Below are 288,358 nucleotides of genomic sequence, written 5' to 3'. Positions count from 1 at the left end.
TCAAACGCTGTGAACACTGCAAAAATTACTGAGTTTTATATACGGTTGTATGCACCAAAGAGGCACAGAAAGTTTTACTTCAGCTATTCTAAAAAGAGCTGGAGTGCAGATGAATCTGACAGAAAAAAAAAACCTATACAAATGTATCACATATGTGTTTATGATCTTCTGTCCTTCTTAACATAGGTTCTCCACAGGCACTTCAGTCTACTCCACTGCTAAATGTGTATTAACAACTACAACAGAGCAAGGGAAGACTACAGGTATTAACACTTTGGGGTTTGGTTTTCTTATTTTGGTTGGTTGGTGGGTTTTAGGTTTTGGTTTTGGATTTTTTGGTTGGCTCATTGGTTGGTTTGGTTTGGTTTTTCCCAAACAGAAAGCATTTAGGTCTGTAATGAGAAAGTGCCTTATAAAGCAGTAATGGCACATGTATTAATTTAAGAAACATAAAACCTCTAGTGTCATCTAGCAATCTTTGGGAAGGCCCATGGATTGAAATGTGCATTATATTTTGTGCTCCACACATATGGGCCAAAATACAACTGTTGGCTCAAGTCTGTATATAATGTTATCTGATGCATTGTCTTCTCTATTGGAACAGGCAGGCTTCTCTGCAGTGACCTAAACCATATATGGTTTTATGCTCTGCTTCATTTTGAGAAAACGCCCCTGTTTATATTTCAAGCCCACTTATTAAAACACATATGTGCTTCTTTGGACTGATTACAAAAATGACTGCTTGACAATCTTCATTACAGACACTTTATTACTTCAACAATGACAAATTGAAGGCTTCTTCAAGTAGGCAGTCATTTCACAATACTTTACCTGAGAGTTGTGACCATTTGTATTGCTTGGTTTTTTCTCTGTTTCCTCTTATGCTTCTTCTGCCAGTGTTTAGTATTTGTTAAACTGTCTCTTATAGTCAGAATATTTTTTGAGCTTGGAAACTTTCCAGATGGAAAAAAAGGCTTTCTGTGAGCTTTGATAAATTATTTCATTAATCCTGAAAATTTACCAATTTCAGTTCTAAATACTGGGACTATGTGATTTTGTTTATTTGTTTGCTTGCTCGGTTTTTACATCCCTTATAAATTATTCTGCACAGGTTTGGTTCATTTTTTACACAGTTTTAGCCTCATACCGGAAGTCTTTATGGATTTCATCTACATCATTAGAAAATACTGGGGGTGAGAACATCTGGAAATAAACTGTATGACCCACTTTAGCATACTTTGCACTGTGAAAGCTTGTATATTATTTCAATGGCCCCTGGAGCTGCTGTTCTGGACAGTTTTTGCTCGGCCTGCACCTCAAAACAACTAGCCTCTTCCATCCATTGCTCCCCCAAAATAAATTCCAAACACTGAAGATTTAAGGGAGGATTGTGAGCATATTAATGTGTGGATTGCATTTGGTTAAAGATTATTTTTTGCAGTATAGCCTGTATTCTTCCATTTTTAGGTTCCCAGAGCAACCATGAAGAAATTGCTTCCTTGTCTCACCAAGAGAGTCACGATGCATCTTGCTTGTCGTGCTTGCTGCTGCTGCGTGGTGCTTTAAAGGCATCTGTGTTGGACCATTCCTTGGTGCAGCCGTTTGCACAGGGCTGAGTGAATGGAGCAGTGAGCTAATGAATGAACATTCCTACTTAAAACAGACATATATATCTTTCAAGTTGGATTCCTTCATCCTGGTGGCACACCTCAGCCCATTGGTTCAGTCCAAAGTAAATCCATAACATGTCATAGCTGGACAGACCTCTGATGAGCTTCTTTTCAACAAGTTAGCATACTGTTAAGCCATTATTTTCAAGGTCTCTAACACAGAAGTCCCTTGTTGAACAACTTTGCTTTATTTGGCCAACTGTGTGAAGGCACGTTTGAGTGGTATTTTAAATTCCCAATTCATGAATAATATGCCAACACAAATGTAAATCTTTGTAAGCATTGAACTACTGCCGTGCATTCTAACAACATTTGGAAGATAATATTGTGCCCATTCTTAATCACTTAATTAAAATAATTTCTGCAACAAGTTTATGTAGCAATGTATAGTTGTTTGGGGTGGTTTTTTTATAAATTTGTGTTTTTAGAATGAGTCACGGGCAAGGATTTTTACTGACTTGTCAATAGTGGTGAGTCTTAAAGCAATACCTTCAGTAACAAGACACTATATTCATTCCCAGCTGGACAGAGTCTTGAAGAGGACAGGGAGGCAGTGGTGTGAGCTGCTGGCAGGACATGTCTGGGGATCTCCTGGCTCTGCTCTGGAGAGGAAACCAAGGAGAGTGTTGGTTGGCTCACTGAGCCTCCTGGCTGAATCTAACCTGTCACATTTTTAAAACACCCAAGCAACTGTGGGTGTCTTTTGGAGGAAGTAATTGCTGTTAGCATTCTTTTCCTATTGCTTTCTGACCATCTCGATACTTTCTTAAGGTGTTGCCTTAACGGGAATGTGAACTGTATGTAGGCCTGAAGAAAATTAACAGTGACTCAGAAAATGAAATTTATCTGGAAAAACCACATTCCTCAGGAATACAGTATCATGGAGACTTGATTATTTCTTCTTGTGGAAGGGGCCAAGGTGTTTTATGATACCATACAGTTGTAGCTGAGATTGGCCTGTAGCCCAATCAACTAGTCATTCCTTTCTGGTATATTTCTGTATTGGACTTGTGCTGAAATGCCCACAGGAGATTTGGGTAACTCTCTACAAATGCTTTTGCAGGTAGTGAGTGTTAATATAATTTAAAAAATCTGTTGTTTTCCCACCCCTCTCCTTCTCTTCACCTCTCTTTGTGAAAAAGGTAAATCATTCAGGGGTTGCTTTCAGCATAAACCAGTTTGTTGAATTTACAGGAAGGGCTGCAGTTCCTCTGTGCACATGATGCTTTCTAATACATCACAGACTGCTAAAAAAACCCTATAAAAACCATACATTTAACAAACAAACAAAAATTACTTTCTTCTCAAAATATCTACACCAAAAAATGCTATGTAGCAAAGTATGTAAGTACAGCTCTACAAGAAACTTGTGGACCAGATTGTGCTCATTGAATTGTGGATATTCCTTTAAAAAAATCAGGGTATAAGACTCCTTCTTTCTTCCACCAGCACAAGTTGAAAAACCTAGACATATTTAGCCGTCAGCTGCCTAAGGAAACGTCACTTACCAATGTTTAGGATGATAGATTGCATCCTTTAGATGTGCCATTCTCTCTCCTTCCTCTCTAAGGAGATCCATTCTCAATTTTTTACCCTTAAAACCTAAAAGAATCATAACAAAAGCTTCTCACTTAATTAATCACTTCCACTTCCTCCATTTTGGGAGCATTTACATAGCATAAAATGTGGTGCTTGTGGCACTCTGCTATTTCCCCCATGTGAGCTTAGAATCAGCTTTGCTGCTCAGACAAGCAGAACTACTTTTTAAAAAAATTTTAAAGTAAAATCCTGTCTCAGCTACTCTTAGAAGAAATACCTCTGTGAAAAGAGTTTGTACCTTTCTCCCACATATAAAATTACTTCTAAAATGTTGAAACAACTTTTGGGTTTTCAGCGTTCAAAGGTAAATGGGACTAGGAAAAATGAGAAGTCCAAGTCACCAACTTCCTATGATCTCACATCAAAAGCTCTGAAATATTCAAGATTATTCACAAATACATAAATGAATATTGGGAATCATGCAATGCCCAAGATTGACAGGATAGCAGTGAAAACAGCTCAAACCCATCTTGACCAGCTCTCAGTCATGGAAATCAAGCCTGAGATTGAGGTTCCTCCTGGGAAGCTTTTCCCAGTGTCCTGTACTGCTGGGGACAGTCCCTAGTCTGGGTTGAAGCACCAGCCCTGGGGCATTCCTTCCTATGTGCAATGTCAATATTTGGAAGTTGAGCCTTTCAAGGCCTTCAGTCTTACAGCACTGCTCTCTCCTCTGCAAAGGCAGCTGGACTCAGAGTGGACTAGTACATACACACTTCTTTTTAATAGTTTATGAGTATCATCCAGAATAAGAAATATGCCTTTGAGCCATCTGAGCTGGGTCAGAGTAGCTCTGGAGGTGCAGCATTATGGAAATGAGCTCACTTTCCTCCTGGATTTAAAGCAGCCATACAAGTGATACAGCTCACAGAATATTCTGAGTTAGAAGGGACCCACAAGGATCATCAAGACCAGCTCTTCACTGAACAGCCCATACAGGGATAGAATTTACAACCTTGGCTTTATAATCACCATGCTTTAAAAAATTGAGCTAATCCCTACTCTACCATATCAGTGTTCACCTGTGCTGTACCTGGGCTAATAACTTAAGTCTTCCTGAGAGATATCCAGTAGCATTTCTGTCCTGAGGGAAAGAGTGCTGCAGAGGTTCTGCAGGTTGGTAACACACCACTGCAAATGGACAGCAAAAGACAGAAGTTCAAGAAGAAGGGAAGAAAAAAGACAAAATAAACACATTTTGTATTTCAAAATTACTGCTCAGACTCCAACATTGTGGCTCAGGAACTCTCATTCACAGTGTTGTCTCATGTCTAATTGTCACTGGTTATAGACACGAGTTCAGCTGGTGACCTTGGCAAACTTCTAGCGTCCAACCACTTCTGTTGTCCCGTTTGTATGAAGAGCTACCACTCTCAGTTCGTTTGGAAGCTGGTAGCTACTCCCTTTATTTGATTCTCACTAGTTCCTAAACTGGAGGAGAAAATGTCATTTCTTATTCACCCTTATAACAACACTCATCTTTCCATAGACATTTATTATACTGCTTTGTTCTGGGACCTCCTTTTAGTTTTAGAATTAGCCATTTAACTGTCCTGTCTCTTCAGCTAATTAAGATCTGAAGACCTTTTTTCCTATCACAAGCTGTTTAGGGTTTTTTAAAGAGGTTTCATGAAATATCATGTAAAGAAACAATCTTTTTACTTATATTTAAGGAATCCCCTCTGTCATTTCAGTTTACTTATCCACTAGCTTTACTGTTTATTTTAGCTTTTACTCATTTTCTGCAGAACCAATGTAATGACATGCATAGATCTGCAGATCTCTTATTTCTGGGTATTTGGTATCAGATTATCTGCCTTGTTGTCCATCAGTACTAAAGAATTTTTAAGAGGAGGCATTTAACTGGGCTAATACAGGTTTGTATCCTATTAACATGAAGAAAAGGGAATTGAACACATTTCTCACCCAGCATGAATTGCACCCCTGATTCTGTATAAGACTGTGGGTCCACCTTCAGTTTTGTGAATCATACCCCTTGTTTCTTTAGCTTTTGCATATCCATGAAAACATTCTTTTTTGCTTTAATGCTATGTACATTGCTTTGCATTTAAAAAAAAAGTATTTTGATTCAAAAAGAATAAATTTTGTTTTCCAGGTGTGGGGGAATGTTTTGCTTTGTCTTGAAAAAATAAAATCTCTATTAGCACAGAGTGGATACTTTTCAGGAAACAACTTATGATATTTTTTTTTGTTCTGAATATGTATTTGACTTTTTTTCCTGTAAGCTCAATACAATGTCTCAGTTCATACATCTGTGAGATCAAAAATGCACTGTTCCAAAGCACTGGGTAGGAAATGTATAAAAAAATGCAGGTGTCTGAACAACAGTTTGACAAGCAGAGAGACAAAAGGAGCACAGGGAAAGGAACAGTGTCAGAAAAGTGTGAAGACAAAGGGTCTGGAGGCAAGGTTCGTGCTCAGTGTCATAGGGGAAATAGAAACTCCGCCGGTGTCAGCTTTCTCTCTATAATACATCTCTGTCTCTGTTCATGCTAAATAGATTGGCATGTACTGCTGACAGCCTATTATTTTACAAGCCATGTGTTTTTTAAATATATAATAGATAATAGTACAGTTTAGTCCCTTAGCTATCAATAGGGCATAATGACAATCCACATATTTATAGATTTGGGTTATTTTAGCGTAACAGTGAGAGAAGTGTTTTCCTTTCTGGGGGCTCTGGTGACTCCTCTAACAGAGCAGAGAGAACTGGTGTCTTAGTTGTCTCTTTCAGCTCCCAAGAGCTGTTTGGAGGTTGAGTCACTGTAGCTTAGAGAATGGCTTAATCTTTTCAAAGCAGGCATCTGCAATAAGGCAGATGAGCTGTGCTGGAAGTACCTGCTTCTTCCAACTATAAGTTTTCATTTTATCTTTAGGCTACAATGGTTTAAGTTACACAGGTGAATCTCAGTTCAGGATGCTGAATCTTTTTACCACTAATGCTGCTGTATTACTTAGCCAGCACAACAATATCCAGTTCTGCTCCTGGAAAGAGAAATACTTCAGGGTAAAATTAAAAAAAAATTTGTTGCAGTTTGTCTAGTTTCTTTAATATTGTTTGCATTAGTTTTAAGACAGAGAAAGTTGGCAAGCTTTGTATCTAGCCCCTGTAAGAAGAAAGGAGACAACAGCAAAACTTGTCCATCCAATTTGTCGTGTGAATGTCTCACTTTCAAACACCATTGTACACCACTCCCTCAGCATATCAAGAGTGGCACATCAGGAATATCCACATGCAAGGGCAGGTGTAGGTAACAGGTGTCGTCTGACGCTTGGTTGCACTGGGTCATATATTCCACTATATGAAGGAGAGACTACTAATAGCTTGTGCATGTGTGCATTTTCTGCCATAAATGGCAGTTTGCCAATCTCTAGGCCTTGTTTAATACATTATCTTTCTGTCCCACAAAGTTTTTTTCCCACTGCAAATTCTTTTTACCGCTCCAGAAGCGCCTCCCCATTGACAGCCCGGTTAGCGGGCAGAGAGGCAGGTGGCAGCTGCAGACACCCCCTGTTGAACAGGGACCACTGCTCAAGCCCTTTGGACAGAGTCATGCATGAGCAGAGTCCTCTCAGGGCCGAGGTTCAGTCCAGCTGGGGTGACAGGACTTTGCCCCACCAATCTGCATCTCCTTGGTTTTTAAATAGATCTCTATTGAACAAATATAAATAGTCATCTGTGGAGCCTGGACACAGTTTCAGTGAGCTGTTTTGCTTAAACTAATTAATGAGGGCTGTGCTGAAATACATGTGGTCTTAGCAAAACTAAAAATCTATCCAAAAAACTGTTTTCTGCTTGTTTGGTTTAAAATCAATTTAATTAAATAAATTCACATTCACACCTGATAAAGGCAAGCTATAACTTCTATGTTTTATAAAAATAAAGTAAATTCATATCTTAAGGTTACAACAATATTATTAAAAATACAATTTATGGTTAAAGTTTACCAATGTGTCTATATCCAGATGTTGAGAAACGCTGAAAACTTTCTATGCCAAGGTCTTAAGAATAACCTTCATTCCATGCCTGCTCTTTTTGACCATACGTTTTTTCCAAGATGCAGTATAATTCCACATTTTAGCCAAAGACTCCAGACTCATGCTATATAGGCTGTCAGTTGATTCTTTGTCTTCCTGCTTTTCTGCAGCATGCCAACACTATTTCTTGCTCTCCAGCTTTTTGTTGGAGAGCAATTTAATTGCGTTTGAATGCCTGGTCCCTGGACTGCTCTGTGGAGCCAGGTAGCTGAAGATCAGGAAGCCAGTCTTTGGAGTCCAAGACTGCAGCTGGAAGCTGCTGGAACAGACTAAACGAATAGGAGCTGTTAAAAAATAGAGCAGAGGCTGATACACATGAGCTATAAAAGATTTTCTTCAAATTCTCCCTCCTGTAGAAGGAAGTAAGTGCAACCTTTGCTTTCTGGAAAATCTCATGAGACCCCAGATCTACAGGGATTTTTAATTTTTTTAATTGAAAATAAAATAGTTGCTTGTGGCATCTGAGTGCTCTCCCATACAAAACAGCATGTGGGGCTTCTTTGCAGTTTTTCTTTTGCTCCTACTGAAATCAGCACAAAATCACAGTTGATTTGGGTGGAAACAGAATCTACACAAAGTTCAACTGGCTCTTCAGCTGAAAGCTCACAAGGATTTTATCACTGGTCAAAGCCTCCTTCCTGTCTTATGCAGAATTTTCTATTAACCGTAAAAGCTGTATTTTCCACACTATCATATGTTCAGAGAAATATTAGAACTGCCATACCTAATCAAACCAGTGGTCCATCTAGGCTAGTATCCTTGGCTCCAGATGCCCCAGAGGAAGGTGCAGGAAAATTCATATTGTCATCTCCTAGGGGGAGCATCTTCCTAACCTTTGGCAGTCTTTGCCTAGCTATTGCTCTGATCATGAGTGCTCATAATAGTCATACACTTTTATCCTATCTAAGGGTTATCTATCATGTATGTCCTATTGTTTTAACTATTCCCTACAGGTTTAGGCATAAAGGTCACAATAGGACAGAGGTCATGAGTCACAGTAGATCAAAAGCCATAGTGTGTCAAATGTTGTAATATAATTCATGCTCATGTATACAGCACATATATAAAGTGATAGTTCATGCTAAGGCATTGCCTCACATTGCTCTTACAGCTATAGCTCCCCTAAGAGTGTTATAATATGCTATTGACTTTCTTGTGGATTCATCGTGCTGTGAATTATTTCTGGCCAGTGGAATGCATGGAGTTACCTTTTGGGTATTACTTAAGCAGGCGTCTTGTGATTGTGCCAGAGATCTTTTTTGCAGGAGTCAAGGTGTGTATTGTTTCCCTAGATTTTTATTATTTTTTAAAGGAAAAAAAAATAAAAGTAGGAAAGAGAAGAAACTGAAGATTTACACTTTGGCTTAAAGATATACTGGGTATATGAAAACAGCTCTTTTTTTCATTCCCATAAAAGAACTGATCCCGTGGTCTCAGCAGGAATATGTATGTGAAGCCATATTCAGTAAACCTTAGGTGTCACAATTTTTCTCTTTTCTTTGAAACTGAAGAATAGACAACTATTGCTTATAGCTTTGTCCCCATCATTCAACCTTTTTAATTTCCTACATGTAGTTATTTACTTCCCACCCCCCCCTCCCCCCCCATATTCTTTGTTCGGTTCCTCTTGGAATAAAAAAAGAGATAAGAAATAAAACAAAAAACATTGTAAATGATCATCTTCCTAAGGACCCTTTACTCCTTCTAACAGTTCGACTTTTCACCTTTTGGGTGCTTAGTGGAAAAGCCATTACTTGCTTGCTGAGGAAAAAGCATTTAATGAATCACAAAATCATTCAATTATTCTTAAAAACACTTCACATCACACATCTTTTTCCAAGTAAAGTGTGCATTTTTCACATTTAAATGGTGCATAACTGCCTCGTAGAATGTGTCCCTAGAGCTAGAGACATTTTAACAGAAAGGTTCCAGGAGTACACTGAGCAGTTTGATATATATAAGCATTAAAAACCTTGCATTAAAGATGCAGAATTTCCTCTTCTCTCTTCACTGTCTTTCAACAACATTTATGCAAAGTTGCCTTTCTGCTGTTGTGAATTGTCTAGCTTTGTGCGGAGCTGAGATCCACATGCTTTTCTTGCTTCAGCTTGCTGCAGTACCACCAGATAAAAATGAAGTAATCGTAAAGCTAATATGGGGCAGCAAAGCATTTAGACTGTTTGGGGGTTCTGCAAATAAAATTACATTTTGTCTAGGAAGGGTAGTAAGATAGTTGTTCAGAAAAGTATATTATTTACAATCGTTGAGTCTGATCCTGGTCTCTCACCACTTTTTCTCTGCTTTTATAAGAGAAGTGCTTTCTGCAGACTGCAGTAGCTGCCATTTCCTACACAAAGTTTTCCTTTTAGTTTTTTTTTTCCCTTTGAGGGGGTTTGTGTTTTTTAATGGACTTACATTGTAAAACTTTCTTTTCTGTGTTTTATGAAAACGTATGTTCTTTGCCCAACAGAATCAGGTGGCTGACTAGGTTTGCAAAACCAGCTTGAAGGTTGCACTTTTGCCAGGGTGAATGGAAGTCAGCCTGTTTATTTGAATGTTGGTATATGAGCCGTACCAGCTAAGGAGCTGGCCTTGAATTTGTAAACTTTCCTGCGCTTTTATATCCCTGTACTTTAAACAAGTAATTTTTTCCATAGCAATAATTTTTTCCTTTTCTTTTTTTCTTTTTAAATTTAATAGGAAAAAGTGATGTTTATGCAACAGCTTTAGGCTAACTTAGATATCTAACTTAGGCAGAGTTTTCAGAACTAAACCTAGGTGTTTGTACTGCCCTGCGTAGCTGGCAAGGGGACAGAGGTGCCCGGGGGCTGTAGGCAAGGGGCGAACTGCTGCAATTCAAAGGACCTAACTCAGATGCCTGAAGTAGACAGTGTGAATTACCCTCTAGTTATTAGACCACATTAGAGAGAGAGGAAAAAAGTGAGGCTGGCATATGGTGAGTGTCCTACATATGGTATGTTGTTTATATGTGTTTTTTCCGTTAGCATTTCTCTTTCCTTTGTTGCTCCACCTCCTCCTGCAGTCTCTCCCAACAACAAAGTTAATTCAAAAACTTCTGCGGTCGAAGGAAAGTTTTCGGACCTGCATGGCTCTCAAAAGAGCAAATGCCAGGCAAAATGAGTTAGCTCTGTTTCCCATACTCTGCCCTGCTTGAGCAGTGCACCGTGTGTAATCTTCTATTTCCTTTTATTTCTTTGGAGCCGATAAGGTGTGCATATGTGTTAAAATCACTTATCATAAAATTCACCATAATTCACCTCCCAAGGCTGTGTTTTATACTCACTCAAATACCAATGTTTTTTGCAAAAACTAGAAAGGATAGGTGCCAATAAGAGAGACACACGCTCTTCATACTGTATTAATTCCTTTGGTCCAGTCAAATCCTGGTCTTATCCATTGTTGCTTCAGGGGGAAGCTCCCTTGTGTTGCAAAAAGCAGGCTCCACCTGGTTCCGATTAAGTTTGTACTGGTTGGATCTGCCCAGTGATGGCGTAAGAAAATACGAAGCAGAGAAGCCTGCAATTGAAGCTGTAGATTCATGGCCTATAAAACTAAAAGGCTATTATGGTCATCTACTCAGTCTTCCCCCACTGTGAAGGGGGCACCAGAACTTTTCTGAATTACTCTTTCTTGCATGTGTGTGTGTGTGTGTGATTTTACCAGAAAAAAATCATACATCTTGATTTAAGCCTTCCAGTGTGTCTCCAACTACATCTTCTTACCACTGGCTTCTGTTACACCTTTGTCACCAGACTGAAAACTCTAGTGTTATCAGATTTCTGTTTCTCACAGAGTTATTTATAAGCTGTGACCAAGTAGCCTTTTAAACATCTCTCTGATAACCTAAATAGATTGAGCTCCTTGCGTCTTTCATTACACGGAATGCTTTCCACTCCTTTCATCATTCTTGTTGCTTTCCTCTGAACCTCTTCCAATTTTTCAACGACCTCTCTTGAACGGTGGGCACAGTGTTTCCAGAGCAGGTTGCATCTGTGCCAAGGACAGAGGTAACACAACCGTGTTGTCTGTTTCTCTGGTGAGGTGCTCTTTGGTTGTTTCAGATTTGTGCCTACCCTCTTGTGCTCAGAGCTCCTGGCACCGTTTATTCACTCTCCAGGCTTTTTCTGGCTGCGGGCAGGGTCTTCACCTTGTCGCAGTGGCACAACCTTTGCTAATAGAGCAGCGTCTTACATCTCCCTGGATCGAAATTTACCATTTGTTTAAATGTGGCCAGTTTCCCGAGCAATCTGAGTTCACAGTGACTTGGCTTATTCTTTATTTACTAATCCTCCAATAACTTAAAATGGAATAAATAAATAAATAAATAAATAAATATATTTTAGTAACTTATAGAAGATTCACCAATAGAAAAAAAAAAAGATAAGGTCATGCATCTGTAGATCATTGTTAAAATAACCACCACTGATCACTTTTCCCCTCTTGCTACATGCTTGAGACTGAGATTTGATTCTATTTAATAAGTACAACGTTGATTTTAATATTTTTATCAAAATATTATTATTAAAAACTAAAAGAATTTCCAATATTCCTCTGCATATTTAATAGTACTAAAATTACCTTTTTCCTACCAAATTTATAATCCTATTAAATTATATCAAGTTCACTTTGGCAAGATGATTTTCCAGAAAATTCTGTTCTCACTGCTTTGATTAAAATGAATCAATATTCCTTGAAACTGTTCCTTATTTTGCTTGAGCTCGATGTGTGATTGAAATGCTTACAGACTTTTAGGCCATCACATTTATTCTATTTAACTATTCACAAAAATTTTCTATAGTTCTTATGAACCTCCATAGTTCTCCAAGACATAGTAAAAATCCTCACTAACCATGCAGACTTCTCTGCCAAATGTATTAAAATACCTCCACGAAAATTATTCAGGTCTATTGATTTTAAGAATGTCTAGTTTTATTAGCTGCTATTTAACATTCTCCTGTGCAACTACTGAAACATAGCATCATACTCATCTGATCTGAATACATCATTTGACTTTTCCCCAAAACACAGAGGAAAAGTACTAGAGAACGTTTTTTTTTTTTAATGTTCTTACAAAAAATATCAGTAATTTCCACTTAGTAATGGAGCAAAACAATTTTTAAGGTTTTTCGTGCAGAATAAAATTTTAAAATGTCTTCATATTCTCCTTATCTCTGTTTTCTCTCTGTAAAATTTGACTTAAAATGCCTTGTAATTCCCAGCTTCTAATTTATATTAATTGCTACATTTCCCCTACACCTCCCTTTTGGTTTTGGGTTTTTTTTTTTTAGTAGCTGCATTCAAATGCAACGTCGTTTTATCATTTGCAACAAAAGAGTAGAAGGTTGTTCTTCCATTACGACTCTTTATGACATGTCTTTTACAATGCATTTACAGACTGAAGTTGTCAGTCAAGTATTTCTTTTAATACTTTTTTCAAATAACTGTTTCACCCTCACTGTCAAATTTGTAAAAGCCAATTGTCTTATACCAAAAAGTATAAATATTAGACTCAGTTTTCTCATAACAAATATAACCAAGTTTTAGATATGTGCACATAAGCAATTAATTTTTTTTATTCTCTGTTTCCTCTGTCACTGAGGTCTAGTAGAGAATTCCTCTGGATACAGTTAGAGAAATTGTCGTTTTTGATTTGTTTAACGTAGCTAGTATTTTGTTATGGACACTCTGAGGTTTCCAGTTTATGCCAATACAATTCCATACCTCATAGGCATTTTCCCTTACTAAGATGTTTCATGACCGCTATGAAAGAAACTCAGACTTTTAAAATTTTTTATTTAATTTTGACAGCAACGAGAATCTTTAAAATAAGGCATATAAAGTGAGAAATAAAATGTCAGCCTGATTCAACTACAATTTGGATCATTGTTTCAAAATAAGTGTGGTTTTAAAAATATTGACAAAGTTACTGAGAGGTGTGAAAGATTTAATGCACAGAAGCCATTTGGGGTTTTTTTTTGTTAGGAGGAAAGTGTTAACTTGGAGTCACGGCATTCTCTCATAGCCTCTGTTTATTTGCAATAACATATGCAGATTGCTCACATCAATGCTTTAAGCAGAAATACAAAACATACTGAAAATGCAGCTACAATTATAACAAATTATAAAATCCTGGAAATCAGGTCTGAGGTTCCAGGCTCTTTGAAGTCAGTAGCGCTCAAACTGTTAGACTTCCAGTAGTTTTCTTCATAAAACTCTGTTCCATATTATAATGATTTAACTTGCCACTAGCCTCATGCTAAAGTTTGTTAACTGGACCATAACACCCAATTACCTCACCCTGATTTAATCCTACTCTTAAAGAGGGTGAAACCTATTAAAAATGGTATTATTACATAAGAATGCTTTCAGGGAATGCATCTCCTAATTCTTTTTATGTGATTCCGCAGAAAATTTTGTAAAAAGAAATACTGCATTTCTATTTGTGTCACAAGCACACTATTCTTAACAACAGACCTGAAGTAAATGTCTAGAGTAGACATTTCTAATTTCAAGTATAGCTGCCTTGTAATTATCTGATTTAATTTCTTTGGCCCTTTATCTTGCCTGTTTAGATGGAAAGCTCTCCTGTTCAGTGCACAGAATCTGACACAAAAGGGCAAAGATCTCTACAGAGATCCCATTAAAATGTTTCTGTTAATTCAACCAGTCGCCATCTAAATTTATTTGGTGAGGTTTTACATATTTTATCAGCAAGAAAATAATATATTACATGTTCTCAGTGATTTTTTTTCTGCCAGTACCTTATGAATGTACAATACTGACTTTTTCAGTCACGATATGTCAGTTCGGAAAGGAAACACCAAACATATTTGGAGAATAAAATCAGTATTAAATGGATTAACAATAGATTTGGCTTCAATGCAATAAATCCAGAGAGTCTCTGCAAACACAGGAACTAGCTACATTTTCTACACAGTTTTATTTCCTACTATTTAATGTACATAAAACACATGAATTTAATTTGTTATTGGTATTCTTTACCATGAGGAGAGTCATACAACCATGCAGGAGTGTAATGTTTAAAATGAGAAAATAGTGTACCGTACCAATCAGACAAGAACTCACACCAAATGGTTATTAGGGTATATTCAGGCTTATTTGGGGGAGGCCTGGGGGCTAATACACCCTACCACCAGTAAAGAATAGTGCTTGAGGCTACATATCTGGGAAACTGGACTTTCTCTGCTCATGCTCTTTCTGATCAGACTTGTCTTTTTCTGGCAGCTTTTTTCAGCAATCAGATTCACTGAAAACATAAAAGAGAAAATGATTGCTGGAGTTCTGCTGAACAAGCTCAGCGTTATCTTTCTTCTAGCTCTGTTTGCCCATACACACAATGAAAGGAAGCTGGCAGAGCTCCTGGTCCAGGAAAAGAATTAGGGGCTTTATCATCAGACAGTAAGTTGAGCAAATTGCAGACCACAGACTACTTCTCGTCAGAGTACCCCTGAAGGACTCGTGGCTGAACTTGGTGCCTTAGAGCTAAAAGGAGGAAATACAGGGAGGTTGTAAAGATGAGTAGCCAGACAATGAGGGATGATTGTGCAATGTCTACTGTTGAGCACTGGGCAAAGAACACATGAAAAAGTCTAAAATTCTTGAGCCTTGAAGTCCTGGTAATTTTAATTAGTTTCAAAAGCTGCCAAAACCCATCATACTTTTTATTCCAAAATTTTTGATTATTCACATAATAGTACCCCAAGGGGTTCGCAAGGACTATCAAAGATATATAATGAAGCTGTTAACTAAGAAGAGGACTATTTGTTTAATAGTGGTTCCATTCAATTGGAATCAATGAAAAAGGATTTTAAAACCAGGGAGCTAAAAATCAAAAAGACTTGCACACCCAGTGAAATAAAATCTTTCTGCCCATTGTTACAATACCATCCTTCCTCAGGTTCTAATTCAAGGTGTACAGAGGAAAGATTTTAACACTGTATACTGTAAAATTAAAGATCACAAAGCAGGACTTTGACAGAGTGACTGAATTCCTTTGAGCTTTTGAGATGATTTTGGAAACTTGGAAAGAGTCCAGATTCTTTGCTAGTCTTTGTTTTCAATCCAACATAATCTGGAAATAATACCTGTAACATGAATGATATTAATGTATACCTGTAAAAAGCACAAAAACTGGTGGAAATATGTCTGCTTAGTCTTCTCCAATAACGATATGAACTTCATCTTTACATGATAACCATGCAAATCCTTTTAAACATTTGAGTGTTATTTGGATGTATTTTTTTCTTGTTATAAATTGACATGCACATAGAAAGAGATATGAAAAATATTGAGCAGAAATCAAATCCACAAAAATCTTTATGGATAAACTGTTCCCCTAGTAATCCCTCAGTCTATAAACACCTCAATAAGACATCTAGAGAAAATTGTTTGAAATTCTTATAGACTCAGTTCCTCTAAAGATGCTGCAAAGCTGGTCTACTAACACTGGTTAACTAGTTACATAAGGAACCCGGGAGTCATAAGCACTGCTCAATTTGCTGAAATGAGAGGCTTTCTTCTTTTCACTGCCTCTAGCTTGAGGATCAAATTTTCCATACAAATTGGCATGGTGTGGTGGATTTTCCCTCTGCTATTCCATATCCTTGATATTCTCTGCGTGGGGAACTGCCACTAATGCCAAAGGGATGCTTGGCTCGTTGTGCTCTCCCGATAGCTACTTGAGAAATGCTGTTAGATTAAATAGCGAGGGACAGCAGCGTTTCAGTCGTGATCCATCAGGCGGATCTGAGAGGAGCCGTTTGCCCTGAGAGAGGATAGACTTTCGAGACATATGGTGCTATAATGGGGGGGTGGGGATTTTTCAATTCCAATCCACCCATTCCGGATGAGAGAGACTGAGCTAATACCCTCGTGTACGGTGCACTGCATCTAGCTACGGAAGTAGCGTTAGGGTGGAATTTATGGACTCTCTAAATTGTTTGCCAGGAAATGTTTACTAGCTATGCACAATAAACGACTGTGAAAGCGTATTCCTGTGTTTAATACGATATGGGGTTTTTTCCCTTATATTTGGGCTATACTATTATGATACCAATAAAGGAAACTTGAAAAAAAAAACCAAAACTAAAAAACAATCAAACAAACAAAAAAAAAAACAGAAAAGAAAACAAACGAGGAATGTATGTTCATATTTATGGAACTTCATTTTGGAAAGTCTGATTGACTACAAATTGTGCAGTATAAACTTATTGCCAGGACCTCTGGATACACACCATGCCTTCCATATTAGAAGTTAAGTCTATGACTTATTTTTAGATCCAAATATGCTCATCATCAAGTCAAGGTATGTTTTTAAAAAAGGTTCATTACCACAGCTGCAGGGGGTCATACATAATGAAATTAGTGTGCATGTATAAGAGAAGTCTATCTACCGACTTACCAAAATGGATACGTAGCCTTGCAATTTAGGAATTAAACAGGCAGTTTTGGATCACAGGAATGTTGGAATTTTGCTCTGGGATGTGACTCTGTCTTCCATGTAGCTCACTGTTGTAGCAGGGACTACTGTACAGTTTTATAGGGTGTGTTAGATTAGATACATTCCCAAACATTTTTCTCCGCTAGGAAGCAAAGTCAGAACTTTCTCTGGTAATCTGTGCAAAGAATTTTTTCTGCTCCTTCATTTGATTTTATGTGAAGCTTCTATTTTAATATAATGTATCTAAGAACTGTCCCTGTTATTAAAAGACAGTGGGCACTAACCTAATTTGTTTTAATTGTACAGTAAGGGTTTGAGCCCGGAGGTAAGCTTGCCGTTTTGCGCAGCTGAACACCCTCCTTCAGCATACACATATGTGTATTTATACATCCAGCATGCTGTTCATGATGGGATTTCCAAGTTTAGTTGCTTTGTAAAAACAGTTTTGCAGTTTGTACTTGTATTTTCTGTAAATAAGAGCAACTACAATAGACAGACATACCTCCCCCCTTGCTTGCTATGAATATATCAGAGGAGACTAGCTGATAAAAATACAAGGAAAGAACATTTAAAATTAGACAGCTTCTTTAGCAGATCATTTAACAGTGCAACAAAAATTTGGAAATCAGTTCGTGAAATATTTTCTCCACCAGGCTTGTTTCAAAATACAATTTTCAGCAGTGTTGGTTGTTTAAATGATTTTTTTTTTGTAATTACAAAGAATAGTATCTAAGTTATCCTGTGCTTTTTAAAATTGCTATTACAGTCTAACAAAAAAATTGATCCTGTGAGATCATTGAAGAAAAGAAAATACTCAGCACTTCCTCAAAGTCAACTATGAAGACAGCTCTTGTTGTAAAACAGTTTAAGGGCAAGTTGTTTCTTTAAAATGTTTTCAGAGTCTCTACCAAGCTGATCCCAATAGTAAAAGTATATGAGGAATACATTATCTTAATATTACTAGGGGTAAAAATGCAGTAATAATAAAGAGGCACTTCAAGTTATCTTAGTAACAGCAAAACTTGTTTCTACAAATGGGAATGTGTAGATTTGGATGCACTAAGAACACATGACTTATACTGTGGGATATTAGTTTTGATTCAAACTTCATTGTTTCAAGCAAAAGAGATTTATGTAAGAGGTTTTTTTCTTTTATATAATAAATATCTATCTCAGTTTAAAGCTATTGCCTACAATTAGTGAGACAAAAAAGGCAAAATGTTTCAGAGGCAGTTTACCTGGACAGTGTCTGTTTTATTAGTTTTAATCGGAGTTGTATTGGGTACCGAGAAGGAAAAGGCATGACTTTTAGAGTAACACAGCCAAGAAGCTGACATGTCTCGTGCCTTTCTCTTCCATTAGAGACATGCTATGCCTCCAGATGCTGCAGTCTGGATTTAGGGGCATATACCGCTCTTGCACAAGTAAGAGTTGCATATGTTATGAGTTAATTTCGTTTTGTTGTGTTCTTTTGCACATGGCTTTTTTTGAAACAGTGAAACGGAAAATATTTTTAGTTTACCATCTTGTATTGAAATATACTTGGGTTATTAAATAAAATCTAAATCCCTAAGTGATACGTTCTACAGCTCAAATGTACAAATGCTTAAAGTTCATGGACAAATTACCTATGAGGGAATTACACAAATCCAGACTGTCCCCAAGTGCTGTACATTGCATGTGTCTCAGTCAGCTGAAAAGTGTGCCAAATAATACACCTCTTTTTACAGCTGACCCTTACTGAGCCCACAGTGCTAGACATTTTTCATTTGAAAAAAAAGGATACAAATAAATGGACTTCACACTTTTATTATGGGCATCAAATTTAAATGAAATGTATGAAAATGCATCAAAGAAGAGAGGAAGGTGGCTACTTAAAGTGATTTGGTGTACCAGAGTCCAATACGTAAACTTAGCTGTTGTGGAAATGCCTAAGTCTCCTTCTAGAATACTTTATTGAACCCAACCTGAGATCTATCACATTGTATCAAAGGACATTCAAGCAGGATGCTTAATAAAGCATGGCAAACACAAATATCTTGGAAGGGTTTATTTCAACAAGTAGTATCATATATTCACAGCTCATCAGTAGAGCTGCATTCTGTTTTGGGGAAACAAAATTAAAAATTTGTTTATGCAAACATGGCCTTGGAAGGTGCAATTCTCAAGGTATGACACTCAGATGCTTCTTCATGACATTTAAGAACTTACTGATGTTTTTTTAATGTCACTGATGCCTTACAATAGTTTCCTGAATCTTTGAGAATTTATCTGCAACTTTAGCACTTCTTGGCATATATTTTTTAGGGAAGCCTAGCTTGGTATTTTTTAAAATTCTTCTCATTCTTTTACAAGACAAAATATCTGCATCTAAAACAACCAGAGTTTCGTCTAAAATAATAATTCCAAACAAATTTTATTTTGTATTTAATTTCTCCTATCAAGTATCTGTTGTTAGCATTATATGATGTTAGATTTTGGGGTGCATGATGCTGCTATGCATTAGCAATTTTTAGGTCTTTGTTTCCTACACCTATTATTAATTAATGTTGCAATCCTGAAAATGTTTCTAGTCAAGCGAGTCACCATGAAGACAAATAGGACTCTGTGAAAACACAGATTACTCCCATGTGAAAGTGGCAGAATGAACAAACCCTGAGCTCTGCGGGGCAGTGAATATCTTTCTGTTCCGAATACTAGCTAGTTACGGGTTTCTGCTCCAAGTCTAGAGCTCATCACACTATAAATCATAGCAAACACACCTGCAAAGTAAATAACGTAATCCCAGCAGCTATTAAAACCTAGATATTTTGTAATTATTTATTCTTGCTGCATAGATCCATGCCCATGTGTCTTTTTCTCCCTCCAGAGCAAAGAAAATCAGGAACTACTACAAACACACACTGTAGTAGTATTATACTCATTAACAGGTAAAAGAGATAACAAAAATTAGTGACTTATCACTCTCCCAATGATGGAGGCAGAATTATGAAATATGCCCCCTGCTGCTGGTCCTGCAAGGGCTTGGAAATGTCAGCCAGAAGACAATAAATATTTCAGATATGTGGTATGTTTTTGTCTCTATTTCAGTCTTTATTTACCCGGTTAATGGATGAAAGTCATAGCTTAAATCTTCCGATGCACAAAGTTTTCAGTCATCTGTATTTCTTATTCTGGGTGACTCAGACTTGAAGTATAATACCCACAATACTAATTTTACAGCACAGTTAGAAGCGAGCATTGTTAAAAATACAGAATGATAAAAATGCCCTACACCTTTTTTCCATGCACAACAGTGTCAGTGTTTTCAATGGGAACTCCAGTGAAATGTCTTTTAAATACATATACAGATCAAAATCCACAATGTGAATTGTATCAAACAATAAAATGATTAAAGTGTAAAATACAAGCCTTTTTTTCCCCTCTGTGATTAGTATTTTTATGAGGAAAATGGACTGAGTGTAGCGTGTAATTGTCAAGATCTGGAGACAACAAAATGGAAAACATATTTTTCAGGCATTATTGACTTGCCTGCATATGCATTTTGAGTATATTTCTAAATACAAATGAAAGATATGTATTATTAAAGTGTCCTACAAAGCTAGTCATAACTGTTTTCTAGTCCAAGTATTCTTAAGTGGAGATAATACTAGAAAGAATAAAAAAAATGTTAAATTGCAATGCAACATGCAGATTGGGAAACAAATAGTATTGTGCAAGAGGGTTCAATTTTCAAATAAATAATTTATTTAAAACAAACACACCCCAAAGTTTTGAATATGACTTCTGGGATTTTTGGGTATCTAATGTGAAATGCAAGTTTCCCATAGCATGTGAAATGCATAGTTTCCCAAATTCTAAAAGCATTCCTGAAACATCATAGTTCAGGTGTGAAGCCTCAAGCACATTCAGAATTTTAATATTTCATCAGTTTATTTAAATTAAATAGGAAGCATAGATATTTTACTGGTTACAGTGGGCTGGCAATTCAAATAACTTTTAATGATGTAATGCAAACTTGTAAATCATTTTCAGTGAGGGCCTCATGGCTCAGCACAACTTTTCTGTAGTATACTAAATTGCTGGCATAACTTTAAAATTTGTAATGCTTGGAGATCATGAAAATAAGAACAGAAGCCATATGTATGTGGGAGAAGTAGCTGAAAATATGAATTCCGGCTTAAAAGTTTTTACAGATCTCTAGTTGTCTTTAAAGCAAAAATTGTGTCTGATAAGTGTTAAACCATGGCACATGTAAGTGCTATAGAGAGTGAAATGGAAGTACACCACAGAAATGCAATGTTAAAATTATGAGGTACACATTGTGGTAGTGCAATTTCTCAGGAAACAAAAAATGGTTTTATGACAAACTATTGTAAAGATACTGGTACACCGTAGGTTTAGAATAGTAAATGTGATTATTGTCAATTTTAACTAGTCAAGAATTCAGTATTTTTGACTAGTCAGTGAACAATTATTCATTTTCTTTGCTAGGATTTTCAGTTAAGGCACTCAAGAATCTCTGAAATGATGCATAATCCCCAGACTTTATTACTGCTTATATCTGTGGGTTTATATTGCAGCACAGGTACCAAGAGAAACGAATTATATTGCTTCAGAGGGAGTTAAACTGGCAAAAATTTGGGAAAAAAGAAGAGGCTGAAAATAAATATACATCTGTTGTGAATCTGGATTGACTCTAAGGTTAAATGATGCCTGCATTGACCAAATTGCCATGGAAAAATACGAACTGATAATAATTACAGTAGAATAAAACTTCGTCCTCTTGTTTGGTAGGCTCTTGGGTACAATAAAAACTTTGGCTAAAAGAAACTGAATTCATATTTGTAAGCTTTCCCTTTGACAATAAGGAAAATATTCTTAAATGGTGTAAATTGCCATCCTTTCGCTGACTTCAGCAAAGTTATGACAATTTATATCACTCAAATGGTGGTCCCCAAGTATGACTTATCTATCTGATTTTACTACAATATGCATATTGCAAATATGCAAACCACACACTAGAAAGAACTGACAAGAATCCTACTTACATTCTGATAAATATTCAGGAAGGTTGTTCTTTCAGTCTCCAACGTAAAAAATCAGAAAGACTACAAAAGTCCTGAAGAAGAGGAACTGTACACTGGTTCGTTCAGGTCAATTTTACACGAACTCCTTCCTCATAAATGGTAAGCTAAAAACCCAAAAACAACCCACCAGCAAAACCAAGAAACACAAAGTGAATGCAAATAGTAGCCCATACATGAAAATATAAAGGATGTTCCAAACAGTGTTGGCTCCAGATGTTTTTATGAGTTAAACAGTTTACTGTTTTCACATATTTAAAACATTCTATTTTTTTCACTTGATGTTTATAAGCTTTGGGCAAACTTGCTGGCATTGATTTAAGTTATGCTTTTGTACCACATGTAGGTTAAACACACATTCTGAAAAGGTACAATGCGAACAAGAATTCAATCATTAATATTGAGAGGCAGCAACTGCTTACAATTTTTTCCAGTAATTATTCTGCTATTACTGAGAAGCTTTGCGCTGAAGCTATAACTAAAAAGTTATCATTTTTTTACAAAGGATGTTATCGTATAGCCATAGGTAACTGCACAAAAACTTTCTGAATCATTTCAGAAAATGTTTGAAGCTGTTTATTTGCCTTTAACATTAGTTGCTTATATTTGCATTCTCCTTATATGGTTTAAAATGAAAGCATAAAGCTCTGCAGCGAACTTCATTTCCAGTTCATGCATGCTTAAAACTGATTTTTAAAGAAGTAATAAGAACACTTGATGTAGGACTTGCGAACTTATTTGGGAACTAAGAAGCCCAGGGAAGCACATTCCTGAATAGTCAGATTTGGGTATGAAGCTACTGAAAACAGAGCTGTGCCATTTAAGCTTTGCTATTGCATTCTTCTTTTTCTTTTTCTTCTTCTTCTTCTTCTTCTTCTTCTTCTTCTCTTTGGGAACCTCTCCTACCTCTCCCTAAAATGTCCTATTTGGCTTGTCTCTTATTTCTCTTGGAAACCTCATCTTTCTCTCTCTTCCTCACACCCTCTCACTTTCTTCCTTGTGCTTCGCTTATTTAATTTTTTTTTATTAGTTTTTTGTTATGTGTGAGAAATCCTGCATGGCCATCCCCTAGAATTAAGAAAAGGCATTTTTACATCGCCTTGGCTTCGGGACTTCCCCGACCTCTTCAGAGCTGGGGCGGTGTGAGGGCTGCAGCGACAGCGGCCCTGGAAGGAGGGGTGCTGGCATTCCTGCCCCTCCGGCCCCGGCCCCCCCCGACGGCGGCTCGCCCCCGTGGCCGGGGCGGGCGGGCGGACAGCAGCAGGTTGGAGAGCGGCGGAGGGCAGCGGAGCGGAGCGGTGCGATGAGGAGCATGGGGGCCGCCCCGCCGCTCCCCCGCTCGCACCTGGGGCCGCCCGCGCCGCCCGCCCGCCCCCGCAGCCCTCGGGCCGCCGCCGCCGGGGCCGCTGCGGGCGCGACGCTCCGCGCCTGTCGCTGTCTCGCAGTTATTGCTTCATGGCAGCGCCTGTTTGTGAGGGACAGCAGCACTCCTGTGCTGGCAGCCCGGCGTGTTCCCAAGCTCAAGAGGGGTTCAGCCATCGAGATTTCTTTGTATTCCTCTCTTCTAATATTAGAACACATATTGAAACGATAAACACAATGAAAAGCACAAAATATTTCATCAGTGTTGTAACTGTATATTTCCTTTATTCTGAAGAAATATCAAGTTTTGAACGGTGCTCAGAGGCAGCAACTTCTGCTTTGGACGCCGCTCTCTTTGTAAAGACCGCGTTGCTACAGTTAAATCTAAAGACAGTTGTTAAAAAGAGTTAGATGTCAGAAAAGGGGGGAAATCTTACCGTCGAAAGACTGCTGCAGGTTCCAGCTCAGTCTGAAACTGCAGTGAAAAGCGGAGCAGCTGCTGAACAAAAGTTTTAGATTTTTTTTTTAAAGAAAGTCTGCAAAACTAATTTCCCACAAAATAGGACTCAATTTCCGTTTAAGAAACTAGCTCTTGCAAAAGTCATACAATTGGTGATTTTTTCCACTAGCAATTGAAATTCATTTCATCTTTAGCACATGGACCCAAGAATTTAGACTTGAGAGAAATGGTTTTCCTTTTCTTTTTTTTTTTTTTTTTTTTTTTTTAGTTTTGTTTTGGTGGGGGGAGGAGGAGCAAGGTACATCGAGCAGGAAGAGATGAAGAATAAAACCTCTACGCAGTGGACACCTCTTTGGTCATTGATCACTAAATGCGTTATCCTGATTTAAACCAGTTAAGAGCCGCCTTGGCGGCTACTGTAATTCCACTACACGGATGTTAAAAATAATTTTTAAAAAGCAAAACGACAACAACAAAAAAAGACAGGCCCAGACTTGCCAGGTTGTCCCCCAATCCACTAAATGCATTTGCAACGAAGCAAATGAAGATAAAGCAAATAAACAGCATGCTTCTTATTTTGAAGGGGCAGAGGGCAAGAGGGGAAACCTCCCTCTGCATCCAGCGTTGCTGGCACCGTGGGCGCCGGTGGGTTTGTTGCAGAACCGGCCGCCGATGCTGGGGCACCGCGTGAGGCTCTTGAGGGCAGCCGGGGCAGCGCCGCAGCCCATGGCGAGTGCCGGGGCGGTGGGCGCGGGCGAAGCGGGCGGATGACCCGCACCGGGACCCTCGGAACGGGGGAGCCCGGCGGGCGGCCCCTGCCCCGGCCCGTGTGGCCCCGCACACCGCCGCCCTCGCACCTGGGCTCGCAGGTGAGGTTCTGGAGAGAGGGCTCGGGGAAACGGGGCGGCGGTGGCCCCCACGCCCCCGGCCCCAGTGTCACCCCCCGCATGTCGCCTCACTTCTTTATTGCTCTCCCCCGCCCGCTGCCCCCGAGGGGCGGCAGGACCCCGAGCGGTCCCTCAGCCCCGACGGGGCGGTGATGGCCCTGCGGGGGCCGCGCGGTCGGGGGGCACCGCCGCCGGTCCGCCCGGGGCGGGGGGGCTCGGGGCAGCCGCGGCGGGAGGCGCGGCCCGCCCGGGGGCAGGGACGGGCGGCTGCGCCCCCGCGGAGCCGCCCCCCCGCAGGCCGCGGGTGCCCGGGGCGCGGGCGCGCAGCGCTGCCGCCCGCTGACGGAGCGGCTCGGAGCGGGGACGGCGCTGGCGTTTTGGAGGCAGTTTGCATGTGGTCAGTGCTGTGCTGCTGAGCCAGCCCCCAGCTCACATTACACACTACTGTATTTATAACCTCTCGAAGCTGTTTCCCCCTTCAAGCAGTTCTCTGGGACCACCTTCTATTGGCTTCAACCTCTCCCACTTCTTGACATCTGAGCGGCTCTGAGAACGGCTCATCTAGGTCCGAGTGTTTATGCAGCGGAGACTGGCCACTAGGGCTAAAGACCTGGATTATCTGAGCTCAGCTGCCTGCTGCAGAGTCTGTCGGTGCCGTTTTGGAAAAAAAAATCTCAGCCCCGATCTGTTTACAGTGAAAGTTGACAAAGGGTGGTGAAGTTGGATCTTTCCTAAACTCTCCTGCCTGGAACCTGAGACTTGCATGCCATGGATCACACACTCTTTGGCTGCCTGCGCAGCCCCCATGCCACTGCGCAGAGCTTGCACCCTTTCTCCCAGTCTTCTCTTGCCCTGCATGGAAGATCTGACCACATGTCCTACCCTGATCTGTCTTCTTCTTCTTCCTCTTGCATAATAGCGGGATACCCCAATGAGGAGGGCATGTTTGCCAGCCAACATCATAGGGGGCACCATCACCATCACCATCACCACCATCACCACCACCAGCAACAGCAGCACCAAGCTTTGCAGACGAACTGGCACATTCCTCAGATGTCGTCTCCTCCCGCCGCGGCCAGGCACAGCCTCTGCCTTCAGCCTGACTCAGGAGGACCCCCGGAGCTGGGCAGCAGCCCCCCTGTCCTGTGTTCGAACTCTTCCAGCCTGGGCACCAACACCCCCACGGGGGCAGCGTGTGCGCCAGGGGACTATGGCAGGCAGGCTCTGTCCCCGGTGGAAACAGAGAAGAGGTCCGGCAAAAGGAAAAGCGACAGCTCAGGTAAAGGTTCGCGCGTTCCCCAGCGGGGCGGGATCCCCGGGCGGCGGGGGTCTGGGGAAGCGGCGCGGTCAGGAGCCGCGGACCTGCTGCCGCTCGGCTGGGCTCGTTTAACTCGGCTCCTTTGGCCCGGCTCGGCTCAGCTCGGCTCGGCTCGGCTGGCCCGGCCACGGCCGCAGCTGTGCTCTCGCAGCCGGCTGACACCGGGCTGCCGGGTTGCCCCTTCCCACCAACGCGCTCTCGGGATCTCCATCACTAACGCAAGCTTTATTAAGGCTACGGGGGGAGAAATAGAAAGAAAAAATTCAGCACGTGATAGGGTATGAAATCAAGGTGGCGGTGGGGGAGAGTTTCCTACAGCCAAGGAAAGAAACGTTTGTAGTTTTGGTGCGGTTTTCAGCATCTGGTCCCGCGGCCCCCTCCCCCCTGCCCGATACGACACCTCTGCTTCAAAATTCAGAATCCAGCGCGCTCCTTCCCCTCCGCCCCTTCGCCGTGGAGCTGACTGCGGCTCCGAGGCGATTGCACAACGCTTGGAAGCTCTGCCTTGGAAGCGGGGATTCGGGAGAGGAGCTGATGCCTCGCTACCCTGTAGGATCTGAGTGAGCCTGCATCAAATCCTCAGCGTGAAGGGGCAAAATTTGGACTCTGTGAAGCAAACGGGTGAATGGGAGTTTCAGAAAGCTGCTTCACTTCAGTTTTCTGGTGGAGGGGACAGAGGAAAGGAAGGAGAAGTCTGCCTTTTAAAATCACAGTAATTCTTACTTAAAGGCGAGCACAAAAACATGTAGACCTGCAGTCATTCCAGAGCAATGATTTGGCATCAATGAATGGGCAAAAAACTTTGACATTATCTCTGCTTTCTAAAATAGCAAAGCCTGTCAAAGTCCTGCTCTGACAAAAGCCACTCGGCAAAGGCAACACAACTGATGGGACTTCCGTTAGGACACACATGAACCAGGGGGTCACCAAAAATATAGAGAAATGGGCAGGAGGCACTTGAAAGAGAGAGGGCTCAACTGATTCAAAACTCAAGAGCTGGCGTAGCAAATTATTTGTTATTACAGAAGAGAAAGTGAAAGGCTTTTCCAGATACGTATGAAGTTCACTACTGAAACCATAAACTCTTTAACTCAAAATGCTGTAAGCTTGGTAGAGAGGAAGCAACACAAAGGATTTAAAAAAAAATAACCCTCAAGAATACCATCACTTCCTTCATTGCCCATTATGTTAGCAAACATTTACAGTTACAATAACTCAGAAAGTATTTATCTGAATTTCATCTTACATAGCTGATATAGTTGCCGAAAACTCTTGTGTTTAAAGCTGTATTTAGTTCAAACACTGCTGGTAAAATCTTTTGTTTTGTCTTCTTTACTTTAAATGAGAAAAAGAATTATCTGATTTTTTGAGGTGTATGTACAGTCCTTGTTACAATTGAGAAAAAAACTGGATGCCTGCTGGTGTAAGGATTTATTGTATTTGTCGGTCTATTTAAAGCTAAAGGAAAAAAGGAAATTGGTCCCTTTCACTGTCAGGGAAGTATCTGAATCACTTTCTGTTTATTTCATTCTGCAATGCAAACCAAAAAAATACCAGTGAAGAAGGTTCTAAGCCTTACCCTGAAGTGACTGGAGTCGTCCACTGGATTAGTGGACAAGAGTTTGAGCCTTTAGCCACTGTTATGTTTATCTTGCAATGCACGCCGATCCTCACTTTCTAAGACTTTCTGAAGATCAAGGCAGGTAACTATTTCCTCCTCCCTTCCGCTAAGAAAAAAATACAACCATTTGCACAATTATGAATCTCTCAAAGTGAAAATAGATGTCTTTTGATAACAACTGCATAGCTGCTGTATGTTTGGTATTTCTTCAGGAAAAGCCTGCGTTTTGGACTGAATATTTAACCCCACCCCTTTATTAGTCCTGAACTCTGGTACTAGATAGTTAATGCTATTCTCATATATGGCAGCAAGAATTATTTTAATTTGCTGTGTTTCTATATTTGTCAACGATAATTGCCCCTCATTTGATTAAACATCATCGCCTTTATTTCTCATTAATCTTTTTTTTTAAACAAATGACTGTGCTTGAAAGAATTTATTCCATGCCTTCATCAGACTTGGAACTACTTCAATAGACATTTGTAAAAAATCCTAATAGTAAATAACTAAGAGGTGAAGAGAGAGAGAGAGTGCTTTGAGTTTCAGTGCCAGCATTCTGAGACAATTATTAATGCTCTTGCTTATTTACACATATATTTCCTCTTCTTAAGCATATCACTTAAAGCCACAGAATGCTCAGCATTTTCTTGAGCACTGAATCTGTTCCGCATTTCAGAGCCGAATTAACCTTAGGCTACCCCTTTCTTCCACTACTTAGCTTTTGTTTCTGTGTGTTTAAGATCACAAAGCTGAGTGTGTAGATAGTTTAAAGAATGTAAAACTTGATCATTCCTTGTATCATTTACCTTCCAAACAAGTAACTGTTTCTTAGCCGTATAGCTACTCTGAAAATTTACCAGAAGGGACACCCCATTTTACTTACGTGTTATGATTATGGGAGTGCAACGTTTTAAAATTATGAACAAAAATCCAGAGGGCAAACAGAATTTAGTAGGATGGACTGTGTGCTTTTCCCTGAAATTCATATATTGCGATGGAATGGGAAGACATAGAAACATTCTTCTCTAATCTGTTTCAGTTTCATTTGGGATTGAGAAAACCAGGTGAAATGGTCTCTCATGACAGTATAAACTGACTTACACTTTTCTTTAGCCCTAACCCAGATTTTAAGCAGTTTGGGAAGTTCCCATTGAAGATATTGCAAAGACAGCTACAGAGCAGGGTGAAGTTTTCAGCTGGTCTCGTTGCAAAGCTGCAGCTGTCAGTGTCTCCAAGTTTTGTAGTTGCTCTCTCATAATCTGCAGAACATTCCTTTCAACCTGCCTAGGCCCAGAAGTGGGTCGGTAAAGCTGCCTGTGAATTGAGGAGTGGTGCATACAAATCTTTACGTGTTAATGTTTTGCAGTGAATAGTTGCATCTGCATCCTCACCTTTGTAACTCAGCTCTTTGGATGTCAAGGCTGTACGAGCAGAGAGACAATACTAAATTTGAGAGCTGGTTACAAATGAAATAGCTTATTTTAAAGTGCCCTAATGGTCAGAATTATCTGTGTGCTAATGAGGTGCGGATGAAAACCATGCTGAGTGTATAGAAAACATATTCTTGGAGTGCTTTGCTGCTTTGTGGTATGAGTTGTTCTATATGGAATATTTTGGATTTTTCTAATGCTTCTCCTTCTCATTACTTGCCTGTGAGTTTCAGGGCCATTTTATTTCTGTTTATTATAAAGTAGGTTTTGATTCTCAGATGATGCAGAACACAGAGGTTGCAAAGCTACTTCTGTGATTGCCTAAGTTACGTTACTTAGGTCCAAGTTTTCTTAAGACTTCAGTCAGGAAAAAAACATATTAATGCCTATATAGGAAGTGGTATCTAGATTTACTGAGAAATATGAAAAAAGAGTGAATCTGGTAGCCTTAAGGAAGTAAAAAATGCTATGGTGAAAAAAAACATCTGTACTATGCTGAAAAGATCAGGGGGAGGCTGAGTACAGTTGAAGGAGTTCTAAGCAATACAGCTATTCAAACATTAAATTGAAAGAGAGAAATATATAAGGAAATTGCATTCCTGTTAAAGTCTAGTGTAATTAAACACTTCCCCTCAGGCATGAAAAGCCTTTTTTAAAAAAAAAAGAAACCAAATTTCACCATGAGAAAATGTTTTCTGTGTGGCACAGGTTTCCAAGTAAAGGCTAGCAGGTAATAAAAATTATTCATTTTTTTAAATGTATTTATGACAGTAGCATGTAGAAAAGCATTTCAGGAATCCACTGTTTCAACAGTTCGGCGAAGTGTTTCAATACCTGTTCTGGTGGGTTTTGTTCATTGACAAGTCACATGAATAAAAACAATACTTTTTCCCCCCTGAGTTTTAATATTTTATAACCTACCTATTCCCTAAATGCAAGCAGCAAAAAGTTGTATCTCCAGGGAATTTATTTAAACACATCTAAATATCATAAATCATATGTACTTGTTTGAAATGGTGTCTAAAAAGCAGGTCATTTTGATAAATGATTATAAATACTCTGAAATCTTGAGTTTTGAGGACTTTTGATTGGTTTCTGAAACATGTCAGTAAGAAAAATGAGCTGCACGCTTGTAGTCAAAAAGCACTGTGCAACTGATTCATCAATATGTCTCTGCTTTTCAGTGTGGTTGTAAACAGAAACAAGAAAAAATACATAATAAAGCATAGTTTTTCTGGAAAGAGTTAATTTGTTTGGTATCTCGTATAAAAGCATCACTTACCCAACAACAACAACAAACAAAAACCCTGTAGATTTTATAAATGAAACAATTTCAAAATCCGACGAATAACATGCACACTTTTAGGAGAAAACCTTCAAGACTGATAGCTTATCAAATAATGGGCTTACTAGTGAGCTACGTGCTGAATTGTTTTAATAGATGAACTTGCAAGAAGTTCACTTTCATCCTCAGGAAATATAACCAGGAACTTTTCTAATACTAAAATTTTGAAAGACTCTTTTGCTGATACATTTTCAAAATTCTTTGCCTCTAGCCAAAGAAGAATTTTGTGTGGACAAAAAGAAAGAAAAAAGAACTATGTGTGGCTCCTAGTTATGCATTTCTATCTGTTTGTATAAAAGATTCAGGAGGATTTACACTTCTTCTCCCCCTCCTCGTCAATCCACCCTTTTAGAAACACGGGAAGGCCGATCCAGACCTTCACGGGATCACAAATGTTTTTGTGAGAAGGTCCATTGACTCCAGTGAAACCACTGAAGTGCTCAAGGTTTTTTAAGCAATCAGAGCTTAATTCTTTTACATAGGCATTAAAGAAAAGTGCTTTATAATGTAGATATTTATTGAAAAAATGTTCGGATTGCCTGATTGTTTGAAAATTGCCAATTGAGCATTTTATATACACATTGAATTTTAACTGCATTGGTTTTAACATCCTAGGAAAAAATTTGTCCTAACATATCTAGTGTGACTTCTTTAGTATTTTCTAATGTAAGAAATCAGATTGAGTGGGAGTTTTTTTGTGTTTTTGCCAATTTTAGACATGCCAACTGTTTATTATATGTTTTTTAATTGAGCTTTTTAATCTGCATATTGTTTGTCGTGTGGAAATACTCGTTCTTTAGTGATGCAATGACTTCATATGCTCTATCTCAATTCCTCAAGAGTAGGATTGAGCTCTGTGTCTTGAAATTCAAAGGCAGGTAACATTATCTTTGCTTCTGTCTGCTGATGCCCTAATATAGCTCACTGGATTATTGCTTTCAAAGACACTGTTACTTGGCAGTATGAATAGTTGCCGTAGCATGTTTCTCTCAGTAGCAAAATGTACTCTACCAAGCCGTTTTGTAAGTATCCAGAAAGGAAGCAAAATAAATCTGGTTTCATCTGCTAGACTGAGCAAAGTTTAAACCCATCAGTAAAACATAGTTATGGTGGGGTAGGATTCAACCCTCACTTTTGCAAGGCTACCCTGTGTCCTTGTTCTAATATACTTAAGAATGCAACTTGAAAGGATGTGAAAGGAAATTCATATTTTTAAAATATAAATACTTGCATATGTCGCTAATAAGGTTTCTAACTGAAATAGCGTGGTGTTAGAGAATTTTGATAAACAGTGCTGGAGGCTACTTCATTACATCAGTGCACAGCTGGGCACTGAACCCAGTCCTATGATCTGTCTCAAGCCTGTGCCCTGTCCTTTTATGACTGTTTGCCCAACTTATATAATGGCCATACCAGTGCTTTCCTTCCATTTGGAAAATACTGTAAACTTTTATGAAACTAAAAGCTTTGTGTGCGTGTGTGCGCGTACATGCTTTTTATTTTTAGTAGGCTGTAAAGACTTACAGATCTGCATCACAATTTCTCTAGTACTGCTAGTTGCAGAGTACGAGCAAGATGGTGCACAGCCACCCTGCAGAAAAAGCCTTCCTCCTGCTACTCAGCAGTGCAATTGCATCACCTTTACCAGCATGAGCTGTGTGACTGCACACACGGCCAGAAGTCATTTGACTTCTGCGGTGAGTGTCTGCGGTCTTCCATGAGCACGTAGATGCTTTTCTATTGTGTTTAATGAAAACCTGAATTCAAAAATAGCCTGATGCCATTGTGCTGGGTGTCTGCAGTCTAGTCCTAGATTTTAAGTATTTGAATCAGTAAAAAGAAAGTTACTGAAATAAATGGTTTATGAACAGACATGCTAGGGAAAATTTCATCAGGAAGATACGGATGACAAAACTCCTACTGATTTATGTTAGGACCGCCAGATTTTAAGTTGTGAGTTCTTACTCTAAACGTAGTTTGGCTTGGGAGAAGGAGATAGACCAGTTAGCCATAGGAGTGCTTAAGTTTTTTTGTTATACGCTGTCTTGAATTCTTCCAGCGGCAAATACGACAGAAGAATGCTTGTTTAAAAAACCACTGCTGCCATTGGTCTTGGCTTCCTAGCATGTGTTGTCCTTGTTATTTATGAATACATATTACAAAATCTATGTCTTTTGATAAGTTTACCTACACCATATCCATTAAAAATAATATTTAATAGACAATAGTATAAATCACAATGATGTTGTTTTACTCTGCAAATTTTGTACATGCATCTGTAACTTCACTAATGCAGAGTTGCATCACTGCATCCTAACATTCAATGATTGATGCAAAGCGCAAAAACCCCACATTTAAAAAACGGTATATAGTAGTAGACAGTGTACTGCAATGCATGAAAGTTTTCTTCTGAAGTCTTCTATTAAACACTATAAATAGACCACTTAGGTTGTCAAAATTCTACTTGCTAACATCAGTAATATTAAAGATATAATGCTCACTGTAGATTAGAAAGGATACCTTTTATTCAAGATCTTGGACCTACAGAAGATACTAAGGCACTCCCTATTCAGAATGTGAATTGATTTTCTATACGGAATTGTAAAGTTTTACAAATAGTTTTGGAGATAGGTCAGTTGTCTGAAATTTGTACATATTAATAAACAGACATATGATTATATGCCAAAAGAGAAATCTATAATAATATTTGGAAATTTGATACTGAATATTTTATCCCTGGAGCTTCTTACTCAATGCAATGGAAAAATAAAGTAGTCTGAACTTTGTATTGAAAATTACCTGTGCTGAACAAACCTCACAAAAAAACATCTATGAGAAGTTAATGGTCATGTGAAAGAAAGTCATATTGTACTCGATTCTCTATTTTCTTTTGTTTTTCTTTAATGAATGAAACAAAATCATTGATGAAACCAAAGAAGTAAGTCTCAAAGCAAAGAATGAAATCTTTAATTTATGATAGAAGAGAATAGTTTTACTAAACCAATAAAATCCAGTGGATTATGAAAATCCAGTGGATTTTTCTTTTCTTTTTTTCTCTCTCTTTTTATTTCTCTCTTTTTCTCTTTCTCTCTGTATTGCGCTCTTTCTCTTGCTTTTTCACTCTCCTCTCCTCTCCTCTCCTCTCCTCTCCTCTCCTCTCCTCTCCTCTCCTCTCCTCTCCTCTCCTCTCCTCTCCTCTCCTCTCCTCTCCTCTCCTCTCCTCTCCTCTCCTCTCCTCTCCTCTCCTCTCCTCTCCTCTCCTCGAGTTTCCTCTCCTCTCCTCTTTCCTTCTCTTCTGCTTTCCTCTTTCCTTCTCTTCTGCTTTCGTCTCCTTTGCTGCTCCTCGGACTAAAGAAAAACTGGTTGATTGAACATTATTTTATAGCAAATAGGATATGAAAAACTAAAACTGAAACAGATTACTGCAATCTTTTAAAAGTCCTTCTTCTTTCTGCATTCTCTCAGATCTCTAATAGCTATTTCTTATTTTTAGAGAGTCTGGACAAATGCTGCCTTACATAAACTGTCAGATGCACTTCTGTATCCTCTGCCACTATTGTGAGTTTTAATTCTTAGATTGTGATCTTACCATGATTGTAGTATGCATTTAATTTTGTATGTTGGGAGATGAATGAAACCTCGGGAAGCTGAAGTCAAAACTAGCTATTGAGTGGAGCCAGGACTTCACAGCTGAAGTAGTCATGAAGTAGTACTTTGATATGAACAGTGCCGAAGTTAAGTGTATGTTTACACATTTTGGTGAATTGAGGGCATTAGTCACTTAAATTTACCAAGCGGAAAAAACTGTTTCCCACTTTGGTCCTCCTAAAAATAGATACTAAAAAAATCTGTTGGACATATGTGGGCTGAAAATATAGCTCTGAAGAGAGTTGAATGAACTGTGGGATTTTCTACCTGCCAAGCAAAAAATGGCATATTCTAGATACATGCAATATATCCTGAGTGTGCATGGGGGCCTCTTTGGCAGAGGGTGTTTTGACACGGTGGGTGAGGCTCCTCAGGCACATTGGTCTCAATAGCTTTTCAAGCCTTTTATTATCTTTCATCTGGTGGAGAATACCAGAACACTGTAGGCTCCATAGAATATGTGGACAAGTAAAAACTACGCATTAAAATGTGCTTATTACTATCAAAAGAATGGTAGGAACAGTGACTAGATGTCTCCCAAATTTGTGAAAATATCTGTTTGGTTTACAGAAGAAAAAAGAATTTAAGTCAGATGTGTTGATAGGCTAAACGACAACATATTTTGTGAGGCTTTGGTACACTGTATTGCTAAAAATGGTGTGAATAGAAGCCTGGGCAGCTACAGCGATGTTGACCACTCAAAGATTTCTTGTAAAACTGTGCTTAGAATGCCAAGTAGTATTTTCTGCCAGAAGAAAGCAGCAGTATAATTGGGGCTTAAGCACATTCACGCCTTTCAAAGTTATATTTTCAGAACTAGACATTAAAGCCTAGTAAAAGTCTGCGATTCATACCCCCCTTATGTAGGGCTTAGGAAGAGCTGAGAACGTTGCAAGTTCTTTGCAGTTTGGTTTGATTGACTCAGAATTGACATAGTAATATTAAGCTCTTTCCCCCCCCTGTTCCTATATTCTTATTTTGGGAGTACCACAATGACCTCAAGCTGCAGCTGTGTCTCAAGTCTTAGCGTTCCTGAGAACATTAGAACAATACACACTAATGGTCTCACTCCTGGCTCCCTCTCCCTCCTTCCCTCCCTCTCTCTCCCCCTATTTCTTTTTTTACACAAGTCTATTTCTGAAGGACTGTGTGACTATATAGCCTTTCAATTTCCATTCATCCATGCAAAATGACAACTCTCTTAGTTTCAAAAGAAAAAATACGACCCTCTACCTTAATCAGATTTCCTTTAGATGTAACCTACAATAACTTAAGAACTGCAGTGACCTGCTAAATAAGGTAATATAATGTTAGTTATATTAGTCAATGCAAGATGAAACAGTTATGAGTCAGATAAAAATAGAAGGCTTCATTAGCAGTTGTTCTAGGCGTATCTTGAATCTGCAGAATTATTTCTTTTTTTGTATTATTAGCACTTCAATTTACATGATTTTGTAATACCTTATTGGGTCAATAAAGAGAGTGACAATTCTGTCTGTATTATTTGTTTTTTATGAAATAATATATTGTTATTAAAATATATTAGCATATGCAACATCTTAAATTCTAAATTTAAAAAAAATGATGTGAACATGCACAGGAGAAAAAGCTGGAGAGAAGAGCGCAAACAATTTTGATTGCTCCATATTATAAAGAAATATTCTGCTGAACTGTCTTGTAGTTTGGCTTAGTTTTGCATTTTAATTTTTACTTCACTCATTCTGACTCCTTTGCTTTTACACTTCAATACATTGCCACAACTTTATGAGGCAAACATCTTTATTACTTTAACAAGAGGGTATGTACAGAAATCTAACAGTATTCAAACCCTATAAACCTATCTTTATTTCACTGGTTCCAAACTGAAATGTAGACAAAGACAGAAGCCATCAATTGAGTTTGCAGGCTGCCGGCATGAGAAATATTAGAGATTTCAGATTTTTGTATTTGCATATTGGGAACATAATAATAATAAACATATTGGGAACATTTGCCAGACATGACACCCAAACAAACCCTTTTTTTGGATAGAGGTTGTGTGTTTCAAGTACAGTGGCTAAAAACGTCCAGCCATTTTAAAGTACGTTTAGTGAAATATAACTTAGAGAATGACCCAGTCCTTCAAAATTCTTGGGAAAGCCACTTCCTTTCCTCCTGCAGAAGTCACAGCTTTGCCAGTCTGTTACTCTAATTCTGACACAGCTTAGGTTACTGTGTATAATTTTTCTGGAATTAACAGTCTGATGTTGACAAAGTTAAGCACAAGCATGTCAGTTACTACCCTCTTGTTGATTCCTTCAGCTCGATGCTGTGCAGGTAAGAAATTCATCATTACACCACGTATGGGTAGATACCCTGAAAATATTATTATTTATGGAGGCTCTGGCTTATCTTGTGTATTTTGAGCATGTTTCCACAGCTAATTGATAGCCTTAATTCACACAAAAACTGAAAGATGCATCCATGTTAACTGTGAAACTTTTGGTTTGTTTTCTTATGTAGACAACTGGAAAGCTCGGTGTTACCCATGTAGTGGAGTCTGGCTGCATCTTATTGCTGGCCTGTTAATTAAAAGGACTTTGTTAACCTAACAGCAGAGTCTTGCAACAAAAATCAGATTTGAAATCTACAAAGAGGTGGAAATGAAAGAAGTATTGCTCCTATCTGAGGTGTTAATACAAACCTACATGGAGCCTTCCTAGTTCAGAAGATATTTGGAGGGGAGTACATATTCCCTAAATACCTCTGGAAGAGTATTTCTGTGAGTTTTGGGACTGAAACAAGTCTAGGGAATATGTGTGTCCTCTTGGACAACAAGCACAAAAAAGGAGGTCTCACTAGTCAGCCTTTGCACCTTCCCTGCCATGTCATTTAATGGCCCATATATCTCTGCTCTCTGTAAAGCCGAACTTTATGTGGTAAAGGTCGGTTTCTTTACAAAAGCAGACAGCATTTCCTTTCCTTCCAGGGCAAGAATGCACAGATGTAGGAAAAAAATGAGACCTAGGGTGAGCGCAAAGCATCTTTTGCAGGCATAAAAACCCCCTTTGTCCTTGGTTTCCCCAGTGCAAGGCCATGGGCTACTGCTTTTTCTGACCAGGTTGAGAACTATGATTTAGAAGAACTTATTTTGCTGTGAGACTTTGCAGGATGTTTTTTTTTTTTTTTTTGTCTTCTCTCTGTCCAACATGTTTTGAGATTGTTTTGCAAATGACTTACTCTACTTAGCAGAAATTAAATCCTGTTTTTTCTGCCCTAGTCCTCTCCCAGCTCTTATTTTAAGCCTGCCAAAACCAAAGCTGATGAGATGATCATACCTTTCAATCACAAGCTTTTGAAATTTCTTTCCTAGAATCATTCTTCTGGTTCTACTTTGTATTCTCAGAGCTAAACTAATTTCACTGCAAGTTGTTGCCCAGTGCCTCAGTCAATATTTTAGATCCTGTTTCTTACCTACCTCAACATTTTCTCCATGCTGTCTTAACCGTGTTCTTCCTTTTTCCATTCACACTTTTCTCTGTCTTCAGTATGGCTCACATACATGCAAGAAACATCTAAAAACAATATTCTGTCATTATCCATTGTCACCAAGCTGTCATCTCTTTTACCATGAACTTTTTTTTGATAACTGTAGGTCCGTCATGGCTCTTCTGTGGACTTACGGTCTGTAAGAAAAGTGTGCAAGTGAACACAAAAAAATTAAAAATAGAGAACAAAAAAAAGGCCCTTCATATGCCCTCTCTTCTTTAGAGGTTCTTATTCCAAAAGGGTGTGCACCACAAAGATTCTGTAAACAGCTGCAGCAAAAGTCAAGCAGGACCCAGACCTGACAATACTGGCATTTAGTATCAAATAACAGTGATGTACCCAGTGTTGAGCAGAGCTGTGTGTAAAAACAAAGTACTTGAAACTAAGCCAAATGTGTGAAAAAAAAATTAGCTTTCATAAAATGCACTCTTTTAACTTCAAAAATTTAGGTAATTACTTGTGGCAGAAGGAATGTGGTTCAAAGACAGTAAAGTCTTATTTTGAAGGGGCCTGTAAAGTCTTTAAATAGCATTGGCAAATTGTTCTTTTACTTCAGTTTTCTGTAAGAAGAATTTTGGAAACAGTAAAATATTTTTATGTGATTCCATTTCACTGATATAATAGACATGAACATATATACATGTATCTTGGGTATGTGTATATGCATTATATATATATATATATATATATATATATATAAATATATATATATAACATCTAAAATAACAGTAGATGGGGACCTGGATAGTTCATGTGATTTGACTGGTTTAGCATTTGGTTATACTGGGTTATTATATTTCTAAACATGTCTTAAAACCAGTTTGGGAAGGAGGAGGAATCTTCAGGAAGGGAGAGAAAAGAAAAGTTCTGATGATACCTTTTGAATGCTTGGGCTTGGCAAGTTTTCAATTACTTTCAGTGTCTAGAGTTTTTCAGTGTAATATCAGCAAATAGAATCCATGGTAAAATTACAGAATATCAAATCTAAACTCTGGAGCCATAAATTCACATGAGGATCAGCTCATAAGATTGGCTGCTTTAGGGCTAGTCTCCAGTGGGCATTTCTTCCATATCAAAAAAATCACCATACAGTTTGGCACAACCTTCAGGCTCGATGAAGAGGGTTTTATTCCAGGACGGAAGGAGACAAAACCAGTACTTGCCAGAATTGAGGTGCATTTGCAGAGTAGGATGGAGACAGTTTTACAGCTTTTGTCTCAACTCTTCTCTTCTCTTCTCTTCTCTTCTCTTCTCTTGCTAGGAGTAAATCTCTTTGGGATTTTGGTAAGAGCTCTGTCAACTTTTTAGAGGAGGAAAGGAGGAGATGCTAACAAACCTATAAGTGTGTTTCGTCAGTAACTCACATTTCTGGAGTGCACATAGGAATCTAACTATTTGAGAAGACATAAAAAAAAAAAAGACAAATGGTCTTCTGGTCAAAATTTAAGAAAAAAAAAATTAGAAAAGTTATAGACTCCTGACAGTGATGGCGTCCTTCTCCCTTCCCCCACCACTCATCAGCAAGCTGATGTTTCCAGCAACTTCAAAAACAGAAGACCTCGCTGTAATCCTAAATGTGCATAAGGAACAGATTAAAGTCCTGATTTGTGAAAAAAATTGAGCATATGCTTAAGAGCCATTGACTTCAATGAGAGTTAAATACGTCCTCACACACGCTTCTTGAACTAGAGACTAATAAGGACATTAAAAAGGATCAAGAGGCTGCTCCTCTTCAGGAAATGTGGCAAAACTGCCATAGCTGAAAAGTATTTTGGTCGTAATCATAGTGACTCTCATCACCCCTCACCTCACCTCACTTCTAATCTACACAGAAGAGTAAAAACTGTTCTCTCCATCTCTTCCCCTCTCTTTTCTCATTTCTCCACACTGGTCTATGCTAGGCTAAGCTTACTCTTGTTCCAAAGAAGAATTACAGACTCTTCCGTGTCCATTAGGGATGACATTATTTCCAGTGTAATGAATGTGGGTGATGGTCAGATAGTACAGTGGATGGTGGTTGAACAACCCTCCTGAGAGAATTAATTATAAGACAATTAATTACATTTCTGTATGACTGATTTATCTAGAGGAATCTTATGTATAGGGAAAAAGGTACCCCCTGCCAAACAGCAATCCATATTAATATTCTTTTATTAGACGAATGACAGATAGAGTGAAATAGTGATGACTAAAATGCTTGAGTGTGGGTTGATTCCTTTCAATTCAGTATGACAAAATGGGTTATATATATGGTTTTGAGTGTGGTACTCATTTATTAAATGCTCATTTGGATTTTAAAAAATAGCTTGCCTTCATTAGCCATCTCGGGAATCAGACTCCATGGTGTAATAAATCTCAGTTGCAGGAATTCTGGCCTGCTACTCATCTTAAAAAACTCTGAATTTTCTTTTTCTGTGCCTTGTCTCAGACTCTACTGCAGCCCTCAGTAACTTATCCCTTCTCTTTGTTATCCAGATTTAAAAGTCAGTTCTCATGCATTCTTATAGACAGAAGTAGCCAGTTTGGGGAGTATTTGTTTTTTTCAAGTCCCTCATTCCAAATTTTTTTGTTTATTTTTCTTAATAGAAACTCTTTCTGCGACTGAAACTCAGAGTAAACTTTGGCGTAATGGCCATTTTACATAGTATCATTTAGAGGACATAATTTTTGTGAGAATTATAGAACAGTTGAAACTTTGAACCTAGTTTGGAAAAGAAAAACTGATGGGAAGGGTTCTTATTCAGTAAAGGAAAAGCTGAAAATCGACTGTATGTTTTTTTTCACATGTTGTATTTTATTAAATTAGCTCATGTAAATTAGCAAAGAGTCTTTCTGCTAACTCTGTTTATGTGCTTCTTGAAGAAAAGTTCTTCTTGCTTCAAGTCAGAAGAAAACCCAGATTTCCATTCATATTTTTGTGTGTTCGCTAGTTGCCTTGTCCTTTGCTGCTGTACGTGCTGTAAAAACAAAGTGAGATACTCAGGTGATACTTCCTTTTGTCCAGTCACGATCTTGCTTGAAAGTGTTGAATATTTCAGTATTCTCTATAACAGGCATGCAAAACTTCTGTCTTTTTAATCAGAGATTTTCTTAATATTCACACTTTTCTGCAGACCAGGTTTCCCACAGCAGCAAGAGGACTGGAAATGGACTATTACTCCCCCAGGGTTAGTATCAGGTAATGCTGGGCATTTCCTGTGTGATCTGTTTGAGTTGCAGAAGTTTGGTACTACCATAATGCCTGTTTGTCTTAATAGTTGCCCTCCAACATTTAAATACATTCTTATGATTATTTAGTACAGATTTTAAACATCCTAGGAAGTATCAGGGTCCAGGCACAATGATGTATCCTGGACTCTTGCAGAGCACTGCAGTTCCTGTATCAGGATCCATGCCACTGTAGGTTGGACATAGTTTTCTTGAGCAGCAGGAATTCTGTACTTTTAAAACTTCCCTTAGCAGGATGTGCTGATGCACACATCGACTTATATTCTATTTCCACACCATGATGTGATCTCCTTTTTGCTTTCTTATGTAATTATTTTTCTTGTATAATCTTGGGGTTTTTTTATTGTTTCTGCTGGTGTGTTTTTCTTTATGATGATTTTCAGCCTGTTGCATATTCAAATGTGTGAGTTAATATTTGACCACTTTTGGATAGCCAAGTAAGAGGGATTAATGTATTAAACATTGAGTGTATTAAACAAAAATATTTTGTTTTAAAAGATACTGTTTTGAAAGATACAGTTTGACAATGACTCTATACAGAATTTATGCTAACTACAAATAAAAATAAAATACGGTAAATAGTCCCTAACTGGGTATTCTTCAAAGTTAGTGTTTTATTCATCTAACCATACTAAGGAATTTAAAAGCTGGAAAAGCTGGCATTAAACTTAAAGGGCAATGGAAAGTTAGTAGCCTAAACATTTGTTTTGATTCATAAGGAGGGAAAGAATTTGGACCAGATGCTTGAAAGAGCTCAGAACCCAGAAGCCCCCATTGTTCTTCATTTAGGTGCCTAAATGGTAACAGTTGGGTGTGCAGTTTTCTTGAAAGCTGATCCTTTTGTTTTGAGGCAGCTTTTAGGTTTTAGCCTATCTCTTCTTGGTTATAGAACTTAATTGTAAACATTATATTCCAGAATTGTCCCACATCTATATCCTTTAAGCATTTGCTTATTGTTAGGAGGTCTATTGTTAATACTATAAGGCTGCAACCCCTTCAGCGTGTTCTGAATTTTAAAAATACATGTCCTCATGTTTCTTTCATCCTGGAGACATTCATTCTCTGCATCTAAAGCTTTGCTAACACCTTTGCAAGGAGTTCAACCCGAGTGTGGACTCTTAAAATAATGTACATTTATAAGCTTTTGTTTCCTTTAGGCTGGCTATACTGTAAAATATAAAATATTTTAGAAGAAGCAGGGCTTTTCACTTTCTTCCATGAAGTGAGCTTACAGTCCTAGAAAAGTTTTCAACTGAGCCAGCTGTAGATGGTTGCATATCAGTGTGCTTATACTTGAAGTTTGATAAGATATAGATGATCATGAAATACATAATAGCAGGACTGGGTTAAATCAAGATCAAGCAAAATACCTACTGTGCCTTCTTATAGTTAAGAAATCAATAGTAAAGATTAGCTCTTATTTTCACCTAAGTTCTATTCACACACATGCACATACACACTCACACACACACACACACACACACACACACACACACACACACACACACACACTCGCAACACTCTCTCACACACACATAAAATATAAGTACCATTTGAAATTTTTCTGTGCTGCGGGGTGTTTAAGATGTTGTCTATGATTCAAAAGCAGCCTTGGGCTTCATTCTTGGGTTATAAATTCAAAAAAATTAGAAATAATTACTAAAAGGGTGAGGCTTTTAGTAGGCTTATACATGAAGACTAAATTTTAATTTAAAAATCCCTCATGACACTCTGCAACCCAAAAGTAGAGCAGATAGGTTGTTTTGAACTAAGACACTGTCAGGAAATCAAGGAGAAGTTTAGTTTCCAAAAACTTAGCATTATGATTTTGCCAGGCAAACTGCCTCAGCAGAGAAGCAAGTACATCACTTTGGGCAAATCTCCATGACTATGCTCCCTACAGCAATCCCTGTGTAGATCTTCTAGTTTCATTTCCTTCAATAATCTTGACACAGTGCTGCAGTTACTCCATACTTCAGATCTTCAGTCTATATAGAGGACAAAACCAGCTTACATTTCCTTATGTATAAACAGAAATAAAACATTCAGGATGTCAAACTAGACTGGGAAATAGGAGGACTCAAAATGCAAGGACAATGCCAGTTACTAAAAGTTGGGTAATTTACCTATCAAAGTATTTTTGAGCAGGTATGTGTCTCCAAAGAATAAATATCACTCTTTATTTTACCATCTTAAATAGAGGCATTTTTAACATTTTGATGATTTTTTTGAGCCAATTGTTGGCAGATGTGCTTTAGTGAACCATATGTCTTGAGGTGATGTACAGATATATTTCTCTGCCTCAACAAATATTCCAGCTTCTTTCCAAATGGTGTGTTTGTTTGGCTGATGCACGACCTCAGCCAGCTATTTTTCTGAAATTGAATCCAGATCAAGTGGAATGCCCTGCTGGTTGTGTCTCAGTACTTGCTTTGACCAGTGTTCTTCACCCTAACAGAGAACCAGCAGTTGTGTGGTTATCTGGGATTTTCAAAACAAGCTCCTGTATGTTATTCATAAATCTGTTTTACCTTCTTTGACAGATGCAATTATCACAACCAGTCATCACTGGAAGACAATAGCAACACAAGTCTGGTAGTTTCTTTCTTTACAGTATTTTAAATAATTCTTTTTTCACATTGAAATTATGCAATCCTTGGCATAATCCTTCATGCATTGCAAACCTACCAACTGCTGAAACTCCTTTTCCTCTTGTACTGTGTTTGATCAACTATATTGTACCACTTAATACTGTCTCAATAACTTTCATATCAAGTTTCATGTTTAATTGCTCCAATGTAAATTTCTCACCCCCTAGGAGCTATTATGAATTGCCAAATTGTAAATTGTCTCTCCAGAAATAAGAAATTCTCTTCTATCTTGAGATGTAAAAGAAGAAGTTGGGCACTTATTTTTTTTTCTTTCTGCCTGACTCGTTGCCAGGAGATATTCAACAGTCTGGCTCCTTTTGCTGCATTTTCAAGCCTAAATGTAGGCCATCAACATACCTGGATATGTTTCACTACAGTAGTTATTACATTTCTGTACAGAGCTCTCGGAAATTTGTGAAAGGTGTAATATAAATGTACAGATTAGAGTGGAGTGGATTAAATAGGACTGGACTCCTGGAATGCACATCACCCCTGACTATGAGTTCTCACAGTGTGGTTAGAGCCAGCCTGTGCTTCATGAAATTTTTTTGGTGATGTCCATTTAACCAATAAATCTGTCATCACTGACTGGTCTCCATTTCCTCTGAAATAAACAAATCACTATAAGGTTCTTTGAAGCAGCAGACTGCCAGGAAACACAAAAGTCACTTTTGCTTCATCCACGGAGATAAAGTAGTTAGAAAGTGGAAATGAGCTGCAACTGAAGGAGCCTCAGTGTTCTCACACCTGCTAGAAAGTACAGTAGATTTCCACAGAGCAGGAATTCAAACAAACCTCAGATCACTGTGTTCAGTGAAAGTAAGCTTGCCTAGCCAAGAAATGAATTGCAGGCCCTTGGAAACTACTTAAAGCAAGCCAGTTTCACAGGGACAGAGGAAATTTGAAAGAGTCCAGGAAACTCTTCTTGGTCTGTGATTTCCATTGCCTTAGCTGTTGTTTTCCTGGTCCATATTTCTGACTTCCACACTTCTCAGGCTCCATTTTTCAACTAGATGGTCCTCTGCTTGCTGCACTTTGTGTTTCATTCCACAGGTCACCCCTCTGGGCCTTGACTGCCTTTAGTACCAAGTGTAAGTTTGCATCTACTTTTTCTTTACTCTTTTTCTTTACTCTTGAGCTAGAATTTATTTCAACAAGCTATGGCTTAAGTGTTATCTTCTACCTCTTTTCAACGTGAAAAATTAGTATTGGAAAGCTAGTAAAGTCTTTAAATGGATATAGTTGTTCACTGGTGGTCTATTTCTGCTGAAAAAGGCTGTGGAAGTTAGGCTTCTGATAGGCAAGTATGTTCATTGTGAAGGGGAAAAAAACCATTGATTTTTGCTTCTGTAATTAATTTTTAGGTTAACTTAGCTAGCACAGTTTACTTCTTTATAAAATTTAAAAAAAAAAGCTGCTGTTAGAAGTTTGCAGTTACTTTCAGCAAAGTAGCTTTAAGTTTTCTTGCCAATAAAAAAACTGACTCTACTTGTACAAATGTCTGTGACTATAAAATATACAAGAAGCTTCTAATTGAAGGTGAAATCATGGAAGGAAAAATCACTAATAGAAGAAAGCCAACATTTTCAGGAAAATCTAATGAATCTTTGTTAGGAGTGGACCCCTGGCATAGCAGAAGCTGAGAATTTTCAAATGGGACAGTTTTACAATGTAATTTATAAATAGCATTGAAAAACCTTTCCCATTTCTTTATCCATTCCATTTTTCTAAATAATTTAAACCTTGTTAAGAGTTTTGACATCAGTATTTCCAGTGATTTTTATTCTTTGTTGGAATACTGTTCTTGTTGGAAAGCAGTGTTATTACACGCTCAGTAAAAGTTCTATCTTGGATTTGGATTCACAGCCAGTTTTTATTTTGGTTTTTTTTTTTTTTTTTTTTTGTTATTAGTCCCATAAATAAAATATTAAATTTGCTCTTATATGAACAAATCCTTTTAAACTAATTATTTTCCTTTTAAACTACTTATTTTTCCACTCTACTTTTTATTGCGAGCAAACTTAATACCTCACATTTTGAACTCACAGTGCAGTAGGAACTACTATTGTATTACTTCAGTTTTAGCCACAGGCTTCAGTTCTGCCCTCTCCAAAGCTTATTCCAACCCCTGTATTCAGATTGTCTTCTGATGCTCTTAGTATAAAGTGATTTTTGTAAGTTAATATGGCCTTTAAAAAAACTTACAAAAAAGTAACTTAAGGAGCCATTCTGGTATCTGTCCCTTTCCTGCCATGGACCAAGTGTTTGCATGCTCCCAGCACAGTGCTGAAGTGTCTCCATTTTCCTTAGTGGTAATATACTGAAGTATTGAAAAGACTTGAAGATAAAATGCTGTGTGGAACCCATGAGACGTACAGCACCACACCCAGTCCTGACCCAGGATCTTATCCCATCACAAAAACTCATGTGATAGTGGGAGGGGGCTTCCCTTCCCCTTTCCTTTCTTTTTGTCTGTATTAATAATGGATTGCATTAATGATAGGGAGATATAAACCAGACCCATAGTAAAATGGTGTAAACCTACACCATAAGGGGTACGGCACTTGCTATAGTGGGAGATACTAAATCTGATTTTGGAAAAAAATGGGGGCTCCAGTTGATTGTATATAATTTCTAACTCATTTTTAATCCTGTGGGTCTTTTTGTCAGTAACAAAACAAAAGCAAGGAAAAGTATGTCTGCCATTTGTATGACAGTTCAATTCCTACAAAATATACTACTCATTTAAAAAAATGGAATTATTTTCCAAATTGCAATTGCCAAAATATTCTGAAAGGAATCCATGTGCAAACTGAAAATGTGCTTACAGATGATTTTTCCAAAGTGATTTTGGTAGCTTTAAGTCTTGGAAAGGCCCTTTAATTGAAACTACCCAACTGTTCAGGTCTTGATGTATCACAGACAAAATGTGATGGGAAAACCCCCATGATATTAAACAAACTCAGGCATAGCTAAAGGAGGTGTAAATAAAATCGCGTAAGGATTCTTTGATTATGTCCTTAGATGATTTATTTGTGTTGCTGCTAAAGCACCTTGTTACAGCATGTAAGAAAATTTGAGGGCCACTAAACACTTAGCTCTGCATTAAAGGCACTTCAAGGAACATTAGCTATATGACAACTGATAAGAATGTTTTTGCATTTTATTGAGCAAGGAAGGGATCATTTTTTGTATTGATTAATTTAAAGTCTCTGAAGTTGTAATGAATGCAGTGAAGAAGCAGATTTTTTCCAGATCAAAAATAGTTGGATGAAGTAGTGCTAAAATTGGATCTTCAAGCCATTTTAAGTAATACTGAGCTCAGAACTTTGAAACTTCTGTTTTTATTTTGATAGATAGTTTTGTAACAGTTAAATGTTGTGAATTTCCTGTTTATATGTCTTCCAGAAAAAAGTGACCTAAAAAAAACTATTGTGCAGACAGCATAAATCCAGTAAAAAAGACACATCCATTTACGAGTTGGACCTTGTGGGTCCCTTCCATCTCAGATTATTCTGTGATTCTGTGATTATTTTCTAAGAATTACTCCAGACACAGAACATAAGTTTGGAATGATTGAATGAGCTCCATGTAAACATCAAATATGTTCAGATGTTCAGAAGAAAAACTGCAGTTGTTTTTTTGAGGCTGGTTCACTGTTTATATTTACACTGGTTGAGTACTTTTAGAATGAGATGAACTGGAATAATAAACATTTTTTAAGATGCTTTATGAGAACTGCAAGGTGTCACGTTCATGAATTCTATATACTAATATGGCAGAAAAGAATTAGCTTCTTCCTGTGTGTAATATATAGACTTTTTTTTTTTGTGCTGTGTATATGTGCACAACTTATTAAATCAGAGTTAAGAGAACTTTTGGTCTGCTGCTATAAACTATGAATTCTGAAGCCTCGCTTTTATGGGAATGGAGATTCAGTGTTGGCAGGAAAAAAGACCTGGCTCTGCATTTATGAACCTCTCACACTCCTAAGTTTTAGAATTGTTTCAGTAGAGCACAGTTGTCTTGGAAAAGTCTTATCTTGGAGAGAAAAAGCTGCCAGGTTGCTTATTCTATTTCTGCTGGGGTCTTTTAACAGCTGGAGCGAGACCTTGAGACAGACTCCTTACTTCAAAGGGGAGCTGGTGTGCAGAGCAGGAAAGGAAAGTGGTCATGTGAATCTTCACGCTAAGCAGACTACTTGAGTGTTTATGTAGCAACTCAAATTTTTTTTGAGGATGCATGACTTAATACCTGCATGTGCATTACATCAGTTAGCAAATTCTGCTCATTGGTGCCTGCTTTGTTTCGGGTAGGACAAGACATAATCTTCATCATCTGGAGAGAGAGTTAAGCACGGTGATCCTCAATCCAAGCAAATGCACAGGGGCTAGACAGTGACAAGGGCATCTGCCTGCACGTCTTAACATCAGGAGGAGGGGGAGTGAGGCAGAAGGCATCCAGAGAGAAGGATACACTTCAGACAAGTGCTTTGGTCCTGTCTAGAGTCAGCCATGCTTTGTCCAAGTGATGACTTGCACTGGATAGAAGGTTGCCATTTCCTACATTACTCTTAATATCGATTTAGAGAAACGAGGAGCTGAACATAGTTATTGACACTTCAACATTTTTGCCTTACTGCTTCTTAACTGCTTTTTTAGAAATATGGAATAGAAATATTGAATACTGAATGAGAAAGGAATGGTGCAGATAGTCCAGGACATTGTACTCAATGATTCACAAGGTTCTGTATCTGAGAGAAAATTCTGTAATAACCGGTAAAAATGGGATAGGTACATTTTATGATCAATAGCAGCAGAAGATGTAGAGAAATTACTGAAATGGAACAGCATTTTATTTCATCAAAAGTAATTTTCCTTAGAAAAATGGGTACAAAAGGCAATGTACTTTTCTGAGCACTTTCTTCTACTTTCCTTTCTTACACACTGGGAGTTGTGGAACAACTTATTGTTCATATCCTACATTTGTGCTCTGTGGGATTGTGACTTGTAAACAGGTTTTCAGAATTGAATTTAAGGTAATGAATTTCGTACACTATATGTTTTCTTTTGTCAAGTTTAAAAATTGTTTTGATTCCTTTAAACATGTCCTCTGTGCAAAGGGAATTTCAAAATACCTGCCTTCTCAATATACTTAGGAAGATAAAAATCTAAAAATTGATCAGTTGTCTTACTCCTTGGTAACTTGACATATGAATTGCCTAAAAGTTAATGTCTGATTTTCCTAGTTGTCTTATTGACAAATGGTTATTTTGCATTTGCAATGACACCTGTATAATTTCAGAAATTGCTGCCACCCTGGAACCATCTTTTGATAATTGTTATTTCTGCTTCCTAAATATATTTCTGGTGTATTAAGTCAGATTTCAAGCTATAATGATCTCTTCATCTGTTTAAATTCTTAGAGTTTATGAAAGAAATAGATCATACTCGCATAGTAGCAATTTGTCATGTAGAGGATACTCTGATTATACTTATAAAACTGGTGCTGTCAGCTGTTAAATTACTGTGCAGCTCAGCAGATGTGGGTATCTATTGGCATAGCTCTCATGAAAGGTTTGCACACCTTCTTGGAGATGTCTACAAAGGTTTGCTTAAGACTATTTATTATATTCATCTTGCTTTTGCCCTCTTTTAATATTGGTTTCGACCCTAGCATAGTCCCTTTCCTTAGGCTTTTGCTGAACCTAACTGAGGATATTGCACATTTTGAACTTTTCCTATGAATCTTTTATTTCCCTCAACTTTTGAGAAAAACAAACTTTTTTTTTGGTCATGAGCATACTGTAGGAAATTTCAGAGACTTAAGAAAACCATGTTGACTTGGAGAAATATACAGTGCTGCTGTTGCTTCTGTAGTTGTGCCTCAGTGGGATGGGACATGAACATCATTTTACGCCCTGTCGGTGCATCTTTGACTACATCATGCACAATCTGAATTTTCTTTGCCCATTTTTTCCCCCTGAACTTTTATTTAAAATGTGAAAGTTGTCCAATACTATTTATGTGTAAAACACTCTGTAATTATAAAAAATTGGCCAGTATTGCCACACCTTTCTTGAACAAGGATCAAAGTCTTTTCCAAGATGGGAGCTGTTGTTGATGAATTGTGAGACTAAGTTGAAGGAGATTGTGAGATTTTCCGTCTCTCCCTAAAACCTTCTCTGGTATAATGCCCAGGAGGATAACAGCTAGGATACACTAATGAACATTTTCATGTGTTTGTTACCACCATGAGCAAGTGGGGTGCATCATATGATAAATGGATTGTGAGCTCTTGGGAGCATGGACTTTCCTTTGATAGCATGCAGCGGCCAGTACAATGAGGAAGCCCTTTAAGCACAACTGCTGCACTAATGCAAAAGAATAATATATTTGGAACTTTCTTTGTCTCATACATGGGCATACATGTCTTTATTCAAAAAAAGAGCTTCTGGGTTCTTTACACAGTTTTTGAAACAAAAATTGTCCTCCTACCTAGGGAACTAGCATTTCTAGCTTCACTCTTCGATTGACTTGCTGTCTTTTCCAAGTCATAGCATAAAAAATATTTACTAATTTACTTCCCTTGAAGTCTTAGTAGGGTTATGCATGAGCGTCCTGATAGTGCCCCTTCTCTAAGAATTAATGATGAATACTTTCAAGTAGTAACAAACTATGTGAAATGAGCTCCTATTACCTGAAGTGTGGATCTATTTGGTACTTTTCAAGGGGCAGGTTCTATTTAGAAACAGGACAGCATCCACACAAATAATCATATTTGGCCTGCATGTTAATTTATGGGTGAATTAATGTCCTGTTGAAGGAAACTTATTTTAAACTTCTTATCTGGTCATTATTGGTGCAATCCAAGAAGGAATGACTGGTGGCTTTTTGATGTTCTCTGCCTTGTCTATAGAGATGTCTTCTCATTTTGTCCAGGAAACTGAAGATTAGCCTGCGTGGCAGTTGACTCAAGAAAACTTTTATTATGTCAAGGGTTTACTAGGCTGACATCATGAAAATGAGTGAAGAAAGAAAGGAATTGATACTGAAATTTTTAATAAGGACTAGATCAGTTTTAAAGAGGTGAACTAGGAATGGAAGCCACCATTGAAAAACAGGTTCATTTGTGCATTTTTGTAAAATACCAAATAAGTAAGCAGTCCAAACTCCAAAGTAGAGTAACTAAATGATGTAGCCCATGAGGTCTTTTAGGGTGACAGTAGACCCATGTCCCCCTTGGAAATAAAGGGGAAAAAAAAAAAAACCAAAACCCAAATTAACAAGCAAAAAATCCAAACTAAACCAAACCCAAACAAACCAAAAAAACCCAAAAAAAATAGTTTTAAAGTAAAACTAAAATTTTAGAATCAATGTACATGGCTTTTCTAGTGGATTAGTTGACACAAAATTATGCATAATACAAAATTTTTTTTTGTTTGTCTATATTTCAAGGCATGAGAAGACACAGATTTCCTGCTTTCAAAAAGAAAGTGAAAATATATGAGAGTAGGAAGGCACCAAATTGTGTTTAGAAAAAGCTTAATGTTCAGTTAAATGCACAGATGCATAAACTAAACACTTTTTATGCTTATACCACTGTTTATGTAGTAATGAGGATTTTCCATCAGTTTTCATCAGTTAAACGGTAGCTGTCTTTTTGCTGTTTAATGGAAACAAGGCAGTCTTGCATAAAAACATCAGATGTATCAGCATGTTATGGTATTTGATTTTTCATATGAGTTCAGCATAGTTACAACCATAACAGACCAACATTTTAACTTCCTTTCCTTTTGATTTTTGACTCCGATTTGTGAACTGAACTGGATCCAATTTTGCTTATGGAGGAGGCTGGATTTTTAGATGATAGAGAAAGTCAATATCCAATTTTTCTTTCTGTTTTGAAAGACAGAGAATTCTTGTTTATGACTATGAACATCTGCCAAATGCTTTAACACCAGCAAAAATTAACTATTTACTCAAACCAATGTTTATATCTGTGAGAGTAGGCATTGTTCCATGTTTTCAGTGCCCTAGAGGACTATAAATCCCTTGGAAAACATCACAACAATGTGAAACAACCAGTGCAGTTATTCAACAAAAAACATTTTAGTCGGGCTCTGCTGTACCAGAGCATGCTCAGTCCAGCCTCTCCGATAACTCTGAGCCTTAGTGACATTTGTTCTACTGACTGGAGCCACTAGGGAATGCAGAAAGGAAGGGAGATGCAAGTCATGCTAGTTGAACCCTTTAAATAGCCAAACAGCAAGCAGATGAATCCTAAATGTGCTGTGCTGCTAAGGAGCTCTAAGCAGAACAGTGGGTAAGAGAGGGAATGAAGTTCAACACTTTACAGCTGCCTTTTGACACTCTGTCATGCAACAGACAGCTGAGATCAGGTGGTTCAGGTTTTGTTTTGCATCAAATAGAAACTATCAGCCAGTACATTGCAGGCTATGAGAAGCAAACAGTCCCTTGTCCCTGGGTGTCCCCTTCACCTTCAGATCCTGAGCAGCAAAAGCAAGAGGCCCATATTCAGGGTGGTTATCAAGGCCTAAAAAAGATTGGAAATGGTCTTTCAAAGATGTGCAATTTTAAAATAAGAGACCCTTGATAAAAATAATGTAATATCTAATAATTTTATTCAGTTGGGTGGAATTTCTGTGACTGAGTAGTTTAAAAGTAGATGAAATAAAGTTTTATGTTGAAAAGAGTAACACCCCAGGGCTTGTGACTGCTATAACTTTTTTTTTTTTTTTAAGCTTCAGACCTTTATTCTTCTATAGATTCCTCTTGAATTTGTAAGCTGCTACATACTCTTTTTCAAAGCTGCCAGACCAGAGTTCAGGAGGTACTTTTTGAAGCTTAGAGGCAGATTTATCTACCACCCCTCCTCACCCTGTTAGCACGGGCAAATGCAGAATGCACTACTGTTGCATGAAGCCCAGCCCTGGAATTGCTGGTTGCCAGTATAAATATTGGGATTTCATTGTTGCTTCGAGCCTCTGCTTTTTAGTGTGTACTCATACATCCTTCAAGTAGGTATGCTAATAGATTTATTGACATTTTTCCCCCTGTTTCTGGGATGTGATAATCTCAAGTATTGTGTCTACTCCTACTGCAGAGATCCAGCTCTGGTTGGGGTTGGAAGAGGAGCAAAGAAATGTAACACCAATCTTAATTTCCTAGAAAGATGTAGCTCAATACTTAGCAAAGTCAAAAGGCAGGAGAATGTGTTATCTTCAGCTCCCAATCATTACTGGAGGTGACAACTGATCACATTAAAGAATGTGATTTGAAATTGTTTAATTGTACAATTCAATAACCTCCTAATATTTTTTTTTGGTGTTGTAACTTCTAGGATGAAGAAAAAACATTATACCTATCCAACTTTTATGTTCAATATTTATGAATGTTTCGAAATTTTCTTATCCCAGTAGAAGTAGGTATTTAAAATGAGCTTTTTAAAGAAGAGTAAAACATATACTGTATAGGATTGTAGAAAATAGATAGGATTTACTAGGATTTGACATGCACTGTCAGAATATTTCATTAGCACAGTACTTTACCAAGAAGGCCTTTATTTTCCAGCTTGTAGGCAGCAAGCTGTGGGAGGTGAGTGATGGAAGAGACAGGCTCTATTATTGTAACATTTGTTTGCCAAATGGTCTCCCTGATTGGAGAAAACAAAAGTTTTAGAAGGTTTTACTTTTGTATGAGTTTGGGGATCACAGAAAGACTTTGCATTACTGACAAGGAGTTAGCAATAAAGCTGGAGAAAAAAATTAATTTTTAATTTGACTAAAATACTGTGGACATGGGGTTTAATTTTTGGGTGCTTTTGGGTTGTGGGGGTTTCTTTTCTTATTCTTTTTTTTTTTTTTAGCATATTTTTTCTCAATGGGCTCACTTAAGACCAGAACTTTATGTACACACTGACATGTTTGCACAATCAGTCTCTTTTTACTGTATTTTCTAAACAAAGAATTAGGATTTTGTAGGGAATATCAACTCCTTTGGAAGTAGTAGTCCATTTTTAAAGTTAAAAGAAGTTTTATAATTTTCAGTACTGTAACTATAGTCTCACTATATCATATAAAAAGGAACAGAACAAGTACAGCATTAAAATTTTGCCATTTCAAAAGCTGTACTTGAACCCATACTTGAAGTAACTTCCTGTTTTAGATATATAGTATTTTCATGCACACTAATCTTAAAATACAGGAAAGCCTCCAGAAATTATACTACATCTTTTTTGCTCACATGGAAGTTGAAGGATTTTTTAAATTCTACTCTGCCAAAGCTTTCATTTATGAATCACGGGCTTTAACTATGTAAGTTGATTGTTAACAATCAAGAAAAATTAGCCATCAAAAAGACCTCCCAGACTGTAAAATATTCAGCAAAATATATCTAGAAGAAAATTTAAACTTGAATTATTAGCTAGACTTTATTTCTTTTACAGATTTATTTCCTTTACCCAAAATACTATCTAGAGAAATACTTTGGGTTTTCAGTTTAATTATTGGGAGCATTTTTCGATTCTTAACTATAACTAACCTGTACTATAGGTTGAAAATGAAATTGTGTTAGCATCAAACAATGCAAATCCTTTGGGTGCTTTTAATGGATTCTACCATTTACGATAATTATTTGAGAAAACAAAAAGAAAGGAAAATGTGGCATGGTGCTAAATAAGGGAACTATTAGGGTAAGTCAAAACCAGCTGATATTCAGAACTTCCAAAGCAGTCATTAGGACACTTTCTATCTCATATTAACAGACAGTAATAGTTTTAAGTGAAAATGAAACTTTCATGGTTGGCCTGAAAGCCAGTGGTATAAATAGGTAAAACATCTGAAAAATTTTATTTTACAATGCTTTTTATTTTGGCTTTCCCTGAAAGACAGGTAATTCAATTTAATTGTATGTGAGAAGTATTTCACTGCTTTTCCAGTTTTATAGTTAGTGTTATACTTCAGCACAGTACTGTAAAGTAAACTGTGAGTGAAACAATAGAAGACACCCAGAAAAGCAACCCTGTTGGGTATGAGGGAGTGTGTGTGTGTGTGTGTGTGTGTGTGTGTGTGTGTTTTTCTGTTTTGAAAAAAGTCTGGATATCTGCTCAGGTAGGTTATGAGCACAGCTGGGCCTGTTGGTTTCATTTTAATGCTTTCTGAGGGATAATAAGATTTACAAAACATGTCACTAAAACATATGCAGGCAAATACATTTGCACAAAAATCTATAATTCTTGGAGACCAGACAGAGATTACATTTGTGCCTAATGCTGAAAGCTGTAAATGCCACACTAGCTGAGCCATGTGCACTAGGGACAGCCACTAAGGCAGAGAATGACCACATGGAAGTGCGTGTGGGGGTTGTGACACTCATCAAGACTGTGAAATGGAAGGTAATTTGTGATCCTGCAGCTCTGCAAGGTGCTACACACACTTTAGAGGCCAGTTATGGGTGTTTAAAAAGGACAGGGTTTAGAAAGAGTAAAAACATTTCAAGCAGACTGAATTTAAAAAAAAAAAAATGGAGAAAGGGCACACTAACATAGGATTAAACAGAAGTATTGGATGTTAGATTTGCTCCAGACACTGCTTTTTTCTGTCATATGTTCAACATATATAAAATTTTCACTACATCACTAAGGGGTCCCAAATAAATCTGTTTTGTGATGAATGGAAAAAAAAATTAGAGAGTGTAACACACGTGGAAGAATTACATTAAAAATATCACTGTGAAACGGCTTCCTGTTTCCTGTAGCAGCAAAATAATTCTTAGAAAGAGTTAAGTGGAATTGTGGGTACACTTTAATACTTTCCTTTGTGTAACTGTATCCTGAAACTTTGAAAAGATGAGTGAGTTAGGCAATATGGAGCCCTCAAGAAACCGTATTAATCTGCTGTAAAGTGTTTCAACTTGTATTGCTAAGTATGGAAAACTAAAATCCTAGATTCATTGGCTTATGTGCAAAGTATTTATTTTTTTGTTCAGACAGGAGGTTATGCAATTGCAATAAACTTTTTTTTAAAAAGCAAACTTAGAAGTCAGCATAATTTTGACGCTAAGTTCTGCCTGCATATTTTGAAAAAATATATATGAAGGAGCCTAAGAAAATACTCTTCTTTATTCAACTCAAGATTTCTAATAATCCTACACAAAGTAAACTGGTATTTACAATGGGAGCAAAACCAGCTCTGGTACCCTTGCAGTTGAGAAGAGATTTCATTGAAATTCTTGAGCTTCTCCAGTTTGCTCACTGTAATTTGGGGAAGAACTTGGCCTATCCTAAGAATCTGGCCTGGATGGCACACTCTTTTCTAGGGAATTTGCTCTAGTGAAAATACATATTGTGGCACAAGGATGAGGTCTGTTGCAAGACCTACAAGAATTACAAGAAATTCTGGGTTTCTTACATTTTTTCTAATGTAAGGTCTTGTGTGTGAGGGAGGAGTGGAGGCAATGGCACTGCCTATCTCGAGCACACCAACTTTGGAAAAAAGAGCTCTTGGCTTACACTTGGTGAAGTCTGTAATCAAACTACACCTTGATTTCTGCTAACTATGGATAATGCGAATAGTGTATAAAAAAAATTGAAGCCTATTTGCTTATAGGCAAAACACAATTGTGTATTAGAAGTATATTTGGAATTTCACAATGCAGATTTATTATAGTGGTAGCAGAAAATGAAATAATTGACAGCTTTCCATGGAGTAACTAAGTAACCACATTAAGAATGTTTTACTCACTGATTCAAAGAATAGTATCCACAAGGTCTGCACTTTCCAACCAATGGAATTATTACCAAGTGCTGGTTGCCATTTGGGAAGCAAATATGGCTAGTTTTGCATTGGAATGTAATGCAGCTTAAATATAAGAGACTTTTAATACCAATGTGAAAGCACATAAAACTAATGGCCATTTATATAAAGAAGTTCCTATATGAAAAAAGGTTTGTAAAATGCATCACTTGACATATGTTCCTGTCCCGCTGTGATTTGGATTCTAATACACCAACAGTGGCAGTCTGGCTTGGCAGAGAAAAAAGTAATATATCTATTTTCATGATGTTTAAATTATAGGTAACACATGCAGGAAGCATACTGGTATATTTTGGTATATTACTGGTGACTTTCTTAGCAGCAAGTCGCTGCAATATTTTTTTGGATTCCTTAACCACATCTCAATTTTTGCTGGCAATATCATAGGCTAGATGTATAGCATTTTATTTCATAGAAAGTGGAGCAAGCTCAACCATATTTTGCCTAAAGAGGCAAATCTACACATACTTGAGAGTAAGCATTTTCTCAAAAAGTTTACTGGCCAAAGGATTAAATAATCCATAGTCCATTTCTTATTTTTTTCTTTAAAAAGGTTTCTTTTTTTTTTTTTTTTTTTTTTTTAAGATATGAGTTATACATGGCTTTCTGTTTAACCTAGTCCCAGGACACTGCTTAGTATTTTTGGCAGGACAAGGGTTTCTGATTTGCAAAGCTAAAGTAAAAACTACAACCCTACAACCTATGATTTTAGGGTGATAAGACTTATTGAGAGGGGATTATCTAAATAAATGTGTGTGTCTTACACTCATATCTCCTCTCAAGCAACCACTTCCCTACAGTTTGCCTTGCTTTGGATCTTCAAATACCATCCTGGCAGAGAAGATCTATTTTCACAAGTAAATTTTTCCCAAATATCATTTTTATACAAAAGTTAAACTCCAAAAGACATCTTTTAATGCCTCCTTGGAGTTCTGATAAAGCACCTCTCCAGGGAAAAACTTTCATCAGAATGATGAGAACGATGATGACTGAGGTATGCACAGGGTTTGTGCTGGGTTTGGTTGCTCTTCACTTTTATTCTCTTCCTCTTTGTTGGAAAGAGAAATTATATAAACTTCTATCTCAACTAGTGTTTTCTTCACTTGTTGATCTTTGTTCTAAGAAGCTCCTGTACAGAAAATCTTTTGGTTTAATTTTATAGGTTAGCTTTTACTCTGGAAGAATCACTCCTAATTATTGGGGAGATGGTTCTGACATCATTTAATGAAGCTCCTCTGCATGAAAACAAGTTATAAAACTCATTTGGTAAAAAGGCAAAAAAACCCAGCACACATTATTTGTTGCTGCATGTAGGAGATGTATCTGCAGAATGTACCTGCAAATGGGAATTGTCAATCCCCGTGGATAAAATGTCATATTAAAATGCAGCCTGTGAAGTTATTTTTAGAGAAATCCTGTGTCTCCTTTTCTATGATTAACTGTGATTATAACCAGACTTTGGACAGAGACTAGTGTCTGATACATGAAGATCTACTCACTAGATCACTACTATTCTCACTCATATGAGAGAATACACATGTTGTCCTCCCCATGTGCATGGTTTGAAGAAGCAGGGACCTGTACATACTATATAGTTAGAAGGTAAAATAATATCTTTTCAAGCAGAGGTGTCTTCCAGAACCTGCAGAATTAGCTGCTACAGTGTTATGAATCAATGTTTCCAATACTGCAGTATAGTTCCTAGACTTTTACTTTCAGAAGGCAATAATAACAAAATGTTGGCAGCAACAGCCAGTAGGTAATGGTTTAGGACAGTATATAGTGTGTTTCAGAATACCCACCGGTTTTGCTGTGCCAGGTCAGTGTTTTTTTTGGGTGTGGATATGAGGCTGTTTTAAATTGTTAATTGTCACAGACTGTTAGAAAGCATTAACTCAATAAGCAAACAAAAGTTTGCTTTCATTAGACTGAAAAGAAGGATTCATGTAGTTTTGACACCGTACTTGTGCTACTGTGCAGTTTTGCCCACTTGCACATGCAGAGTTGTGAATTATGGAAATGATGATGTTGTCTGTTCCAATATTTAGTGAATTGCAGCTCCAGAAATACTTTTAATGACATTCTCAAAAGAGGCACTCAGACTGAAGGTGTTCAGTGATTTGGAAGTATACTTTTTCACTAGGCAGTCTTTTAAGAACATTATTTAAATGACTGTGAGGAGAAGGAAAATTATGAAACAAAAATAGATTAATAAAGTCTGCAGCATTTGGTGCAAATAACAGAAGGTGCATCAAAGCAAACATAGATACATAAACTTATTTTTTCTTTTGTACAAAGATTTTACACAAAAGCAGGGAGTAAGGATTTAACTTTTGTACCTGCAAAGCAAAGAGCAGTGTTTTAGATACAGGGTAAGTTTTCATATTGATTCTGAGCAACTTTGAATTGAAAATTTAGAAAATAAAATTTATATAAAAACTTTATAATATTCTGTATTAAATGTCAAAAATGTCTGAAGGCGACTGTTTCTGGGTAAATCTTTCTCTTACACATACTTTGTGGCAAAAAAATAGGAACCATATGGAGACCTTTGCACCATCTCCTTGCTACTTTTTCCGTAGTTCACATTGCTGATATCTCAAAGAAAAAAGAAAAGTAAATAAGCATTTTGAATTTAATCACATATCATTATTGCGTTCTTTTGATTTTTAGAAGGTTTTGTTACATACCAGTTATTTAAACAAATGCCAAAGATTTATGTTTGAAAGAAATGTTTTTTCATAAAACATTAAAATACTCATAAGCAGCAAGGTTTTTGCTTTTAATACTTTGTATAGATTGCTTCACTTCAAAGTAGATACCTATGTAGTAGTTGTTTTCTGCAGACACTTGATCATAATTTATAGGAAGATATGCAATTAAGGACATATAATTTATCCAATTTCACTATAAATTAATAGTGAAATAAATTTAGAAATTGTTTGCTAGTGTTGGGGAGTTTTCAAGGGTGAGTGTTGCAAATTAGTGAAAGTTGAAATCCTGAATATTGAGCAATAAAGGTGAAATTCTTATGGCCTTTTTGTCAAAAATCATTAGTGGTTATTGTCATTAATCACTCTCAGTGTGGATATCAGGATCTGAAAACCTTCTGTAACAAGCAGTAGAAGACTAGCAATCTGATTTATTTTTGAAATTTTTTGTCTGGGGATTTACATTATTGGTATTAACAGACTGTTCTTTTCTGTCTGAGAAATGGAAGTATGTCAGCTGTTGAACTAATCCAACAAAAAAAATTGGTGCTTCTTGCACATTTTACCTTTGATTCTGACCCTACCTGGTTACTAGCAGATCTTAAATCCCCACCAGTCTCTTTCAATACTCTGTGATCAGTCTTTCTTTTTTCCTTAGGCATTTATCAGAAGTAAAAACATCAAAATTATCACTATATAGGAATTTGATCCTGTTTGCTTGGCATGCTTCAAGTCTTGATGTATAGAGAAGGAAATAGGAACTCTGGTGGGATAATACAAATTTTGGGATTAAGAACAAACCATTCCTTAAAGTAAAGCAGAATTAACTTTTGAGGGTGGGGAATAGTGCGATTAGGAATGATTTTTTTTTAAATAAATCTTGAGTTCTTATTAAACTTGGCAAAAATCTTAGTCTTCAAAGGTTTGTGGAACAGCCATTTATAACTCTGAATGTCTTTCCAAACAGTACTTTCTTACATCAGTTACCAACAAGTATTTTTGTCTAACAGGAGATATTAAAGATGATGCCTGGAGTTTTTGAAAAGTGATAAAAACAGTTCTAAGAAAAGGCACAACCTGCATCCCTCAAAGCAGTGTTTAACTGCCTACATTACTTGACATCTAAAGAACAAAGGTTTCCAAAAGAGAGACTGATAAGGTACAAATACCTGCATGTAGGCTACATCTTCTGAAAGTTTGCCAGAATTTGTCTGGCAGGAGGCAGAAGACAGACAATATAGATTACTGTATTTTTCATCAAGTGGTTAGTACCATCTGTATGTATTTTATGTGCTCCTTTTGAGAGGCAAGTAGTCTAACTGAGTTCTCCCTAGGCTTTGTTCTCTGCCTCTACACCTACCACTTGGCATAAGATGTAGCCAGTAGAAGAAAACTAAGGTTCTTGGGACCTTTTTCTTGCCTTAGTTGCAACAGCTGCAAAACAGATGTAGGCTGACGTGAGTTCTGCCAAGAATTTCTTCCAAGTCTCCCACCCATTTTCCACCAAAGAGAAGCTAGTCAGGTGATATGAACAGAGTCCTGAAGGTCAGAAAGAGATGGGAGTTCCCAATCTTGGCTTTATAGAGACTGTTAAAAAAACAACAACTGATTAGTAAACCTAGATTCTTTCTCCTTGAAAATTAAAACAACCCCAAATTTTAAAACTAAAATTCCAAGCAGTACTACATCAATGGGACATAAAAGGCAACCTGTACATGAACCACAGCAACACTGCAGCAAGCAGGTCAGATGACAGCAGAGACTCCTGATTACTTAACTAGTATCCATTTAAGTCTCTTTTTACATATATTTTCAATATCTCAAATGCACTAAGCAAAATACCATTGTCTTGCTGGCTGTATTTTCACTGAAACAGGCTTCCTGGGATTCCAGATGCTCTGTTGCATTTACCTCAGTATTGAGAGGGAGTCAGCTCTCTGTACCTGTCCCAGGTTTCTGTGTACCTCTCCAACTTCTGCTTTCAGCAGTGTTTGAATATACCACATGGTTTTTAGTGTATTTCAACTATTACAAATCAAATCAATTATATTCTCAAAAACAAATAAAACCCTGCAACTTTTCCACTGTGCCAGTCTGCTGGTGGAATCTTACTGCCAACAAAACTATGGCATTTAGAATTCGGCATTGTGTCCAGCCATAGAAGAAATGCCTAAATAACCAATAGTCCAAGAATGTTTATATTTGCACAGGATCTGTGTGGGCTAACATTGATAGAAGTTCTGAATGCTCTCTGTTGGCAAAGATGATGGACTAGACTACTAATGCAGTTATACTCCCCTTTCCTTATCTCAGTATTCCTCCCCTTCCCTTTTAAGTATCCCATTGGCTCTGAATGTTATGAAAAACCATTTGCGGCTGTACAGCAAAGCCGTTTTCCTCATGGAACCATCTGCTTGCAAAAATTGCTCATGTTACAAGTCTCAGTCACTTACAGAGATCAGTATCTTCCTAGGAGACATTTGAATGGGTTTTTCCCTTCAAATATTCACAATGGAAGTAGCTACCAAGGTTTTATAGCCTTGACCCCTCTTTCTGTTGTATATCCAGACTTATGTCTTCATTTCTAGTATTTAATTTTTGATATGGAATCAGTGTCATATGTAGGTACATTACTTGTATTTAAGGACACAAACTCTAGTCTGGAAAGCAGTGAGCTATGGATCTTTCTTACAGCAAGTACTGACATGGGAAGACTTCTTGGCTCATGGCACAGGATGACCAGGACACATCTAAGAGGACTTCAGAAATTACTTGCATAAAATTCATTTTTGTGTCATGCAGCACATAATGCTGTGCACATGCATCTGCTTTCAAACCTGTATGAAACACATCTGGCAGTACAAGAATGGTTAGCCAAAATGGTAAGAATAATGATTTAAGTATGTGTCTTCAGTGATTCAATGGAATGGGGATGTAAGGGTTTAAGTACTTAAATTTGGGTGATCTACTAGCATTTGGACCTTATAATGGGATGGCAGACAGAGAAATTTAAAGGAAAAAGAACAATGAAACAGAAAAACATGGAGAGAAGTTACAGTGACTCTAGTTTGCTGACTAGTATAAAGGAAAAAATGTGAATTTCTAGGTGTAAAGTAGTTTTGAAATATCAAGTTTTCTATGTTGAGTTTGGAAATAGGCCTTGGCCCCACAGTATTGTCAATAGGCCTGCCATCTAATGTCCTACCCTAGGAAATCCCTACTCCACTTATGGCTGAACAACTCCCAGATACACTCAACAACTTTGGTGGATATCCTCAGTCATACAGACAGCACTACATTTCACATTTGAAGTAAAGTTCTGTGTGTCATGTCAGCAAAAGCAGAAGTTTGGTGATGAGCAGACATTAGTTTTAAAATGTTTTAAATTATTGACTATAGCACTGTGTCGAGAATCAACAGTTCTAATCAAAAAAAAAACCCAAAAACCCCAAAGTTCCCTTCCAAGTAACAGAGTGACTAACAAAAAGTGAAAACATTCTTATACCTTTATAAAATGTAGATTTGAAACCAGACTCATTGGCCAGTTGGACAGGCTCAGGCATGCCGATGATTCATCTGACACAGAGTTCCAGGGAGTGAGTTTTTTGTGAGCCAGTTCATTTGGATGTTGATGCACGTTTCTATTTAAATCAGCAGCTGAAGTGTGAATTAATCTGTGACATTTTTAAGATGGTTTGTGAGGCCAGAATTTGACTAATGATACTTGTACTGATCTCCTGTTAATTTCAGATTTATAGGTGTTGTATCATACCCAAACTTACAAATGTCTGGTCTTTTTTTTTTTTTTTCCTTCTTTTTTCTTTCCACTCTCTCTTTTTTTTTTTCCTTATGGCTTGAACATTCATTTATTTAAGATGACTTCAGTGACAGCAATAGAATGACTGTCACTGAGTTACTGAATTCAGTAGTTTGGGTCAGGAACAAATATACCTGTTTCTGAGAGTAAAAGGAATTATGAGGGCGATAATGAAACTTTCAGCAAAGCTCCTCTTATTGTGGCCAAAGTATGCCTTAGGTAATGAGCATCAGTGGTTGCAAATTTCCTATATTGATACCAGCTGTGCCAAAAAGGTCCTACCTTCACCATACCATGAGTAGGAGATCCCATGGGACATGGGATAGGACCAATTTCCTTTTGATGTGTGTTCAGTTTCCTATGCTTTGTCTGTTAGCTCTCCCTGAAAGTGTAACTGCACTAAACATTAAAGTGTCTGCTGTAAAACAGCTTTGGCTTAAGGTATTAGCGAAATGATAGGGGAGAGAGATTCTTGAAGTATTACTCATTATACAGCAATCAAATGATACATATCCTGTACTGGTTAGAGGCACTGAGAGTTGCCAACAGTGGGAAGGAATTGAAGCTTTGCAGAAATTCTTCAGAGAATTGTTAGAAAATGAAACACTGCAAGGTTTTAAGCTAAAGTTTGATGTGTGTCAATGGAAGCAGCAGCTCAAGTCTGCCAGTTACTTCTGCTTTCCTGATTTACAGCAAAGGATCCATAGGAATGAAAGCAAGGGTGCATTTCAGAGAGAAGAAAGTTTGAAAAATGTAACTTTAGCTTGTTGTTGTTTTTGGGCTTGTTTTCTATTTAGCAGTACACTTGTCATTACCTCATTTTTGCCTTTTTTTTTCCAGATTCCCAAGAAGGAAACTACAAGACAGAGGTCAACAGTAAACCCAGGAAGGAAAGGACAGCTTTCACCAAGGAGCAAATCAGAGAGCTAGAAGCAGAATTTGCTCATCATAACTATTTGACCAGGCTGAGAAGATATGAGATAGCAGTAAATCTTGACCTCACTGAAAGACAGGTATTGATGAAAAATAATGGACTTTAAATGCTTGCCCAATATGTACCAGTGATTAGTAGCTCCTCACAGTAAAGCTCCTGTTATTAATGCTAATATTTATGTTGATACCTCAGATTGAATGTTTTTAGCAAAATTATATACATTTATTATCTCTCTTATGAAAGTAATTTATAGTTTTATATTTAGCACTTACAGATTAATTTCATTATTAGGCAGAGATGGAAGATAAAAGCATGAGTAATAGATCTGTTAAATGGGTGCATGTCTTTTCTAATCTGTCCACACTGATGTCATTGAAGAGGGGGTAGGTCCCAAACACTGTATGCGCAAGTAGTTGATTTGCCTGCATGCAACAAATACGAGCTACTTGTTTCAGACTATTAAGTATATGCAGTGGCCATTAATGCAGTTTCTGAACATCCTGTTTCCAGATGGCAGCAAAAATGGGAACTCCAGCAAAACTTGGATGCAGGCATTTTAAACCCCTTTATCTTACCCTGCTCTGTGAAAGCAGAGGAGATGATGGAATTTCTTATCACTGTTATTGGTTTCCTGCTCACCAAACCCTGGTCCAGGAAACAGTTCTGCATGTGCTTAAGTTTCATCATGCATGTTGTCACGTTGATTTCTAATGGAAATATCCATGTTACACATGTATTAAAGTGTTTCAGGGTCTCATCTCTGTACACTAAATAGGTAATGAAGTCACATTTCAAATAATAATTACATCAATGTACACATTTTGAAAATGTGTTTTAGTAAAGATGTTTAGAATACTGGCCTAAAGTACACAAAATCTGATTAAATATTTCCTACAGTTTTAATATTAAAATGGAAAGCTTTTTGCCCACTGATAGACAGCCATTCATTTTTCATGAATCAATATGAGATTGAGGGATTGCTTTAGAAGCAATCAGTAAGATGACGATATAGTCAAAATTAGGTATCAAAATTACACAATGATTTGTGAAGTCTACATATAAGAAGATTTTAAATTTTCTTGAGTTTCATTAACACCTGCCATGGGTACATATATCAAATCCAGCAAAAATCCAGCATTTTCTAAAAAAACCCCAATGAACTCACAAAAGCAAATGCAACAGCTTTTTGCTATGAAAGCTTCTACCAGAGATTCGCTATGCCTTCGAGCTTTTCAAGAAAAACACAATTTCTTGATTTAATTGACCATAGTGCCAGGTTTCACTGGGGTAATTTTCAGTTACTTAAGTATGATAGTTACATTTGTGAAGCACATTATTTTGTATCAAACAATGGATAAAATTTTGCCTTTTTTCATTTCCACTGTCTATGCTATTTAGAGTCACACCTGATTTTGACAGCTAAGGGGAGAAGGGATGAATTCTTGTCTTGGTGACAAAGATAGAGTTGGCATGAAACTGAACAATGATAAAAAAAAATCTGATGGCAAAATCTGATTTGACAGGGATCAGTCAGCTGGATATATCCCTATATTTAATAATGGTGAATGTGTCCTAGAATTTACGTGTTCTCCCTAATAAATTCTATCTTCTTTTCTTCAAAGATCATGTTGAGTAGTGCAGCTAAATGAAGAGACAGTTCATTATCCTGAAGGGAATAATTAACTAAAAGCATTTAGCATACTGAAAAGGGACAGATAAATATTGAATATTTTTTCTGGAGGAGAAAACACAGTCCAGCTACATAAGTACAGAGAATTTATTTAAGACATGGCAGTAGTTTCTATTCTCCAGCTGTCACAAAGCACCAGTTTTAAGCATTCTGCAGATTATTGTGATAATTTCTATAGCATTGTCATTAGTCCATTTAATTGTGTAATCTAATCCTTCTCTGCTTCCCCAGATTATCACAGTGACAACTGAGCTCCTAGAGATAACTCCCTTCCCTCCTTCCTTCCTTCCTTCCTTCCTTCCTGCTTTCCTGTTTAACACCATTTTAGAAAAGGAAAGCATTAAGATTTTTAGTTTGATAAAACCCAGTTCTGTATCTTCCCACAGTAAAATGGTCTGAGAAAAGGAGAAGAAACAACAACAAAAAAGCATAAAAGCTGTATTGTTAATCAAAAAGTGAACACTTAGGGGGAAATTCTGGATGTATTTTTCAATTTCTAAATCATACTAAGCCAAGAAATATTAATAACATTAAAGTAAAAAAAAATAAAGTAAAAACGTCTTTTTTAAACCAAATTTATTGCTTTGATAGAAAAATGGTGTAAATAGTATGGATCTGGGTATGGGTTTCCATGGTACATGGCAGATTTCAGAAGCTGAATGCCATAAATCAAAAGGCTTGGCTCTTCTTGCACACTTGTTTTATATCAGTGTTCCTCCAACGTATTAAAAATGTACTTCAGGGTGAACGTGGTGCAACAATACTTCTTTTCTCTCTAGTTAAGAGAGGGAAGTCTCCTCAGGACCTGTCTTTCCATCATTACCAAAATGAATCATTACCCTCGAGCGAGAGAACAGCACTTATTTCCATTCTTACTAGTGTTATTACTTTTTTAAAACTAGCTGTTCCTATAGAGGAAATAATATTTGATACCTACCTTAGGTGCAAAAAAATTATTTAAAATATATTTATGGAATTATCTGCCATGCCCCCCCTTTCCCATGAGGTAGCATTTTTAGAAAATTGCTGTTTGCAGAACCATTTTTCTTTACTACTTTTCCCCAAAGCTGCATCGCAGAAAATGCAATAGCTGATAGTTCCTTTGTTTGAAAGTAGTAGTAGTTCCTTTGTTTGAAATATGTGAACACACAATTGATAGCCTTGATCTCACGCTGTAGACCTCTTGGTGTAGGCAGATTTCTTGATCTCTCATGAAACACTGAATTTGCAAACAGAGAATTGAAACTTCCTTGAGATAGCACAATGGCAAAATAGTAGCATTGGCTATTGGGTGAAATAATGTATCTGCTTGGAAAATAGGTCTGAAAGCAGATCTAACCCCTGATGGAATTATTTGTTTAGCATTATTTTTTCACCAGGATTTTTTAAAAAAGACAAGTGTATTATTCAGATAAAGAACAACAAAATAATCTGGGGAAAGTATTGTTGGGTCATCTTAAAGCTACAACTTTCAGTAATTCCCCAAGATATAAATCATGTAGCCTATTATCTTAAAAAATCTCTATCTTCCTCTTGACTACAGTGATAATTTCAACCATACACCACAGCTTAAAAGAGGCACTGACCAACTAACACTTCATAATTACCTTTCTGGCATTTAAACACGCTGTAGAAAATACATATGTCTAACCATATTTAAAAAGCTATATAAGGGTATTAAGGTTTTCTGCAGTCATCAAAGTAAGGCTTCATTTGACTTTTGAAATAACTTACAAGATCAATTCAAACATAAATGACTCATGGAAGGCTATTTCACAAAAAAAAAAAAAAAAAAAAAAAACCCAAAAAAAAAAACCACCCTAACAACATATGGCTCAGGAGAAGGAAGTAATCCTATCACTCCCTAAAAAGGAAACCTGAGTTACAAGACAGGAGGATGACATTAAATAAGTGCCTCAATTGCCTAGATATTAAGAGTGCACTTTGAGAGCATTATAAGCACATCTGGTGGTAGGATGGCTCTATTATGGTATTGTAAGAACTCCAGAAATATAGGTACATATAATGCTTGCTCCCTCTCCTATAGAGTGCACTCACAATCCCAGATCAGGCAGCAGTTAATAATTTTCAGCTGGCAGGCCTCTATTATATTTTGAAGAGCTAGTTAGGCTAAAAACTATCCGAGTTCCCTAGATATTTGTAACCTTGACAAACGCATTCTTGGCCCTTTTGTACCTCCAGATAAACTTGGAGATGGTTCCATGCAGACTTTTTAATATCTCACCGTGGGATGAGGGGAGGAAGCAGCTGCAGCGGGGTATCAGAGGAGTGGCAAAATGGACATTTTTACAAAGCTGATCCTGCCAAATATAGAAAGAGTAGGAGATCTTTCCATCTCGCAGGATCTTTTTGCATGGAGCTAATCAAAAGAGTAATGTTGCAGTTCTTCAGGCTAGCTAAGGTTACCGGAATAAACAGTGCAAATATGTAATGCTTCAGTTTGCCAACACAAACGGAAAATCCCACCTAGTCCGATTAAATTGTGCTGATGGCAACGAGAGGTTTATTTCTTCTCAACTTTATTTCCAATATCTGCCTAGAAGCTACCAATCACTTATAAAAAGCCTAAAGCCATTGATTTTGTGGAGGCAAAGGACAAAATTTTGTCAGAGTGAAGAATGCTTTTGTATCAAGTGTTTGACTTCATGCATGTGGTACCAACATGGAATGAGTCACAAAGAAAGAAGCTTTGAGATGCCTTTTTCCTGCCAGAAATGGAAACAAGCAGCCCTATTATTTAAATTATACTTTGGTATAGTACCATAACCCACACGACAGCACTGCATTGTTAAGACCATGCAAATACTACATGAAGTCTACCATTAGAAAATTTTTCTCTAAACTTGGTTATCTCAAAACTTCATCACAAGTGACTTGATTGAAATACTTTTCAGCATTACAAAGATCAAGGGATACAAATCACTTCATTGTTTTGGACTTCACTGGTAAGGGAAGAGTAGCTTCACTTTGTCACCCAGGCAAGAAAACAGGAGTTCAATATTCCTTCATCATGTGTTCTGCACAGCCTCTGGAAATATAAATATCTCTTCGTGCATTACATGGCATAACTAGTTTTCTGCTTTAAGAAGTTACTTTTCTGAGGTTAGGTGGCAAATATTTTCAAACAAAACTCAAACAAAATCCAACTGTATTGATAGGACAGGCTTGACTATATCTGTCATGCTGTCATATCTTTGAAAGGCAGCTGCTCATTCCACACTTCCATGTGTTAAGCACACTCTATCCTCACTATAATAATGAGTCTGTGTGGCTTGAAATCCTTTAGATTTTTTTGTTTATTTAAAGTAACACTCTTAATAAAATAAAACATTGATGCTTGTCTTGAGCAATATAATTACCAACAGTAAGAGTTACTGTGCTACCTCTGTTCTTTCTCAGGAAAGAATACAGCTAGAAAACTTAGTTATAATTAGTGCATAATTTTGATTTTTACAACAATTGTTTTTAAAAAATCACATGGCAAAAAATCAATCAGCATATTTAATTTGCACCATTGATTGAATTCAAACAAGCAATTCATATGCAAAGATTCAAGAACTGTTAGTTGTGAATGGACCCTACACCTGCAGAGAAACCCTGTGAGGTTCTGGGTGGGGAGAAACCTCTGCCTGTGCCAAGAAGCATACGTGATATAGACAGGAATATTAGCAGCTCATACAGCTGCTTTTACAAAGTGTGTGAGGCACAGCTATTACCTACCCCTGCTCCTTCTTAGACTCAAGTTGAGAAAGATGTGGCTTCTTCTGTCACCTTTTTAGGGAGAGAGGAGCTTTTAAATTTGTCATTTGCAGTCACTTTAAGAAATAGAATAAATCAGTGGAGAACAAATTATTTTGAAGAGTCAAAAATGAACATGTACAATGAAGGAGATATTTTTTCTGCAGGCCATTGAAAAATGCTGATCTGTGCAAAATGGGTGCAAAGTGATGAACATTACAATTTTTTTATCATGAAGTAAAATACTCTACATATGAGTAATTCATGGAGGTAAATGTCTGCACAAAGAAGAAGAAAGTTTATCTAAAGGTCATCTTCCCCACAAATTAGTTTTCCACCATTTGTTTTTGCTGTAGGTTTGGATCACACTATCATAGAATCATGGAGTTGTTTGGGTTAGATTACCTTAAAGATCATTTAGTTCCAACTGCCCATGGACAGGGAACATTTCACTAGAGAAAGTTGCTCAGATCCTCATCCATTCCAGTCTTAATCACTTGCAGGGATGGAAAGTTCACAACCTCTCTGAGCAACCTCATCCTCACAGTAGAGAACTTCTTCCTAATATCTAATCTAAACCTACCCTCTTTCATCTTAAAACCATTCCCCCTTGTCCTATCACTATATGCCCTTATCAAAGTCCCTCTCTGTCCTCATAAGCCCCCTTTACTATACATAGTAAAGGAATGGATGAAAGTAGGCTCTAAAAAGATGCATTACAGGAGAAAAAGGGAGAGGGAGTTTAAGCAGCAGCACCACAGATTGCCTTTCTTTGCCTTTAACCATAAAAAGGAAAGACTGATTTTACAGAAAATACATCCTTAGATTATGTAAAACAAGTCACTAGGAGGAAGGTACCTGAAATAATGTTTGTCTTTCTGTTTAAGATATGTTAACTGCAAAATCTGCTTTAGAGAGGGTTTGATTCAGGAGGATTAGCTGTTTGATCATGAAAGCAATTTTGAAGGCCATTGGTGGAGAAGGCAACTATTCTTTGGATGGAGTAGAGGGAGGTAAACTGATTGCTTCCAAAGATTTTTGAAACTGGAATGAAGTACTGCTATCACTGCTGTCCTCTGAAATATAATGTCTATTCCATCCCTGTTTAAACGTGGGAGGTAGAAAGGAGAATGTATCACCTAAGCAGCACCAAAATCTCAACTGACTTTTATGTAACGATAAACCAGAACTCACTCCTACACCTTCCTGGGTGCCAAAAGCTCCAGCTGTCCTTTGTGCACCTGCCAAAACCTCCCCTTTTTCTCAACAGCTGCTGCAAAGTACTTGTACACATTCAGTGTAAAGTTCTGTAATGTAACACGAAGCAGATAATTTTAAATAAGTGAGCAGGTGACTTAAGTAATTTTAATTACAAGGTTCTGGTACCACTCCTTAATTTCCAAAGATAAGTCCATTTTCTTAAAATGATGGATTTTGGAAATATTTTATAAAAACTAAGAAGACATTTAATACTAAGATTTATTTAAATTATTTTTAATCTCAAAAATATATTTGAGATTTTTATGAGAATTTCTTTGGAATAGAAAATGGAATTCCCTCAAGTTATATTCTATGAGCACTTACATTTATTTGTAGGTTTTGCACTTCTATTTACTCCTAAAAGTTTCTGAATATACTATCATGAAAATATTATCTCTATGCATGCAAAAAAGGCAAGCTTCAGCTGTATAACTCCAGGGATTTCTGTAAATTTCAGGAGTTAGACTTTCCCTAAAACTTGGCAGCATAAATGTACTATCTAAAAATAACAGGAATGTTTTCAAGGCCAAAGAAAGTTTAGAAGTAAACCTAATTTTTTTTTCTAATTTTGAAAACTCAGGGTTATTTTTTGTTGTTCATATGTTTGTTTGTATCAGAAGAAAGTAAATTGAAAGATTTGAAAATAATAAAAACAAAAGAAAATGGACAGTGGTGACTGAGGCAGAATGCTTTAAAAGCTTGATACTTTGGTCTTCATGACATATCATTTAGGTATATTAGAACATGGAATTTAGGATACTGACTGCAAAGACTCTTGCTTAGATATATGGATCCCTTAACGCAAAAGAGTAGTTACAACTGGCACAGCACTCCTGTTTGTAGTTTTTAAGGCTCTCTAGATATCAGGCCTCAAATTTTAATCTTGTTTGGGACACATGCCACTAAAACCTGGAATAGAAAACCGGATTTTGGGAAAGAATTTTTCATTTCCAGAAAACAGCTTTTATAAGAGAAAGTATTTTTTCTTAAAAGAAGAAAGGGAGCTGATAGTAGAACTAAGATCGTTTGAATTCAGTTATTACTTTTTCATTCAATTATTCTTAAAGTTAACATGACTGAAAGGCTCTGCTGAAGAAGGAGCATTAAATCAGAAGTTTAGGAAATATTTACATTTTTAATTAAAAGGAGTTGTTGATGTCCACATAAGGAAGTTTTATTTAAGAAATACATCCAACACAGCCCATCATGTGGTCCTTAAGACTACTAAGGACCTATATGTCATAAGTATGTAATAATTATTTTGGCAATGTAGACACTAACAATGTCAACCTCGTTGTTTTGACTCCCCTCCTATGATTCCCACAGAGCAGACCTTAAAATAAATTGGTCACAGCAAAAACATTTATCTTGTAGATCAGGAGATACACGATGAGAAATAATTTACTTGTATCTAAAGTAACAGCCTAATCATCAGATGTGGAGATGCAGATGCTAAACAACTTGTTGACTAAGGGAAAAGAAACAGGGCTTTCGTGCCAGTAAGCAGATGTGCTCAATAGACTGGCTCATAAGCGCTGATTTAGAAACAGCTGTTAATGCTACCATCATCTTTAATACAGCTCATTTCCCGCCACTTCCTTTGTTTTCTGTGCATACACATGCTTGCTCTATACAGTCAAGTTGTGCTAGTCAAAGTGTGGAGACGAGGGAGTGCATTTCAGTAAACAGTAGGCAATCAGGACTTGATTCTGGGAGGTGATGAGCATGCTCAGACTCTGCTGGAGTTAACTTAGCCTTGAAAAATAGCATTAAAAGCTTTGTAAATCTTATTAAGTTTGTCACAGTAGACCTTTAAATTTCTTTAAAGGATATAATTTCTTGCAAAAGTTGTGAATGTCACTACTAGTTCTCCCACTGGGGGAAATCTCAAAAATTTCTGAAGTTCACTTCAGTAAGGATTTTTTCTCTCTATTTTTATTTCAATTTTTTTTTTATTTTTCTTTCAGTCATTCAGTCACTCTCTGTCACTCTTGATCTATTCTATTCTATTCTACTCTATTCATTTCTATTCTATTAACTTCTTTTATTTTCTATCCTTATTGTTTGTCCTCTCTCTTTATGTTTCTTAGGGTGTTTTGTTTTGATTAATGGTTTAGGCAAGACCTGAAAGATTTGAATGAGTTGTGTGTTTAAAAAGCATGTTTTTCCATGAACCAAGATAAACTGATGCTCTGAATTACTTCACACAAAGTTTGCTTCACTTCCTTTCCATTACTAAAATATCTATGGATCACATATCAGTAACAATTATACCCTCTAAAACTGACCTTCAGATCCAAAGGAAGTTCAGAATTCCAATATCTAAATTTGATCTCTAGAGGAAATAACAAGTGAAGTAAAGGTCTCATATTATTAGCATGTGAGCATTAAGGTCTTCATTTGGAGTCTATTGAGCTGTATGAAAAAACTCACATTGACATTAGTGTACTTTGGATCAGATCAAAAGTGGACTTCAATACTTCATAATGGAGGACGTAAAGAAATATATAGTAAAAAATATTTTGCATATGTATAATGCATTCCCATATATAAGAACTCTGCTGTACATTAACACAGCAAATGGCATCAAAATAAACTCCCAATATTTTCAATTATAAACATGACTATAAATAATTTCTAGCTTTTGAAAATAATCTTTGACATACCAAAAAAGAAATTGCTTGTTTTATATTCTGTAAGTAAGTCAAATGAAGTTTATTTGAAGTAATGAACAAAAAAAGGCCTTTTTCCCCCCTTTTTAACATTGTTACCATTTTCTCCTTATGGGAAGGCAATATGTTCATTAGTGGTATATTTCTTCCTAAGTGGGTTACTTCTACACTCAAGAGAGTGCATGCAAAGGTAGCTGAGTCATTTCAGCCCAACTTTCCCCAAATGCCATGTTTCCCATACAATGGGTCACATGCAGACACAGCATTGCACGCTGGAACCTTGGAGGAGCATGCAAATACATCTCATACTCATTCTTGAAAAGGGAAGTCATCATTCCTTAACTGATTTGTATCAACTAATATGCAGATGCTGACCTCTACTAATCCCTGGTGGAGGCACTTTAAGGCATGATGTTATGAGCTCATCTGAAGGTTGGTGTTCTGAGTGAAGAAGTACTCCCCAGCCTGGATTCAGTTACTCATTACCTGGAAGCTGGGGTCAATCTTTTGGATATAATGCCCAAGGAGACAGACTCGTCTCAACTCTGCTCTTGTCAAGAGGCCTGAATTATGACAAGCAGAACCAAAATGTATTGTCATAAAAAATGAAAACCAGAATACTTTATTAAATTTCAGTAGAAAACAGGTAAAAAATGTCAGCTTAGCAGATGTGAGAATTGGTTTTGTCTGTGAGAGAACAGAAATGAGCACCTGTAACAGAAGCCAGGCAGTAATCATCCTGTTCACTCCTGTTTCATCTGGGACAGTGTCTGACTGGTCACAGGAGCATTAGCTTCAGTTTCTCAGGTATCCACAAATGAACTGACCACATCCAGAAGGCCTGTATGTCTCTTATTCCAGTAAGTTAAAGCAGGTTGAATCCAGGCTGTGCACTGAAACTTTTACTTCAAATGCATTATTGTAATTTTTCTTCAAACCATGTTTCCTATACATTATTATTACTCTGTTCTAGGCTTTGAATGATGTGAATTATTCTGTGAATGTTCAAGGAAATAAAAATATCCAGAGAATTGTGTGGACCTTTTAACAATTACTCCAATCTTGTAATTTCTTCTTACCAAAGAAATTATCTTGGCCCTTATTTCATAAGAAGTGGAATAATATCCTATGATAATGGATCCAATCCAAAGTGTATTTTTTTTATGTTCAGATACTGCGTCTACTGCACTACCTGGCACAAGTAGAGCAGTGCTTTTTGCAAAGGAAATTTCACTATTAAAAAAAACCCCCAACTGAAACAAAATAACATTATCACTTCTTCCAGAAAGCTGCCAATGCTGTACCCCTGTTTCCACGGACACTTCTGATACCAGTTCTGAGTAGGGTAATTTCCAATATCACAGCAGCCAGTAATAAATACCTTCCCTTTTGCACTTTTTTCACTTGGCAAGCTAGATTTTTTTGGCTCTGATGAGTTGACTAGCGGAAAAGATGTTCTCTAAGGCTTTAAGGCTCTTAACTAACCTGGAATAATTTTTCTCTGTTCCCATGTGATTTGCTTTAACAGCTCACTTTGGCTTTAACAGGAATATAGAGTATTAAAAAACAAATGACCTCTCTTCCTTCCTATATACATATACAAAGAATGTGACGCTGTCAGTTCAATTTTAGTAAAATTTTAATGTAAAATTTAAAGTGATAGTAAAGGTTAAAAACTGTGAGGTTTCCTGGATGTGTAAGACAGATTCAGCAAAACAGCATTTTTGTGGCTCTATTACTCATGTTGTACAATGTGTCCTGCTGTGCCTGTTGCTTGCTGATTCTTTTAAAACTCTGACACTCGTTCTGCTAAACACAGCAGAGGATATACCCTCATTGCAAGCTTTCTTGCTTTTTTTCCAAGTTAAATGTTGCAGGCATTGTTTATTTTTCTGTGGAACCTTCAGCTGAAGAGCTTGCATACACACACACACACAAACATACACACACACACGCACACACACACACGCACACGCACACACACACGAGACTTTTCAGCAACATTAACTCTAAATGAATCAAACCGAACAATATTCTATTCATACTGTTCTCAGTGACAGTACTTGAAGCTGATCTGAAATCAGCCTTTAATCTGGTCTAATATATTTGACAGCTGCTATGCACATCTTTTTTTATTTTCTTTACTTTTCTTTTGGCTATTGAAAAATATTGTGGTTTGCAGTGCAAATAATTTAGGTTTACTTTTCCCTCATATATTTCCATACAGAAATGGGGAGGAGCAGAAATGAGTTTCAGCTGGCGTAAAATCTTGGGGTTTAATGTGACTTAGACACAGATACATTTTTAGTCTTCCATGTTATGAATTTCTTTTTCATTCTTATCTGAAATAATTTGCTATTTTTTACTCAATTTATAAATGCCTTGCCTTCTGACTTTGGGGGTATTTATTTGCCTAAAAAGTTTTAACACGGTCTATGGTTAAATGCAGCAGAATAAAGGATCAGTTGACTAGAATAATTTGAATAAATTTGTGAAATAGAGAGGTAAGTCTTAAGCTATAATAGTAAGAAATGGTCTTTCAGATACTTCAGCAAGTTTAAAAAAAAAGGTACCTTTACAGTGCTGCACCTGAAACTCATCACCAGCTTACAGAAACAAAGAAGAAAGCAATGCCAAATTTCAGGCAAGTTGTTTTGAAGAGTAACTACCCTCTGATGAAGTGTTCTCTGTTACTCAAAATGTATGTTCTTTTGACAGTCCCTTGATGGGAAACATTTTGACTTTGTTTCTCTCTCTGACAAATGGCATTAATATGTTTTTCAAGAGTATGTGATCTTTTGATTGTTTTCTGAAGGGCTCGGAGATGTTCTTACAGAACTGGCTGTAGCAGATAGCCCAGCTGTCTTCCTAAGAGTAACCCCTTTTCCTCCCTTGCAGTCATTATCCCCAGTGTTCACATCCTATCCAAAACTGAATTTCCTGGTCTTCAGGGAAAGCTTGCTAAGCTCTTTACCATCCACACAGAGAGGCGCATTAGGAAAATACAATCCCCAAGTGCTACGCTACAGGTAGAAAGTTCATTTTTACTTTCAGTGACCCCATCTTTATTTTCTTGTTTTGTCTTTCTTCTGTGAAGGTAAAAGTTTGGTTCCAGAACAGACGGATGAAGTGGAAGCGTGTAAAAGGGGGTCAGCAAGGGGCAGCAGCCCGGGAGAAGGAACTGGTGAATGTGAAAAAGGGCACACTGCTCCCCTCCGAGCTCTCCGGCATCGGCGCCGCCGGGCTCCAGCACACGGGGGACTCGCTAGCCAACGACGACAGCCACGACAGCGACCACAGCTCTGAGCACGCACACTTATGATACACAGAGAGTGTCCCAGCTCCGTTCTCAGGAAAGATGCTTTGCTGGCAAGCCTTACACAGGCATCGTTTACTTATGCAAGTGACTCTGGCAGTGATCTTTAAAGTTGTTCTGGAAAATTCAGGCTTATTGTGTCTGCTTTTCTCGATTTTAGATGGTTTACAGTAAGTGCCACGTCTTAAAGGTGCCTCAAGAGTGGAGAAGTGGAAGACAAACTTACTTTGAACATTCCAGATTTGTTTGTCGTTTTTATGACAGCGGGCAGGTATTTTTGCTTAAGCTTGCACTGAAAATTACATTGCTCTCAAAGACATTATATTCTGAAAACCACAGTGCCACAAAATCACTATCTAGTGGATAAGAAATGTATTTTAACTCTGTATATATTTACCTTACAGCATTTTCCTGTCTTCACTAATTTTTAGCAATGCATTCATATTAGCTGATGGCAATAGTCACTCATGACAATAAATGGCTTTTTGTCTCTATATCTTTGTTTTGTTTTACCAAAGACATACAATACATGCAGATACTTTTGTTCAAGTAGAGAACAATACAATAGTGTCTGCTAGGACACATCCTTGTATGACAGACAAAACAAACCTTATGTTGCATTTACTATCAACTGCTGCTAATAGGGTATTATTAAATTTACCTAGCTCCTCAATTCTTCCTATCTTATAACTGCAAAAAGTGATTTTTACAATCGTAAGGATAGTCCAGTAATCTGCCAAAAATGTCATGTTCCACTCATGCTCAGTGGAAACTTTCCAAAGGATTGTCTCTACTTTGACATAATTGAGTACATTGATAAATGCTGAAACTCTGCAGAAATGTTGTTGCTTCATGTTCAGTTTGAAAAAACAGCAGATAAACTGAAAGCTATCATCAACTGCTTATGTTGGTAGGAATCAAAATATGAAGGTAACTCTATATTGTGTCCCATGTGTAAAATCAAGACATATTTTCTGTTATAAGCTTTTGTGTACATACAAGCAAATACCAAACCCCAAAATTTAATGCAAACTATTGATTGTACTTTGTAAAGAAATATGTTTAATAAATAATCCTTTTTAAATAACTCTGGTCTCTCTACAGTGATTTCATAGGACTCTAAAAGCGATTTTTGCCTAAGCAGCTCTGCTTCTTTTTGTGTCCTTTGGAACTTCATCTGGGGACAACACAAAGCTGTTTTCAAATTTAGGCTTTTAATCTTGGACAAACCTTCTACCTTGATCCAGTTGGGAAACTCTTTCCTTCAGCAGGAAAAATTTAACTAGCAGCTAATGATGTCTTCAGCCAAAACCAACAAGAGTCTGTTCCACCATTTTTCCAGATTTAAAGCAAATGTAAAGGCTTATTTTGTAGAACTTGTTGAAATGGATGAAAGGGAATAAATACAAGGAAGGGATGCTTACTTATATGAATCATACCTTTGTTCAATAAAATTGTTTAATATAAAAACTCAAAGCATCTCCCCAACAATTCAGAGATTAATTGGACCGGGTAGTGCAAAAGAAGAAAGTGGGTGAAAAAAAGAGGGAGCAAGAAATGTGCACATCCTAGCAGGTATTTGTGAGCAGTCACTGAAACCCTGCTACGTGGAGAAGTAGGGCATCATGAAAATTAAATGCAATCAAGAAATCTGTGTCTATTTTCCAAATCCTTTCCACAGTAAGTTTGATCTTTCTTACACATTAATTGTTGTCTTGACCATCTTAGTTTAAAATATCCAAGCAATAGGTAATTAATTTCTTCAAAGACTTCAGAGCATTTTATTGATTCCAGCACTTAAGAGACTTTGCATTTTTTTTCTCAGTTCTTTTTCAAAAGCCTTTGTCATACAAAAGTGCTGAGAACAGGAATGGGATAAGAGAAGTAAGCTAACTATTGTGAACACTTATATTTTTCATTTTATGTCTGGATGGTAAAAGGTTTTTGGGTTTTGCAGGGATTATCAGAACAGAAAAAACTTAGAGTGATTCATACTAAAGCACACTCTTGGCTATTTTTTCCTCCCCCTTAAATGAAATATAACTACATTTCAAAATGAAAAATTACAATGGAAAGTTGAAAATAAGTATGTTTAATTTTCAAATAACACTTCTTAACCACAGAGATTTAGTCAAATATAATGTGACTTCTTTTGCTTGTAAAGGGGAGAGAAGACATCCTCCAAGTACTGTTGGCCAAAAATACCTTTCAAGGTTTGCAGAATTGTTTATTGCTGTCATTCATGAAAAAATTACAACTACATCTGAAAACAGATCAACCAAGTTTGAGCTGACACTTTACAAAACAAATGGAAGTGCTTTATTTACATCACATGAAATGCACCAATGTGTTCCTAGCCCAAGGCATTTTGCGAGGTGTGTTACTCTGTTAGTAGCACAGGATTGGACTGGATTACTTGCTGTGGGCAAGCAGCCAGCTTTTCCTATTGAGAAAGATAGTATTTTTTCATTTTCCTAGTTTTAACCGAATCTGCTGAGATTTAGAGCACAGGTTGAAGAGAGAGAAAGGTGCAAGTAGATTTACAGTGCTAAGAGGTGGTTTCTTTTCTTTAGGTAATTTTATTTTCTTTAGGTAAGTGAATGAACTTGAAACAAAGGACCAAATAATGTAAATTTCTATTTCAGAACAAAAATACAACTAAAAAAAATTTTACATTTCCTATGCTTTAAAAGCAGTTCAGACTTTGAAAATGGCTGTGAGTGCTAACTCTAATTCCTCAGATTACTTAAAGACCTCTGTTGGCTTTTAACAATTGTTTGTTGGTACACCATTGGTGCACACACTGTGGTGCTGAGATGCTGCACTGGCAGCAGTTGAATCTATGAAGGCACAATGACCTTCCTACTATATTCTTGAAGGGACTTCCTTGTGTGCTTAGCCCCACAGAAATACAGACATGCTTCTTCCAGATTTCAGCTAGTTCGCATTCAAGCCATGTAGAGCAGCAACAAATGCCCCACACTTTAGCACCTCTTTTCAGGTCAGCAGGTCTGCTCAGGACTCATCAATTCAGATGGTGTCTCATTTTCTTCTGAATACTCCAATTATCCAAAAACTCCCTTATGGAAGCTCCTGGGATCAACTGTGTGTGGTAAGATGCCATGACTTTGTATCAAAGTTGTAGCTGAAACAATTTTGTTACTGAAAACAGATATGGTTAAAGGCTTTTGAACTATAACTTAAGGGTTTGTTTTATCTTTGTTGTTTTACACCTGTCTGGAGCCTTTTAATGGAGACTGGTCTTCTACCAGTCTAGCCATGTGGTATAGCTAAGACTACCATTTAACACATGGACAAAATCAACCCCTAAGATTGTGATTTGCCCAAAGTTGTGGAAGCGCTTGGTTATAGAGTGAAATGTAAATGTGATGAAATCTAGTCAGGTTGGTTTATCTTTATTATTTACTATTATTAAATAGTGGATAATCACTTTTCATGAGTTGTCGTCAATGGATCTTGCTTCTGATGAATAATGAGGATTTTGAGTAACCATAGTTTTGACATTGTATTTCTCCAGAGTCAACCTCTCTTTGATTTTCTGTTGGTGTGTCTCTGAGACAGATATAAAAATGTACTCAGGAAATATACACAGAAAATACAATTGACTGTAAAAAGACAGTGATGTTTAACAGTTTAATTTTCAACATGATGGATGATAAGAATTCTTTTTTCTCAGGTACAAAGCTATACATTAATTGCAGGGTTTCTTTCTCTTCCTTTATGACTGCCATTTTTTATTTCATTTTTTTAATTTTAGCTTCATTATTTTAGATATTGAGATATTGTTAAAATAATACCATTGCAAGGTGGCTGAATTTATTTAACTACACAAAAAGTAGTACTTTGTGTGCAAAAGTACAAAAGTAGAATCCTTTCTTGACTTTTCATTGGATCCAAAAGTAGTCAGGAAAAAGGGAGCACAAGAAGAGACTCTATACCTATATCTTTCTACCAAAGGCCAAGTTTCAAGGTAGTTAATGTTTCCTGCTTTTTTAAGTGGAGGTTCTGACTGCTGCAATAATATTATTTATACAAATAAAGAAAGAAGAACTATTAGGACATGCACTCTTAGTAGCTATGAGGAGACATATAAATTAGGGACAAAATGTTAGCTTGAGCCTTCACTTTGAATTTCCTGGCTTCAGTCATTTGGTGTCTCTTGGGTGAGCTTGTATTTAAGAAAGTACATGCAGTATTTAAGATAAACTCCAAGCATCAAGAAATTTTAGAGAATAACATTTAACTATTTATGAACTGTAATTTAATATCGTTATGTAATGCGTGTGGATTGAAAAGGAGAATTCCGTATACAATCTGATGTCTACATTTATTTAAAAAAGGCAATGTAACAGATACCCGGCAGTAAGTGGCATAGGGCTTCAGTAGTGATGGACACTATAACCTCAGATTAATAATGACTCACTGAAGCTCATTTGCTTTTATATATTTCTTTCCTTTTTAATTTTAAGCCCACGGTCTTTTGGCATCATTTACAGCTGAAAGCTGTGGTGTAGGAATCAGTTTCAATGTAATTTAAGGCCCCTGGCTGTTAGTCAGGGCCTCCATATGGCATAATAAGAGGTTATCACATTCATCTGCAAAAACTGCAAATGTTTTAGCAGTTTCTCAGTCCTTTATTACCTCTGTCCAAGTTGTGCATGCAGAACTATAACTTGAACAGTAGACTTAGTTGAGATCAATAAACAGAGAAGACCCCACAAAGCATTGTAAATGAGGAGTTTGTTAAATAGTAGCTGTAGTAGGAAATAACCTAGTTATCGTTTTATTTGGTTTTTTGGGATTTTTTTCCCCACAGCATTTTTCTTTAGGAAAACTCCAAAGATTTTAAAAGGGCACTCAAGAAGAAATTTGTACTGGCCACCTCGAAGGACCAAGTAAGCCTTGTGGGATTAGATTCAGGGCTCTAGTAAATGTCCTGTGATGGTTCTTTCTTTTTAAATATTATTTGCCCCTTGAATGCCTTCTATGACAACCTATTCCAACTCTTGCAACACTCATTCCTTCCCTTAACTGGATTCAGAAAAAAGGAGCAAATATGTGATTCTTCAAAGAAGAATTGAGAAATATAGTTAAGATAAGGTGTAAGAATGTGATTCAGGATATTAAATAATTATTAAAATGTTATTGGTTCTGTTCAGAGGACTAATTAACAGGAATAAAGTGTGTTGCCACATTCCTGTTCTTTCCATGAATGATTTTTTTTATTCTTGTTTGGAATTTGTGAATTGAAATCTTTAAAAATTTTTGTGTTTATTACGGTTATATACTTGAACTCAAATATTTAATTCTGTTGTCTAACAGATAAGATTACTAGCTCACAGACTGACATTGCTCAAGAAAGAAAAAATTTGGACACAAGTACTTTTCTGCTAATGTTTCGATTATTTTTGGCAAATTTTGAAAATTTAGTATCTATTAAGAGAAATTTTGTGAAATGTTATTGACATTGGTGACCAACAAATTAATGAGATCCACTCATCCTATAGTAAACATCACAAGAATTGTTTTCTGCAGGAATTTATTGTCTCATAACCACACAGTAATATAATGAAATTTGAATTATAAAAGCATGCTCCAAAACAATATGAAGCAATTAATGTGGCAGATATCTGTAGGAATAGTTTAGTAATTAGGGATGGATTCTCATCCCTAGTGTCACTATGAACATATAGACACTGTATATTTAACTTATGGTTGCTTAAGGACTTCAGGGTTTTTAGAAATATGTCTATTCTGAATACTTACCACATTATTTGCCAAAAAAGTCACATGCACAGCTGAGAAAATACTGAAATGGGCATTTTCCCAAATTAAAAATGTATCTTGAAAAGTGCGCTTAAAAAATTTTATGAAATCACCACAGAAATTCATTTAAGGGAGAAAAAACTAGCAGAGGAGGAAAAAAGCCTCAAAATTTGGAATTACAACACAATGTAAATGATTTTGTATACATATTTCTATAATTCTAGTGTAGATATCTATTTGCTGGAACTGTGGAAATAAAATACACAACTTTTCCTCCATAAGTGGTACTAGGTACAACACAGAGCTGTCAGTTTTCTAATTTTAGCGTATTTGTGTAAGACATTTGATTCTGATGACAATTTTATGATGAGATCTCAGGATTGCTTTTATATGGAATATTTCTGCAAGAAAGAAGTAAAGATTCTTCTAAGGCAGCAAAGGACCTCATCTAAAGCCTATAGATGGCAATGGAAAGATTACGATTGATTTCACAAGGATTTGGACTTAGCCCAAAGTACACACAAACGTTCATACAAATCAGTGAACAGTCCAGGATTAAGACATTAGCCAATAATTTCCAAAGTGACTGCTGACTTTGTGCCTCCATTATGACACACAGTATCCTGATTTCAACAAAGTTTTGAGTACACAGTGAAAATTAGGACCACTTTATTGAAATGTGAGTTGAGAACCCCATATTATGGGGTTATGAAAATTCTGCTTTTGGTTCTAACAGGAGTCATAATGCAGGATTTGTATAGCTGGCAAATCATCACATTATGCTATTAAATTGTAGTTCCATAAGCAATATGAAAGAATCTTGCTACGCTGCTTTCATTCTGCAATTTTTGGTATTAGTAGATAAGAAAAATAAATGTATTAAATAGAAAGGTAGGTTTGAACAGATGTTCCCAAATGGTGTGGGGGGTAGGGGTGGTGAGGAAGGTAAAACTTTCCTTCCATTCAGATGTCTGTCTTGAATTTCTCACAGTTTTTGCAGACAGTTTGGCTCACTTCCAACATACATCGTTGCCTGTCTGGTATGAAAAATGCCATCTGTGGTGTATGGAAGTTCTTTCTTTAAAAGTGGCCTGCTAATTATTCTTCAGGCAGGTGTTACTAAAGTGAAGTCAGGTGTCAAGCATAGCATAAACTTTAAATTGACTAAAATTGCTCTGTTCTTCTGTACTGTTCTTTCCCAAAAGAATAGAATGGAATATAAGAGACAATTGAAATGTTGGTTGATACAGCATTGAGATGACTCATGCAGCAGTATATATTGTGGTGACACACAAAAACTGAAAGTTGAAGGATGTGGGTTGAATGAAGTGTATAAATTTTACAAAACAAATGTCCTTCAGATTCTTACTGGTCCTTTACGTTTGCATTGCCATGTTGCAAAATGTTAAAAATCCTGATGTTCTCAGAAATTTCAGAGAGGGTAAAAGGTGTAGGAAAGAATTTCCTTCTGTGCTCTGGAAGACTGGGAAAGCTGTTTGATGAAAAGAGTGTGGAATACGGCTGTTTTTGTGCGAATGACACCTGCAAATTCTCACCTACGTTCACTCTCCAAACCACTCATGCCTTAGAGCTTTTTGAAGATTAATAGGATGGTTAATGGGCCAGAATCAACACATGAGGGCTGCAGGCAGCCATTCAGCTGATCCATGAGCCCCAGCTCCCAGGATAAGCACTGCTGCTGCCTCTCATTTGCAGCAGTTAGTGTGCTGCTCTGTTCCTTATATGACATCAGCCCTCCCAATTGAAGATGAAAACTCACCACACTGAGCCAGATGTTACAACACTCTCTCTCCCTAACAAATGAGTGTTGTTAGGTTGTGAGGAATTACTAGTATAAATGCAAGACTTCCCATTTTCTATGCCATTTTTAGAAGATTTTTTGAATAAACAGTCCTTCTACTATTTGTAATTTTGGTGTTCAGAATGACTGACATTGTTAGTGGTTTAAAAAATGAGGATGAGGAAAGCACAGGCACATTTACTCCTTTTGACAGAAAGAGTTTGCATTGTTTGCTTTATCAGTGATGAAAGTAATCCACTTTCTCTCCTGCCTTAAGCAGACCCTTGACAAAATATTTACAATAGACTGATATGATGCTGAGATAAAGAGCAGTCCTGTAAGTAACTGAGAATGTAATGCTGTTACATTGTTGATCAATCCTGAGACATCTGGATGATTTTGAACTACTGGTCTTCTACTATGAAGAACAGTTTTACTTCCATAAGGACTTCCTCTCGTGTTTTCAATATCAGGCTTAGCCTCTAACAGCCTTAGCATATTGTGATAATGAGATGTACACAAAGCACTGGCATGCAGCATTATTGAGATGATTTCCTTTTTGGCTCAGCCAGATTCCTGTTAAAAGTTATACGGACTCTTAAGAGACTAACAAAAGAAGAATTAAAGATCCAGCAATGGCACGAAGATAAGCCTGATGAAACTGGAGTTAGGCTCTCATGAAATTAAAAGCAGACTTTGTATGAATACATTTATGAAATATACCATTTCAATTTCATTACACAACAAAGCCACAAAGCCCTAAACCCCTTTTTTGGCCCAGGCTGAATACCTATCAAAATCTCAGTATTACTTTGTAGAGTGGGTTCTCCATTAGCATTCTTCATTGCAGAATAGAGGCTAAACACATTCCAATCAGAAAAAAAGGAAAACAAAGCTGAAATTTGTGCTGAAATTGTTTCTGTGCTGTACTGCATTAATGGCTAAATCCCATCCCATACCTGTTCACAGTATAAATTAAATGAGGATGAGCTATAAATTTGTGATCAAACCCATCCTACAACATCATTTTAAATGATATTGAGAATAGAGCATTTGACAGTTCAATACAAAGACATCTTTCCAAACTAGAGGGAGACTATAATCTCCTAACATAAATTTAAATATGTGAAAACACCTTTCAGTGCCTTGCAATAGCAAAATCACAATGATTTCAAAAAAGGCTTCTTCGCTGAACACTCTTTAAGGAGTAAACTTTGATGAGATTGATAAAATTCTGAGGACAAAGGCAGATATAATTTTCTTAGAAACTTTGCCAGCAAAAGATTATATTTTCATAGTGATATTTAAATTGGCATCTAAGGAATCATGTTGAAAGGTATATGCATCTTTAAGCAAACCATAGGCACCTCTTATCTGTGCTTTTGACTATCACTGCTGTGAAGGTCTTTCTGAGGAGAAACTTCACAGATGTACAACAATTCAGAGAATGGCCCTGGAAGAAATGAACACAAATGATGATGTATCTACCTGCAACTGCACTTTGCTAGAATGTTACTTGCATATTTCATTTTTTGTTCCAATTAGGAAATTGATAAGATTTTGCTCTGCCTCTTCATTATTGCAGTGGTTTAGGCATCCTGCATAGGTATGATTCAGAAAAACAAACTCAGATTAAGTACTTACACAAGAAATGGAGCAATTCAGAGAATTTCAGTTGCCCAAAATAGCCAAGAAAAATATTGTAGACCTCTCTACCCTTATATTTTGAAAAAATAAAATGAAAACTCTCAGCTTCTGACATGCCAGTTGGCATAAGCTCAAAGACATTATTAATATGATACTGTCAGTAAAATGAGATGCCTGTGAAAAAAAACATGGAAAAAAGGGAAAGATTCCTTTAAGAAGCCTTTACACTGGCAGTTTAATTTTCTCCCTGCTTTGGAGCAAAGTTTGGAGTTTGTTCAGTTAAAAAAGCTGAAAAATTATAAAATAAAAAAATGTTGTGAACTAAATTGGAGATGTAGATTTACATGGTTCAAATTCCTTCAGCTTTCTGACAACACCTGGACGCAAAAGGCACACCCATATTCAGTGGAACTTTCATAATGCACCTGATGTTAATATTAACTTTCTCCTCTGAATTCTGAAGAGTTGATAGAGGTAAGCCTGTGTTTATTCTCAGTTTCCTGCTTCCCATTTCTTCCACTCACTGCAGGCCAAATTCGAAGACATACCTATCCATGGCCCAAAGAAAAGGACTAAGGAGGTTACAAAAGTAGCTAAAATGTCAACAGTAGTTTCAATGACTGAGAACCATGACCTAAAACCTTCCCACATTCACATGTTGAGAGGTCAATGTACATTTTTTAAAACTGAAATGTACTATTTTTAAATTGAAAAAAATGTATTTTAAAATATAATTTACTTAAAAGATTTTATTAATTTATTCAGTTCAACTATTCAGAATATGGTAGATTTCGTAGTCTTTTAACTATGAACACATTCCCCAGGAACCTCATGAATCCCTTAAAATCTAGAGAGCTTATTCATGTCAAAATTCTGGAACTGATTCATTGCAAACCTACTCTAAGTAGACAGAACTGACCTTGATCGTTGCATCTGGACTCTTGAAGATCTTTTTCTAATTTTCCACTATTTTGTCTTCCACTATCTTGTAAAACTGCCCCAAAAACCCTACAGACCCCTAAGCATCCCCCAAAACACTATGCATACAAATCTTACCATTCTGATTAGGCTTAGGCTCAGATGTTGCAACAGTAAGTGTTTCAGAACAGGTAAACAACACAGCAAGGAAAACCATTCAAACATCTTGATCACAGCTGCTGTATAAATAACTCTGCAACACAGGAAGGATTCCCCACAACTAAATATCAGGGAATACATTCCATAGTTATGACATATGAATTTGAAGCCTATTTCATTCCCCAAACATAAAAAGAGATTAGAAACATTCATGAATATATGGGAACCTAGAATGAAGAAGGAAAAATTAGGCATGCCCTAAGTGAATTTTGTAGTGGATATTCCTTTCTTCCCCCAAAATGCTGTGCATCCATAAATAAAATTTTTTATTGCTTTTCATTCACAATCATCATATAAAAGAGAGAACCAATAAAAGCAAGAAAAAAGCTTTTGCTATAGTAAAATGCGACATATATATTACCTCTAATTTGATTGATCATACTAATTTCAATCATTTGTTTTTATAAATAACTTATATGGTTATTCTTGCTTTTTGTATATTAAAGTGTGCAGCATAAAATGAACTTCAGGCTTGCAAAACGAAATTGACTTCAAAGATTGAATACCTTTATCTTTAAGTTTAAAAGACAGCTCTTACGTATTACAGTAGTCTTTAATTAAGTTGTCATATCCTATCTTGTACTGGGACCTCTAACTAGATTACTGGTCCAGATTTGAAATAGCCAAAAAACTTTGAGGTATTAATGAATTTTCACTTGCTTGCTTTCCTTTAAGTATTTTTTCCTTCCTTCTTTTTGGGCTAACAGTTATTTGCAGGTTTTGGTGTATATATTAACACTCTTTTAATTCTTCTTCAGTCCACATTTTAGCATTTATCTCTTTCTGTAAGCTTCCAGGACCTTCTGGAGCCACAAGCTTCAGCCAGTTACTTTCTGAAAGGAATCCTGTTGATTAAAAAAGACCTTCAAAAAAGGAGCCTCTGTCTTTATCTAATGGCTGATTAGGAAAGAATGTATTTAGGTCAGCAGGACTTAGCAGAGAACAGATATTTAGTTAGCAGATATTTGGGCAATTAAAGAGCCAGCTAAGCTGTGGAGAGTGTGCTGGAAATATCTCCAGGTAGGATGCAATTGTACAACATTCCAAGGTTTAGTTCTCAACATGTGACATATAAATAACCTGGCGCATCAAAAGAACTGGAGCAGTGAAACATGTCCTTATTCAGGTTTAGGCTGCAGGGAGCATCTGGTACTTCTTCCTGGGGTGGTCTCACAGTGAGAAGTGGGCTTTGGCACTGGGTCAAAGGAGAAGTAGGAGGATGTGTGTGACCATGTGGCTTCAAGGATGGTAGGCAGGTGATGGGAAATGTTTTTACAGTGTCTCTGGAGCAGCATGAAACAAATCAAGGGGAGCAAGAGGCTACTTGTGGATGAGTGGTGGATGGAGAGTGGAGAAGGCTGTCAGCTTACATCTCTGGGCAGCAGGAGAAAGTCACTTTCTTTGCCCTCAGACCTGAATTTGTGGAATTGATGCATTGACTTAAAGCTGAGGAGGGAGAACAGACTGCAAAACAGAATCACAGAGGCAGCTGGGCCAGAACTGAGCGTTCACTCTGGGGTGGTAGGGGACAGTGGCTGGGGACTTGCTGAGGGGTGGGGAGCTGGCAGTGTCCATCTCCATACAGGCCTACTGGCACAGGAGGCTTGTTGCCTGCCAAAGGCCCTGGTAAATTATTCCTTGGAAGTAAAGGGCACTTGCACCATTCCATAAGTGTTCTACTGCCTTTGGTAGCTAAGCTTTGTAGTCTTTTTATTTTATTCAAACAGATTAATTGGACTCGGCATTTATAAATCACTGTAATTTATTTAAAGGAGTCATCAACAGAAAACAATCTGTTTCTCAAGGATTAGGGATTTGCAGGCTAGAAAGTAGAAGCTATGTGGTTTTCCTAGGAAAGAAAAATTATTCTCTGTTCCTTATAGTAAAGAAAAACAGCTGATTTAAAGCCAAATGATTCTTGAAGATCTCAAGATTTAAAATATTACCCAATGACTTTTATAAAGTACATCTGTTGCTGATACTAGAGTAGATCTTTAAAAAATGTCCAGTGTTAACAGACAACAGTCTTTCTGTTGAAGTTCATTTATATGGGCATACTCTTTATAATTCTCTATACTGTTCTTTATAAAAACAAAACAAAACAAAAAATCAGCATTTTGGTTAGCCTTGCTTGAAAAGTTGTACTTTCTATGCTTCTGCTTAGAAATTACTCAAATGATTCCTACTTTTGCACAGGGAGTAGAATGGTAGCATGTGCTATAATCCAATGTGAGCCTCTCATGTCATAAGATGTTTTATAATTTTGGATCTACCTAGTGTTGATATTCATCCGTTTCTTATTCAAAAACACAAGACTGTTCTGGTGATCACAAACAGTAACAATCACTGGCCACGTGACACACAGAGCTATTAAACAGGTTATAACACATCGAATAAAATGATCTTGATGTATGATATATCTATCCTGTAAGCCACATAATGATGACTTAACATGTAGTTTGCAGCACACAGCAGCCTGAACCCTGGTGTTCCTAAAAAATTAAACTAAGTTTTTCAGAAATAAAAGCGCAAGAAATTGCACAGCAGAACATGCCAGATAAAATTTGGAAACATTCACAACAGGTGGGAAGGCTGTTCTTCTAAAGTTACTTACTTGATAAGTCTGTCTTGAAGATGGAATTTATTTTTCCAGTAACTCCCGTCCCATTCCCTCTCACACAAAAAAAACAAAACACATTTTTCCTCAGTTAGAACAAAAGGTTAAATTATTTCAAGTGCATACAATGATGGAAAATATTACAAAAAAAACCCCAAAATAGTGTCTGCCTTATTCTTCAGCCTGCTTGAGTATCCTGATGACTGCTCCCTGTTCTATGGCTAGCAGTCCTGTGTAGAAGAAATGGAAAGTCAGCAGTAAGTTGCCAAGTGCGTGGCATAACATTGATTAATATTCAAGAACACCCCTATCTTCGGGTCTCTGGAGTCATTAGCTCTTACTAAGACTTGTGTATTGATATATATATAGCTTATAATAGAAACAAATAAACATTTGATTTTTTTTTTTATGGTAGGGGTTTTTTAATGTGATGTAGGGTTTATCAATGGAAAGGCAGCACTGAAAATATTTTATAATGCCAGTTTTATAATAATATGGATACATTTAGTGCTTCTGTGATGACATCCACTGCAAAGCACAAATGTAGGTGCTGTATACTTGGAGTGGTGATACAAAAAATCCTGACATCTCCTTGTGTTCTCATTTAAAGTGTACTCCTTTAAAGTTCTTCTATTCACAAATACTACTACATAAACAGAGCATACTAAGGCCAGCTAGGTTCTGGATATGATTTAGTTTACTGTGAATGACTGCCAAGGCAGACTATATGGCCCATCCCAATTTCAACCTGCCCTAATTCCCTTTATGACTTTATTATTTAGTGCTGTTTTACTGCTTAGAGAGACCTAAACAGGAAGACTCTGGGCGTTTTCTGTTAGAGAAGTGGGTGGGATGAAGTTCTTTAGAGAAAACAAAATATGATCCACCTACAGATCATGTTAGGCCAGCTCCCCAATTTCCTCTAAGTAGAACAGAGGCCTTTGTTGCCTAAGTTACTGGAAATATCTACCAGTCAACAGCAGGATCCCAGTCTCCATACAGAACATCCTCCTGCATTTTTGATGGCAGTGTAGGATGGGAAATATTAACTTTTTTGTTTGTTGATTTTATTGTAAAGAGGAAAAAAAGGAGATTATTTAAGTCTTTGCAGAAAATAAAGTAATAAAAAAAATATCAACTCTCACAAAACAATTCTGCAAAGTGACTGAATGGAGGGAGCATTGTGTGGGAGAGGCTTAGTACCTCCAAGGAAGCAACATTTCTTTATTTTCCATTACTTTCTTAACATCAGAAAGAAGGAGCACTGAAAACTGCATGCTAAGTTCAAGGCACAAATAGACAACAGCAGCTACATAGGCAGAGCCAGATCACTGAAGCTTGTGAAACACTCATAAATGCTCCAGATAAGATTTTAAACTGTTTCCCTCACTTGAAATGCAGGTATTGTAGTGCTATCACCTATTTCTTCTTGGACATGGAAGCTGGAAAATACAACCCATTATTTTCCCCTGTGAAGCATGATCAAGCCCAATTTCCATCCTTCCTGTTTGAAAGCAAGAGCTTTAGTGCAGTCATATAGGGGTGACAATTTACAATGACATGGGGGTCCAAAATAATCTTTGAGAAAGTAAAAAGTCCTAAAAACTTGATGGACTGTCTTCTTTCCCAGAATGGTGTGATATGATGTAGTGGTTCCATGGTACTTAAAATGTATCTTCCCTTGTGTGGTCATGGGCTCCCCTGCCCTGCTAATCATTCTCACCCAAGAATGGTCCCCAGCTCACTGATAATTTTTGTGAGATTAAGTGTAGGCCATTTTAACTCTGAAAGCTGATGATGGAGCAAGATGAACATCAGCACAAGACCAAGGAAGGGGTCTGGGTGAGTTGGTATGGCTGAAGTGAGGGTGAGTTAAAGGAGCTTGAACAGGAGAGTAATGTCATAGAAATACTGAGGCTAATCTAAAAGAAAAAGGAAATGTTTTGCCATTGCCTGCGATGAAGATCTAGTAAGAATGCTGTTGACTTGTGTGATTTTGAGTAAATTTGGAATTTTTATTTAGATTAACTCAGATTTTAGAATTTAACAACTAGAGTTTTATAAGAATTTCAGGTTATCATAAATCGCCAATGAAATTGAGAACACTAGGATACAAATTTAAAGCACTTATATAAATTTAATTTTTTTTTACTTATAGTATTAATATAAAGTATACATAATATGAGAGTGTCCAACTCCGTTTCATCATGAATGCCCTTTTACAATACTTCTGCTTTGTTCAGCTAAAATGAGAATATTTTATTGGTATTTCCATTAATTTCCTGACAGCCATTCTCCACATAATTGCAACATTATTCAAACTGCAAAATATTGTTTAAGTCGACCTGCCATGTTGTTGCTTTAATGGAAACTTATTTAATACAAACATCACAAATGTGTAATACTTCGGTTTTTTAAATGTCAATTTCTTTGCATTGCGTTTTTCCTAAACAGAAACTTCAGCTGAAATTACCCGGCATAGCTCCTTTCAAAAACTAAAGGCTGATGCAAAGTAAAATGTTCTTTAAATTACTTTCAGAATTTAAATTATGATAAAATCTTTTACAGCAGGATTTGCAGTCCATTTCTTCTGCAAAGACTGTTAGTGGAACTGTACATTTGAGATGAAGGGATTGTTGAGAGGTGTTATTTTATTTTTGGTTAATCTATTTAATCAGAAATCTTATTATTTGTACTAACACCAAATATCAACTGTGATTGACAAACATTTGACATGCTCCTGGGCTTCGGACCAAAGGTCTTGAATGCACAATGCCTGTCCTTGCTCGTATTTCTAAAAGTAATTTTCTACAAGGATCTAGCATCTATCTCTTTTCACCATTTCTATTTCCCTAGTTTTCGTTCCTTCATAAATGAAAGCATAATAGACGGCTTCCAGAGGCCACCTTCAATGCAGTGATGTTAACTGAAGCTATATAAAATGGAGCCATGATAAGCCCTATTAAAAAACTAAAAGCTTTTAATGGGAAGAATGCTGGACTAACGCATACAGCAGAACAGGAGTTTTGGAGCACACCTTGGCTTGTTTCTCAAAACCCTCAACATTTTATGGAACTCCAAACCTGAGCAATAATTTCTATTTTTGCATAGAATTCTGTCCAAAACTGAGAAAGGGTGACTTGAGCTCTGCGGATTTTTGAGGTTCTGAGACTTTTGAGGGTGAGAAAGAAGCTGGGGTGAGCGAGAGCTCTCTCCCAGCTGCCAGGAGTGGACCAGGCAGCGATGACACGTACAAAAAAAAAAAAAAAAACCAAAAAAACCCCAAAACAGCCCCCAAACCCAAGCAAACCTCCAAACCAGCACGATGCCGGGGAAGCAGAAATTGGAAGCTTTCTCCAAGGCAGCCCTTAAGCCCTCGGGCCCACGGGGTGACGAGGCGAGGCCGCAGCGGGGCGGCGCGGGGGCGGGCGGCGCGCGCCGTCCCGGGGAGCGCAGCGCAGCGCGGCCTGGCCATGGGCGCTGAGGCGGGCGGCCCGCGGGGCACCGCGCCGGGCCAGCAGCTCCGCGCTCTCTTCTACGCGCTGGCGCCCGGAGAGAGCTCCTTCCGCACGGTGGAGGAGGTGCCCGACTACGTAGAGAAGGTGAGAGTCCCCTCCTTTCCCACCCTGGCTGCATCCCTCGCCCTTCCCTTCGCCCACCTGCGCCTGTTTTCAAAAGCCACGGGGCTCCTCACTGAAACCGTGTCCGCGAAAGCGCACCTAAAATAAGATAAAACCGTCTTTCTCTCATGGGCTTTCTGCCTGTAAGCTGCCAATGTAACTGTGCCCCCTATTTTCGTGTATTTAAGTGATGATTTCTCCTGGTACCAAGAGCTGGAGTTTTCATAGAAGTACTCAGATATCTGAGGCTTGGTCCTAATGTTATATCCAGCAGCACGGAGAAGATGAACAGTGACAGCAAACTGAACTGAGCAAACAAGAATATATGATACTGTGTTCGGCTGTTATGCTTCTTGAAGCAAGCAAAAAGTCAGGTCTCTCTGTGCCCTCAAGTCAAGCTCAGTCAAAGACAGAAAAATAAAAAGTTTCTAATTAAAATAAAAAATAAAGATTGTTTAAGGGAATTTAGAACAAATATTTGTGTTGGGACAGTGCTGTCCCAAATATCCAAGGCAAGAGTACAGAGGTCGTGGGTGAGAACTCCCTTGTCAGCAGGCAGCAGCATATCCTTCCCTCCTGTCCCACCCCGCCAGTTTGTTCACTACCAAGAAGATACCTTTGCTCCCTTCAGTCCTACCTATTGCTCATATCTTGATTGTCAGCTCCTTCAAACCCAGATCGATGTCAGCTGTTCACAGAGACAGCACATAAACACTATTTTGCCCTTGTCAAAGTAAATTCAGCTCAGCTTTAGTAAAGAGCTGCACTTTTTACATAGATTTTGATAGTTCTGACTAGCTCCTCTGACAGGTATACCTTGGAGTGCTGTGCAGCAGCAGCTGCTGGCAGACTGCAGTGGGGGTGTCATGGGCTGTGCAGAGCTGTGCAGCACCGTCTGCAGCTTTCTGGGAATTGTAGTATGCAGCAGTCCCTCACTGAGGAATGTTATCTGCAAAGGTAAACCCTTTTGTGTCAGGTAAGCAGAAAGCTGCTGCAAGCCCAGCCTGTGTGTGCAGTGTTTGGTCAGTGGACTGCTGTCCTCAGAGGTGTTTTGCATCTAAGCTACAGCGTCATGATTAAGGAAGATTGATGGTTTTGCCTAGTTAGCTGATCTCTCCTTCCAGTTCTCTCTACTTTCTCAGTCCCTTTTAATATTCCCACATTTCCAACAGAGTATCATTCATTTTCTTGTCTGTAACATCCTTGGGCTTTTTTCTCCCATGTGCAATATTCAGGTCAGACATTAGCCAAACCTGGAATTTTTTTACTAGGCATACAGTTGTAAGTCTGTGAAAGGATTCTTAATACTTGAAAGCACCTGTAGGCTTCTGCTGTTGTAGAGCAGTGTTGTGATAAGCTTGTAAAGGAATATTTCTCACCAAAAAAACCAGCATTAATAAAAGGTTTCCCATTACTGTTATACTTTGCTTAAATTCCTATCTTAGCTGTGTTAGATTTCCCTTCTGACAGTGCATTTTTTGCTAGAACAGATCTTTTGATGCTTGTCTCAGTGGGCATATAAAAGTATTTTAGTGGCATAACTGTCTTAACTCTTTGGCTTTAGTCTGAGCTTAGGCAGAGTTCATCCATCCTCTTCTGGCCTTGTTTATGGACAGATGGCAGCTATTTAGTCCCTCTCCAGCTGCTATTCTTGACTGTTTAGGGAGCAATTACAAAAGCAGTATATCCATTGGATTCATCAGCAATAGATTCAATAGTGACCTGATGAGCCTTTCAAGGAGGTCTTGGGAGTGCGAACTCCTTTAATTGGTGCAGACACAGAAGTGGATATCTGAACTCAATTCAACACAGAAAAAAAAAATAGTGTAGAGCTGGTATCAAATGAAGGCCTCAGCTCAAATAATTCACTCTAAAAGACAATAATGTTGATATGTGTGTGAAACAAACTGCTGATTACATTAGTGTCTCTAAATAGTGTGAGGTTTTTTTTCTTTTTTTTTTTTTCCAGAAACACTGTAGTGGAATTTGCATCTCAGATTTGTGATCTCTTGGGTATCAGATGGATGAAAGTATTTCTAGGACATTAGATGACATGGCTACAGCTGTGGGGATAGGCACCTTCCACCATTAGACAGTTGGCAGAACCTCCAAAGTCACCCAAATAGTCATGGGTTTAACAATCTGCAAAACTGAGCTGGTTGGCTTAGAAAATACAGACACTTCACAGGAGAGGCACCTTTGAGCTAGAGTCACCTGTGCTGTTACGTCTGGGTAGGAAATGACAGCAGGGAGTGAAACAGCTCTGGTTCTGAGAACAGAATAGTTAGCTTAACTTGTGCAGTGTACTGTCTGTGGTTACATTGCTTCCATTTTCAGAAGGAATGGCCTTGCACTGTTGCTCTGTATGTTGGCAGAGCTGTATGGAGAGGCCTCAAGTCCTGTTTAAAACATAAGCTCATCAGCTGCTGCCAGTGACAAGCAGCAAAGCTCTGCAGCAGCGCCCAGGGAAAAGTCACCCTTTCAACAAATCTTCAGAATTCTGGAAAAAGGGGTGTGAATCTTTGATAATCATCATAGAATTTATTTTTATGACTTTTTGTCATGTAGAATTCAAATCCCTTAATTTTTCTATACTTCTGGGAAGTATGTCAATTTTCTTTCTCCAGGACAGGATTTTTTAAATTTTTTTTTTTTTTTCAATTCTCTCACAATCTACAGATGGGCAGGCGGAACGATTTTTTTCTGTTTGCCAAACATAGTTTTCACGAACCATAAATTTGCTTTGTACCTTGCTATGATCTGAAATTATCACTTGTGGTCTGTAAAGACTTCCATGAGTCAGACTTTTGAAGAGACAGTCCTTCTGCTGAGAACTCCAAAATAAAAGCTTTAATAATCACGGTTTTCCTTTTTGATTTACTCTCTTGAGAGCCTAAAGAGTAAGTTTACATTTAAACTCAATTCACATTTTAGGGTTTGCTTCTAAATAATGAGGCACAGAACCTTCATATTTAGTTTTACTTGGAAGTTGGGATTCTTATGTTATAAAGATCTGGGACTTCAAGGAAACAAAAACTGTTTCAAGAATTGCAATGAAACTATGAGTATATGCTGAATTTCAACCTAGAATATTATTCTTTGCAACAGTATAATGTGGAAACTGATTTTAAATGGTCCTTTGCATTCTATAGAGTTTGTTACTTAAAATGGAACCCTCTTACAGAGTACTCAGAGTAAGGCTTTCATGTTATGGATCAGTTATTCAGCTAAACCACAAGCTAATGCAGATTACTCCATTGAGTATTTCTGCTGTTGGGTGAAGAGAAAAAACCTGGAAACAGAGAGAGAGATTGAAACATTTATGGACAGAAGATATCAAAAGGATCTGTCTTATGTCACTGACCTGTGATGTCAACAGTGGCTATTTCTTAACTTTGTGGCATTTTGTTTATAGAGACAACCCTTGAAAACAGTTGTAGAGACAGGCATCCTCAATGGGTGCCTTAAATGTCTTCACTGTCCTTTTAACTTAAACTAAAAAAAAAAAAAAAAACCCCAGGAAAAAAGAAAAGTAGTGGCTAGGCTAGTGAGACTATTTTCTCTCTTACTGTCTCCTTTTTTTCCTGAATTATTTCCATTCTTCTTCTGTTGCACTACATCTCATCCTTACACTGTGGGCAGTTTGGGTCAGGGAATGCCTTTTCATCCTCCATGACAATAGCTGTCAGAGTAACATTAGTAACACATCCTAGCCTAGATGTAGTTGATCCCATTGGTCTGCTTTGGACCAAACTTAATGTAGGTATGTGAGAGAGATGTAGTAATTTCTTAGATAGTAAGAGGTATGCCATAAATCTGTTCTTTTATAATCTCCTTGATGAGCAGGAGGTTAAGGATGTCTGAATGCTTCTTTATCCTCCTTGCAATGACACTCCCCATTTGTGAGTCAAAAAGTGGCACCAACTGCCTGGCTGTTTCACAGCTTCACAGTGGGAGGGAAATATTTTATGAGGTCAATAAGACAGAAGTTGTAATAGTGTACATTAATATAAAGTCAAGTATTTCAACTGTTTCAGAGGTTGCTAGGTAAAATGAATCATCACATGGAATACAGACATTGTACATTTCCTATTAACTGTTTTTATTTCATGAATAAAACACCTCAATTTCTCTGTTCTGAGACCATTCAATTTGCTTTGCAGCTTCTGCTGTTACATACTTTAAAACTCCTTGTAGTCTGTGCTAGAACTGCCTTTTAATATTGTCATGAAGTGTTTTGTAGTTTTTCATATTAAACCTCTCTTTTCTCTGCTGGAGTTTACAGCTGTGGTCATCAACTTTTGTTTGCTGAGTTAGGAATCTGTTATTTGATTATATCAATTAGGAAAAGTACATTAAAAGTCTTGTCTACTTAGAAATTAGACAGATATAGAGAGCAAAACAAGGAGTATTTATATTTTCCTAGTATGTTTCATTGGTTTCCAATGGAAGGCTTTAGGGTTTCCTTACTCTTTTATAATATATTTTATTATTATATTATTTCTTTCTAATTCCAAATATTGAAAGATTTGCCACATTGGTTTTCTTGGGTGCTGTTTAGGCTTTATGGCCCTTACAGGTCTTCTCTTTCTAGATTTTTATATCATCAGTTGGTGCCTATTGGATATAGGCTTTTAGATGCCTAAAATGCTGTTACAGAGGAAGCTAAGCACCTAAATTAAAAAGTGTCATGTTGATATTAATCTCTGTTCATCTGTTATTATAACCTAGCCTTGTGCTGCTCAAGTTTATGAACTTTCACATTTTCTAGACGCTATAAATCTCTTGCTGTTTGCATGGTTTGAATCATCCAGTTCTTCTTGGACTGAGCAATCTGGTCTGTATCCATCTTAGTCTCTTCAGTGTCCCTGCCTAGTAGGAATTCCCAGATCATATCTCACTTGGCAACAAAAATGAGTTCCCTCCAAAATGCAATGGTATTTGCAGAGACCACATGCTTCTATTGAAGTGTTGTATGGGCAGGAGCAGCCTCTCTTCTACAGCAGTGCAGTTTGGAGGGTTCCAGGCACTGAAGCTGTAGGTGTTTGCAGGTCATTTGAAGGGAGCAGAAGCTGCAGAAAACTTACAGGGGTAAGTGTGGTGCCTCCCAGAGTGGTGCAAAACTGGTCTTGCATTTCTCTTGCCCTGTAAAATGTGGTGGGAATTTTATGCCTTAATATAACCAAAAAGCAGTTGTCTAAATGTCTCAAATGTCACCTAAATAGCAAAGGGGGCTATTGAAGGAACATTTGCTTGCACAGAGATCTTATAACTCCTTCCCATTTTCCTTGCCGCAGGCCTTCTTGATTTTGGTGGTGATGGCTAAAACACTGCCACTGCCTAATTCCTTCCACACCTAAAGTGCAGGGACTGTTAGGACTCCTGTGTTAGTTAAAAAAAAAAATGCTCTTTGACTTACTGTTACTCAAGGCTTTTTCTTGTTGCCTGAGATAAAAAAATTGAGAACAGGTCTGACAGTCCTCACCAGTTGCACCTTTCACTAATGGGTGCTGTTGCTGTGCATTTTCAGCTTGTCTTGGGATAGAAGATGGACAGTGAGAACTGAATCCCAGACGAAAGCAATATTGTGAGTGAGAAATGTTCCAGTCTTGTTCATCATTATACTTTTCTGCAGAAAGGCAGAAAACTATTTTGCAGTCAGTATAATCCAAAAGAAAAAGGGGAACATTGTATCATTGTCACTTAGTCTGGGAAGAGAAATTGATGTATGGCCCAAATTGGAACGGGCTGCATAGTTATTTGGTTCACTGATGAAAGCACATACAGAAGAGCAGTTGTTGTCTGCATTGAAAGGCATAGCAATAGAAATGCCAAGAAGAAAGAAACTCACTTTACTATATCTTTCAGATAATAATGTTGGATACCAAATTCAGTGGCTGAAAACAATCGAAAAACTTCATACAATATCAAATCCAATCCAGATTCTGTTCTACTTTGTGGTTAGAGGAGTCCACAAATATTAGTGCTCTCACTGACTTTTTTAAATATGAGAAATATAGGTTTGGAAAGACTTTTGTGTTTTGTTCTGATAATGTTTGAGTTTATGTGTAAAATATGCAAAAGAAAACATTGTCTGAGGAGGTTACTGCATTAGATTCATGCTGGTGTTTTGGATCAAATGGTAGCCTTATTTGTTCTAATTTGTAAGGTCCATGTTATGAGCTTTATTACAAGAGTAGCTACTAAAGTGCCAGCCAATCTGAGAAGCATCTCACTGCATAAAATGCTTTTTGGGAAAGTGTATCTAATTTTATTTTGTTGCCTTTTTTTTTGTTTTGTTTTTGCAAACTATTTTTAGAGTATTCCATTTTTCATTACTTTTATTGGGCTGGAGTTTGCTGTCAGCTGGATTCAGAAGCGTAAGCTACCAGGTCGGATCAATGATGGAATAAGTTCTCTTTCCTTGGGTATCCTGTCCCGACTACCAGAGTGAGTATATGAGTACAGCCTTGAGATTGTTTGGGTTTTAATCACTAAGAAGGAAGAAAATGTAATTATGTGTTGAAGTTGTTATTGCTAATCCTTAATGCAATTAAATTTTAGTGACATGTATAAAACCTTTCTAATCTGTAAGGCTAAATAACGGTGTTCTCCATCTCCACATTACCAATTAATCATCAATTACATTAATCTGTTATTGGACCTTGCTGTCACCTTTTGCTGTTTCTGGGACTTCACCTGACTTTAATATATCTTATGTTAGACTAGATTTTAGAATCTGGGTTTTCTTTCATTAAAATACGTAAAGATAGCAAAATAAAACCATCAAACCAAGTCTATTGTTAGCCTTTAAAAATAAAACTGGGTGCATATAACCAGATCAGTAGAATTGTGAATATGCATGTGATCCAAAGTGCTTTGAAGACAGTCATAATCTTACCTCTGACTTCAATGGATTTTGATTCCCAAGATAATTGCTGTAAACATGATCATATAATTCACTCTACAATGTAAAGGCCATAAGATTTACCTGTGTTAGCTTGGTGAGCAGAGTTGTGTTTTAAAGAAATAGCCACTGTGAATTAACTGTGAATCCCAGTGAAAAAATCCAGCAAATTCTTTATATAAATTGCTCTGTTTTCCAGAAGTTTCAGTTACTTGTAAATAATATAATGTTGTAGATATGTCTTCGCATGATATGAGCTTCCAGATGACAGATTTTATTGCATCTTTTATTTTCAAATGGGGTTACATTTCTATTCCCCATGTATGAATTTGCAGGTGACCATCAAATTGTATATAATCTCTTCATTATAAGAAGAAAAGCTTTTATTATTTGAGTTTTACTATATGGTATTTGGAAGCCTTTCTGTTATTCCCCCAGCTTTTTTTCAGAAACCTCTGCAGTTTTTCAGCCTTCTTAGTGTTGATGTCTCAAGTGCACTCCATATTTCAGAAATTACTACAGTGCCAAATAATGAAGTCATTTGTTCTCTATTTCTACTTGTTGTTCCTCCTTTTATATATCCCAGATCCTTTGAGCTGTCTTTCATCCCTGAATACTTTCTGGGATTCTGTGGCTTACATTCCTCATTCATAGGCAATATGTTCTTAAATTTGGCCACATAGAGATACATGGATTGTGCATTTGGTCCTCCTGAAGTAGCCTGAATCCATTAAAAGTTGTCTTTGTTACCTAGAGGTCCCTGGTTTACGTCACTGCAAATTTTACTAAAAAAATTTTATTTCAAACCAGATTCTTGATCAAATACATTAAAAGAGCGTAGCAACAGCAACAACAAAAAATTATCCCTTCTGGGTAGTAAAACTCATTTTGTGAAATGTGTAAATCACCTTCTTTGTAATCCATTGATCATTTGTCACTTGGTTGATTTTTTTAAGCTTTCTAATCAGTACAGTCTTTGACAAGGTCCATTAGGTACAAAGACAATTTTTGATAGATTATGGTAATTCTCAGTAGTAAATATCCCTGATGAAATCTTTTAAAGACGCAGTCCAAAACTCTTCAAATGTCTGAAAATGAGAGGCATGAGCTTTCAGTATCAGAAATACTCAACCATGAAGTTATGTCTTGAAACAAAGTTATGTCTTAGTTATTTGAGAGTTTTGTGAAGTTATTTTTGCAGCTAGTGTACCTATATTCAAATAATTTTTAATGAATTGTGAGCGTGATCTTGAAGGAGCAATATTAAACTTTCCAATATGTTTTATGAATTAATTAAATATTTATCAACAAATTAGATTTATGTGCAGCAACACACAACCCTGATAATTGGTTACTGTAGTCTGCATGAAACTAATATTAAAATAGATCAAATATTGCTTCTTCAACTTAACCCAAGTTCTTTAAACTTGACAGACTTACCATGCTCAATATTTACCTTTATTCATCTGAAATATTCAGAACTGATGAGGTTAAAGAAAGGGCCTGAGATTCACGTAAAGTAAGTTTGAATGGTTTTGCAAGTCCTTTTGGCTTTTTTTTTAGAATACTGAAACGACTGAGATACACTCATTCCTGGAAGAAATGCTTGCTAAGAAAACTGGTGTTGTGTGTGTGGAATGCAGCTTTGCAAGGTGCTGAGTACTTTTATTATTTTGGCACTCAGTCCTTTGCTGCAGAATTTGGCTTGCTAGCTATGCAGTTTTCTTTTGCAAGATTGTTTCAATTGAGTGAACCAAATGATCTTTAAGGACTAGAAAGTTTGCAGGGTCAGGCAAATCTCCAAGATCGGCACACCTATTTATTGTTACACCAGCACAAGAAGTCTCTTCCAGGTTGCTTGCACAGCTCTCATGAGTGGAAATACCAGACCCTCCTCACCAGTTCTTTCCAAAGAAGAGTCCTGTAACACTTTTAGCTTTTTGGGTGAATGTGAAAGAAGCAGGCAAAATTCAGACTTCCTAAGTTATTTAATCTCATGTTAATATTGCAATTCTAATGGTGACTGCTTAGTGTAACACCTCTTTTATAAGTAAGAGAAGTTGTGAATAACAGACTGGCTAAAAATGCTTTAACTAAAAAAAACCAGAACACTTTACCCTTCTGTCTCGTGCTTCCATTGTGTGAAAGAATTGGGTCAGACAAAAATAAAAGGGGGAAAAATAGCCCAGGCAAAAATCTGTTGCTAAGATTTTCACTTCAGTCTGTCCCTTTCAGGAAGAAAAAAGGTAGGGAAAGTTGACAGAAACTGCTAAAACAATATTTCAGCAGAACCCACAGCATCAGGGGAAATAGTAGTGCAAATCATTAACAGCTGAAGGTTAGATTAACACACCATTGATTGTATCCTCTCCCAGGGACTAATTTTCATTTTCTCAACTAGCAGCAATGGTTTGCCACTTCCTCAAAAAAAAAATCTGTGGTTGGGTCTAAAATGGTGGCTTCAGTCTATTAGTTAAAATGAAGCTTCAAATGTGTCATTGCAAAGAGGACTTTAGATTTAATGAAAAAATTAGGAGTCACTAACCATAGTCAGCCTCTAAGTATTTTTTCCATTTCACAGTCTGTATAACAGAACTATTGCATGTCTTGAGGGCAAACAGTATTTATTTAGTGTTTCATACTTCAACTTTCTGTTGAGAAAGTAGAAATCATAAATTGTTGATACTTGTATGCCAAACGTTGAAAATGTAGGTAAAAGAGGAAAAGTCTAATCAGACAAGGTAATGTTTTTGTTTTTAGGCTTATTAGACTCAACAGCATGCAGTAAGTTGGATGGTTTGTGCATACATATCATCTCTTGTAAAGTAGCCTGTACATTTCTTAAATATAATTTTCTCTGCATTAATGCATACTATGCATTCCTCTGCAGGTATAAATACTAAATGTTCTATGGAATGAAAATTAATTTGGGAGAAGCTTGTGATACTAAGTTTACTCCCAGGATCCTAAATGTTAGTAAAAAATTTCTGAGAACTTTTATTCTAAATAAATAAATAAATAACTTTTCTAGCTAACCATTGCCAAGAGACTTTAAATGCTTCTTTAAAAATATTCTCCCAAGAGAAAGTTTATTTTGGGTATGAATATCCATTTTACAAGTATGTGCATTATTTCATATTGACCCATTTCTTCTTTTAAAGCAGCAGAACATAAATCAAGTCAAAAAGTGTTTGGGGGATAACTGAGGTAGGTATGTTTTCAAACTAGTTGGGAAAGTATTTGTTCTTTATGGTCATGCTCAATTGCCAATTTTTAGTGTTCTGCTCTGAAACACAGTCGCACAGTGTATGAGTGTATATGTATATCATGTCTGACACAGTTTGGTCAGTCAAGTCTGCAATGAACTTCTCCATTTGTAAAGAGAAAATTACAGTCTGTATACATTATTTAGCTTGATTTTTGAATCAGAGGAGGTTGGAGTTCTCTGAATTGTTGAACATGAGAATGGAATGAGTAAATACTTTTGGATGCTAGTAAGTATGTTGAGAATCTACACATCAGCAATAATTAAATCAAAGGAATACAAATCCTGTTTCTGCTGTAGACCAGTGTATTCAGTTTTGTAAATCATCTGGATTTTAAATAATCTTTTTTCAGAAGCTGGATTGAAGAGGCAGTTTCATGTACATTTTAGACCAGCAATGCTCCCAAATGAAGCACTTTTGATTGACTGATACTTCTGTTTGCTCATTCCTCCCTCTGTACCTTCACTCCTCTTTGGCCAGCATCAGCGTTTGTGTCGCCCTGTGGAGAAGTGGCTTGGGAAGCAGGTCCACCACCTCCCCATCACATTAACCTGCATCAATTCTTATTATGTCTGTGCACAGTCTTGATGCTAGAACAAGAAATGGGATTGGAGAAGAGCAGACAGGGTTACGGGACAAGAAACACTCAATGCTTTTGTAGCGTTACTGAGTTACCTGCTCTATAACATATATAAAATTGCAATCTGAAACCAAAGGTTTTCAGTTTTTAAGAGGAACAAAATGCAGAGCTTATTAGAATACACTTGCTTCAAGTTGGTGCAAGTTATTCACAACCTTGTGGAGCTAGGAGTGTCTTGACAGAAAAGAAGAAAGTTACCTGCATGGATTTAACCATTTGAAGTATGTGCTGGTTTCCTGAAGTATCTATTAGATACATCATATGGGACTATAGAAAGTTATAATCTCATAAATTACTGATTGCATTTCTTAGAAGAAAATTTGATACATGCAGTTTCTCATAAATTATATTTTCACTTCAAAACTTATTAGGTACATTTTTTCTCCACATCTGTTTGACTAAGACTTTGGACAGATGTTTGTTTAGAGCATGGTCAGATGTGTTGCTTCTGGTCCAGCTGCCCCCTTAGATCTGCCAACATAACTGCACATTTAATTGCTCCCTAACCTGGTCCTGACAAAGTGATCTCGCTAAAAGCAGAAACAAAGGCCCCCAAGAACTATAAAAGAGGTGTTTAAGCTCAGCTGCATTCATTTTGACAGAGCCAGGTCAGGGAGCAGCTATGCATGCAATTATGGTGGCAGGTCTGTGGGCTAGAAACCACCACGCTTAGGGCAGTGATGAGCAGATGGGGCCAAACTGGAAAGGTAGTCACTTAACCTGGTTAAATGGAAAGTGGAGCTGCTGTGCCACGCCATGCACTTAAACCAATTGAACTTCTGGCTACTGCACTTCTGTCTTTCTTGTACTCACTTACATAGTCCTCTCTTTCTCTTGTGTTGGTTCATGTGCTCATCTGATTCCAAGTGGAGTTATTTTAGTTCGCTCTATGGGCAAAACAGTGTTTGCTTTCGGTAGAGAGACAAGCAAATTGTCTGGGAATGGAAAAGGGGCAGCTAAGAGCTGTCAGACTTTAGGTTCAGTCTCTACAGAGCCTGCAGTCACAGTCATGCCTGCAGCAGCTAGTTATGGCAGTTTAAGGCACTGTCAATAGATGTGTCCAAAAAATGTAATTTTTAATAAGTAACAGGCCTGAAAAGACAGAATCTGCTCGCCTACCTATTCCTCCCACTCTCCAAGTAGCACTAGGTAGTTACATATTTCACAAGAGCACCCTCCTGGCTTCACTCTCCCATATACACTGTTGATTGTTCCCACATTTTGCCAAAGGTCACAGCCCTCACAGCTCTGTCAAAGGAGCAGGTTTTGAATTAACTCACTAATCTTCTGTAGGTAAAGCAGTCAGAGTAAGGTAAACAATTTCAGTAAGGGAGTGCAGCAGGATCTGATGGGATTTTCAGGACATAAGCCTGACTCTGGAAGGGGATTTTCAAAATCAGTTCAATTAAACTTATGGCAGTGACTGTCTTACCTGAATGATTTTTTGTTTAATCTAATTAGATGGGTGTTTTTTGGTTTTTTTTTAAATCTGGTTTGCATTGATGAACCAATTGGGACTAAGTAAGAAAACTAGTTACTCCTGTGTGGATTGATTATCCTGTGTTCTTACGGTATCATTTTAACACAGTTTATAATTTTGGTGTAAATCATGCCATGTCTTCCAGGAAATCCAAATCCAGCTGTGTCCAGTAAAGATGCTAGTGCTTCCTGTCTGCTCCCTCATGCTCATCACTACCTCCCTTACCCTTTTACCATCTGTACTCTTCCCAGGCATACCAGCAGCCTTATCTTCAGAGGTTTAAATTTTAGAATTTTGGTATTCTGGTTCCATTTGTTTGAAGCAGGCTGGAGAGCACATGTGGGCATAGCTGCTGGCAGAACACAGGAAGTGAGACAGTGCGACTTTTTAGTGATGACTTAGGAAAGATCTGAGCCAGAATTTAATCTCTGGAGTTTCTAATGAAATTACATATAAGCTACCTTGCATTACAAGGAAGGATTTGGGAGAACTTGGATATTCTCAAACTAATTGACTGAAACAACTGGTAGTCTCTATGTTCCATAGTGTTCTGCAGATTGCTGGATTTCACACAAACCTGTTAGGCATCCAATTACTCTTTTAGGTTGTCACCTCTTACACAGAATGCATATTTTTCTACATCCTTAGCATTATATCATGGTCTTTTTCTGTACAGTGGGGCCAGTAAGTAGCTTGGTGATTGCCCATTCCTAATGTCAGAGCCCAGCTTTACACCTGCCATGTCTTTAGAAGCAAAGAGAAGCTGTCAAGGTACATGTTCAAATATACTTGTGCTCTTCTCTGAAGGTACTGTGAACTGAATTTACCCTTATTGAAAATATGGTATTAAGCTCAGTAGTCTCTGTAGCTCACAAAATATATTGGTTTCTCAAATCCGTGAAATGTTGTGCAGATTTTTTATTCCATGTTTTTGTATTTTCATTAATCTAAATTGTGTCATTTTCACACGTTTTGAAAAAAACTCAAAGAAATTGCTTGGGTATAGAGTACCCTTCTGACTGAAGGACATCTCTGCTGAACAATGAATTAATCTTCAATCAGGACTCCACTAGATGGAGCACAGGGGTAGCATTTTTAGAGCTGGCAAATCTAGTTTCTTGGGTCAACACTTAAAAGTTAGGAAAATTGGGGAAAGTGTCTCTTAATGATTCTGTAAACCAGTGTTACACATCTGAAAAGGCTAGACTTTCACTACTGTGTATCATGGAGAAAAACAAACTATCTTTTAAAACATTCAGAACTATGACCAAAGGAGTTCAACATAAATTCTCATGTAAATATTTTTCCTTATTTCATCATTTGATGTGCTATGATGTTTCACTGCAGCTATTTCACCATATTTTTATAGACCATAGGAACTCTTACTAGTTCCTTTGGTTTTTCTGAATCTATCTAGACCAACCTGAATTGAATAGAATACTATTTTCTCATTACTTGTTTATATGTGACCTTTGAGAATATTATAGGCTTGTTCCCAACTGAACTTAAACTATAATGCAGATTTGCTCATTTCAGTGGAACAACCAAGTAGGACAGATCAAAATCAGACTCTCAATTGGAAAAAAGGTCCTATTCAAGCATTTGTATTAAACTCATGTGGTGATACTTGTACAAAAATCGAAAAATTAGGAGCATTGCCTTGTAGGAGATGACATTGTAGAATATTCCAGTCTGGTGCCTTCTGACGATATTAGAATATAATTTACTGCCCCAGTGCTGGGCAGGTATAAACAGGTCTAAAAAAATTGCAACTTCCATTCTCATAAAAGAAGAGGAATAAGCTACAGTGCCAGAATCTCAGTCGTACTGAGGGTTTTTAACTAGGCTTTTTAGGCTTTTAAAGATACCATGTAATTAAAAGTATCTGAAGACCTTTCATAAACTTAGGGCATAATGAGTTGCTGCTGTGGATTATATCATTTAAGGCAGTGGAATTTCCACGAAAATATCTCTGTTGTATTTTTAACTGATACAATTAAAATTTTGCTTTTTTATGAGCAAAGATAAACAAGATAATTGTGTAGCAAGACTAGGACTTAAATAGCAACAGAGTTACACTTTTTTATAATCTTCTTCCAACACCTGTTGTTTCCCATTTTATGCCACCCACTACTGTAAATTAATATTAGTGTCATAAATTAGAGGATAAAACATGAAGTGCAACAGAAATAGGTTTGGTGAATAAAAGGGCAGCTCTGTCAGGCAAAATATTGTGCAGTACTGTGTAAAATACAAGTAGTAGGGATACCTGAGTCACCTCCCTTTTACTTCAATTTGAATTTGATATTTTCCTTTATCCTTGAGGAAAATTGGAGGTTTGTATTGTTTAGGCTAAAATGCTGGAGAAGAAAGCCATACTGAGGAAGAGGAGAGGTTTTGATTCAGCTTTTGTGTCTGGTGGGAACATTTTCTCAAAATGTAGGTGCTATTTCCTGTAATCAAGGGTTTTCCAGAGCCTGATAATAATTTCCCAGCCGTATCATTTTGGTGAATTATTCTTTAGCCTTGGGTTTTGCATATTAAGAATGGGAGAGGAGATCATATTCATCTTGATGATAGAAAACAGGGAATAGAACTCCCACAGCTCCCTCTCCCTTTCCCTCCACCTTGTGGAAAGTTTGGCTTTGTGCTAAAGCGTGAAAAAAGCCTTGACTGCAGTGTGTCAGGCATATTTCAGCTCGATTTGTGTCAACCCTAATAAGTCAGCTGACAAGGTAATAAATTGGGTGTCTGTTCAAGACCTGGCACCTGTACAGGAAATAAAAGGGGATTTCAGTTGCAGCAGATTTGCTTTGTTTTACAAATGGATCTTTTCTCAAGGCTTCTCTACCGCCTTCCCCCTTTTTCTCTTTACTGAAATCATGTTATCTAAATGTTTATTTCAATTGTGGCTGGAACCGGTGTTTCATCTGGAAAAGAAAGCTCTATAAGTATCCTTGGAAATGGAAATCTTTATGATTTCCATTCTGAAATAAAACCTTACAGAGCATTTAATTATTCATGTATCCTGCTGTTACATAAATGGTCTGAATAACTTCGAATTATTGAGAAACTGCCTTTGTTCAACATTTTGAAACTTTACATTTATATTGTTTGAATCAGACTAGGAAAACAGAATTTATTTAACCCGGGGAAACTGGGTAGTAGTAAGATCTCACTATTTTTAATGATAATATAACCTTGTGACCAGGGTGTCTTAACGTGCTTCCCTCTGTGCCTGACCTCCGAGGATGCAAGTCTACTACAGCCCTTGAGAGCACAGCTTTTGTAGGTCCAGCTGTAGGGTTGTGTTTTTAGCTCAGGGGCACCAGGTCAGTTCCCAGTGTGATGTGAGGTGGTGACTGCAATACTCATGAGAGCTGAGGCAGTTTCCTTGGACTGTTCACTTTTGGTACACAGATCTTCCTCCATGCTTGGAAAAGAGAGAACAGCTCCTGTCTCTGACCCTTTTTATTTTTGGTGACTGTCCTGGGCATCGGGGAAGAAGTTTCCTAAAGATGTCGTTTTAGGCTCTATGGCTGGAGGAAGCAAAACAGGACCTTGTATTCTTTGAAATGGGCAGCTGCCTTTTCTTCCAATTGAATTTCTTCCACCTTTTCCCTCTTTCATTATCCCATAGGGATCTAGAATAAGTAGATCTTCATTTCCACATGGAGAGTTCATCTCCCAGAATTTCCTTCTTAGACTTTTTTAATTAGGGGAAGTGATAATTTGACCCAGTGGAAGGTGAAGGGGGAAATGGTTTATTAAAAACAAATATTATTGCCATTAATTAAAGTACGTATGATCGTTAGAAACAAGGAGACAAGAACTCTCAAGGTCATAACAGTTACCTAACTATGCTTTGCACATAATAAGAAAATTTTCAGCAGCACTGTTCAAAATCCAAGAGGATAAATCTATGTAATGTATATAATAAAGTTTTCTATACAGTCTGTCTGTTTTAGGATTTATTGCTCTTTATGCAGAGGATTGGACTAGATGACAAAAGCCTTACCTGTCCACTTCCATCACATTTAGGGTTACAACATTTAAATGAGGAAAAAGTTTTCTTAAGTTCTCCTAGTATTTTCAAGAAGTGAAAAAGGTACTTGAGGGGAAAAAAAGGGGGAATAAAAACCTTTAAAACTCCAAATGAACTTTTGGAATTGTAATTGAATGCAAGCTCTGGTCTTTCCTATCACACTGTAAATTTTAAAAAAAATACTTAGTTAAGCAACCCTTCTTTCTCCAGCACTGCCTAGTAATATGATGGATTACTCTAAATTAATTACAGTAATCAGCTAACGTTATGTGCTGTAGAGTTGTGATTCAAGCATGAAGGAAAGAATGCAGAGCAAATTGCATATATGAAAAATGTGTTGCAGGGTTAGCTCAAGGTTTACACCTTGGACTCAACCTGTGGAAAAAAAAAAAGGACTCGAGGGTGAAATACTGAAACCTGATCAAAAATGGAGGAAATGTTCCAGGTCACATATCTTTGGATGTACTGCAAAGGCATTATATGTTAATAAAAGCAGAAGAATAAAGTAAGAAAACAGTGCCTAATAATAACTGATACTCTATGTTGCAAGAGGTGTTTTAAATTTCCTGGTCATTGAAAAGATGTTAAGAAATGCCCATTTCTTTGTGTTTGAATAATATCAGCTCCCTTCTGACCTGTAGTGAAATGGATTGAGAATTTATACTGAACTTTACAGATTCCTCATGAGATGAATTGCAAAAATCTGCTTGGACACATATAATCTTCTTTAAAAATATTTATAGAACACAGCTTTTATGAAAATTAAACATGTTCCAGGTGTGTATGGTCCACCTTCTGGGCACAGCCAAGTTGTTTTTGAAGTGATAGATACACCTGTCCTTGCTAGTCAAGAGAAATTCTTCATGGTCAAGCTGCTAAAATGAAATGAAATTTCATGCGGTTTGTTGTGTCTTGGTTTTATTCAAGAGAAAAACTTGTATGATTAGAGTAAAGCTGGGAATGAGTTGTAGGTAAGATGTACACCTGGCTGTGGAAAAATATTAGTTCTTTTCTTCTGAGCAGCAACTACTTGCAGTGCTTCAGCTCTCAGGATAAAATGGTGGATGTGATACTATTATGCTTGCAGGCTCTTATCGGGAGGTTGGGATTTTTAAAATATGACTTTTTTTCTTCATTTATAGTGAAATTAGCACCACAGAAACTCAAGGTGTTTTCTTCTAGCTTTATTTAAAACACTTATGGGAAGAGGTGCTAATTCCAGGTGTATAAAAGCCCTGAGTAAAAAGTATAAAGCAAAAGATAGAGCTCATCTATAGCACAGGGGATGGCTTGCAAGCTGAAACAACCATGTTTTCTGAGCTTCCCTTCTGTTTCATTGCAGCTGCCCAAAAGGACAGGGCATGGCCAGATTGTTTTCAGGGATGTTTTCCAGATGTGTGAAAAAAGTCTTTAAAGGGGAAGGAGTTTTGGTTTTGCAGATTCTAGTATTTTTCTGGCCACGCTGTCAACTATATCAGAAGTAATCTAGCTGAAAAAAAAATAGGCAAAAAAGGAAAAGTATTGAAAGAAATATCTATGAGAAGTGGTACTTGAGGCAAGAAAGAGCAGATATGACAGCGATGCACAGGGAATCTTTCAGCAGATTTCAATGTAAGGTGAAGTTCTAGATGAGGCTAAGCTGAAATAAAGATGTTGGTCTCTTCATTGGGTGGGATTTTGCATGGCTGAAACACATATGTGCAGTTTGTTTCCACTTCTATTTAAGTAGTGTCTACAGGTGTGCTATCTGCAGTGTTCTTTGGAAGCTCCCTGAATTTGTATCAAGGAGTCTTTCTTCAACTATGAATATGTTTTATAGGTTTTTAAAGTCTTGCATGACTTTGTACAAAGGTGTTGCTGATAATTTTTCTACCTCCCCTTCACAGAATAGCAGCAGCATAACATCTGAGAACCACATTTTGTGTGTGTGTTATTTCTTACTTAGGCCCTAAACTGAGATGAATGTCAGCCATTGATATATAGAAAAAGGATATTTGTGACTTTTCTATGATTAGTATCTTTCCCCTACTTGTCTTTTTTTCCATTTTCTTCTTTTCAGAGGCTGATTTAATTCAGTTTACCACTGTTTCAGTACATTTTTAGCAACACAACAGAGGAGAGTAGTAGGAGACAGTGTGAGGAATCTGCTACAAATCCTGCTGTGGACTGGTTTCTTCTACAAAATTGCCAGTTTAAATATATATCCATCTTCACCTGCAGCACCATATTGCAGCTACCTCAGCTAATTGTCACCTGGGCCATCCCAGTGCCTACAGCCTCTCTCCATTCAAACCTGGGTTTAATGCTTCCTGATTCACCCAAAATCTCATCTAGCAAAATCAAAGTAATTTGTTTGGAGGTAGCTCAGGGCCCCAATTGTTGAAATGAGGTGGTAGGGTGCTGAGAGGAGGGTGCAACCATCGCTACCCAAATTTGTATTAACCTGAGCAGCTGTGGAGAGTTACTACTATGTTTGGCCTGCCCATTCCAGAGCTACCTTCTTCTCCTGGTCTCAGTGCTGAGCCTAGCTCCTCTATCCCTGTAGTCCAGGAACTCAGCAGCATTGAGAGCTGTCTGGTGGCTTTCCTTGCCTTTGCAAGTTCATTATTTTTTTCTTTCCCTTTCTCAGAATTCAATTGCCCTTCCCCTTCTTTTAGAAGGTACTGGTCTTTGTCTCCTCCTGCTACATTTATCCTCTTTTGAAGTGAAGCGATATGATGAGCAGATCAAACATTTCACTGCTCCAAGAAGTCTACCCCCTTCCATGTTTTTCTTGTAATGGAAGAGGTCGGTCAACGTATTTTAATGCAATACATTAATGTTTTGGTGCGATTGCTGCTACTCGTCAATCACTTGTGACTTCCTAGTTACGAAGTATGAGTTTCTTCCAGTTTGGGGAAAACAGAAACACCATAATGCCTGCAGAGCGCAGGAGTGCTTCAGCCTTTGAGTGTACCTAATGCCGCAACATAGGTGGTGAGTGGGTGGGAGTTGGTTTTAGAAACCTTGTAGACACTAAGCAAAGGTTCCACTGAAGTCAATAGTAGTGTCACTTGACAGAGGTTGAAGAACTTGGAGAGTGGTTTTATGTGTTGTAAAAAGATTTCCAGCTGATAAATTGTTAATATATAAAAGGTTCTGAAAGAAAAACTGACAAAATTACTGATAAAAATTTTTGGATCTCTATTTCAGTGTTTTATTCAGAAGTATTGAGTTAATTAGTTACATACACGTATGGAATAACTACAGACTCTTTGAACTGCCTTGGGACTCTCCATGGACATGGTATTTGACACTTCTGGGTGTGGACTTTGCATACTACTGCTTTCATCGCATGAGCCATGGTAAGACTTAACAAGTTTTTCGTGTTTGAACATACAAAATATGTTAATATCTATTAATAAAGTGAGGTATTCATTTTTGTTTCTACAATACTTGATCTGCTCTAAACATATATAGCTGCTCTTCTTCCCAAGGGTTAGCAAAGATAAATTTTTAGCATGGGAAACAGTTAATGCATCATACTCTATACATTAAACACAATGTTGTGAAGGGATGGAGTATCATTTTGAAAGCAGTTCAACAGAGAGAGTGAAATATCATGGAAAAAGAAAGGAAAAAAATAGCGAGTACATGAGTGTGGTAATCCGTGGTTTTCCTGGGCTTTATATGAGTCCAATCCGGCTAGCTTAAGACCCTAGCCCACACGGACCCGCGTAGACGAAGGTAAAAGACGAGAGGCGCTCTTCTCCACGTGGGTGCAAGTATCTTGTTTATTGGCTTGGTGCAAGACACAGGTGATGGGGTCACCCAGGTAGAAAAGAGGGCGGGGAACTCTCCCACAGGAGGTTTTATACCCTAGGGGATGGGGGTGGGGGAGAGAGGACCGGAGCCAATGGGATGCCATTGGGGAGGAGCGAATTACCTATGGGACAAACCATGTGTATAACAGGGGAGGGATATGAGGGGGAGACCATGTAATGAGGGAGGGGGAAAACCCATCTACTTGACCCAACATGCCCAGTAGAAATTGCCCATCACCAGTGCAACAACAACAACTAAATAAACTATTTAGTGCAATACAACATCTGAGAGATTGAGTTCAATATCCCTATATACCTGTATGAAAAATCCAGCAAAGTACAGATAACTATTTCAAAAGAATCTGGTGGGTGTACAAACTAGAGAGCAGGAAAAAACAAGATGGCCAAAATAATGGAGCCTGTGTAAATCGTGTCAGCCATTTCTGTCCATATATGTCTGTCTCATTACATATTTCTGTTCCCTAGTGAAAACAAATATCAGCTCTTGCCTTTTATACTGTATCTGAAAATGCAATAATACTTTCTATCAATCCTAGCTCTGGGCCTGACCTAAAGTCTGTAGTAATGAAATAAAATTCTTTTTGTTCTTTAAGATGGTTTGGACTGGGCTTCTCAAAGCTGAGTGCCCACAGCTTGCAGAAGCTGTGGGATATAGTAATGGTACTTTATGTAATGTGCTTTCAGAAAGGGAAAATGCTCTGCTGCCAGCAGGTCAGTGTAATATATGGAAGTAGGTAAGAAAGGAGCCTAAGCTGCTGCGAGGAGTGGGAGAGAGGAAGGGTCCCTCCCAGGTGGGGATGGCAGGCGGGTGTGAGAACAATGCAGGGTGGGTGTAAAGGGATAACAATGGTGGGGGACGGGGCGGGAGGCGAGGAAGCAGGGGGAGCTGGAACAATGTGTCGAGGGGGACATCACGGCCAGGAGCTGGGAGCCCTGCGTGGGTGTACAGAGACTGGGAATACGCTTCACAAACAATGACATTAACAGTGCTGGCAGGGCTACAGCCTCAGGCTAAGAACTGCATAAGAGCAGGAGGCTATTCCTGTGTTTTAAAATAAAAATAATTGCCTTCAAGTGTTAGAAAATCACTAGCTTGGCTGTGCTTTCTCTGGAGCCAGTGGTAAAATTCCCACTGGCAGAGAAGGGAACAGGGTCATCTCTGCATTCTCTAAAGCAATGGATATATTTCTGTTTCTGCAGCAACTTTGCATTTGCTCTTTGTTTTTGTTTTTGATGGAATACTTTGGAATTAATGGGTGTTTTAGAAATAAAAAGCCAATTCTATATGTAATGGATTTGAAGAAGCTGTAAGAAAATGCTTCTCTTAAGAAGGTCAGTGCTGAGCTACTCAATAAATGTTAATTTACTCTTCTTCAGGTTACAGAAATATTTTTCACTGTTAGATCTGTGCTGCTTAGCAGGGAACTGATGAAAAATTGTAGAAAATCACTCGAAGTGGAGATTTTAGTTTAACCAACACACTTCTCTGGTCAAACAATGATGAAATCTGTAGCACAGCAACACAGCTGCGAAAGTCAGCTGCACTGAAAGTTGCTGAGGAAATTCAAGGAGATGGTTTTTAAAAGTCAGGAAAAATATCTTGGCAAATTGAGAAGAAAGAGCACTGGAAAAGTTGCTGGTACAAGCAGACAAAACACACCTTTGCGCTAGAAAGTGACAGGGCCTGGTGATTCAGGCTTGGATCCTACAGCAAAGTTAAAAATTAATAGCACATGTATATCCCAGGAAGTTCAAGCTGTGTGGGCTAGCTCTGATTGTTTCAAACTGAAAAACTAAAATTCAGATACATTTTTTAGTTGTTTCTTAGAACTTAATATAATTTTGATACTAAGAATTATCATCATCATGTAGCTTTTCCTGGCTGCAAGCAGTAATTTGGTAACTCAATCCCGTGGCATTTTCACTACCTTTTTCATGTTGTCCATGAATAACCAGAATTTTCATTCTACTATTTTATAAATTGTCTTGAATCACTACAGATTTTAAAGTTTCTTCTGTAGGAGAAACCCTACTTTAACCCTACAATATAAAATTTTTACCCAGCATTTGAGGAGATATTTTTTCCTCTTCTCTATATGCATGTAATAGCTATTAGCCTAAACTGAAGTTATACAGCAACAAAAGGAAGTATTTTTAGGTGTGATCTCATTTTGCAAAGGATAGAGTTATTCTAAGTATGTACTTGTATTTTCCATTGTTTGCAGTAGCCACTGAAAGGTTAGAAAATAAAATGCTTCACCACTTATTCCAGCATTCTTCTGGGTCTGATCCAAAGGCCATGGCAGTCAACGGGTCTACTTAGACCTTGCTCTTGTGGCATTTTAATGAATTTATAAATCAATGTAACTTTTCCCTTTGTTTCAGTAAAAACACCCATTATGGCTGTACTACTAAAAAACGCTGTACAATCACAGGTTTTACTTTAAAAACTTTTTTTTAATGGAAGGATATGTGTGGGTTTGAAGGATTTTTACCAGGTATTTTAATCTATCATATATGGATTACTTCTCAAGTTTCCTCTCCAGGTGCAGAGACCTTGTAGAGTTAGTCCTGCTAGTAAGGGGGATTTGGTGGTCCCAGAGCAGCGCTGAGCCCCAGCACGCCCTCCCCGCGCCCTGGCCTCAGGGATACTCCTGTTGCAGACAAATAACAACCGCAGTAAGGAATTTGGAAGCTCTGTAAACTGATTTCTTCAGCAGCCACACCTTTTAATCACAGGGGGGAAATCTAGAGAATTCCAGATCCATGCAGAAACACTGGTGCTGGTGCAAAGCCCAGGTCGCGGCTGCGGATGCCCAGCTCTGGTGTGGGGGGCTCTGCTAGATCCAGGGCCACCCCTGGCCTGAGCAGGTCCCTTGGCAACAGTTGTGTGCTCAGCCCTGTGCTCCAGTGGGGAACAGTGGGGGGTTGCAAGGCTCTGGTGGTCTGTAAGAGAGTAGTTTTTAATCTACACTTCCTGGAGGATCACATCCTGCAGAACAGAGTGTGTTTCTGTCATGGGGGAATCTCCTCTCCTCTGTCAGGCCCTGGAAGCTGTCTCTTCTTAACAGCAGCTTCCAACACCTCTTCTTTTGTTCTCCTTTACTGCTGGGGAATTTCCATTGCTTCAGCGTCCCTCCCCTCTGACAACCTGGGAGAAGTGAGTTTCCTTCAGCAGGGCCAACCTCCGCAGCAGCTGCATTGTTCTGCCTGGACCCCGCTGGCCGGTGTCAGCCGCTCGCCCCATTGTCCGCTGGAGGCTTCCAGCCGCCCTGCAGGATACGTGACATGGTCCCTGTCAGCGAAGGGCCGAGCCAATATGAGCTGATGGTTTGAGTTACATCTGAGGTCATAAAGTAGACCTCAGCTGATGAGTATATCCTCAGCAGATTCCCCAGCTGCTACATAAAATTTCAAGTTGATGGTGTGTCTCTTAATAATTCTGAATTTATTTATAGCGGATGAGAAATGAGCCTTCTACACCAGGTGTATTGTAGAGCAATAGACTCCAAGCTTCTCAGATTTTCCCACCTTACAAGACTGACCTTTTGGCCAAGTCCAGCTTCTGAAGGGTCAGAGGACAAAGAAAGAAATCCTGAAAACTAATGTTAGCGTTGTCCTTCAAAAGACCATACCTCAGACTGTGGCAATATGTCTCAGCTGAGGATGTTGAGAAATTTTTCTTTCTAAGACTTCAAATAATTGAAAGTTTTGTGAATTTTTCAGCTCCTGTTTTAAAGAACTTCTTTTAGATGGGTGTTTCTCTTAGCCATGACTTAGATTTCTTCCGCCTCTTCTCCCAGTGAGCATCTTTTGTTATAGTTCCTTCAGCAGCAGAACTGACTTCAGAAGTTTCTGGCTGCTCTTTCCTACACCATGCTGCAGTTCACAACCCACTCAGTCCTGAAAAAAATATCGTGTATGGAGACTGTGTGCTTAAGATCACTGAAATAAACCATGTTAAAAACAAGGTTGTGTTGCATTTCTTTCTTAACAATTCAACTCAGTAGTCATAGGGGTCAATTTAACCACAGAACAGGACATAAGCCAGATGTGCTAGCTGAGAATCTCTGGGATTAAGTGGAGACTTGAGAGAGAGCAGACAATTTTCTGAGTCAGTAGTGCACAGGCAGGTAACTCGTTGTTTTATAAGGAGCCAGAGTGGATAAATCGGCACAGGTAGTGTCTCAAGATTGGTACCATTAAAACAACTGGAATGTGCAACAGGAAAGCCCAGTCCTGTTCATTCTGATAATTATATATGTATTGTGTAGTAATGATAATCCTAATGTGTTACTGGACACTAGTGCAATACTGTGTTTGTTGTTGCATGCGGAGATGAGTTTAACCTTGTTAGAGGAAAACACAGCTCAGAGGCTCAAAGTCTCTTCACCATCTATATTTACTGATAATTTTTGGAGGGTGTATTGAAATCATATGATTGTACTGTCTGTATTTATCTGATCCATTAGAGCCTTTGAAGTGCCTCTTTCATCTGCATTTTATAATGTCTGAACTCAGTATATTAGCATGGACTTGTTACGTAGATATTATATTAGCAATTGATACTATATTGAAGTAATTTTTTATTTACAGGGGTTTGGATTTATGGGAAATTCATTATAATAAAATGATGTCTGACTTTTCTTACGAGGTTTGCTTTTCAGGAAAATCTGTATTCCTCTAGAAATACAGCAAATTTTGATGCTCTTTTATATGCCAAGGAGGGGAGAGGGTAGGGTTGGTGGTGGTATTTTTAGGGTTATTTTTGCATGTGGGAAAATATTGTTGTTTACCTAACTAGAAATTCAGTACAATATTGATTATCCAAAATGAAACAAATTTAATTTCACCCCAGTTCCCCGGTTGGGAACTGTCAGTGACTGGAGGAGGCTCTGCTCTTTTTCTTGTCACAACTTGTGTTGATTGCAAAGGGAATTGATGCATAATCATTAAGAGACAAATATTCTATTCTTGTGAATTGTACAGAAAACATTTTTTTTGCTGTTCTGTCAGTCGTTTTTTTCTTATTTTTTAAAGGGGTTTGTGGGAGCAGGATACTAAAATGCTGTCCTTACTAGCCTTGCAAAAATAGCAAAAGCTGTTGTCATAGCTGGTTGTCATATTTTCTATTCCATCTTCTGATTGATTCTAGTCTAATACCTGAAGACAATACAACATGAATTGAAAATAAGTGCATGGTTCAGTGATTATGACTCATTCATTGCCATTCAAGTTGACTATAAATAAACTACATAATTTTTTCATTTTTATATTCTTGGTTTTTTTAACTTGTCTTTTACCATTCTCTTATGTTTTCACAAGAAGTGGTGTTCCTTTACTATGTGCCTTTTAATTTTTTTGAGTGGACACTGAATTTGTAGAAGACCAAAGTCAATCTTTGCAAATCAAGATGTTGCCATTCATTTTCATATTAAAACATACATTTTCTTGAGAAAGTTCACCTGAAAACTACATCAGCTGCAATGAAACTTCCTGATATGGAATGTCTGTGGTCCCATAAAATTATAGTAGCCTGCTTGTATTGTTTTCAGGTTGTTATTGTTCATAACAAGTTCCTGTTGTCTGAAAGACTGATTTCTTGTGTAGTGGCAAGAATAATGTCTTGATATGAGGTGAGGTTGACTCATTTAGTCTGGTAATTTGTGGCATATGCAGATAACTAAACCCTCTTCCTGTTTTACTTTACACATGGTGAGATAATAATTGACTTTCTGAAAATTCTTTGTAACCTGAAGAGCTCAGAAGATGGAAATAAGAGGGAATCCACTAGAGAGTTTTTGCTTAGTTTTAATTTCTGAATATCCTAAAGACATTTACGGGTGAATGGATTTTCTAAGTATTTTAAATGTCAGAGATAATTAAGAATAATGGTAGTAACAAATCTGCCAATAGGTTGGACGTCAGACAAAAGTGATTGGCTGGGGATTTTTGACTCTTTCTAGCTGCTGTAGGATGTGGTCTGGAGTGGGAATACAGTGTAGTGAAGGGTAGGACATGGATTGTTGCTGTAGGTGAGGAATTCAGTTCCATGGTCTGGGTTCAACAGTCTGCTTGCCACGATTCTTGTAGGTTTTCTGTAAATATCTGGTAATTTTTTTTTCCCCTGCAGGTTGCTGGGAGAGAAAGGCCTGACTGTTATGAATTAGACCTTGATAAAGTACAAAAGCAATCTTTTTTATTTTTTTTCCTGATTCCAGACACAATGTATCTTAAAAATAATGAAATACATGGTAATGAAAGTGTGAGATGACAATATTATGACACAATTTTTATGCCAAAATTCAGGTGCTAATTCCATCTCCTCTCAGCACTATTCATCTTCTCTCAAGCTCCCACCATGAAAAGACCTGGCAAGGTCCCCGGTCCAAAATGAAAAAGAAACTATTCCTCTATTTTCCTTGTTTGTCATTTTATGGTTGGGAAAGTGGCCAGCACAAGGTTAATAATCTTTTAAAGTGTATGTATTTTCCTACTTTGAAGATTTACATAATACGTTGGTATTTTAGAGGCTCTCTCTCTATATATGCATTAGTTAGATTTATGGGTGTCCAGAGTGTAAAATTTCATCTTTTTCCAACCTGCAGTGCCTGGGTTTTTCCTGAGTGCACAGATTAAGGAAAAAGTTCTGGATCTGCTTGTACAAAAGCAAGTTTGCAACATGCTTTTTCGCTAAAACATTAGAAAATGTGGTGAAGTGGGAGAAGAAAGTTTGTTATAAATTAGCATGGGTTGGCCATTCAAAAAATCAGCTGTCTTCACACATTCGTATCCTTGGCTATTGCTGCCCTCTAGGCTGTGTTCAAATTCTTAACACACAAAAAAAAAAATCTTTTTCATCTGAGTGCAGATGTGAGTACAAAAGCATCCAATTCACTGTGCAGGGAAACAGTTCATTTGACATACTCTTTTTCAAGTGTTCTGCTGAAAACCAATGAAATGGTGCATAACACTTGTATTTTTTAAGGTGTTACAGGACATAAAGTAAAATGTGAATTATCCAAGTTTTAAAGTGAATCTTTTTGTAGTTAGTTAGTTAGTGTGGAAGAGAAGAAGCTAATTCTTCTGAATGGTTTGAAGATCTTACTGGAGTTTTGCCTGAAAAAAGGTTTGAAATAGATCTCTTGTACATTGTTTGGCTTCCTAAATGTTATAGAACCACCTTCTATGAGGTGACTTCATAAGTTGAAGAGAGAGAACTGTACGTTTGGTAGTTCAACTACTCATTCAAGGAGAGAAGTCCAGCTTTGTCTATCTTCTCTTCCTTTTTTTTTTTGTCATAAACTTTGAATGTATATCTTATGCTAGAAACTTGTATTTCACATGTAAGTGAAAGCCCACCTGAGAATATATATTTCTGTTACCCTTGACTTAATTTGAAATCAAGTTACTTACTTCAGCTAAAGGTTAATATCTATTTCCTGAAGAAGTTGCAAAAAATCACTTAATCTAGGCTCATTTCAAAGCAAAACCGACTGCAGTGATTTTGGAAATGCCACCTCAGTTTATGATACAGCAGCTCTGCACACTGTCTTGCTAGAGGACTGTGTCACCTCCATGGTACAATCTGTTGAAATCAGCAGATCAGTAGTAAAAGGTACCAAATAGAACAACTCTTTTTAATGTGTGATGTGAAACTGTGATTCTAAGGAATTAGATTTTGAGTAAAAGCACACCCCATATAGTTCATCCAACAGCCAGCAGTGGTAATTATTTTTAGGTCACAGCTTTAAAGTAGAAGCAGAGGCCTAAAGGAATGAAAGGCATTGCTGAAACAGATAGCCCACTGAGATGCTTGTGCTTTCTCTGTTACAAAAAGAAGTCTTTTCTCCTTCTGTGCTAGTAAAAATTGCCTGGTCATTACTGCTGTCTATCAGTCTGTATAGTTTTAGAATGGAGAAAGAAATGAGCAGAACACTGTGTCCGCATTTCCACTCTGAAGCAGCACTTTAGCTAATATGCAATGTGAAGATGCAACTTCACAGAGCTCTTTTGAAATTTCTTTTCAAACTGTGCAGAATTTATCTTTGGAGCCTCTTGACAGTCTACACGCAGGGAAAGGTAACGTGGTTCCTGTGGCACATATGTGATTGTGTGGCTGGGACACGTGAATTGGTGACACAGACCCAGCAATCCTTCTGGGCAGATGTGCTGCTCTGAAGGGTTTGGAATCACATTTCTGTTCCCTGGTAGGACATGGCTAAAATATCCCATTTCTACAGTATTAGGACCAAGAACAATAAGAAATTTATAATGCCTTTTTAACCCAGAATAAAAGTGCATTCCATCCCAAGCCCCAAAAGGCAAGCTGTTACTTTCAGGATATTACTCAAGTTTCCAGAAGCTCGATGTCTGTAATAGTTTTCCTTGCTTGCAAAAAATCTAGTGAGGTCATTGCCATTTTAAATACTTCACATTTCAAGATTGGCAGTTAGCATTTAAAGTGTGTCTGGAGAAAAAACATTATTGTATCTGGGCAATGCTCTTTGCATGTATGTTTCCTTCAATGCATCTTTGCCTTAATAAAGTATTTAAACTGCCAAAACTGCTTTTTGAGTGTAGGAAAGGCAATCTTTACTGCATCACATTCTATCTAAATTGATAGCATGCTGGTGGAAGATGTAACTTAATAAATATTATCAACCAGATTTTTTTCCTTTTTTTTTTTTTTTTAGTAGCTAAAAGTATCAGTAAATCCTTTTCTGGCACAACTTTTTTTTTTAATAACCGACACTATTTCTCAATTAATTTTTCTCAAGGATCAGTAAATGTCAAACCTGAATAAATTCATCAGTGCTAACTATTTTAAAAGTAAAATTACTTTTTTATTATAAATGAAGAGGTGTGAAATAGAATGTCAGCATCTTGTTGAGAGAAAATATCTAAAGGTTCACATGTATAAAGCTGTATGAAAGACAGGTATCTTAAATAGGAGTCACTCAGCTGCTTTATGGTCTTTATAGTTGGATTTTGTAAAGTACTTGCATTTAAGTACTAGTTAATGGCCTTTGGGCTACTTATTTTGAGGGTTGCATGGGAAGAAGAAATTTCTTTTTGCTACTGGGAAACAAAAATTGCAACTAATCAAACAATATTGGTATGCATGCGTGAGGAAGTGTAGGATTTTGTGGGGTCCAGGAGGTGAATTCTTTATTCTATCTAGATACTAATTATCCAGAAACCCTTAAAAATTTTCCTTTTCAAAAAACTGTGGTCACTCTCAGCCTTTCTGATGAGGACATTACACACACTGACAAAATGGTGTGGCTATTGCTTCAGACTCTGTAGTGCAACCTGGACATGTGACCTTGTAAAACACAGGAGAGATTTGCCTGTGCTACTTTTAACTTCTATACAGTTAGAAGAATTCCTGTCAATATAATGAGCAAATATCGTAAATATCACTGTCATTATAAGCATACCTTGCCATTTTATTTTTGTAAGTTCAGAAGGGTCAAAGCTATTGCTAAGTATTGAAAGGGAAGTGCAAACTCTCAGCCTGTAGTAACACTATGGCATGTGACATGTTTTCACAAGGAATCATTTCAGACATCAATGATGTCATGTTCATGGCTTCCATCACCTGGAAACTGGCCTGTTAAATTAAGGCAAAAAGGTAGGTTTTTATTGACTTTGCATTACAGTGGTGTAAGGTAAAGATATGCTTTATATGTGCAACATCTATTTTACATGCTTTTATACTTTGTTGTATTTTATTTTTAATTTTAGTACATACAGCTACTGAGATCCTAAAATTTTGTAGATCTAAAAATAAAATCTTATATTTTTTAAAATATGGTAACCTCTACTGTGTTACAGAACTAAAAATAAAAGGAGTTTTTCACCCCAAGCTGTCTTTTAACTTAATGTACTTCTGACTGGAGCTTAAGATATTTTTAAAAATCCCCAAACAATATAAAAAAGGAACTCTTCCTGGGCTGTTCACTGGCTAGAATGGATGTGAAGCAGGAATGAGCGAACCTTTCAAAGCCAACACTCAATTCTTTCCTACTATTTCCACATTTGCTCTTCTTCTGATGTCTATTACCCACTCATCCTAACATGATTTTATTATCATACATGTTGTTTTGCTGCTTTAACATGGCGGCTTTTTTTGGTTGATTTAAAGTTGAAAAATATGTCTAAAAATATTGTGGAGAAATGCAGAATTTAGTATGTAAGCTTGTTATATCATTAGCAGATTCCCTTGGACCATGTGGTTAAAATGAATCTGAGTCAGGAACACTTTGCAGCATTCCTATGGGATGAATGACAACATGCAAAGTGTTCAGTATGCATATACAATAAATTCATACTAAAAAATTGAATTTTAAGAAGCCATAATAATTTTTACTCTTTTTTCTATTTTGTTTGCCTCTCTTGTAAAAGCACTTCAACTTCACCAAGCAGAGTTAAGCTGGAAAGTGTAAAGCTGGTTCAGAGAAATTATTGGGAAGCAGTGTATACAACCTCAGCTAAACAAAAAAATTCAAAAAAACTCTGTACATTGTTTGAATTTTTTATTTCTTGTCTGAAAATTTTTGCAAAGCAGTTTCAGATTGGATATCTGAACAGACTTATGAAAACTTCAAATACAGCAGGGTCTAAATTACTGAACAGTAAAAAAAAAAAGCTGATTCAGAAATTATTCACATTTTCCTTTCCTCAATATCTGTCTTTGGTGATAATAATTTAGTCCCTTGTGTGCTTTTTTTTTATAGTTAAACTGCAAATATTTTGCAATGGAGTTGACTTTCATTGTTCCCCTCTGTAAAAGAGGGGAAGGGTAGCATAAGCATATAGGACTCTCCTAGCACAGTGGCAGAGCAAGGGACTAACTCAGGGATGAGTTCTTCAGGCTGGAACCTTCAGACCAAAGGCAGTGCTTCCATTACAATAATTCTGAAGGTGAAGTTTTGGGTTTTTTTACTTAATTATACATTTTCTGATTTTTGTCTGTCTGAAGTTTAATTGGTATAAATTTTGCTATATAGGCTATTCACAAATCATTCTGTATTCTTACTTGTGATTTGAGTATGTAATATATATGTGTGTGTGTGTGTGTGTGTGTGTGTGTGTGTGTGTGTGTATATGTATAAAAGCTTGTTTAAAGGTGTAGGATGTTATGCATGCATTGCAGATGTGACTGTATTATTACTTCAATTGCATATGTATGCACCCTGTGACTAAAGAAGTTCATAGTCACAGAATAAAAACCACAGTCAGAGGAATCCAGACTGCTTATTTTTATACTTACTGATATCCCAGGGAAAAAGGTAAAAAAGCAGTTTATAAAACCTGGACAAAAGAAGGATGTAACTTTTTTTTGTACTCCCTTGGGCTGAATCTCAGCTGAAACAACTGACAGTTTTTGGACTTACTGAAGGAAATGATGAGTGAAGATAAATATCCAGATGTTTGCTGGCCAGATGTGTAAGGTTACATTTTGGAAAGCATGAATTCTCTACCTGTGTCTCCTGAGAAGGAAGTGGTAAATAGTAAACATGCTATATTTTTATTTCCACGGTTTGGGGGAAAACAGTTCAAAATAAAACTTCATTTTGCCCTCAATGTAGTGTCTTAAGAACGGATGTAGGTTGAACATGCAGATTGGCACAGCATGCAAGTGGCATTTTTTAAATAGCCATTATGTCTGCATGACTAACTTAGCACCCTTTTTGCATTGTTCTTAGTTCAGGGGAGATGCAGCTTATGGAACTGTCTTAATTTTCCAGCAGTAGGATAGAGGTGTGTCAAGTCACTAAAAGTTTCCTATTTTCTTTTCCCATGTTTCAAACTTAGGATTTATGACAATGAAGAATGCAAAGCTTGACTTTCTCCCCTCTTTCCCCAGCCTACACTGTCTCTCCCTTCCCACCTAACATACAGATCTTCTTTTCAAATAAATAGTTGGAAGTGGCTGCCTGCTAATACAGCAGCACAGCTCATCTCAGCCTGTGCTTGCTCTCAAACTTGAGAAGAGGAAAGAAACGTCTTGTTAAAGTCAAGTAAATAACTTAGCTGCTAGGCAGTAGGAAAAATATTGGATTTGATTGTGTATTATTCCCATATGGGTGAGATATATTTAAAATTGAAACGGAAACCACCTCCCTTAAAACTTAAAGTGACAGATTTTCAAAAATTGGCAGCCAATTTTCGCCTATAATTGTACTTAATGTGGAAGGGATTTTCCTCTGTTGATGAGGGATAAGAGGGTCTTGCCACCACACTCGCAGTGAGGCAGAGGAGGCCCCTTTCACCATGTAAAATTTGCTGGCCAGATATTTCTCCACTTCCTTGGGCTAAAGATCTCCTGAGGGCTGGAGACTGCTTCAGTGCATGGGAGGTGTTTAACTCATTTATGTGAACTCCCCATTCCTTAGGAGCTCCAAAATGAGCATGCAGAAAGCAAAACTTTAGGAAACAAAACTAAAAACAACGACAAAAAACCAGACCAGACCAGTAACAACAAAAAACCCAAAACAAAACCGAAACAAAATGAAAAACCCAAACAAGAAACCCCCAAAACAAACAGCAAACAAAAACCCAAAGAAAAACCCCCCATCAACTTTTAAACAGGGTTATTCTTCTCCTGGGAAGGCAGTGTTGCAGCATGTTCTAGCACTGTAAATTCACTTAACTGGCATTGCCTATGGTTTTAAATGCAAGCACCTGAAAGGGTTTTTATTCATGTGCTTATGTAGACTTATTTTTGTGTTCCCATTCTGCCTTTTTATAAACATTAGAAAAAATAACAGACATATAATTACAGGAGCCAGCTTTTTCCTCCTTAGAAAACATAAAGAGCTTTTCCAAATACTTGTTTTGAAGTCACAGGATTTACAACACCTAATTTCTTCAATGACTTACTAATTTGTTCTCAGTCATGGATGAGAACAAATAGGCTCTGGAGCATGACCTGAAGATTGGAAATTGCAAGGATGTAGAAATAACTTGTCTCAATTTCTGTGTAATGCTCAAAACATTGCTGGAAAGTGTTATGTGCTCAGGACGAGGAAAGATGTTAAAAAGTGCAGAATGTTGAAGTATCACCAGATGCAATTCTTGCTGAGTCTTTGCGTACAAAGAGGGAAGGGGAGGTGTTCAGAAGAGAGAGAGATAGAGAGTGACCATGAATAAAAAGTGACTATAGAAGTGGTTTAATTCTGTTCCTGGGAGTTCAACCCTGCTTCTAAGATAGCTGTTGCTCCCCATGAAAAGAGACCAAATTGCTAGACTCTGGGAAAAAGCCCTTCAGCTAAAGGCTGAGTAACCAGGTGGCACTTGGAAGCTACCCCAGCCCATCACTGCAGCTTTGGCAGCACAACTCCCAGTCCAGAGCAGGGGCTCTGGACTTTGCCACCACTTGCAGCAGTGGTTTCCTTTTACAGCTGGGGGAATAGGAGAACAGACTGACAATGTTGTTCAGATTTGCTACTCAAACTAGTAGTTTCTCAAACATGTCATGGTGGTTTATCTTCATGAGTTGCCTGGTCTTGCAATATCATCCTCTCTCTCAAAAACATTTTTTTGTGGTGTTGGCTTTGAAATAATTCTGAGAATATTTTTCCTTGGCTTTGATTTTTGTGCTTATAGGACACACTTTCTCTGGGGGTTTTTTGCTTCTTGGAATGAAATAATTTTTGTAGTAGTTGTAAGGTGGTTTTTTGCAACTAAGAAAAATGTTGGTTTTTAAGTTGTAACAACAGTGGAAGCACTAAGAAATTTTGGTTATCACAACAATTAGAAGGAGAAACCAAGGACAGGAAAAGTGGGGTGTTTTAGACAGGAAATATGTGCAAGTGGAATTTGAAAGCATTGCTGGGTGAGAAAGAGGGATGTGAAACAAAACAGTAGGCATTGAGGCAGTACAGAAGAATTTATGCAGAGTCAGGATGAGTTTAGGAGGAGTAAGGAAATTTATGATGGACTGATTTATGGCTACTGTATGGAATAGTTCGGGGATAAAACCCTGTGCTATAGAAGCTGTTAGAGGGCTTATTGTTATTTACAAAATTAGAGTTTGTACCAAAAGTGAATGAAGTCTTTTTTTTTTTATATTAGACACTAAGAATAGCATCTAACACCTGTAATAGCTGAGATATACCTTCACCATAAAGTTGGGCAGCCCTTTTTGTGGTCTGCTGAAAATATTCTTGTTGCTTCCCAAATAGTTACTCTTCTAAAGTTTATGATTGCCAAGAAAATATAATGATTTTCCAATGTTCAGAACTAGCAGTAGTAGTTTTTACTGGATGAGTTGGGTAAAATTGCTCTCTACACTGTTAACTCTACTCTGTCATAAAGGAAAAGGCAATGGCAAGTAATAAAAGGCTATACTTTTATGTATATTATGTATCTTATTCTTTATACTTTTTACCTCTGTGTAGAGGTCTAGGATTTTTAAATTTTCTTATGTTCAATAAAAGGCTGAACTAACATTTTTTGGTTACATACAGATGTATCTTTATTAGTCAAGTAACACAAGCATCCCTTGAGAGGTGGGCTACTGAGCATTAATGTAATTGCTGAAAAGTTTCACACTTATTTTTTGGTTGGAAATAATATCCAGTATGTAGTGGGGTTTTGTGTGAGATGATAGCACAACATTTTACATATTAATCAAAATAATTCACAGAGCTTACTTCATCTTCCACTCTAGTAGGATATGATTACTACACAAATAATTTTAGGACAGGAAGTAAGAATAATGCTGTAATTAACTGAAATTGCAGGGGAACTTAGGTAGTCAGAATGTAATTATGCAATACAGAACTCAGTCAGGAAACAGGATTAACTTTCCTGTTCTTTTGAAAAATGCCAGATGATTCCTAATATTTATAAATGGTTTTTACACGTCAACTGAGTGATGATGCCTGTGACAGAGGATCTGCCTTGAAAATTATGCTAAGCAGTTGGTTCCTTTCTGACTCAGTGATAAAGATGCTTCCTCCAGAAGCAGCTGTTAAATTTCCTTCTTGCAGCACAGATTTCCTTGACGGTGTCACATCCAAACATCAGCACAAATTCTATTACTTTGTCAGAATTAATTTGATTGCAGTATATCCAAAGTAGAGTCAAATTGAAAATGACTGAGTAAAACTGTTTTATTTTAGGAAAAAAACCTTAAAGTGCTTGTTGTGTCTATGTTATGTCAGACACTGACATAGGAAAGTTCAGTTGGCAGGTATTGGTTTAATAGTGAAAGGCACAGTAATCTCAAACTTTCAAAGGGTTACTAGACTCCTGTTAACTTTGGTAGAGAATGTTTGTATAACCTGTATCATTGCTGCAAGTGTTTGCCATGTGGTTCAGAAGTAGTGTGCAACAGAGGTAAAGTCAGAAATAAACTGTGCCAGAGGACACAGAAAGAAATAGAAAACAGAATTAGCTACTGAGTAATGACAACTAAAATACAAATGCAAGGAATGATGCCTAGTTCAGGAAGAAATTCACTGTATGTGTGATTTGTTCCAAAGAGAGCTTTGGAATGCTAATTGAAGCCAAAGTGTTGCAGGCCCTAAGTTTGACTCAGGTAAATGCTGTATTGGCAGTGGCTTTGAATGCTAAATGCTAATACAGTCAAATGGGTGAGAGTGTAGTCCAGAGCATAGCTATTCATTCCCAAAATTAAACCACAGCAGCTTTAATTGTTGGCCTGATGTTATTCTCAAGGCAATTCACCTTTGATTATTTTGTTTGCTTATTATTTATACAATTTTGTTTGTAATACTTCTAAGGATTTGAAATTTAAACCATAGACTGCTATGTTAAACTTTGAAAGAGTTCACAGTTGTAAACTATTTTGAGATTGGTATTTATTTTAAAGTAAAAATCATTATTTTTTTCTTCTTAATTACTGCTCTATCCCTAACTGAGAGTAACTCCATGAGTTCTTTATAATCCACAAGGGTGATGCACTGCATTTACATGTTGTCCATTACATGTTATTTTGTTAAAGAGGGCATGATGTAATGCTAATTACAATCTAGTAAAAAATACTTATAATACTGCAATCTGATACTTGATATATACATATATATATTCATATAAACAAGAATATTATTTGCAATGCAAATTAGTATTGTTAATTCTACACCTAATTTTACAATGTTGACTAAGTTAATTTACTGGTAAAATCCCAGTAAATCCTCTGCCCTCTTAATGATTTTGAGGGATTTGTTCTGCTTTTGGCATGTATATTTGGATGGAAATAAGATTTCAGCAAGCAGTGTTATTTGCATTGCATGCCTAAGGGCCAGTCTTTCTGATCAATCAGCATCCTAAACTCAGGGTTTGAGTTATGACGATTCTGTACCTTGCTTTAAGGGGAGGTTAAAGTAACCAAAAGGTTACTTTTGCCTCGGGTTCCCATAGTGGTGAGCAGATCAGCAGAGAGATACAAAATATTAATCCTTCATACTCACTAAAGTATGTCTGACATCATGAGCTTAATTCTTCAGAATTTCTTAGGGAAATACTTGCCAAGACTGTAAAGAAAATGTTTTTACATGGAGCCTTACTTTCTTCTGACGTTTATGCAAGGACAAAATTCGCCATGAACCTTTTAGTCTTCCTCTTCCTTCAGAGCATAATGAAAGGAGCCTATTCATCCAGGTCTCTTGGCATTCTTGTGGAAAAATAATAGTTCAACTGCACAGGCCCACTCCTCATCAGAAATATGAGTAAGCCCCGGAGCTGAAGCAATCTGTGCCCACTGCATATTTCTACCAGGTCACTGGACCATTGCCATTGTTAATAGGGTTGAACATCAACCCACAAATGAAAAAAATAGATAAAAATACTTATAAAGTATCAATGCGTATAGTATAAATATACAAAAGATCACATTAGAAAATGTATGTTGTATAACTGTTTATTATTGCATTAGATTTTAAAATATTTACATTTGCAGAAATGGCCCTCACTCATTTTGTAGTTGGGGAATATTCCTTTGGGAGCAATGGCAGGATGTTTTCTGTTAACCTCATTTATTTTATTTTAACTAGAAAAGGAAAAACTTTTTTAGCCAACTTTTTTTTTTCCTCCCTGTAACTAGGTAATAAACTTGTATCTAAAAAAACACTTGCTAGAAAGTGCTGTTATCTGTTTAAAATTTACGGAAACGCTGCATTTTAATGGTACAATAACTAATGCTCAATTATAGAGGAATTCCTCCGGAAGAACAAGTCATGACTGCAAGTGCCAAATAAATCTAGTGGTGTGACATGGATAGTAAAATTTCATAACAATAGTAGTGTGAGGGCTGTGTTTTCAAAGCAGATTGTGTTGTTAGTACTACAGCCGACCTAGCCGTGTTTGATTTTGTGTGTATGTGAGGTATAATATTACTAAATAATTGAAAATTGAACACGGTCTCTTACTGTATATTAAGCGAAGGCTCATGAAATTATATCTGGATTAAGAACTTAAAAGAAAAAATTATGTCATGGCTATAGGATTGTATAAAAAATAAGGAAAGTCTCAATTTTCTCTTAAAAATGTCTTTCCTCTGATAAGTACCCCTGCCTGCAGTGCTGTAACCCAAATGGATGACCATTGAAATAACACAAAACACTTCTGGAATACCCTATAATAACAAAGAATATTAAAAAATTGAAGGTGAGAGATTAATGAGGAGAAACCTTTTCAAATTAGGAATATTATCATATATCGTTAATTTAAAACCCAAATTGCTACAGGAAGTGTCCAGGTGTAATGTGCAGAAGAGTTACAACTTCACTGCTACTGTAAGTTGCAAGACTGCTACTATGATTAGAATTGAAATTAGCAGGGAAATGGGGATATTTTTTTGATTCAAAATGCCCTCCCTGTTCTTGTTTTTTTTCCCCTAAAGATTCTTAAATCTTAAAAAGTGAAAGCTGTTGTTTTCTGAGAAGGTGTCTAGGTTTAAATGCTTATATTTTTACTAGATGTTAAAGAGAACTAAGTATTAGTTTATGCTTTTAGATAACATAAAAAGAATTTATGTTGTTGAGAGGTTTTGAATACAAACCTGCAACAAAATTTAATGCTGTTATTTTATTACTTGTTAATATATTGGTTTTAAGTTCTGAGAAATTATAATCCATGCTTCTTTTACTGTTGTGATTTAGTTTTTTTCCAGAGTATCTGGTAAAAAAGCAAAGCTGACTTCTAAAGGAAGTCTGTTCCTCGTTTACATTATGGAAATATGATGGATTAAAGAACCAAAGTTGTCTCACAGTTTCAGATTTCCAATTAGATGGCATGATCCTGGCAATAGAAAACATGATTTTTTATTAAAAAAGATTAATTGTTTTTAGGAGTATAGGGGTTTTAGATGAGAGGTTTTTCATTGTTCTCATTTAAAAAGTGAATCTTTAATTTTCTAGTTGACTGAAGCGATTTTTTGTAGGAGCATGATTTGTTGTCGTTTTTTGTAGGAGCATGATTTCCAATGGTGTAAATTCCATACAGGGTGCACAAAATAAGATAGTTATTCATCTTTAAGAAGCTGAAGAAATGAAGTACTGGGCAATTTACTTTACACTTTCTTTATTGAATATAGGTAACGTAAGAAGCATAAATAAAAATACTATCTCAGAAGTAGCTCATCATTTGCTTGCTGGGAGTATAATTCCCTAGCAGAGCTCAGGGAGTAATTGCAGCAGTGAATGGTTGGTTTTCAGCATCTCGGATGTGATGAGGGCACTGACATTTTAAAAGAACATGTGTAGAATTCAAAATTGGTTTAACAGAATGTATTTAATGTTCAATCATAATATTAATTTTAAAATAGTCGGTAATCTTTCTATAGTTCAAATACCAAATCCTAGATTTTAAAATTTAAGATACCAAAATTATTTATCAAGGTATGTAAGTTTATGGAAAGAGCACCATTTTGAGAGGAGCTGCTACACAAAGCTGATATTTAACCGTATCTGTTTTAGCTGTATAGCTATGTGTGTGACTGTGTTGGCAAGGATTGCAATTCACATCTGAGAGCTGGAGATATTAGTGCAGTAGAGAAACTCTCCTTGTTCTATCGGTCAAGTGAAAAACCCTTCCAGTGTTCAGAGTTCCAAGCACTTTGGAAATTTGAAAATTAGGTGACCTGAAGAAATAGTACAAACATTGCTGACCTAGCGGTGGAGAAAAAAAAAGGATGTCAAAGAAAGGCTGCATTTCTTAGGATGGTGTTTATAGCTTACCAAACATCTTTAGGCAAGAGGCTGTGAGTGTTGCAAAGTAAGGACTGCGGAGGGTTGCGGCTGTTGCTTGGGAGATTAGGGTGTCCTTTGAGTTGGAGCCTCGTTTACATGTGGAAAAGGTCAACGGAAATGTTGTTGGGGATGTGCTGAGACTCTAGCACTTCCCTGCTGGCTTGGGAGGGAGGGCCTTTCCCTCACTGCCCTGTGACTTGTAATGTACTTTACATCCAGCCATAGTGGAGGAAGTATGGAAAAGTCATCTTTGTAGGAAAAAATGTTCTTGAACCTGCGCACATTTAATAGATGGCTATTTTTAAATGCTTGTGACAATATAAATATATGGAATAATTTCTATTATAAAATGTTTACTTGAGACAAATGAAAACCTTTAGACACTATGAAGGGTAAGGCCACTAGGCCTTAAAAAAAATGTATTGTTTCTTAAAAATATCTCTTTAAAGTTGAGTCATACAACTGTTGAATGAAAAACAACTTCTGATAGTCAATATCCTGACACTTTGAGAGCATCCCTGTGATTTTCTGTGTGTATATTAGCTTCAGTTGGTACTAAATATTACAACTGTTGAGTTGCACACATGAAAATATAGCCATAGAAAATCCCTAAAGATTTTTTAGGTAATATTCATGCTCTAGTTTTTTTAAAGCCTCTTTCAACATATTTTTAATAGTGTTTAATTTTGAAACAAGATTTTTTTAAAATTATGTTGGTGATATCCTCAGTATGAAGATCTCTTAAACCAGAACCAGAACTTTCCATTTGCCAAACCAAAATGATTTGTCAGTCACATATTCAGGACCCGTCTTGGAAGACATGAACTTGTGAATCACTTGGCTCTACTTTTTGGTGGCATAACTTGTAAGGTGAGATAAATCAGTACACTGAGATAAGCCAGAATATGATGAAATTTTCTAATTCACTGGATTGACCCCAAACTGTGATCCTGAGTCAGTGTGAGGGTTAAAAGAATAATTATAGATCCAGATTTGACTTGAGCATCAATATCTCCTGTTTAAAAAAAAAAAAAAGTTTTTTTTAAGGGAGAACAGTAGTACTTTCTCATGTCCTCAGGGAAGAACTTAAAGAGTGCTTCTTTCCGTGAGGGTCTGAAGAATGTTCTCTCTTACAGAATGACTATGTTCTGTTGTAATTGCTCATGTGGAACTAGCTGCTGCTCATGGATACATCCTTTACCTGTCTGGTTTGTTTCTGATAGCCATGGAAAAACACTTTATTGCAAGCTTTAAGCCTCTGACAGAAAAGGATTAGTTTGTGTTAAATTCTGCTGTCTTGGTTTGCAATATGCCAAATAGCTAACTGTGAATTAGCTTGTGTAATTCTACACAGCCTATGGTCACCTAGGAAAGTCTTCACACTAGGTGATTTCTGTTGCTTTAAGCAGGAATGTATGCCCCCTCTGAAAGCATCCTTGGCTGGCTGCTGTTTAACTGCCTGTGGAAAAGTTTGGCTGTGAGTTAGGAGAACACACCTTCAAGCAACCTCCAAAATTTATGTTGCACAGAATCACGAATAAGTTTTTGGAAGTGGTTTTAATTAATGAACGCAGATACATAGTTGCTAATATTCTCTTTGTAAAGGTAAGCTGATTCAGGAATTTGTGATTTTATAAAAGCATTTTTGTATATGTAAAATGGGTCAAAGAGAGAAAAATATGGTTTTGTATAGCATGAAAGTTCTTTTACAACTGCCAGGTTCTTGCTTGATAGCAGCATGTGCATATATTTCTGAATGACTTTTCCAACTGCTCAGTGTTCAGGATGAGTTTATTATGAAATATTAAAGTACCATTAATGTCCTCTGAGCAAAATAACAGCTTTTGTGTGGGGTCAATGTTACTTTGACTTCTTCCCTTACTGTTAAAATTGTCCATCATGTGAAGGATTTGCTTCAGTGGTCTACTCTCCCACTAGCCAAAAAAAAAATAAAGCAGCACATTTTAATTTAAGACAGGTTAACCCCCATTTCTGTACACAGTAGATGGACATGGCAGGGACAGAATCTTCATCCCTTCTGTCTTATTAAACTTTGGAAGCAGTAGTCTTTAGTTTAATAAAGGCCCTGTCCTCCAGCTGGATTTGTGAAAGGAAATGCTCCCACACAGAGCTGATTTGAAACTAATGCTTCTTTTATGTGAACATGTTATACTTAGATCTTATGGCAGTTGATACAGTGAATACAATCTACTAGTCATCAGTATTTTATAAAAGTGAACAATATAGTCTGCGATGTCTCAATACTCTGTCATATTACAGACTTCTATTTATAATTTAAAATAATTTGCACTGTATACTGCTCAGGGTTTCTTTATGTTGTTTGCTTTCTACGTTCACTTCGAAACTTAATTTAAATTCCTTATGCCTTTTGCAGTAAATGACCAATAAATGCTTCTTGCACATTGTTCAGTTTATAGCAGAGAATATTCCTTTCTTATTGGTAATTGCACAGCAGATTATTATGTGGTGAAAAAAATATCCATTCTTTTCCTAAGGCAGAAACCCAAGTTCCTGTCTGTTTTGCGGATGTTAAAAATCCCTTGACACTCAAAGAAGAAGAGTGGGAGTATTAACTCTCAGGAACCCTTGGCTGAGTATTCATGAAAAGAGTCTTTCTCCTCCCAGCACAGAGGACTAAACTTGTTAGGAATGCTTACTGTGAAAGAAACACTTTATGGAATCTTAATAAATGAAATAAATTTAAGAGCATTTTCTTAAGCAGGAGGGGAGGATTGGGAAAAAGTTCAACTTTTTATTTTATTAAGAAATTTACAGAGAAGGACATATTATCTGAGGATTTGTCCAAGCTTCTAAGCATGAACTCCTTTGGAGAAAATGACTGTAAAAATAATTTTTCCCTACCTATTTTTAATATTTGATCGCTGCAGTGGAATAAAAATACCCTCTTTCAAATGATATATGCAATGAATAGTGAAACCACTTGCACTGTAAAGTGCATAAGAGCCTTGGAAGTAGCTTTTAACATGGTAGCAAAAAACTCTCATAAGTATTAGAACTGACAGGAATTTTTCAGTCAGGGTGGCTACTCTACATAATGATATAGTAGTGACTGGCACATAAGAATAAATGGTCTTGCACTGTAATTGAGTAGAATCAGAGTCTCTAAAATAATTTTATTAGTCCACCTTGCAAACTTTTTATGGATTTTTCAGATTTGCAAACCTTTCCTAGTATGTAAAGGTGTAACCCCACCAGCTACAGGAGTCAAGACTTCATAAACCTGAAGTGGGTTTTGGAGGTGTGGGTTATCTCAGCTGACACAGTCCTGGCAGGCAGCAGGAAGCAGGGCTACCGTGCCTAAGGGAATTGCTGGCCATCCTCGCTGGAGCCGAGGGCTTTGTGTGCGCCGGTTGTTAAGACAAACAGGGAAAGCGAGTGCCAAGAGAGACCGCCCTGCCGAGCTGTGGATAGATGTTATTATTTTTAAGAAGAAGCCCTCTGGTGATATAACAGGGCTGACCCTGTTAGCGGAGGCTTCATAAATCTTTCTCAAGTGAAAGTTCCTGGCTGTGCAGGTTGGAGGGCGGACAAAAGAATCAAAAGAGCCAGGATGTGAAGTCTCTGTACTGTACATGTGAGCGCTGCCTATGGGACTCTGCAATAATACAACAATAGCCAAGATTGCAAGGCACAGCTTCAGTTCACTGCCTGCTTTCAACTGCTTCTAATAACAGTTTTAATTTTAGATTCCTCATGGCCTTCTACATAAAATCTTAAAACCATAATGATTCTTCAGCAAGAAGAAAAAGAATGAAATATCATTGAAATAGCAGCTTAGAAAATTCTCTCCTTTCTCTGTTAGTACTATAGTAGTAATTAAATTTAGTAATTAGATTAGAAAATGCAGAAAGATAGAGTGCCTACAGTATAAATATATTTGATTCACCTTGACTTTCCACACATTTGCCGTGCTGTGATGAAAAGATCTTTATATAATGTATTACCTGTCAACCTAAGGGGACCTTTTTAATATTTTTATCATCTGTTAATCATTTGAGTTAGGTGCTTTGCAGTACAGGACCTTCTCAAAGCTGAATGAAGAAGCCTCCTTGGAGCATACTGATGACATGCCAATCTCACAGTCTTGAATGAAATTGAGAAACTTTCTTTGTGGTTTATACTTGCACCTGTTCAAACAACATATGTGTCTATGGAATATACATATCCTCTCTTAGTCAATCAGTACTGAAGCCATAGACCTTGGTGTTTGCCAGCTATGTACTGGCGACCCTGAAAATGGAATAGACACTTCTAGGTCCAAAAATCACAAGACTTCAGCTGTTTGAGCTAACTGAACTGACAGTACCATTTAGGTGGGTTTTCATTGCAGCAGATATTAGAGATGACATAATCTTTAATTCTGGGCCGTACCTGAAGCTTTTCTTTTATCTCTCTGTGCTGTTGTACATAAGCAGAAATTACTTGTGTTACCCTGAAATTCATATTTCTTGTGCAAGAAGAAAGGGAGGACAGAGGAGTGAAAGTATAATAACTAGACAAGTACGCAGGGCCAGCTTGAAAGCCATTTGAATTGAAGAGGGAGACTTTTACATTTTTGTACTTGGAGCTGGGACAAGAGCAAAATGTATTTTGGTGGAGTTTATGTGCTGTAGTATTTCTAGGGCAAGTTCTCCTTTCTTTATTTGCTATTTTAACATTTCAGCATTTCCCAAGTGGAAACTTTACATGAGGTGAAACATAATGAAAGCAAATGAGGAAGTCTTGATTGGCTTTGCAATTTACTTAAAATGTTGGCAAGAGCTTTGATTAAGAGTTTAAATTCACACAGGCTTAATCAAAAAGAAATTAAAATTCCATAAAGAGGCTGCTCAGGATTCCCTTACAGAAACCAGAATTGTCAGCAAGAGCTAATTTGCTGTGTGTATATCAAGACTGGGAGAAAGGAGTGAAAAATAGGGTGTAATTGGGCAGTTGAAGTGTAATTAATACATGTCCATAATGTACTCACTGGAAACAGCAAAGCTTCTGACATGTTGTAGATTTGTGAGCTTAAGGCAGTGCTAGCCAGTGGAAGATCCAACCTGATCTGCTTGACAGAAAGATGTACCACCCTGGCAGGTGAGCTGGGAATGAAAGAGAGCAACCCTAGCAATTGATGGCGGGTGGACTTAGCGTTCCTCCACTGTACAGCTGCCCAGACTTTATCTCCTTATGTTACAGCCTATGCTATTTTGTTCATTAATTCAGAAAATTCTTACTGTACATGTTAAAAATTTTCTAGCAACATATTAGACCTAACCAAAATCAGACTATATTTTTCTCCTTAGGACTGAGTTGTCATTATCAGGAAAGGAAGTTCTACATTGCTGTGCACAGTGGTTACGTACCAGACAACAAATTGAAAAGTAGTCTAATAAGTTCAGATTGGAAGGAAAAAGTGGGAAAAATAGGAAAAATTTGGCAGGAAGATTCTCTGCATTAAAGAGAAGCCAGTCATATTCTTTTATGCTACCTTTTACAGCCTAGCCCAGAAGAGAAATGTGATTTTTAAAGTGAAAGAGTATTTCAGGAAAATAACTTCATTGTTTTACAAGAAAAAATGGAATTTTTTTATGCTGCTCATTATTGGTAGTTTATTATTGAGGCCTGAGCCTCCTTTGCTATAGCAAAATTCATAGAGATCTGCAAATAATTTAGCCCTATAAGTCTCAGTGTAGATTCCCTGACACCTCTGTGCTTTCAAGTCTGTATCAAATGAAAAATATTTATTTTCTAGTGTTTGAACTTAATTATGGAAAATTTAGATGGGAAATAACCCCAGTACTTTCACTAGGATAATGCTAATACTGGGATAGCTAATCATTTAAGAGTTTCAGCTTTACTGTATTTGAAGCTATTTTGTATTTTTGGCAGGTATTTCAAAATTGTGCTTAAATTTGAAATATGTCAAATGTTATGATCTTAATGAACTCTATACAGATAATAGCTTATAGTAATTAGGAGAAAATCAATATCCTATTCATTGGCATGTATGTTGCTGCCATACTGGGCGATCTATGTTTTTTCCAGCTACAGACCTCTTCTGTTATGGGGAGAGTAATCAATAAATTGTGTGCTAGTAACAACTGTTCCATATATCACATCATATTTCTGTATTTCAGTTTCCAACAAGGGTAGAAGGTCCTCATGTTTTATTATTCTGAACTGTACCTGTTCAGTTCCCAAAGCCAGGTTAGAGGTAGTTGTGTTCCAGTTCGCAGTAATTGCAATGACAAAAAAAACCAAAAAAACAATCACTTCCTTCTGCCAAAGGGGAACAAAGCAAGGCATTGAACAGAAAAATCTTTTTACCCAGTGTTCTTACTTCCTCAGTGTCTGTGACCCTACTATGAAATTGCAAATTGTGCAAAATAAACTACAATCTTTTTAAGAAATCTTCAGGACTAAACCACTCAAATGATTGCCACCATCCCTTAGAAAAGTCAAAGGCACTTTTGACAATAACAGTGTAGATTCTTTGACATTGGGGTCTGAAATATATAGACTCATTTAGGAGGGACACCATTTTTATATACAGTTGCTCTGAGATTATGTTGCAGGCTGTAGATGAGTGCACATATGAGTGCATATACTGTGTGTGATTCTGCAAAATACATTGACTCTTTAAGCCCTCTGAAAAATGGGCATGGCCCATTAGCAGCTTTCAAGTGTATGTTCATTTAGTAAGTATTCAGAAAACACCAGGTATGTCAAGTCTTGCTTTGGCAACAAGTTTCTTGGAGTTGTCATTGCTTGTGACTAAAGTGGTGAGGTTAGAAGGAGGAACCAAAACAAAATGCAGGATGAAGTGGCTTTTGATATGCTTTCTATACAACTTTTAGGTAGCCAGTCTTAAGGGTTGAATGAGGAAAGAGACCATCTTGAGTTAATCAATGTAATTGCTACAGATTTAAATACTGTTGCACACAAGTAATTTTTTATTAAAACTGATTTGCGAGAGTCTGCATTTAATATAAAAAGCAGGCTTTTCTGCTGGCATGGGAGTGAGAACAGCAGCGTGATCTATGATGACAGCACGTGACATGTCCAGTGTTCTAGGATCCAGTGGTTGTTTTGCTTGGCCAGTGTCACACAGCAAATTCCATAGGATTTTGTACCCCATTGACTATGCTGGTGACAAGATCTGAAGTCACTCAGCAGACAGAAAATCAACAGCTATTCAGCATATTGCTTGCATGTGCTTGAATCTACTGTTTTCTGTAAGGTTTATTAACTGCTTTCATTATTTTTTGTAGTAACCATTGCATTTTCTGATCCAGAACAAGTTTAGACAGCTATAAAAGGTGATTTTGTGCTGCTTTCTGTGGTTTTAAGTGTGTTTAAAAGTAGAAGCACATGACTCTTTATTGACCTGCATTGATTTTAATGAGTTTTCAATAGTTCATCTTGGGTATTTTTTTTTAAATTGCAATTCCATTGTGAAATCTCCTCCCTAAAGCATCTCAGTGAGTTGTTCATATTACACTGTAAAATGAGAGATTTCCTTTTTATTCTTTTAAAAGTTAGCCTATTCTTTTTGTCTCAGTATTTGAAAAAATTGCCCAAATACCCATGTTTGTTTGAAATAATTTCCAGTTGTGTGTACTGGATCTTCTATGTCTGCACCTGTGAAAAAGAGACAGATAACTGGAGTTGAATTCTCAGCCATTAGCAACCAAAATTCCATTTTGATCTGTACAGTGATTCATATGTAATGTTTTTGTGTGGCACTTACAACTAGAATATCTCATTACTTCACAAATTATATAAAATATTTCCTCCCAAGGGGACATTTTCTTTTCATAGTACCTTTTGCAAACATCAGTGTAAAAATAAAATTATGTATACTTAAATACATCTTTCATTTCAGTATTTGTTTAAAGACAATGCACTTCTAACAGACAAAACCAATTTCATTATATATCCTGTCTTTGTTAGCAAATAATGTGCTCCTAGGTAATGGAGGAGCATTTTGAAATAACATTTAATGGACGACGTTTTTGCTGTTATACTGCTTCTTATGTTAATTTATGTGTAAAAAGCTACTGTCAAGTGAGGGTACATGTATACTGGTTAGATCAAAGTGGCTTTTTCAGTAAGCAGTAATTCATGAGTGCTGGTTAAAACGAGGGATTTAACTCTGCAATGACAAAGAATGTCAAGTGGTTTTTTACTGTGAAAGGCCCAGGCATTCTTTTTATGTTGCATGTGTATCAGTAGTGAAAGGAAAATGCCTTTTCTCTTAACATCTTTACTATCCGTGGTGGAAAACAGCAAATGAGTGCTGGGAGTTATTCTCCTCCTGCTCATCTCTTCTTCAACCAAAAAAAAAAAAAAAACCCACATCCATGTAAAGCCATACATTGGCCAGCAGGTTGAGGGAGGTGATTCTCTTCCCTCTGAGGAGATCCCACCTGGAGCAGTGCATCCAGCTCTGGGGCCCTCACTACAAGAAAGACACAGTCCTGTTGGCCTGTGAGTCTGGAGGAGGGACACGAAGTTCATCAGGGGTCTGTTGTACCTCTCCTACAAGGAAAAGCTGAAAGAACTGGGGCTGTCCAGCCTGGAGAGGAGAAGGCTCTGGGGTGACGTGTTGCAGCCTTTCAGTACCTCAAAGGAGCATACAAGAAATCTGGAGAGGAACTGTTACCAAGGACGTGTGATAGGGCAATGTGGGGAATGGCTTCAAATTGAGAGTTTAGATTAGATATTAGTTAGAAATTCTTTACTGTGAGGGTTGTGAGGGACTGGAACAGATTGTCCAGAGAAGCTATGGATGCGCCATCCCTGGAAGTGTCCAAGGCCAGGTTGGGAGGGGGCTGTGAGTAACATGGTCTATTGGAAGGTGTCCCTACCCTGGTCTAGTGGAAGGAGTCCAGGGGGGTTGGAACTTAAGTGGTGTTTAAGATCCCTTCCAAGGCAAAACATTTTACGATTATATGATTTTTTTTATCCCCTCTTGCACTGACTCTACATACAAATATTTTGTAGAAATACCTGTCTTACTATTACTCACATTTAATTGCTTTGTAAGGATCACTTGGCTATGAGTAAGCCCATACCAATATCCACAGGAAGAAGTATAGGTGCTTAGGTTGATTTTTAACAGTCTGAAACTTGGTACAGATGATAAATGAGCTAAGAATGGTCACTCAAAGACAACCATAAACAGATATGTGTTCAAGAAATTAAAAAAAAAAATAAAAGCATGCCAGAGAGCAGGATACCTTTAATGTGAATATATATATACACATCTCTGAAACTGTTTATTGTGATTTTCAAACAATCTGTCTTCCTTTGTACAAAATCTTTGTCTGCTGTTCTGTGATGATTTTCAAGAGGTGGTTCTATTATTTTTTGTTGGTCTTTAAGTGTGCAAAATGGTTGAAATTATTAGCTCTTCTACAATGACAATTAAAATCTTAAGTTGCGTTTTGGAGGCAGTCTAGATTCACAGTCTTATCTAGGACTGGATAAGATTTACAATCCATAGATCTTTGCACCTACTCAACTGTTACTGTTTGTGCTGTGACCAGCACCTCTTGCCATCACACCAGGGAACAGCAGGTCAGTCATCTGTATCCAGCAGCATGACTTAAAGTCCTTTACATAGCAGTCTTTCGTGTGAGGGGTCCTGCTTTCCCATCCAGGGTAGAGATCTTGGGACTGCAGGGAAATGATAAAGCATAAAATGGGATTTCAAAACTGCTTGTTGGATGTTTACATTCAGTTGTCTTAAGTTCAGAACACTGCCTGCCTTCTGAGCACCCACACCTTTCCCTAAGGATGTGCTGAGGGATAAAAACACTCTCTGAACTTCATGCCTGACTTTTAGGTGTTTCTGTGCTCACTGCTTTTAGGACTGTATTTTTATAACTGGGTCCAAATACTATCCATGCTGGGAAGAGCAGGGGTTAAAAGGAAAGCTAAACAGATCACAGAGCCAAGGATGACAGTCCACTTCTCTTGTTTTACATTCCCAGCCAGAAACTAACCCAGTGAGCTGAATTACCCTGCTGAGAGTTGTTGTGAGTGCCAGAGTGAGCAAGCGTGTGTGTGTGGGTGTACAGCAGGACAGAGGGGAAGAGCAGCCAAAGAGGGACTTGTGATCATCACTCTGGTTAGAGCAAATGACCAGATGGCCTTTGCCGTGTGGTCTGACTTCTCCCTGGAGCTCTGCTCCCCATCCCACAGAAAAATTTCTTTTCTATGCCTCCAGATGCAAACTGAAACAGGACTTCCCACTTGGGGAGTGTCCAGCGCAGTAAGGGTAGCACAGGGGGAATCCCTAAGGAGCTGGAATTGGTAGATTTGCATTGTCCTCATGTAGATCCTTATATTTCTATTTTTTTTTGATGGATGCACAGTATTGAGCACTGCCAGGGGAATCACCAGGTATATGCAGAGAGAGCTCCTAGTTTTCTGTTGCTGCAACAGGCAAGTGCTAACCCCAGGTAGCACTGGCAGAGATGAAGCATCACCACCTCCTTGCAGGGCTTTGGAGGAGACAAACTGGAAAGGAAATCTGTCTCAAGCTTTTGAGAGGCACAAGTTTGTATCTGCACCAAAGCTGCTGATTAAGGAGAAGCAGCTCCCAATAGGGCTGGTAGGAAGAGGGAATGAAAATAGGGACTGGCAGGAGCTGTGGGAGAGGTGGGAGTTTTCCAGATACCCAAATGTCTTTCTGTTTTCCTACTGTTTCCCATTTCTTCTGAGATACAGTTTCAGTGGTTGCTAAGCATTTTCCAGAATTTCAGCTGGATTTTTTTAATTTTATTTGGCGTTTTTGCCTGAGAAATTAAAGGGTGAGTTGGGTGGCTTGTTTGTTTTTTCCCTGTTGTTTGTTTTCTGTCAAAAAAAAGTTTCAGTGACTGTTCTGTTACTCCATTAAAAATGTGCCACTGGTGCTTTAATTTTGTGGTATTCTACCAGAGGGGAAGAGAGAGGAATTCAGAATAAAGGACCCAATGATAAGCAACAACTCTGACAGTATGTTTCCATGTTCTCTTATACTTGGTTTGCTGCTTCAGAGTCAGCAGTTTTAGTGATGTTTGACCTTTTACATTCATTAAAAATTTTGGACAAGCTGATTTCTAATACATCAGCTGCATAGAATGAGTTAAAGTTGGTTTTCTGTGCTGGCTTAAAAACACTTTTCGCTTAAAACCACTCTATACTAGACTGGTTCAACACTTTTTAGGAGTCAGTGTGAACCTGAAATAAAGTAACAGAGAATGATACCACAGGAAGACAGCTTGAGCTAGATAACAAGGGAGGGATGTGGGGTGTGACTACAGGGGTGTTGTCTGTGAGAAGCTGCCAGAAGCTTCTCCCATGTCTGCCAGAGCCAATGCCAGCTGGCTCCAAGATGAACCCACTGCTGGCCAAGGCCAAGCCAGTTAGTGACAGTGGTAGTGCTTCTGGGATAACAGATTTAAGAAGGGGGAAAAATAGGTGTGGGAGAAGTTGTTTCAAGATTTAGTTTTTCTTTCACATTATCCTACTCTCATTTTGATTAGTAATAAAATTAAACTTGTTTGCCTAAGCTGAGTCGGCTTTGCCCATGATACTAACCAGTGAGTGATCTCTCCCTGTCCTTGTCTCAACCCACAAGCCTTTTGTTTTATTTTCCATATCCAGCTAAGGATGGGAGTTACAGTGGCTTTGGGGGGCACCTGGGATTCAGCCAGGGTCAACACAACCCACAAACAAATAACTTTAATTCTGTAGGAGGCAGAATGTTGTTGCTCTGAAATTTTTAAGACTGTAAGGAACAATCTCCAGCCTGCTCCAGAAAACATTAGCAGATGCTGGTACCCTAGCACACTCTTACTGTTCATTTTCTAAAACTATTTTCTTCTTTACCTCTCAATAGAGCAGAAGTACTTAGTTTGTTTTCTGGATGTTGTTATTTGAAGTGCTTGGTGCAAGGTAAAACTTAGTGGAATGCAGAAAATAAACTCAAGGTTCAGAATATGTGTAAGTAGCCATGATTATCTCACATTTAAAATGTATAAATGAAGTATTAAAGAACTCTCAAATAATCATTGGAGTTGGAAAAAATCATTTAAGCACAATAAGCATTTAGCTTTAGATTTCTAGAATATGCTGTTACTATATTCATTTTTGGAACATATGAGAAGAGCCTACACATAAACTTATAAAATGTACTTCCAGTGGCCCAGCAGGATAGAAAAAAATATATCTGTTTTTTGTTAGCAGTGTATCTACTAGCTGTTTGAAAAATTCGTAATATAAAGACACTCAGAAAGGAAATAAATATTTTATTTTATCTCTTTGTTTCTAATTTAAAGTTGAAAAGGAAAGTGAAGGTTTTTCTGTCAGTAATAAATTCAGATTTCCTAGAAAGACATGCGGATTCTTTTGCACTTATCTTTCAATTTTGTACTCAATAATTCTTCCAAACCACAATACATAATAAAATATTATTTACATGAAACATAATAAAAACCTTTCCTTCACAACCAGGTATTTGTTATTTCTGAGTAGTCCAAAGGCAGAAACATAAAAAAGATAGGATCTCTGGTATAGCCATTTGTAGGAATGGAAAGGTCTTCTGTTTCAAGCCTCTGCTTGCTTTTATATCTCCTCTGATAAAGTCTAAAAATAATGAAGGTTGTTTGGTGCTGAGTGGTGGATTTTGGAGACAGATAGAATGTTGTGATACCGTAGAAGACATAGTGAGGGTCAGTCTAGAGAAAATCTTGCAGAAAGCTCTTTGAAACATTGGGATTTGAGAAGAAAGCTGGCCATGTTGCTTTACATCAGTCAGGAGAGCTGACCTTGCCATCTCAGATGCTGCAGGTGCCCATGCAGACAATACACAAAGGAAGTGTCCTCCCTTCAAAGCAACATGAAGTTTCAGTTTGTCCTGTTTGTACTTCTGGCAAAATGACCAAGTGTTTAGTTGTTAATCCAGACTGGTTTTAATCTTCCACAACTGAGATCCTAGATATTTTTGCTAGTCTGCTAAACACCTTTAGTATTTTGGCAGAGGGAGTTTATACTGCACAATCTGCTGAGAAGGGAAGCTAAAAAGTACAGCTCCCTTCATTTTCCTAGGGGGCTCTGGGATAGCATGTGTCCTCAGAGCAGGACTGGAGAACTTGGCCAAAAATCCCACCACTATGGAAAGATTCTGAAAGAGCACTCTATGAGGACAGGGAAGGTCTCCTGGGAATGGCAGCATTGGGCTCAGAGTGCTTTTCCCTCTGCCTAAGGTAGTTGTTTGGAAAAGCTCATCTTCCAAAGTGTCTTCCCACTGAACTGGGGCATGAACTGTTTATCTGTTTCCTGATTAGGGGAAAGGCTGCAGCAGGAGATGAAAAAAAGAGATTCAGGTTTTGTTCCATATGCAGAGGATTATCTGTGACTTTGGGGAGGACAGTGCCTGCCCAGCCCTTGTTTCCAGGGTGTTTCCAGCCACACCAAGTACTTTCTAGAGAAGCCTCAGGAGCACAGTATTTTGCAGGAACAGGATGTATTTATTTGCCAATGAGTGGATTTAGAGACTGATCACACTGGAAAATCTTGGTCTTAACCTTGGGTTACATAGATGTAATTTTTGTGTGTATCCACACTGTCTCTATGTATATTTATACACACACATTCCTGTTACCTGCATACATATAGCATGTACAGTTCTTGTGAGCTGGAGGCATCTGATTCAGGATAAGAAAGACAACACCAGGACAATATCACTATTTTTATTTTACACAAAACTTAAAATTTTGATAATACTGCCTGATTAATTCCAGCTATAGCCAATTTTGCAAGTAAAACATAAATTTTTCCAGTTTTTTAGGCAAGCCCATAGAATGCTAAGAAAGGAAATTGTATCTGGCAAGTTAAAGTAGCCTGGATTGCTGTTCTTTACTTCCCAACAAAATACACCCACACAAACTTTGAAATCCTTTGCATCCTAAATTCATACTGGCTGCATTTCCAAAGATTCAAATTATTTCTAATGAAAAAAGTCATCAGCCAGCATTTCCCTCTGAATTTTGAAATAGATGGTGTGACCTGCAGTTGCCAGTTTCCAAAATTAATAGATGAATCATAAGAAGGCATACTTTATTCTTGTTTATAATTTGAAAATGTTGGCCCTTGTGTTTAGGAACTTCTTTTTTTAAAACTTACTTTTCATTATTCACAATTTCATTATTATAAATGTGGGAAAAGTTCCTAGTGGAACTTTTCCCACTGGAAAAGAATGCTTCAGACACATAGATCCCAAAGCCAACCCCCGCACTGCAATTTTCCTATTGCCTCACATCTGGAATGTGTAACTAGCATACTCACCCATAAAAAGAATTATGGTTGAGCAAGTTAAAAAGTTAGTATTTAATGGAGAGAGGCATTAAGTTGACCCTGATAAGGACTTTTTTTTTCCTTTACATGAAGCCACATAATTTTTTTCAAAGGAGAGGAAAAAGAAAAGACATGCTAAGTTTTAGCCTAACCCAGGAAGTTAACCCTGTTAAGAAGAGCTCAAGCTCACACAGCTGGTTTGTAATCAGGAGTGACTGTATTGCACATTGTCTTGCACATGTATCCAGTTTTTCTATCTTTAAAAATAATCTGTATGTTGCAGCTGGGATATGATTTTCTTTTTCAGTTTATAGTTCATAGCTCATATGTAGCGAACACTGTAATGAAGGCGTATTAGACTGGAGATTTTGATTTTGTCTTCCTTTAAAAATAATCATGAATTTCTGTCCTAATACTTGGAAGGAGTAAAATAAGACCAAAATCAAAACAATGAAATTTACCTAGATTATTTTATGTTTCAATGTATGCTAAAATCAGCAGCATAAAAAGTAACAGTTTTAATCTAATGTTGACATAACTAAATTCAGTAAATGTATTTCATAGGTGATTTTTTCCTTTCATAATTTCTAGTAGGACAGTGGAGAGTCATTACAATTATGGAAGCATTTCAAAACCTGATATGTCTGAAATCCTTTTTACAGATTTTTTGTGAATTGACAAAATGTAGTTCATTGCAAGTGTCTAAATGTGAGTTCATCTTCACATCAGCTATGCAAGAGTGTATCAAAAAGTGAATCTAGAATTGAATTATCTTTTTGTATTCTCTAAACTTATTTTAGTAGATAACTGTTGGAGTTTATAAACATTTAGTAGAGGATGACCTGAGCCTGATTCAACAATCTTACAGTCTTTGAAAAAAAATAATTAAAAAGAACAAATTGGTCCAATTTCCATTTACCATGGTCAAAGTTAGGGATGGAAAAATTATATAAAAATTCCGTGAGTTAATAACCACCAAGTTTCATTTTTTCAAGGCTGATACTGCCAAGTAGATATTTGATTCCTGCCAAAGGTAAACTCCATCCTGCAGGAGCAAAGAAATGGAAGGCTGACAGATCAAGTAAAATGCTTGCTGAAGAGCTGTAGAACAGTAGGAAATTTTCACTGTGAACCTTTAAGAAAAATTTCTCAGGAAGTGGTAAGTCAATAAACCCACAAAGACCTACTGCATTTTGAAATAATAGGAACTGAGGAGGCATTAATTGAAGGGTTTGCTTATATAAATATAACAGTGTTGATTATAGGAAAGAAATATTATCAAACAAAAGAAGACGAGGATCCATATCAAGCCGTCTTGAACACTGAGAAATACAAAGGCAAAACTTTATGACCTTACTAATTCTGAAGATGAATAAATTTTACAGATAAGTACATTTTTACAGTTGAGGTCTGCACAGCTACAAAGTAATCTTTCTATTAGCTTCTGATGAATTTACATTAGTTATTTGATTAAAAGATTTAAAAATTCCTGACTACTGCAGCTTGATATCCAGTATGTGTTCAGCACAAGTCTTTCAGATATGTGCAATGATAGCATCATTCATGGAATAGCCTTCAAGAAGGAGGATGCTATCCTGAGAGCTTAAATCCTCCCTCTCCCAAAGTGGTCAGATCGATATGAAGACTAATTCTGCCTAGCTGTTTGCATTGCCAGTCTGTAAGAAAACACTGTAAAATATGGGTGCACATATGATTAATATATGAAATGCACATTAAAATTTGTTCATCATCTAAAGTTCAAACCATCAGTAGTTCAGTATAAAGATGTTTACATCAAATGAATCCATCTGGGGAGGACACAGTATCTTTTTTCAAAATAAGTTGAATTGCCTTGCAGCCTCCCAGAAAAATGCAATGTATTACATTAACCTCTCTTCAACTTCCTTTCAGTAGCTCAGTTTCCAGATTTGTTTCATTTCGTACAAATTCAATGATTGTTGTACTTGATGTGGTTTTGGTGGTGGGGTTTTTTCCCCAGTTAGACTGCACAGAGGCAGCTAAACAATTTAACAAGGACAGTATTGGTTATACAACAGACTTGGCCAAAAGAAATGCCATTGCGCCTATGGGTGTCTAAAATGGTTGGATGTGAACAGGAATCTGTGAATGATACAAACTTCAAGTAATTTGAATTCCAGGTATTGAGTCTGACACTAAATGTATCTGTGGTACCTATGAGCAAGATGGTAAAATAAAGGCATTTCCCTTTTCATCAGCTTTCCACTTCACTACTTTCAGTCAGGTTGTTATCTTTTGGAAATCTGAAGCTGGTTTGTGCTGACAAAGAGTTTGAAAGCCATTAATATTATGGGCTGTGCTTACCTTCCCACTGTACTGCTGAAAAGAGGTCAAACTTCTGAATCCTACAGAGGCTTGGCTTTCTCAGGTCAGTGTGAGCATGTGGTGTGGGGGCTGAAACATCAGCTTCACCACTTCATTATGCTTCTGCAGTATGCCCCAATAAACAGGAAGTAAAAAACCCAAAGGAATGTAAATCCTAAAATATTTGGTACTGTCTATATATTTGACAGCCCTTTCCTGGCTGGTAGAAATCAGCTGGGAAATTAGGGACTGGTCTCCAAGGATGGATTAAAATGTCTAAAGAACTACCATGTGATGCTAAAAAATCAAAGATAAAAAATCAAAGCTTGAAAAATTGTATCTATTTATTTTTTATAAATGTTTTTTATATTTAATTTTAGTGGGATTTTTAGTCTTTTATTATCTGTTATGGTGCAAGTTTGCAAGTTTCTACTGATAAGGTAATGCCAACTAATTTTCATGATTTAAAGATGTGTAAAATTTTGAAAGGAAAAATTTTGCCTCCACTTAGGAAAAATCCCTTTGAAGAAGTTTTTGGAAAAAGCCCTCTGGGTAGAAAAAAATGCTTATCTTCTCTGCATCAGCAACAGCTTTTCTGTATTTTAAAATTACAAAAACACCCATAAACCACAGCCCAACACCTGCTACTGGATTTTTTTTGGAAATATAGCCATATGTTCACCATCCTTAGCTATTATTAAAAAATTATTACTGTAGCAACAACCATGTTTCCTCACTTTGGGTTGATCTTGATTTTGAGTTCAGGATACAAAATGGCATTTCAGTCTTTTGGGGTAATTTCTGTGGTGATGAAGATGCTGGAAATATTTAACGTAAATTTGATTTTTTGCTTTTAGAAAGCTCTAGTAAATACTGAACTTAAGCCAGTAAAACTTTGATGCCATGACTTGTTTTAATTTTTGGATTATTAAAAATTTATTAAAAAATAAAGATACCTATGCGTTATTTTCTGATGTGTGAAAATAGTATGAAACACAAAAGTAAGATTGTCCTTTTTTTAGTATGCAACTCTGTTATTGACTCATAACAATTGTTTCTCTGGTTAACAAAGTATCAGATTTCTTGGATGTAGGCAAAATTTAAAATGGGGAGATATATACTTATTATTTCCTTTGTCTTTGAATTTTTTCAATGCCTCTGCCTTGTAGAAAACTGTATGCAGAATTTAACTTTAAACAATAAGAATATTTTGATGTTTATTTTAGAGAAATATGTTTCCTTCCAATTTTACTTATCATAAAAAAAATTAATTCTAGTCCTAGCAACAGAATAATTAATTAGTGACTAATTTAAGACCTTTAAACCTTACGGGTTTTTCCACATATGCATTCGATCTAAATAATTTTTACACAAAAACCTGCGTTTTAAGTGAAGGTTGGGTGGGTTTTTTTTTCAAATTTATATATCAGAATTAATTTTGAAAATGAAACTGATGAAATCAGCCAGTTTTTTGAAAATCTAAGGGGAGGCCAGAAAACAAAGTCCCATTTCTTTTTTCCATCCATCTTTAAATACATCAGTAGAATCTAGACATCAGTTTGATCTCTAAAAATCTAACCAGGGTTCAGTAGAGTGCTGTGAAGAGGCCCTTTCAAAGCAGCAGTAGAAACAACAGATGAGACTCTCCTGTGTAAGTGTAGCAAAGTGATGTTTCTAATCACGTTAAGGCTGATTGAAGAACAGACCAGAATGTTACTTAACAGAAAGTGGTATTCAGGTTAGAGCAGATTCAATTATTTAAGGATAAATATTGAAACTCTTCTTGCTCTCTGTGAGGAATACCTGCAAAGTGTGTTCAGTTTTCCATTAGAATGCTCTGTTTGCTGTCGTCTTTGTTGTTACCCTACTTAAAAGAGCCTCCTGAGCCCACTATGATCCTTTTCTTGCCTGTACAAAATTTGGTGCTGCCTTGGCTTAAATGCACATTTACCTTTCAGTCTTAAAGGTCTTTTACAGCCTAAATGTTTCTATGATTCTATGCCATCAATATTGACCTGGTGTGAAGTCAGGTAATTACATTCAGTTTCTGGAACAGAGGGACTGTCTCTTGTTCTTGCTTCACTTTTCTAACCATGTGAAGCCCCACTTACAGTTCTCTGCCCCACCATTGTTCTCCTCCATTCACACCCTCCCCCTTGCTATTTACTTCCCTTTTAAGTCCAGCTGCCATCTCCCCTGACTGCTTTGTTTCTCAGGTGAGCATCAGCCCTTTCCTTGAGCTGATCCAATTTATTAATCCACTATCCTATCAAGGAAAGAGATATTTTTAATTTTTCCTAGGGATAAGATACAGACATATGAGAAATCTTGATCCAAAGTAATGTTTCATAAAGCTACCTTTATGAACATCTCTGAATCATCTCATCTAGCTAACCTTCAAGAATTTTTTAGGAAGTAAATGAAAGATTTTTTGTTACTTTAATTTTGATATACATTGCATTATATTATCTTTCATATGAAATTAACAGAAGGGAAAATTTCACTTAATAATTACTAACTAGAGAAGAGTCACAGCATGTCTATGATGAAATTTCATTTTTATTGAAGAAGCATTAATACTTTTTGAAAGTGATAAATGACCATTTATTCTGTCCATTTATACATATAGTATTAAAAATTTGGGGCACTTATGTAAGCTTTAGTACTTACAGTAAATCTGGATAATCCTAATACTGTTATTGGAGTGATTCATGTTAGCAAGATAATATAGACTTTTTTACTTACTCCTGTTGTCCATGGACAAACATGGTTGATCAGCTTGTCACCAGTATAGCTTGTTTATATATATATGTGGTTAATCAATTTTTAAGTGCTCTCTACTATTAATAATTTCTTTGTTCTTAAGTTACAATTCCTAACATCTTCCTGACTCATTCAGCAGTACTGAGGATAGATGTAGCAAATACATAGCTGATGCTTATTTGTAAAGAATTTGCCCTATCCCTTCTGCTTGTCCCTGGAAACTTCTCTCTTATGACCTCAACATTTCCCTCAGTCAAGTCCTATAAAATTATCTTTGTAGGAAGTACTTTTTATGAGAGACTGTAGTATCATTTTCCTTGGTTTTTGGCCATTGTCTTCACAATTGCTGTGGTAGATTTGGTTGCACAGATGTTGCATTTTGAGCTGAAAATTTTTCATGGCAGTTATGTAAGGCTGCCTTAATCACAACAGGCTTCCTCAGCTGTCCCTTAGCTGTGACCTATGACATCGTCACTCCCTTACTTCTAAACGCATTTCCTAATAGAACCCAGCAGATCTTGTCTATGATAAATTGTTATTCTGGGTTGCAGCTGGAGATCTCATCATACATGCAGTGTATTCTGGGGCTTATTCATTAATCCAGAATAGTGACCACAGGCAAATCCCTACATGCACCCTTCAAGTTCTGGAGTTCAGTTGTGATGAAAACTGGCCTAGTAACATTTGTTATGAGTAGGATCTGTCTTCACACCTCTGCCTGTAAGCAGCGTGTTATTGTACTGCAGGGGAATGTCATTAGATAATATATAGCTACATTCTTTTACAGAAGTACACAGAGTATGGGATGATTATGAATACAAAATCCTAAGTGCATGTTGCCCAGATTTCTTGATTTTAACATTTGTATAATTTTACCTTGAAATAAGCCATTGTGTTAAGAGGTCAAAATTGCAATCTCCTTGTGTGTTGTACAGAGCCACCTGTCTCTTCTGTATTTTAAGTGATTGTGTGCTGATCTTCTGGGCTGAAGAAGCATCAAATCCATCTTGATGTGCAAAGTGAGAGATTGAATACTTATGGCACTGAAAAGGATTCTTGTTCTTTGTCAAGGCTTTATTAGTCAGTAAAGATGGTCATGTATACAAGCTGGTGCTTTTTGACCATGCTTTAATTGCCCTAAGTGAATAAGGGCGGTGAATTCTAAACCAGAGTTTCCCATGAGGATGTTGTTGAGGTAGGGCAAAGCCATGTCTAGGGAAATCAGCAGCAATGTATAAGCTGGAGCTGGTGACTTGCTCCCACAGGCCCTGGAGCTGTAATTTGGCCAGTCCAAAAATGTGGTTGACACCTAGAGATCAAAACATTAGACATCATACCGAAAGGATTATACAGACTTTGGATAAAGGTTTTAGAGGAAATAAAAGCCAGAAGATCCAGGACAGAGCAGATACGTTTCTTAATAATACTCTTACTGATCTTTTCAAGTACAAACAAAGATTAGTCACTAGGTTAATTTTTCTTTTCAAGATTTCCTTCAGCATTTTGGCTTATAACAAAAAGTTCTGAGGAAAGCCACTTTTTAGTGCTCTGCCATCAGCAAAATCCTTTCTATCCAGAAATACAAAATACAAAATTATTGTAGCATGTTTCTGAAAGTGGCAAGGAAGAATCTTCTGGGTATTTATAGTTAGTGATAATATTGATTTATCTGAGAATGTAGTGCAAATGTTTGCCATTTGTGATTCACTCCTAAAGATGCAAGAAAACTCTGCACCTGTGGATTTAGTGGTGCATGAGGTCATAAACTGCATACTTCTTGGGTCATGCGGTTGGCAATTTATACATAAGCTCCTGATATGCATAGGACACCAATGGTGTGAAATTTTTCTGGACTTATAGTCCAAGCAAGTGTTCTTTGTTTCACAGGTTTTATTATCTCTTGTTGCTCAAGTCTAGGACTGCAGCTCAAGAGAAGACAGCCTGTATGCAGTATGTGCACACTGCGGAGTGTGCACATACAGGGCAGGATTAAGCCCTCACTGAAAAGCTGTTTGTCTGCTCTAGTTTGATAGAACAAATCATGGCAAGAATACTTAAACTGTCTCCAAACTGCGGAAGTAAAATAAGGCAAAATACAGAAATAATAAATATAGTAGTAAATCAGATCACTTTCTGATTTTGTATTTTTTAATAAAAAATAATTACAGAAACAATAATTACTTATTATTATTAAGCTGGATTAAAATGAAAGTTTCTAAGTAATTTTAATTAAAAGAGACTGCTCAGAAATATTTATACTTTTTAAAAGTGCCAATGCTCACATCAAAATAACTTTCAGATTTTTTTTTTTAAACAAATCTTTGTCCCTGGTTAGGCTTCTGACAATGTGAGGTCTGATTTCATCTTTTCACTTGATTTCTCTACTGGAAGCAAAGAGAGTTGAATTAAATGTGAACAGGAGGTTGTAACAATTGTATTTATTTAGTGGTTTTGAGAATTCTCAAGGAAATGTGCTTTCTATGCTTCCAATTTTGTTCATGTTAATCTCTTGATCTAGGAATCAATTAGGATATTAATACACTTGAAAATATGATCGAAGAGTCATAGAAGAGACTGTGGTGGCTGGCATAGAGTATGATGGTTTTATCTTTGCTTTTATGATTCAGTTTTTAACTGTCCTGCTGATATGCAGACTGATGATGTACAAACATTCTGCTCTCTCCACTGCATTGGAACAGGGGAGAGTAAGTAGTCTACAATAAACATTTTCATTAAATTATGCAAAGACAGAATAGAATCTGTATAGCTAAACATCTGTATATACAGTACACTAACACAATATTTAGCTGGATGATCACACAGGATTTTGGCTGTTCCCTTCAGGAGAAACTCTTCTATTTATCTCTCAATTTAGCTGCACAGTAAGTTCTTTCAGCTCAATTTTTTGCATTAATGCTTATTTTATTATTCTGAATGAATGAGGCTGGCATAAAATACTCAAATGTATAGCATAAATACTGAGTTGTTTCAGTTGTTCAGATACTTATACAAAGGCTATCAATACTGTACATGGTGCAAAACAAAGACAGAAATTTTAAATCTCTGTGATTCTGACAGAACAAAACACTTGAACACACAAATAATCACATTTCTATGTGAGGAAGTCCCTCACATAGAAATGACACCCTTAACATACTCATAACATACTCATACCCTTATACTCATCTGACTTCCCTTGAAATGAGAGAATGCTGGAATATGGTGAAGGCTTCCAATCTCTGAAGTTCCACCTTACCATAACAGTGGATACATTTATAAACTAGAACAAGAAAATTCTTTGAATTCAGATACTTAAAAACTTTGGAATTTGACAAAAAACATGTATTGCCTGCCTGTTGTGACATTCCAGGGAGAGATGCAACTCTGAGAAACTTCTAGTCACATCCTGATTGTAATAATACCCCTCAAGGGGTTTCTTCCTATGCTACTGGGAAAGTCTCCTTATATCCATTGATTTTAGCTCTGCTCATTTCAACTATCATTCCACTGACAGGCCAGCCTAGTATTTCTAGAAGAAATCTGCTGTGTGTTGTTCGCTATAAATGGTAAACAAACCAGCCAAAACCCCATACCATGTGTAAATTAAAATGTTTGCGTGTCTGCAGAGCCAGGATCAAGAAAATTTGTGAAGTTGTTAAACCTGTCCCTGAAATATGATCTATACTGGGAGCCACAACATATTTTGAGTTTCAAATTCTTCCTCCAGCATTCTTCTGAAATAATTACGAAGAAATGAAGCAGCAATCAACAACTATGAATATCAGTGGCCGTGGGATGTACCACATTCTATGCACACTTTAATAAAAACATATGAAGAAAAGGTATATATTATGCATTTTTGCGATGTCTTCTAAGACTCTTGATTAATGTAAACTGGAACTTAGCAGTTCTTCATGTGGCCTCAATGTGCCTGCCTGGAGTGCTTGAAGAGCTTGGACTTTAATTGACCAAGATGATATTTAAAATGTAAATAGACATAAATGCAGAATGATTTCCAAAATTTTATGAAGTGTATGATAGGCACAGTTTGCTTTGTCTCTGTTATTATGTGTGATACCAAATTACAGTGGAGAGGGCTATTTTGGAAAATAGGTATAGATAGATGTTGAGTGGATTGCTCTGAAGGCTGGTCATTATAGTGTCTTTTCACACAGTTTACTTTTTCACTAGATTATTAGCATCTTTACAGCATCAGAGTACACCCCACAGCTGGTAAAGTTTCCTTTGCTAACAGTAATCCAGATCTGCTGTCAAGAAAAGCTACACTCATATTAGTCCAAAATTCAAAATAAGCTGTAGCCCACATGTAAAAATTGCTTGTATAGTTTTGAAATAAATTAATGCAAATTGGAATCTTAGAGATGTTAATTTTTTCTGTGCACCTGTGAAAAATCATTCTAATTTTAAATTTATTGCCTCTGAACTGTGTCACATGTTAGATGAAGGAGAGATTTAGACATGGTTGATGCAGTTGTAAATTAATGGGTCATACAATCTCTGTGACTGCAGGTTAGTCGCGCCCATTAATTTTCCTTCCAAATTTCATCTTTTAATGCAGGAAATACGGTTTGACTTCAGATTTTGTTTGTATCTAGTAGCACTTAATCCTCTAGATTAAGTTTTTGGGGATTTTCTTGGGGTTTTTTCTTTCCTTTTTTATATGGTTTGCTACGTAATTGGTGTTGTTAAATGCAAAACTTCATTACACCTACTGGTTTCTCCTCTGGGTTGGCAGCATTGTAAATTATTAAATAGAATTACAGACAGTGTCATGATAAGTTTTAATGTGACAATGAAGTGAGAGCATTGATCTTATGTAATTTGAGTCAGAAAAATCTGAACAGGTAAACTATTTGTAATTTCTTACAGCTGAATAGGAACATAAGTAATATTAGTAACAGAAAAAAGGACATCTGGTCCAGCTTGCCTGGGTTTGTTTGCCTGGTTGATCATAATCTCAACCACCTGCTTTTCCACTGAGCTCTACTTCACCAGCCCTATCTAATTCCAGAAACAAATGTATCTGTCTCTTGTACACCTTTATAAATCTTTCCTTATAACTTTGAATATTCAGACCTTATGTGGTCTTATGGCACAGAAGATCCACAGAATGCTCAATAAATGCGCAGAAAGAAGTGCTCCTGATCTAAGGGTTTGAATCTAGTTTCAGAGGAAGTATGTAGATGATTAGAAGCCTATTGTAATAGAATTAGATTAACATCTATGTGGTGATATGATTGCCCTAGCCAGTTGCAAAATGCAGATGTTTGTTTTGCTTTCAGATTTGGAAACAGACACCTGTACTATTTATAATCTGCGCTGACGTTATGCCCAAACATTTATTATTATTATAGCCAAATTTTAGTAAGACAGTACTGTCTTTCTTGCAATGTTGGTGGGGGAAGAGGAAGAGTATTTAGTACTCTTAAACTACAGATATTTTTTGGCTAGTAGCAGAAGAAGTAAACAAAAGGACTGTGAAGTAAAATTTTCTTCGTATAAACTGAAGAACAAAAGATTGCTCTATTCTGACCATGTCTTTCAATTCCCACTTGCTTTTTCAGATATGCCTCTTCTCTATGGCAGTGGTTAAATAATTGGGAACATTACTGAAGTGGGATTAAGATTATTTAAACAATCAGTTAAAGTTTTGATCTGTTTCTGAAAGATCATGTCTATTTTTATATCCTTCGAGATTTTTATAAGCATATGTGAATTTACTGTTTTGATGTATTTCAGCAGCTGTCTCTAAGTTAGTTTCTACGATGCCCCCCTACTGCCTTTCTTCCTAAATTCTTCTTTTCCCCTGCTTTTGTCTGCCTGGAGGTGAAATAAAGAAGGTTCCTGTGCCATAGCCACTGTCTTACATGTTGTGATATTGGAACCTGCCAGTTTTACTGATTTGATTATCTACATCCTGATTCCCTAGTGTAAGCTCCTAGCAATACCTCGGGAGTTTTGGCTAAAGAATATTCTTAGCCTGGACTGGCAGAGCTGTGCTCTGCTTCCCTCTGGCCACTGTTTCGCTGTCACTGAGTGTCTCTTGGCTGGGAAGTTGAAAAAAAAAATGCTGGGATCTTCCATCAAAGACTAATTTGGTGGTGAGATGAATACAGGGTAGTCTTTTAACTTAGAAGGTTTGAAAGCTCCCATGCTGGGTATAGAGATAATGGATACTGGAGTGCATATAAAATATCCTATGAAATTATACATAAATGCATACTGTTCAGTATGGCTTAACACACTGTAAAACTTTGTACTTACAAGTATGTTTTCCATAAAAAAATCAACACTTTTCAGATAAAGAGAAAGATTCTCTGTTTCCCTCTCCTCCCCTGCTAATAGTAGGTGGAGATTGGCTGCAGAGTAGTTGGACTTTTTTGGTAGACTAGAGTAGAGTTTGGCTCAACAGCACACTCGTTTTGGGTCAGTTCTTTTGTCTAGCAAAGGATTTTAACCAGAGATCTCAAAGCAGCAAAAAACCCTTCTGTTTTTATATTGAAAATGAAATACACTACCCTTGCCAGATACTAATCACACTATATAGAGTAGAGGAGCCTATTTTTCTTAGGCAGATCTGTTTCCTATATATAGCTTCAGTGGTTGAGGTAAGCCTGCAGTCTAGTATCCTGCACTTCATAGCTTTAGTGCTGACTTTTGTGTGATTGGAAAGTACAAAGTACAACAGTTGCATCCTGCATTGAGCTTTCAGTCTTAGCTTGTTCTGTAGCTTAGAGCAAACAGATAAAAGATAAAAAATGAATGAATTTACAGTGGGATGTGTACAAATGTCCTAATTAATCAGCTACTTTTTTTTTACATAGTTGCTATTTTCTGTCTCTGAAATCCTTTTCTTTCTGTTAGCTCTGGTACTAATTATCCAGCCACTAAATTTTGGCCTTCAAAGTCAGAAAATGCAACATCATTCAGGAGACATGTGGCTGCCAAACCCAGTGAGCATGTAGGAATAGTGCCTTCACAGGTCAAGTGCTAGAGCTGCTCTTTGACAAATCAGTCTCAATTAGCATCATAGGAGTCTCTGTTGGTATTCCTGCTCCCCCGCACCTCCGGCTTCATCTGTTAGTGGTTGGTGTTGCCAGCCATTGTTTTGCACTCCCAGACCTGCAATCTGTTTCAGTGCTTGCTGGTAGTGCAGGAGCACCTTCAGCTTTCCCAACTTATTACCAGAACTTATACCACACATTTTAATGAACCCCAAACCTGAAACTCTACTGCATGTGGCTTCACCTGTCTTCAGCTAGTAATCATTTATCAATATTTTGGGGAAAGAGGAAATGTAATATAAAGTTACTCTTCTGACTGATATTTGGATACTGATACTCCTGATATTTGGAGTTCAAAAGTTAGCACAGGTAGCAAGGGGCACCCAGTAAAAGGCTTTCTTAAATGCTGTTTCATGCCTTTTGGTTAAATGTGAGCATGCTGCCAGTACCTGTATCCCTAGGGATGGCTCCAATGTTAAGACCTATTTGTGCAGTCCTAATTAAGGTTCATGTCCATTCCCTGTTGAAAAGACAGGACAGGGAGTGATGGGAGACAAAACCTTGAAGATAACATTCTGGTGCTAGAGGCATCGTCTGGGTAATCCCAGCTGACACACTTAGGGGCGTGCTCTACCTAGTAGATCCCATCTTGGTGGAGTATAGAGGCAAATTTCTACCTTTCTTCACATTTCAATTGAGGCTGCCTGCTTTGACAATTGACTGTGTTCTGCTCTCTTTATCTAATCTGTCTAAATGGATTCCCTGTCCCTCTTGTTAGAATGAAAAAGGCTATTTAAGTTTTAGCATGCTAAATAGTGTCCAGAGCATCCATTACAGATGAAGCCATAGGTAATTACTTGATGGACACAGAGAATCTGTGATCAACTATATGGTCTTAGGAAAGGGAGCATAACATAAGTACTGACAACACTGGTCCAAATGTAGTTCGTGGAAGGGCAGGTCTCTTAGCACACATCACATATGCTAGAAATGAAGTGGATGGCTACCAAGTACAATGGAACTACCACTGTTTAATAAGAACAAGGCTTTCCCAAAATCTCCATAAATTTCTGTAGATTTTTTTGCAAATCTAGTCTGCATTTTTACATGTCTATCATTCAGGAACTTAGCTGAAGAAGTAATTTAAAACACTTTGGAAGAGATTGAAAGAGAAAAGTAGAGAGCTAGTTCCTCTTTTATACCAGAATAAATTGACTTACCAGTGTTAATTTTTACTGTATCTAGTTTGAAAAAAATGACCAACCAAATAAATGAATGCAGGAAGTCAGCCTAAAAGGTAAAAGATACATGAAGGGACCATGGATATATCCTTTGAAAAAGTATGTTTATGCTTTTAGGTTGGAAGACTTGAAATCATTCCAGTTTATCCTTTTCTATTTTTCTTTTTTTTTTTTTTTTCCACCCTTAAGTGTGTAGTTCCCTAGCATTTTTTGAATGTATTGTTCTGAGGGGTGAAAAAAGTAAGATTAATGTCTGAGTTACTATCAGTTATTTTTTCTTCCTAATATCCTCCAGCTTTATGTTGCTTTAACGTATCCACATTCAGAGTTTTGAACATTGTGGGAAAAGGTTTCACTGGTATCCATTCTTGCCGTTAAAGTGCTTCCCTTCTGAATATTGCCTGCCAAAGTATGTGGTATCCTGCAGAGCAATAGGATGAGGACATAGATTGCAATGAAGCTGAACAGTTTGCACTTCCTAACAGTGACACCAGACATCAATCTTTTGTAAAGACAGCCCAGAATACAGGAGGAGTACTCTCAACCCCTCTCCCCCACACAAAAAAACAAAAGGAGAATTATCTCTTTTTTTTTTTTTTTCCCCATTTCATTTCAGCAATTTCCTTCTAAGATCCTCCAAGATGAATATGTTCTCAAATTGCATAAGCTGACATTTCAGTGGCTGAAACTCTTTTGGGGAAAGAAAAAAAAAAATAAATTGAAAGACTTGAAGTAAAACTTGGTTTATAGGTTTTTTTAAGTAATTTTTTTTCCTTTTAAGATCTTATTTAATTTTGTTTCAGTTCTCTTTTTATCATCAGGCTAATGAATACAGTGCTAATTTTGTCACAGTTAATGTGTTTCAAACGTTCATACCACAGTTTGACCTCAGTATTCAGTAACACGAAGTTACACAGGTTGGCAAGTGCTCAGAACTCAAGACTGCCAGTGCTGTAATTGGTCATACTGGGAGAAGCTTAAGTCAAGTCTGGAGCTTGTATAAAATGGCACAGACCTATAGAAGTCATTTTGAAACAGCTGCTAGGGATCTTCTTTACACAGAAATTTGTTATAGGTTTTATTTTAATGCATAAATGTAATTTCACAACATGATGATTTAGGGTTGTGAAATTAATGAGCCATATTCTCATCTTTGTAGTAAAAAAGGTGCAGAAAGAGCAAGGAGCTACAAAAAGTTTCTACATCAATGAATTTCAGAAGTTAAAATATGGTGTGTCACTCAGTCAGGAGTCTGTGAGGTGTAAGGTGGAAAAACCTTGCTATAACCAGGAGGAACTCTCACTGAATAATGGGTATTTGAAAAAAATTGAGGCCAGTATTTGTGGGAAATGCTTGATAGTGCCTGGGACTGGGTTCTCAAAGAGGATTTTTTGCTATAGTCTGGATATCCTTGACAGTGCCATGGCACCATTTTATTCTTTTTTTTTAAACAAATCAGAGCTGTTTTAGCACCTTTACACATAAAGAATCTGTTGTGAAATCCTTAACAACTGGAAAACAGAATACCTGAATTAAGCTTTTTACACATGGGGAAGAGACAAGTGAAAGTGCAACAGCTGCTGCCATCATGGTTCCTGATGGTGTAGAGACTCCTATCTTTGTTACAGAGGTTGTCCAGAGCTAAGGGAAACAAAGCTTTGACCAGCTGCAGAGCTGCTCCAGACAACTAGAGCACTTGAAAATTGGCTTCAGGAAGGTGTGAGAAACAGGCTGGTCAGGCAAGTTGTTGTAGCAGAATTTTTGTGAGACCTACTGTGGACTGAAAGACTTGGCAAATGTTCCACTATTTTCAGAGTAAACTTACATACACAGTACTAAAACTTAATCCCTATTGTATTTGTCTTAATTTTTAAAATTTTTCCTATTTGTCTTTGTGGAAATGTCCAAATCCAACAATTGCATGCTAAAATTTATCTTCTCAGTATCTTTTCACACCAAGCAATGCACGTTCATTTTCTGTTAAAGTTATGAGTGAAGTCAGTCTTTGAGTCACTGTTATTTATTTCTGAATCTCGCCTGATAGCCTTTATTCCTTTGTGGCTTTCCATGGTGTATGTAGAAACAGACTGTTCAGTTCCTGGAAACTGTATGAAAAGCTCACAGGCCATGGGTTAACACTGTCCTAATGTTATAACTGAGAGTCTTACTGTGATTTACCTGGATATAACAATGCTGCAAGAAGTTTGACTCATGCAGCTTCGTTTCCAAGAGAACTGCTCCTACTAGTTCTAAGAGACTGAATCTTTGGGTGTGCTGTGGCTTTTTCTAGCCTTTCCATTGATGTCCCGTGCTTATGAGGATGCTAGGAAATAACATAAGGCATGTATGGGTAAAAAGGACCATTATTTTTGACCTGGCCAGCCTCTGCTTTCCAAACCACATGATCTTTTAAATATTTTACAGATTCGGAAGTGTATCTGGGTATAATTCACAGTCCCCTGGATTCTTGCTAGAAGGGGATAGGATCTGGCCTGTTGTTTATTCTGGGTAGCACGTGTAATACTTTGGGTTATCTTTATTCTTCCCACGTTTCCCCAGACCATTCTGCATCTTAAGTTTTGCAGATCTCATTGTGGACTTTTTTGTGTGGGAGCAGATTTGTGTTTTCCACTGGTATGGCAGCAGATCAAGCAGGATATTTTGGCTTATGCATATATTCTGGAGGCAGGTTTTGTGGAAGGTTGCTTGAATTTTTGGCTTACAAACCATGGGAGTATATACCATGTATTACTTGATTACAAGTTAGCCCACTCACTAAATACTTTGCTGACCACATGGAGTAACGTAAGAAGAAGGCTGAAAAACAGATAATCCTGACTAAAGCTCAGAAAGAGCACATGCTAGCACATCTCAGCAACCCAGAAGGATCAGATGCTGAACACCAAGTGAAATTTACTAATTAAACTGCTGGATTGTGATTTTACAGACCACAGGGTGTCTCTTGGTAGCATAATTTTCTTTTGATATTGGCTTTGTGACAGGCTGTATGATTGCCTGTTCTGGCATTACTTGGGCAGCGCAATGTGCATTTCATTGCAAAATGACCAAGGAGGACTAGGTAATAATGAGGGTGAAAAAATGCTTTTGAGTTGTTCCCCCTTGTCCTGACACACCAACTTCATGACCAATGGCTTATATTTTAAATAGTGGTGGAGCTCCTACTTTCTAAAGGCTGAGAACTGATCTGGGTCAGTTCAGGATCTGCACGGATAGGTGCTTCTCAAGAAAATGAGAAAAAGAGAAAGGCTGAGAAAATCGTTTGAAGGTCTATAGTAAATCAAGTCTAGTTCAGCCCTTGAACTCGGATCTCCTTACAGCCAGTCCACCACATTTGATTTACAAATGTGATTATCTTGAGAATAGAAACTGCTGAAACTCACTATAGCCATGGCCACAATTTAAGAATAACGTGTCTTATTAAAAAAAAAAAAAACAAGAAAACAAAACAAGCACAAAAAAGTGTACATTTCCCTGTATACATGCTTCCTAGTGTGTGGTATATAACAAAGCCTTCCAGATAAATTCCTTGGATCTAGTTCTGTTCTCATTAAACCCGCGCAGCTCTGTGCTAACGCTAACGTAACCGAGGAAAGAATTTTTCCTATAAGAATTATATTTCTAATAAGCAGGAAGCAGAGCTTTTTGGCAAAATCAGCTATCTTGCAACTCTGCCTGAAGAACACTAAAACAAAAAACATAAAGCAAAATTGGCTCAGAAGAGTCACAAAATAGGGGCTACACCATAACAGACTGAACAGAAGAGTTCCACCACAGTTCATGTCTACTTCTGTTGTGGAGATGATAGCTAATCTGTTAGTTTCCAGTTTTATGTGAGGTGGATCCCAAATAGGTCCCAAAATACAGTTTTTTAGGCAACTTTCACTGAAATAAATCCGGTAATTGTCCTTTCTAGTAACAAAATTCAAGTGGTAGTGTTTTGCAGGGGTCGCTTGTCCAATGCAAATCTAGAATCAAAGAGGGAATGAGATTCTGGGAAATAGCTCTGCATGAGAAGGGATTTTCTCAAATTCTTAAAAAGCAGATCACCAGCTACAGGAAGTTTAACAAAGACAAGTACTGAATTCTATACCTGGACCAGAACAGCCCTGGATGTACAGACAGACAGGGGAATGAGAAGCTGGAGAGCAGGGCCAAGGAAATGGGCCTGGGAGTCCTGGTCATTTTCAGGTTGAACATGAGCCAGCAGTGCCCTGGCAGCCAGGAGGGCCAAGGGTATCCTGGGGGGCATCAGGCACAGCATGGCCAGCCGGGCAAGGTAGGGGATTGTCCCCTCTGATCTGAGCTGGGGTGGCCTCACCTCGAGTGCTTGGGGCAGTTTTGGGTGCCAAAATATAAAAAAGACATTGAACTGTTAGAGAGTGTCCAAAGGAAGGCAACAAAGATGGTGAAGGGCCTTGAGGGGAAGCCATATGAGGAGCAGCTGAGGTCACTTGGTCTGTTCAGCCCAGAGAAGAGGTGACTGAGGGGAGACCTGCAGTTGCAACTACCTGTAAGGGAAAGTGGAGAAGCAGACACTGATCTCCTCTTTTTGGTGAGCAGTCATGAAGCATAAGGGAGGGTTTAGGTCTAGATATCAGGAAAAGGTTCTTCTCCCAGAGGGTGGCTAGGCAATGGAACAGGCTCCCCAGGAAAGTGGTCACAGCAGCAAGCCTGACAGAGTTCAAGAAATGTTTCAGCAATGCTCTTTGACACATGGAATGATTCTTGGCACTGTCCTGTGCTGGGCCAGGAGTTGGATTTGATGATCCTTGTGAGTCACTTCCAACTCAGCATATTCTATGATTCTATGATACTATGATTCTATGAACGCATTAGTTAGAAGAAAGCAGTAAGGTAGTGAGTAATCAAACAGTTGGGGATTTTTTTTTTGTGAATCAGAAAAAGTAATCGTTTAGCAGATAAATTATTTAAATGCTATGTATTTTCCTGTCTTTTATCTTTTTAGGCAGCTGTGAAATGCATAGAAAAGGAGTGACTGACATTTCTATCTTCCAGGCCATTTTTCTTTCCTTAGTCATCCTGGGGTTTCTGCTAATTCTGACTGGAGAGAAGTAGACCCAGGAGATGATCCCTTTTTGATTGCTTTTAGGTGAACACAGCACAGAGTACCATCCTCTAAAGCCCTGTGGGTTACACCTGTTTAGGAACAACAGATTCCATACTGGGGTCTGTTGGGACCATGCCATCTTCTAAAAGATGGCTAGCATAGCAAAACTGAAGGCTCTGTTTAAATTTAAGTAGGTGCTTAAGGGAAACTTTCACATGTTCTCCTAGCTACAGTCAGTGTTAAGTGTGAGAGAATGGAAACTTTATGTGACTCATCAGCTGTATTTTTTTCCATAGTACTTAAGATCCAGGTCTTATAAAGCTTGTATGCATATTTTAATTAAAAGGTGATTTCAAATCTTTTTTATTTACTCAAGAGTCATCAAGTCTTTACCATTTCACTGATTCTGAGGATTTCATAAAATGGCTGTTTTAATTGAAATCACTTCGTAGAATGGCTATAGGTTTTTATTGGCATACATCTTTTCTCCTGTTGTTAACCAAAATGTGTTGGGCTATGGAAATTACTTAAAATTAGTGAAATGAACAACAAAAAAAATCTGATTTTGAAACCTCTGTATTATGTATTCTTCAAGAGGAATCTTATGTGCACAATGAAGGTTTCCTACCTCTAAAAAAGAAATACTTCAGAAGTAGTGAAATATGGCCCAACATTGGATCTGTCTTAAGGATTCATAGAATGGAAATTGATTTTTAATGAAAAATTTTTTTTAAATAAAAAAAATTAAGCCTAAGTAAAATCATTGGTCACTTGACCAATATGATTTTGAAAGTGTGTGAAACATTACATTTTATGAATTAACTAGGAGGAGGAAGGAAGGGAGAAGTACAAATGAAGGGTAACATCAATAATCTTTCTTCATTTTGGAAAATCCAGAACAGAAGATAAATGGGACTGCTGAAAAAAGCCTGGCTTCAGCTTCTTGTTAGCAAATGCTTCATTGCTGTTACAGTGCTACTAGTAAGTTCCCTCAAAGCCTATGCTTCTCCAGGCCAGTTCCCTCAGCTTCTCATTTTCTTTCTTCTAATAACAGAATTTGTACATTGAACTAATGCTAAAATGAAAAATCTTCATTTTCTTTTGGAATAGATTGTAGGATACAAATCTCTCAGCTGCTTGGAGCCCACTGATTTTAGCAAGTGCAGGTTTGATTCTGGGATGACATTAAGGAGATTTAAAGAGCTAGAATGAAAACTGAGGGCCAAATCATAACCTGTCCTTCATTCAGCAGTTTCTGTGTAGCACCAATTTTCCTTTGTCTCCTAGCTACATGGCCTCATTTATTCTCTGTTGGGATTACATGCTGATTCTTTAAATTGGGTGATGGATGGAAATATTGATTCCGTAGGTGTTGGTAATAATAGTAGTAATAATATTAGTAATAAATTCAACAGTTTAATTACCAATTAATTAAAGTACCAATTTTTGGTACTCTAGTACCAAGATGCAGTTGCCCTATTGTTCCCTAGATGAGAATAGCTCATCATGTCTCCATCCATTAACAGGAAACTGGGGAAAGCCACAACAGGAAAGGATGCCCTTGCTGTCCTGGGATATAACTTGTATACCTTTCCTCACAGCTACATGAAAAGGAAATGCTACCTTTATCTTCACTGACAGGTAGTTCTTCATAATAGCAGCAGATGCAGAGGTCTTCCGAGACCCAAGTGAGTCTCAGGAATTTAAAGCTGGTCCTGCTGTGAGCAGGAGGTCGGACTAGAGACCTTTGGTGGTTCTGTCCCACCTGAATTACCCTATGATTCCATGAGGTTCACTCTCTTCAATCAAAAATAGGGAGTTTGTGTATAGTGTATTGAATTTATCTATTTTTAAAATTGTATTTAACAATCACATTTGAATTATGAAACATCAAAAATTCCATTAGAACACTTTCTCAGTAGCTTCTCCAATTCCATCGCCTACTTTTTTCCTGTGGCTTCACAGTAGGATTTGATAATTTTATAAAATGCAGTAATACTTCCTGTTTTCTTCATGATTTTTTTTTTTAAATCCATCTTGGTATTGGCTCAACCTTGCTTTCTTTATTGGTCATTATGTAATAATACATATGAGGAAATCTGTGTGAAAGAGTCTTTTATAATTTTATCCTCATTCAAATAATTGTTTCATTTTCCTTCAAGTTATTATCATTAGAAATGAAAAAGTGAAACCACAAGTCTTCTGTAGACACATACAATTTCATTTCTCTTGTGGGCAGTTGGTGAGCAGTCAGCTTTATTCCATGAAGAATGCTCAGTCTGTTTCTTAGATTTGAGAGATGTCTTTTTGGCATTATGGTTGTATTTTTATTATACTTATTGTTACAGACTGAGTTTTGGGGTGATCTATTTCACCCTTTCATATTTTTCTTCTGCTTCAAATAAGTTCTTGATTATCAGTTTCTTCAGAATAATGTTAATACAATTTTTTTTTTCAATTGAGTCTGCCTATTTCTTGAAGGAATTTAACATAGTCTGTGCCATTGGTGTCATCAACAATAGGATTAAGGAGCAGAATTTAATTTACTTACCTATAAAAGAAATCAGAAATAGCTGTAGCAGTTAAATTACTTGTGGAAGAATTGTTTGTTTATCTCCCCAATATTCCTGTGGTGCATTTTTGAATGATAGATCATTTAAGCTGGCTCACACATCTGAATAACTAACATTTTACCAATATTTGGTTACCTTATTCCATATACTTATGAATCCTAATAAAACGCCTTTTTAGTAATTCGTTTTGAAAACCATTTGACCTTAACTACAATGAAAGTAGACTGTAAAAATCATCATAGATTCCCTTCCTTGAACTTTTCATAATGCTGAAAAATGACTGAGGGAAAGAAGAAAGATCCAGTTACTGTACCCTGTTTGCACAGCTGTACTTCATTGAGTGGAGGCTTGTGTTACACACAGTTTGTGATAGGAAGTAAATGCTTTTAAAACAACTAAGGAGACAGGTCTTTAACCTCCACCTTTTCAGATGCTTTTTTCACTCATTTAGCTTCTGTCGAGGTCTTGAGATACATTTCAAACACAAATTATTATTGAATACTGAACCTCACCTGAATAATTCATTTCCTAGTGTGTTTATTAGGCAGAGATGCATTGAGATGAGGTTGGTTAGTGTTTTTTGGAGTTTTTTATGTTTGTTTGTTTAGTTTGGGGTTTTTTTGTTTGCTTGTTTTTTGGGTTTTTTTGAGAGACATCACTAATTATTGATACAGTAAACACTTGTTCCTTAAGGAAAAAATGCATTTAAAGAAGAAAGAATTCTTAGACTCAGTGTTAAGTGTTATTTGATAGTTGAAATTGCACATTCACTTCAGCAATTTTTAGTATTTTTAAGGCCCTAGAGATAATTTAAAAATTATTTGTGATGTTAATTACCAAATTGTCAAAATTAATTAGATTTAATAGTATGAGTTGCTAGCATGCATGACTGTTACCTCCTGTTACAAGACTGTCTAGTCCCCTAAATGGTAAAGGTACATTCAGATTCATTAAGAGGATTTTTTTTTACTTACTTTACACTAGAAGTGCATGTTAATCACCAGACCTAAACTATTTGATGTAAACTTGGGTGCAAATAATTGCAGGACTTTAGACAGCCATTATAAAATAATTTTCTGAATGTGATTCTAATGTCTGCCAGAGGCACTTCTCTAATGGCTCTGGTGAAACAAGGTCAGTGGCAGTGGGAGTGTGCAGCTGGCAGACAGCCAATCAACTTTTAATTTCTATAATCGGCTGAGGCTTTGTGTATACTTTATCCCTTGAAGTACATGAGACCTTAAATTAAGAATTATGATCATTAGGTATTATTTGAGCTACGTTGACTGCATGCTTTCCTTTTTTCTGTAATTAAGGTAATCCTTATAGCTGATGGCCATGACTATTTCTATTTTAATATCCCGCTTCACACTGCCCAGCTACAGTGCAGACAGGCTACCCAGGTCCGCACTTGTGTGAGAAAATGCCTTGAAATATAATCAGGATTTTGAAGTATTCTTCATTTCAGTGCATTAGAGGTATCATGCCTTTAGAGGACATGGCTGACACTGATTTTGCCCGTCTTCCAGCTATTTTTTTTTTTTTCTTTTGAGCTGTAACAATAGAACCATTGCTCTCCTTTGGCTGTCTCAAGGCTTCCCAGCAGGCATCAGTTTGTTTTTTCCATTTGTCACTAGTGGGCAGGCAGGGGCTGTGTTTTGTGGTCTGTGGCACAAGTGGGTTGAAGATTCACACATTCCAGAAAAATGTAAGCATAAAAGCTGACACCAGTTAAGTTGTTTAAATTTGATGCGTATGATTTTTGTGTCCCCTTTTAGTCCTTAAATATGTCAAGTGCAAGCATGAGAGCATCCTCAGTCTTTGTCCCTCTGAATCCTGTACAGAGCTCCAACTGACTCATGCTACCAGAACTCAGATGAGGCTTTCTGCCTGTTTAATTCTCATCTCACACATCTTCTGCTCTTCCAGCAATGATTTTATTTCCTGCTACAGCCTCTCTTTACTTCAGCATGAAATTTACACTGACTTGTGTGCACTGGCAGACATGTAACCCTGCCTACACAAACTCAACTTTGAGCATTAGGTTTTATTATTTTATGTTAATGTAAAATAGCAAAGTGTAAATTGGAGGATTAGTTGCTTCTAGCTTAAGGAAAAAAGGCCTAGAAAAACAAATGTTGCTTCTCTAGCACAAACCTCATTAGAAATTTTGTGTTTTGCAGAGGTTAATATACTGTGGGCTGCACACCAAGTACACCATAGTTCAGAAGATTACAACTTATTCACAGCCTTGAGGCAGTCTGTACTGCAGAAATACACCTCCTGGGTAAGTAGCACAAGATTTGACAAACAAGTTAATCTCAACAAGGTTCAGTAAAAGTTAAAACATAGCGTTTATTTCCCTTTAAAGAAAAACATAATTTTTTTGAAGATGTTTTACACTGAAGGCACAGAAGATGAAACTGAAGAATCTGATAATCAGTTTTAAAATATATTCACTAATGTTGTGCAGCAAACATTAAAGCTACAAAAGTTAAAGAACGCTAACTATATAACACTGCATTTATATTTCGATAACTTTTTTAGTAGAATGGAGAATTTTCATTCAGTTATACACGAATGCAGAAAAAAAGCAGAGTATAATTTAACTATTTCTGAATATGTCTGTCTAGCTAAGAGGAGCAGGGAGAGAAATCATCATTAAAATTTGCTTTGGACATGCAAATGGATTTATTTGTCTCTGCTCATTCATGTCATATTAGTACCCTTGTAGGTAAGAGCAGTGTGTTACGTAGCATTATTTCAGATAAAATTAATTTGAAATGGTGAGCTGTGTACATATTCGTGTATAGATTTTAAATAGTATATTTCTAAGTGCATTCAAAAAATATTTAGGGTTTAGTTCTGCACTCAGGGTAACTGCTGATTTCCTAAGTTGAGCCCCCATGTTCTCTTTTGACTGTTTTGGTTTTTTTATTTTATTTTTAAAATCACATTGTAGTTTGTCTGGTTGTGTATTATTCAAAATGAATAAATTGAAAATGTAATTTTCAGAAGTAGGGTTCAAAAGAGATAATAAATGTATTTACATATATAAATACATACATATATAATTATATATATTCTCCAGTGAGGTGTAAGATGGGTGGGAAGGAAACCTGCAGTCCTTTGGCAATCTCTCTCTCCAGCCTGTGAGTTAATGACTCAAAGTCAAGAGAGAGTGCTCACCCATGGAAATCCAGTATAACTCCATTAACTTTGGTAAAATGGATTTGTGCTTATGTAACTGAACATGGACTTAGTCTCTAGTTCGTAACATCTTAAATTAAATTAGTTTAAGTGCTATGTTCCAGGGCAATTTTCTTCTGAAACTCGTGAAGCAGTACTATTTCTTAGATCTTTTTCTTGATGTCTTCTATATAAATTCTTGTTGTTTATTTATTAAGAAAATAATCATCTGATGTTAGCAAGATTACCTAGAATTTAAATTACTGTAATGAACAATAGAGGAAGGGATGTCTGTGACAACCCTGCTTCCTCTGTAAATACTGCTATGTTAAAGATTTAACCTTTGCCCATTTACCCATTGGGACCATATGTGCAAATGCTTAACAAAAACAATAATTCAAAAAAGACAAAAAGCCTGTGTGTACATATGGGTGTGCATATGAGAACTTTGTCTGATAGCATGATTTTGAGGATGATACTTCAGGGAGAATAAAATAATCGGAAGACCAAGATGTTTGCTTGGATTCCAAAGACCATCCTCAGGACCACACTGGTATCACTTGGCAAATAATATTTGTGCATTTAAAATTCATATGCTTTTTGCAAAAGGAAATGAATCTAGGAATATATGGTACTTTTGTGTGCCAGGTTTTTTTCACCAAGTATTTGATATTAGCCAAAACATATGGTTAATGTAAATACTGTTTTGCCTCCTCCCTGAACTTTTCAGACATACACCAGTTTTCTTTCTGCAACGCCTTATTGTGCATGATCACAATTCTTGCTAATTCTTACAGGACTGCTGTTTTTTGGATGACAGTTTTGTCCAGAACCGTAGATGGATCTGCCTTGAAGCTGAAACTCAGAGAAATCTTTAGTTAATCTCAGATTGATCTGATCTTGTTGAATGTGTACTATACTGTTCAATGAGTTTGACATCCAATTTTGTGGAGAGTGTGAGAAACTTATGGTGGATGGCGTGGGATTATGTGACTGTTCTGCTGCCAGCTCTGTTGTGTTTTAAGTTAAACACTGTAAGATAAATAAATCAGCATGTTAATCTATGAAAAGATATGAAATGAAAGAGAATATGAAAACATGCTTGACAATCAGTGGTGTGAGATGTGCTCCTGATTTTGGAATGGAATGTATAGTGCTTCATGTTGTTTGTATACACAGTGTTTCTGTTTCTCCACAGGCCATGGAGGAGCAAATCTACTGTGTAGACTGAGAGATACTGTTGAGGCCCATTTAGTGGGAAAAAGATGTCAAAAAAAAAAGTTTATTAATTTTTAAGAAGAAGACAGCAAGCTAAAGCAAGATAATACTATATAAATGAATGTAGAAGTGACAAAACAAAGCGTAGTTGTGAGAGATTTGCACATGCACTTTGAAAAGCTATGATTTAATGCTTTGAGTACCATTCTCAACTTTTAGGGTAAGATTTAATTGCAAATATTAAATCCATAATAATTTGATCACTTTAGATGGTACATTTAGTTAAAGTGTTCTATTCTGCCTTGGTGTAAAAGCGGTGGAAACATCTACATACAAGTCTGGAAATTGAATAGGGAGCACAGCTTTCAGTGCAGTCAGTCACTTCTTGTCTGCTGATGATTCTGCCAGGTCTGGGATCTCTAAAAAATGGGTTGGCTTTTTAAATTTTTTTATTTTATCCTTGCCTTTAACTGCTGCAGAGCCCTCACAGGAGCTCCTGCCCACACGAACTTGCTGTCAGCAGCTGTCCTGCAGCCCCCCCGTGCCCCGCAGATCCTCTGCAGCCGCATCGGCAGGTGGCCCCAGAGACCCAGCATGGAAACTCAGCATTCCTGCTAAATCTCAGGAGTTTCAGTGCACTCCCTTTCTGTAGTGGAAGTGGTTATAACCTTTTACTTACAAATGGGAGGGAGGAAGGAAGAGATGCCCTCATGGGACGGTGGGCAATGGACCTTTCAAAGGGGCAGTGCCTTTGGCGTGAGAGCCAACAGCTGCAGTGCAGCAGCCTCAGAGGCAAATGTCTCTGCACCGCCCCACCCCGGGTGCTTTACCCATCAGCTACTGTAGCACTTTCCCAATCTCTGCTGCTGAATTCCCCCGTGAGAAAAGATCTGTCAGTGTGATAAAAGTTTTCTTGTAGTTTTGACCAGAAATTCCATTCTGGAGCCAAGAAAGCTTTTCCTCTACAAATTTGTTAAAGCTGGTACGTTGCCATGAAATCTTTTGATTTGGTGGATTGGCATTTCCAGTAAAGAATGGTTTAATGATTTTTTTTTTCCTGAGATTGCTCTTCTTGTTTCAGTGGAACCACAAATAGGAAAAGTCAATCTTGGTATGGGAGAAGTTTTCGTTTCTCCCTATGAGTTCCACTTCTGTAAATGATCTTTAAAATCCTTTCTGTGCAAAATAAAGCTTACACTGCAAGAAAATGTGAGGCAGTTAGTAAAGCATTCTCCTTTGACAGTTTCAAATTTACCTATCGATTTATATAAAATTTCCTTCATCCCACCACTTAGCAGGGAAATCCTAGTACTCTTGTGTAAAGTAAGTTAGGAAATAAATATCAAGATGATCCTTCTTTCCCCTTTGACTCATCTGTAAATACCACCGAATTGCTTCTGATACTTTTAGGGTAAAAGCATATAATTTTTTAACCCTGCTTTCAATCCTGTAACCACTTCCATGAACAATCTGAAAACCATCTGGTTTGGTTTTTTGGGCTTTTTTTAATCAATTTCCTCTCCATTCCTTTTTTTAAAAAATCCTGCTGTTATCATGCCATTAGGCAGAAACTTAGTCCCCCTCTATTACCATTTAATTCCTTTAGTTCTTGGAAAGCAGCTTCCAAGACAGAAACAGAAACACCCCATAGGTAATTTGCTGGGCAGCTGTGGTCCATGAAGCCTTTAAATGTAGATTTTGAAATCCCAGCTGTCGCAGCCCTGCCAGGTGATACTGCAATGGGTTCAGGGTTTTGTCCTAGTGTTTCAGACATTGTCTGGTGTTGAAGCCAGCAGACAAAGCTGATATTGCAAGGTCCTAGTCCTCCATTGGTTTGTCACAGTGAGATGTGTCTGTAGTGACTTTCTTGAGAGCATCAGTCACAGAACTGGGGTGGAAGTGCAGCTGTTTCACAGCCTTAGTGTGACTTTTTATCTGTTGGGCAGCCCTGTTGACTAAAACGGAGAGTACTGGTTTTACATGCTATGTCTAGACCTACACTAAAGGAATTCCTGGTCCAGGAGGCCTGTCATGGCAATTGGACTGCCTTCTTGGATGTTAAAAGATTTAATTTCTTGTGAAAAGGACAGTAGTAATTTGAGAATATTTTTTTCTAATTTTCCTGTGCTTCACAGGGATCTCTTGTTAGCCAAACAGATATTCCCTGAGTGCTAAAGAGATTTAAAGTTTTGAAGCTACCTCTGCTACTGTTTCGTTTAGGAAAAATCTCGGTATTTTAGAGAAGTATTTACTTTTCGATGCAGGCGATATAACACATTGTCAGGTAAAAGGGAAAATAAAAAGATAAGATCTTTCAAGATCTTCCTTTTTCTGAAGAAAGCTGACTGACTTTTAACATATGAAGGTCTTAGAAGTTTTATTCTATTGCTCAGCCAGTTAAGCAATTAATTGTGAATTTCTCAAGTAAGCAATTTTCTGATACTTTTTTCATGCTAGCATGTTTTTAGGACTCAGCAATATATTGGGACTTTATGGGAGATGCCATGAGAAAGTTAAGATGAGGATTATAATTAACTTGGAAAGCCAATTAAGCTGTGTTACCCTCGTGGTGCTTATGTAGGGAGTTTGGATGGAAAAGCTATAGTGTTATAAATTTCCAATTTACTTAATCTGTGATAATTCTTCCATATATGGCAACCTTTAATGTCAAGACTGTGTGGCTGTCTGTTCCATATAGTACACAGCTTAAACATCTAATACCGCAATTTATGAATTCTTATGTTGGATTTTCAACTTGCTCAGTTAGGCTTGTGGCAAATCTCTTTTGGATCAATATGTGTCTCATTTGTTATAGCACATCAAGTAGTAACATAATAATCACTATCTATGGACACTATGGAATGTCTGCATTATGGATGCATTAGAAGAAGCAGCTATACTGTGCAGTGCTTTGAGCTCCTGATAGTACTTCATTATATCATCATGAGTTTAGAATTATATATCTAATGTATGTTTTCTTTCTCATTTTTCAGATGTTCAACTTGCCCATGGCGCTTTTCATTCCCCCTTCGGTGTTCGCTGTTCATTTACAGTTTAATCTGCTTTACCAGTTTTGGATACATACAGAGGTAAACCAGGTTTTTAAGCCATACCTAAACAGTTAGCCTGGAGCAGTGTCTTGGAAATCCACTAGCAGCTGATTTATTGTGTAAGAAAAATCTTTGTCTGACTTCTTTAAGGAGAAACATCTGTTCATTTTTATTCCTTTTTCTGAATATATATTGCTAAGTTTATAAGAAGCAATGAGGCCAGTTGGTCCCAATTAGATTTAGAAAAAAAAAACTGTAAGGAATCAAAACTTTTTGCTATTTTAATACTGTATTTTCCTATCTTGCAGTTTATTAAACATTTTTGGCAGATACTGAAGCTGATTTCATTTCTAGGATAAATATTTTAGGGAAAAATACCCAAAATTTGGTGCTTCTTAGAGTTGCAACTAAATTCAGATATTGTTTCTTTCTTAATGCAAGTAATTCTCAGATGAAAAATGCTCTATGATTATCTGATGGCTATTTATTACTACACCCCTTCGTTTCTGTTTTGTGAGTGCACAGACCATATCTAGTTTGCATACATGCATGGTTAATAGCACACTGTAATTAGCAAGATGTTTTCCACTTCTCAGGAAGTTCAACGGCCTTTGCCTTCTTCCTTACATTACAATAGAGGTATTTAAAGGTACTTTATGTTATAAGTCAGTAGGGTATTTCTCAGTAGCCCTAGGTGGGCTGTGGGCTAATTATTTCTATGACACTTACTCCTTTGCCCAGACAGATGCCTTTTCCTCACTAATTTCATGATGCAATATATAGGACAGTTCTTTGGGAATTTTATTTTCATCATCTGATATTTTAGGTGTTTTATTTTTTCTGTGTGTTTCATTAAAAAAAATCTAAAAAAATAAAAGTGAGATAGTTATAGTGGACCAATAGCAAACTTTGATTGTTGACATTTTGTTTCTGTTGGACACATTTCTAAAATTATTAAAATATGTCTGATGATCTAAAACATCATGTGAATGGGAAAGGCTTAGATAAAATGTCACACACATCACCAGAAGTGGCATAAACTGAAGCAATACACATTTAAGCTTTTTAAAATATTTTGAAAAAATTCAAGCACTCTTTGAAACTATACCAAATGAATACTAGGCCTCATATGGTAGCAAAGTTTCTTTGACCAATCTTTAGGTTCTGCAAATTAGTTGTAGTGTGCTTTGCCACTAAAAAATTATCATATGCCTCATCTGTGTCTTCCCTGGTGTTTGATGCCATCTCTTCCTTGGCTAAGAGGTTTCTAACATTCTGCTGTGTAGCAGTAACTCAGTGAATCTCAGCACTGGTGCCACAGTGCACATCTAGAGTTTCTAAAGTGAGTTTCAGAGGCTTATGTATTGCCTACATCCCTCTAAAGTGCTAAATCCTTCATAGGGCTTAAAAGGAATTTCCATAGCATATGTGCAATGTGCCAAGTTTAGGCACTAGTCTAAACAAGAAGGAATTTCAGTCTCAATGAAAAGATAAGCACTCCTTAATATTAAATTATTGTGCTGGTAGAAAAACAATGGATCTTTTGTTTTAATCCAGTTGATCCGCTCCTAGAACTTTGCTTACAAGGGAAGTTATTCTTAATGTTGATATTGTTGATTTTATAGCACAGCTGAAATCGGTTGAAATATGTTGGAGTCATGCTCTAAGGTCAGAAATTATGTTGAAATAGAAATAGGGTTACACCATGTATTAGCAGATTTCCTGCTCTCAAGGGCAAGGCATTGACAGAAAAGAGTAAGGAAAGGAAGGGAAATAGTATCAGCCATTCAGGCTTATGTTACCCTGTATTTTTGGTAAAATTAATATGATGCTTCGCCATTATATTGTGTTTTCTTTGCAATAGCTATCACAATTTAACTGTTTAAAGCTATCGATGCTCTTTTTTTTTCTAATGGTCCTTTTCTGAATTTTAATGATCATAATTTTCTTGCACAGATTTTATTATTATGTCTCTGTTTCTGTCAGTTTACTAACATACAGAGTTTGTTCAGGGCTGTAGCCTGGGGTTCTCTAGCAAACATCATCCTGTCTCAGCAAGTGCTGGTAGCCCTTGCTCTGAGAGCAGATATTTTTCATCCCCCAGAAGCTCTGGGAGCCCGTGGAGGGTGCTGTTCCATGTCATTAGGGGTCTAGGGGAGATACACCTCATTATTTCCATTCTGCCAATGTAATCTTACATATAATGTATTAGTTTGCTTGTAAAATGAAGAAGCAATTGATTTTTTTTTTCCCCAAATTTCTATTGCTTTTCATCAGTATCAATTTCCTGATAGAGTTTTGGCCCACATTGACTAGTCAAAGATGTTTGGAAATTGTCACTTCATGACTTTTGACTTGTCATGACATGTCTTTCTCCTTAAGAAAAACAAAATCTAGTAAGATAGATGGGGGGGAAATCTCTTTTCCTTAATAGATGGTGGTTTGTTTGTTTTTTTATACAGGACTGAAAAGGAAAGTACATGCAGTTTTTTTTTTTTAATAGAAGAAAAAAAGGTGTATATAAGTAATAGGAAAGAATTTAAGTACATGAAAAATTTTCTGAGGGAATATGTTTTGTTTTGAAAGAAATTTAAATTATATTCAGTAATTACAAAAGAATGAGCATGCTCTTCTGAAACTTTCTATGCCATGTTTCAGACTTCAGCAAAAGCTTATATCCAAATGCAATCCCTGGTATTTTCCTATACTTAAATTTTACTTATGTCCAGTCTTGCTTTAAAAAATATTAAGAGATGTTTCCTGTGTTTTAACTTTGACCTGTCTTATTATTTGCTATGCCAGGTTTTGTCCAGCTTTATTACCAGCAGATCTGACATGGTCTATTTTATTTTAACTCAAGTGACTCATATATTTTTGTGACTACAGTATCATAAAGATCAAAAGTACACATTTGTTCTACCTCATTTAGACTTCTGTATTTCCTACATGCTTGGTGTACATTAGTTTTTGTAATTCTATATAGAATAATACAGCATTTTAAGCTCTGTAAATCTTATATGAAAATTATGCTATTTTTCTGGTGCTGGATTCTTTTACTATTGTTTATTATTAGAATGGACTATTGATACAGGAAAGGCATGCCTGACATTAATAAAGTAATGTATGCTGGAGTGAAAATACAACTTTGAGACTTATGTCATACATTTGTGTTCAACTATATTTTTTTCACTGCATCCTGGATCAATGGGCCAAGACCAGAGACAGAAGATTCAAAGCCAAGTGCCAGGTCTTGCATTTTGATCACAACCACCCCATGCAGGGCTACAGGCAGGGGTAAGAGTGGCTGGAAAGCAGCCAAGCAGATGAGAATATGGGGATGCTGGTTGACAGCAGTTGAGCATGAGCCAGTGTGTGTGCCCAGGTGGCCAAGAAGGCCAGTGGCATCCTGGCCTGGATCAGGAATAGTGTGGCCAGAAGGACCAGGGCAGGGATTGCCACCCTGTACTCAGCGTTGGTGAGGCCACATCTTGAATCCTGTGTCCAGTTCTCGGCCCCTCACCACAAGACATTGAGGTGCTGGAGCCTGTCCAGAGAAGGACAGTGGAGCTGGTGAAGGGTCTGGTGCACAAGTCTTATGGGAGGGACTGTAGGATCTGGGGGTGTTTAACCTGGAGAAGAGGAGGCTCAGGGGAGGCCTTTTCTTCTCTACAACTGCCTGAAAGGAAGCTGCAGCCACGTGGGAGCCGTTTTCTTCTCCAGGGCAACCAGCAGCAGAAACAGGGGAAATGGCCTCAAGCTGTGCTACAGGCGGTTCAGGTTGAACATCATGAAAAATTTATTAGTTGAAAGTGTGTTTAAGCATTGGAACGGGCTTCCAGGGAAGTGATGGAGTCACCATCCCTGGAAGTGTTCAAGAAATGACTGGACATGACACTTAGTGCTATTGTTAAGTGATGTGGTGGTGTGTTTAGTCAAAGGTAGGAGTTGATGGTCTAGTAGGTCTTTTCCAGCCTTAATGATTCTATGAATATTGCACCATGTACATGACAATCTGAAATTATCACAGGATTTTGTCAAGGATTCAAAATAAATCTCTAAGTAGCACCAAAGCATTGAAATAAACTCCTAGTAATTTATTTAAATGAAAAATGAAGAAAAAATAAGACAACCCAAGAAGACCCCTTAGGAAAACATTTGACAGTGATGGGTTAACTATTGGTCTTGATGATATTAAAGCTCTTTTCCAATCTAAATGATTCTATGGTTCTGTGATCTCAATAAATCAAGAAAAAAAAATTTTTTTGTTCTATCCAGTACTGTTCAGGTCGATTGAATGACTCAGATCTACTCTTAAATAGTCTGGGAGAAATGCTTTTGTGACCAGACAGACCATTCTCATCTAGATCCTAAGGGAAGTAAAAAAAAAAAACAAAAAACAACTTTAGTCAAAAGGCACTAGAAAACTAATTTTTCAAAAGCCACAGAATGTTTCAGGACTGTTACTGACAGACAGAAATACTCCATTTCAGTTTATTTTCGCAGGTGATTCAGAAGGTCTATGGCTTATATTAAACTATATCCTTCCATTATGCATTTATTACAACCAATAAGTTAGGTGTGTTTATAACCTGATAGACACCTGTGAAAAACAGAAATTAGTTTCTGTTGGTTTAGCTGTAATTTTTATGAGATGTCAAACTGTATTTAGAAAGTATCAACTGATCCAGTCCCTGATGGTAGTAATTGCAGCAGCAGATTATTCCTTGCCTATTTGATCTTTGACATGTATTGGTTTCTGTTTAGTTTTCTAATTTAAGGAAAGAATATGATCTGCCCTTTAGCATACTCACAGAAGTCAGGTTTTTTAAGGAATCTCTTGTTTAAGTCTTTCTACCTCATCCAGCTCTGGGAGCGGAAAAAGGTGAGCCACGACTATTAACCAGAAGTAACATGGGTGAAAAGAGCTGAGGAATGGGAATAATTTTAGCAACACCTCATGCAGACTGGAAAGAGAGGCATAAAATTGCTACAGATATAGGGAAAAAATACAATTGGTTTTATCAGGAAACACCCATTAGTAAAACTGAAACTTGCTGAGGAAGTGCATGGTATTTGTCAAAAGGATATTTTTCACTTATGCATGCACATTGTGTACTGGTCTAAGTTTTTGTCTACATCTTGTTTTACCTTTGGCTTCTGCTCAGTTTTCTTTAAGAAAAAGCTTTGGAAGAGAGAAATTGGGAATTCTTCCTGCTTTCGTGCCCTGCACAGCCCATCTGGGCTCCCTGAGTTCAAGTGAGCGCTTGCGGCCCAGTCCTTAAATTGTTGCATCAATCAGATCATACCTAGGAAGATGGCCAGATTCAGAAAAAAAAAACTGTCTTGTTTTGACTTTATTTTCCAATAAGGAAATTAAACAGATTGAGGAACCAGGTGAAATAAAGGAAAACAGATAAAAAGCATACATAAAAAAAGTAGACATAAGTTCTTCTAAGTAGCAGTACACCTGTGATTACCATCATATCAATAGCAAAACCTATTCTTGAAACTCTAGAGGACTTATTTGTCTTTTCAAGCAGAAGCTGTTTGAGACATAAGTCTATTGGTGAAAGAATTGGGTGAAAGAATCATAATCAGGACACTGTGATAAATGACAGTATGAAAAAAAACCCAAAATATTCAGTTATATGTTTCCAGGTCCTAACAATTGAGATTGGTCTATTTCTTTGCAAATTTTATTTTTCAATTTTCTTGGACCTATTTTCTCTGCATTGTGTGCTGTAGTCTTATTTAAATAAGCAAGAAGGGATTTCAGGAGTTAAAAAAAAAAGTTGCAAAGTGTATTTCATCTATTTTAAGTACTTGCAGTCGTTTTTTAATCCATTTCTCAAAACAGAAAAATAAATTTTATAAAGAAATAAGACTTTGAATTTAAAAAGCATTTTAACAAAGCTTATTTGACTATTACAAAACCTATTTGACTGTTGCATGTTTTAGTGTTCATATTGGAAAGAAAAGAGTTTTATTCTTGTGGTTGATTTGTGGAGTTGAAGGAAGGTTTTGGTAAAGAGCGAAAGTATTGAATAGTTTGCAGATAAAAAAGAAGATGCTTTGTTGGGAGGGAAACTATCTCTGGGCCTGGTTTACAAATTCATATATTTATTCTTTATAACTCATATACTTATTGTTTGTATAGTCATATATTTCCAAGAATAATATATAATGAATATATATATATATTTATTCATTATTATTTTACTGGACTGTGAATATTTCCTATAAGGTCAGTAAGATATGAGTCAAATTTAACACATGAAAGTGTTTGCAAAATCTTGGCATACAGGTGGTATTGAATGGATCACATTGGAAATAGAGTATGGTGGACTGATCTGATCTTCTGGCCAGGATAAGAAATGTCATTTTGCTTTTGTTTTGCTGCTAGTGTTTTGGTTTGTGTTTGTTGGGGTTTTTTTTGGTTGATTTTTTCTTAATCTAAAAAGTATCATCTGTAAAAGGTAAAATCAGTAATACTCCAATGTATTGAGTAGAATTGTGAAACTGCAGTATCTCTTGAATTTGGTTCTAGAAGGTCACTTTGAATTCAAAAGCCATATGCCAAGAAAACCTTTATTTTTTTTCATTCTAGTAAATTGTTTCATTTAATGAAATAATGAATTTATTTCCTTTAATTTGCTGTGTTAGCCAAAAATAGACACAGCTCTGTCTGCTGTTCCCTTTCATTTAAATTAGAAACACATACATCTGTCCCTGTCAGGTTACAAGGAATCAGAAACTTACCATACAGAAGACTTTTGCTAAAAGTGATCAAAGGCATGAAGGTAATGATAGGTGATTACAGCCATTCTCCTAGTCTGATGTTCAGGATTGTGTCAGTGAACATTCAATGACATGATGAGTTAACTGGAATTCCTGGAAACAGGTGACATCATCCACAGCCTATTGCATACCTTCTTACTGTAACGAAGATCCAAGAAATTCTTTTAAAAACAATAGGAAAAGAACTGTTTGTTGACTTGTATAAACAACCAATCTCTGGTTTACAAAAGAAAGTTCTTGCCCCATTTTTGATAGCTGATGCTTTTATCACTCATAAATTCATTATTTGTGTGCTGCAAACTCTCAAATCACATGCTTATTCTGGAGTGAAAGAAAACAAATTCAAAAAACACCAGGAAGATAAACATATTTTCTTTAATGCAGACAGTGACTTTGTAGGTCCAGATAGGCTATATATGCAATACAGACATTAAAACTTAAGCTTGATTCCAAGAAACAAAGAGATCTCACTGCTTCAATCCAGCCTGTCTGCCAAAAGGGCTTATTAGATTTTCTGACCAACCTGTAGGATCAAAGTCTTGTCATCATTGCACTTGCCAGAACGCAGAAAAGGGCAAAGCTGACAACACTATCATTAAACACAAATACTTGCAATAACTGTAAAATAAGTTCCAGTTTTCCATGTTTCACTTGCCCCATGAGGGGAGAAAAGTATTGTCTTTCTAGATATATAAGGCATATAACTCTGCTTTTTGTTTTAAATAAGAAGAATAACAAAAGAGAGAGAAGATAAAACATTCATAAGAGAGCACACTGTTCCTGTCCTGCTAAGTGTAGGTTGTGCTTGAACACAGTATAATCAGGAAAAACATAGCAGGATGAAGTTTGGAGTTCCTTCCTTGGGCACCTAAAATCTCAGTGATGATTCAGAATGCCAATGCTCCACTTCAGTAATGTCAGGATGAGCTTCCTATCTTAACTGTGTGTGAACTCCTATTTTAATAATGCTGTGCACCCAGTTGCTGTGAATTCAGCATGCAGCGCAGGAGCCATGATCTTTTTCATTCAGAAGTGGCTGTTCCATGATAATTAGGGTTATGTTGGTGGTTTGCATTTGATGGGCAGCAATCCAGACAGAAGAATCCTCCCTGTTGAAGCTGAGTCGCTAGTGAAGCCAGAAATAAAAAGTTTATGGGACAAGAACGTAATCAGTAACAGCAATTTGGATCCTTGTAGTTAAGTCCTAGAGTTTGAGTGTTGGCTGCTGTTTCTTTCACCAAAGACTTCTTGCAGGCAACAGCTGTGAAATGTTCACTTCAGCAACAGTGAGCTTAACTATTGTTAATCTGCCTGCAGAAACCCTAAAACTAAAGATTGTACTTTAAGAATTTTATTTAGGTCATTTCTGTCTATTAGGTCCCTGGAGAATTATCAAGATAAAAGTGAAGTGAGCTACTTAGAGATGTAACACAGTTCAGTAAATTCTGCATCCTGGAAAAAGAATCTAAACAACTCATTTACCAAAAAAATTTAATATAATAATGAAAGGATACCACATTAATAATGTTAGAGATTCTGTTCTTTGTTAAAAAATGCCTCTTTTTCCATCTTAACATATTACACATAATGCTCTTGAGTTTTTCTCATGGCTTGTACTCATTGAGAATCTATATAGTTATAGCTTCAAAGCCAACAGAAAATTTGAAAGACCCTCTTTGTTAAAATCACTAAGTATAGCCTGCTGTTTTTTTATCTTTTTAGAAAGGAAGATGAAGAGCCTCATTGGCTATATTTTAGTTTATTTCAGGGCTGGCATACTGATTTATGACTTTTGAATTTTTTCCCTGCAATTGCCAGAATGTATTTGTCAGGCTGCTGAAAAATACTGAAATTGTATAGTGATTTTTCTCCTGGAGTTTGTTTAAAATGCTTAACTTGATTTATGACTGAAAGTGTGACTTGCTCCATGCTCTGCTATTTGTAATGCTGCAATTAAACCAATCAGTTACTGTAAGTTTTTTCATTTTTAGTGGAAAAATTGATTGAAATATCCTATATGTGCTCACCTTTCCCACAAGGCTTAATTGGACCTATGAAAAAAACAGAAAGGTTGCATCCACTTGTTGAAACAGTTAACTTAATATTCATGTAAGATGCCAATTTGATTCAAACCTCACCTCCTCTTTGAGGTGTAAAACAATGGAAAGTGACAACAGCCTGCCTTCGAGGTAATTTATTATAGATACATTTATTAAGTCTGTGTGTTTATTATATAAATATGCCCTAAACCAGAGTGTCTGTTAAAACTAGGCTTTCACCTCCCTTTCCTACAATCCAGATTTATCAGAAATTCACCCTCTATGAAACTCTTTATGATCCCAACATGCCTGATTCCTCTCACTTGTTTGATTTCTAAACTATAAATATTTTTTTTTCATTCCTCAGTGTGGAAATTCAGCTAGATCCATTTTACATGCTTACTGGAGTAGAAAACTGCCTAATCAGATAGGAAAACAGTTGGCGGTGTATAAATCAGAGTTTGCCAAGGATTTCAAAGTGTGAAACTGGCAGACAAGCACATATCCTAGGAGTTCTGCCTTTCCTCAGCTTCCCTGTAGAGATTTTACATGGCAAATCTGGTCACCAGAGCCATCTGTATAAATACATGGGTGTGTTGTCCTGAATTAACACAGCAGCTCTACTGGGGAATGTAATTAAGGTCATATTTTAAAATTTCCCCACCAGGCTGTCTGAAATATAGATTTATATACCAGGAATAAGAATCTTACCTTGATTTTGATGAGGAAATGACTTGTAATATGTGTTTTACTACCAACTAGTCTAACAGAAAGCCCAGAGTTAAGTTCAGAGTACTCTGTAGTGATGCTCCAGGGATGAATTTACCCTCTTCTGTCCTGCAGATCAGTAACACCCTGATATTGAAAGTAATGCTGTGCTACAAACAGCTTTCCTTATGCTCAAAGGAAAAAAAAAAAATCAACCCTGAACTTTTTATATACGAATAATTTTACTGTAAGGTTGCCTGCTTTACTCAGTTGACATTCCTTCCTTCAACATTGTTGAAACAGAGCTAAGTAAAGATTCATGTGGTAGTGGTGACAGGAGGAGTTGTTACACAAGATGTAAAGTTTCCCTTGGATTTCATGTCACGATTTTTTCTCATTACTTAAACAAGAACTACATTGAAGTGGTGCAGGTACCAGGCAATAAAGATTTCCCTTGGTGCTGACAAACTCTGAGACCGCAAACGGAGGTGCTTACATGCCACAAGAGATATTGCATAATGTTCTTTCCCTTTAGGCAAGGGATTGCTGTCACAATGGAAACATCTTTATATAAGAACAATGTAGAAAAAAAAATCCATTTATATATGTAGAAAAAAAAAATCCATTTAGTTTCTATCATCTGCATTAGAAGATTTCAATTCCGGGATACATTATTCAGTAATGCATGAAAAGTATTTCTAAGTATGCCTTATTTAGTACACTGCTTTTGGAGTTGCTTCAATTATTGTCAGTAATTCTACTTTATTGTTTAGTGATACCCAAATATAACAGAGGAAATGCGATGGTTTTTAAAGAAAAGAAAGAAAGAAGAATACATGTTTTGTGGAAAAAAATTTATAACATATATATGAGATGCCTACATATTTGATTTGCAGGTAGTTTATTGAGTCCATTTCTAAGGATTTTGACAAGTGAAAAATTATTTTTGTGGCAATAGGATGTTAAAAAATGAAGGAAACAGGAAAAGAGTTTTGTTGGAATGTTGCAGTTCATTTATGGGTCACTGGCATGGGAGTTTAGGTACACATGATGTGTTAATTGAGAAAGGAAAAATTGCAGACAGAAGTTGATTTAGAACAGTAGGTGTCTGAATCAGGGAAACAAACACAAATGTAAACCCCCAGTGTCATAATGGTCAAAATACAGATAAGGTTATCATTGGACAGCAGTTTGGGTATTTCAACTTTTAGGGGACCAGTAGCTATTTTACTCCATTCCCCAAATCACTGTAAGTTGATGATACATAGAATAAGAATATTTTACATTCACAAGCAGACTTTTTTTTCTTTTGAGTAATATGAAAAAATTTTGAAGTACTGATGGTAAGGTTATGGAACAATGACATTTCAGCTATTGTTTTTTTACTTTTTAGACATTTTCCAATAAAAAGGTCAGATACAAAAATTAGAGTAGCAGATTTTTTTAAAATGAAAATCCCAATTACAAGCATAAAAACTAAGCTTATCTTCTTATCACATTTGTTTGGTGTTCTTTGAAAAGTTTAATTTATTTTTTTTAATATGGGATCATGAAAGCTTATAATCTAAGAAAACAATTTGAATACAGTGATATTGTAAGCTGGAAATGTTTTTCTGTCTGAATGGCTGAAACTTAGTGGTCTGTGTGCTTTGGTGACTGATTGTAATTGCAGTGTAAGCCAGGTTGCTGCTACAAAGACTGCGTCTGAGCTCCTTTAAAATTGCCATTCTCCAAGGAAAATGTCTGGACATAATAAAGACACAGAAATGAGGACAGACTGACAGATGAAAGGTAGATGGGTAAGCAGGATATCTGCCACTGCCTTTCTTCTCTCTGAATTATTCTTTTGAACCAGGGCTGTTGCTACACCACATTAAATGTTGCTATGAGTTGGTTCTTATGAAATTAATTTCTTTCAGTATGACTGCAGTAAGTTCCTGTCAGCTTGACATGACCATGTCAGAATCATGTCTGGTAAAAATTGTCTTGCTATCCTATCCAATTTACTTAGGTGAAAAATCTGCTTGTAGGAGTTTTGCCCCAGGTAAGATGGCAGAATAAAGAAAAATTCAAGAAATTTAAACAGAAGAGCTATGTTGTTAGACATATAAGTGCTGCAGAGCTTTCAAAATTCAGCTTTTCAGTGGTGATATATTTCTGTATGTTGGAAAGATATATGGTTATATTTATAGCATTTATGCATTTATAATTTTTTTGGCACCAAAATTTTTTCTCTGACAACAGTTTTTTATTGTTTTTTTAGGAATGAGCTAAATATCTACAAGTAAGCCTACTGATGGCAAGGGAAGTTTCTAGAAATAGCACCCTGTACTACTTTGACTGTCTGGTGAAAAAGTATTTTTGATGTGTTTTAGACAAAGCCCTGATTTATGGATTGCTAACATCAACATACTAGGTTTTTGCTTCATCAGATAGAGAGTTTTGCACCCCCTCCTTTGCACCTTCTTTGCACCCCCTCTGAGCTTTAAAGTCATGTGGTTGTGATTGTTTGTTCAGATTATATTTTCATCAGAGTGGGGCTAAAATGTCTTTGCAATGGAGGTGACCTTGAGTGAATAATTATTCAAAATAGGCCTGGATATCAATCACTAATTAAGACATAAAGTAGATATTTCAGTAGATTTTTAAATTTCATCACTCAAAGAAAGACTGTTTTAAAGAATTAGAGAGGTTTCATTATCCAAATAAAATACTTCCACTATTATTAGTCAGAAAAATTTATTTAAAGTTCTGCATATAAATTTATATCAAGTTTTACCCTGAGGTCCTTAGAGTCCCAAGACAAATAGTTCTGCTTTAGCAGAAGGATGTACTATGTAGATTTTCAAAAGGATGAATTTTAGTTTTAAATTTTTAATTTAACCAGCCGATATTGAGACCTGAAGGCTTTCATTCTGAGGACATTTTATTATAATCCACCTGTGGGATAAAGGTGAAGACTGCTTATCCCTACTGATTCCCTGCTCTCCTAGTGCACACTTGGTTTATTTTTAGAAAAACTGTTAAAATACTGAGCTAAAATTCTATTTAAACCAACTGGATCAAAGTTAGTTGTGGTCTATTAGATAAATCAGTGCTCTCTCAGGTGCAGGGCTGAGGTTCAATTCAAAACATTTGTCTCAGATTAAATTAATTTAATGGTCACATCTCACATATCTTAAAACAGTGGGATGTTCTGCTTGAGAAAGGCAGAAAATGGAACTAGCAGGAATGATGGATCATTTCTTACCTTTAGGTGGTCTTTTCAGACTTGAACTTATTTTGAGGGAGAGCCGATCCTGCTTATGTTGTCCTTGGCTTCTAGGTTTAAATGAAACAAAAGAAACTTGTCTCAGGATTCTGTTTTTCCAGTCAAGTGTGAGCAGGATTTTGAGAAAGATGGTCCAAATATTACAGTTCTATGTATGTGAAGAATTTTTGTATTTCTATACTCCTTTAATTAGAGAAATTCTCTACTTAACCAATTAAGTAGATGTTATTTTTGCAGTTATTGAGGAGAAAAAATGAAAAAATGTTACTTTTTCCTTTTATTATCTTCAACTGATTCATAACAATTTAAATGCATCTGAAGACTATCCTAAGTCTGCTTTTTGAATGTAAATCTATTTGCACTTGCAGAACTGTAAATGAAAGAGACATGGAAGTGCTGTATTTCAGGATTTTGTTCTGTAAACCTTAAAGGAATGAAAATCCTTTTTTGATCAATGAATCTGCTCTCATGAGTAATGACTATCCCTCTAAATATTGCTTGGTTTGGTTTTTTTTTTCCATAATTATCTTATTTCTATTATTATATTACAGATCACCCCTTTTGGCAGTATGAGTATTAAATTTACTAATTAAATTCTCTAAAAGGAAAATAATTATAGGTTCTTGGATTTGTTTCTTAAGGTCTAAGCATTTTTATTTAGCGGCTTTAATGCCCCCTGCTCCCTTTTAATTGCAAGACATCATGGCAATAATTAGACATGGTGAATAGATACCATTTCAGCATATATTGTGAATAGATGGGCTTTTTGATCATCCAGTGATTGCATCAATTTGTGACAGATGGATTTGTGTTTGGGACTAAAGAATAGTTGCTGTGTTCAAAGAAAATACTTCCACTATTGTCAGAAACATTTATTTATTTATTTATTTATTTATTTATCTTTGTTTTATTATTTAATTTATTATTTTATTTTATTTTTTAATTTTTATTTGTTTGTTTGTTTTTCCACACACTTCTGTTGAGCTAACCAAAGCACCAAATTTGAAGTAACTGCTGGCTTTCCTCTAATTCCTTAGTAGCTGAGAGTACCTAATTTAGCAGAAAGCCTGCCGTCACAAACTTAATTTGTCAGCATTTTCTGACAAAGCTTGAAACACTAGAGGTGGCTTTTGGCAATGGATACTTTCTATAATTTTTGGGTTGGTACTAAAATGATCAAGGCTGTCTTTCTATACTGTCGAGTCATTGCCTTAGATAGTAGCTCCATGATGAATTGATGCTGATCTACTATCTCTTCATGCCTCCAACTCATGACAGTGACCATATATTGGACCCAAATCAGAAACTGATCTAGTTAAACTGACTTAGAAAAACAAAACAAAAGCAGCTTTGATTTGCATCAGTTCCCCAGTCAGGTTTGTTCTGTTAATGCATTTGTGCCAGAGTGAAAGAAGGTTACTGTTAGAAGAAATAAGCAGTCAAATGTACTGAACGGGGAAGGAGTACTTGTTTCTGGGTGAATGGCACCTATTTGCAGACATTAAGTGTTTGCAAAACAGGTGTCATAGAGTTGCACTGAGTCCCAAATGGGGATAAGAAAAATGAGTGAAACAATTTGTATGTAATCACAGAATCATCCAGGTTGTAAGTGACCTTCAAGACCAGCAAGTCCCACCATCAACCCAGCATCACCAGAATGACCCCTAAGCCATATCCCCCAAGTGCCACATCCAGATTCCTCTGGAATTTTTCCAGAGATACTGACTCCACCACCTCCCTGAGCAATTTATTCCAATGCCTAAACACTCTTCCAGTGATTTTTTTTTCTAATATCCAATGTGAACCTCCTCTGGTACAACTTAAAGCCATTTCCTCTTGTCCTTTCATTTGAGACATGGCAGAAGAAACTGACCCACACCTCACTACAACCTCCTTTCAGGGAGGTAGAGATCAGTGAAATCCTTCCAAGCCTCCTTTTCTCCAGGGTAAACAATCCCAGTTCCCTCAGTCACTCCTTGCATGACATGTTTTCTAGATCCCTCAGCAACTCCCTTGCCCTTCTCTGGACATGCTCCAGCACTTCAGCTTCCTTTCTGGAAGCGAGAGGCCCAAAACGGAGAACAGTACTCAAGGTGCAGCCTCACCAGTGCTTACTACACTGGGGCAATCACTTCCCTGTGATTCCATCCTATTATCAGTTCATGATTGCCAATTCTCTCAAAGATTCTCATGGAATAATGATAAAAACAATTCACTTTTAGATAAAAAGAAATTAGCTTCTGGATCAAAAATAAATTTAATTTATAACTTGCATTTTATTATTTTTAATGAAGATGTTTGTAACTGTAATACAGTGATATGGTTCAAAAAAAGATACTGCACTTCTTTTTATGCAGTTCTCAAGAAGATGAACGTCCTCTCTTTAGCTTTTCCTTCTTTTCATTCCCCTATTTCTTCTTGGTCTTACACAGTATTTTCATGTTTATTGAAACTTTACATTTTTTAAGGTTATCACCACACTTGGGCCTCTGGAATGGATACTTAATACTCCCAGTCATCACAGAGTTCATCATGGTAAGATAAAAGTGGAACCTCTTATTCCTTTTGTTTTTCTCCGGGTCACTATTTGTATAGTAATAGTAATATACTAAAATTTTTCGGTAAAATTAGTTTTACAGAAAGATTTTAATTTTCACCTCTACTTCAGAAGTGGTCCCTGTTCAGTTAGAAGTTTCACAGTTTTAAAAATAATATAATCAGAACTTATATTTAATTTAAACATTTTTACATTTAAGATTAACTATTGATCAGAAATTAAGTCTGGTTAACATTAAATACTTTGAAGACTTTGAGGAAAAAAATTCAATGCTTCTAAGTATGAAGAGTGATAGAAAAATGTCTTATCCTTCCCTGACTACTGAATCATCAACAAACATACTTTTGCACTCAAATTCAAACACTGTATATGTGAAAAGCATGGCTAGGTCTTAGAAGAACTTTTAAATATCTTAGTGGAATTTGATTTCACCTGTTTGAATTATTGGTAAATATCACTTCACAGAAGCGCATGGTTGATTTTTATCGGTATTCAGAGGGCTTCAATACTGTACTGCATGTGTAAATTGTACTAATAACTCCACTGCATACTGAAAAATGTCATGAATGTATCTGAGACACAGAAGTGGATTTCACAGATATCCTTAGTGTGCAGAGTTTTAAAATAAGTTAAAAAAAAAAGGGGGAATGGAAGAACATTTTGAAAGAGACTCAAATGGAGTTACTTGTGCAGGGGATTTTACCAATGTTTATTGTATCCTCACAATCACTGTATCCACAGTGGTTGTGCTGTAAGTGTCTAGTCCTTAAATTTTGCACAACTAGTGGTAATTGTCAGGGAGACACTCTGCTCTTATTTGCTCAGCTGTAAATCTGAACTAATGGTCTCATCCTGACTGGAGTCAAGCTAAATCATTACAGAGCTGACCAGGGGCTGTGCAGTTGCTCCAGACTATCTCCACAAACTTAGGGATGTGTAACCAATGTTTCTTCACTCATAACTTTGAGAGGACTGCTTATATACAAATACATTCCCTAGAGAACATAGAAGGATCAGTTTTCCTCACACTGAAATTATTAGTGCAGGATCAGACATAAGACATAGAGGACAGAGACACCTGACAGATATTAATGAGATAACTACACATATATGTATTTAGAATATATTTTCTTAGGTATAAACTGATGGAAAAAATTTTTTTTTTGCTTTTTAGTTTATCTTTTATAAATATATTTTGACCTGGTTTTAGTCTCGGAATTTCACAGAAATTTTGGGCATGACACATTGGGTTTGTATGTTTGAATCTGAACAGAAAGAGAGCCATAAGGCTATCAAGGAAAAAAAGAAATATGTATAGAAGTATGAGGAGTGGTGGGTTAGCTGTCTTTTAAAGTTATTTTTAGATTATAAAGTGATGCAAATGATGATTTTTTTTCTTTCATAATTCAGTTTCTAGTATTCTTATTTATCCCATTACTTGTCTCATAATTGATTTTTATTTTAGGTAGAAATCCTTACTGCATTGACAAAAATTATGGTGGCACGCTTATTATCTGGGACAGGATATTTGGTAAGCAAAAGAAGTGTCTTGTTAAATCAGGGTGGAAAAAAATATATGTACTTTTGAATTTGATTGTTTGTTATTCTTTTTTTTTTCTTCTTCCATCAGGAACATTTGAGGCCGAAGATGCAAAAGTTGTATATGGCTTAACACATCCAGTAAATTCATTTGATCCCATCATGCTCCAGGTGCTATAGTTTTCATAATTGATTCTGATATCTTCAACATTCAGTCATATTCAAAAGAAACTCCTCTCTTAGGCACAGTTGAGGACATCCTTGCATTGCTGACCAGCCAATTACATTATCTACAATTTCTTCAGTATTCCATTATGAGACAGCCATTTCTACTCACTGCATTGAGTATATGCAGAGCTTGTAGTAATCATGAAAATATATAACAGTAAAATTAACAAATAATTAGAACAGTGATATATAAGGTGTTGGACTGAATGAGGTGTTTTGTAGTGCAAAAATAAATAGCGAAACACAGACAAAAGCATATAATAAAAAAAAGAAAACTAATTAGTGTGGTGCTTCTTAGATTTATTGCTTCAGGTTTCACTTAAGATAGGTAAAAATTCTCTGCAAAAACATGAGAAACAGTGGAGTCCATATTTTCTTTTAATGATTCTTCATCTGAGGAGGAATCTCAAAGAAAGAGAAATTTTGCTGTCAGGGCTGACATGGCTGGAAAGTGGGAGGATGTGCAATTATATCCATTTCAGTCAGATACTAAGTAATTTCATTACTGAGAGTGTGTTATTTCAAGGTCCCAGTAACCAAATCATACTGCATAAATATAGCTGTACAATATGCCACTAAATACTCAGGAGTGATTACAGGAGACACAGATGAAAAAACAGATTTTCCTCTGAGAAGAAGTCATTGTAATCCTCACCAAATTAACCAAGGGCTTCATATTGCTTTTGCCTATTTGCCAGGTTTTCTGAACTTTCTTCATCTATTTCTAATTTATTCTCTTTACAGAGTTTGAAAAATCATTTATTTGAAAACGAAAAATTAATAAAATACAATGTTTTATTAATCTTTTTTTTTTTGTGAACAATGAAAAATTGCTTACTTTTTTTTCAGTTACGTCCCTTGGCTCATATTTGGAACACGTTTTGGGCCACACCTGGATTCTGCAATAAGCTTTCTGTCCTATTCAAAGGGCCAGGCTGGGGACCAGGCAAACCTAGACTTGGCCTTCCTGAGGAAATCCCAGTGGTAAATAGAACATGCACAGGCTTTCAGTTGTGTGTAATTTACTTGGGCCTCTTAATGCTACTGGATCAATGTTAAAAACTCTACACATGCTATTTTAAATTAGCAAATTAGCAGTCATAAAGCATGGGGGAAGATGAATTAGGAAAAGAAACTGAAGGAAATGAATGTTTTAACTGTGGGGTTTTTTCCTTTTTATTTGACAGAAAAAGCGTGGTTTTTTAAGTTATTTTTTCATTATTCATTTCCTGAAGAGATTTTCCATTTTTTTTCTATGGAGTACAGTAATTTCTCCTTTTTTTTCAGCTGTGGGCATGCACCAACACACAAAGTTAAACTGTCTCAAACTAGGTAGTACATAAGTTTGACAGTCGATTATCTTTCTTCAATTAGCTGTCACTCCTTTTGTATTTGTAAGTGTAAAGAATATTAAGGAGCAACAGGCCAGAGCAGGTCATTCTTGAAGGCAAGTAACTGTTTTGCTTCGTACAGATCACTGGAAAAGAAGTTCCCTTCAATCCATGGGTACCAGCTTATCTTAATTGCTATGCACTGGTACATTTTGCTGTAATAGTGGACTTGTACATCGAACTTCTTGCTTCTATGACTGTAAGTAATTCCTTCCTTTATGAAATAATATCTCCTGCTAACAGCAATGACACACAACATGTTTAAATATTAAAGGATTGGCAGCAGCTCTACAGCCTTATATATTTGAACTACTAAAATAATAACTAGTTTCTGTAAAAGAATTACCCTGAATGGTGAAATATATAATTCCATGCTATTAAATATACATTTTATATTGTTTAGTAAACAGTTTTTAATAACCATATCAGTTATTAATAGAAATAATTTGCCTAGAAGATGTATGTGTCTGCTACAGTTTTTAGTACCTCATAAGCTTGAAATTATGGAGCTTTAAGATGTTAAAATTGGTCATACCATTAGATGCCCAGACTTTAGAAGGAAGTTTGCAATGACCTTTCAGTGCTTGCAGATGGGTACGTTGGTGTCAGCATGAGTTCAGAGTTGGAGGAGCACAAAGTCAGGGCAAATTTTTCTTCCAATCTCCAACATACAACAGCATTGATAGAAGCACAGCAAAGAGAGGCATGTCTTTATCACCACAGACTTTCCTGGTGGGATCTCCGTGGTGACTGGTTCCTCTATGGATAGCCAGCAGCCTGTGCAGGTGAACTACAAGGCCATGTCCACCTAAAAGAAATGAGGCATTAACTGGTTCCAAGGTTTCACATCCTTCCAAGCTCCTTTTTTCCTCCCTGTCTTTCTCCCTCATGTACTAAAGCTAAAATTTCGTAGTTACGAAGCAGGGATTTAATGGATATAATATTCCCACAAATAAGTCAAAGACCTCTCAAGATGTACAGAAACACCACAAAACTCTATTAGCTTGATAAAATGTCCTTTGGTCTTCTTCTTAAACCCTTTCTAAGACCCCCTTAGTTAAAGAGCAGTGCTCTTGCTGTGTTTGTGTCACCCATGTTGCCACATTCCAGGACAAGGCTGAAGAACCCTAGGGGCCTTTTGGGCCCCTTGGGTTCTTCAGCCTTGTCCTGCATGCTCACCTGGCAATCTCCAGCCCTTGGCCAGCAGTAGTCACTGTCCCCTGCCCACCTCATTGGACTCTGCAGGATGTAGCATTCCTGGTATAATATAAAAGCTACCTCAGGCATATCCTTTGGATTAGTATGGAGTTATTCTACATACCATGTTTACTTCTGCAAAGGGTCACACTGCAATTGCAGGGAATTAGGAGATTACTAAATCATCTGAGGCTTAGTGTATTATAAGGACAGGAAATTAAGCCAAAGGTATGAATTAATACTTCCAAAATACACAAGTCAAACAGTATACATGACTGCTAATGTTCCTGTATTGAGAAAAACCTCTGCAATATTTTCCAGAATACTTCTAGATTCCTACATTTGCATAGGAATCAAACTCTGTGTTTGAGTTTTTTCCATTTGTTTCATTTTGCACTTGGATTGTTTGGTTTTTGTTTTTTTTTTTTTTTCTTTACTCTATGCTGTTGCTTTTAGCAGCCAGAATTAAGGAGTCCGATTTTTTTTTTTTCTATTTTATTCTTTTTTCTTTTGGCCTTTTTCTGGTCCTGGAAGGAAAAATGGATGGTCTACATCATTTTATCTGCTGGTAACTGCAGCTGTTTAAGAATAAGTAATAAAGACAGTTGAAGAATGCACCCAAGCCCCAGATAATCACTAAATTCTTTCAGTCATGGAGGAAACATCCTCAAGATCCTCCATCTATGAACTTATTGTAGAAAAACAACTAGAAAATTCTCTGCACAAAACTGCAGGGTAATAAGGTAGTAAGGATAAGGAGAGCACAGGGGCCTGGAAGCACCTCATCTCAGGACATAAACCTTCAGCGTGGGTGTAGAAAGTGCTGGTCCCAAGGCAGAGTTCCAGCATTGCTCTGCAGTATAGTGGAGAAGCTGTCATGAGAAGGAAGCTTGTGTATGAATAACTTTACTTGGCAAAAAACCTTTCTTCAATATCAGTTTTCCACTACACTGAGTTATGAAATGTCTATGGATACAACTGGAACGTTCTGTCTGGCTATGAATTATGTCATAACTGTGGCATAGCTCCATAAATGGAGAAAACTAACTGTTTTCCTCATCTTTAGGTATAAGTTCCATTTCATAACAGCCATAAGACACAGCACACAGCTATTACATTTCTCAAGTGATTACAGTTGCTCAGTATTTGGTCTCACGCCCTGTAGAAGTGTTAAATTTCTCTATCCATAAAGAGCAACCATATACCTTCTGTCTGAATGACCTACATTTAACTTATGAAAAGAGCAAAACAGGAAAGAACAAATATATATTTTCCACAGGAGAGAGCATGCAGTGTTTGTTTTCTGTATAGTGATCTGCACTACATCCAGCGAATAAAAATTGCTTTCTGAGCTCTGTGCATCTAGATCTGATCCAAAGCTCCTCGAAGAAATGGGATTTGGATCAGTCCCAGAGAGAGTGCTAGGAGTGTAAAACTGCAGTACATTCAAAGCAAAAGTCTCATAGCTCCAGAACTTCAGGTATCATATAAATCAAATTGAAGTGCACCTTAAACACATTTTGCAGTGTCTTTTTTTTACTGTTAATAGATACTATAACATTTACTGTGCTTATAATTATATGAATATGTGAGTAGTTTCAATTAGATGGAAATTACTAAGATAGATCTCTTGAAACTTAAGAACACAGCTAATGTATCCATTCAGTAGGACATCACCAAGTACAGTGTATGTAATATTGCTAAGAATTAACTTTTTTTTTCTAGGAATTCTAAGTTAAAATAAATTCATACGGATAACAACACATAACAATAGAAAATTCATAGCATCATATTAGCATTCCTAATATGAATGTATCTGATCATCTGATATATGAGATCAGGGCAACTGTTAACTTATGAAATGTGCTGACATCATTCCTATAAGTTCTTTTGAACCACTGGACAAATCAGAATGAGAAAATGCATCCATGTTATTCTTCCAAAGGAAACCTAGTTCTTTGCAGTATAAAAAGTCAACTTTGAATATTTCAATGCTTATCTAAATACATATTTGAAATAACATTTCCTTTGTTTAAATGAATTAGTTTTCTTCATTACTAAAAAACCAGAAAATACTAATGCTATGGCATTCTGTTGATTACAAAGCCATCAAACTTCTTACAAAATTCTATAATCCTCTTCCCCGCCCCTGCCCCCCCCCAATTTTTGAGGCTCAAAGATATTTTTAAAACTTTAAATGAAATGAAAATCCAACAGAAATATTTTTTTCTGCTTGATTGGAGCCAATAACCACATTGCAGAGTTGTGGCTGACTTGTAATTGGGGAACCTGCTGTGGTCCCACATGCTTCTCTATTTATACAAATACTCCAGTATATAAATACTCATTTATTTTATATATGCATCCATGCATACTATGTTTAGGTGGAACAAGGATGCTAACACTAATGAAGGTGTAAAAGGCACATTCTTTTTGCACTGCTCCTTGCAGTGCATAGATTTAATATATGATGTTAGTTTAGTGATATAACCCACTGACTATTTTGTTGATTTTGGTAGAGTAATGCCTAGAAAGTGGATGCCTCAGCTGCCAGCATCCACTTCATAGGGTGATACATGTTTGAAAGCAAATAAAAGAATCAAGGCAGCATATTACTATACCACTGGAGCTGTAAGAGAAAGTAAGGGAAGCAAACTAACAGTGGTAAAAATTACACTGTATGGCTGGTTTTCTAAAAGATGTTATTCCCAATAGCAACATGGTGTATTTCACTGAAAATTTCTTGGTAATCCTTGACTAGCAGTACAAATGAGGAAATTTTTTTTTTTTGTATGTGAATGTGGTGCGTGTACCTACAGTGAAGGGTAACTTGCACCTTCTATCTTAATGATTCCCAGTAAGGCTTTCTGCCTCACCCTTCACCACTCCAAAAGCTGATGGTTTGGGAAGTGGAAAGCTGCCACACTGTGCTCAGGCATTACAGTCCCATGCTTTTGCATGAATCTGGTGATAGCCAGTTTGAAATTAACCAGGATCTGCCGTTTGTGCTTTAGAGTCCTCCAGTCCTTCACATTCTGGGCCAGAGTGCATGCTCAGCTTAGGGAGTTTTACAAATAGCTAGTGTTCAAAATAGTATAGTTCAAGTAGGAGTGTGTCTGAAGAGAAACGGAAATTGGCCTGAAAAAACAAGTCTGTAAAATATGATCACACCTGGCTCAGGTAGTTATTATACCAAAGAACTTCATATAGCATTTTAACCATTTAAAGATAAAGGCTTGTTTACATTTTAGTTTGATTTTTTAAAAAGTTATAAGGTTGCTTCAGTTCTTCTGATTTATGAACAGACATTGAAATGTATTTCTCTTTCCATTTTCTTTCTGGAACTCCATGTTTAAGACTGAGCTGAAATTTATTAATTTCCTGTAAAGTTCTTAGTATGTGCTTTATTCTTCCGTGTTAGATATATGTGGAGGATAATTTTAATTCTTTTTCCTGTTCTAGTAATGTAAATTAAAATATACCTTTAAGCTAAGAAAAAAGTTCTTGATAGAAGTTATGAGTAAAACCACTGCAAAAATATGACCCAAAATTTTCTATTTTTGGGAAGCATTTCCATCATTCTCTCAAATCCAACTCTTAATGCAGTACCAAATGTAGTCCTTAGGCTTGTAGTCTAACTAATGGCAAGAAATGGAATTCCTAAAGTGCTTAGCTTATCCCCACGTTCCCAGTGTGCTCTCTCCACAAGTTTCAGCAAAAGCTTAGGTTAAAACCAGGTTTTAGGGCACTTCAGTGAACTTAAAGGCTGGTAGAATGAATCAGCATTATCTTATCTGCTTCTATCAGTTTTCTGCAGCTGGAGTCACAAGGAAACCCAGATGCCTGGGAACAAGCTAGACAGCTTGGGAACACTGAAAGGCAGAAAAGTTTGAAATCATGCAGTTCTTTAAAACTGGAAACTAGGGACACCCTTGCTCATTCATAGCATGTACTGTTGAATCCTTCCTGAGGACAGGTATTAGCACTTGTATGAAAACACTGCAGTTTCATTCATTTTCCACAAAGTGTGATTTTAGCCATATATTGTAATGTAGCTACTCCATGACTTGATGGAAGTCTGGATTTGATGCTTAGTTCTCTTTCCTGCCTCAGAAGATACAAAACCTTGCTTCTCTAGTGCTCTACCGCTCTGGGAGCATTTTTCAGGCGGTCTTCAGGACCTGGTACATCACAGTGGAAACAAAGAAAAATCAGACCCACCTGGCAAGAATAAGTAGATTTTTAAAAAGGTGTAATTTTTCAACTTAAAAGTGAGGACAGTCGTTAAGGAGAAAAGTCTTGAATTTTGGTCTTTGTTCCCTGGAAAACTCTTTTATTAGACAAACAACAATCTTTGAAAAGCCTGTCAAAGCATTTCTAAGAAATTTATGTGTGAGTTCACTTATGCCTGTGCCAAATCATATTTTTCTTAGCTCACTTCTTGAATTTTTTATGACCCAGATTGTACAGGAAGCTGAAGTGGAAGTTGAACTCAGTATGGCTAGATGAGCAGTTAAAGTACTTCTCATTTAATTAAATTCAAATAGAATTTATGATTTTTACATGCCTGATTTTTACAAAAAAGCTCTGACCAAACATTTTCTCACTTCAAAACAAATTTCTCCTATTGTTAATGAAGAAAAATTTATCATAAGGAGGAACGGAACAGATTGGTAATGTGGAAATGCAGTAATAAGTTTGATTCTCACCTGGTACAAATCTGTGCAACAGAGTGGCTTGACAGGTGTCATTTGTGAGAACTGTGTTCTGGCTTGTAAACTGGTGAGGCTGCTGTTCAGCTTGCTCATTGCTGGGATTGAGTTTTCTTTGTTCAATAACTGTTGAGGATATCTAAGTAGGTGTTTGTGATCCTTCAGTAAAACAACAGAAACTCGCCCAGACTGAGTGTGTGGTTTGATGTCTTTTGCAAACATGGGCACTCTAAGTTCACACAGCTGTAAAACTTGAGAGTATCCTCCTGTGGCCTCCCATGCTCACAGATACTTACCTTAGATCTCTTTGAGGGGTTGGGGCCATGACCGAAGGAAGTTGGGCATGTCACTGAATGGGATTTATGGAAATCAGGGCAGACATTTGTGGAGTTTTTTTTTTCCAATGCCTGCAAATGAAGCACAAGATGCTGTTCATAAACTCTTTTGCTGCTGAAGCAAGAAAGGATTTCTGTAACTGAGTCAGATCCAATTTTTTTTTTTGTTTTGTTTTAATAAAATAAAACTAAAAGCTTTTCAAAACTAATATTTGAAACAACGTCAGGGAGGGAAAAAAGGAAACCTATTAAATATTTGATTTTCAAAGGCAGCTGTATAGAATACAAAATAAATATTTAGCAAATTTTAAAAATTCAGACTTTACAATCAAAATAATTTTTGTTTTTCTGAATTTTGTTTATGTCATTTTGATGTAAATTTTAAGGACAGAAGTCCTCATGCTGCAATTCCTCTAAATACTCATGCACATGTTAATGTTTAAAAGTGTTTTAAGTCTGGTTGAAGTTAATGATATGAGCTAAAAAGTTTTGCTGCCTTGGGAGCCAAGTGTCGAGTTGTCATGAAGGGAAAACATTAATTTTGTTTCATCTTAAACATGATCATGTCTTGTGAGTTGTTATTCTCACCAGTACATTGGCATTTGTATCCAGTGGGATTCAAAGATGGCTATTGTAAAGACCTGGTAGCATAATATGAAATTTAAAGACCAGGCTGCTGGGATTTTTATCTAGAAGTTTCTTCCCTCTTGAGTAGAGTCAAAAGAAAATCAAATAACTTTGGGGAAAAACCACATAGGACAGAAGGGGATAACATTCAACATTAATACAGTATTCAGGAACCAACTATGAACATGGTTACTCCAGGTATGAGTGCTATCCATAGCAGATTTTTTTTCTCTAAAATTTAAAGCAGAAAATTACTTTAAAAGGGGACGCTTGCTTCACTCAGTAAGTTCAAGCTACTGTTCTGTAAAAACACCATTGCTCTCTAGAAAATTATTCTAAATGAATTTTTTGTCTGCCCTTTAACAGATGTTGTCACAGGGAACAGTTCTGTTGAGAATCGGCTTTATCATTCTGTCCCTGGCATCTTTTGGACTACTTATGGAGAACAAGTAAGATAAAAAATATGTGGGGATTTTATTCTTTCATTATGGATTTTTTATAACTATATGTAAATCTCGGAAATTATATCAATAAAGAGATATAATCACCCAGACGCACACAATGCTGTTCGTTACTAGAAAATAACACTTGACTAGCCAGCACCTAAATCCAGGATTGTTCCCATAGCAAGAAGTGACTACATCTGTGTTGTCCCTTGCAGAAAGGTTTTGGGATGGGCTCTTCATGTCTTCCTCTGTGGTTGCATTTCCTGGGTGCACTCCTCTGGGTTTGGGACAGTGGCAGGCGAGTGGGACCTGCCAGCTGTCTGAGGCTATTCCAGGTCATATTGTGTGAGCCCTGTGTAACATGCCATAGGTGCCAGATACTGTGATGGTATATGAAGAGCACACAGTGTAGCTCAGAGTGGGCTCAAAATCATGTGAAAGATGGTGTAGACTTGAGACAAAAACTTAATCAGTATGGCTTCAAATGAAATTGGATCTCAAATACACCAGGCCAGTGAAATACAATTTGAAGTAGTCTCATATGGGCGCTGTGGCCTTAAAGAAGAGAAAATTGCATCCACACTTTCTTACAAAGAAGTTACTTGCCCTGACAGAGAAGAAATGTGGAGTAGAAGTTTCCTTTGAGACCGAGGTGCCGGTACTGCTTTGCACCTGCTGTTTACTATGTTTTCAGAAAGGAATACCTTTCAATTTTAAGGACTGAACAGTTTAATTCAGATAGGTAAAAATCTGTAAACATGCCAGACATGTGAATTACCTAGGGAGTTAATAAAGAGGTATTAGTAAAAATTGACAGAAGTAGACCAGTGAAAAGATTCTGAATGACTTACGTAGCAGTTCTCAGAATTTTGTTGTGGTAATTTTTGAGATTAAAGGACAGTAACTAAATATACAGCTCCATTCATGTTAGTTCAAATATATTTTGCAAGTATGGGTATTCTCACCACCAGCTAATTCATGGTTGTAAGTCAATGTAAGGTATATATCATAAAAACCTAGCTTTAAGAAAGATGACTAGATATAAGTGGAGGACATTACAAACTAATTCTATTTTCTCTTTTTCACTGAACTTAGCAAAGAGGAAAAGATTGGATGTTAATCTGAATTGATTCCCTTTTCTAGGTCCAAAGCAGGAATTTTGGAAATCATCCGCTGTTTAGTCTTCATAGTTGTTTACAAACTTGGCCACTTTAGGAGTCATTTTCCCTTCTTGGGCTATGCATATGAGGTAAGACATTTATTTTAAATTGTCTATGCTGATTATTCTACATTTTCTATCTTTTTACAAAAAAGAAACATTAAACATTTACATTTTACTATCTTCTTTTTCATTATGCTATTTGAATAGAGTGTTATTTTTTCTTATCTCATTGTTTGTCACTTCTTATGATTATTTTGTAAGAAAATTATTCCAGTTCACTACTGAGATGCCAGTTATCCTTGGAAAAAAGATCATGAAGGACTGCATTTACCACTTATTGCAAAAATAATTTACTTGTGTCCACATACTTTAAAGTGAATTATAGTAATGCATTGCTGAATTTCGATTGTTAAATTCTCCTTTTATGAGAGAAATATGAAAATTCTTGGAGGCTGGAAGATTTAAATCTAAAGTCTTTTGCTCTGCATTAATCCTGTGCCTCAGAAACAGACTTTTAGCCATTAACAAGGAGTGGATACAGGACTAAATAGATCTGTGATCTGATATGTGTGGTTACTTCTGTGTCCTTAGCATTTACTTTTATCCTGTTAATGCCTTTTTCTTTTTATTATTTTCCTTTCCAGTACAGTTGGTATTTCATATCTCTTTTAATATTATCGCAATGAAATAACAATAGTCACTGTTAGTATTCCTATCTGAGAAACATTACCAAGCTACTTACTGTTGATTACCAGACAAAAATGGTTATTCATAACCATATGTTTATGAATGGGTGGCTTGATTAGTAGAACCTCATCAAAAGGTTACTCTTTTGGCTTAAAATCAGAAAAAAATCCAAAAATAATCAAAAAAAAGGAACTGAAAATCAAAGCAGGAACTGAGAACCAAACAAGTTCAGAATGGTTCTTTTGACTTCAAATATATGCAAAATTTATAGCATCTTTCCCAGTTGGAAATAGTCTCGCTTCTCCTGCTTTTCTAAAGAAAATGGAATTAGAAAAATGAAAAAAAAATCTACTGCTGCTGTAGTTCTGGGAGGCTTTTCTGTTCTTTTGTGGGGTTTTTTGCTGCCTGGGTTGGAAAACAATAGCTATTGGACAATATTTAAAGCTAAATAAATGCCACTAATTGAGAATTGTTTAGTTTCTCCCCTGCCCCCTTGTTACACTGTCAGAGCTTTGGTGTATAAATCAAATGGTTTTTGAATTCCTTTGATAAGAGTCTGCAAGAATTTAGCAGCTATTTTAAGAGGTTTACTAAAATATAATTTGAAAATTGTTGTAAAATTTCCTTACTTGCCTAATACAGTAGAAAGGCTTGAAGTAACAAATTCTAAAATTTTGGAACAATTTAGCTTGCCCTTGAGACATAGCTTTCAGACTTGAATTATTTGGCTATTTTAACTGAACTCTGTGAGAATTATGTGATTATATATACCCTCAACTCTTGCCCTGCTGAATTCTCTATTTGTATATAAAAGTGTCTCTTGCTAAGAAATTAGTAGAAGAAAAAGATTAGATTAATATTCCTATTGTTTATAGGGAATTCTATGGCTTCCTTTTCTTTCATGAAGAAGATAATAAAATGAGTGGTTCTTGCCCTGTGCTTTACATGTCACTGTCATTAAAAGAAATATTTTATTGTCATCTTGAGTTCTTCTCTATTTTACTTTCCTATACTTTCTTCCTTGTGTTTATTCCTTCATCCTTCATATTACAGTTATTTGTTGTTCTATTTTCAGTCCTTTGTTTTACACTATGGACTATTGTCCATTTTTTTCAAGAGACAGACTACTTGTACACAATTTTTCTTTGAAAATACTGGAAAAATAGGTGTCTTTCAAATAATTACCAGAATAGATAATGTTACTGAGTGATGCCAGTATTTCCACCCTTGACATTTTACCACAAGTCATCAATTTCATGATATAAATAGCTTTTGTGATCATAGTAGAATAATAGAATAATAGAATAGTTCGAATATGAAGTATAAAGATCCCCTAATCCAATCCCCTGCGATTAGCAGAGACATCTTCAGCTACATCAGGTTGCTCTGAGCCCCAACCAACCTGATCTTGAAAATTTCCAGGGATGAGGCACCTACCACCTCAGTGGACAATTTTTTCCAGTGCTTCACCATCTTTACAATAAAAAATGATCTCCTTTTTGTAGTCTGAACATTTGTAATGAACTTCAAAATGTCCCCCATTTTAAAATTAATGACCCACTTCTAAAATAAATGATCCACTTTTTCTCCCAATGTATTATATGCATGGTAGGCATGTTCTTATGGGTCTAATGGAATTTATGTCAAAATAAATTTTAAAAAATCTGAGAGATTTCTGGGTATTTTTCAGTTCATGTTGAAAAGTCTTCAAACAGTAATGTCTTACCTCAATATTGACGTGATCATTTTGAACAGCAATACCAGAAAGCGAAAGAAATGCATAAACCGATGGTTTCTCCAGAAGTTAGGTCTAAAATTTATACTAAAAAGTGTTTCTGTTCATCACTCCAAGTTGCTTATCCTTCCTAATATAATAACATAGTTAATCTGCTTGCTTTTAGACTTCCTTTGCTCTTTTTCTCTTTCATTCTCTTACAAAATTTTAAGAGGTGTGAATTTAAACATTTATTTAATCATTTTGTTTTCCTCATCTAAATATCTTGTCTTTAGCATACACCTAGATTTAGCTGACTTTAGCCTTTTAATCTAATATTTCTAGTAATCATAACCTGTAATATGCTCAAATATGTTGTCTTTATATCTTCATCCTTGTGTGTTACCAAATTAACAATTCTTTGGTAATCCAGTGTTAAAGAATGAAAGCACAACATCATGAAAGAAAGTTTGTGTTTGACTTTTTCTATAAATTAAGCCTTCAAGGGCATGATTACTTAAAGAAGTGTTTTAAGAATCTAACAAACTGTTCTTTCTCAGAATTCCTAAGTTACTGGTGCACATTGCAGCAGATAAGTGCAAGACTGATTTTACCAACAGCATGTTCAATAATGACTGAAAAAGTATGTTACTGTTTTCCATATGTGTGGGGGATTTTCTGCTACTATGTTTCATATGTTCCTATTTCTCAAGAATACTTTAGGACCAGTAAAGATTTCTAAAGAACATATCCTTGTGATACTTATTTGAAGGGTATTCTAACTGCCAAAAATAGGTGCTTTAAACTGAAAATGATTGTGTTTGGCTCATAAGGAGACGTTGACAGTTACTGCATTGGAAGAACACCTTCTGGGGGGAAACTAAATGGGAAACAAAGAAGAAATGAGAGAAAACTAGGGGGTCAGTTAGGGACGGGAGAAGAATGGAGGAAACAAGGAGCAAGCCTTTCCCACTTTGCCATTAGATTAGCTCAGGTGGGCATGAAAAAAACAGCTGAAGATGGCAATCTGAGTAGAAGGAGCAGTCCTGCCTTCTGGCTCTTACCCTCCTTGCTGCCCTGCTAACTGGCTTTGCCATCTGGGCTGACTTAGCCAGACAAAGATTTTTTTCAGGTAAGTGATGCGAAAAAGTTTCTTAATGCTAGGGCTCAGGGAAGGAGGAAGCAAAATGCTGTTATAGTTGTGTAAGAAAGAAAGACCTCTGCTTTTGCTAAAGCTGCAGTCTTAATATGTTGTTTTCTGTGTCTGCAGCCAAGTAAAATTAGCATTGGCTCCATCAATGCTTTGAAGTTGTGTGTTACCAGACTTAGTTCCTTATGAAAATTGTGTTATTTTTCTGATAATTTAAATATATTTTCCTCCCTGCTATTGTATTTGAATTCATATATGATATACTCATGGGGATCTTTCCCAGTGTCCTTTTCTTCTCAAAGAAAATAATTTGAAGCTATCATCACTACAAAAGTGACCACAGGAGGTGGAACAGTGTACATTCCTTAGCATGCATTTTCTGTTCCTTTTCCTGTATATATTTCATATGGATGATTAAGTGAATGTAGAAGGGGGAGGGAGTGAAGTTTTTTGTCGTTGTTTCTTTGTTTGAAGTTTTATGTGTTATTTGTTTATTTAAGAAAAAAGTGGTGATATATGAGGAAATTTTTATATCTTAGGAAAATTTTTTCTTGGGTGGAGGTCAGTAAAAATCTTGGTGACAGGGAATATATTTGACTGGTTTGAAGAGCTGGTGCGTTTCTTTCGAGAATCTGTGCTGCCACATCCTATAGTTATAACTATCCTATAGTTAGCTTTCTTTAGGCTGATTACTTCATGCCTGCGTAATGTGATGATTGCGTGTATTACTAAAGCCAAATCATTTTCTGTCAGACTGGGCCTGGAGCCTCCTAACCACCTGGAGGTAGCAGAAAACATTGCTTGTGTGTTCAGTTATGTGACAGTTCAGCAGGCACGATATGTAAAAATAAATCTGTGATGATGGTCCACCTCTTTAAACTGTTTCCATCCAACTGCTCTGGTTTGGCATCAGCCAGCATATTCCATGAGCTGAATTTGGTCAAACACTGGCTGTTATTTGACAGTAGTACTAATGAGGAGCAAGTGGAAATGAGAGCCATTGACATGTTGTTGGAACTCTTGTTTTAAATATTTTCACCAACTCTCATAGTAGCTGCAACACAGACTCTTAAACTAAGAGGCTAGGAGTGAGGTAGAGGGAGGAGGAAATAGATGTCTGTCTTGATGTGTTTATCTTTTACCTTTATTGTAACTGAGGCATTATATCTAAGAGTTAATCTTTTCATTCTGACTTCTGCATTGCAACTTAATGAGCTGCCTGGCTATGCTACGTTGGCTGGCATGTATTAATTTACAGGTAGGAAGGACAAAAAATCTAGGGCAACTTTCATGGTGGAAAAGAGAGAAAAAGGGAGGTTTTATACATGTGTGATGTTTTAAATTAATAACTTGTTTTCTTTTCTATGTTGGCATGTGGCACATTAGAAATAAAACCAGCTTTGGAAGATATACAGAATCTTGTGCTGCAGGGTGTAATTCAACCTTTAACTAATGAAGGTAGAAATGAGCTTTATTGTGGTCAAATAGCTTATTTACTTTTTGAGAGTATCTAAACATGGTAGATGTAGCTGTTCCAAAAACTTTTGGAGACAGTATTCTGTACCAAATGGACTACTTCTCTGATCTTTGATGCAATTCTGGTATTTCTTACGGCATGGAATCCAATTGGTCTGGATAAAATATACAATATCTCTTTATTAAAGAACTGATTTACACTGTATCGTGTGTTCCACAGAAGTCCCTCTTAATGTGATATATTATCACACTACTTATTTTTCCTTTCATCGTACAAAGAGTTGCTGTTACCTCACTTGTTTTTTAGTATAATTTACCAGTGTTGGAATACTGACTTATGAGTACAGACATAAAACAAACATTTACTCATAAGAACTTATTTCCACATCAACGATAGTTTTCTGCTCTGTAGCATTTTTTCTTGGTCCCTCGTTAAGATCATCTGTGCCACATTTCAAAGAGCCGCGTATCCCATATTTGGTTTCCATTAAGGTGAAAGCTCCATGCCCTGTGCTATGATTTATGACCTCAGCATTTATGCAGTCTCTGTGCCATAACTAGATTGGCTGGTGTATTTCATATATATTTTAGAAATGAAACTGGGGATGGAAGGAAACTCTGCTGCCTATGATAAAAAGCCTTGTCAACACACATGGAATTAAACAAACATGCGTTGTAATCGCTTTTTTCTATGTTAGCTTCATTCAGAAAAGTTTGCTATGCCATGCAGTGTATCCCAGGGACTGGACTTTTAATATTCTTGACAACTGCCCTAAGGGGAATAATGTCCCTTAGAAAAAGTCACAGTAAAATCTGGCAGTAGATTAAGTTAGTTTCCACTTAGGTGTGACAGCAGAGTCATTACTGATTTTAGACTTAGCCAGTTTGAGAGTCGGCTTCACCACCATCAACTAAGGACTATGATGTATAGTTCCAGATGCTCTGGCCAATTGACCGTAAAATTGCTCTGCATTTCTGGCAGAGCAGTTGAGCTGGAGCTTTTAAAATCTCCACTCCCTGAGCTCAACACCCTTCCCCCTCTGCTTAAAAGCTGCTCATTATTCTTCTTCTGCCCGCTGATCTTAGCAAAAGAAAAACTTCTGGAATCAATTAGAAGTGTCTGCGCTTGATGAGATTTGCACGTGAGTTCGGAATTGCGAGGCTTTGATAGTGTCAGCCAACAGCTGCAGTTTCAGGTGGTAAATCTGGGAAGGAATTTTCCAGGGTTTATTTACAATCATAAAATAAAACAAAAATCAAGACAAGTTGGAAACCATCTAATGTGTTGTTAAAATGAAGCTTGAATTGGGTTATATATTTATTTTTTCTGAAAAAAAAGTAAACTGGCAGTTTATTATCAGGATCTTTTCAATTACTTTGCAATTACTAGGCTGTATAGAGCAGCTGTAATAAAATGCAAGCTATGGTCTGCTTGCTGTAGTTTTACCTATGAAAGAAGCATCTGCTATTACTTTTGTCACTTTAATTGTTTGACAAGACAAGGAGGTAGTCATACTTAATAGAAATCAGAAGCATGCAGTCAAAGATAAAGCAAAAGGTAGTACTCTGAACATAGAAAATACATGTTCACATACACTGACTGAAATATTGTGTTTTCTTTTGTCAACACTTGCACTCATAGATATAAAGTTTATTTTCTAACCCTTCTTATCCCAAAGCAGTCAGTGATTGGCACGTAGCTGTATGCAGTGTTTGCATTATAAAAGTAACAGCCATGCCAATAAGATTATTAATGTTCAGTTGTATATCTGAGGGTGTCTGCAAAAACGAAGATCTAGTTTTTCACACATCTTGTTACTGATGTAATTTGGTTTGTAAGTCAAAGCAAAATTTTTCTATAAGACAGTAATCCTACAAACCCTGTCAAACTGCATTCTTTTCTACATCATAATAACACATGGATAATGATAGAGATCTCCATACTAGCAAATCACTTCACTGATCTTAGTCCCTAGTGACAACTGACATATTCCACATGGGTAGATGTTTGTCTGTGTAACTGTAGTTGCAGTACTGGAGTATTTTGTTTGGGGTTTGGGGTTTTTTTTGGGGGGGGGTTTGTTTGTTTGTTTGTTTGTGGTTTTTTTGTTAATGCACAAATGCATGAATTTGTTTCATACCCCGTATTTCCACAGATGTGAAAGACTCGTTTCCTACTCTTGACAAAGCTGTTGCTTTTTGATCACTTTACACTCTCACAAATGTTACGTTCAGAGTCGATTTAAAGATGTCATGTCAAGTACATTGCAATGTCTAAGAGTCAAAGGCAGGGTAAGATGGGCAATTTGTGTGTCCTGGATGAAAGACACTGTCTTACTTGTGGAGATTCCCCTTGCAAGCAGGTCATTTAGGGAGAAACAGAAGATGCAATCTGAGGAGTGCAGAAGGGATCTCCCAGCCATAAAGAAGACCCCTGAGTGGGGAGCCTCCAGCATCACTGTGCATGGCCAGTGTATGTGTGTTCTCTGGGCTGTCTTTAGCCCATCAAGCTCACCCACATGTATATGCTTGTCAGCACAGCCTGATACTCAAAATTAGTAGACTAATTTCCAAAACTAGATAGCTTACCTCCAAAGCTATTGTAACAGGCAAGTTACAGGAATTATCCTAAAGAGAAAAGAGTGGTATCTGTGCTCCCAAGACCACAAATACAAATGACTTAGTTTGAATTTTATCTTCAAACGTGATAGGCAGAGGGATTGAATTAACTTTTAAGAGATAAAAGCTGTAGTGGAACAAGCTGTTTCTGATGTGGAAAAGATCTGAGTTTGGCACATACAAGGTGACCACAAAGAACCAACCTAGTATTTAAAATATTTTGGATATTTCTATCTTGTACAGTTTAAATAGAGAAACCCCAAATATTAAAAATACATGCAGTCCAGGATTACTCAATATTTGCATCTTGCAATGGAAATGGTAGCAGACTCTTCTTCCCATAAATGTCTCTCCCCACTTTTGGAACAGTGAGCAGCTATGAAAACTTAACATTTCTGCAACAGAATGTCTTTGTGGGACACAGAGATTTCTACTTTAATATAGCCCACTGGAAATCTTAATCAATACATTTGTGTAGGAAGGCAGAAATTAATTCAAAATGTTCTATAATATGTTTTATTATTTTTTAAAAATCATAAGTACTATCTTCTGCTCAGTCTATTTTTTTTCAGAAGCTTCTTGTGAACACTAAAGGAAGAAAAGCACAGTAAAAGTTGAGCCTCTGTTTTCCTATTAGCAGCACCTGAAATAACTACAGAGACTGAAAACTAGTTCATGACATCTGGGCAATTGCATGCTAAATTCTAACCAGCCAGTGCCTTTTGTCTAAAGTGGGCAATAGATCAGTAAGATAAAATCAAGCCATTATATGTGCTGTGATTTATTTCCTTTTTTACTGCCTTGTTATATCATTCCCCTGTAGAAGTTCTGTTTTCTATGATGTTTAGAGTCAGGGAATAAGAGAATATACAGAAAGCAACAATGCTATATTTGATTTTATATGTGGGTATTACGCAGCCCAAAGAGAATGTTTTAAAATTTCCTTTTTCTGCCAATGCCAAATAAAAATTGCCTGATGAAAGAAGATTAGCAAATGCTGTGTTTAACAACTGATTACCAAATGCAGAACACACAAAACACTTTGTATGTTTAAAAGTTGGAAATAGGTGTTATGAGAAAAGAGTAAATATAAAGCTCTAGTTATCACTTGAAACCAAGGCAAAATAATAGAGCAACCCTCTATAGAGTCTGGGAGTGATCACATCTGTCCTGACAGAATTTGTTTGGTTTATCTTCATGTGGAAACCATGAAATGTTTGAATAGGTTGTTTATTTTGCTGATTGGAAGCTAATACAGTTGAAGATGCCTGGTTTCAGTTGGAACATTCCAGATTTTTTTTTTTATGGAGAAAGGGATGCTATATTTTGTCTTTAGCTATTACCTGAATTCATTGCACGTCTGCATATGACTATAACTCTCTAGATCTATTAATTTCTCCTCTTTTTGGCTTCATGTAGTTTGCCTACAAAGAGTGGTCAGATACTAGGTAAAAGTGGTAGTGAAGCAGGATGCCAAGAGGTAGAGTCTGGCCATTAACTGCATTGTTTTATACCTGCTTCATAGCTCTTCCCACTTCCTTTTGAGACCAGCTAGTGAGTTTTTTACTTTTTAGGGTAGATACCTGTCATTGCACATACATAAAAGGGCCTGTCCTGCTTCTGCTTGCTATGTAAGCAGTGAGTAGAGTTGCCATCATCATGGCTGAATTCCTGGTCAATTTTTTTTTCCAGTCTTAGAAGTGAAACCTATTAGTGAAAAAGTTACCTTATTTGGAAAAGTCGGGGTGGGGGGGGTTTATGTATACAAATCTTTTAAAGTTCTTTGTCATTTTCAGCTGAGAACATGCTAGCACAGGATGAGAAGTGTTCTAACATCTTTTTGGGCTATCTTTGCTTCTAATGAAAGTGTTGCCCGAAAGTGAATCCATTCCAAATGTATCTTTCCATATTATGTGCATGGATGGTGATTAGCTCCTGGGGCTGAGTCTTGTTAAACTGCATCCTCAGATCATAAAACGTAAAAAACAGGAATTCATCTGTCAGACTTGTGAATTGGATCTAAAACTGTGTTACTAAGATACCAACAACTGAGAAGAGCCTCTTGCTAGAAGCAACTTGCTAGAATTTGCCTTGCCTTCTGGATAGCAGTCTAAAATGTATAGTTCAATAAAAAACCTTGGCATATGCTTTGATATGTTTTAACAAGTACTGAAAAAAGTTGAGATTTTTCTAAATAAAAGGATACAGAACTACTTAATCCTTCTCTTCCCTTTTATTACTTTTGCTTTTTTTTTTGTGTATGTGAGAAATGAAAAGATATTAAAGGAAAATTGAGAGGATTAGGGAAACTTTTTCTTGTTCTCTAACTAAATCAAAATAAAACCTATAAAATATTTTCAGGTCCATGAAAATTTGAAATCATTTTTTATGCAAAATGTTAAGACAAACATGAACAGGTGGGAGATTCAAGGTGAGTAGTGAATGTTTCATCCTACCTGGGTTAATACACTTTTATTTCACTTTGGTTTTCTGGGGTTTTTTCAACCCAATATTATAAAATAATAATAGTCAAATAGCAGAACAAATTATTGCCTGAAACAAAAGCATCTAGCTCAAACTTCTTGGTTTAAAATAAAGTCAAAAAATCTTCAACTTGCTTTGAGTTCACTAGTCTTGAAATAATACATTTCAAGAAAAAATTCTTTGTTTGAGTTGTCCAATCTCTACTTTTAAGAGTAGAGAGAGATAAGTTATTGTTTCGTCTAAGGGACTATCTGAGGATCTTGCTGTTGAAATTAAGAAGCTTTTCATTGACAGAGGGAAACTGGATATTTGAAAAAGCAAACACTTTCTAGTTTTAGTACAGTCCTGGGTATTGGTAGAACTTTAGCACCTTGGATTCAGGTCAGCTTTTTCATACTCTGATTTTTTTTTTTGTTACATTACTCAAGGGTAGCTCATTTGAAACAGATAAGGAATTCTAGAGTACTCTGATTAAGAATAGTGATAGAAACCGATATTGTTATATAGCCATAGTTTTATTATAAATTGGTGCAATCATAATTTGATATTTTCAGGACTCTTATTGGACTATTTATCACTTTCTGAGTAATCACTAATTTCTGCCAAGTTCTTAGGAAAAGTCTCAATCCACTAAATGAATCTAATCTGCTCATTCCAGTGAACTCCTGACTAGTGGAGAGTTAAGAAGGAGGAAACAGGTTCTTTAGTAGATCCAGGTTTATTTTTTTGGCTTTGCAAGCTCTCTGGCTTTCACAACTTATTAGCATCAAATAAAAATCAAAAGCATCAGATTGCAAAAGTAACAAAAATAATAGCTGCAAAAGCAGTGTGCAGGCAAAACTGGTCCATTTTCCTAGACAGTCCAAATAAAATCTGCCTGACTAACTACTTTGAATCCTCTACTGTTCTATTTTGATCTTTTGGGACTACATTGCATGATCTTCATGATTTTATTTTGCTTTGTGCAATATTCCATACTAATATACTCTACACAGAAGCATATTTGGGCATATATGCCAGTAATTTCAGAAAACCCATAATAGATTTGCCAGGAGAGATTCTGCTTTTCAGAACTGTACATGTGTGGACAAATGTTTGCCTCTTGGCTTAGACAGAGTCTTTGGAATGTAAATGCTCTTTGGAAAACTGTTGTTGAAAGGGAACCATATTGTTAGCCTAATTGCTAAGAAACAAACTAGGCTTGATATCCTTCAAAATTCTGCTAATGACTGCCTGTTTGAAGGAAAAAAAGAAAAACAGGAGTTGTGCCTTTAGTCCAAAGTATGGTCCTTTGGGAGAAGGATGTGAAAATTTGTGCCTATTAAGTATATTATCAAATGGACAGATTAAAGGTGTAATGGAAAGGAAATGGCATGAGGGATGGCAGGCACAGACCGTCCCCAGACCATGCAGAGCACACCTGGTCCAAAGGACACCTGTACATGTCTAGGAGAGAGGGTAAAGGTGTAAAGCAGGGAGGATCTGTACATTCTCCCAAACTCTGTTATTACTTTGTTAAGGATCTGAATGACTAGAAGTTCCTCATATGAACCCACTCCTACAATGCTGTAGAATTCATATTTTTCAGAGTGGGAAATGAGAGAAGAACCTTAGGTTTGTATGGCATTATCTGCAAATATTAATTATCTTATTTTACATCTTTCCAGCCCACATACCCTGATTTCTAAAGTCTTTGGCAAGTCTTGCAGGCAGGTTATCTCTATAATTTGGTGACAAGGTCATGGAATCATGGTCAGATACACAGGCACATGCTAACCTTATTTTCTCAGTGGTCCTGAGTTGCTGAAATCAGTGATTTAAGCCTAAACGTGGTGTTGGATTTTCTGTCCTGAATGACAGAGGAGACATTGCTATTGTTAATATTCATTAGCATAAGTTTTTTTCCTTGAAATTTTTCTGAAGTTGTCAAAATTGCAGGTTCAGCTAATGTTATATTAATGCCAGGCAAGAGTGCTGTATGACTGTTCTCCAGCATCATTTCCCTATTACAGCTAATGCAGTCCATCTCACTGAAACCAAAAAGCTATTGCCAGTACACCTCTTAAATTATTCTCAAGCTGCCAGCTGTGCCATTTGCCTTTGATCCTTTCTTTCATGGTAATTGTCATACTGAAAGGTAAAACTAAAATATATTCTGTACCAAGAGCCACCTTTTCATACTTCTGGAGGATATTTGTCCTCATGAGATTGCTGTAGATTTTACATACTATTAATAGCCTTCTCTATGTGCTATTGCTGCCATCAAGTGCAATTATATAATTATGCATGTGTAACTATTCATATACAGTAATTTTTAAATAATGCCAGCTCTCTGGATCTCCAGCATTTTCTTTCTGCTTAATTTAAAAATAACACTTAGCATTACATGAAACACATGAAACGCCTCATTGTTATATTTTAATGGGAGCTAAAAAAAGAAAAATTCTGGTTGAATATGCACTTTGAAGTATGTTGCTGACCAGAAGAATAGTTTGCCTTGTTAATAGATGAAATTTGGAGTTTAGTGACTTGCTTTTATGGTTTTATTTACTATCTGATAACATAATTGAAAAAAACTGTGGAGTCGTCAGTGTAAACAAATCTTTCCAGCAGGGAAAACAATTATATTTACTATACATTTGTTATTACATGCAAAGAAAAATACCTCCAAGATGTTCTTCTGACCAATGGGGTTTAAAAATTGTTTTCCAAATATGAATTTTTTATTACTTCTGATTCATGATATTTAGAGAGATATTTATTTATTTAGACATTTGTGTGCTTTTGATCTTTCCTGTATTAAGGAGGTCCTGAAGCATCATGCTGTCCATTGGGTCTACAGCAGTAAATCAGGATTTTAATGTACTAATGAGATGCTGGTCTGCAAGGAGCAAAGCCCTTCATTGCTACATTCTCTGCTTGCAATGTGATACTTAAGAATAAATATTTCTTTTATTAACTCTGAAGTCAAACTGGTTGACATCAAGGCATTCTAACCATTGTACATGTTACTGTCAAGTCCCACAACAAAGCAATAGTCCTGTTTCCAGGTATGTACAATGTAAACATGAAATGAAAGGCAGCAGATGAAAACAGATTTTGAACCAATAGACAAATACTGCAACTAATCAGAAAGCATTTGTCTAAAAATTGAGGATGTTCATAATGAAATATACCAGAAGTAGCTGAGAGAAGAGAGAGATCTGCTGCAAAGATCCTTCAAATGTTGAAGATTATCTTTCTTTTGAAAAGGGAGCTAATGGAAACATAGATAGAAAGTAATCACTTATCCAAATGGACAGTCTAAGACCCATTTGTTTCAGTAGCACTGTGGGTGGACATCAGTGAGGTGTGAAGGTTTTGACAGAAGATTGCTGCACTGAAGAGATGAGAAAAAAAGGGCCTGGATGAGAATTCTAGATCCATGAATGAATAAGACTAATTATCTCCGGTGTGTTAGAAAAGAATCTGTGGATGTGGATATGGGGACTCCCAATACAGGTGTGATTTAAGATGACAAATAAACAGTGATGATATCTAGAATTATGGGAAAATGAGAGATGATTTATTTGAAAATAGAGGAGATAAAGAATTTAAAGTATACTTAACCTAAGCTAACATTCAAACACACAACAATATTGGGACAGATGAAATTTCTATGGTGGGGTGAGGGGGATGAGACTTGAAGAAAAGAGTGGGATCTGCATAGAGATGATAGAATTTGTGCTGGGATTAATAATGTATAAAGAGACACAGAAAAGGGAAAAAGCCTGCACAAGAATGGTGTATCTGAGCTATACAAGATAGCATAAACTTGATGTTACTGAGCCCTTCATAGTGGCTTAAAATAAACTTTATAAAAGATCTACAAATAGATCTTTTTGAATATCATATCACATATCAATAGTCAGTAGAATTAAAGAGGAGAGTGCTAAATAGGATTTAAATATTTGTTGTTAACTGTCCTGTCTGGTGCATGAAAAAACATAGATTCTTCTTTTTAATCTGTACAAAACTCTATTAACTGTCTTCATATGGAAAAGGGCCCTCTGAAATAAACCTCAGTATTTAAAAACATTTCCAGAAAGAAGGAAGTAATGAATTCCATAGAAAATCTAAAGTAATATGTGAACAACAACAAAGATATCAGGAGAGAACTTATCAAATAACTGAAGTGCTAGTGAGACACAAGGACACTGGAATACTCTAGGATGGGAGTAGGTGAAAAAAAATAGAGTGATGAAGTTGTGTAAAAGTATGTGATACAATGAAAGAAAGGAAAAGAGAAAGCAAGGTGGTCTATCAGCTAAATAAAAATGTTGTGGAAAAAAGATGATAATAAAAGATGATGACATAATAAATGGTATTGCTATCACTTGTTTCTAGGAATCAAAATTTAATAATTATCCACTGAAATGTTCTCATATAGTTCTAATAGGTGAAAACAGGGGTAAAATGAGTTGAAATCAAATCAGCAGAAATGCTTGAGAAGTATCATAACAGCAAGTTTCGTGCCATTTTGAAAAAGTAAATAACATCCTGAACTGAGATAATCTGAGGTTTTGAGCTTTTTCTAAAAGAGAGAGAATGAAGATGTATAGTCAAGTATTTATGGTGAAAGTGGTACACACTGCCTTTAAAAATATTTCATTTTTTAACAGCTTAAACGCTCTGCATGATTTGGGACTATTCTGGATGATCTACCGCACCTGAGGGAATGGCTCTAATGTTTAATGATGATTTTTTTCACTATGATTGCTACTATTTTTCTTTTCTTTAATTTTTTTATTTAATATATGCATGCATTTTCAGGAGTAGAAGACATTGCACACATTGTCGTACATTTAAATAGATTATAGAACCCAGAAGAAATTATTAGCTTCTTGAAAAGCAGAGCAGTGAGAAAGTCTTAGATAATTATAACATCTGCTGTGAAGTTTTGCATTTGATATTGCTATTTAAAAAAGCTATACACATAGTACATACTTTGTGTGTGAGTGAAAACCATAACTTGGAAATGTTTACATCTGACTGATCTATTTTAAGTAAAAGACATATATTGTTTAGGTGCTACTGAGAAGTGTGAATATTGTGATTGGCTACTGCACAGAAACTTTTAGACAGGTAGTATGTGGAGAGCAAATGAATTGCTACTGTGTAAGTTTAAAACTGTAGATGCAAAAGCTAAAATAATATTTAACTATACGTGGTATAATGAATCTTTATTGGCAACTGGCATTCACAGACTATTTGAAGGGCGGTATTGGCCAGACACAAGTTATTTGGCAGAGACCTTGCCTAGTATATATTTGCAGAGCCTGTCTGCATAAGGATGCTGGCAGGTTTATCCTGATTTCTATTCCAGGTGACAAATTTCTATCCAAGTATATGAGTGATCAAATATTTTCCACTGGAATCTGGGCACAGTAAAATTTCTGAAGCTGAGTAGAAAAATTGAAGGATTTGCTTCAACTATAATAGTCTCTGCATACCAAGGTGACGGCAAAATATTTCCACTTGGACAACAGCAGGGTGAACAGTGCAGAATTGAGCTAAACATTTTTCTGGAATACTGATAGTATTTTGTTGTCACATCTCAGTGACATCTTCTCCTAATCTAGAAGCTATGATCACTGTACTCTTCAATTAATTTCTGCATGAAAATTAAGCATTGGAAAGTGCTAGTGCACAAACTGTCTACCAGAGCAAAAAGCACTGTTCAAACCAGATGAAAGCTATACCATAATCCCATTAGCTTTTTTTCTTCTTTTTTCTTTTTTTTCTTTTTTTTTTTCTGATGCAAAGCCAATTAAAAAAAAAAAAAGAATAGTTTCCATTAGTTTATTTGTCTTTCCTGGAGCAATTACAATTGCTAAACTTTCCTAAACTATATAAATGTGGAGTCTCCCCTTGTGACAGGTTGTTTAAATTTATAACTAAAGCTAGCATTTCCATCTCCAGTAAAAACCAAACAGACATTTAATTATGGTGCGTGACATTTCTGACTAAAATAGAGCCAACAGATCCTGTCAGACAGCCCTCATTGTTCGTGGATTTTGAACAAATTGGGGATCTGTGAATTTATAGCCAGGTTTTTCTCTACTATTGTTTAAAATAGCACACATGGAAAACACGCCATGGGTGTGTTGTAATTCAGCTTTAATGATGTAACACTTGGTTTCAGTCAATCGTTGGAGGATTGCAGTAACACTGGTTTAGTGCTTCAGACGTTGCATGTTCCGTGGCAATTATAGTCCAGCTTTCGATAATGGCTGTTGGCGGGGTGTCCACAAGTGAAGTCATAGCAATTTTGAGAAAGAGCTAATAAAAATACACCTGCCTTGTAGTGGAAAACGAGCCTTTAATATCTTTGCTTTGAAGTTGAATGGAGCCCACAGCATTAACTAAAAGATACCAGTATTATGATGCAGTAATCCACTTCCCCAGGGAAAGTCAGGGGATTGAAATATGAAAGGCTGCGATTTTCTAGTCACATATTTTTTAGTCACCATAACATCTTGATGGAAAAATGGAAACAACAAGGTGATAATAAAAACTGGAAGTGTTGTTAGCTCTAAAATTAGGAATATGCATAACAATCCCAAACCATAATTCGGGGATGCTACATCTTAAGTGATGCATTATGATTCAGTTGTTAGTTTCAATGCAATTCCTTACTTAAATATTTCAAAATCTACTTTTTGTTGAAATAGTATAGGGAATATTAAGTCACCATTTATGGAAAAGATTATTTTTTTTCAGACAAATTCTCAGCTTTGTATTCTGGATCAGTTTAGCTTTTAACAAGATTTTTACTCAGCCACTGACTGTTTACAGCCGTTAATAATCCTCTGTTTGTTTTCTTTACCAAAAGATTTGGGATTAATTCCTTTCATTTTTTATTGTGTTTTCTTTTATTTTTTATCCTGATATACTTCATATGTTTTGAATTCTCCTTCATTTTAGGCAGCATTAGTGGCTACCTCTCTGTGGCATATACAGTCAAGCTATGTGTCTTTCTAGGGCAGTCTATAATGCAGCAGTTATATGTAGTTATAAACCTCTGCTTGGAAGAAGTGTAACAAAGTATATTTCCAATAAATGATGGGCAAAAATGCAACCTCCTTAACTGCTCTTAAAATGAGAATCAGAACTTGGACGATCCGTTCCTGCCTATTGCTAAATTAGTGACTGCTTGGGCAAATGACAATATCTTTCTTTGTGTTGGTTTAAATGAGTGTAAAATGAATCCAATAATTAGAATGCCCACATTCTAATGCTTTTTTTAGATAAGATTACTCTAGTAGCAAAGGGGCTCTAGAATTACCCTATCAAAGGGCCTTAAACAACTGGAAGTTACACTGTCAAAGGAAACCAGTTCCTTGCATGCTTGGTTTGCTTTTTTCTGCTCAAAACTCTGTTGCCTATTGTGACACACTCCTCTTGTCATGCAGATGGCTGTAGTAGTCTGACTGTGGTGAATATGCCTAAAGAAACTTCAAGTTAGACATGTATAATTAGACCTCAGCTTAGGCTCACATTTGTTCAGTGTGATATATTATGCAGCAATTTTGCAATCACTGTTGTTGACATCAAAATCCAAACTGCAAAAAAAATTGTATGAGTATATAAACAAATGGACCTTCTATTGAAGTAAGAGAGGCTAAGAAATTAAAATGATTGGTGGTGTATTCTTAGCACAACAAGATTAATCAGGAGATCAGCAGAGCTACTTCCATATTAATTACTAAATGTAATTTATGGAAAAAATCTAGAACATTTTGTCGGGAATTTTTCTGCAACCTGGAGCAGCTTAGGAAGTCACAGGATACAAATCCCTCAATCAGACCTCCAGTTTCAGCTGTATTAGAGGTTCCTCTTAAAATAACCAGAATTTGTATACCTTCAGGGCTGGGTGTTGTCTCTCATCCTCATCCTCACACTCACCAACATAGTAGGGTCCTCTAAGTGGAGAACAGAAAGATAAAGGGCGCTTAACCCCATGCTGGTCTGATCAAACACCATTCCCTGCTAACACAGAAAGAAACATTCATCAAAGGGATATCACTTGAGAATGACCCTACAAAAACATGCACACATGCTTGACTTCACGTTAATGGGTCTATTTAGGTGCATGAAGTTAAGCATGTGTTTTAAATCTTTGCTGGATTGTAGTCTGTATTTCCCTTTCCACTAACTTGAGCCTTTACACAGGGTAGTTACCTTACTGGTCTGAAATGCCAGAAATTCTCTCTGCCTATGAAGAAGATTTTATATGTCTGAATTTAGTTTTAGATTGTCCCTAGTTGCCGTGGAAATTCAATCTTGCTATATCTGTGGTTTCTTTTTTTTGTTTAGAGTTAGTAGTACATTTTTACAAATTTCAAATAACTTGTATAGACTTGCTACTTTTTCATAGCTAGCGTAAATGTAATTTAATTTCAAATAAAGTCCCCAATTATTTTTTTTTTATGAAAAATACTATTAATACAGGTTTCTAGCTTTTCTACTAGTTTTTACTCTTAAATGAGGCTTAAACTTTCTCTCAACACTGATATAAAAAATAACTACGGGAATTATCTGTTTTAATGACTTTTGCTTTATCATTTTGGGAGTGAGTGAACCTGTGCTGTGATTGGAAGATTTCCTAGTAAGTGTTCAATTTAGTAAAAGAAATGTAGAGAAATGCTGAACCAGAGCAAAATACTTAGGTTCTGGAACACATTGAGCTTTTAAGCAAATATAATGTTGAATCCTGGAGTTAAATTTAAATACACTCTGCAGTCACTGATAGTCACAAAAGTTTTGTTTTGCTGGGTAAACCCCATTTATCAGGAAGCTGAGCTGTTACACTACCTGCAAACTTCATACTACTGTCACTACAAATTTTGCTGCTGTTCTTTTCTTTGTAAAATTCAAGTGTGCAATTTGCATCACTGCTCTGAAAGTAAATTTGCTATTGAGTCTTGAAACCTGCCAGCGCTGGTGTTCATTTCAAGCTGTAAAACATTACTTTGAAATAAATATTGGGAAGCTCATTAAATGTTGTCAGCTGCGTCATCTGTGTTAGCATAAAATAATATAACTAAGTATTTCTGGATTCTGTTTTCTACTAAAAAAAAAAAAAGAGCAGAATGTTTTCTGTACTTTAAAATTATTTTCTAGAGTTAAATCCCCTGATTTTTATCAATTCTACACACACACACAGAGTTTTTTCCATGTGTTTCTTTGAGAAGCATGCACATTTTCTGGTTTTATAGATAATTCAATGTCCAATTAAGGGATTAAGTGGTCCAAGTCAGACAAGAACTCTGAAAGTGAATTTCCCCTAGCTTTCATTATTTCCAATTTGAGACAAAAACTGAATTTAAATGAACTTAAAGGCAGCACAGTGCCTAAACGCAATAGAAGCTAGGTTCTGACTCTGACTAGTTCTGGATAACTCCCAGTTGTTTCAGATTAATGAAGTGTAATATCCAAGGAAATAATTTTTTATATTAGGAATTTCATTAATGTGTATGGTAATTTCTCCTTTATTCTTTACTATATGGAAACCTCCCTGCCTCATGAAGCATATTTATCAGTTCCGTGTTTATGTATGCTGTGTGTGAGCAACTTTAGTGGATCTAGACTGAGAAGTGTCAAATTCAAATAACCCCTATAAAAATAATGTATTAAGACAAAGATGGTTGTAATCACACATATAAAGGAGTTATTTTCAGCTAGAAACTGTATACAATTAAGTATTAATTTTTTGCTCTGTTGATAGGCTTATTTTTCAGAAGATGAAAGGGAGAATGTGAGAGGGAAAAAAAAATGCTCTTGTCATTAGCTTGAGCCCTTCATACTTGTGTTCCTGCAAACCCAAGTCCCCAATGCAGATCAAAACAGATTCCAACTTTTTTTAATTTTTCCTCAAAGGGAAGAAAATGCTACATAACAGATAACTTGTGATCATCCCACATTTTTATTGGGATTCCACATCCCACATTTTTATTACTTTCACCAACTCCAATCCTAGTAGGTTCAAACTTCTTGTCTTAATCTTCAGATCTTCCATGCAAATCCCCACTCTCCTGACTGCATGGAGTTGTCTCCCATCACCTCCCATTTCATGGAGTTGTCTCTCATCACCTCCCATTTCATTGGGAAAGTCAGTCCTTAGCCTATGCCTGGTGGTTTAAATGTCTATCTTGTTGCTCCTCCCATTTGTTGAGATGATTTCTTAAATTATTATTTACTAATGTCTCCCTCAAATTCTCTCTCAGGATCTGCTTTTTTGAGGGCTTCTGAAAGTCAGGACCCAGTGTGTTAGTGTTGGCCAAAAAACCCCTTTAGATGGCTGCTGGCTCAAGATGGCACATGGTACAAGCATCCTCACAATTGTCTCTCTTATCTGTGAGCTCTTGTTTGTCATTATGGGTTATAAGCTCATAAGAAAAAAGGCAGATTTAGGCTTCTTCTAACCCTTCACTTACTGTAGCTGTGATCCTGATTTCAGCTGCAGAAGTTGACTTTGTTGAAATAGTAAAATTACTAGGTTACCTGTTGCCCTGATTTTCTAGGATTTTCTAAGCCTTCTGATGTTTACCTCCTTGTGGAGAACTTTATCACACACTGTTTGGAGATAACACATTGTTTTGCATTCCTTTATGGAGGAGGAGAGACTTGATAGACTGTTGGTTTGACCAGTGGCATTGGAGAGGTGGCACGGTCACCCTCCAATCCACTGTCACTTTTGAAAAACTATAAATGTTGGAGTCAGAAAATAAACTTCCTCTTTTGTTCTTCACCTTAGAGCAGCGGTGTGCGTCTGGTTCTTTTGTGTTTGATAGCGACAGTTACCCTAAATGAATTGCAGGTTAATAGGCAACTGTTAGTGCTGTTAGTAGGCAGTTTTCAGCTAAAGATACATTATTAATGTGACCTCTGTGAGGGCCCTGTCCTGGGCCATGCAGCAGATGTGTTGTGCTGACTGACAGGGGGAAACCCTGGAAGCAAGTACAGAGTATAGTTTGTCCTGGAAATCATTGGGGAATCCTTCAAATAGTATTAGAGAGCATTGTTCTACTGAAACCTGTGAATCTCTGTCCAAGACTAGAAATGGAAACTAGCAGCTCAGAGAGAAGCATATAGCTGAATTTATGTTGGGAGGACAGAAAAGAGTTTTAGATAACAGCCCAGGGGCACAGACCTTTCCTGCTCAGAATCATGGCCTCGAGAAGAGGTGTTAAATCGGTGTTTCCAGACTAAAAATTTTACATCACCACTGAGACAAATTCAAGCTTCCTGATGGAGCCATCTGATGGAAGATTTGAGCACGGAGTTGGATTATGATCATATAAATTAGACCAGATTTTCTGCAGAGGAAATAAAGCAGCCATATACACTCACTGAGTTGGTTTTTTTAAGTGACATGTCATGATGAAGTATATAGACACAATGCAAGTTCCTTTGAGGTATAATTTATAGCTACTGACTCACTGAGGACGGTAACTTGTATATTTAAAGTTTTGAAATTGATAGCCAATGACTAAGCATTAAACAGTTAGCCAAATAAGAATTTTGCTACTTTTGGTAAAGAAATATGCTTGCAATTTTATGTGTAAAGCTAACTTCTAGCACGGAATGGTAGCCACTGAACTTGAGCCTCTTGAATCATTGCATTTTCTTGGATCTGCCTAATAAAACCACTGCCATTTATATGTCCAAATCAGTTTAATCTAGGCATAAGTCCATAGGAAAAAAACCATCCTCTATTTTTGCATTTTTGGTCATAAATCAAATAGATTTTTCCATTATTTACTTTAATGTTTTACGTGTAAAGTGGTATGAATCTCAGTGTTGTAGCTTTTCTGTGTATTTTGCACATTACACCTGGCAGTTTGACAGAAAGCTGTCAAAGTAAATGACCAGAATTAATTACCATTCAGTAAAGTAAAAATTAGACAGGAATGTGGAACTCATAGGAGCTCCACAGAGTAACATACTACTTTATATTCCTCTATGTTATGATTCATTAGGTATATAAATAAATCTTTTCAATACACTTTGGCAGCATGGAAGTAAATTGTCATTTTAAATTAAAATCTCATAATTGAGATAGTATACACCTCAGTATCAGAAATGCACTTATTCTTGTATTGATGCCATGTTATTGTTATTGAACTGTCAGTGTTCTCCAGTCACCTGAACTAGATAACAATCAAAAAATATGTGAAATTATTCTATTCATTTTGAATTTGAACTTTCTTATACCTCTTCCCACTGCTGAATACCCGAGGGAAAAGAATTCCTTTATTAAGACTGAAGCCTAAAATTCCACTGCCTCAGCTCTTGAGAGAATTGTAGAAAATTAAGAACCCTGACTACAAGAGAGGCTGAAAAAGGGAAAAATAGCCAGTTTACAAGCCTTGGGGGATTAATAAGTCTTCCCATATTCCTTGGAATCTCATTGAACTAAAGTTACAGTGAGGCTATGGAGACAAAGGTCTGGTGTCTTTTTCACTCTTTATCAAAGTAGAAAATATATTTTTCCCCACTTATTTTATCTCTCAATCCCTATGCCACCATTTTTCTTGTAGATTGGAAATTCAAAACTTTGGGTTAGTTGAATAATTTACCAAATAAAAATTAATTGTAAAGGTTTTTACATTGCTATGGTTAGGACGTCCTACATATTGGAAGTAAAAATCTCTGTGTTAATGTGGGAGTATTTGCAAAATATTTTTGTAATCTGAAAGTATGCTGTTTGTGTCCATGTTGGTAAAATCAAAACAGACTGTCCATCTGAAAAAGGTAGAAGAAGAGAATTAAAGAATTTGCTTGTTCTCATCTGAGAATTGCTATGATAGTACTCCTGCAGTGTTTGCTTATTTGAAAAGAATTCATCCACTGAATGCAGCAGAAGGACTGGCTAAACTTTTTAAAACCTAGCTGTAAGGACAGAAAAGAGGGGAAGGTTGGCAGAAAGTGTTTTTTCAGGGGAAAAAAACCCACACACTCTTGGATAAAAGGAGCTACTTTCAAAAATATTTTTAAGGCTGGCCACAATTAGGAGACAAATATGAAAGGGTGGGGAGCTGTGGAACAGGCCAGCAAAGGAAACAAGAAAAGAAAAAAGTGTCAAAAAGTTCCAAAATAAAATATTTATAGTTCAAGAGGAAATTAGCAATAAAGTCACAGTGCTTGTGAGTAGAGTTGAAAAGAGAAAGTGGACAGCACTGCAGGGCAGGCTAAGGTAACCCTTTCACTTTGCACAAGCAGCAGAATGCACGGGGTGGTGAAGAAGGTGTGTTTCTGAATGTAAACCTGTGATGATGTGTAGCTGTGTGCCTGTCTTACTTTGGCAATATAGCAGGAAAAATGGGTAAGTTGGGGTATTTTACCTCTAGAAATGGGGCCTTCTTTGAAAGTGCCAATGCAGCCTTGAATTATGTCCTGTGAACTGAGAGCAGAATGCAAATGTGAAAGAACATCATGGGAGTTACTTTCATAGAAGTTCTATGTAATAGCACCTCATACTCTCTTGGTCAGCTGCGTGTCACCAATGGTCACCGTGGTGGTTTGCCAGCACTCTTATCTGCCTGTGCTTGGCTTGCACAGATAGAACTGACCAAACAAAGGACAAAATGGCAGAATGAACTTGTGTGAAGATGTTTGGTAAGAAAAGCAGAGAAGGGAGCAGAAAATGTATCACTTCTGCTGTAGCAAAGAAACATGGGTCAACTTTCACTTGTGAATTTGCTCAAGCCTCTTTGTCTTGTTTGCATACTGATACTGGTTTGAAAACATTGGAAGGCTTAATCTTTTATTCCAGTAAAATATCACTTTCAGAAAAGTCCTGTATTTAGTTTATTTGTGGAAATTAATTAGCTACCATATAGAAAGATGAGAAATTTCAAATGAATCAATGCCAAAAGACATAATGGCGGATGTGGTTTCAGGTCAAAAAGGAAAAAAAAAACATAGAAAACCTCTGAGGGATTGTTGAGTATGGTTTGTTGTAGTGGCATCTAATTTAAGGCATCAATGTTTATTTTGGAGTTGTCCCCAACTGACTTATATAAGTCTGTCTGTCATCTTCCATTAGCATGTGCTAGTTGCAAAAGGATGTGGGAAAAAACAGTGGATTAAATATTAAATGAAGTTTGGATCTAAAATAAAGGAAACGCTTCCAACTACCAGAGGATTCTCCCACAAAAAAAAAATCAAGCCACTCTTTCCCACTCCCAAAATATGTCTTTTAACCATTAGCTTATAAACTTAATTATTAAGCCATTATTATAAACTTAATTTTTTTAAATGTTATTTAGTGCATACAAGCTTAGTGACACTTCTTCATGCATAGCCCTTTCTGTCAATTACTGTTTCATGTTGCCATCACTATGAAGTTATTTAAATGTTGCAGCATAACATGTATTCCCTAACATTATCAGGAAACTGACACATTCTTGTATCCAGGCCTAAGAGCAAATTCCAGTATGGATTTAGGAACAAAATCTTGTCAGATTTCCTTCATTATAAACTTCTCAGGGAAAATGTTATGTCTTTTCAGAACCTTTTTAACCTTACTGGTAAGTATTTCTATTTAAAATCTGTGTTCTTAGCAATATATTCTACCTATTGAATATTCAGTAGTATTAAAAAAATAAGGAGACTACATGGTGCTAAATGTAGTATTTCTACTCACAATTACAGTAAAAAGCATCCATCAAGTCGCTGACATCTTCTTCCCTTTCAGTTGAAGTGTGGTGAACCATTTGTTAAAGTGCCAAGAAAAATTTAAAAAATCAAAGGTAAAGACAAGAAGGTCATTCATGGCTATTTACTCCCCACTGAAATGATTATGAAAGAATGTTATGTGTCATGAAATTCCACTTTTGTCCATTTTTTAAAAGAGATAAATGGAGAAAACCAGAAGACTCAGACATTAACTTAGAAATGGGATTGATATCTATCTGTTCATGTATATATAAATAAAAGTAAAATAGTCATGTATTTATTGAACACGTTAAGTGATGCACATGCACAAGCATATTATATAGTAATATAGTATGCAATATAATATACAATATATAGTAGGAAATGCATTTAAGAATGAATTAGTATTTGTCTTCATAAAGATAAACCAGATCATCATTCATCCTTTTTCTTGCCTCTGGACTTTCTTCTGAAATACTTTGAATTTGTTTTTTCTTATCAAAAATACAGTAACAGAAACGGGGTCACAACTTGCTAGCACTTAGAGATGCATTGATTTCTTTTAATAAATATATAGTTTGACACTAAAGTGGGGTTTTTTTCACCAGTATTATGATTAAGAAAGCAAAACCCTTGAAAAATAGTCACTCAGGTTTAAATATTTGTTCAGGGTTTTTCAAAAGAAACATCCTGAGTCCTATTGTTAAAAAATGAAAAAAAAAAAAGGAAAATATTGCTTGAAGTGAGTCTAAGATCACCAGCTGTTCTGTCCTATTTTTGTCCTACAGGTAAACCAATATTGATTAATTTATGTGCATATTTGGCTGTACTATTTTGACTCATGTTCAGGGTTTTTCTTGTTGCTGCTCCTGTCTAATCCATCATTTACTAGACATCACTCCTTTCTTAAAGAATACCCACCAAGTGCTTACTCCACCATCACACACCATTCTTGTTATTGTTATGGATATATTGGTCTTGTATTGAGCTGTTCAAGAGGGAATATTCTTAAATAGCAAAATTTCATTGCATTTTTGATTTGACCTTTTTGATTCATAGTTCTAGATTCTAAATTCACCTATAAGTCCTGCAGCACTGCTGTGTGCTGTAGCCATCAGCTGCTGTATGTTTAGCAAACACAGGATAATTGATACATTTAGACAGGAATTAAGTTCAACCTTGATATATTAGCCTGGCTTATTAAAAGCACCCTAGTAAATGCTGCAAGTCTCTGAATACACCCTTAGTTGTCTTTAACCAATTTGGTGACAGGTGCATAGAAGTTCAGACTGAACCATGTGGTTGGGTTTAGTGATGGGACATAAAAACTAACAGAACTGAGAATGGTTCATCCAGGAATGGTAACACAAAATATCATACTTTTCTACTGGGGAATGCCCTTTAGACTTCACAGATGCAAAATCTGAATAGTATTCCAATTAAAAAAAAAAAAACAAAAAAGAAGCCCTGAAATGATACTTGGTGCATTGTAATTGATATTATTTTAAAAATAAATGATTAGTCCCCCCCTACTCCCCAGTCAAATTCACAAACTCTTCATTTTACAAATGTATTGAGTGAGAGGGAATCCACAGCTGAGGAACATGTGTTAGCTCAATGCAGCAATGAAAAATATTTAGTTATGCAGTTTGTGCATGTTTTCATTGCCAGGTTTCACAATGGACCTCTGCTTCATTGATGCAGTTTGTAGTGCACTGTTTTCATGGGGACACAAAGGAAAAAGTGCTTGTCTGCTTACCATCAACTGAAGCTAATATGGCATGCAAAACAAAACAGTAAAAAATGTAGTTGATGACAAAATTTGGTTTTGGCCTTGAACTTCTCATGAGAATCATGTTGTAAAAGCAGAAAGTTCACAAATGTTTAAGCAGGTTTTTTATAGAAATCAAGGCGACTTTGAGAGTTTAAGATGTGATGTTAAATTTCACTTGAATTCCTCTGAGTAATACCTGATAATTATTTTTATACCAGCACACAACTAAGAAAGCTCTGTCAGCCTGGTTTTAGAGGACTGCAGTGTTCTTCTGATTTGAATTCCAAATAGCAGCTTTGCCTGGAACTTGGATGTTTTGATTTTATAGGTTTGTGGTCAAGAATGGCATGGTTAATTCCTATAGTATCTGGTGGTAATACACTAATTCGTATTCTGTGAAAGCTCCTGGTTTTTAGTCAGTGATCAGGGATCACATTTAAAAATAAACTGGAAATTATTCACTGATTCAGAAAAATAAAATTAAAGAAAAAAGTCTGATTTCTTTAGGAAGTTATTGTCTACTTTTCAGAATAATAGAGCTCAACTTGCAAGTATGGACAGATTTAGCTATTGTACATTAGCACAAAATGCATCACTGATTTTGGGTAAGGACTGTATGAGATTTGTACGTGAATGACTTTTCAAAAAATAATGAGAAATAGTGAATAACTGAGAGAAGCATAAAAACTTAGTACTCTCTTTTCATTTTGTATCCAAACAGCCTATTTTTCCGACAGAAATGTGAATTTTCACATACTAGCATGTTTACAGTAAATTTTATGGTAGGTACACAGGTGAATATAGATATATAAAGTACTTCAACATTCAAATATAAGAAACTGTCATTATGGAGTAAGAAGCTATAATGTTTTTATTGAAAGGGTCTTTTAGATTATTAAGTTCTTTTCCTGAGGTCAACAATGACAGCCAGGTAAAAGAAATTTTTACGAGTTTCCACATACTTAACTGTAGTTATAGATACTGTAAGAGTGTTGTCAAGCTGCAAATGGTTTAGGAAATAGTGACAGTAATGATTCTGTGACTGCATTCCAAAATCTTGATGTGGCTGATTGTCTTGAGATATTTTCCATAACCCTTAGAGAGCTCAGAGTAAGGTGGGAAGACAAAGAAAGGTGAGGCAAGACAAGATAGTCTGCTCATTTCCAAGGTCCTGCTGCTCCAGGGCTAGACAGTTTAGGCTGTTTAGTTTTATCTCAGAGGGACTTGGCAGTTTCCACCTTGGCTTTCTTCCTTGGCTAAAATGCACTCGGGCCACCACAGTGCACAGCAGATGAAAGGTAAGATAAAGGAAATGTAAGAAACTTTGGGATTACCCTCTAGCCTTGCACTGTTATCTGCATGAATCAAGAAGTGGGTTGCTGTTTTTGCCAGCTGCACTCTTAAGGATTCAAGGACATCTGAACTTTATTGCAAACAGTAAGCAAAGTAAGAAACATTATAAAAATAAGTGGGATATTTTGTCTCTTTATTACTCACTTGCCTTTTAGTAAGAGCCAAAAGACCAAAACCCGTCAGCTAAATATTGCTGCAGTTTAAAATTCTTTTGCAAACAATTTTTTTCCTTTTTTTTTCTGAAAAGGATTAAAAACTAAGAAAAACCTTCAAGTAAATGAAGCACAACAAGTTGCAAGGCTTGTTATCTTGGTGGAATGTTATGATAGCATGGCATAGTCAGTGCTACGTCACTTTGGTGCCTTAAGCTAATATGCTTGAGTTTTCTCAGGCTGCACATGGCCTTCACCCTTGTGGGCAAGCTCTCCATTTAGCGACAACTTTTTAAAAATTGCAAGAAGTATTTATTTCAGGAAAACTGTAATTTTAAAACCCCTCACATATTTCATAGTTATTCCAGAACTAAATCCAACTTTTAATAAACCCTTTGATCAGATATTTGAAAAGGTCACTGCCCAGTGGACAAGGTGAACAGTCCTTTTGTGAGCAGTGATATTACACCAATGAATGCATTTCCCAAGAATCTGTGTCTTCTTTACCCTTATAGAAAACAGAGAAACTCAACTCCCTCCTTGTTTTCCCTCCCACTTGAAATTCTCTCCAGACCCTGACTGTAGTAAACCATGTCATTCTCTTATCCTCTGCCCAGTTCTTTCTTTCCCTAACATACCAACAGTGCTATCAGATACTGAGGAGATGGTCACCCTAGATATAAATAATACTGAGGCAAATATGATGGAGAGCCACAGGTTCATAGAAACAGGATAAGTGAGATGATGGGTTGTGCTCTGAAGGGCACAGAATACCACACAAAACAGATAGAGTTAGTGACACTGGCCACTGAACTAACTGTATGGCTAAAAGAATCACACATAAAAAGCCTCTAATCCTTCTCCCTTCCCCAGTCAGGGTCAATAACACTTCCTAACAGCCCTTCTGGCAGATGGATTTCTAATCTATTAGAGACACTTTGAACAGTGGTAATTTCCCAGGCAATATATTTAAGTATTTAAGTATTCTTGCAATTAATAAAAAAATACTAAGCCTGAATCATGCTTGCTATCTCTTTTCCTGTCTAACATGGACGTATTTTTATTCAGTTTGTTTTTCATACAATTAAGTTAGTTTTTATGCTTTACACATATGTTTGAGAGCATACTTTTATACATACATCTCAGTTTATAAATAGTTTATTTGACCTTTTGTTGCAGCATGTTTCAGGTATTTACTGTGCATTCTATATTGTCTTTGAAATCAGGAAAAATTCAAAATTTGGGGAAACTTATTACTCTTTCTTTCTAATGATGGTTTTGTTGTTTTGCTGTGTTGGTTTGGAGGGATCCTTTTTAGCATTTTCCTCTTTTATACTGTTTTTTTAAGGTAATATGAACACTCCTTAATTCTTTTTCACCTTAGATAAGTTTTCCTAAAAACATACAACCAATTATGTAAGTTCATTGAAAATTTCATTGTTGAAGTGAAATTCATTGGTTTAATTTCTTTCTTAGTCCTTCTTCCTATCCTAACCCTTCCAATATCTAAAGACGTTATTTAATGATCACTGGACCTCAGTTATCAAATTATGTTTTGATATTCTCATTGTGTTACTCCTGAAAGTAAGAACCAAATACAGGATGTCATTCCTTTTTACTGCTTTTATACTTTCTGTCTCAAGAAATCATATTGTAATTAAAAAGTTTAAAGGACAAGCTAGATAGTGGTTTGGTTTTTTTTTTCCTGAACAAAATTTCATCATAGTTGCAATTTTGCATTATTACCATAATTCATATTATGGATTCTGCCAGTTGCTCACAGAAAACCTCATACTCAATAAAATAAATTATTAAGCAGCTGAGATTTTGGATATGATCTTCAATAATATTAGCTTGGACTTGTCACATCTGTCAAGTAAAATTGACTCAAAATGGAAATGCAGACTTTTATGAAGATTTGGTATCACAGTGAATATTTTTCTAGTCTCCTTGAGAAGAGGCAGTAGATTTTCATATGTTCCAAACATTGGCAGATATTTTTTTGTTATTATTTTTAGCATTATCTGTAAGTTAAATATATAGAGTAGACTAAACCAAATATTATTCAAAGCAGCTCTATTAACATGTGATTTTGAACTTAATTGTAAATGACATGCTATAAGCCATAAGAACTATTTCACATGAGAATCAATTAATTGGCATTATCAAGAAGTCTGTAAAAATAATTACTAAAGCAAAAATCTCTAAGATTCTGAAGCATTGCACTACCTGGAAGACAAGCAGCAGGCAGCAGAAATGCTATGAACCAGGAATTTTGCCAAACCTTCTTAGGCTGAAGTCCAAATGAAATTTTTTTAACCCAGCCATATTTTCCATACTGAGCCAATGAAATTGCAGCCCAGCAGAGTCCTAGGAGCCTTTGCCTACACTTCATTGCAAGTGGATGTCTGTCTTTTTTACTTTTAATAGTGTCTGTATTAGATACCAACAAAAGTGTATGTTAACAGGCTGACAGAAAATAAGATGTGCAAATACTGGAAATGGTGCTTGCATAACACAATTTATGATGTGATGTGCATAATGTACAAACTGAGGTTCTGGTGCTGCAAAAGTTTACATACGTTATTAGCATTATGTACGTGAGTAATTCCTTGAGGATTAGATTCTGTAAGTCTCACTCAAGTCACTGTTACTTGAACATATTTATGTCTGCAAGTCTCAGCTTGCTTATCAGAAGGAATGAAAGCACAATCAAAGATCTGTAGCAACCACGTTGCTGCTTGTTTATTATAATGTTCTTGTAGTCATTTGTTTTCATAATGCCACAACATTTTCTTTCATTTGACAGTCTCATCTCAGCACACTTACACATTTGAGTCCATGATTTAGACTTGCTTGTCACTGGTATGCTTTAACCATTAGACTGAAAATCCAGCATAGTCCCTAAGCCAAAATTTAATCATTCTTTCAGTCAGCAGACCTGAAGATGTCTCATAAAGTCATCAAAATAAGGTTATTGTAGTTCCTAGGTCTCGGTGACAAATGGGAAATCATGCAAGAGCGGAAAGAGAAAAAAGAAAATGGAAAGTCTGTATGCAGCATCACCTTAGTAAGTGGATCACAATGGCTGAAAGGTGTTGAGATGATAAATGGGCAAAGACTAACCTGTTCTGCCATGACTGCTGGGGCAGAGGTCATTCACACCCTAATGACTTGGAGAGTGCTATCCAGCTGTAATGGGGGAAAACAAAAGAATGAAAACCATTGCTAATGTGGTTGAAAAGAGAACCTGTAAGAAAAGGGAACCTAAATAACCACAGCTTTGATCACTTACTGCAACTGTTCTGGCTTTTTTAAGCTTTTAATGTTTATTTATGTAACATTATAGACTAAAAAAGAAATTCTTTAAATGAAAACCAAATCTGATCCACCAGACATGAGCCAGGTTGTTCAGATACGTAGCTGCTCCCTGTTGCAGATACTTCTGAAATAATTACTCTGAGAAGGAACAGAGATAGACTTTTACTGTGATGTGTAAATGATGAGTGATGACTTACTTAAGTGTAGATGATTTGCAGTTCTGACTATAAAAAGGGTGCACTGGAAGCATTCATATACCCAAGATTATCACCAATAAACATTATTTAAATGAAAATTTTCTTATGTCAGGGAGGAGGTGGGTATATGAATCTGTATACATGTTATTTTGAGGGCTTGAGCTGTACCAAATGATGAATAGCACAGAAAAATATTTTTGTCAGAATAGTGTAATTTGCTGTCCACATGTTCTTGGTAAAAAACTGATTTCAAATACTTAATTTATGGAAACTTCTTACCCAGAATTACATTCCGATGGGTGTTGTAAGTAAGATAAAATAATTTAATTGCTACTCTTTGAAGTATGGGCAGTCAAAGAGCACAGCAGAGCATCAGGAAGCAGGGGGTCTGTAAGATTCCTGCAGGGGATGCCTGTGATGGGAGGAAGTCCTTCTGAGGGTGGAACCCTGAACTTGTGTCTCCTACCTATAACTACTGAAACAAAACTCAAGAGAAATTTTAGAGCAACTTTCTTTCAAGGTGAGGGAGTACTGTTGTCTGTTAACATCTGCCAGATTGTGAACACAAAGCCAGTAGTCCTGCCTGGTTTGATGCTGATGTGCATGGCCAAAGGTCAAACCTAATTTGGGTCCTTGTGGTAACTCTGAGTATTAGATAGAAGTTTTTCTTCTTGAAGAAGTTGCAGCCATTGATCTAAGCCTGGTTCAAATAATGGTATGATTTTTATACCATTTGAAATATGTATCTTTATAGCATGATATCAAGGCAGAGTAGCTTTTGCAAATACAGCTTATTCATGGATGAGGCAGCAGTCTCTTGCTTTCTCTAACTTTTTCTTTTTTTCTTTTTCTTTTTTTTTTTTTTTTTTTAATTGTAAGAGTCAGTCGGTTGGTTTGTTGGTTTTTGGTTTTTATTTCCATTCTCTCAATTACTGTATTACATTGTAGTGACTCGCTAATGAATAAATTCTTGGGCACACTGACACAATCTGCCTTACTCTCTTTAACTTGGGCACTCCTTGAGAAGGAAGGAGTGATTGAGTCAATATACTCATTGCCTAACCACAACCACTCATTGCCTAAACAAATATATGGGTTTAACTACTTTCACAAAAACAAGGCAGTTTGTGCATTTTCTCTTTCCTGGAGATCTTTTGGTGATCCTCTGTTAATTGCTGGAGGGTGGGAAGCAGTGCCCAGCAGCACAGGCTGTACTCCTCCCTTGCACCAGCTGTGACAGGTCAATGTGAACAGTGCCTTTCCAGCAGCTCTGCCGCGTCTCATTTTGGGCAAAAACTTTGTTTGTGGAATTGTATTTCTAGCTTAATTCCTTGTAAACACTTAAAACACATCTCTTCAAGGCATTGGGAAATAGAGTCTGAAGAGCTTGTTAATCTCATTACTAACAGTTTCATAATGTTTAGGACAACTCCACAGATTGGAGGAAATAAGGGCTCAAAAGTATCTGTGGCTGTGAAGAGCAAGAGGGGCAGATGCTCTGCTTGGCCTTCCAGTTCTGCTGCTGGCTTGGTGGCAGGCTGCAGGAAACCTGTGTGTGTGCACAGTCTCACTCCTAGCACTTAGATATGGATGTTTTGATGAGGCTTGAGTGCATTTTAACAGGTCCTTCATCCATGTTACAGGCAAGTCCATCCTGTGTGAGAAGCAGCTTCAGAGTCACTCATGATGGTCACTGTGAGCCTGGCAGGAGCTGCATCTGTGCAGTCTGTGGGCAGCTCTGAGGCCCCTTGTCAGACCCACCCACCCTGCAGGCAGTGAGCCTTTCAGGAGGCTGTAAGTGAAGATGTAAAACATGCCCTGTGGGTTGGGGTATGCACCACAGACATTTTAGGCTTCAAGCAGTGCAAGCACTGAAATAATAGTTTCATTAACATAGTAGTTTTTACTGAATGAATATAATTTAGCTGATGTGTTGAGTAAGAGCTGTTGCCTCTACCATAGGCGTTGTGAATAATCTTCTTTCAGATAAATCTTTCCATTAATTCTGTGAATTGGAAATCTCTGGAGAGTGTTCTGCAAAGATATCACGGCATGCTTGCCCTGTACTAGCATTTTTTCTTAGGTATTTGCTTTTGGCCACTGCTGTGTAGTGGATACTGAGATAAACAGCCTTTTTGATTTTACTAAGTATTTCCTTCACAATAATCTCAAGAAATTAACAGAACAAAAAAAACCCAAAAAACAAAAAACTGGCTGTTTTTTTCAGGTAAATTCATTCCAAAGATGCAAGTATTTTTATATCATTTTGCATACTACATTGTGTGTTCAGTGTGGTCTTGCATTCAGTCTATATTAATGCAAGTGTGTGCTATAGTGTGCAAGTGCTACTACATAAAGATAATCCCCCAAAGAAAATCACTTTGAAGTGCTTTTTCTTTTCATTTTTTTTTCCAAGCTCCTTATTATACTTCTCAAAGACTCTCAAATTTATACTGAACTTGTCTCCCTTCTGAAAAGAAATTCCAAATTCCTTCATTCCTAGTGTCTAAAGATGTGCTTGAATAAAATAAAAATTAATACATAGAGTCATCCATTTAGAACTTTATTAGACAGCTGCACAGTGCTGTTTTTAGATTTTGGTTTTATTACCAATTAATTATCATGACAGTCTGCTTTGAGTTATCCATGGCAACTTACCTAATCTGTAGATGCACATCCTAGGTAAATACAGAGATGCTGAACTTGATGATTGCAACCTGTATTAGCCCAGTCTTGCCATTTGACAAACATGATTATATTTTTTCTACAGATTTTTTGTCCAAGAGCAGGCTACCAGTTTTTGCTCAGAAAAGAGCATAAACTACTGAACTAGAGCATAAACTCTGAATGGATTGCACAGTGAATCACTGATACGACCATCTGAGCTCTCCCTGCCCGTGTCCCCAGTCAGTGGAGCTGGGGGTCCCATGGCTGCCTCTGAGGTTCCATAGTGCCACTAATTCCAGGAACACTTGTTATTTGGACTGTTACCCATTGTTTCACAAAGAGACGGCTCAAGTCTCAATTTGTGCCTATGTTGACAAACCTGTCTTTTCCCTAAATTCTGTTTTTGGTGAATCCCAGTCTCAAAGTACCTGTCTCAAGTCTCTGCAGAGAGCTGATCAAACAGAATTTTTCTTATTTTTTCTGGCTAAGGACAGACCAGGTTTCACCTAGACTGAGTCTTCTACTCCTCTGCATTTCTCAGTTCCAGATGGTACTCCAGATGGCCAGCATGATCATATATACCAGATAGGTGACAGTGTTTGTGCTACTTTTCAGTTAGACAATTGAAGTGCTCTCTCATAGATGTGAAGAATTTGTAATGTAAGGAAGAGACATAAAAATATAAACAGAGGGATTATTCCCTTCATTGGGAATGAAGCAATAATATGTGCTTAGGCATATTATTCAAAGTCACCTATGGTATAGAATTGAAGCTGTAATAATAATTGCCCTTCAGAACCTTTTCAAAAAAGGGTCATTATTACACAGTAGAACACAGAATGTACAAGATTTTTCTGGATCAGGACTAGAGGAGAATCCATAGAGACACTGAAAGACACTTTTTGACTTACAGTCTTTTTTCACAAATACTGGAGATTCGTGGTTCCAGACTTCAAATGGAGCCCATAAACATGAAAGAGTTTTTCCCTACACTTTAATGGAGGATGGGTTTTTCTCATGGCATGCTTTTCTGATGTTTTGATATGGTAGGGAATTGTGGTGGTTGCTGTGTGTGATTTCTGAGCATGTGTCATTTCCTCAAGCTTAATGGCTTTCTTTAATGGCATTCATCATTCCTTCACTTTTTTTATAAGTGTCTTCATGTTAAGAAGACATTTTGAGTTTGACCTATGTAAGAAACCATCACATTGGAGTACAAACTGAACTTTATGCTGAAAGTCTGTTCTGGAACCTGAGGTTTTCTGTACGCTTTAGTTGTACAGTTGAGTGCATAAAATTCCAGATTTTAGGTTTTTCAATTTACTGTTGAAAGTTTCTAGTTTTCAAGTTCCTATTGTAGTACTCAAGTTATTATTTTTCATACTGATGGCAGTAAAAAGTTTTGTGACATATATAATTGTGAATGGAGATCACACTTTATTCAGATCCTAAAACATAGAGGACAGTTCTTATCTACCATTGCTAGTACATACAACATAAAATTATTATCAATGGGCTTAATGGTAGCCTGCCTTACATGCATTTTGTTGATAGATATGCCTTGAAAGTGATTTATTTTGTTTAAATGGTGCAGGGTGATGTAAGACACGCAGACATTGCAATTGATTTATTATTTATTTATGCATACATTAACTAATAAATGAAACAGCGTCATCATATAAGTAGTTTTCCAGAAAACCGTTCTAAAATAAGAGAGAGATATGATATTTATCATTCTGAATGATAACAAATGGAACATTCACTTTATTTTAGAATGTTAATACTGTCATGTGCAAACCTCCTTAGATACCTTGGATAATAAAATAGCTGTCACTTTTGCTTGTGGAATTAGATATGTGGTGATTATATAAAAATGAATATTCTTCTACTTCTAAATGTGAAAAGCTGACCTTTTGAAAACACTTTAACAACTTTTAGTGTTATCATAAATCCTACCAGTTCTTTAATGTTGCAGTTTTTTGGTTGCATATATTACACTAGTTCCGTGAGTCAACTTTTGTTACAGGGAAATTTGGGCCTGGGGCCAGGTAGAGCTTTGGAGAGCTTTTAAGTTCGAGAGCCTGTTTCACAGCTGGAAAGCTCCCCAAAGTGAAGTGATCCCAGAAGAATATGTTTCCCATTACCCAAATCTCTACCAAATCATGCCTTGTAGCTCTAAAATAATTAAGACTTTGGAAGCCCCAAGAGGTCTTTTTTGATCCATGAATGAAGCTACCCTAGGTTCAAATAACTAAAACCTGACTCCTTCTTAACCAATGAAACACAAAACCCCTCCATTTGTCAATGTAACATAAAGAGAATGCTCAAAAATGTCAGAGCCTTTACACTTTAATGGATTCAACCTCAGGACATGTCAAGAGTTTTGATTGCAGTTGTTGGAGATGAGGCTGAGGTGTCTGTGCAAGTCCCCAGGGCAGAAAAATTAATGTTCTATAAAATATGATGTAAAAAGACGTGTTCCTTTATATTGAAGTTTGAATAATGATGAAATTCATAAAATCAGGAGAAAGCCTTCAAGTCTCTGGCACTGCTATTAGTAATACACTCCTTAGCAGAGTAAGAACACTGATTAATTGTAACAAGTGGGCAGTGCTATTACTATGAGAATGTGATAGGAAATATCTATTTGTTGGAAAAGGTAGCATACCAAGGTCTTATGAAACCTTTTCTTTATTTTAGATTAAATTAAAATGATACAATGCTTTATTAGGACCTTCTTTGCGATTATGAAAAACAGGGCAGTCTCTGGTCTACCTCTGATGTGTGTGACTTCAAAAAGGAGAAAATATTGCTGGCTGCTAACTTCTGGAAATTTACTCCTGTACTCTCGTGCTTACTTAGTGATTTGTGGATAGAAAAAGAAAGTGGGATATGTGAAAGAAAGTGGGATATAAAAGAAAGTGTTTTGAGGGGAGAACTGATGTCACTTGGACATCTGAGAGTTCAGATGTGCTCATGAATCAGCCATCCATTAAAATTTAATAATACTCATTTGTAATTGCTGATGAAATATTAATCCCTCAATTATGGGTACCTAAAAAAATCTAAGGACTTAAAGTATAGTCCTTAAACTGATTTTTTTTTCTGAAACCAGTCTGCTGACTAGAATTTCTGATGTCTAACAGGTGGCATTAATATATTATAATCTATGTTTTTATACAGCATAAACCCATAGTAGTTCAAAAATTCATTTAATCTGCAAAGCTGTAAGGAAATTGAGCAAATATAGTAGAAGTATTTACATACCTTCCCTTTATTTTGTGCATATTTATGGTGGGGCTACCAACCAGATGATGATACTGAAATAAATGAGGTTTAATAAACACTGTTAAATTGGTCAGTGTGCCTAATTTTTGGCCAGATGAAAGTATTCCTTTGCTCCACTGTTCACTGCTTAGACCCTGTTTTGGAGGAAGAGATGCCAGCTGATGAAGATGTTTTGCAAGTACAAGTAGGTTCATGTCATGCATTGCCAATGTTTCATCAACTGGCAGCAACCCCAGACACACAGATTTATAGCTAGACTAATCTGGTAGCTGAAGAATTTACAACCTCAGGAGAGACTATTTGAAGCACTTAAGATTGTTATTAAAAGTTCTAACTTACAATAAAAGTACCCAGACTTCAGCTGCTTTGCTCTCACAGCTATAACTAAGCAGCTGCTGCATCTTGAAGGGAGCTTGAACCTGCAAGTGCCATGACATTTTATACCTTCCTGAGCAGTACCTAAATCAGCAGACTTTCCCATCCCTTGGAAGTGTTCGAGGTCAGGTTGGATGGTGCTTTGAGCAACATGATCTAATGGAAGATGTCCCCGTCCACTGGCAGTGGGGTTGGAACTAGAGGATCCTTAAGGTCCCTTCCAAACCAAACCATTCCAGATTCTCTTATTATCTACTGGTTGTCCTTTTGATACAAAGTTTCAAATTGAAGTTGCATGAAAAGCAATAAAAGCGTGGGGTAGAATTTAGAGTTCTCAAGTCAGGGGTGTGTAGAACCATGCTTGCCTTTGGTTTTTCTTGACATTTCTCTCAGTTCTTAAGTCTTTAGTTGTATTCTTGGGTATAATTTCAACAGAAGTGGAACAGTGTTTTCCCTTTTTAGTATAGACTTTTAGAATGGCAGTTGGAGCATGCAGAACAATGGATGTTGGTGTAAACTCCCTTGGAATAAGGGGAAAGTTGATGTAATCTTCCTAAATAACTTATCAAATTACTTTATAATAAATAAATTTTGGAAGGGGTGCAATGTTGTAAAAGGCTGGTGTAAATATCAGCATCTGCCTCAGCCTACATTTTTAAAAAAAGAAATCTTGTTCAGGTCTTTGAGGCACCCATTCTTTTTGGTGTCTCACTTTAGGCTTGAAAACCTGACTCTGAAGATAAACTTGTGCTATAAATGATCAGTTAGATCCAGGACTCTTCAATTGCACTCTAAATTGGAGTGCCTGTTCTCTGTGGAGAGAAGGTATTTTTCTGTGAGGGTTGATTTGGGTTCTTCTCTGTTTGGTGTCCTAATCTTCTTGGACATAATTTAAAAAATGTTTATTTTCCATGTACATTTTTAAGTCATCTAAGCATTTGTGTAGAGCGGGTGGAATCTGGATTACAATTTTGTAGCAGGTGCCTAAAGTTTAGGCATTGTACTGTAGGTCCTGCCCTTGAGCTTGACACCTAGGGATGTAAAATTCCATGTTATATTTCCTGTCTTTTGAGTCATCTATCTCCATCAAACATATTCTTATTGTTGTTAAATATGCACTGCGCATTGAATGCTGACAGGTTAGGCTCTCTTTGTCCAATTGTTTAACGTATTACCAAGATTTGTACATCAGACCTGGCAGTGTTATTCTTTTGTGCTTATATATCAGGATTAAATTAACATGTTCCAGAAAAAATAGCTGCAATAGAATTAGATTTATTGTTGCATTTTCTAATTTTTCTATTATTCACTTTTATAATTGAAGGCAAAAATTTCAGCTGGAGTGAATTCCTTTAATAAATTCCTTTCCTTCCAGAGTTCCCCTAATAAATTATCCTTTTTTTTTTAATGCAAGAAGAAATGCATTGACTTGTGCTTTGAGATTGCATGGATTAACTTTGACTTCAGCTTTTCATCTGTTGCATTGATCATATGTAACAAAAGACCTACAGAGACAATATGTTTATAAGGACTGGATGTCAAGTGGGCTGTTTCCTGAACTGTAGATAGCAGACATTGTCAGTAAACAGTCAGTTGTATTTTATTTTACTTTAGTGTTGCCACATGGGAAATTTGACAGTTAAAATCTCTCGTGTGCTCATTTTTCAGGAACAGTGTGTTATATTTATACCAATACTAGAAATATTTACACATCCAACTATTGGAAAATAAGAGTGTTTGCTTTTTTTAAAGAAACAGATGATGGGGTGGGTGGTTTATGGATGAGAACGATTAATCATGCTCTCCAGGTGATGAGTTAAAAGTCCTAAATTTCCAATTTGAAGATTGATATAAATGATATAGAATGCTAATGATTAATATTCCCAAATAGAGTTGGATTAGCATTTTGGTACTTTTTTAATCATATGGGACAATACTAGAGTTATTTATTGCTTTAAAGTTTATAACTAGAAGTTCTAATATGTTTTTAAGCACAATATTTGTCTGTGGAAAGTCAAGGAAATGGCAAATTCTTTGATTTGTTTCTAGAATAGAAATGGCTTGGTTATGAGTAAGTTTATTTAATTTTATTCTTGCATTTCTTCCGTTTCCTCCTCCATTTAGCCTTTCATACCTACCTGAACAAACACACTTTCACTTCCACAATCAATAATTCATTCTGACTTTCAGCATCATTCATGCTCCTTGCATTCCTTTTTAGCAATGCACACTTGCTCACTCTTTTAACAAAAAACATGCACTGTGGTTAGGCACAGAGGTCACCACAAGTGTTGTGTCACAGGTCAAACAAGATCACTTACATTCTTTATCAGGATCATTTCTTCTCCCTGGGTGGGATGTGAACTTTTCTTTTTCTCAGAGAGGAAACACCACAGATGTTCGCCACTCCTTGTTCAGGATTTCTGCTGCATGGTTTGTCATCATTTTTCATGTAAACTTCCAAAACAACAAGGCATGAATCACCCATAACTTATCATACTTGTTATATTTGTTATTCAGACAGCAAAATAACTGCACAGTGTTGTTAAATACACTTGTGATGTAATCATTTCATGTTTTTTAAGCTGCATTTTGAGATACCTCCACTACTTACAGGAAATATTTATAAAATGCTGAAAGTGGTTATCTCTGGATTGTTTGGAGACATGAACATTTTTTGTTGCTTATGATTTCATATTTCTTAATGTAACTCAATTTAATATTATAAATTATCTTTTTATTTCTTTCTTTTTCAAGTCTTGAGTAAGATCATAACATTTAAATTAAGTTATTCTTCTTAAAAATGTTTGCAGCTTTTTTTGATAATTTTTCTCTAGGTAAGCAAAGCTATTTTGCCTTTTTTTTCAGCTGTAGAAATGCAGTGTTATCATTATTTCTTATTATTCTTCTGTTTTATTGAGTCTGAAAGAAAATAGGGTATTAATTATGCTCTCACTACCAAGTATTTATCTTTTGTGGAAGAATGAGGTAACGCAGAAGAAATTCTCTTGGTAATCTTGCCATTCATGACTGAATTTTTGCCAGTAACTGTCAGCAATATCCCACTTCTAGGTACTTTTACATCATAAGCATTTCCTAGAACATAAGTCATTCTTTATTCTTTTTATTCCACACTTGCAGGTTTCTTCTAAAAAAAAAAAAAATCCACAACAAATCTTTTCTGAGAAGTTTCATCCTTTTAGATACTTTCTTCCCCTTTTTAAATGTATTTGTTTTTGTTGCATTTCAAAAACTATAGGTGTTCCTAGCTCTTGTGTACCCTTGCTTCAGAAAGCAACATTTGTTATTTGTTTTGAGGCATCAGTACAACTACTGTGCCTTTCTGGTTCTCTCTTGAGTGCCTGTGTGATACATCTCTGGCTCTACCAAAAAGTTGCACAGCACAACAGAAGCTGATCTCTAGAGAGAAATGGTCGGTGCCAAGGACCTCAGTCTACACTGAGCATGTTTTACTTGGGCCTCTTCTTTAGACTGAATGCCCAGCAGCAGCTGGAGAGCATCAGGAGAGCTGCCAGAAGGCATCTTCCAGTTGTGTTTCACCCCAAAGGAATCCAGTTCTAACACTTCAGAGCTGTAATGTGAACCAAAGCTCAGGAAGCAGGGAACACTAAATCAGGAGTTTTAGTTTTGAGTTATCTCAAATAAAACACTGCAGTAAACATCCTTGCACCTTAGAATCTTCCCAGTCAAAATTTGGAATATATTCTGAGAACAGAGTTCATTTATTTTCCCTTGTCAACATCCACCTCATATTCTCATGTGTCCTATCTCCAGGTTGGTTTCTCCCTTCTTGCACTCAGGCAATGAGGAACTCAGTTTCTTTGACCCTTTTAAAGGCTATGTCAAACAAGTTGAGGGGTTTGGTTTATGTTTTGGGTGAGCAAAGATTTTATGCTTTAACTGTGTATTCCTAGAGAAAGCAAGTGAAAAAGGAGAAAGATAACGATCATGTGAGGCTGATGTTCCTTATGGAAAAACCCCAGAACAACAGTACAGCTGCACCCACATCTAAAAATTACTAACTCATATAATAATTAGCTAAAGTCAGTTCACTGATTTAACAGCACCACCTTATGTTATTATTGGTTGTCTTGCAGTAATACTTAGGTTTCTGTTAAGTTTCACCATTCCATCATGCTAGAAAGAGTCTGTTTTCCACAGTCCAGGGTTAGCACAGAACTTCATGAGTAAGACAGAAAGAAAAAAGGCCAACCAAAAAAACAAATCCCAATTCATTTTAGAAACTGCACAGTAGTTATGTTACAATGCATTGGCAAGGCGTTGAAATATTTTAGGTGTTAGGGTAGTTGAAACGAATAGTACCAGGCAAACAGTATTTGCATGGATACTGAAAGTTACTCTTTTGGTTCAAACCAAGCAATTTCATGTGTTTCAGGGGTGTTCTATAGCAGAGCAGCTGTTTTGCTGGAAATGGGGTTATCAGCTTAGACATAGTTAATGGATATTGTCGTTTAAGCAAAGTATGAGCTGTTCTTGTATAACCAGTCACTTCCTAAGACAGTGCAGATTTACCCTGTATGAATTAACTCTGATGTTCACACCACTGCTGTATACCATACTTATTTCACATATACGCTTCCTGAACAAATACCTGGGTATGGCTTCCTTTATTGCTTTGCACTTCTCTAACTTGACCCAAAAAGTTGCAAAGGGGTCAAACATGCCCAATAATACCATTTTGCTTCAGCCCAGGTTTTGAACCTGAACCACGTTTAAATGTAAGCCATCAATTTTTATTTCAACTCCAAATCTTCTAATTTTTTTTTTTAATCACAAGGTTTGGGGTGTATATGCATGTAATTTTTCTCTAGTTTTGAAGAGATAATGGTTCATAATATTTTTAATATTTTTTTAATATAAGTCAAAATTTATTGTGGGGATTTGTTAAATGATTAATTCTGTGGTAGATTGACAAATCATTTTGTTTGGTGAAAATCTAAGAATTTGTTGATTTCTTTAAATAGATTAACTTAGTGTAACCATTGAGGACAAATTATGAAATACACATATCTATAGGAGCAGAAGACTTGTCATCACTCTGCCCAACACTTGCATCACATTATAATACTGTAAAGCTTACTGACTTATTTCCATTAATTTTGGTAACTTATTTTGGCTGTTGTGTAGCCCAATCCTTGCAGAGTTCCAGTACTTAATTTTAAAATTTATGTGCTTTGAAAAATTGTATAAGGCAAGAAATATTCTTTCACTTTTTATGCTGTAGCTCAGATTTACATTTTTAGAGCTTCCATCAACTTTGGCAAAATGAAGATTAGCGTGATCCAACTTCTGAAGCTGGGAGCTAAGCCAAAACTCTGGTACTCAGAGATCTGCAAAAGCATGTTGCTGCTCCATTACCTGACATTTCTGGCCCTATTTTCAAGATTTTTACACGCTCTTTTTATTTTCTTGTGTGTGTAAGGTTCATATTTTCTCTTTTTCTGAGGCTTTAATCAGATTCTATTTTCACTTAGCATCTTTTGCGCATCACTAAAGGCATCATGAAGCAGTTCCCTAAGGCGAGCTCTACTACTCTATTTCATCCTAATTAATAAAACAAGCCTAAAATTTTCCAAAAAGCTGATGCTTACCAGAAGTAGCCTTTGTTAGTAGTTTTCTTATCACCTGAGCATTGATTCTGAATGGAAAAAATTTTCATAAAATATGCAGATATACAGTTGAGCGTTAATAACCCAGTTATAATCAATCAAGTTAGGAATGGTCCAATTATTCCACAGATATTATTTACTGAATCAGTGTGTGTGGATTAAGTTTGTCACAGTGTAACTAACTCTGCTGAAAATATAAATGTGTTGTGAAAATATATATATCATTTAGGGAATCCTCCTATCTGCTTCTTTCTATGCTTACTCTGCAAGCAATATTTAAATTAATTTGTGAAGATACACATTTCAAATCCAAAATTTGCAGAGCTTTTATTTACATGTATTTTTGAGAATAACTTCTTCATGTTATATGTGTTATAAAGCCTTTCAGAAATGGCTTTGAAGGCCATAGAAAGGCAGTTTGCTAATGCAGATAGCTTAACCACAGAAAAATCTGTGTTGTCATTTCAGGTAGAGCTATCCACAGAGATATAATGATACAGAGGAGGAAATAGATATTGATTGAATAGATTGATTTTTAATCTTTTAGCTATGTGGGGTTTAGCTTTTGTTTACAACTGAATGCCACAAAATTGTCACATGGTGAAATTTCATCTGCAAGATAATAGGTAACCTTTGCAAATTGGAGGTTATCAAGGTATTTTAGGGGCCCTTTTGTAACACATTTAAAAAAGCAAAATAGGGAAAGAGAATGGAAAAGTTGGCAAATGGTCTTGTGATAGTAATTGAATAAATATCCAGAAAAAAAGAAAAGCTCATTAAAAACCACACTTATTTAAAAAATCATAAATTTTTGCTACTCTAATTCTCTTCTTTCAAATTAAATGGCAGAAAAGGAAATGTTGCTAGCTATAAAGTATCACATTATTCATTAAGTAAAAAAGACATGACATAATTATTGGAAAAGTAGAATGCCATCACTTTGCTTTCTGATATAAGTTAATTAAACATCAGGTACTTTAGAAGTAAATTTTTTACCAGTGGAGTTTTTGGAAAATTCAATATTTTTGATGTTTAGTATTGTACTAATAGGGTGTTTTTTTGTTTGGAGTGGGGGAGGTTTTTCCATTAGTGTCTCAATATACTTTTCTAGCTTTGGAAAAAAACATAGTCCCTTTCACTTTGTTCCTCTTCCCTCACATCGCTATCAATGCTCATTTTCAGGGGAAGAAAAAGGAAATTAAAGATGTGAGGTGTAGGAAACTTTTGTCACACTTTGCAACACAACAAGACATAAATTGAACTCAAATGACTTCAGCAATTTGTTTCAAATGTTTTCAGCTAATCCTCCAAGGCTTTTCCCTTGACACCAGAAGAATTTTCCACCTTTTTTAGGTTCATTCTGTTGTCAGTGGCCTACACATGCATGTGCTTCAGCTTGACAGGTCACAGAAAGTATAGACCAGTCATTCACCTCCAGCTGCCCCTCCACTCAACTTCCTCTGAGCAATATTGGCTTCTGCAACTAAAAACTGCTTTTTACATATAATGAAATTCACAAGTGCATTGGAGGAAATGTGATTTTTTTTTTCTGCCCCCACAGTTTCAATAGCAGTTTATTCCTTTAAAAGGCAAATTGAAGAAGGGAATAACTTTGAAAGCAAACTGGAAATATAAAGACAGGAAATGAGTCTGTGACTGTATAACTGAGTTCATAAATGGGTCCTTTTTTGGTATGAAACTGGGCTTTTAAAGTAGAAAAATCACCTACTTAACAAAACCATTCGCTGTTTCAGCACTGCAGGAGCATGAAATAAATCCATGTTTCTTTCTAATATATCATTCAGTCTATCAAACTACTTCCAAATGACCTGAGTTCTAGCAGTGCAGCAGAAGGTTCCACACCTCTGCTGGGACAGTGAGTTTTTTAATATAATCCTCTGAATTTCCTTGCTCATTCAGGTTTACAAAGATGCCTATAAATCATCCCTTAATCTGAAGGTGGGGCAAGCATACTCTTTCTCAAATTATGAGTTACAGACACTCTAACTTCCCTCAGAAACCCCTTTTCATTTCTTCTGTACAGAAAATTTCTGCTTTTTAATGCATTCAAGCCTGTTCTCCTATGTAAGTCTCTAGAGCATCTGTACATGCTCATTCTGCATCAACAGTTATTCAGAATCAACAAGATTGTCCCATGTCACTGAATTACAGTGCTGTCAAGTCAAACAGCATTGATAGAACAACTAAACCCCTTTATTAGCATGGCATTAAAAAAAAACCCCAACCCTTGCCCACACTGTTTAGAGCAGCATGGAACTGTCATAGACTTCAAATTTCCCTCTAGCTCCACTCCATTTCCCAGGTGAAAAACAGAAGTAACCAGCTGATTTGTGTTCCCCCCTTAGCCACTACCCCAAGCTGATAAGTAAAAGGCGTGTACACACAAGGCATGCATGTTGCCAAACAGTTTTGTAGGATTTAGATTTAATTGACTAAAAAGAGCATTTCCTTCAAGATTTCCTGGTTTTTCTACTTTTTGAGAAATTTTTTTACCTTTTCTGAACTTTAAGAGAAGATCTGCTGAAGTATCTTTTCCTGTGGGAACAAATTTTCTTCAGAGCTTTGAGGAGAAAGAAATATTACAAATTCTCTTTATGCTAAATGTAAAAAGCTCTTGTGAGCTTTTGCAGATTTGTATTATCTCAGATTGTGTTGTGCATCAGAAGGTGAAAGTGCTGCATAGCAAATGTACTTTGCAAATGGATGGAGAATAAAGGACAAAATCAATGTGCACGTTCAGTGATGAGGGACAATATCTGGATATACAAAGTGTTTAAAAAAATTGATGGTGGTGAATGAGGTGGAGATGATTTCAGTGTCCTGTTGAGTCCATGTGGCTGGGGCTAGCAGCTATGATGGATGACTGGGTTCTCTGCAGGTTCAAATATTCTGCAGTCAATGGAACCAGACGTAACCAGGGAACTTTAGAAATCTTCTCCTTTTCTTTATTTTTTTTCTCTCTCCTTAGAAGCACCCCTGTGCTCTAAAAGACTACTTTAATGCTGTCATAGTCTAAATGTGTCATGATATTACCTTAAGGTATGTGAACTGTAGGGATCACACTTAAGATGACTGACAAAACAGAAAGAACATCCTGTATGTCAGATATTTCTATCTTGGTGTTATTTAGCCTTATCAATTTTGTGCTTGGAGTTTTTGTTTGTTTGTTTGTTTTAGTTTTTTGGGGTTTTTTTGTGTGTTTTTATAATTTTGCAAGGAGATATAAAACAGGGAATGATAATTACATTTTCACTCTAGGCAGAGTAACAAAATACACTGCTATCTAAAATGATTATATATCATAAAAGAAGCTATAGAAAAGTACTGTGTGGGTGAGAGAGTGGAGGAGGGTGCTAATGGCAGTTGTTCTTTGTATTTTTTTAAATAGTAAAGGTGTTACTCTGCTGAATCACTCTGCTATATATCTCAAAATGGCTTATTTAAAAACTGTATTTCATTTTATATTTATTGATGGTCAGCAAAACCTGTGAAACTATCATATTGCTTCCTCCTTTTAATTTTTTTTTAAAGGCAATTTTGTCTGTCTGTCATATTAGAATGTGGGATTTTTTTCCTTTATTTTGGTAGGGTATATAGGAATGTTATTTTCATTATACTTGTGGAAGGGAACTTTGAGAAACAATTTAATTGTCTTCATTGACAGATGAATTATATTTTTTAAGGAAAAAAAAGAATGGACTGGATAACATCTTAAACTTATTTAAATATAATTCTTTTTATGCTGTTTTAGAGAAGAAAACGTCGTCTTGAGTAAAACAGAATAGACTGAAAACATCTTAAACTTATTTAAATATGATATTCTTTACTGTGTCTTATGGAAAGAGTTTCTCTTTTAAATTCTGAGCCAAATTCCACCATGCTGCAGTCATACAGTTTATATTATTTGTAATATTAGCATTTTGAATGCAAACTATACCATTCTACAATACATTTTGCATTTAAAAATAAGATATGCTACCCACCTCATAATTACCCAAGGGCAATTAATAACATTTAAAATTTAATAGTTACTCTTCATCTGGTCAGACTTGTTAAAACATACAGCTTTTGATTAATATGCAAAAATCAAAGTTGATTTAAATATTTTATTTCCATCGCATGTTTGTTCATTATTTTCTTGAAATTTATTTTCAGTATGTTCTTATGCTTAATTTTTTCTGTTCTTATGCTTAATTTTTTCCTGAGTTTTTTTCCTGTACAATTTTCACTTAAGTGTGTTTGAAATAAATCAGTGTAGCTTGTATCCAGTGTAGCATGAATATATGGTAAGTTTTATATAGTGGTGTAATCCTTTATGAGCAATACTACTTTCTAAATTACTGTTTTACACTTAAAAGAAGATCTCTTAATGTACTGTCTTTCCACAAGGTGCCTTTATCATATGTCTGAGAGTATTCAAATTCATTCATTTGCAAACTATCACTAGTTATAAGTTTTCAAAGTTCTGTAGGAGTAGATACCTACTTGACTACCTTTCATGCAACTGCATCCCATTTCTCTATCATACCAAAATTCTCCCTTTTTCCCCTCTGCCATTCACTACACTTGATGCTGCTGAAAAATTTGTCCCTAAAGCTCTGAAGTAGCCAGCTGGGGAGGTGGCCTAAGCCACCATCATTTCAGCATCGAAGTACAGACCAGACAAGTTCAGATACAGCTCTGCTGGTCAGGCTGCACACAGAGTCTCAGATATGTAATTTCTAATTTATTCTGCTGGGATACACTAATTTGGCAAAGTTCAGAGCACAGTTACCCAAATCCTGCATGAAGGATCATCATAACTGAATTGATTTACAGGTCTTCTAATCTGGTCAGCATCAACTCTTCCCATTTCTTAGGTATATCAGCGAAGTGAGCCTAGCTACTACTGGTGTCACTGGTTTAGCCCATGAAACTCAGCAAAAGGGCAGCAGCTGCCATGCCCTTCTCAAATCTGTCTGGGACTTGAAAGGACGATTCAAGTTCACCATGCTTTTCTGCTATTTGATTTTGCCCATGCTTTTAAAATTAGTCTCCAGTGGTAAGGAAAAGGCCAAGGGACCTTTTGGGGATGCTTGCATTCTAGAACTTTTGGTTGACACTCTCAATTTTGTACCAACATTTTCAACATTCGATGAAGAAGTTGCACTCAGTTGTGAGTGCTAAACTGAGTGATCAGGCCAAGGCTGTACTCCTTGTCTGTCTGTTCCAGTGATCATATTGACCATACAGAAGGTGCAAGACTCCTCCAGTTTTTGCTTTAAAATGAATAACATTTCCAGGCACTCAGATCCAAAGAAGAGGTGAAAATATTGAAGGATAGGAAAGAATTTCTTCACCCCTACATCTTTGAGAGACAGGCCTAAGCCTCCTATTAAGTATCTTAGGTGGACCACTCCTCCATTTGCCTGTATTTAAGAACTGGGTTTTTGGTAGTTTTAAAACTCTGTATGTTCTTTATGGAGCCTGCATATCTCAGGCAGAGTATCTGAAAGTGTATTTGTCGTCAGGTGTTTTCCTGCAAAGATTAGACCTTGGCTACCTGAAAATTAAAGCTTATTTTGACAAGTGTTTTTGCTTGTTTGTTTGTGCCCAGACCTTATAATTTTTTAAGTTCTTTCAGACATCAGAGAAGTGTTTAGTCCCATGACTTTATGTATTCTTAAAGTTCACGTTTTATCACTGAAGCATCATATTCTTGGCAGTACTAAGCTTCTAATTTCTAATTTGATTAACAAAATTCCCCAAGTTAGCCTTAGTTCAAACCCAGATCTCTGACATCAGACTTCTTCAAGAATGCTATTCCACACCTATTTGCCAACTGTTTCTTTCTGACCTTCCTGTTGGAAGCTTTTATCCACCCTCGAGAAAGCTTGCAGGTCCCTTGACATGCATTATGTCCTGCATTCCAGGCTTTGTTCCCTCCTGTAACTATCCTGGTCCCCCACCCAGCAATGTTATGAACTCCTGGGCTTCAGGACACATTCTCTTTCCATGTATCATTAACTTGAATTCAGGATACACAGTTTACTCTCATTATTCAGTGTTATTCTATGATAATTTTTGTCATTATTTTCTTCAAAGTAAGAATCATGATTGTTATTAAACCTGGTAAGGAAAAAAAAAGCATTTATGTCTTCTGGATCTTGCTTACAATGATATATGATGAATGAGTCCTGGAAGAAAATATCTATGTAGAGAGAAAAGGAAAATGATGAAATTCAAGAACCTATTCTATAATTAGGCTTTCATGATGGAATTAATGGAACAGATTACTGAACTTAAGCTTGATTTTTCCAGAAGACTTTGAAACCTTTTGTGTGTCACCAAAAAAGCAAACATAAGTGAACATTTCCTTGAATCATAGGCTAATGATAAATGACTCAAGGCCATCTTCAAAACATCCACACTGTTCATTAAGATCTTCCCTTAGAGAAGGGAATATGACCAGCATGCCTTGAGCTATAGTGTTTTTTAACTGACTGCACATATAACTGAGAGCAGTGTATAGCAGAATGATATTTCTGTGGCCCTGGACATTTCAGGAATTGCTTTTCAGGACTGGGTGGGAAGTCCAAAGGTTAATAGTGAGTTATGATTCTTTTTGAAATTCTTAAATGGTGAAAAATACGTATATTCAGTCTGAGAACTTTGTTAGGGACAAGAAAAATCACCCTAAGTAGTTCTTTGTCCTAAAAATAAAAATATCTACAAAAATTTATTTTCATCTCAAGAAATTGAAATGAGGGGATATGACCTGGGAATATCCTGATAATCAGCTCAGGCAGAAATTGAATGGTTTAGATTAGGTAACTCTTCCTGTTGAAATCTCTTGCACCAGAGTGTCTGTTAAGCAGATGAAGAAAAATTGCAGGAACTCATTTTACTAGAAGAATTTCTTTACATTTTTTTACTTTAATTGGTCACCTCAGAACCCAATAACAAGATATTGAGAATACTGTTCAGAAGCTGCAGCTTCCTGTGTTACCTCATTGAGCTGTCTCATTTAGGAGAGGGTAGGAGTACGGACACGAGTCAGCTTGGGATTTCACCCATTGGAGCATACTTTTTTTAACAAGAGAGAAATGGAATTTTCTCTAGTTTCCTGGTGCTTCTGGTTACTCTCCTACACTCTAAATCTGTCATCTGCTTACAGTTTTGTGAGTGCTTATGTGCATCTAGCTGAATTTTAAAGAATTGCAGATGTATGTGTATTTTTGAGAAAGGCGTGCCTATCATCCCTCCTTGATTTAAATGGTCTTTCAAATATCCTTCAAATACATATTTTTTCTTCATGGAAAGGCCTTCTGCTGCAGGAGAGTATTTCTTCAATCAAGCTAGGTCATGGTTATAATAATTATAATTCTTAGTGAAATAGCCTTAGAAATTTTAAGAAAAGTTCTGTAGGTATGATATGTTGGATACCCCACTATGTGAAAGAAAATAGTTTACCTTGATACAGTTTTTGTTTCATACACATTCAGTTCCCTAAAGGCATGCTGTTGAGGTCTACACACAATTCTACTGGCTTGACTTACTACTGGAAAGCATTTTTAGATAAATTCATAATTCTGCTTTCGTTGTTTATGTTTGTATCATTCTGTGTTCTGTTTTGTTTTCTGAGCTTCTGTCGTGTCTGACTCTTAAGAATAACACTATCAAAAAGATGCATGGGGGAGGACCACATTAAATGAGGGAATGAAGAAGTCATTAGAAAGGAAAACTAAAACCTAAGTACATCACCTGCTTAGAATTAACCCCTTTTAAACAATGTTATAGAGACTTAGGTAAAATTTGATGATAGCATTATTTTTTCCTATTTAGAGTAGAATGCAGTCTCTAATCCGTTTATGGTTTAGCTTTGGCAGCAAAAATGCCATACCAATATCTGGAGGTATCAATCTGTGAATCCAGAACTTATTGAAACATTAGGTTTGTATTATTTTATTCAGATTTATAAAGTACAAGTGAGATGAAATTGAAAGAGCCTAACCATTAAGCCCTTCAGTCATTGAGGCAGGTTTAAGGAAGCTGAGAATTTGGCAACAAATATTTTGTGGTTTAGTATAGCTTCTCCAGTATTCCAGATACCAGGTATCTGGTCTTTTGTATGCCTTGTCTTCATGTATTGTCTTTGTCCTCTACACCTTTTCAAAGTCTCTCAAATCTAATTATGAGTAAGAAAGAAAAGAAATCAAACAAAACAAGGAAGATGTACTGTTTCTGAGATCTTGTTTTCTTCTCAACCAAAACCTCTTTGCCTCAGTTCAGCCACCTTCTTTCTATGGGATTTTATAGAATTTGCAGTTCTAAGCATCAGCAGCAAAGGAATGAGCATGTGTGCCATATCCAAGGATATTCTCACGTGCACTGGTAGCTGATTGCTTTCTTTTTTGGTGTTTCCACCACTAGAGGTATGATCACTCTGCTCTCTATTTCCACCACTTTCAATCTCAAGATGAAGTGCACAGAAGTTTAGTCCCTTAGTGCACAGAAGGAAACATTCACTGAGGAGAATTCCTCTGTGCATTATAGCACTCCAGATAAATCACTTCTGGGGTAGATTATGTATGTTTTGATGTTGTACCAGTGCTAAAATTTGATAATGAGCAGTCAAATTAAGCTTTGTATTTTTTTTTTTTAATTTTCCTACAGCCTTGCTTTTTATTAAGAAGAGAAATACATCCAAAATGAGTAAAAATTAATATCACATAGAGGAAAAGTGATTCAAATTAAATTTTGTCTCCAGTAGTGAATGACCTCTTAGAGAAAACATGAAATACTTTCCTAAAAATTTGAAAAATTAAAGATTTCCATGAATTCTGCTATTTGCAGCAGTCTGTATAATGTGGAAAATTATATTGCACTTCAGCTTAATTCTGAAAAGCATTGCTATCATTCCTGTGTGAATTAAATGGTCTAATATGTATCAGGGAATCGTAGAAATGTTTAGGTTGGAAAGGGATCTAGAGATCCTCTAGTTGCACCCCCTTGCCACCTTCCACTTGATTGAATTACTCAGAGCCCCATCCAACCTGTCCAGCCTGGTCTTAAACACTGCCAGGGATGTGGCATCCACTACTTCTTGGTGAAACCCTTAACTGGAAATCAGTTCCAATGCCTCACCACTCTGATAGTAAAGAATTTCTTCCTTATATCTAATCTAAACCTACTCTCTTTCAGTTTAATACCATTACGCCTTGTCAAATTTCTGTGTGGCCTTGTAAAAGCTTTGTGGCCTCTCCAGTTTTCTTGTAGGCCCCCTTTTAGGTACTGGAAGTCTTCCCAGAGCCTTCTCTTCTCCAGGCAGAACAGTCCCCAGCTCAGCCTGTCAATGACTTTTGATATCAGTTTGTTGAGCTGCAGAGTATAGGCTGTTAAATTTGGGGTTGTTTCCCAGCAAATCCACAGAACACTTTCAATTAACAGAAGAATCATGATTCAATGGGAGAAAAATTACTTAAGTAAGTTAGTAGTAAATTCAACACATTTCTATCTAGCCTTGTGTCTGTCCTTTTATGGATTTTTTCAGTTATTCAAGAGCATGCTGTTGTGTCAGAGAGATTCTTTAGCAGATTCTTTAGATTTTCAGCAATTTCTAAATGTCTGTAAAACAAAAGCACCAGTAGATCTTTGCACAAAGATGTAGACAGAATTTCTGAAACAAAGATGACCCTGTTTTTTTTTCTTTCAATAAATCCTGGTAACACACAGGGTGAGAATGTGTGCTGTATGTGATGTGAGCACATCACAGAACTGGCAGCTGTAAGTCTCTGATAGCACTGCCTCTGGTCTGCTCTGGGACCCACACTGACAAGCCTGGCATGATTTAGAAAGTCTTGAAAGCCAGATTCCTTCTGCCCCAGAGTAGCTATCTCTGTCTCCTTATGGGCAGGGTCATGACCCAGTGTATCTGTGGTGTGAGCAGATTGTCTTGATGTACATGGTGGTGGCCCAACACTACCCTGCATGACTCTTGGAAAAATAGTTCAGGAGTGCATTTATATGCATCTGTCCCTGGGAGACTATTGCTGGTTTATGCTTTATTATTTTATACTTGGGGGATAGAGTGGGAAAGAATCTGATCCATTTTTTTAGCATTCTATATTTTATGTTTGCACATAACAAAGTATACATGTGCTAAAGAGGAAAGTACAGAGTCATTTTGATGTGTTCTTAATATGATATTCACTTGGTATCCTTATATTGTTTTGACTTATCTGAATTAATGGAGTTAAGCTTTAATATGAAATTATAATAGAGATGCATTTGCAAACTACTGTCTTATTATTTAATGATGATTAACTGATTAAATTCTGTCCCTAATCCACTTTCTGTCATTCACTAAAATTGTGAGGGAGGAAAAAGATTGAATTTTGAAAAACTGAGTAGATATAAAGTGGTATAGGTCACTTGTTTTTTTAATGCTAATGGGGTAGTGCATCACATCAAAGCAAGTCATGGTAATTTTAAAGTATGTTGGAAAAGATGATTGAAAGACATTCACACAAAACCACCAATTGCTAAGGGCAACCAACTGGGCAAATCAGTGAATTGCTGGTTAAATTTTGGCATTGTCAGTCCTTCTTGTTCAAAAGCATGACCACAAAAACTGAAGTAATGGAACAGCAAAGGCCTACTGAATTAATATTTGGGGGATTTGGGGCAAAGAAATGACTGGCCCGTATTTGCTAACTTCATCTTTCCTTAGCAGCCAGCCTGTGTCACTCACCACATGAGCTCTGGGGCAGATTGTCCATTTCCTTGTTATTCCATTAAATTTTTTAAACATCAAAAAATTTACTTGAAGCAGATCCTAATCTCTTATCAATAGAAGAAATAATTGGCTTTGATTTCAGCTTCTAGAAATAAGTATAATGTTTTGATTTTCCTGTCAGCAAACACATTTTTAAAGGGGGAAATACTCTAAAACCAGGCGAGAGAGAAGATGAAATCAAGCGGAAATGCATTCCTCCTAGGAGATAGGCTGTTTTTTTCTTCTTTTCTTTTTTTCCTAAGCAGTCATTAAAATCTGTTTCTGAAATCTTAACTTTATCAACTGCAGATAGGAGGGAAATATGTGTGGAGAAATTCTTGTTTGAATTAATTCCATTTTCCCATAACTCCAGTTGGGATGCATGATAAAATTATCAATGAAATGTCCTAATTTGATCCTTAACCAAAGGGATGTTGTCCTATGAATCATCTGTGTTTGTGGGAGGCAACACTGAAGCTAACAGAGCAGGAATGGGACCCAGATGTTTTCTGAGAAGCTGGTTGCACTGCAGGCTGTGTGTATTACCTAACGTAGGCGACCATATGGAAGAAAAGGTTGGAAACATCCCATTACAAGTCATATATCATTGAGCTGACAGCAAGGATTTCAGCTTATTTTTATTTAAATCATGAAAGCAGCTGCTCAGCTGTCCAGCTGTATTAAACTTAACCCTTTTTCTGTCAAATGAATTTTGCTTTATGAAATGGCAGCCAAACAGTTTGGTGCTGTTGCAGAAATACCCAGGTTAGAGGGTGTTGTGATGACCCTTGTCCTCTGCAGCAGAACAGCCCTAATGATGGCAGGGTCTGCCACTGGGTGACAGTGTCGCCACTCCATACACCTGGACTTCATGAAATGCCAGCCAGCCCTTTTGCCTGCAAGGATTGCAAAGGAAAGGCATATGCACTGTATGAAGGGAGGACCTGGAGATTTTTCCCCCGTTTTTGCAAACCTTTAAAATGAGTAGTCGCTTTTTTTTTTTTCCCCCTCAAACTTGTTCCCTTCCTTTTTTTAATTTTTTTTTCTATTATTATTGATTTTTTTTGCTCTAATTTTCCTCCTTATTTTCATTTTTGTTTGTAGATGGTGTTCATCAAACTCTATCTCCGTAGCCTCTCTTCTTAACTCTCTGCTTTTCCTTTTCCTGGCTCTACTCTTTTTCTTTTCTGCTCACCCCCCTATTGTTTTCTTTTTGACACTAGTACATAAGTTGCTCTGAGGGATTGTCCCTTAACTGCTTCTCTGTCCCATTATATACACTGCATATTCTTTACTGTGGTTTTTTTAAAAGAATTTCCTTTTTCCATAGATTTGGCATTTATTTAAAAGAAACACTTAATTTAAAGAAAGGCTGTTTCCATCAGTAGGAAACAATCTTTGGCTTTCAAATCAATCCTTCATGACATGTTTCAAGCAGTTTATTGATTTGTTATTTTTTAGCACACTTTTGCTAAAGAAAGAGACTTTAAGTGAAGCCTAACAGTTACAGTTAAGTAACAGCCATACAGTAAGTACAGACTTTAATTTCCTGTGTAGAAATCTGTAGAAGAAATAAATAAAAGCAGTATCCAGCATAATACTAAACCAGATTAGTAGTTTTGGCATGCTAAAGCATGCTAAAGTAAGCTCTTACTGTTTTGGAGACTATATGCTTTACTGTGTACTGTGTCTACCCTGCCCACCTCCATGTCAGAATCGTCTGTTTTTCTGTCGGAGCATGGAGGTTTTCTTATTTATCATCCTTCATATTTTATATTCTAGTCATAGGCCTTTAAGTCTACAGAATATTTTATAAGGATTTCATGCACATCCGTCAGTGTGAGGCTTTGGGATAACGAAATGGTAGGCTTAAATTAGCATTTCTATTTGATACAAATATTTACATCCAGATTAATTCTCTCTTCCTTAAACACAGAGGAAACACAAGGAGCTTAGCAGCAATTGCTTCCAACTGGTCTTCCACTCTGAATAAGAGCAACAGAAGGTGTTGTACCTGGCCACAGTAAGGTTCTTCATGCCCAGGTGCAATGAAAGGCACCCAAAACACTGCCCTCTTGCAGAAGTAACTTCTGTAATACTCTGTCAATAATTCCATGTGATTTCTTTAGTTTCCTAAAGTTTAGCTTTATTTTTATTAAAATTACTTTTTTTTTTCCTCTCTCTTTTTCTGTTTCCACTTCCATTTCTGTCTCCTTAGGCTATTCTTGTGAGACACACAGCTGTACCTAGGGTATAATTTTCATACCCTTAACAGATGGTGTTTTCTGCCAAAACCTACTGTTCTGACTTTTTAAGATTTTCCTCCTTTTTTTATCTGGTTTCCACTCACCCATTGTGTATAGGGTAAGGTTTGAATCTCTCCATTTCATTACAATTCCTTGCACTGGAAATAACCCAACCACTAGCTGTAGTTATCTTCTGGACTCATGCTGATCCCACTCCTGCAGAAGCAGCCTTTCTTTCCTGGTGCAGTGGTGTCATCTTGGTGTGTCAGGTAGCACCTGGTCCTTTCATGAATACACCATGACTTGGATTTTTGGGAAGACTCCAATCTGCTCTGACTAGCAGGTATCTGCTTGAGCAGCTAGACTTGCAACCAAAATCAGCCTGGAGTATTCTGGAATATTATGTTTCTTCAGGGGACATATGGAAAAGGTTTAAATTTTTTTCTGAAAAGTTTTGCTTCTTGCAAATATGTCATTTTGGAGAAAACAGCTTTTTTCTTGCTATCACATATTATTCTCACTTTCTACCAAGTTACTATGTTTGCATGATTTTAAAACCAGTTTTCTATCTCTGGTTGTTATAAAGGACTTGTCTTTACAGTCATTCAAAGTAGCATAATCTTATTATCCTTCACAAGTATGATGTCTTGTGGGTACCATTTGCTCTGCATTTAATCAGTAAGGGGTTTTTTGGTTTTTTTGGGGTTTTTTTCCTGAAATGGTCCAAGTTCTTTACTGACTTGTTTTTCTAATTATTTTCCGCAATTTTAGATAGTGCAACTGAACTGGAGAATTTAAATTCCTCATTTTGTTCTTGGATTTCAAGGAGCTGTAGCCTCATTTCCTCAGCTTCTCATGTGCAGTTTCTAACTGAGCTGGTGTCAGACCTTCACGATTAAGACTCATTAGTGTGTATGCTAATGTACAAGGCAGTGTGGAGGAAAGGGGAAGTTAGGGAAGTCTATCTCCTATTTGCATTAATTACCAAACACCTGGTTAGGCTTCTACACATTTTCCAGGCTATCTCAGCACTTTCCAGGGCTTGTGGGGGACAGTGGGAGGCATGGTGGAGTCTCCCCCTGCAGCACGAGAGGCTGCTTTAAGTCCTGGAGGGGTGTCACCGAATCTCACAGGAAGAATTCAGTCAGGAACCTGACTTTGCTGAGAGGCCCTCCAGGTGGCAATGCAGACAAACTAACAGGTCAGAGAGACAGCTTGGAAATACTGAACTGAGAGGATCTAAAGTTCAGTTTACCTAAGTGGTCATTTTATTTGTGTTTAACATAAATTGTCCATCATTTGGACAGGACTGATAAGTTTACTTAAAAAACAACTGGGCACAAAACAAAATGGAATAATTAGGTCTGTGTAATTCCATTAGCATTGTTAGTTTCTAAGATTAGAAGATTCAGATATAAATGTTAAAAAAAAAAACCCTAACACATAACATTTTAAAGACACTAAAATTAATCATTTTGATTTTTACAATTGATGCTTCTCGAGAGTCATGCATATTGGTAGCCATTTATTCCTTGAAGAATAATTAAAAAATACTACTTTTTATTATTTCATATTATTTATACCAGTTTTACAGGGTTAAAAATATGCTTATAGTTATAATGGATGGAGACAGAACTTGTAGGTGAGTCAAAAATATTAGCCATCAGGAAGTAAAAGACAGCTAATATGTTTAAAACTTGAGATTTTCAGACAATGAAATTCAGTGTGTATATATATTGCAAATTATTTATTTATCAAAAAGCTCTAACTGGTGATGTTTCATGTCCAAATTCATAATCTTTATCTTGCAAGAAAGCCAAAAGCAATGTCTTAGTAAGGAAACAAAAACTCAACCCGAAATTACATGAAGCTTTGAATAAGATTTTTCTCTGTACTTTTTACAGAGATGTTGCAACAGCAAACAAAAGTGAAAACAAGCTCCTGGTGCCAACCTACAGGAATGAATTCCTGAAATTACTGTTATTCTTGTGATTATGTGCAAAATTCATTAACTTTTGCAAAATGTCTCTTTCTATTCCTTAGCATACCAACCTGGTAAGATTGGTTTGTCAGGGAAAAGAACTTTAGAGGGCCTTCATCATTTCAATGAGACTTACTTGCTGGTGCACTGATTTGAAGCTACTTGTAAATTTTTTTCAGAAAGAAAGCATCTTTGGGAGGTTTATGAATGTATATCTGATTTCTTAAAGAATATTTTTCTCAAACTGATCCACTATCTGTTTGAACTGCACTACTGAGTTATTGCATGAAAAGAATAAATACCTGAGTGGTCAGTTTGAATTGGCCACTGAGATGGTTAATATTCATAAACCTCCACACCACTTTTCTGATTTGGAGATGTGTTGGGTGGTTGGTTGTTTTTTTTTTTTTCTGCTGAGTTATAAAATTTAGAATTTAGAGCTGAAGTTTATTACATGCATTTAGTTTTTCTTAATATGTTGTACTTGTTTTTGTCAATTTCTGTGTTTGTATTTCACTCTTATTTGTAGTTCCATGCCACACTGTTATTCTGTCTATGCAGAAAACCTCTAAAGGAAATGTTATTGACATATATGTTTTGTTTTCTTTTTTTCTGCATTCATTATTATGAGTGTTGCTTCAGCTAAACATTCCATAAAAAAATGTACACAATAAATATTTTGAGGCAGATTACCAAGCCACACAATTATTTACAGAAACCACACAAATGCTTAAAGGGGTAATTAATTTATCCAAATTTTTAAAAAAGAAAAAATTCAACTATAATGCTGTGTAATTTAGAATATACTCCTTCTAGAAAATTCCAAGGCACACTCTAAGCTACATTAGTCACTTCAGAAACTCTGATATGGAAAATCTAGTTCTATTTAGCACTATGTTATTAGATTATAGCAAGAGCATAAAGAGAAAAGCTGGTTTATGCACCCATGATTTTAGGAACTGTAATCCCATTGTATGTGTACTTCTTTGAATGTCACCATGTCTTCCCTTATCTTTCTGTTGTATATAAGTGTTGCAGATTTTCTGATTTAATTAGACTAAAGCTTAGCACAGTACCTGAGGAAATATTTTACCTTCTATTGTCTTCTGTTGGCTTTTCCATAAAAAATGTTTGTGTGTTTTCTTATCACTGTAGGAACCAAACTTGCTTCCAAAAGTTCTTCCTGTCATGTTTCTAATATCCTAATCTCATGAAATTCCTATAAACTTGTGTTTCTTATTGTGGAATTTATATACACACACACACTAGAAATCCATTGCCTATATCATGTTCTCATCACTACAGTAACTGAGAAGGATAACAATCCAAGTTCCAAACTGATCCATCACATTCCCTTCGCATACAGGGGACTTGTAATGCTCATATTTGTCCTTTAATGCCCTAGTTAGAGAAAATTACATCCTACCTGTAAGCTCCTCATTTGCAATTCATTCTCTGTCTGTCCAGGATTTTATTTTGGTTTGGTTTTTGGTCTTTTAACACAACTAAGGTTTTTAGTCACAGTTTTCTGCTAGGCTTTCAATGGCATACCCATATAAAGTAAAGGTATCATTTTTTCCCTATGTAAAGACAACATATCCCTTATAAAGCAGTTTAATGATGTGAGTATATAAATCCTTAATAGTGTTTTCATTGGCTAAGATTCTTTCTGACCTTTTTGCCCCATAATTCATTTGGGTGTGTTACTACTATCCACATATTCATAGATTTGGTCCAATGTGAGCTGTCCAAGACAGGAACTGGGTATTTGAGGAGTAAGAGTCTCATGCAGGATACGTACATGCATGTAGTTCCTACAACACATGGAATGCCAGGCCAGGCTGAGTGACAAGATAAAGTGATTGAAGAGGGAAGAACTAAAACCAGCAGGAGGTTATTGCTTATTTTAAGACTGTTGCTGGTGCAATTTTTGGTGCAAGAACAAGATGTCAATTGTAACAAAGGAAAGAAAAAAAATAAAAAGAGACAACTATGAAGGGAGTCATAACCATCAGTATTTGACAAGCATTTTCCTTAAGAGAGCAGCAAAAATGAAGTTATGAGAGTTCTACTGCTTTTCTGGAGAAGAGGCAAGTGGACTTTATATGTTTATTTGTCATGTGTCCCAAGAGCCTATTTTTTTAACTTCTCTAAGCTTAACAGGGGTTTTATACCAACATGCAAATGTTGCTGACCTGTTGGCTTTTTGTTATCTCTTTAACATTTAGAAGATATCACTGACTAAATACAAGTAAATAATCTTCCTTGTTCTGCTCCTCATCTATGAGACAAGAGTTGATTCTTTCTGAATGGTGCTTCTTCCACCATATGTTGGCCCTGGCAATGGCACATTGCAGGTCTTCTCTTTCCTCTGTATGGCAACCTAACATTTCTTGCATTCAGAGCTTTATTTGGGTGAGCACTGGTAGAGAGGTTTGGCTGCTTGCTATTTCTTGAGAAACAGGAATTTAGTCTCACTCCATAAAATCATAGAATCAGTTAGGTTGGAAAAAATGTCCAGGGTCTTGGAGGCCAACTGTTAATGCAGCACTGCTAAGTCCAGCACTAAACCCCATCTGTAAGCATCCCAAACACATATCTTTTAAATACTTCCATGGATGGTGACTCCACTGCTTTCCTGGGCAGGCTGTTCCAGTGCTTGACAATCCTTTTGGGGAAGACGTTTTTCCTAACATCCAATCTAAACCTTCTCTGGCACAACTTGAGGCCATTTCCTCTTGTCTTACTGCTTTTTTCTTGGGAGAAGAGACTGATCTCATGCCTTACTACATCCTCCTTTCAGCTGTAAAGAGCAATAAGGCTCACCCTGAGCCTCTTCTTCCTCCAGACCAAAACAATGCCAACTCCCTCAGCTGCTTCTCTTAGATCTTGGGCTCCATGCCCTTCACTGTCTCTCTTGCCCTTCTCTGGACTCGCTCGTGAACCTCAATGTCTTTTATGTAGAGAGGACCCTAAAACTGGGCACAGAATTTAAGGTGTCCCTCTGTACACACCAGTACTGTGTACAGAGGGAAAATCACTGCCCTGGTCCTACTGGCCTCATTGTTGCTGATACAATTCAGGATGCCATTGGTCTTCCTGGCTACCTGGACACACTGACAGTTCATGTTCAGCCAGCTGTTGAGCAACATTCCCAGGTCCTTTTCCACTGGGCATCTTTCCAGGCACTCTGCCCTCAGCCTGTGGTGCTTCCAGGAATTGTTGTGACACTGGTGAAGGCTCTGTCACTTTGCTTTCTTGAAGATTCACCTCATACAATTGGTCTCATCCCATCAATCAAGCATGTCCAGATCCTTCTGCAGAGCCTTCCTGCCTTCAAACAGATCAAACACTGCCTGTGATCTTGGTGTCATCTGCAAAGAGACAGAGGGTACACTTGGTCTCCTCACTCAGATAAAGATATGGAATGAAATTGACCCTAAGACTGAGACAAGAGGAGCACCATTTGTCACTGTTTACCAGCTGGATATAACTTCACCATTTGTTTTTTGTGACTGGTCATTCAGACAGGTGTTTTTACCAAGAAAAGAGCATGTCTGTCTAAGACATGAACAGCCAGTTCTTCCAAGAGAACTCAATATTTATGCCAAAAAATGTTCCTACTCAACAAAATTCAAAGGAGAATCGGCGTGGCTGGGTACAGTTAAACCTGTGTGTTGTTTTGCCTAGTTGCCAGTATATACAAAGGATTGTATTAGACTTGATGGACCAGATGAGCTCAACTGGACTCGAGAGAGGAGAGGCTGCTCTTGGAGGCTTCTCAGGTACTGCCTTTCCAAAAGTTGTCAAGTCGTCAGGTTTTTACAGGGTAGATGTCTGCAGTACAGTAGGATGTCTTCATACAAGTTTAGCTGTGTGTTTAACAAAGATAAAATTGAGTATGATGTAGACACATCGAGCATTTGTAATAAGACATGATCTGCAGGAAAAGAAGAACCCATACAGAAATAGCCATGTAATTTTGATTAATAAATCTATTGCATAAGATTTTTGTGTAGCAGAGGAGATGAGATGTATTGAACAAATTGTTTTTGTAAATCTAAACATTCCTTACATCAACATAGCAAAGCTTTTCATGGAGATCAATCATTTTAAACTACATTTTTTAAAATGCTTAAACACCTAAGAAAGCATACTCAAATCCAGAGTTAGTTCTTTTAGGTTGCTAAGTTCTTCCTCTCCTCATCTCAGTAATAGGATTCAGTTGTATCAATCCCACATGAGTCTCTGCATTTTGACAGAGTAATGACAGATATATGTCTTTACCATTATTTCCTAATTCCAGATATATGTGTCATGCTACAAATTTTATTTCATTTTTAATGAACCACACATTCTGCACAATTCCCTGGATAAAGATTTACACCATCAGAATGGAACTCTTACTTGATTTGGTTTTTAAATTATGTTTCAGTACAGTACTTCATAAAGAGAATACAGAGTTATGGAGATAAAATCATTAATATAGGTTTAATTGGTTTTGCATATGTCTTTTTATGCATATGTCTAAAATTGTCCAGCTATATTAAAGATATATAAATAAATGCTACTTCGTTCTATCTCACATTTTCCAGACAATTATATTGCAGTACTGAGTATAAGTTCACATAGGAATCAACAGACTTGGAATTCATAAAACTGACAAACCACTGGGCAAAATTACAAAAACTACAAAGAATAAATTTTTCACTTTTTGAGTATTACATGTTCTTGTTATGAATGTGTGTGGGAGAACAACTTAACAAAAAGCCCATTCAAGGCCTGTTTTGGGAAAATACCATCAGAAAGTGGCCTTTACCATTGTTGCAGCCTTTTGGAAGATACTAGGTCCAGCTCACCCTGTGTGGATGAAGAGAACTTCTAGGAGTCACTTCTCATGTTCCAGTTTCTCAGTATTTTAGCATGGCTCGTAGCCTGATGAGCACAGTGAAGCAAATTGATCCAGTTCCTCCTCTGTGGATTAGAACCAGCCATTTGAGAGAGTCCCACAGAAAGCTGCTAGTTACAGATAGAACAAACCTATGCATCTAAATTACCTAATTGTGTGGGTTTATTAATGAAAAATTCATGGTTGTCTCTTCAGAAACACAGTATCTGTATTTAGACTTTTTTGGTTCTTCTTCATTTTTGTCTCTGTTCCTAAATGCATCTACATAAAAGTGTAGACTGCGATAAGTTTTTATGACTCTATATGTAGCTTGCTCATTTCTTTTTCTCTGGTTGGCGGCAGGTAGAGATGCTTTTAAGTAACTTTTTTAACCAGTTAGCTTCTCCTTTATTCAAAAATAAAGGAGCTGTTTTCTGATGGTGTCATGAAATCAGTAGTAAATTCCTTAGATACACTAATCTTGTGGTATCTGACAGTATTTTCTTTAACAATCATAAGACTCAAAGCCATATTCCAAGTTGTCTGGACTAGTCTCTCCTCAGATTATCTATCATCACTACTGATGTACTTGTGATTTTTCTATAAGATTATCTTATTGCTGAGCTATTTTACTCATTTCGACATCATTTTTTTAAGGTGTAATATTTGTTCTCATAGCTGAAAAAAAATTTATTTCTTTCAGATTTTCAGGCTTAATGCTGTATTTTTAATATGTGTCCTCCTATAGACTTCTGCAAGATTATTTTATGAGTAAGGGTTGTAAGATTTCTTATATCACATATGTGTGTATATATATATATATATATATATATATATATATATATATATATATATGAATTTTTCAGAACTGTGTCTACACTTCTTTAATCCTGTTTCCTTTCATTCTCTTGCTCTAGTGATTACAATGATAACTCACTTCTTTTCCATATTTCTGTATGATTCAGTATTTAAGTATGCAGGCTTACACAAAAAAACGGTGTGTTTGCGTAGTACTGCTGAAAAAATGATGTGGCTGATATGTAACTGCAAAAAGCTTCTAGTCTGAGAGAGCTTGAAGGATGTAAAAAAGGAGGATAATTTCAGTAAATACTAAAGGCTTCATTATGAATGAGTTTAGGAGTAGAAAAAAACTAAAAGGGCTAGCAGAACAAAATATTTCAAATAATTAAACTAAAACTAGAGGTAAGCATATTACCTAGATTAATTAGTCCTCAGAAAAACCTCTTTGATTCTTAATGAACAATTGGCAATTGTTTAATTCTTACTTTTAAATAGGTAGTTAGGGATTTATTTTTATTGTTGCAAAGAGGTGCTTTATTTTGGGCAGACGCCTGACTTTTTAAAGACCTCTGTCAATTATTTTGGAGAAAAAAATGGATGACTGCTCCCTTTCTAACTGCTGGAGTATTAGTTTCTATTTTAAAAATAACGGGACCAGAAAGCAGAAAGGTCAGACACTGATGTTTTTGGAAGAGCAATACATGAGTTGCAAAGGAGTAAGACATGGTAGAATCAAACTCTAGTCCTTATTAGTGTCTAATACAGGGAGCAAAATTACCATAACACCTTTCCATGTTTGAAGAGTTTTAGGCAAGGTGTAGCTTAGATGCAGTAGTTCTTTTTCCAAATTTGTGACTTTCTTAAAAGCTCAGACTTGCTGACTTCTCATGGCTTGGTCAAGTGAAACAACTTTCTTCCTCTCATTCTTTCCTAGAAGGATTTGTACATGGTCCATCTTGCTGGTTGTTTCTATCTCTAAGAGGGGAGCAGAAGCCTCTATGGCTAAGCTATGAGATCACCTAGAGAAGTTCTAACTTCTTATCCTTATGCTTTAGAAATATTTTATCTTCCATGTTGGACTTGGCTTCACCAGCTTTAAAGCTTCTCTGGTTTGAAGGAGAGCTCAGACACTCAACAACAATACCTTTGTGGAAACTGTCAAATAGCCAAAGCTATTGCTCTGTACTGTCTAGGAGAGCAGCTTGTCTTTTAAAGCAAGAATATTGCAATGTACTTTGATCCCTGAGCTGATGTAGAAAAAGGTGTCTGGTGTCTAGGTGGCAATCAAGACATAAAACCCAAAAAATGTGGGGGATTGAATGTAAGTGAAAGGTCTTGAAGGACTTGATGAGCACTTGGGTGGAGAGGGATTGCTCTGAGCAGGGGTGGTCAGTGGCTGTTCAAGCAGCCTGATGTGTGAACATCATTCAGATGGAGAGACTTCATTCTTGTGGAGAGAATGCCCTTTTGATTGTCTGTTGGGAAAGTGAGCACTTTTATAGAACTACTCTTTCCCAAAGCACTTTCCCAAAAAATTTGCAGACATCAGTTGCTATTCATCTGCTTACTTCCCTTGTTGATGGACAGATGCTTTTCCACTTCATAGGAAAAAAGGCTGTAACAGGAGAGGCAGGCACTGACTGCAGGTAACAAAGAGGTGTGCAACTATGAATGAGATGGATAGAGCTGTCCTTATAACAAGCAAATAAACTGGTGAGCTGTAAGCTTAACTCAGAGTGCTTCTGCCAATTAATTGAGCAATGTATAACCATTAGACCCAGGAGGTTTGCAGTCTTATATATGTGCTGTTCTGCTGTTTACTTATCAGCTATAGCTATCTGCTATACTGTTTCCACTTATTAGTTCCACTTATTTATTGTGTTTTAACTGGACTAATTAATCCCATTTAATAAATACTTATGTAATATTTCAAAAGGTTGAACTGGAGGAAAGTGTTGCACAGTGGCAGTATAAAGGTTTCAAACCAGCTATGTAACCTGCCCAGAAGAGAAACATAGACTTCTGATCAAGTGTATCCATGAAAGGATCTTTGGACATCAGTATGTATAGGCAAATAAAATGGCTGGTATGAATAGTTACTAAACAGTTACTAAACAATATCATAAGCCTCATTCTAATGTAATTTAACTTCAAAGAAATTTGTGAGGTAGCTGATGTAAACACAATTCTGGGTCAAATCAGTTTATAATATACCTTTGCAAAAGTGTTTTCTTTGACTTCAGAGTTACACTGGGGATAACTATGGCCCTGCAGTGCAAAATCAAATCCATGTTGTGACTATCAGCCTACTGTGTGATGGAAGAAACAAATCTTTCTAAAAAATTCATGGGATATATGTATTTTATATATCCTTTTGATTGTCTATGTCTGTATATATTTATATTTATATTCCCCTTCTATGAGTGATATCTTTTCAACAGTTAAAAATTCTCTGCTTTTATATCTAGCGTGATTGTCCTGATCACTAAATTTCTGCTTAAAATGGAAAGATGAGGAGCACTAGCACATGCTTTCACATTTTCATCGTTTGAAATCTAGAAAAAAAAAAAAATCAGTTTTGAACAATTTTACTGTTTAGGCATTCAGTACCTGTGCTGCCAAGGTTTATTGAAAGCAGCTGGATGCCTGCATCTGTCCTCCCCCTTTTTGGAACTACTGCCAGGACAGGTAGTCAGAAATGGAAAGCAGAGAAATATTTGAGCATCTGTGCTCTCTTTCTCTCTCTCAGGAAAACATCTGTGGCTTCCATAGGAAGCACTCATTTTTTTCCATCAGCAAAGACTCTGGATACCCTTGGGTCCAGTTTTGGCACAGCAAGCCAAGTAGGATGCAGTTTATGGCTTAAAACTTATGAGAGAAATCATTCAGGCAGTCCCATCCCTGGCAGAGCACTGAGAGAAATTCCCCAGGCTGCAAGCCACATGTGGGTCTCTGACCTTTTATTAGCTCACCATGGGAGAGGTTAACAATTGTTGAGACTTCAGTCCTCCCTTTGACATACAAATACAACAATACCAAATGGCCTTTCCAAGATGAGCATATTCAGGGCACAACATGCTTTTTAATGCAGGGTCCAATGTAGGGGGCGAGAAACCCCAAAACAAAAACCCAACCCAAAAACTCAGAACTAGAAAAGGATATGTTGCTATAAAACTGAAGCCTGGATTGCTATTTTTTCCAACACTCTGCCATTGTTCATATTTCTGTGATTTGTGACTTTTTAAAAGCAATATAATCATGAGACAGAAAGAAATTCTCACACCACTTTTAGCTCTTCATGTGGTCAGCGCCATGATTTATGGAACTAAGATTGCTCAATAGCTGGAGCGACATAAGAAATATACACAATTATCTGATTCTTAAGGATGTCTGTTGTATTTATCCAAGAACATTTTTGTAGAGATTATAAAAACAAAAAAAGAATTCATAATTATTGATATGAGGGTTGTCAGAATAAAAACACAGACGGCCAAATCAATGTGTTTTTGAAATGTCTTTGTCTTCTCAGAAAATGCTGTAGTAAATGAAACTATCTTGGATTTTAGTAAAATAAGAGATTTGAAAGTAACTCTCTTTTGGGGGAACAGAGTCACCAGCTTTTTGCAGCTAAGAAACTACAGAGACTAATTGTCTTGCTCTATGCTGCATAATCTATAGCAAAGTATGCAGATTGAATAGCCCAGCATTCCAGGCTTTTACCATAACTACTTGATTACTCTTTCAGTCTTAAAGGCAAATTATTTCTATTATGCAATCCCGTGGCTTTAGTGTAGAGTATGCTAAGTGTAAAATAGGAGCGAATTAGCTCATGCTTCTGCCATCAGCCTTTGCTGCTATTGTCTGAAGAGGCAATGCAAGCTGATCTCTGAATGTTGTAGTCCTGTGACTTCTCTGATGGGAAGCAGCTTCAGCCACATTCAATGCCAGAAACTGAGCAGGGAGGGAGGTGGTGGAAAGAAACATCAGATTCTGCTTTTCATACTTTTACTAAGGTGACAACCACATCTGAGACTGAAATTGGTGAAGTGATGCACAAGGTTGGTTATTGCAAAAAAGTAGTTGCTAAGTCATGGTTGCTCCCTGTGCTAAGCAGACATATCTTTATTTACCACTGTTGGCAAAGTAGATCTGAGAAAAGACTATTCAGAGGTGAAGAGTGCTTTTGTATTCATTGTGAATAAACAGAAATACCAAACTGGCAGAGATCCTGCCAGAAAGATCAAGTACAGCTACACATAGACACATGCCTGTCTAACCATTTACAGACCAGCTTCCTTACGTAGCTGATTCCAATGCAATGCCATCCTTAAACCACCCATTATCTAATGAAAATTTAGAACAGGCTTGGTTTTTGTTTCCATTACCCTAAGCACTAGCTTGTCATATTTTCTTTTTGTATTAGTCTTTTACATGGTAAAAGATTGATCTTACTCCCCTCCTGAGTATTTTTGTTTGTTTGTTTTCTCAAAAATACGCAGCAGAATTGCTTCAAACTTTCCTACAGGTCCATTTTTCTAAACCTTTCCATAATTCTTGTCGTCTACTTCATTACTATATCCAGCTTATCTATGCCTCCCTAAAGACTTCACCACCTTTCAGTCACTGAATCAATACATTAAATGCTTCTTTTATATAATTAATACGTAAAACATAATATGATGTAGTAATATATATAATATATATTATGTAATAGTTATATATAAATGCTTCTGTTAATATCTTTCACATTGATACTGACATCTTTTTGTATCAGCATTTTAGTTTGAGACATGTTTTGTTTGTGGACTACTCTAACTCCAATTTTTTTCTTATATACTCCTCCTTAATGATTATTCCTCACAGGATATTTGTATATTTGGTTTCTCACTAGTACCTCCCATCTCTACTCAATTACATGTTTTCTTCAGCATCTCCAGATTTTTAAAAAACTATTATGAATCTCACATTTTGCAAGAAAAGAGAGATATTTAAATTTTTGGTTTGTTTTGTTTTTGTATTTTAGAAATATCATATTATAAGTGCCTGATTTTTCATCTAAATTCTTGTTTCTCTTTCATTCTGTGATACAATCTCTAATTCTTCCTTTCTGGGTGTTTCTTCTCCAAGTCTGTTCTGCACCTTCCATACAGAAGTTTTATTTGGACCATAGTCCCCTAGTTTTCCAGTTAAAAAGTCATATAGATTACTTCCATGAGGCTTTTTTTCTCTAACCTAATTAAACAATACAACTATATTGGCTTGATATAATGAGTGGGAATATGCATGATTTAGCTCATTTGAATACATCTGTGGCTAATGTCAATAAACTTATTTTATGTAATTGAAAGATGATGAGTTTTTGGAATAAATGGGAGTTTCCCCAGGCAAGAATAGCAAAAACCACACCACAGGAAGTCTTGAGAGCAGGGAAGAGAGACACCAACAGCGAGGACATGTAGTTTTCCATGTAAATGAATAGACAGAAGGCTGGATCAACCTCAGTATAATTTTCTTCTTTGTGAGCTTAAAAACTTTAGAACAGTCACAGTTTATTGCCTTTGGCCTCAAAAGAGGGCTGGCCAGCAGGATTGCTGTGTTCCACCTTTAACATGGACATGTGCCTTCCATGGCAAGCTTTTTCCTTTATGGTATCAATAAACATTGACCCATTTCCTTCATTCAGAAATTGGTTGATTTGGTTTGATTTTTTTAATGCTGAGAACAGTGTTCTTTGTTCTTCATTTTTCAATTAAAGGATTAATTTCTCCTTGCAACATGTTGGCTTTAAGAGCAGTCTTCATCTAGAGTAAATTTTAGCCTTGATCTTCCCCTGTCTGTCTTGAATACTTTTCTGGTGTTTGTTCACTGTACTGGAAATCCCTTCTGCTTGTCACTCAATTGTTTTATCCCTCTCTGCACATTCTTAATCCTTTCTTTCACATTTGCCATTAGTCACAGAAGCCAGCTTTTCCCCATCACGTCTTTTCAACATCTGCAGCAAAGTTTTTCCCATCAGTGATCTAATGTCTGTGGGTTATACTTAAAGGCTGGGATTACTTTTTTAATATTTTTCCCCACATAGAATGGAAAGATTTCCATTTTGGAACTCATAGCTAGTTAGCCTTCTCTCCAGAGGATATTTAGTATACCAGTGAGTGGAGATCACTTTGCAGCACCTTTGTCAGAGCTCTTTAAGCTGACAGAGCGCTCTTGGTTCTCTTCACCACCTGCCAGGGTGGTTGTGCACTACAGCTACACTCTGAAATGAAGGCATCCATATAGAAACAGAGAATATTTTATGCCTGCTAATGATGGAGAGATTGGACACTGCATTGCTTCAGTATAGTATTGTATTAAACTGATATAAAAATGACAGGATTGAAGAGATTGGAATATGTCTGTAGATGCCTCTTTGGAAAGTATTAAACAGCCAGGTACTATCTTGTCCAAGTTCTGAAATGTTATGTTTAGCAGTTTTTCTTGCATGTTCAAACTACCTTTTTTTCCCTGTAGCTGTAATTTTCCTGTATTTTCAAACTAGGATGAAACATAAAGGAGAACTCCCTTCTGCATTGCTCCTTTAAATGAATTTGTCCCATCTTTTAAGTAAAACTTTCTTCAAACAGGATTAAGCAGTATGGCATCTAAACATTGCTTACAACCATGACCATAGAAAAAACCTACCCTTACTTTCATATATTCATACAGCCTTTCTCACTTAGAATATTGAATTTAAAAGCATTCAATTATTTAAGCCTAAGAGGACAATATAAATTTGATAAAATATAAGATCTGTGCAGTAATCTATCAGTTAAAGTAAAATGAGCTTTATTTTTTCTTAATAATGAAGATTAAATCGTTCTTTACATATAAATTAAATAATATCTTGTGAAGCAAAATGCTTCTTTGCAGATGTCTGTTCAACCCTACAAGTTGTGCTTGTTGTGTTTGAGCTAGCAGTGATGCAGTGTGGTGTATGCAATTATGTTACAGCTGCTGGCAGGTGTGAAAGTAAATGAGATGTTGCATCTCAATGGATACAACTCCTTTTTAAATGTTTAAGATAATAAATTCAACAACTTTGGCCAAACTGTGACACGACTATCTCACATATTTTATTTCTGCAATGAATGACTCAATAACTCTCTCAATCTCGTTTGGCCTGTTTGCCTGCAACAGATTAAACAGGTGTGTTTACTGGTTGGCTAAGTTTTTCAGTTTGTTTTACCATCAGTTTTGTTAACTTCTCCAAAAGCCTTATTTTTAATTGTTGATTTAATGTTAATTTAATTGTTGATCTCATAATATAATTGAGAAAATTTCCGTGGCTCTTGTTTCTCAAATTTTGGGCTAAATTGAAGCTGAAAAAATTTATAATATTTAAAATACAAAAGGTGACATTCAGAATTAAGGTCTTCTGAAACTTGATCTTTGAACTTGTTTTTCAGAGCTGTTTTGACAGAAATTAAAGCAATATGAAAGAAACTCTAAAATATTGTTGTGCTCTAGAATTACAAATTGTAAATTGTTAATTTTGTTCACAGGTTTTGTGAAATTTTTAAGCTGAAAGGATGATAGATATTCAAAACACTAAATTTCATTTTTTTGGAAATTAATTGCGGAACTGTGAAACAGGCTTGGTTGAGAAGTTATTTTTAAATGTTTTTAATTTATAAAAAGGATTTTTCTCTTTAAAATTGTTTTACTTTGAGGTCAGCTTGAAATAGATAAACATTTTAGGATGATCAGGAAATGTACGGATGGAATTTGGTAACACTGTGGAAAGATTTCTCAGATGTTTCAATAAAATACTATAAGACAAATTTTATACTGAAGAGATACAGAGTTTATATTCATGTTAATGAGTATGATGTTGATACTGTCTCCAGGTTGCATTAGCTCATCACGAGGTGAAGATTTAATAATTATTAACATATTTTGGATTTCCTATTCATATGGCTGACAGGAAAGCTTCCCACTTCAGTAACTATTTTTGTCTTTTGGGGAATGAGGTAAAATCTTCCTAATCCTGGTGCTTAGGTTGTGAATTATTCTGTGACTCAAGAGAAAAAGTAAATCGTAGGTAACAGTTCAACAGGATACATTTATCTACACAAGCCATTTGAGAGGCAGTGGACTGGCTTCTCCTGAGTGAAGGACATGATGCCAGATAACATGCTGCTTGCACATAAGCCATTTTAGGTCTAAATATAACTGCAATAGCACAGCCTGTGTAAAAAGCCCCACGTATTTAACTGAGGAATGTGACTTACTAGCTTGTGTGCAATGCCAGGAAAGACAGAGTCAAGCTGGTGCTGTGCTGAGATTTAGCAGCTTATGTGCTTGCTAGCTCAGGCATCTCTGCAGTGCACTTGATTTCATACTGGGGATGTGTCCAGCTGTGAAAGCAACTGAGAAAGAGATATTCTTTCTCCAGATCTCTCTTTGTCTTTCCTGGGTAGGTAATATAAGCCTTTTAAGGTATTTGGGCTTTTGCAGATATGTTTTCATGCATTATCTAGCTTTAGAGTCTCAGACCATATTTTAATAAAAGAAGGAATGTTTAAAACATTTAGAAGAATAAAAAGGAGGTGTATATATCTCTTCCCTATTGTTTTCTCATTATTTGTTAATAGTGAAGCAGAAAACCAATGAGATATTCATAAAAGAAGAAACCACTCAGAGTGAACTATCAATATGCTTTGAGGGTGTTGGAAATACTTGGCTAAATCCCGTGCGTGCCAACAGAGTCTTAATCACAGAGTTATAGAATAGTTAGACTAGGAAGGGACCTCTAGAGATAGTCTGGTTCCACCTTCCCTGGAGTGAGCAGGGACATCAGATATATACCTTGTTCTAGGTCAGGGGCATGCTGGATCTTTGAGACTTGCTGCGCCAGTAGTCTGAAGGTGTGTCATGAGCCCTTATGGAGAATTTTCAAACATCTGCTGCTTTCACAGAAATCTTGAACAAAAGCTGTGCAGCCACTATTATTGTAGCTGTCGCTATTCCCTTGTATCCACAGTTCCTTCACCAAAAAAAAGAAAAATCAGCTTCCCACTTTCTTCTGCATCTATTTCCAAGTATGAGGGAGTCATTACACAGAGGAGGAACCTTCCTGTTTCCTAGCTTCTCTTTCCATCTATTATTATTGCAACTTTTTTTAAAGTGCAGTCTTCTTGGTCTGTGCACTATTAGTGATTTCTGGATTTGCTACTAATGTTATGGCATTTCTCTACTAGCCTCAGACTGCTCGTCTCCAAACATTGTACTGAGAATGAAGATACATGCATTTGTTATCCAAATCCTGACTTCCAGAAATAGTAAACATCTTCCCCTACTTATGAGACATAAATTTTCTATCTCTTCTGTGTAGTACAGCACCTGTAACAGTCATCTGTAGAGAAATGGGGAAAAAAATATGGTAGTGGTGAAAAATGCATCATTTGGGTACTTGTGAAATCTAGAGTAGTTTGTTCAATCTTTTTGGTAATAAATTGTAAAATTTTCAGCCTTTGTATCTGTTTATGATATCCATCTTTAGTTTGAAAGGACAGTGACAATACACAGACACAGTCCAGGCAGAGTCTCAGACGAAGTCTAAAAATTACATCATCATTACTATTGATGGTATGAAGTTATGTCTTGTACCTGTGAAGAAGCCAGGTCCAAATTTGTATATAAATAACATAAAAAGAGCCTTAATCATGTTTAGTATCAGTTAAACTACTCTAGTATCACAGTGACAATGCTCAGAATCACATTGAGAGGACTAATTGTTTATCATATTTACCAGTATCAGGTCCATTCTATGATGTGAACAGCAAACCTAATGAAATATGTGGATGTGCTCATCTTCCTGAGCCCTCTCCAGAGCTAAGAATATGTTACCCAGTACAGAGGTGTTCAGAGAATTCAACATAGTAAGCCCATTCATATGATATTTCACCCCAGAAGTTGTGAATAACAGTTACAGATTGTCTCTGCAGCAAAATTTGGAGCAAACATATCTGGGCAGAATCTGAGAAATGTCAGAGAATCATTGAATGACTTAGGCTGGAAAGGATCTGAGGTGGTGTGGTTCGAGACTCTTCCCCCTCCTTTAAGCAGAGCTATCTTTGGATATTTGCCGATATTTTAGACCAACGTCTAAAGCCTTCTAATTCTATCCAGATGAAATCTGCAGGAGAAAAGAAAGACATCATGTCTAGGCATCTCAGATATACAAAGACATTACAAAAGAGAAAATGGCAGAAAACAACATTAGTGTTCAGCAACAAAGCTAATCATGCAGAAGTGGGTGCCTGAATTCAGCTAATGATTTTAAAGTACTTTACAGCCTAATAAACTTCGATTGCTCCAGTGGGAATTTCCTGTGAAGAGCAAACTCAGTCCTGCAGTCAATCCATTAGTTAAGCCATCTTTGTTCTTGTGAATAATGTTATTTGCATTTCTACAATTCAGGGAGAGAATATGGGCTCTAAGGAAATAGACTGTATGAAAGGAGGCAATGTAAATATTTGTGCTCTTCCAGCAGTCTAAAGAATAGTCTATAATTAATCTGTAGTTACTTGAACAGGTAAATGTAACAAGTGTTTATATTAAAGTGGCAAAAAGTTTGCATTTAACTTGGCTAAATATAGGGTTGTGAGAAATCCTGCTTTTAGACATCTTCCATATATGAATACTGTCCACAGTAATTATTCATTTTAAGACAGAAGTAGAACTATTGTTCTTATGTCATATTGTTGGTGGGGGAGCTTTGTTCAGTGTAAAAAAGGAAAAGGTATAATACTAAATTCTCTCTTTTTATTTCAAAACCAGATGAATTATGAAACCAGTATGTGAATATTTTTATCAAAGGACGAATATTAGTGGGTTTGGACAATATAAGAAGAAATGAGTATTTCTGTGAAAATAATTTAGAAAAAGAAATAACCCAAAGCCAAACAGCCAAAAAAAACCCTAACCCATTCGCATGTGAGAGTGCTGAGTAGAAAATACAAAATATCTGCACATAGGATTCAGGAAATATGTTTTCCCAAGGGCATTAGAAAAATACTGGTCAACTATAGTTCAGCTTGCCTGGTGGAATGCTCTTTTGCTACTTCCTGCTGCCCACACTATTGTCTGCTTGGAGTTCTGGCACGTATCATCTCAGCTTCCCATTCCTGACATCACCTGATTGCACGATTCATTCAAGTGGGTCAAGCCTTGTAACTCCAAAATATGTAGCAGCAATCAAAAGAAAATGAACTCCAACCTACACAGCAAGTTTCTGCTTGGTAGCCCCATACAGCTGGCTCTGTTCAGGGCAGGTCAGCATTTCAGCAGTACAGACAGCCAGAATTGCTGTCATGCAAGCAAGGATGTGGCCCCTTGATTTTTTATCCTGATGTTTGGGTTTTTCTTAGCCCCTCCACCTCCCAGAACCTTGCAGCATTACTGTTTCCCAAATGCATTATTTCCATCAAGTACTGGTAGTCCTGACATTGATAGGCAGTGAGTCAATACTTTTATAGAATTGATATATTTTATAGAATTGAAGCCAAACTAGTTTTGCAGATCTAAATGTGCAGTATGTGATTTTCCATGCTGGATATAATAACTGCAATTCAAAATACTCCCCCACAAGCATTGATTGCATGCTTTAGGAAATTCACAGTGAAGAATTTAATTAAGAATGAAGAAACTGCATCACTTCATTTAAAAAAGAGAAATTCACCCGAGATATTTTGTTCATTTTCAGGCTATAATAGCAATAACCATCTTTAGCTGAGGACATTTCCTGGGGCTTAATGGCCCGTGGCTGTGCTTCTTCAGGTGATCATCATCATCTCCCAACAGTCATTAATCCCCTACGAATGCCCTGCACCTCAGTCATTAAATGTGCTTAAATGTGCTTCTTTTGAAAATGAAATAGTTCTATATTTAATGCATCTTCCAGGAATAGGAGTGATCCTTCTGAGGTGAGGAATGAAAGAAGTTTATTAATCTGTCAAAGAAGTACTAATTATGACAAGTGGATAAGTTCTGTTTCTGGAGATAGCATGACAACTTTTTCCCAATAAGAACATGTTATATATAAGTCATCGTTTTATGTACATCACGATTTACACTCATCTCAATTGCATAACAGCCAGATCAAAAATACAGATAGTTATTTGTAGTTAGATTTCTTCTGCAGATCATCTCAGCATAGAAAAATCTCACCAAACATGCAGTGTGTGACTGCACTACTGCTTAAAAAGACTTTCTTTCCAATAGCTGTGAAAATAGAGCTATACACCTTTACAAGGTGTTTGTGATAATGAAAGAAAATAAAAAAAAGTTAAATCTTTCATACCTAAAGTCTGAAATTCTTTAAAAAAATCTTTTGGTGAGCACTTTATGACTCTTTCCTACAAACAGGACAAGTACAGTGCCAACAGTGTCATCAGAGGTTATAAGCGCAGTAGACAGCCTACCCCTGCTCAAGTAGAATTAAAGCCTTCAATGAAAATAATTGAAATTCAGAAAAATTGTTTGAGAGTTGGGGGATTTTAATTGTGTTTTATTTTAATTTTAATTACTCCTACATTGTGCTCTTTTCATCTTGTGCTACTAAACATGCATAGAGTACACCTGAAGTACACATTGCATGAAGCCTCTGCCTGTCCCAAAAAGGTTCTGAGAGGGATCAGAGCAGACACTGCCTTTACTGAGTGAAAAATTAGTAGCTTTTGGGTATTATGATAATTTATTATTTATGTTGGACATTCTGATCCCATGTACTTCAGTGAGTGACTGTTGGATAAAGACAGAAGTAGACCTTTGGGCCATGCATTATTTAATGTTGAATGTTAAATTATGTTAATTTTAAAATTAGAGCTCTCCTAGTCAGCCCCTTTAGACTGAAGATTGATCTGAAAAAAGAATTATTACAACCTGACTCAAAAATTTCTTGTCAAATTGTTCTGTTTCTTTTAACAAGCAAAAAAGGAAATTATTAAAATATCTTTCAGTATAAGCAAATTATTTTGTTTTACTCACAAAAAAAAAATTCACTTCAGTAACCAATGACAACTGCCTTAATTTTGCAATTTTCCAAGTTAGAGAAAATTTTCTATGTGAAAGACAAGGGTTTTTTTTCAGGAAATGTTAAATACAAAATATCACATGTGCCCATATGCATACACATTTTATCTTGCTTCATTGTGGGTTCTAGACAGAACTATGATGTAATATAGGCTTTACTCTGAAATCTTTCCTACTCTAATGCAGTTTTCAGCAAATAAATATTGAAAAAAATTTATTAGATCTCTCAATAAATTCACCAAATTAAAAAAAAAGAAAGTTGCAAGCTGCTAAGGACAAAATAAAGAGTATTGCACTTTTGTTTTCAATCTACCTTATATCTCATCCTAAACTGCAGGTTGGGGAATAAATACTTACATATTGTATTACAATTCAAACACTTCTTTTGCTATAGATATTGTTTAAGGTTATTCATACCTTATCATGCAACTTACAGCATCAGTATTCTTCAGATCATTTGTCAAAACTCAACAGGAATGTCCACAATAAAGAGTAGTAGAAAAAAGAAAGCATATTTTTCCAAAGTGAATTTCTCAGTATACCTAGAATTCTTGGGGTTTTTTTCTCAAATTCTGTGTTTTAACCCATTCATTAATAGAACTAACCCCCACCCCCCCAAAAAAAACCCAAACCAACCTCATATAATGTTTGTCATTCTCATTGTAAATTCTGTGTTGTAGGTCTTGTTTTCCCTCTGTGCTGCATTCTGGGGAATCCAAATTATGAAGCGGATCACTTCATTCAAAGATAAACGCCACTAAAAGAGCAGATCTAACATCACCTAAAATGTGGAAACAGCACTTCAGAATAACCTTCTATGTTCCTTGGAATTAATCAACCATGAATCATGCTGTATTGCAATCAGTTCACTTATGATACGAGAGATTTGTGATTTTTGTATGAAGGTTTGAACGATTCCTAAGGGAGTATATTCATTTTATTTGATTTTTTTAGAGAAATATTTAACTTCTTCCCAATTTAAATAAAATGTTCATTCACAGCATAGATTTTTACATTCATAGTTTTACAAATTCTTCAAAACCATGTAAAACTAATTTAATTTTTGCAGTGATTTTGTTAGTAATAATATGTGAAAACTATTTTTCACAAGACGAATAATTAAAATCATATCTGATGTAACCTGGTATAGAGTGATTGACTGTCTTCTTATTGAGGCTAAACATAAACATATGTGAATGTCATTTTTTCTGTAATGATTGAATTACACTAGAATCTCCATGTCATTCCCAATTCAGTGTTCATAACATACGGCTACATGAAGATGAGTAGTTGAGGCAAGAAAATGATTAAAAACAGCATGGTAAAATAACTTGACCTAGTATGAGTTGAAACATCTTCCAAAAAATTGGCTGATGCATGCACTGTATAGTCCAGACATGCAGCTTAGGCTGAGTTATTTACAGAATACACCTGTACTGCCAACTTTAGACAGAGATCAAACCAGGATTTACACATGGGTGTCCCACTGACACTCACGTGACAATATATTTGCAAGGCTGGGCCCTTAATTTCTGGTAGTTTCCTGCTGGGTGATGTCAGGGGAGATGCATGTCTTGTCTTTCAGAAGCTGTTGGAAAGGTGGTGTGTACTAAGATAGGAAAATTAAATACAAATGGTAGAGGGAGTCTCCAAACAGCAGGACTGGCAAAAATACTGGATCTAGCTTGTTTTTCTTTCCTCACAGTCATCCAAATTTTTTTTTGGCTCCAAGCCTTTTAGAAGTGCTTGAAGTCAAGTAGCTAAAAAATGGAGTCTGTCTTCGGTGCTTCAAATCAGTAATAATATCTGGATTTAAAAATGTGTTTAAGTCTGTGTTACGGTTTTTTACCCATTTCATTTGCCTTTAAGATGTTAATGGCAGTCTAACAGGTATCTCAGATTTAGAAAGCCTATTTTGAATTAACTCATATTTTCAGTCTCTAGCTGTAACAGAGGCCACTGTCCATGGAAAGAGATGTTTCTAATAAATTTTCAGAACCGCAGTAATGTTATTTTTATAAAATTGTCACACTATTGACAGTATTATCTTAATTGTAAAACAGAATCATCAAAATGCTTGGATTTCAAGGAACCTTAATGATAGGTTCTTTAATATATAATTTTAAAAAATAACAGAACCTGATTCCAAAAGTACAAGAAAATTACCAACTTCTTATGTGACCCTGTGAGTTAGTGCGCCTATATTTTCCAAATTTGTCATGGTGATATGGTCAGTTTAATATAACGAAGAATCATATTGAAAGTCAGTTTCCTTGTCAAAATAAATCCTTCAAAGAGACAGGAACAGGACAAAAATGCAACATTTTATGCATTTGAAAACTGGCGGTTTTAGAGGGGCAGCAATGAAGAAATTAAATTAATTTTAAAGCTGTCCTAGTGAATGCCATGTATTTACCAGAGGAAGGGACTGTGATTTCAAAGGCAAGTATAATATGTGTCTGATGAGGACAGCCTAGTCATTAAAGCAAAGGCCAAAAAAATTTCCACTTTTCCAAGGGTTTTTAGATCCCAATTTCCTGCTTCCAGGCACTTGCCATTGTGTATAGGTTGTTTGAAAGCAAGGTGCAGGAGAGGGGCAGCATCCTTACACTGTATACTGATCAGTAGAGTCTGAGAACAGCTCCTTCAACTGAAGGCTTGAACAGACTCCTGGTGGGTTTCCAGAACTCCTGTGTTTCACAATAACATCACCTGGTATGTATAAGCAATCCTTTGGCTACAGACTGAAAGCTAGGATTTGCCATTCTTGGAGAAGAGAGTTTCAGGGACAAGCTCTTTAGAAACATCTTTGCACCATTCTTTCAGTGGATAAGTGGTAGGTAGCTATATCCCTGTCAACTTGCTTGTCACAAATTTTTTAAATATAAATTATATAATATTTTAGGCACCTAACATCACTACTGGTTCTGGTTCATGCTGTCTTTATACACACTGTAAAGAGTGAAATAATTATCCCAAAGGTGTCTGGGTGGGAGTCAGGAATTAGGAGACTTTGGAGACCAGTTGGCCACTGAATTGAATTATATGCAGTTAATATATATCATGCAGTTAATTTAATTAATTTAATGCAAACTGCAAACAATGCTCATTGCTACCATGATATTTTGATAAGCCAGCCTTCTCCCCTCAGTTCTTTAATATTCCATAACTTATTTCTTCACAATTTGACCACGTTGTGTGGTTTGAACAGTCGTATGGGATCAAGTGAAAGAAGGTGAATTATGTGAGGACAGGAATGTGAGGACAAAATATTGATGTAGAACTAACAGACATTGTGTAAGTAACTATCTTTCTTTTGGTAAACCACTCTTTCAGGTCTCTAGAAAGAAAAATATTCTAGACTAACAGCCTAGCCTCACATGTCCAAGGATGAAGCTTCATAAATAATATTTGTAATTTGCACTATTGCATAAGACTTCCTTTTGTTCTTGTTTGTTAACAAACTCCCCAGTGATACACCTTAGGAGAAGAATGTGAAGAAACAGAACTTTTTTTCATCAAGACTGTTAAAAAGTGATTCCCTGCTCCTACCAGCTGTTGTAAAGTCATATCCCTACACATGGCCTTTCCTGGACTATGTACACAGCAATATCAGGTTACTGAAAACCCAGAAGTAAGCAGCTGAATCCTGTGTCACTTGAGACCTGACCCTGCGCCATTCAAGTCACCAAAAAGCTTGCTGCTGACCTCAGGATCAGGGCAGAGCATTCCCTGTATGAAAACAAGAATGATGTAATATTTACTGCAATTCAAGCTTTGGTGAGGTGCATTGATTAAAAATAACAGAGTTGCACAATTGCTTATTCCTGAGAGTGGCTAATCTCATATCCTTTCTAGTATAATAAAACCAGAGCACTTGTTGGATAAATGCTGACAGTTAAAGCTGTAACCTATACTTACCAGATATAGAGGACTCAAGGCACTTTCTCTGTCTTGGTTGTCTTCAGTTTTCTCTCAGATTTGCAGGATCAAGGACATCATTGCTCAGACCATTACTTAAAGAAGGTAGTTGATCAGATATTTTAAAACTTTTTACAGCCAAATGTCTGTGAGCTTTCAGAAATTTATGCAGTGTGATAAAAAACTACTAAACTGCATGGCACTAAAGGTAAGAGTTTGGATTTTTCTTATTTGCTCTTTAATTTGTGGAAAAAAAAAGCAAAGTCCTAGCAAGTTAGTTCATCAAGAACCATAGTAACTCTCAGAGAATACTCAAAGCATTGCCTACTATGTAAACTACATTGCCCTTACTTGAAGTTTTTCTTAAAACTCTGGCTCCTAAAATTTTGTGAAGAAATATTTTTGCCTGCTGAAAACAGGACTTTTACAAAGTTCAAAATCTAAAAGTCAAACAAGATTTTAATCAATACTATTTTAAAACATTTCCCTTTTAAAACACCCCAGTGATTACATGAGGCTTGACTCATGTTTTTTAAGAAGCATGGGATTGCTAGTGCTGAATGGGAAAAAACTATTCTTGGTCTACCCTTTTTCCATAAAACCTCTGTTTCCGGCACAGGCACAAACAGTGCCTGTGAGGCAGAGTTCTGCTGGGTTTCCTGGTTCCCTGCTGGTGTGTGACCAGCAATTCAGTTTGGAATTCAAACAAAGCAGACCACAAGCTCTCTGAGGGGCCCTGACCCTCAATAACTCTCAGCACACGCAGATCTCACTGCTGTATGCCCTGCTGCCTTCCAACCCCAGCAGATGGGGCAGAGCAAACAAGAGGACTTGTACTGTGGTCTTCCAGGATTTTCTCTTTCTATAGAGAAAACAAGTGTTAAAATGCCACATTTGAAACGGAGTTACAAACCACAGCATAAAGCAAAACTAAGATATCTCACATGCTGGAGAAGCACTTCCATATTAGTATCAAGGCCAATGGAAAGCTTGGCTCCGTTCTTTGTCTTTTTTGCCCCACCTACGGAAAACAGCAGAAAAATGTGGAAACATTGAGTAAGAATGAACTGCTGAGTGTCCTTGTGTTTATGGTTTGGCACAGAAAAGTGATACAAAATGAATTCTCTCCACCCCACCCCTTGATATATTTTTACTGCTTCCTCCATTATTCTTTCTCACCATTTTTCTCTTTCTTGCTCTAGTGTTTATTCATCATTGTAAAACATCCTTTCTTGCCTTAGGTTTATTATGTGTGGAGGTACATAGTGGTATATTCTATATCCACAAATATTTTACTTTATTGTTTTTATTTTATTTTACTTTTTTAATTATTATTTTCGATTTGATGAGAGCCAATACTTACTTAAAGGTGCCTACTTTCATTACTGCTCCTATCAGTCAATAGGCTGATATCTTTTAATATTAAAAAAACCCAATACACTGCTCATACATTGTTACTGTTATATTTATTTCACTTGTATTTGCCTAGTTTCCTCTAATGACACATTTTCTATTTATATGTTATTCACATTTTCTATTTAAATGTTATTCAGTAACATGGCTCTGTCCTTTTCCCAGTTTCTACTTACTCTCCCGCTTCCTTGTTATTAATTCCTTCTAGTTACTTTTTGTCCCTTCAGCACCATGCTTTAGCTGTCACTGTCTCTTTGCTCCAGGATATATCACTGCAGTTCTTGTGGATCATTTATTAACCTGCTGATTTTAATGTGGCAGATACAGCCCAGTAATAACAATGTTTGATTAAAAAGAGATTAAATTAATAAAGAAAGTAATGGAACATTTTAAACACTATGGAATATGTGGTGTTTTCTGCTACTTACGTTTTTTCCACAAACCTTGAATGCAAGTACTTATCAGCACATAAATTACAATTATAGATGTTTGCCAGGAGAGAAAATTACGGTAAGACAATTGAACTACGATTTTTTAGATCAAAGAATAGGTTATTAACTTACTGAGTGTGATCATGTCTTTTGCTGCTGTCTGTCTGCATTGAGGTCATGAGCCTGTTATTTGAAGATAATGGCATTACTCTTTTGCCTCACGTAGCAGCATTTGTGATTTCAGATCTAACAGTGCTTTACCTTCTCTCTGCTCATGACTCATGGCTGACTCACTACCTTTAATCATTCTGAAAGCAAAGATTTTATTTTTGCTCTTCTTTTAATCACAGTGGAAAAAAAGAAATACTTTGAGGCAAGGTAAAGTGTTGAATACTGCAGCAGTGTAGGTATGTAACCATGTACTTATTTTTGTAAAAACTCAAGTATGCCCAGCTTTCTATCCATGACCATAAACTAGATTTCACAGTGATGTCTAACAGAGGAAAGCCTGATGATCAGGGATTGGTGGAAGAAATTAAAGGCAAGTTTCTGAGTTTGTGAGAACAAAGTCTGTCATTGAAGGTCAGATCACCTTCGGTTTTATTTTATATATTCATTATTTTTTCTGAAATATAGCTGTAAGAGAAAAGTAATTTCTTCATGATTTCATGGCCAATAATAAAATATATACTTGAATGCATTTTTTCTTTGCTAACAATATTCCTATCATTCATGAGAAAATCTATGAATGTCTCATGCCTATAGTTTATTATGGTTAATTATACCTGATAATTGGACTGTAGTAGGTGTGTAAGTGGCCTTTTTAATGAAGAACAATTATCAATGATTTGTGCTACTGGAGAAGAATTATTCTTCAGTATTATTTTCCCCAGGTTTTCTCTTTGCAAGAACGCCCAGTGGTAGAGTTAGAATTTAGCTAACATAGTCCTAGGTATTCCAGGATCATGAAAACTTGCTGTATTCTACTAATAACTTCCTCCTTGCACCTCTTTATGGAAACCTGTGGTATTTTTCCCGAGGAATTAACCAGCTCTTATGATGCTACATGCAAAACAGCTCATCTCTGAGTATGGCTGAGAGATATCAGCATTGGCAGAGATGGGCATTGTAGCGTGTCAAGCAGCCTAATCAAGGTGAGGTGACCAGTCTCCTTTCCTCAGCATTTCCAGGCAGGGAAGCACAGATGGACCTGAGCAGCAAAACTTGCAGAGCAAGAAAGGAGCACATGTTATTGCAGTCTCTGCTGGGGTGGCCGGGGGGTGTGCCCTGGCACAGGGACAGTTACAAGCCCAACACAATTACAAGCCTGTCAGGCTCAGAAGTGAACAGCTCAAAGTCACTGTCATTCAAGACAGAAGTTTAGTAAGAACAGATATGACAGAGGAGATGGTCCACAAAGAGTTCCTGTGTCCTGTTTGTGGTGATGGTTGTTGTTACTATGCTTTCTTTGGGCTATTCCTGTTTAGGAATTTCTCTGTTACACTGTGTCTTGGACAAGTGCAAAAAAAATGGGTCGTCTCCTACGTATCAGGGATTTTTCTAACAATCTTTGAGTAAAGAGGATGAAATGGTATTCTGGTGCATTTGAAGACTTGACATATATTCACAATAGAAGTCTTTATGGTCCTGTCAGATTCTATTGCATTTACATTAGATAATGAAATTAAGCAAGATGGACCACAAGACCTTGTAGCTGTGATAAATACATCCACTAAAGAGGGTAATTTAGCACATTTCCTACGGTAATTTTCTCTTCTAGAATGATGAATATACAGGGTTGTATACAATGATGGTGAATCACCATCATAAACCACTTTTGTTTAGTGGATGCTGAAGTCCATTATTTTAAAAAATTTCTTCCTTTTGAATTTTCAGAATAAACAAAAATTCAGGTAATATTTCCTCTAGATAGCATTTCACAAACAATGAAGTTTGTGAAAGCTACTATACAAACAATAAAGCTACTACAGAGTAGTAGCTATGAAATTAATTTTTGTAAATATGTTGAAGTAATTATCAGAGATGCCTTTAGTAAGATTTTAGAGGGAAACAGTAGTGATGACTGATAAGTGTTAAAAAGGGTTATGAAATATTAATCAATATACTATTGATATATGTAAAAGCAATTCAGCTTTTTAGTTCAGTTGCACAGTCTGAGCTCAATCAAATTTGCCAAAAATGTGCACTGGGATGTTTTTGTTTTTTCTGGAAGATTTTCTGGAACTTATGGAAAATGTAATTATGTAGTCTAAATATATTCTGTGGAAAATATTCAACTGTAAGGTCCATTTTCCTGTTGAGGAGATCTCAGGGAAACAGAATTAATAGTGCCTGAGTCCTTGAGCTTGTCTGGTTAGCAGATATGCATTTGGTTTCTAAGATGTAGAGATTTATGTCTGAATTCTGACAGAATGGGATATGTAGATGAAGATTTGTGTTTTCCAGAAGGTAACTGATCTCTAGTAACTGCAGTAATTTCTGGGTACCTGCAGTCATAACCTCCATGTTTTTACTGACTACATATTCAGCAGACAGTAAGGTTAAAAAGGTGCCAAATAATAACCCTACATGGCTTTGTTTTTACATTTGGTTCACCTAGGAAACAGCTTCTTACAAGAAGTAAGCTAAAACTGCGTTGAAAAATATTTTCCTTTCATGGTTTCTATTTCTTATTTGCTTGTCTGGAGAAAATATGTTAATTTTTTAAACTGTGCATTAAAAGTCCAGCGAAGATTTTCAGCCTTTCATGTTCATGATCATTGTGAACTTGACATGATTTTTTTATCTCTATAGCAAGTATGGAATCACAGACTCACTGAATATGCTCAATTGGAAGGGACCCACAGGGATCATCAGAGCCAGCTCCTGGCCCTGCAAACTCACACCATTTGCCCAAGGATATTGTCCAAATGCTTCTGGAACTCTGTCAGGCTGGTGCTGAGACCACTTTCCTGG

General features: G+C 36.7%; 2 protein-coding genes across 3 annotated transcripts; both read left to right on the top strand.

Annotated features, from left to right (window-relative positions):
* Positions 1–24,984: 24,984 nt before the first annotated feature.
* On the top strand, positions 24,985–77,452 carry MEOX2 (mesenchyme homeobox 2). The gene is made up of 3 exons (XM_059844077.1): positions 24,985–25,881; positions 63,575–63,747; positions 76,147–77,452. Exons 1-3 carry the CDS (start codon positions 25,371–25,373, stop codon positions 76,369–76,371), a joined length of 909 nt encoding a protein of 302 aa, XP_059700060.1. The 5' UTR covers positions 24,985–25,370; the 3' UTR covers positions 76,372–77,452.
* A 15,361-nt stretch (positions 77,453–92,813) lies between these two features.
* Positions 92,814–280,738, top strand: AGMO (alkylglycerol monooxygenase). 2 transcript variants are annotated; one of them, XM_059840254.1, is made up of 14 exons: positions 92,814–92,956; positions 99,294–99,424; positions 112,505–112,656; positions 169,953–170,056; positions 175,170–175,265; positions 190,511–190,577; positions 192,065–192,130; positions 192,230–192,309; positions 193,216–193,350; positions 193,840–193,956; positions 200,995–201,077; positions 202,218–202,323; positions 278,290–278,363; positions 280,298–280,381. In XM_059840254.1, the coding sequence occupies exons 1-13, from the start codon at positions 92,828–92,830 to the stop codon at positions 278,317–278,319; spliced, it is 1,296 nt and encodes a 431-aa protein (XP_059696237.1). In that variant the 5' UTR covers positions 92,814–92,827; the 3' UTR covers positions 278,320–278,363; positions 280,298–280,381. The 2 variants fall into 2 exon arrangements, with proteins under 2 accessions (XP_059696237.1, XP_059695385.1); XM_059839402.1 differs by lacking the exon at positions 278,290–278,363 and having other exon boundaries at positions 280,298–280,738.
* Positions 280,739–288,358: the final 7,620 nt, after the last annotated feature.

The sequence above is a fragment of the Haemorhous mexicanus genome, chromosome 1, assembly GCF_027477595.1.
Source record: "Haemorhous mexicanus isolate bHaeMex1 chromosome 1, bHaeMex1.pri, whole genome shotgun sequence".
Taxonomy (NCBI): domain Eukaryota; kingdom Metazoa; phylum Chordata; class Aves; order Passeriformes; family Fringillidae; genus Haemorhous; species Haemorhous mexicanus.
The sequence above is the reverse complement of the archived record's forward strand: the minus strand, read 5'-3'. Positions and strand labels throughout refer to the sequence as shown.

Coding starts and splice junctions, on each gene's coding strand:
- MEOX2 (XM_059844077.1), top strand. CDS start 25,371: ATGGATCACACACTCTTTGGCTGCCTGCGCAGCCCCCATGCCACTGCG. Junction 25,882..63,574: donor AAGGAAAAGCGACAGCTCAG/GTAAAGGTTCGC, acceptor TTTTTTTTCCAG/ATTCCCAAGAAGGAAACTAC. Junction 63,748..76,146: donor TTGACCTCACTGAAAGACAG/GTATTGATGAAA, acceptor TCTTCTGTGAAG/GTAAAAGTTTGGTTCCAGAA.
- AGMO (XM_059839402.1), top strand. CDS start 92,828: ATGGGCGCTGAGGCGGGCGGCCCGCGGGGCACCGCGCCGGGCCAGCAG. Junction 170,057..175,169: donor TGCAGAAATACACCTCCTGG/GTAAGTAGCACA, acceptor CTCATTTTTCAG/ATGTTCAACTTGCCCATGGC. Junction 202,324..280,297: donor TCTTGGGCTATGCATATGAG/GTAAGACATTTA, acceptor TCTGTGTTGTAG/GTCTTGTTTTCCCTCTGTGC.